At 46.4% G+C, this 245143-nt stretch overlaps 3 protein-coding genes, 2 long non-coding RNA genes and 1 other non-coding gene across 10 annotated transcripts; 1 reads left to right on the forward strand and 5 right to left on the reverse strand.

Annotated features, from left to right (window-relative positions):
- Positions 1 to 27198: 27198 nt before the first annotated feature.
- TMEM200B (transmembrane protein 200B) lies at positions 27199 to 44329 on the reverse strand. The gene is made up of 2 exons (XM_019488662.2): positions 44252 to 44329; positions 27199 to 29068 (listed from the first exon to the last, which is right to left on the reverse strand). Exon 2 carries the CDS (start codon positions 29043 to 29045, stop codon positions 27687 to 27689), a length of 1359 nt encoding a protein of 452 aa, XP_019344207.1. The 5' UTR covers positions 29046 to 29068; positions 44252 to 44329; the 3' UTR covers positions 27199 to 27686.
- Positions 44330 to 44532: 203 nt separating this feature from the next.
- Positions 44533 to 46752, forward strand: LOC109283481 (uncharacterized). The gene is made up of 2 exons (XR_002090648.2): positions 44533 to 44599; positions 44822 to 46752. It is a non-coding gene; the product is annotated as an uncharacterized LOC109283481 (long non-coding RNA).
- A 364-nt stretch (positions 46753 to 47116) lies between these two features.
- LOC132251127 (uncharacterized) lies at positions 47117 to 77920 on the reverse strand. Its single transcript, XR_009462953.1, has 5 exons — positions 77656 to 77920; positions 76655 to 76819; positions 76467 to 76552; positions 54188 to 54313; positions 47117 to 48488 (listed from the first exon to the last, which is right to left on the reverse strand). It is a non-coding gene; the product is annotated as an uncharacterized LOC132251127 (long non-coding RNA).
- Positions 77921 to 93667: 15747 nt separating this feature from the next.
- On the reverse strand, positions 93668 to 193298 carry LOC102560930 (lethal(3)malignant brain tumor-like protein 3). Of its 4 annotated transcripts, none has more exons than XM_019488685.2 (22): positions 193172 to 193281; positions 178272 to 178441; positions 174074 to 174242; positions 167580 to 167694; positions 166648 to 166828; positions 160703 to 160760; positions 159398 to 159486; positions 157623 to 157727; positions 156797 to 156932; positions 156191 to 156282; positions 148552 to 148703; positions 142394 to 142470; positions 140994 to 141079; positions 135727 to 135837; positions 133691 to 133805; positions 133486 to 133585; positions 130170 to 130334; positions 128358 to 128492; positions 127447 to 127508; positions 122690 to 122856; positions 113073 to 113135; positions 93668 to 99414 (listed from the first exon to the last, which is right to left on the reverse strand). In XM_019488685.2, the coding sequence occupies exons 2-22, from the start codon at positions 178386 to 178388 to the stop codon at positions 99286 to 99288; spliced, it is 2424 nt and encodes an 807-aa protein (XP_019344230.1). In that variant the 5' UTR covers positions 178389 to 178441; positions 193172 to 193281; the 3' UTR covers positions 93668 to 99285. The 4 variants fall into 4 exon arrangements, with proteins under 4 accessions (XP_019344230.1, XP_019344238.1, XP_019344249.1 ...); XM_019488693.2 differs by having other exon boundaries at positions 167580 to 167691; positions 193172 to 193280; XM_019488704.2 differs by lacking the exon at positions 178272 to 178441 and having other exon boundaries at positions 193172 to 193298.
- A 27018-nt stretch (positions 193299 to 220316) lies between these two features.
- On the reverse strand, positions 220317 to 243542 carry SRSF4 (serine and arginine rich splicing factor 4). 2 transcript variants are annotated; one of them, XM_006267154.4, is made up of 6 exons: positions 243354 to 243542; positions 225870 to 226012; positions 224838 to 224950; positions 222640 to 222854; positions 221996 to 222085; positions 220317 to 221805 (listed from the first exon to the last, which is right to left on the reverse strand). In XM_006267154.4, the coding sequence occupies exons 1-6, from the start codon at positions 243458 to 243460 to the stop codon at positions 220977 to 220979; spliced, it is 1497 nt and encodes a 498-aa protein (XP_006267216.1). In that variant the 5' UTR covers positions 243461 to 243542; the 3' UTR covers positions 220317 to 220976. The 2 variants fall into 2 exon arrangements, with proteins under 2 accessions (XP_006267216.1, XP_019344270.1); XM_019488725.2 differs by lacking the exons at positions 225870 to 226012; positions 243354 to 243542 and adding an exon at positions 225301 to 225505.
- Positions 243543 to 244388: 846 nt separating this feature from the next.
- On the reverse strand, positions 244389 to 244524 carry LOC132251281 (U4 spliceosomal RNA). Its single transcript, XR_009463228.1, has one exon. It is a non-coding gene; the product is annotated as a U4 spliceosomal RNA (small nuclear RNA).
- Between the last annotated feature and the right edge of the window lie 619 nt (positions 244525 to 245143).

Raw genomic sequence — 245143 nt, forward strand, 5'->3', positions numbered from 1 at the left:
TCCAGTCACAACAATTCACCATTTCCCCCCCAGATGGATTATGCTAAAACCAAACACCAGGACCATTTTAACTGCAAATGAGAGAAAATGTCCACATAGGGGTTTAAACTAGTCCACTTTAAATGTGCATGGCTAATTCATCTAGATTTACTTTCTGAAGTGCTCCTGTAAAGACAACTCTTTGCTTGGCTGTCCCCCAGTAAAAGGCAGGAAGAGATTTGGAAGTGGGCAGGTTTATGTCCTCTTGGCATGGGGAGTATATCCTCAACCAACCAGGGCATGGTCTTTATCCCCCCCTTAGCCCTAGAGATGATCAAGCAGAGGATGCTGGTGCCTTAAGACAAAGGGACAAGCCAGTGTACAGAGATGAGAAGCCTTCCAAGGATCCGGATGGGAGGGGAAGTGAGATGTCATGCTGCAGAGTGGTATTTGGGAAGGCTTTACCTTAAAAGGCTGCTGCGGCCAGCTCTCCAGCACAGGGAGGGAGGTTGCTTTGTTTGACTCTCCCATGTCTCCAACACCCTCTGATAAGCTTCTAAACCCCGAGATATTTATAGGTGGCAGGTGGGGGGGATGTGGAAGAGCGGCTCTGTTAAGTTTCAATTATTTCCGCCCCCCCCCCAGCCAAAGGAGGCCTCTCCCTCTCGCCGCAAAACAGCATAGCTTTGTCTTTTGCAAAACTCCATCCAAAGCTCCCAAAGTCTCCAGCCTGCTGTTGCTCCCTTCTCTCTCCTCCAGCCCAAGCCTTTGGTCCTTCTTGCCAGAGATCAGTCCTGTCCCGATTCAAAATTCTCCCACTGTACCCGAGTGCTCCTCCAGGCAGCCTGGGATCGGCACAGCTCCTCACCCCATGCAAACAGGTGCCCTTTCCAGCACAGCGGGCAGCAGCGACTGAGGCTGCAGACCTGGCAGACAAGGCCTGGGGTACCGTCATGGCAACCCAAAGAGCAGCTGTGGCTGCCCTCAGCAACACGGTGATCTTCCTTTCCCACGCACACCAGGTAGTCACAGGCTACAAACAGAGATGGGCACAAGCTACATAGACAAGGTCCCGAGATGCAAACCCCTGCCGAGTCCAGAGCTGGTTGGGTCCATTGCAGACAGGATCACAGCCCCAGCTCCACTCTGACCAGTTCAGAGAAGCTCACACCCGGCACAGATCGCTACGAGCAGTCCCATTGCCTTGCTGCTACAGCTGTGTATCTCCTCCTCCAGCAGCTCTTCTCATGTAAAGCCTCCTGGGTGAATCAGCATGCAGGAGAGGGTCCTGAATAGAGCAGGCTTTTTGGAGGTTTGAAAAAGAGGGATAATAAAAGTTTTGAGATGCCCCATGGTGCCAGGCCAGGAGCTGGGGGCAGCCCTTAGGTTGTCTGACTGCAGAGGGCATCAGCTTCTCTGGGAGAGACCACAGATGGTGAGGAGCAGAGGCTCGGTGTGGGTCTTATTGTAACTTTTCCCATTAACGTGGGGGATACATCAATACAGACTGCAATTACACACATGATCTAAACATTTCCTGTAGTACAGAAATGCTTGGATCAACAGCCCTGGAGTCCAGTGGCCTCTTTGGATAGCATTTGTAAAAGCAGTTAAGTGAAAGGGTCCTACATCCATCTGACTGTTGGTGTGGACACAAATTATTCTGGGCTAACATCATATCTCGGATTTTTACCATGGCATGAACTTACACCACGGTCCAGAGCAGATGCACGACCTGCTCTCCAGAGGTAGCTATCTACAGCAGAAGCTGATACACAGCACCCTGGCATGGGGCAGCGGGGGAGCTGGTAACAGGCTGCTGTTTGACATCACTTAGGATTGCAGAAATGCCCACACCCTGGGGTATCATTACATGAGATAAGAGCATCCTTGCTCTCTCTACTTTTGAGACAATGGTGCCCTTATTCCACGGGGCAGGGTGCAGTTCAGCCCATGCCATGGCAGGCATCTGCCCACAGCGAAGCTGGAGAGGGTGCAGGCGAGGGAGGCGTCCATGTCCTGTCTGAGTTGGCTGCCAATGCGCTGCCCAAGCAGCTTCTCAAAAGGTACACCACTGCAAAACAAGCTCCTGCCCACAAGGAATGGTTTAGTCATCCCCTAACCCTCACCCTTCACCTGCTAACACATCAATGAATGCAGAGGGCTGCCTTCCCAGCTCTGGACACAGAGTCACATTCCTGCCCAAGAGCGATTGTGCCCACTGTTGCTCCATGCAGCATCCCCTGCTGCCATCCTGCCCAGCGGCTCCTCACATCCAATTTCCTGTGTGCAGAACCCATTCACTCTGGCAGTCCTCCCTCTCCCTCCCCGCGTGACTGACACCCCAACACAAACAGGCGACAGCAAGCGCGTATGACACTATTTAAAAAATAAAGCTATAGAACCACAAATGTCAGGGAGCTCCAGCAAGGGATCTGAGCGCTTGCAGGTACTTCTGACTCAGTTTGTAAGAGGTCTGGTGTCACTTGAGTTGTGTGCCTCAGTTTCCCCACCTGAGGGTCACTATACTAATCCCCCACCCTTGCAAGTGGAGAGCAGGGAGGAGCTCCCTCAGTCCTTAGGCAGCCTGAGATTGGCATGGCCTTCGCCCCATGCCCTTTCCAGCAGTGCAGCACTGAGGGCAGCAGCAACTGAGGCTGCAGACCTGGCAGCAGCTTGCAGGGGTTGCCCAGCTATGGACAAAAACTGTAAATATACACAGTAAAGAGAAAGGGTTCTTCCAACATAGCAAAAATAAAACAAAAAAACTCAGGGGAGAGTGCATGGCACGGTGGGACACAGTTCTCTGGGAGGTCCAAGAGTTGGCCAGGTCAAGGAGGTGACTCCTCGCAGCCCCCAGGGCCAAGGCCCAACATGCCTGCGCCACTTGGTTGGAGACCGAATCCAAAGTCAACTGTTCTATCTCCACTTTACGTCTGAAGGATGAATTGCAACCACTCCTTTACAGCCCAGTGACTTCCAGCAGCAATTCCCTTGCATAGCGAGCCCACACCCGTGTGCAGAGCACCCCGGGCTGATCTCTTCCCAGGCTGGTCATTCAAGGCAAGGAGTGATGCTAAAACACAAGGGAGGAGCCTCCAGTGCAGCAACGCAGGAGGGGAAGTTCCAGTCCAGCAAACAGTCGCACAGCAGGATATTTTTAGTTTGTTCCCTCTCCTCAGGAGCTCCAGTGGCCGGCTTGCTTTTGGCAGCTCAGTTTGTTTAACCGGGGTCAGAGTTGGCCTAGGCCCCCGGGGGATTCTGTGAAAGAGCCCAGCTAAGGGCTCAGGCCTACGCAAGTCAGGGTTAGGGCCAAGGCCAGTGCACGCGCGGTATCCAGAGGTAGCTCACTTTCCCTTGGCAAAAATGCACTGCTGCTCCCAGATACGGGGGTGTTTATAGATTCGTAGATGCAGGGTCGGAAGGGACCTCAACAGATCATCAAGTCCAACCCCCTGCCTGGGCAGGAAAGAGCGCCCGTGTTGCCTATCCAGCCTTCTCTCGAATACCCCCAAGGTAGGAGAGAGCTGGAGACTGCACCGTTGCTCTCAGAACTGGAAGTTCAACACTGACTTGAGCTCTCGGTCATTGCGGTGTAATGTAACCAGAGCAGACCAGGGAATAGGCAAGAAGCAGGGGTCTTCTGGTGATATCTTTTCTTGAACCAGCTGTATGCCTGGAGAAAGTGCAAGACGAGCTTTCCTCAGACCCGTGGAAGGGCACATTGTGCCCCAAAGCTTGTCTAACATCTCTCCCAACCATACAATCGATCCAATGAAAGTTAATCACCAAAAGAGCCTTGCATCTTGAGCTATCAGGGCAGTCACCCGTCAGGAATCGGGACAGTCCTCCATTCAAATCTACACAGGAGGGGGAGGCCTGACAAACAGAGCAGCGCCTCCTCCTCCAGCATTCGCAGCACTTGAAATCAAACCCTGCAGGTGTGAGCAAGCTGGGTAAATCCTCCTGCAGTCAGTGCTGAATCCGAGCAGGTGCATGTTCATCTTCAGTGACCACTGGCTAGCAGAGGACTGAACAAGAGCTGGGATGAACTGGGAGGATTTATCATGCATTGCACTGACACCAGCACTGGCACACCAGGGATGCACATACTCTCCTGACAACATAACCCCCTTCACCACAGTCTGTGTCCTACTCTGGCGGCTAACTCACGCCGATGTAGACTCTCCCCGCCAAGCAAGTTAGCAGCTGTTGCCGATGCTAAGGGTTCACATGCTTTTAGCAGGGAAAGTCCCCATTATGTCCACTGCAGCAAGTCATTAGAACAGCAATTGCCTTGGAGAAAGGCTAAAATACAATACTGGAGGCAGACCGGGAGTTTTTCTGAAACCAGTTCACAGGTCTAAGGAGCTTTCCCTGCGAGGAAATGCAATGCGCAGCATGAGCAGGGAGGATGCCGAGCTGTGAAACGGTTGTGGTTCTTTCCATGTCCTGGCAGCCCTTTAATCCCCGGTGGGCCCAGGCAGCACAGTGCAAAGCAAAGGTCCCTTTCCCCAGACCATGCCCCTTCACATGTTGAAAACACTGGGAAGATCCATCTCCACCCTGGCTGATGTATGCATGGGACAGTGCAGGAATCGGTTTCTCCCTTGGGTCTGGTGAACTTTGCCCAAGGGGAACTTGCGGCATCTGAGGATTTAAACAGCCCATATCATGCTGCACAAAGCAATATGCCAGAGCTAATTTCAGCCCTAACTCCCTCCCCCCTCAGCACCTGGATGCAACAGTGGCATAAAGGAAAAGGGTTGCAACTCTTCACTAGACCAGCAGCACACAGAAAGCCTGCTACACCCTCTCATAAAGCAGAGTGCTAATTGGCTTTGAAAGCCTACTTACCAAGGAAACATTAATACCCAACACATAAGTCACATCCATCAAGATCCTTGGTGCTTGCCACACACAGGCTCTTAAGACCATTAAGTGGAGAAGAAAAGGAAGTGCTTGTTCCATCCGAAATGGAGAAAAGTGAGGTGTAGAAGAGCCCAGGACTTGGGAACCAGGGTCTGTGCCTGGCCTTGTCTCTCCCTAGGCTGTGACCAACTCCCTCTCTTTGCTCTTCCTCCAGAAAAGGGAACGGTGGCAGACCTGGCTCAGGCCTGGGAGACGCACAGCTGGACAGTGGGGATTTGTCTCTGGGCTCCTCATCTTCTTCAGCCCAACAGGTGCCACACCGCGAGGAGCTGTACGGCCTAGCGCGTGAATATGGAACAGCCCAGGGGCCGCGTGGCAGGACAGCGAGCTCGGAGGATGGGCAGCGGGCTTTCCCAGGACGCCTGCAAGAGTCGCCAGTTCTCTACCTTGTCCTCACAAAACTCCATCAGGCTTCATTCATCCCAGGACTCAGCACAGACCTGGGGCAAGCCCGGCCCCTGGGTTTTGTCAAACCCTTCAGAAGCTCGGTTCGGCTGGCAGCACGAGCCTCAGCTCTTCCCCCCAGCACTGCCCATCTCACAATCTCCATCCTGCAGGTGAAGAGCCTTCCCCGGTGTAGCATCTTTTGCCTGAACAGCTTCTCCCCCTGCACCCCTCATGTCCCCCCAGAGACCTTCACAACTCTCCTAGTGTTCAACAAGAAAACAAGCATGTGGCGATAGATGTTGCAGTGGGACGGGCCATAGGTACCAGCACCGTCACACGAAGACCGCCCTCTGACTGAGCACACAGCATGGTGTAAGAGCACCTCAGTCCTTGAGGGGGAGCATGACCTTGGAGGTGTTGGGTAGACATGGACCCATCAGCTCCAGCAGTGCCTTCCAATGCTGGCTTCAGCCTCTTCCACCAAGACAGCCTGTCCTTGCAGCAGGGAGAGGCCCATGGCAGGGGACTAGCACAGGGAGCTGTGGACATCTAAGCATTTCCCCAAACCCTTGCCTGTCCCCAAATCAGGTTGAGTTGCAACCATCATTCACACTACATCACAGTGCTGGACCACCTGCACCAGACTAGCTTCAGGGTATGCAGATGTCCGCGCCTCTAGGACGACACCAGGAACTTCTCCACAGTCCCACCAGGTCTTGGGAGCATATGGTGTAGGGCACTTCTTTTCTTTATCTTTCTTCCTTTCCTTGCACAGAGCCCCAAGCTGCACACAACTGCTAGAATGAAGCCCAGGGACTAACAGAGCAGCTGGGAGAAGTGGGGATGCTGGGAAGGGACACCTCCCTCAGAAATGGCCTCTCAAGAGGGAGGTTCAGAGCAGCTCTGCCGGCAACTGTGGGCAAGCCAAATCCCCCCTTGGGGATGACAGCACTGACCTGCTTTGCTGAGGGCAGCTATGCACCGAGAGGCCCCATCAGCTCTCATCCAGCACAAAGGAGCGTGGGCGATGGATCAAGAAGCATCATCACTCGAAGTAGGTAGGATGTGGTTCTCTCAGCTCAAGTCAAACAATTTTCTCCATCCTAGCCCGAGATGGAAGAAAGCCTCCTGAAGCTCCTCCAGCCCTGCAATAGCCAATAGCCCTCAGAGGAGATCTGGGAGACTCCCAGACTGTGCTCCCATGCCCCAAGCAACCACCAGGCTGTTGGCTATTCTGCAGGAGGTGTTGAGTCTCTCCTATGCGTGTCTCGGGTTTAGACTGGAGTTTCTAGTCAAATCCTTTTCTAACAAGAGTTTCCCCAAGGCTGGTGCAACCCTGTGAGGAGCTGCAGGATGGACTCTTTAAAACAATTTGCTGAAAATGCCCCGACCAGCTCTAATCACCTCCGCTTTCTGCCCATCTCCTGGAGTGCTTTGGAAACCCTGGCTAGGGCTCCCTTAAAACTGAGGGGTTGTTAGCAAGGGCTGCTGGAGCTGTTGAGCTTCTCCTCTCTCTCAGGATCTAGAATTAGTGGCAGCTCGGCCTCTTCCTTCCAGAGAAAATAGTCTCTCTGCCCAGCTACAGGGGAGAGCTGGACTGGTGCCCGCCTGCAAATACGGAGCTGGGAGCCCAGGCCAGCTGGCAAGGGGAGAAGAGGATAGAGGAAGCCCAAGATTTATTTACCTAGTGTATCTAAAGCACATCAGCAGCAAGCCAATTAGAGGGAGGATACTGGGCACAGCACGACTCCAGGCCCAGGTCCCAGACAGGGCTGATGAAGGCAACTCTGAAAGAGGCAAGGGTCTTCCTACCGGCAGGGGGGCTGCTCGAGCATCCGGAGGCCCCAAGGACACACGCTGCTGACAGCTGCAGACTTGTTCCATGGGGATCTAGAGCGAGCAACTCCAGTGACGTGCTCTCTGGATGTACAAGGTCCTAAGGATACCATGGGATCAAGCTCAGAGTGGAGGGGGAGCAGGGAGGAAGAAAGGGAGTTCTTCCTCTCCCTAAACCCATCTAGATACATAGCCAGAGAGGGGGGACTGCATTACTAACATCAGCCCAGGGCAAAACTGTGGCAGCATCTCACCTAACATCCAGCACTGCTCAGGCAGGGGTGGTTGCTCAGGGAGGACAAAAAGCTGCTGGCTGCAAGTAAACGTGGACACAGATGTGTGAAGGGGCCTCTGCCCTGCATGTCCAGCTCCAGGACTGCAAAGAGGAACCTAAACCCAGTGTGGGCTGCAGAGAGGAACCTAAACCTCCCTCATCTCTAACCACAGCCCGAGAGCTGGGTCAGCAAGCCTCCCGCCCAGCCAAGTGACAATACCAGGTCCCCATTGAATGGCAGGGTCACGTGCCAGCTCCACAGGAGGACTGAACCAAGCCCCAATGAGAACTGATGTCTCGTCTCAGCCGCAGCGTCAGAGTTTCCAGTGTCCCAGTTAGAGCAAGCCCTAGGGCAACTGCAGCCTCTCACGGAGCGGCAAAGTTACAGGAGCAGAAACTCCACGAAAAAGAGAGCGTCCCGAGGGGCTGGCTTCCAGGGGTCAGCAAATGGTTGCGCGGCTCCGTGTCTGTCCCCTCCTTGACACCTCACCCGCAGCCTTGGGGTCAGCGCCGTGCACACTGCCAGGCAGTCACGCCGCCCTCCCCGGCACGTTCTGGGAATCGGAGCAAGGTGAACTCAACCCAAACAGACTTGAACCCTGCCCGCTGGCTCCTTCTCTACAACAAGAAATAGAGGTGCAAGGAACAGAGGTCACAGAGTAGCTCTGACGCTGTATTCCCTGGAAATGAGTAGTTGTGCAGCCGTGTCAGATGACTCAGCCCAAACCAAGCTGTAGTGGGAGGGGGCACAACATCCCTAAACACCATAGCATGGGAACCTCTGACAAGCATGCAGACCAACTGGAAAGGGGCTCACAGAAGTTTTTGCCAAATGACCCTGTTCTTGGTCTCGATCCTGATCTAAAGCTTCACCAACTAGTTCTGCAAAGATTCTGGCACAAACAAGCTTAAGTGCAATCATGAGTCCTGGCAGCCTTCAGACAGGGCTGTTTGCTGGCCCTGGCCGGGAACCCAACAGAATCATGTCGTTGTCATGCTAGTTTGTTGAAACCAAAACTTTTTCCAGTTTTGATTGGCAACGGGGGGGTTGGGCTGGGCTTCCTCTGACTTTAACCTGAGAAACTTTCACAAAGTCAGAGAGGCCTGGTTGGATTCTTAGGATATTCAGCTGGAGTATAGGGGACATGGGTTCAACCCCAACTTCTGCCCAGTTCAGACCAAGGACTTCACCCTGGTCCCAACCTGTTGGCAGTTCTGGTGTCCGTCTGCCTCTCCAGATTTTGAGAGGTGCCAGTTTTGTCCTGGTTCAGGACAGAAGCATTTTTGAAAGCTCAAAGTTGTGTCATGGGAAAGCCATTTCTCATCTGGCTTTACTGTTCAGAGCATTTCAAGTTCAGAGTGTGCTAATTGGTACAGGATAGGTTTACAAATAATATAATTATCTTAATGTACAACATTTACAGACCTCTCTAGGAGGAACAAATACCAGGACATTTCACCTACAGTAGCCAACTGCATAAGACTAGAAGGCTGCAGCGATATCCCAACTGATACTGTTTTAAAAGAGCCCTATGTCAAAAGAAATGAGCAAAACCAACAGTGATGTGCAGGGAGCAAAGCCTCATATGGCTCCATCTACAAATACTGTTGTAGGATCTCTCCTGGTTTCATCATTAGAGTCATAAATGTCAGCTCTCTGGCGGCTCGAAATATCTTAAGGAAGGCTAAATAAATTTAAGGAGCTACCAACATTTAAGTGGTCCTAACCATAACAGACAACATGCTGGGCCTGTTGCAGTGGGCCTTGGAGGTATGTGTGCTATTGCAACAGGAATTTGAATTGCTGAACAATGTGCACAGAGATTATTCCAAGCATCTGAAATCTGTAGGCTAAGATCATCAAAAATGGGGCTAGGAGGTTTGGGAGCCCAACTGGAGAACCTCAGAAGGGCCCAATTACCAGATGGCAGCTGCTCATCTCTTGCTGAAGTGTTAGGCCTCAAGTTGGGCACCCGGAGTCACTAGTCCCTTCTGGACGTTTTAGCCTCAAAGGTCAGGAGCATCTGGATTTCTTCTCACCCAACACACACATGACAAAATTCCCATCAAGAAGCCAAGGATCCTAAGAAACCCTGGGGCCTCCACAAGTCTGCAACTGCAGTCAGTTCTGCAGAGGTGGTCCTGGGAGTGGGAGATGTTAGATCAGCAGGGTTCATACCCAGAGCCTGAACACAACCCCCCCAAACGCACAGGCTCCTCTCAGGGGAGATTACAAGACCTCACAGTTCAAAGTAACTTGCTCTTCCAGTCATCAGATCAGCTGCCAGGAGACAAGGCCATATGCTGGTTTGTGCAAGCACTAGCCTAGTCACCTCGGGGTATAGCAACCCTTCACAATTTCCCTGCAATTTATTTTGGCCATGTTGAAGAAGGATCCTCTCCAATACATACAGAGACCCTACACCCCTCTTGCAGAGTGGCCGGTAAGAGATGTAGTAAAGATGTTTCCAGTTCATTTACACCATGTGGAAAGGGTCCCCTCCTCCAAACACACACCTGCCTCTATTGAAGTTAGTGGGATTGCAAAAAACAGAACAACCCCCCACCAAGTCTCTGGAATTACATGATATCAGGAACTGCCCTCACTTTAAATAAAAGCTTCCAGCTCTCCCAGGTGGAAAGAAAACCTGGCAAACACAAACCCTAACAATGCCTCTGCTTGGAGTCAAGTAAAAGCCCAGCAACCACCAGTTTTATGACATCCTGGGGCCTGGCTCAGGAGTTTTGAAGCCCTGGAGTGGACAGTGTTGCTTCCCAGCAACATCTCTGACAAGCCACAGGTGAGTCACATCTCTTCATCATCAGCTTCAGCTCCTGGACTGCCTCCCAGCCAAAAATCCTCATCAACATTTCAGCAAGGTTTGCTTCAAAGGCAGCCCCTGCATCCTCTCCCTGGCCAGCACAGCAGTCCGCCGTTCCCCCACTGCTCAGGGGAGTCTTCTCACACCAAACAGGGCCCCATAAGGACTGTTGCAGCGGGCAGACTAAGGAGTTGTCATCAAGGCAGCTGCCAGTGCTCAGCCACTGTCCAACCACTTGGACGGTGCTTCAAGTACGACCCCTCCCAAACAGCCCTGCCCAAGGACCTCAGTCCTGGCCTACCCTCAGCCATGGGCCTCCAGATACTTTTGTGTAAAGGACAAATAAACATTCCCCAGGACTAAGGAAGAACAAACTTATTTTTTAAGAGATGAATTTCTACTGAATTGACCACAGGCAACTGTTATCAGCATTATGCTTCAAGTGCTGCATGTGAATCTCCCTTATTACTAGCAGTCCTTCAGCCAATGATGCATCATGCCAAGACATCCGTCCCACCAAGTAGTGTCTCAATATCACATTTACCTGCTGATGGGGCACAGGGTGGGGGAACCACAACCCTTATATATGATCAGTCAAGAGGATATTTGCCACTGAAGGTAAGGACAGGCAGAGAAAGCTTTCTGTGCCAGGGTGCAAGTGGCAAGGTGTTGCAGCAGCTGACTCTACAGAGGTGAACCTGAAAAAGCAAAAGGACTCCCTTGTCACCAAGTGGGCTCCTAAAGGCCTCCACTCAAGGGGACCAGGATGGAGGAGGGTGAGCCCCCTGGGTTACCGGAGAAGCCAGAGAGTGACAAGGTGCCAGAAGCCCAGTTCTTAGAGCAGCTATTGATGCGGCAGCACCATGCAGCTGGACGGAGGACTCAAGCAAAGGCAGCTGTGTTGCGTGTTCCAGAAAAAAGAACCAAAAAGCAGCCAGGCACAGAGCAGGAGAGTCCTCCACTCCCCAGCAGACACAGGCGAGGCAAGTGAACTGTGGCAGCTTGTCTGTTCAAATCCGAGGACTCAAAGCAAGAGGCTGGGGAAAGGCAGAAAGGGAAGGCAGGCAGCAGAGATGGGTCAAAAGAAGTCAGGACTGAAAGCATCTTGGAATGAGTTTGTCAGAGCTCCAGGTCTGACGATGCCCAAAATTTCCATGAAGGTCTTCACAAGCAGCCAGCAAAATACGCCCTGGCAGCATCACATACGTTCGCAGGTGGCAGGGCTGGAGTGGGAGGTTACGGATGATGCGGCGTTACTCTCCAGGCCCCAGCCCTGCACTCTTTCCTCCAGCAAAGCTGTTCAGGAAACCAATAGAGTTCAGCCCTCCTCAGTCAGGGAAAACTCAGTCTCCAAACGTGATCCGCCTTTACATTGACAGTGCGACCAATTGCTCCGGCCCACGCTTTGGAAGCTACTCTTGGACGCGAGTGGAACCACTTCAGAGGCCAGAAAGTAATAAAGCAGGAATGCAGGAAACCAAGGGCCATCCGCAGACTCCAGGAGCTGGCGGCTGCTTTTGGCGATGCTATGTGGTTCCTTTAAAGTGCGTTCAGAAATATGAGGTCTTACGTTAAATTATCTCCGAGAACAACAAGCATTCAATTTTAGACTTTCCCTCTGTTCCAGCAAGATCCTGCCCCAAAGCAAGATCAAGCCGTAAGCTCTGCTCTGCTCCTTCTCAGACAGCCTTTTAGTCCATTACTAGCACACACATACTTTCCCTTGGACAATGCCTGGTCCTCCTTGGCACCGTTTTCCAGGGTCATGGGGCTATGCTATAGCAGAGCAGAAAGTAGAGTCCAGAGATCCCAGCTCCCCGTCATCCTCTGGTCTGGCTACCAAGCCACACGGTTCAAGGGTGAAAGGCAGAATTGACCACGTCCATGCTGGACGCCCCAAACACTTGCTTCCAGGCATTTCCAGATCTTTAGGAAACCTTTTTCAGTACCGAGCGAGTTAAAATTCCCCAGCCACTCTCCCCTGCACCAGACACTGCGGAGGGGTACCCCCTTCCACATAGTTCAGCATCAGTTTGTTTGCATCTGTCACAGCCACAGCAACCCATTCATTGGGAACAGCTGTTTGTTCCTGCTGAAGCCGGTGACCCTTTTCCAGCGTGGAGCGAGTGCTCACGGCTGTAATAGGAGCTTCTCCCTTGGGACCCCCACTCTGCGCTCAGATCATTCCTTGTGATAGTTCCCATCCAAGCTATGGAAAGGGGCCATTCCCACAGGCCGGCACACCAGGAACCTCACACAACAGCTTCCCCAAGCTGTTCCCAGTGGAACGAGAGCAGCTTTTACAAGAGAGTTATTGCTATAAAAGGAGAGCATGTCTGTGCTCCTTAGGCCCTTGATTAATTATCAGGACAGTCTCTGGAGGGCATCCTCCCCACCCTGGGGTGCACACTTCATGACCCCTCCCTCAAAAGGTACATGAACTTGTGTAGTGCTTGCCTCAACAGCCCTCTGGTCTTCCCTCCATGGGAGATACCACCAGGCAGCAATAATGCTTATTTTGTCCATGCTGCTCCTTGCCAGCATGCCTGAAGTATCCAATACCGCTTGGTGAGAGAGTCTCCATAGCTTTGTCAGTCCTTGAGCTCTGGGCCAAGTCTGCCCATGATGCCCCATGCACGGTAGAAGTGAGACAACCCAAAGTAGGTCCCCACTGCATGAGCAGGCTTCATCCCAATGGAATAAGCCCAGACTGCTCCACGTGTACATCAACCCTAAACATGAAGCAAGTAAAAGCATCCTGGGCATGCCCCAAGCTGCCACTCTTGAGCACACAGAAATGACAGGTCTCAGCACGGTGCTGGGGGCATCCTCATGGCCTCCCAGCCAAGGTTGACAGCAGTAGAATGGGAGCAGGAGGACAGGGCTTGATACCACAACTGGGGTCTCTGCTGCCACTGCACTGACACCCAGTGCCATTTCAGAGAGACCCCCCACACTAAACCGAGAGGCAGAGGAACCACTGCTGACAGTTGCCCCCTAATTCCCATTCCAGGAAAGCAGCCGATGGCAAAAGATGCCATGGAAATGCTACTCCCATCAGCATCACTTTCAGGTCATCAAGCCCTCCTGGCCACTCGCAGCAACCCATCAACCTTTGCGGTCACCTCACTAGATTAGAGAAGAAGGGAATTCAGGCAGAGCTCTCTGTCCGTGGCAGCTTCCTCTTCTTTCTCTAGCCTTAGCTTTTGCCAAGCTGGCTACTCCGCTCTAACAGGAGCATGAGACACATCCAAGAGCAATGTCACATCAGGAGTGGGAGCGCTCCAACTAGGGGCTGCCAGCCAGTCCAAGGGACAGATCCCAGGACGCGGCACAAGCAAAGGAGGGAAGAATCCTCTCCAGTCTCTGGTTGTGTGAAGCCTTCAGCTCCCCACACCACCAGCCCTGGAGCAATCTAGCATCCAAATGAGTTGATCCTCTGCAGGCTGCCCCCCACAGAAGACCTCTTGGGCCCACACACGTGCCTACCCCACAAACAAGAACTTCCTAAGCTTGCTAGGGATGTCTGCGAGCCAAAATCCCAGGAACTTGAGGGTCATCTCCAGCCATTAATCCTTCCTGTAGCACCACAGATATACAGGGGAAATGAGCACTGGACTTAAAGTGAGCCCCCAGTAGCATTTGTGCTGGAAAGAAGTTGCCTCCAGTAGGGAGATGTTCCACAGAGCTGCCCCCGAGACAACGCAGTCTCCACAGCCCTGGGTGTGCAGCTCCAGGGCATCGAATGCCCAGCGCCCGAGCAGAGCAGCAAGGCTGCCTTCTGCATTAGGGCGACTGGCACGGCTAATAAAACAAAAGGAGGCACCAGAAGCATTTGCTGAAAGGGGAACAAGCATGTCTAGGAAGCATGTCTGTACACTTCATCCTGTTCGTCTCAGTCCGGGGAACTGGTCTGAGTCATTCTGAAACATTCAGTCCTGCTCATCTCGGGCAGGCACGAGGCAAGAGTGAGAGTCCAGAAAAGGGTTGCTGGTGCTCTGAGCTCTGAACACTTAAGCAAAATCCACAGGGAATACAATGAATTTATGAGAACCAAAAGGTGGTAGGGAGGGGGAAGAGACACACATCACACATGGATCATGAACCCCATGCCAGCTTGAAACGAAGGACTTTCACTGACCTCTGGCATCAGGGGCTTAGGATAGATGAAGGATCAATAGGGGACAAATATTAAAGAGAAACCAGAAGTAGCTACACAACTGTGAGTTGCACTTTCCCCCCTGCACCCTACTATTCTTTTTAAGCAGAAGATGCAGGGACAAAATACGTTTCCTAGCAGAGGGGACACTGGCTACTACCTCTCCTAATTATAGTTGTTCCAATAAAAAGATATCACAAAAAATAAGTCCTTGCCTCTCATATTTCCTAGCCCATCACAGCTACAACACCACTCCAAGCCCACTACACCACAAGCAGATACACACCCCGCTCTCCCCTGGAAAGCTAAGCATAGCCTTGTTGCTCAACGTTAATTGAAAGCAAGGAGCTATCATTTTACACATACAGCAGCCGAACAGGCCCTAACACATCACACTAATAGCACAGTGCCTATTCCAAGAGACTTTTAGCAGAAAGCACTCTGTTTAAATAATGCACCAACTCTGAGCTCTCTGGCTGCATTACAAGTGCATCATCATTAATACAGTGCCTGCCTTGGCACAAGTTTGAAGCACGTAATAATGCATCTTACCTGCCAACCATCCAGACTCAAAGCTGTATCTTCAGACAGCTCTCTCCAGCCAACTCAAAGGAAAAGCACTAATGATCTTGCAAGCTCCAAGGCTAGAAAGCTTGGGCAGCTAATGCTTCAGATGAAACGGAGGAGCTAATGACTTAGCACCACCTGTGCAGGCTCCTTTGCTGACACCCCTCAGCTGCAGCCAACCCCCAGGTGACTCTCAGGGCCATGGGCATCACCTGCTCTGCAGTGCGGTGCTCTCCATGGCTGACTGGATGGTAACAGTTAATGCTGTGAGGTGGCTGCAAGTGTCCTGGGATTTTAATTAGCATTAGGATGTCTGGCTAGGCAAGGTTTTTTGTTGTTAAATGTACATGAATAAGGGCAGGGCCTTGTGCTCCTGACTTATTTGTGTGGGTGCTTTTGAAGGGCCCTTCCTATGTCAATAAAATTGCTCTACCCTTTTAGAAATTCACTCTGTGCAGGGGACAGCATTCATCCTTGAGTCCCCTCTTCCCCAGGGCACTGCAGCTGCCAGCTTGCTAGCTCAGGGACATTTAGCCAGGACTGTCTCTGAGCCTAGCTGCGAGGGCTGAGCGCTGTGTTCCTGCTGCTCTGGAGGCACAGGGAGCCGCTCTCCTCCTCCAGCTCTAGGCTAGAGTGAAGTACCGAGCTCTTTTCTGTTACGGATCCTTCCTCAAGGCTCCCAGGGGCCTTTCCTGTACTGATCCCTTGCAGGCAGCTCTCCCCACAGCCCCCTTATCTCAACCGCAGTCTTTCTCATCTTATTTAGATCATGAGGTTTTTCAAGCGGGGACTGAATCATCCTCCGTAAAGTGCCTTGTACATTTATGGAGCTATTTTGAAGGCTTCGGTTATCAGGACCTTCTAATGAGAAGGATGGAAGCAGGCTCTGGGGTTAAGGCAGTGGACTGAGAATCAAGCGTTTGGTTCCCAGCTCTGCCACAGACTTCCTATATGACCATGGGCACATCACTTGAGGCCAGACTTATTTCAAAGTACTTCCAGTGGGAGTTAGGAGCCTAGATACTTTAACAGATATGTGTTTTTTTCCCCAAAGGTAAACTGGGGGATAATCTTCACCTTTCCTTTCCCTGTGTCTCTGTCACTCTTTGGAGTAAGGGCTAATGCAATGGGTCTTGCTAATGCAATGAGTCCTGTTCTCGTCTGGGGCTTGTGTGTGGCCCAGTACTCAGCTGAGCAAACCCTGACGATAAAGCCGCTGGGTGCAGAATCCGTGTGCGCTCCCCAGCCAGGCCGGGCGAGCACCTCTTGCCACGGCAGCATTGCTTGGGTTGCTGTTATCCCAGCCTCCCTGCTTGGCACTGCAGCCTGGTTAAAAAGGTAGTGGAAAGGCTGCTAGTAAAATACCCCCTCTGCAATCCTGACAGCAGCTGCCGCCTCCCACAGAAACTGTCAAGATGGAGCTGAGGCTTCCTGGAGCTGAGCACCCAGTTCTACTAGGGTCATCTCCTGGGACAGGCAGGTCTCAGTCCTGTGCTAGTTCCCAGCTGGCTGCAAGGAAAGCTTTGCTCTTCCTCCCAGGATATTCACGTGGTGCCTCCTGTTCTTCAGATTCTGGAGGGGGAAGAGCCAGAGCCCAATTTCTGTAAACTTGGGGGATTTTTACTAACATTTCTATTTCCTCCGGTTCATGCCTTTCACGGTAGGACACGGTCTCATTCCAGATTTTCTGGTTTGCTCATTTTGGGGGGGGTGCATAGAAGTTTTCCTCTATTTTTCCCTTTTGAAATAATTCACTTCAGCTAGAAATATCAGCCCCAGTGAGGCAGGGTTGGTGATGGGTCCTGGCACTATCTGAAGCCAGTTTGGATCTCAGAGTTGTTTGAAATTTATACCAGGACTTGGAGGAAACAAATGTTTCTGATGCAGCTGATTGTGACTGCATGCATCTGCAGACTGATCCTTCACCTCATTCAGTCCTCCTTGTCTGTCAGCATTGCACACAGTGAGCAGAAGCTCTTTGAGTGGAGTGACAAGCTCTTCCTTTTCCATATGTACAGCACCTAGCACAAGGGGATGCTCATCTCTGATTGGAACTTCATCAAACATAAATCAAATAACAGCAATGAGGTGCTGCACTGGCAAAACTCCCAGGAGGTCTCACTTTCCTAAGGCTGAAACATAGCTGGAGGGGGTCTTGCAAAGCTAATACAACCATGGTTTGAGCAGGAAGGAAATTTGATCCGATCTGCCAAAGTTCACTGAAGGTTTTGACTTGTCCACAGAAAACGGTGCTAACTGCACCTGCCCTCACCTCTAATAATGTGAAGGTGACCTCTTAGCATGTTTTACAGGCCTCAGCATGCAATGCACCATCCTGTGCGGCTGAAGGGCAGCAATGAGATCCAGCACAGAACAAGGTGGGCTGCAGCCATCTGCCCTGGACCTACACATCTGTGTGGAGTAGGATGTGAAAAACCCCAAGCTGCTGTCTTTTACTGGCCCACCTTCCTTCCACCTCACCTGCTTCTGCGCACTGTGGAGGAGGAGAAGAAGCCCTGACTCCAAATCCATGTATTTCCATTTTGTAAGAAAAGAATCGGGGAAATAATCCATTCCCCTCCCTTTAGCATATCTGGATTATGCTGGGTCTCAGTCACTGTTTAGTCTATAGCCCAGCCAGGCTATATTCCTCCAACATACACATCTATTATATTCAGTGTCTGTTTCACAATTATGTCATCCCATATTTCAGGGGTTTTGGAGGCCAGCGGGAGACCTGCCCTGGTACGATGAGTCTGCAGATGAAGGCAGCTCTGCAAGCATATGGGCTGTATATCAGAGATGGGCTCGGGGCGGAGAAAGCAGATGCCCTAACTCAAGCCTTCACGTGCCCCAGTGAACAGACTAGACTACTCACAGATAAATATGTATCCTGAGGTGCTTACATTGAGCCAAACTGGTCTGAACCTAACAGCGAACCAGGGACATAGCTATCTAAGGCCAGGATTTTCAAAGTGCAGTTTTTCATAAGAGAACAGTTGGCAGCTTCAGGGCAATAAGTATCTTTGAAACTGTAGTCCTGAGTGTTTAGGACAGTTTAGCCCAGACTGAACCAAAGTTTGAGCAAAGTAACCTTAGAAAAATAGGGCTGGAAGGGACTTCAGGTAGTCTTCTAGCCTAGTCACCTGCTCAGAGCGGGATCACCTCAGTCTAAACAACCCTAGAGAAGCTTGACTAACCTACTATTATAAATTTCCAAAGATGGAGATTCAATGACTTCTCTAGGTGACCTGTTACAATGCTTAGCCATCCTCATAGCGAGAGAGATTTTCCTAATATGCAACCTGAATTTCCCCTGTTGCAATTCAAGACTGTTGCTCCTTGTCTCATCTTGTGGGGCTACAGAGAATAATTTATCACCATCCCCATTATAACCAGCCTTCAGGCATTTGAAGAACATTATTAAATCTCCCCTCATTCTTCTCTTCTCCAGACTAAATAATCCCAGTTCTTCCAACCTTTCCTTTTAAATCTTCTTTCCTAGACCTCTGATCACTTTTGTTGCTCCCTGCTGGACTCTTCAATTTGTCTTCATCACTCTTGAAATGCGGTGCCAAAACTGGACACAGTACTCCAGGGGAGGCCCCACCAGTGCTAAGTAAGAGTGGAAGACAAGTTTCCCTTGACTTGCAGGGGACACTCCTGTTAATACAACCTGGTATGCTATTGGATTTTTTTTTTCCAACAAGAGCACACTGCTGACTCATATCCAGGTTGTGGTCCACTCTAATGCCCACATCAAACACATGGCAATTTGTGCTTGCACACATGAAGCCAAGGGTCTGAAATATCAGCCCCTAAATTTTCCATACAGCAAAACAAAGATGTAGTATGACCATCCCTGCGAAGGCCTCTTTGCAACAGGAGCATGTATTTTTCCATGGTTCACAACTTAGTTAGACTCAAGGCACCCACTGGAAAATGCCAGGTCTGGGCTTTCACTTGTTTCTTCACTGTAGAAAAATAAGAAAGCAATTCTTCTGTTGCAGAGCACTTAGACAGACCACAATGGGTTGGAGAGTTTTTTATCCTATTTGATCTGACTTTATCTTGTGGATCATGTGAAGGTGCCACAGCACCCTGGCTGAGAATCAGTGTGTTACACCCAGTGCAGCTGCAGGAGTGAACAAATATAAGGTCTTGAAGGCAGAGGTGTGTTCATCCCATCCCTCTGCGTGGAAGTCTGCAGGAAGCATTCTGCCTTGAAAGGGCCTCTGCTGCCCTGTGAGCAGGGACTCCTGGCTCCAGATACAATGGGGGCAGGGTTTTTTAATTGTAAACGACAGATGTGTAGGGAATAAAACCTCCCGACAGCCCCTTTCCTGGGGTTGCGGTGAGCCCCACTTGAAAGGGAAGGCAGCTTTAGTGGGCATGGGGGGGCTGATGCTTTGAAGTTGGCACTTGAGCCCCCCGGTCCCTGCTGCATTAGATACTAGTTTAAGACCCTCAGATGTTGCTACAGCTGTGAAAGGGTCAGGCTGTGTTTCTTAAATGCTATGAATCAAAGAGGCTAAAGAAGCCAGTTTTCCCCATGGAAGAAGGAAGCAGCACTTTGATGTGGGGGGCCTGTGGGTAAACACATACGGGCACGTGCACCATGTGAAATCAGCACTGCCGGAGGGGTAATTCCTCTCTCAGTACAGTCAGCTGCCAAGAGCAGCTCCTTCCTGCCTCCTGGGTCTCTAAGCCTGCCTTGGTTGCTGCTGGACTTTGCATGTTGCCTGTCCTCAAGGTGGGTATTACCTACGTAGCCAAAGCAACAAGCTGATGCAGAGGGATATGCAGGGTAAAAAGCAAGCGCTAGGTCAGTGCAGTGGGTACTGCAGGATGGAGGCCCATGGCTCTTGTCTTCCTCATTCTGGGACTGCTCCGGTGCTTCCTCTTCCACCTAGCTGGGACATCTCTCCAATAAAGCCATATAAGAAGGGCAGGTTGGGCAGCCAGGACTCTCTCTCTCTCCCTCCTGCCCCGCAAAGCATCTTTGCAACCTTGGCACCCCCCTGACTCGGGTTTCCAGGGTTTCATCTGTGAGGTGCAGAGCTGAGCCTGTGCCGAGCCACCCGCTCGGAGCGAGGCTCTGCCTTGGTGGAAGCATGGGAGATTCATGGGCTCATTGCTGTGTTCGACAGAGCTGAAACGTCACAGCCTGGCCTCGCGAGCTGCCTGCCCCCTTGGCCCACATCCGGACTGGCGCCAGAGAGCAAGCCTCCACCCCTCCCGATCCACTTAAGAACTTCAGAGAGATCCAGCACTGATCCCTCCCTGTGGTTCAGGGGCGGGGAAGGCAGAGGGGGGTCAAACTATCCAGTGCCTGCAGTAACAGGTTACACCAGCAGCCACCCAGACCTGCCCCTGCTCCCACCGACATCAGGGAGGGCTTGCTCTTGACTCCAGTGTGAGCAGGAGCTGAGCCCTAGGCCAGAGCTCCCTTCAAGCAAGGAAGCAGGAATCAAGTAGCAGAGGTGGGAAACCTGATGCTGGGGGAAGGAGGGAAGGAGGAAGGTGGGAAGGGAGGATGATTGAGTCATATCAAGTCCCAAGATGAAATCCTGAAGACACATGGGGTGAGCCTGTCATGACTCCCTCGCCTTCCAGTTCTTCTGGATTCCCTTTTCTAAGTCTCAAAAGGAGAGTCAGGATGGCTGCTCGGTCTTGGCCAAGTTGCTGACCATGGGGTCTCTGGCTCTGAAAGCAGGTCCCTCCATTGCCCAGGCTCCAGGACCCCACCTGGAGAATTTTGCCACAAGCCTTTGCCATATTTTGGAAGGGGACAACAAAATAAAGATAACCAAGACACCAGCCCCTCAGGAACAGGCAAGGCTCACGGCAGAGCTCAGCAGCAAGCTCGGCTCCTTTCTGAGTTACTCGCTCATGGTTCTCTGTGGTTTTGCAGGGCTCGGTTTCTCGGGAGCAAAGCCCAATGGCCGTCCTGGCCTCCCTCAGCTGGATAAATGCAAACAAAAAGCTATTTTCAGAAAAGAAAAGTCTGGCGCATCCCCTTCGTTACTGCTCCAGGCAGGCTCCTTCTAAGAGCTGGGTGACTTTGTTTATTACACTGAACGAGTGCCTAAATAATTTCAAGATTAAGTGTCAATATAAAGACTTAGCACTCGCCCTGCATCACACCCAATAAAACCTCTGGGCGGTGAGGGGGAGGCATTGGGAGCAGGGGGAAAGAAGGGCTGTAAAGCAGCAGGACGCAGCTCTGCACTCGAGCTTGCACAAGGTCACCCATAACCAAACACTGCTCTTTTGGAGGATTTATGTCATAAACAAAGATGGGCCCTTATTGCAAAGCAAAAGCAAGGGGCAGGGCTTGACAAAGGTCGGGGAGGGCTGGTGCTTGTTACAAAGGATGCACCCAGCTCCAAATTTTCAGGTGTGTGGAGGCTGGGAGGGGGCCAGCTTGGATGCACTTCTGATTTCAAAGGAATGCTGTTTATTTTCAAGTCTGACCCTCTAAATCCTGCTTCTACTTCAGTTGCTGGGAGTTTTTCCTTTGACTTCAGTGAGAAGAGGCTGGATCCCCGAATGCCTGCTTCTGGACAGAGTGCAAGCACTTTTCTCCTGTCAAGCAACACACATTTTGATCTTTGGATAGCCATCAGACAAACACGACCCCCATTTACAGGGTCTAGGGTTCAGGCTAATTTTCTCTGTAGACAATTTTAAGATCTGGGTGACAAAGTAAAGCTCATCAACCTTTTTCCAAGAGAACGCCCTGCGGGAATAGATCCATTTTAGCAAAATGTTGTTTGGGAAGAGCCCGTCGCAGCACGAACCACTTCAACTAGTTCTTCTAAAACATTTTCTGCTGGAATCGAGTCGACAATTTGAAAACTAATCAAGAACACGAACAAAACTAAAAAAAAAAAAAAAAAAAGGACAGCTTTGGAATGAAACTTTCTCATGAGTCTGAAAGAGTTTCAGGAAATTTCATTTTATGGAAAATTTTAACTTTTCAGTGATTTTTTCCTGTCTCAGAAATTCTGAGTTCTGCCCGGCTCTACTGCAAAGTGGCATCGTACATTATAGGGAGTCTTTTAAACTATTAAAAGCTGTGGAGGTGGCAAGGATAATTTTCTGACAGAAGCTTCCCCACTCCCCTTCTCCACTTTCTCTTCTAAACAGTTAATTGGAAACACCCACTACTTTCTACCTCCTATTTGGCTGCTTCCTATTTCAGTGGCAGATGAGAGAGGAGCCCAAAATGCAATATATACAACAGCTCATAAGTCCCTTGGCCCCAGAGGATGCTAGAGAAACTGGATTGAGCTGTCCTTTGACTACAACCCTACGTATCCCAGTCCCTGCAACCTTATTCATTTTAAAAGGCTGGGGAGCGTGAGTGCCTGGGCTAACGCTGCTTAGACCGTTTTGCCGCCAAACGTGTTTTTGCTGGAATCTGCTATTTTGAAGCCAAAATGTTTTGCAGAGGTGGACTGGTATCAACAGAAATTGTGTCTGGAAGATTTCTAGGGCCCACACTTCTGTGGTCACCTCAGATTAGGGAGTGAATAAGCAGAATCACAACTTGACCTTTTCAAGCAAAACAACCCCCCCCCCCCCCCCGGTATTTCGTTACAGTTGTGTTTCTTGAAAATGTCCAAAATGTATTCTTTTTCATGTGGAATAAAAACAAATTTCTGTACCTTAAAAGTTGTCACCAACAAGGTAGCACCTCAAGTGGTAGAAGAGAAGAGAGGTGGGACAGGTTGTCGAGGAAGATGTGGAGAGGGAAGCTCTGCACGGAGGCATGGCGCTGGGAAATGAATCCAGAAGGGACAGAAGTGTTATCCTCCCATCAGCTCTACTCTGTCTGTTCAAGACAGCACTGTGCTCTGGGGCTTCTTTGAAGGTTTTTCTTTAATTTTTTACCTTTAAGAGCCACAGCAACTGGGGCTGGAAAAGCAAAACAAGCCAACATGACTTGCCAACTCAGCAGTTTCCAACTGCTGCTCCTGCTAAAGGGGCATTTCTGATTGAAGAGCTCAGCAACGGTTCCCCCCAAAGGAACAGGTGGCCACAGCCTTCAGGCTCTTGGACAATGCTTCATGTTCTTGTCAAAGCTAGGCAGTGCCCATTGCATCCCACCTCGTCCATGTTCGGAGCATGAGCTGAGAGGTGATTAATGGACTAATCTTAGAAGCAGAAGCTCCGCACCCTAAGAACTGCGGTCAGTCTGTCATTCCCATTAGAGAGACCAAAGGGTTTGTCTCAGAGCAGAACCAAGCTTGCATCTAGACAGACGGGAACAGCAAAGGGATTAATAAGAGAGAGGCTTGGTGAAAAAGAAAAAGAAACCACACCACTCCTGGTCATGAAAAACAAGGTCCTGGAAACTCCAGTGTATACCGTGGAATACAGCATGGACTCCCATTTGCAAGACCAGAAGAGACGGCTCTCTCTATGGGTTACACCAACAAAGAAGTACGCCAGGTGGTGAGGAGATAGAAGAGAAACCAAACTGGACTCTGTGGACAGGACAAGACATCAGGATGTGGAGAGCTATGGAGTAAGACACCAAATCGTTTCAGTTGTGGGGAGCTGCCTCCTCCTTGCTGCTTTTTGACTCAGTTCTAAGGGTGCGATGACTGTTACGAAAGTAGATGCAGGAATTGATTTTCAGGGATTTAAACAGGGTGAAATACAATCACATTTAGGCACCTAAGTCCACGTACATGCCTAAGAGGTGGAATAGAATCTGCCCCCCCGAGACTTACTAAGTATCAAAGGGATCTGGAAGCAGAATTCAGGAGTCCAGTGATCAGACCTCTGGTGCTACTTGTCTGGCACATGTTATCCAAGGAGCTCAAAGAGCTGTATGGAGGAGAAGGCATATGTTTATCTCAGGTATCCAGGTTGTAGCCATATCGGTCTAGAGGAAAAAGCAATCAGGACTCATAGTAGAGATGATCTCTTTTATTTGACCACTGAGATTTTCGCAGCGTTGCAATTTTTTTGTTGGTCTAATAAAAGAGATCATCTCTACTATGAGTCCTTATGCGATTTATCTCAGTTATTTGAAGCAGAAAGTGGAGGCACTAAATGTTGATGCAACTTCCTAAAAGCCACACAGAAGCCGTGGAAAGATGCTACATTTGTTACTACTGCTACTTCTGTCCCTTGGAGAGCCCCTCCAAGGGACAGAAGATGGGGCTCTTGCAATGGTGACTACTGTGGCCAGCAGAGCTGCAGCTCTGCTTGCCTGAGCCCACATGGCAACACTGTGTGTGTGTGCACATGCGTGCACGTGTGCATGCGTGTGTGAGTTTAGAGCTACAAAGTGCTTAGTGTACAAATGGCTGACCAGAGTCACCAGGAGAGCTGGGATTAGATCCTAGCTGTCTTGGTCCCCTCTCTGGTCGTACTTATGAAGTTATGTCTTCCGCACTCATCCTGTTCCCTGTGATGTTGGGAACATCACTGCACTACGCCATTGCATTGGACCTAAATAGTGAGACTGACCTATCAACTCTCACTGTTTGGACTGAGCAAGGAATAAATCCCAGAAAAGCATGAAGGTGAGAATTAAGAGACTGGTACAAGGAGGGGGGACGAGACACCTCTCATATTAGAAGCAGATAGGGATGCAAACAAACAGATGAATTTTGTCTACCTACAGCCTCTTTAACACATCAAAAGCTATAGCTCTGTTTGAGTCTCACTTCACCCTCCAGAGGATGATCAAGGTCACGGTAAAGGCAATGTGAAGTAAGTTGGAAAGAGATGCTGGAAACAAGGGTCCTCACTCATAAGCAAATGGGCAGCAGGTGTTTCTCCTTGTTTGGCTGGTTAATGAAGAGCCATTTTCTAGTTCCAAGGACCTCTTTAAATGTCCCATCTTGTATCACCCCGAGGAAGGCGGACCAGTCCAGCGAGGGGCCGAGCCAGGCCTCAGCGGAAATTCTTCCAGAGGCGCTGGCTCATTCTTCCCTGAAATCAATGGAGTTCAAACCGGCGTGAGAGAGAAGGTAGATTCATGACATAGGTGTAACTCGGGGTACACTCCAGTTCCTTTGTCCTTGGTTTCTTTTTAGGGATAAAGCGTTCCCTTCACACATTTGAAATCTAAACTTAGATACAAATTTTGCAAATGGGAGACAAGACAGAGCTGAACCCTCCCAATCTCTGGGGTGACTGAAGCCTACATCTGCTACACAAGCCCATCCTTTGCTGCCCTTTGCTGTTTTGCAGAGAACACCACTGAATGAATGCCTAGTCTAAGGAGCACTTTTCGAGAGCAAGAGGAGCTGTGACAGAGTGGCTAGAAGAGACGCTGAAAGCAGAGCAGCACAGAAGGAGCATGGATAGACCAGGGTAAAGGACAGGGTGGGAGAGCAACACCGATCCACTGCAAGTAAATGCTAGGTTTCTGATGCCTATTGAGAGCAGCTGGTTGTGTAGCCATGGTGCCAGCACAGGTCACATACAAGGAGAGAGATCAGTGCTGATGGAAATGAGCACTGGATTCATCTGAATAGAAAGGGAGGTTGTGGTTTCCAATTAGCCTCAAGGTGGTTTCTTACTGCATCACTGCCACCTGCACATGTCTGCAGGGGTAACTGTGCACCTCGCCTCCACTGAGGGAAATCCACTGTCTGAAAGTATGGCTTGGTATTGAACATCCCTGATCCTGCAATTGCATGCCCTTGGCTGAGGGAAACCATCTATGCTTTGCACTTCCAAAGGAGGGTGGACACATACAGCATCTGTCTTTAAGACATGCTGAAAAGCCACCTTCTTTGAGAAAAAAACTTCCCACCTTGGAGGGACATTCACCAGGGTGATACTGCTCCCCACTTATTCAGCTTCTTAATCGTGTCAGGGAAAATAAAGAGTCTTCAATCTATATAAAAATACCTTGCAATGTTTTACCCAAGAGGAATGGAAAGTCATGGCCTCCACTAAACCCATTAGGGACTTTGCTGCTGCTCTAAGCTTTATAAAGAACATACCACAGTGATAGGCGACGGTATATAACCCTACAATAAGGAGATCTACACAGGATTCATAGATTCATAGATGTTAGGGGCTTTATTTAGGGGACCTTATTTAGTAGGGCTAGAATATACGCAAAGGCCACACACCTGGCTGTGTGTCTAAGCCTCGAGTCTGAGTCTTGGAGCTTTTCTTATAGTACAAGCACTAATGCAAAGTTAGGAATATGCATACCAGTGTTAGTAATATGCATACCCATTGCCAATGCTCCTGCTCTAGAAGGCCCTGGGGCTCCTTGCTGACCTATGCCAGGGGCAGATGACAGGTATGGGGTTTGCAAACCTTCAGGGCTTCCCCCTTCCCTCTCCAAACCAAAACTAGGAATTAGAGCCAGGATCCACAAACTACCATGAATGAAGCAAAAAGAAAATGATTTAGGGCTGCTCATAACTACACACCAAGCTGATGCAGAGTGTTCTATATGTGCTGATGAATAAGCTGGCAGCTACGCATTGCTAGGCTGGTGCCTGTGCAAGTATCTATTGTTAGATCTCTGCTTGCATAATAAAGCATTTAAGGCAGGCTACGTATCCTATTTAATATCATCATCCTTAGCACCAGCCTCTGTCCTGAAGTGAAGGGGCATGTGGCAGAGCTCTGCAAATGTCACTTAAGCATGTGGGAAACATTCACGTCCCAGATTTTGCGTCAAACGGAAAAAAAAAGTTGTTTTTTTTTCAAAATGACGTCAGCATTAAGGCACTCCATCCCACCTCCACAAACACGTACATGAGTACACCTTTTGAGTAATGCCAGCTTTGCAAACAGAAGAGGAGCCGTATTTGATTCCATGTTTAAGGCCAAAATTGAAATTTTTGGACACCAAAGATATTCAGGGGGTTGGGAACTGATCATAATGAAATGTTGAAAAATTTCCAGGGAAAATCCGGACACCCTCCTCCCCCCATTACTTTCCCCTGATTTCTCAAGGGACAAATTCAGCGCTGATGTAAGCAAAGGCCACTGTGAAAGTCGATGGGGTCCCAACGAGACAGCAGAAACACAACCTGTGCTTCCTCAGATTAAGCAGATCACAATGGCAGCGGCTGAGCAGCAGCAGCGACACCCCAGAGATCTTCCACAGAACCGTCTTCTGCCAGGGCTGCTCAGACAATGCAAACACATCAACGGGAAAAGGGACTTTCAGGAGGGGACATCAGCAGAAACCAGCCACAAAACATCCCCAAACACTGACCAGGTAAAATTACCAACTCAACATCTTGGGGGTAATAAGATAACATTTAATGACCTTGTTAGGCTCGGCAAGCCCCTGGCCAGCTAGCCTCCTAGCAGCATGGGGAAGCAGCCGGAGCCTCGCCACAGCCCTGCCAAGTGACTGTAAGAAAGGATGCCGCTGGAGTTGTGCACCAGGGATCCCCACCCCGCCTTCCCTTTTTACTGGAGTTTTCATTCAGTTTTCAAGCAAGGATTCCCTGATAAAACACGCAGGTAGAGGGACTTCTAAAGCAAGGCCAGGACCATCCATGGAGAAATTGGTCAATACAGCAGCACTCTGGAGAGGAGAGAAAAATCCCTTTCCTAAGGAGCAGCAGGCCTGTGCTGCAGCTAGGCTGCTGGCAAGCTGGCCGCCCAGTCACCATTGTGATGTCCACTTAAAAAACAAGTGTCCTCACCGGCCCCAGAAGTGACACAGTAAAAAAAGGGACAGGAAGGTTTAATGAACATGTCACCAGTCTCCTGCTGGGGGTCACACTTCAGTACCCAGCTCTGTGCCCACCTGCCAAGAGCTTGGCCTGGGCTCATCCCTGCTCTGCTGCTCTGTTTGCTCCAACAACCGATCTGAGGACTCGCCTGTGCTTTCCAGTTTGGCATAGCCTACAAGGCTGATCTGGTCAAGTCGAGGCCAACTCCTGTTCTTCCGGTCTTTGATTGGCGCCACGAGCAGCACTCCAGGCCTGCCAAGGTCCAGGGACTTGGAGTGACCGGGGTTATGGAGCTGTACGTCTGAAGTGACCTCTTTCTTAGTGCATTTGGGGGGCAGGAGCTCCTCACTGGGTGGGACAGGGGGAGGCCCAATGTCCATATTGACCACCACGTGGCTGCTCTGGAGATCATTTTTGGGGGACACACTGCTGTCACTAGGCAAGGGTGTCCACAAGTGCCTCAGCACCTCAGCAGGTGCCTCAGCTGGACTGCCCTCCCCTTCCTCCCCTGCCCCCCGAGCCACAGCCTGTTTCTTCGAGAGGCAGTTGTTTAGCTTGATGACGGGAAGCGGCAGCGTGTTGACAGCTGAGGAAATTACCGACTCAGCCCCATAAGCAAAGGAAAGATTGAGGTTCCCTTCCATGGAGTTGCCCGAACCCGAGTGGATGCTCAGGAGGGAGATGGCAGGCGAATGGCCCTTGTGATGGAGCAGCTGGGCCGTCGTCTGGAGCTTGTTAGGTCCATAGCAGTCGGCCCATTTGTTCCCAGGGCTGGAACAGGACTGGAACCCGCTAGAGGAGAGATCCACCTCGTAGCAGCCCTCCACGCACTCCGCGTTGGCCTTGAGGATGGGCAGGCTAGTCCTCCGCTGGAAGTACCTCTCCTCTGGGCTTGCCACCTGGGGGAGGCCCAGGGTCATGGCATAGAGGCCCTTCTGCATCAGCAGGCGGGTCTCCATGTCCCTGTTCTCGTACAGCATGGTGTTGGCGCAGATGAAAATGAACAGGCCAATGCCCATGATGACAGGGCCGATGAGCTTCAGCTTCTCAGTAGAGGAGAGGTGGTGCGAGTGGGCAGGTGCCTTCACTTCCCTCCTGATGCTCCCCGTGCTGCTGGAGTTCCCTGAGCTGGCCCCAGATCCTGCTACAGATGTGCTCCGGTGAGGCCAGTAACCCACAACAGCAATTGTCATGCCAACCAGGACCACGGAGATGCCCACAATCACAAAGGCCCCTGAGGGTGAGCGCATCCGCAGCTGCGCCTTCACAGTCAGCTCCGGCGGAGGTTTGCGCCGCCTCCTGCGGCCATGCCGCCGGGAAGGAGGGGCAGGTCCCGGCGGCTTGTTCTCCAGAGTGTCCTGGCTCTTCATGGCTCCCGCGGCTTCAGCACTCCCCGCCGTCATTGCACTCCCGTTGTTGGGTCTTTCTACAGGGTCAGGAGGGAAAAAAAAATAGATGAACAGAAGAAATCACTAGCGGGCAGTGGAGGAGGAGGGCTCACATCCCACATACACCTAGGAGCACTGGGCCTCTGGTGGAAAAAAGGGAGACAACACAGTACCAGTGGGGAGGAAAATGGGGCCTGGCTGAGATTGGCTCACATTCAGACTTTTTACCTTCCTCTGTCTTTCTTTCCTGTCTAAGTTTTCCTGTAGTCATTTCTCTTACTCTCACTCAGGAGCTAGACGGTGGCTGACCTGCCAGGGTGGGTCTTTCAAACCCAGGGGCCCAATCCACACCCACAAAATAGTGAGATGACACCTAATGATTTACTTCTTTATTGGTCCTGTTCCTCCAGGCACCTAAATGTTGAAGACTTCAGTGTGCTACCTGCTATCCTGACACAGGACAAGATGACAGCCCCTCTCCCAAAGGGCTCTGGAAAGGACTATGGGTACATGTGCCTCTTTGTACTTGTATAAATGGCTTTCTGTACAAGTGGAGCACATGCACACACACTTTTTTGACAGGACAGATGCAGCCACGTTTAACCAGTCATACTGAGGGCAGCGTTAGCACTAGAGCCAGGTCAATTTTTGCCTAAGGAAGGAAACGGGATTTCATTTTGTCTTGTTCAGGATGTCAAAGGACCTTACAAACACTAAGCAATTTAGCCTCCATCAGTGGCACCTATAATTATTCCACCTGATTTGACAGCTAGGAAAACTGAGGCACGGAGAAGGAAGCGACTGGTCTGAAAGCCTTGCAGCTGAGTTTGTATGGATCAAAACCTAGCTTTCCCAACTCCCAGCCTTCATGCCTTGCCAGCAACCCTCTTCCTCTGGGCGGCCTGGAAAATGACTTTGCCGGGGTGGGGTTGGAAAAGCCTCATCAAAACAGCAGAGGGTCTTGGGAGCTGCAGGGTCACCCGTTTGCTCTGTTTGCTATCAAAACAAGGATTTAAAACATAATGATCAGCATTATCATTAGGAACTGCTGCTGAGCTGGGTGTCTGTTCATTAGGCCATGAGATTTCATAAATCACGAGCAACTATCACTAATTCAAGAGGTGCTGCGTCCCACGCTCAGCAGGCTGCTCTGGCACAGATGCCGGAAGCAGGACACAACCCGGCCCCTGTTCCCCTGCAGGTTCACGGGGCTGGCGGTGAAGTTTGTCAAAGGAAGCTGCTGCATCGTGAAAGACGCAAAGGGAGTAGCGTGGTGCAGCGAGGCAGGGGTCTGCGTGCGGAGACGTTTAGCCAACCCTCGCAGTTAACTCTGTGTGAGGGCGTCACGCGCCAGATCAGTGGGCGAGAGGAAAAGCTCTTTTCTAATTAAAGAGACATTGTCAGGAGGAGGCTTGGGGATCACTCAGCTGAGAGAAGGTTAAGAGTCTGTTTCACCGAGCTCTGGATCTGCTGTTTACTCCTCGATCTGTGCTCAGCCCGGGGAATGAAACCAGCCTAGCAGGCTTCCCTTCTGTCACACACTGCAGTGTTTTCTGGTGGTCCTGAATTAGCTCCTAGTGTTTTTTGGGGGGGGGTTCAATGCAAATTCCTACACTGAAGGAGCGTGATGATCTCAAAATCCCTGTTTCCAGGAATTTGTGCCTCTTGCATAACAAAAATACCTTCCCAGGTACATATTACTCAGCAGTTTGTTCAATACAAAGCAGCAGAGCCCGTTTTCTAGGTCAGTTATAGAGCTGGCTGAACGAGCTGACCAGGCCCTAGCAGTTACCCATATCGACTTGAAAGAGTTGTTATGGGGCCTGGGAGTATGCTGCTGTGTTAGCAAATAGGCACCGGCTGAGCTGCAAGGGGCTCATGTTTTTGCCAGAAACAACCAAAGCAAACCCCCAAGCAATCAAAAAAGGCATTTTCCACATTAAAAAAGCAGAGGAACATTTTTTTCCCCCTATGTCATGGATCAAAAGCATGGTACAGCTTACCAGCCCTTGACCAATGAGCAACACGGGTTGACTCTAGGTAGGTTTGTGTTCATCCGCCGCATGGAGAACTGTTGGTTAGGCACTGTGGCAGCAAACACTTGGAGGACCAAGCTGGCACGTGGCTGTGCTCTTGTTGACCGGGTTGGGATGCTACGTTTTCGTGGCTTGCAAAGAACCCCTTCACTGTGCCAATGTAACGGACTTGGCGAAGCCTCTTTCCTCCCTTCTCTAGCTGTCTTGGGGCATCCCAGAGCGCACTGTCCCACCGCCTGCAATTCTGGGCATGCTTGATGTCTTGCTGAGGCAGGATGGGAAAGCTGCCCAGAATTTCCCACAATGCATCAATACAAACACACAGCATGGGAGGTGTGGATGTGCCATGGCTGAAAGGCAGAAAAAACTGCAGCGTGGACATGCTCCAAGTTGTGTTACTTGAATGAGGTTAAAGTGACTGTGCTTCTAAATCACAACTTTAGGTCTAAAGCCAGAAAGTAAAATTGATACAACACATGCAGGGAAGGCAGGCAACCTATTTAATTCCGCTGAATGAAGCGCAGAGCCAGCAAACAGCATAACCGGTAGAAAGGAAATTAAATGCAAGGATTCTTCCAGCTTTAATCATCTTAAGGTGCTATTAGTATCACAAGGAAGGAATTAAATACACAAGTTGCATGATGACAGTGTGTTCCTGGTACAGGGCTGTCAAGCTTGACAATTTGAACAAGTGAGATTTAGAAGGAGAAAAAAAATCCACAGCCCACTGATGAGTGAGATTTTAAATGTGCATTTGAAACACACTGTTAAATCTTTTATTGCAAGAACAGGCACTATAAACACAGTCACCTCAGGCTATGGAGTCAGTCCAAAATGAGTGAGATTTTCTCTCTCCAAACCTGCTACTGGGTGAAGTTACCCAGTGTTTTAAATCTTCCCTAATGCATCCCAAAGATTATAGTTTCTTTTCCTCCATGACCCTTTATTTATATTACATTGTCTTCAGCCCTCAATGGACAGCAACTACCATTACAATCTTAGTAGGGATGTGAAAGGTTAATTGTTTAAATGATAAGCACAGTTATACCTGTAATGTGGGTAACGTGCAATCCAGTGGGGCAGGGAAGTGGTGCGGTGACTCCAGTTTTAGGAAGGTGGCAGAACAGTCAGGAGAGAAAGAGAAAGGAGGAGGAGGGACAAGGGATAACTAGGACCCATAGTCTATGAGGTTAAGGAGAAAAACACCAGCTGGCCTAGTGACTTGTCAATTAAACCATTAGCTGCTTCTTCACAGGTGCTGGAAACCAGCTGGAGGGAGATAACAGACTACTTAAAAGTTTAAACCAGCCCTCCTGGGGCAAGGGGGGGGAGGCAAGGCAGCTCCCAGCAGCAGCTGTATCTGGGCAGGTCAGTGCATGGCGTGGGTTTCCCGGCCTTAGGCTCCACACCCCCCTGGCCAGGACTTGGTATTTGTTATAGGTTAACCATTTAACCAATATAATTAGAGGAGGTGCAACGGATATTTTTTAAATGACATTTACATCCCTAAATCGTAGATGTCACCTTCCTGTAAAATGTTACATTAAAACCTTTTTAGTGTCCTTCTGCCTACTTGAATATTAAAAAATAAATAAATAAATAAAAATCTCCATGCCCCACGAATTTTGCAAAGCCACTTTGATGTAAGTTTTGGCTGCTGTAGGGTCAAGTGAAAACCAGTCCCTGGAGTGTAATCCTTTCCCAGAAGTCCCAGGCAAAAGGATTCCTGTAAATTTCCCGTACAACCTCATGGTTAATGCACGCAACGGTCAGGCCTTATTTCTGGCTGTCAGCCATGGCAGCGTCTCTTTGAACTTCATTCCCTTCCTATCTCATTTTGCTTCCCTTAAGCCCCTTATGGTCCCCCTGCAGAACAGTAACACAGAGAGCCAGCTGCTTTTCAGGGCAACTGGCTATAATTGTTCAGGGACAAGGCAAGCAGCACGCCGAATTGACTCTCACTCCAAGGGTCGCCCTTCAACTCTAGACTTAAATTTACCTGTGTCCAGTGTGGATGGGCTCATTATTCTCACCTTTCATTACTGGAAATGACTGGTGTCAAAAACGCTGACTTGGGGAACTGAGGTTATTAGAAGATGTAATTGTGCTAGAGAGATGATTATCGTGAGGTTTCAGGTGTCCATCTCTGTGGGAAAGCACCCTGTCCTTGCACTGCTACTCATGTCAGATCTAATTCAAATTTCCACTGACTTCAGTGGGCTTTGGGTCAGGTCCACGACTTCTCCTGCAGCATGTACGTTAAAAGCTTCAGCACCAGAATGGATGGGAACAGCAGCTAGTTGAGAAAAGGGTAAATGGCCTGTGTAATGGAACCAGATGTCTGTCAAGTGCCCGTGCGAGAAGCCAGCCGAACAGCTGTGGAGGACAAAGGCCAACATTCGACTACAGGCCAGGACAGCTTGGGCAGTGTTGAGCTACCTTCCCTTCCACGCTGCACCACAGCACCTCATCTACGACTGGGATGGGCTGCCTGGGAGCTGACAGTGCACAACACATTCGGTCTACAAAGCAGCTGGGTGTAGCAGGGCACTCTGGACAGGAGAAAGCAGGTGTGTCACCCAACGCCCGGCAGCAGCGAGGGTGGTGGCGGCACAGAGCTGTGACCCCCCACTACCAGCACTTACGCATCCCTAGGTCTCCTGGGCTGTTTGTTATAAAACTGATCATGCCACTAAACAGACAACCAGGAACACCCCTGCCTTCTCCCACCCCCCAGAAATGCATTCAGCTGACTTGGTCTTCTCCTCTGCTATTTCCCATCCACCTACCAGACTTCCTGCCTCAAAGGCACCTCCGCTTAGCTGAGGTGGCACCAACAAAAAGCACGAGCGCTGCATGTTTTTCAAAGTTTGGCATTTAATGCTCATTGACAGAGATGGCTGTTCCCGGAGTTCAGAACCATTATTTTTATTAATAGAATCCCCAACGGTTACATAAGCTTCTTTCAAAAAAAAAAAATCTAACATCGCCGTCAAATTCTAAAACTCCCAGACACTGACACGCGACTTAATTGATTAATTCAATATTTTAGCAACAGCACAAAAGTTTGCTAAATATAAAAGACAGAGACTGAGGTCCTGTTGGCTCTGCATGGACAGGAGGGATCCCACAGTGCTTCCGGTACAAGTAGCAGATTGTTCCTGTGTCCTCAAATTCAAAGTTCCCCCTTTTGCTGTTTGCTGGTGGCTAATTGGCCTCTGCCTCCACCCCAGAGGCAGCTGCATTTCACCAGGGCTGAATGTTGGCAGACTGTGAAGGTTTTGGGGTCCCAGAGGATGAAAGATGCTATAGAAATGTAAATGTCATTAGCATTATAGAGTGAGATAACTGCTTGGCTGCTAAACTGGGAGTTGAGAAATTATGCTTCCAATCCTTGCAATAAGCCTTTCATTAAAAAATCAGAACTATTTCTCTAATCCCCCCATCACTGAGGCATACTGATAGCTCCCCTCAAAACCCAGCTCCTGGTTCCCTCTACACACACACACACACACACACGCACACACACTTTCCTAAAATCCAGAAACAAATCTAGTAGGATCTTGCAAAAACAAACTTAGATACAAAGTATGTGGGAGACGGGATAGGATTCTATGCAGATGCACTGTATTATGCATCCCCCAGCACCCCCAGACATACCTGGAGGCACTTGATTCTTGATGGCGATAGCGCCACATGCCTGGGTGTGCAAAGCTGCATGCAGCTGGTCAGGTTTATTCAATGGCATATTCATTTTGAGCATACCCCTCTGGCAGTTTCAGAGTTCAAACAGAAACCCTGCATGCTGCATTAGAAGCTTCTAAAGGACCTTTCACATCTGATGATCTCATCATCACCCACATGAGCCAAAGGAGTATCATGAGCCACATTTTACACATGGAGAAACTGAGGCACGGAAAGGGGAAATGACTTCTCCTAGGCTGTGCTGCAAGGGAGGGGAAGGGCTGGGAAAGGATCTCAGGACTCTGGGATCCCATTCCTGTGCTCTAACCACAAGGAGCAGAGACACAAGACTTCCTCTTCCCCTCAGGAGAGACTCGGACCTCCCTGGCAGCATTAACTCTTACTCCTTAATCCCCTGCTCCAACCACTAGACCTTTGATTCCCAACCAGAGTGATGCTGCACCCTGGGGTATCTTGAGATCCTTTCAAGAGTGCTGCAGGGTGCCATGCAACGTTACCAGTGTTAGGTGGTGTGCAAACATGATTCCCTAGATAAACTCAGAGATTTCAGATAAAAACCCATGGTGTTAAAAACATTCTGGCCTCTTGTGGTCTTTCCAAATTCTTTGCAACAGAAGAATTGCTCTATTATTTTTCTGTAGTCAAAAAACAAGGGAAAACTAAGAGCTGACATTTTCCAAGAGGTGACCTGAGTCTAAAACAGGTTTAGAACTACTGCACTGCAGGTGACCTACATGAGGGCTTGGGGATGAGGAACGGGAGCTCCTGGTTACCTTTATGCTTCTCCCAACAGCCAGAAGCAGAGTCCTGAGAGCAGACAGGCCAGCTCCTAGGACCTGGCTAAAGGAGACCCTTGAGAATCCCTTGCTAAAATCCCAAACAGCAGCAAGGGTTGGAGGAATTCACTCCCTTTCAAAAGAGTCTGTCTCTGTCCGCTCTGCGCTCAGTGCCACATGTGCCTTGCATCTCTGACTCAGAAAACTGCTTGAGAAACAAGGGCGATTGTATTCTTCTTGTTGCTGCACCAAAGAGGCAGGTGTTAAAAATCTCCTACAGCAAAACATATTGCTCAGGCTCCTTTAAAATGTTTCCTTTCACTATGCCAGGTACAGGGCTGTCATCTACACAGCAGATGCTAGAGAACAGGGGTGGCCAACCTGTAGCACAAGTGACACAAATGGCACAGGCAGCTTCTGTGCGACATGCAGCAGATCAGGAAGGGGGTGGGTAGCATAATGGCAGATAAGACAGGGAGTAGAAAAAGGAGCAGCAAACCAGACAGGGAACACATGATGGGGAGCAGAAAGCAGAGCAGCAGATTGGGGAGGGGAAGGGGATTGGAGTGGCACTTGAAGAGGGTGGGGTACTTAATTTGCGGTATGCATCCCAAAAAGATCATCTCTCACTGTTTTAGAAGCAGAGTCTACATCAGGGGTGGGCAAAATGCGGCCCGGGGGCCGGACCATTCTATCTGGCCTGCGGGGCCTCTAAAATTTTTAGAAAATTAATATTAATCTGCCCTGGCTGCCTGTCATGTGGCCCTCGATGGCTTGGCGAAACTCAGTAAGCGGCCCTCTGCCCAAAATAATTGCCTGCCCCTGGTCTACATGTTTGCTGCTTTCTCCTTGAATTAAGTCCCAAAATTCATTTCTGTTTAAATGCATTCCCCAGTCCCTCATCCCGTCCATGCTGCACTCCTGGGACACAGAGATCTCCAGGTATGGAAGGAGGCTTTCACAGGAACCCCCCTGTAACGATACTGGCAGAACAGGACTCACGGATCTGTCGCAGGTGCTCTGCACCACATGGCTTTTCCCTGAAGCCCGGATAGGACACTCGTTCGCTGTACTACTCTGCCACCATTTCTGGATCCATCCACCTCTGAGGCGGTCTCTGCAACAAACACACCTAGATAAGATGTGCTTCCAGGTGGCATCTGCTTTTCAGTGGAGTCCTTCAGAGCCTCTCCCTAACTGCACCACAGCAGAACAGTGACAGAATCGTAGAAAATCAGGGTTGGAAGGGACCGCAGGAGGTCATCTAGTTCAACCCCCTGCTGAAACCCCCAGCTAGATCATCCCAGTCCAGGCTTTGTGTAGCTGGGTCTTAAAAACCTCCAAGGATGGAGCTTCTACCACCTCTCTGGGCAACCTGCTCCAGTGTTTTACTACCCTCCTAGTGAGAAATATCCTAATATCTAACCTAAACTTCCCTTGCTGCAACTTAAGACCATCGCTCCTTGTTCTATTATGTGCTACCAGTGAGAACAGTCCAGCTCTTTCGAACCACCTTCAGGTAGATGAAGGCTGCTATTAAATCCCCTCTCAATCTTCTCTTCTGCAGACTAAGTAAGCCCAGTTCCCTCAGCCTGTCCTCAAAAGTCACGTGCCACAGCCCCCGAACCATTTCTATTGCCTTCTGTTGGATTCTCTCCAATTTGTCCACATCGTTTCTGCAGCAGGGGCCCCAAAAGTGGACTCAGTACTCCAGATGTGGCCTCACCAGTGCTGAATAGAGGGGAATAATCATTTCTCTTGATCTGCTGGCAACGCTCCTACCAATGCAGCTCAGTATGCTGTTAGCCTTCTTCACAATAAGGGCACGCTGTTGGCTCATTTTCACCTTACTGTCCACTGTAACCCCCAGGTCCTTTTCTGCAGGGCTGCCGCTTAGCCAGTCAGTCCTGAGACTTGCCCCTGGACAGCACAAGAGGCACAGGGAAATCAGGCATTTACAGAACTTTTTGGGCCAGGAAGGCAGGATCTATGCCTTCCTGCAGGAGGGAAAGGCATTGCAGATGCTGTTGCTCTGGAAGCAGCAATACAGGGAACCTCCAGTCTTGCATGCTCACACTCTTTCTGTACATGCAACCCCACCACTTTCTTTGCAGAAGCCCCAGACCAAACTAGGTGACCTATGTTCCCAAAGGCCAAGCCCAGACACTGCTCCAGCCCTCAACACTGCCAGCTCTTATGATACTGACTGCAAGACTCTTAGTTTTTGGTTTTGATCCCTGCAAGTTTCCCAAAAGCGGGAAACTTGACTGTACAATTTTGTGGTAACGGGGGAACTGTGTTTGCACTTTCCCTCTGGCTTGCTCCTTCAGGTTTCTGGCTAGGAGCAAGCATGACTAGGGGGCATCTGAACTCCAATGCCTCAGGGCTTGGGGCCTGCGCAGAGGATGCCTGCCATGGATTGGGGAGTATCTGCAGTCTCAGATTGATGGGTATGGGAGGGTAGAGACTTGCCCAGTGGCAGAGCCACACAGGTTTGAATGACTGAGCTCAGCTCAGTCGATCTGAAATTTGGGACCAATTCAGCCTTCAGCCAAAAGAAAAAAAGACTCTTAGTTTTAAGTGGAAATAAGGAAAAAAAAAACCCAAAGAACAAAAAAACCCCGGAAAGAGAGAGAGAGAAATGTGACCCGAGTACATCTTACAGGTTCAAGAAACTGATGGCACATAAAGGCACCCTGAAGTAATTATTTTTTTAAATGTTATGATTTTGGGGAGGAAGCTGACTCATGATTTTCAAATCATGGGGTTTGCAATACTGCAAGCATGTGTTGAAAACTGCTCTATTGGGCTGAGTGAGCAGGAGTGCAATCCACTCAGAGCCTTGGACAGAAGAAGAGAGGAGTCTGGAGCAGTCTGAGGGGATGAAACCTCAGGAGAGAAAGGAGTCCCCTTAAATCACTCTTCATCCGCCAAACAGAGCTCCAGTCTGGATCTCCAAAATGGGTGCTTAAGTCTCTCTCTCCGACTAAGCTTTGAACTAGCACAGACAAGATTGTAAGAAATTTCAGATAGAAGGTTTATCTATCCCAATTTTAATTCCTCTCTCTTCCTCTGCAGTATTCGCAGCACTGGTTCTCCTAAATTCAACTCCCAGCTCTGACCTAGAGTTTTAAGTGAGTCACTTAATTTCTTCCTGTACCCTAGGGAAAGGGTGACAACTGTCCTCACCCCTTCGCAAGCTGGACTTGCGGGACTGGAAAGGGCTGTGCCAGTGTCAAGTGCTAAATTACAATTGCCATGTAAGTCATAATCAGCTTTGACTGTAATACATGCAATGCTTTTTGCAGGCCCCTTTCAGCCCAGTAATGGGGCAGGCAGAACAGCATCCACACCATTTTGGATGTCTTCTCAAGACAAGCATGGGGAGAATGCGTCAGAGCCCTGGGCCCACTCCAGCCTCGACCAAGCCAATGGAGGTGGATGGAGCTTTTGCAAGACTGCATCATGCGAGCAAGACCTAATCCACCCAGACACAGAGTATCTCGGAGAGGAGCCTGAGAGGGTCCCAAGGAAGTACTGCATGCAGAAAAGTCTATCCAGTATTCACCTGCCACACCGTGATCCTTGGCCCTGAGACAGGTGCAGAGCTACCTCCACCATCGTGTTTCCTTCCACCCACTCATTCCTACGTGGGAAACAGCAGACTTGGCACCAGAGACACTTGTACACCAGCTCATGGCTGCTGGGAGGGGACGGGGAGCGCTGCACCATGCAAGCTATGACAACCAACCCCGGAGTCCACCCACTCTGGAAGGTGATGAAGAATCATAATTACAGTCTGCACTGAGACATGACGGTTAAAAATAATTCCTTTTCATTTTTAACCTCCCAGCGCTACCAGTGCTGGGGAGGGGGGCAAAATGGTGGGTGCTCATATTCCCTGCAAAGGCAGCAGGGCTGAGGTGCGGGATCGTGTCCCTGGAGCAACTCCTCCCCAGCACAGAAACAGCAGAGACGATGCCAGGCCTGGCTTCATCCACACAAGCCAACAACGGGCCTTAATCTTGACTTGCAGAGTCTGAAGGGCAAGTTCACTTGGCCCTTCACCTCTCTGAGGAAGTGGCCAACTGGGCTAGTACTGACTGCCATGATGAAAGGACAAACCCAGAGTAAGTTGCCAACCGACCGCCAGAAGCCCCAAGAACTGGATAGAAGTTGGCACCATATACATGTAGGGAGTCAAGCCAGCGTCCCTGCTGAGAAAAGCCCACCCACGACCAGCAGTAAATAACCTGAGGGGACAGATGCTCCTCTCACCCAAAATAGTCACTTCAGGTGAGAACGGAGGTGACCTGGGCAGGACGCAGCGTGGATGCAAGCTTCCCCCCGGTCCGCGCCCCCACGGCTGCCCACCCACCAAAGCCGAAAGGCACTTCAAAGGTCTGAAGCAATAAAAGGCCACGCAGAGAGGACAGAGCTGCCGTGCAGCCACGTGTGGTGGAGCTCCTCTCCTCTCCCCGGCCCTGCTCTGTTTCAGTGAGAACAGCAGCCAGCAAGAGAGGCCGCCGCATCTGCAAAAACATGAATGAAGCCACGTCGCGTCGCTCCCGACACCCCTGCGAGCGAATGACAGTGTCAGGGCAGCTGCTGGGCCTCCTCCATGAATGCCTCAGGAAACAGGCCAACGACTGGACAGCATCCAGAACCTGTTGCCAGAGCAATGGCTACAGGAGGCAGAGCTGCTTCGGAGGAAGGTGGAGGGCCGTTACTGGACATGGGATGGAAAATCCCCAGGTGCTGGGAGTCTCAGTTGCTTGAGCAATAGTTCAGGGACTCTTAGGAGCCAGGCAGAGCTGGAGGGAGGGAGCAGGGAGTGTGCCATCTGCGGGTACCACGTGGACAGCACTCTTAGCAGAGTTGGGAGTGAATGGTGAGGAAAAGGGGAGCTCTGTCCTCTCCATCTTAGAGACCCTTGGGGGACACCTGGAAGAAGGCTGAGCACTGAAGCTCTCCATCATGCTATGACACACCAGCAGGAAGCTGGAAGGCTAAAGAGACCTCTCTGAGGGCACGACCGCTTCTCAAGGACACACACGGGAGCGTGGTGCATAATGCCAGGCCTTCCCAAACTGCGGAGAGGATGGGAGATGAGGGGGGCACTGAGGGTGTGACACTGGAAGAACATGCAGAAGGATTGTGCTGGACTGGCAATGGCATACAAGGAGACCACGTCTGTCCTGGGAGCCAGAGTCCAACGAAACCTGAACACGGCTAACTTAAACGGTGGAGGTGGGAAGAGATGGAGGATTACTGTGGGGGGGGGGACATATTGTCTGTGCTCACAAAACTGGAGAAAGAGAGAGGCAGAGAAGTGGGGAGAAATAATATGACCAAGGAAGCGGGGAGATGCTGGCAAGGTGGGAAACCAGGAATTAAATTAGGAGGCTGGGAATGGGGTGGGGAAGGGAAATGAAACCCATGGGATTGTGTAGTGGTTCTCATGCCTTAGCTCAGTGCTATGACAGCCAAGTCCCCTGTGCAGCTGGGAAATGATCTGATTAAAAATCACTTCAGTTGGTTTAGTTTGTGGCCTCTTCTCCCTTTCGTTCTGCGCTACTGAGAAATACCTCCATATCTGCCAGCCCCCTCACCCGCTCCATACTTTGCTGTCTGCTGTACCCCGCTGACCCCCACGGGGGGTCATCACAACCGCCCCTCACCACGAGTGTCTTAACACCAGACAAGGCTGCTAAAAGACAAAAGAATGAGCAGAAGCTTTTAGCTTAGTGATTTCACATAGCCCTTGGCTTCAGCACCAGTGCTCCTGTGAATAAGGTTTAACCAGGCGAGTAAGTTTGCAGAATCCGGTCCTCTCAGCTTCTCTTTCCACTCAACTCTGCAGTCTCTTAGCAGCAAAGTGAGGTGACCTAAGAGGCCTCTTTCATCTGCAATTCACCTCCCAGAGCTCATGCAGGCTTGCTCTCTGCTGTATCTGTTCCAGTACTTTGTCTAGTCCAGGTTTAAGCAACTCAAGCAGTGGGGATTTCTCACACTTCTCCAGTCAGAGTCCTCTGCATGCCGACAGGTCGCACAGAGTCCATGCTTTGTCTGGTTTTCAACCTTGATTTTCCGTTGCTCAGCTCCATCCCTTGAATTTTAGGGATGTATCCTTACCTTGAACAACGGTGCTCCCCTCCCATGGGAGTTTGCACCCTTCAAAGTAGCTCATTGTTATTCACTCCCTTGCTTCTTTTCATTGCATAGGAAAATCAACACTGTTCCATCAGAAAGAAAATGAAATAGAAACAGAAAAACCTCTATCTTTCTCAACCAGAGCTCCCTAAAGTGGATGTAATTGCTCACTACATATCAACAGCTCCCTGTAAGTATTGCCTCTGTCTTGGCTTGGTCCAAGTGTCACGACAGTTGTGATACTTATGGCCCTGCGTATCACCAGCAATGTAACCTGATGCTGTGGTGTCCTGACGCAGAAAGCATATGAGTAGCTTCCAAATTAACCGAGGCTCTTTTTAATCACTCAGTTAATTTGATTTTTCCACAGCACCTTTCAAGCAAGGGTCTACAGGGCTTTATCTGCATTAGGTGTTAACCCACTGCATTTCACAGCCAAGAAGGTTGAGAAACAATATCCCCATCTAATATACAGATTCACTGAGCCACAGAGGGAAAACAGGACACATGATCCCAATTCCCAGTCCTCTGGCCTAATCACAGGATCTGCCCTCCTCTGAACATCCTGCTTGCTTAAAGGAGAGGGAAAGACAGGCCTCATCAAACATGGGGCCACTTCACGTCAAGCAGCCACTTTGCTCTTTGCAAGGGAACAAAAGTCCATTTCAGACAAAGAAAACTCGAAGCACAACAATCAGTCTTCCTTACAGGGAAAGTAGGAAAGAAAGAAACCAAATACATCCCTAGGACATCGTTACGAACCCTCTGCGTTTCGCACAGAGATACTGCCCATATAATGACCTACCTGCAGCAACATGTTGGGGATTGCAGTGTGCAGACGAGTTGGTGTGTCCTATATCTGTCTATGTCTGGACCGAATCCTTTGTGATGTTATATGCTCTCAACTCCTTCTTCAAGTGGGAAGGAGGGTGCTCAGCACCTTGCAGTATCAGGCTGAAGGAGCTTCTTCAAGAAGCGTGCTCCATAGAGGTCCAGCAGCCAGAAAGGTAGTGACACTGCCAAGGTGTCCTGGTACCTGGTTCTCTCTTGCTCTGGGGTCAGCTCAGCAGCTGTAACCCCAGTTTCTTTCCAGCAGGAGAGGCAGATGCACAGGATGTTTCATCGCAGAACGGGCTCCTGCAGGACAATGGATTCTGACCAGAATTTGTACCTCTAAGAAAACAGCCCAGCTGCAGGATGCCAGGGCAGGAGATGCCCTGGACTCCAGCAGATATCTGGCCCCACTGGCCCTGCAAGAGGTAGCCAAATCACTGAGCATGCTGCTGACCCACGTGACAGCCTGGCCAGCCCAGACAGTGGGTTAGCAACCACCCGGACTTTATGTAAGGGGAGCATAGTTTGCTCTGGGTTGGTTTAGGGATGGAGCATTGATCTGCTGGGTCCTGTGGGGGGTATTCAGAACTCCTGGGTTGTTTTTCCCCCCCAGCTCTGCCATAAATTCATTCTGGAAGTTGAGGTAAAGTCATTCAAGGGTGCTACAGTCAGTCCCTCAGCCAGGATGAAGCCTGTAGATAGCAGCAGAACTGGAGCAAGCAGTGAGCGTACAGGTAACAGAACCAAACTGCAAAGTGACCCAGAAAAATCAGAGCAGAGGGCACTGCAGGCTCCAGAGGGAAGACTGAGCTGCAAGGCAGGCGCTTGGGGGGCGGGCTCCTCCACCTGCCACCCCAGAGGACATGAGACCTGGTCACCCAGCGCCTTCTGGTCCCAACAGCAAGTTCACCCTGACTTCTTCGGGGCGTTCCCTTCTCCAGTGTGGGGCTCCGCACTAAATAAAATGATTCTTTTCTACAGCTCTGGCAAAGGAGATGATTGCTAATTACACAGCCTGCTTTAAGCAGATTTGCCCTGCTAATTAAACTCATCTCTATGGCTGGGAAATGAACTCCAGCCTCTCCCAAGCAGGAGAGCAGGCGAGTTAGATGGCCACTTAACTCATTACAGCACAGAGGGGTGGGGGAGGCATCTGCCCAGCTCCGCGCCAGCCCGCCCGCCGGGGAGCCAGAAACACGGGCGACTTTTACGATCCTCCTCCGAAAACAGGACATTTGCAGTGCTCAACTTTTCGACAAGCAAAAAGCGTAAAATCCGGGCCTCTTCCTTCCAGAGAAAGCATCGACCTGATCCGTCCTCTGAGCGCCTTCATTTAAGAGAGGGGGGCTACAGCGGGATTTCCTCTCCAAACGCCTACAAGTGGGAAAGCTGCGCAGGGAGCCGGCCAGGCCGCCGAGCCGGGGCAAACGGTGCGCGTGAAAGCATGTTGAACAAGCAGCGAGGAAAATAAAAGAGCTCCCCTCCCATCCCCTCCATCCACCCCAGAGAGGGGAAAAACCCCGGCCGGGGACTTGGAGGGGGGTGCAGCCGGGCGCTGCGTTTAGGACTCCGCTCCCTCCAGCCCCTGCGTGCCGGCCTGGGCTGGGGCGGGAAGGGGAGCGGCGCCGGAGGGGCGCATCCCCCGGGAGCACCTGCAGCCCCCGAGCCGCCGCCCCTGCCCCCGTCCCCGTCCCCGGGCCGGGGCCCCGCCACTCACCGCCGCCGAGCCGCCTGGGCGCTGCTGTCGGAGGCGCCCGGGGCAAGTTGGGCGCCGTCGGGGGCGGGCGAGAGCGGGGCGCCCGGGCTGCCCGTCGCCGCCGCCGTCCCCGCCCCGCGCTCCCGGCCGCGGGCAGGGCAAGGGACCCCGGTCACGCGCCGAGTCGCATCGCCAGCTATTCCGTGCACGCAAGCCCGGTTTCAGGAGCAGAAAGTCTCTCTCCCCGGCGTCGTACCCCCGCCTCCCTCTCGGGGGAAACTTGAGCGCGGGGGGGAGCATTTGCAGGCAGCAGCGGGGAGGGCCCCGCCGGGCCGCCGCCGCCGACAGACGCGGTGCTCCCAGCACATTGTAAGGCGGGCAAGGTACATGGGGGGGCGGGGGTGGCTCGTGGCCAGCGGGAGCTGCTGGAAGCACTTCCCCGCCTCGGCTGTCCCCGTGGTCCTGGGGAAAGGGAGAGACATAGAGCCAGGGCCAGATGCCACGGCCCTGCAGCGTTTTATGGGATTTTGATGCGCGACCGGGAGTTCCAGGAGAAAGTAGCAGTTGATTTTCTTTATTATTTCTTTTTAGTGTGCCGCCGCATTTTCCTTCTGGTCGAAGAGGTTGGCACCGACTGCGGCCATCAGGGACTGCGGGAGCCGCGCAAGGAGGCGGCCTGGCGCTTCGGCCGATGCGCGGCGCTTGGACTTGGCAGGTGCCGATGCCTTGTCCAGCTCCGCCGCGGGCTCGCTGTCCGGCGTGGGGCACATCGCTTCGTATCTCCCTAGCTGTAAAATGGGGAGAAGGATTCTTCCTCCTGGCTGTGGCTTGAAGTGAGATCCATTACCTACTTGAGCAAACTCCGCCGAGTGAGGAGAGCCTGCAGGCAAAGATCTCCTGCCTTGAAAGCACATGCCCCACTTACTGTAGCTGAGAAAATCTCTGCAATAGCTGCCAGTAGCACGTGGCCTTGGAAGCACACTTTTTGGCCCGTGTGCCACAAGTTAAGGCCTGCTCCCCATCCTTTCTCAGGTGCCATCCTCAGAGGCATATCTGAATGTGAGGGAGGCTCAAGCCTCTGGCCTCATGGAGCTAGGTTAACCTTTCCTTGGCCCTACGACCCTTGCAGATTTATATGGAGGGGAATAAAAGCCCTGAATTCAATGCTGGCTGCAGAGCCAGGGAAGGGTTAACCTGGCCCTTGGCACTGACACCTCCTCTGGTAGCATCATCCTGCCCTCGCTCTGCTCCACTTGGCTGGAGGCTCAAAGCCCGCTGCCCCCATTCCAGCATCTCCTTTTACTGTGTGCCTGGGCCTCGTGTGCCACTTGTGGGACATGTGCTGTGCATTGGCCACCTGTGGCCCAAAGTGGATGACTGACTCTTTCCAGGAGAGGGCAGAGTACATGAACACTTCCTATTTCATTATCAACTCTATTTATCCCCCTCGCTCATGTACTTATGGTACGTGACTTTATTATTCACAGGCTTCAAGTCAGACTTTTGGAGACCAAATATTTGACATCATCCCTTGAAGAAGTGTTTAAATTGAGTTCTGAAGGTATATTGTCTACATGCGCATAGGAAAGCTTGTAAAAGCAGTTTGAGCTATGCTGGTACATGTCTTTTCCTCTGAAATATAACAACTGATCCAAAACAAGTAAGAAGCGGTGCGATAAAAACAGGCCTCGAATAAAGTTACAGACGTGAATGTATCCGCAATGCATTTCCATAGCAGCGTGATGAACAATTGACCTCAAGTCAGAATTGCAGTTGACATGGTGATGCACTGAAACAACTGACCACATTGCTCACACTTGTACAAGCTACGTGTTAATGCACCAAACACATCCAGTGCTGGAGAGGAGGCAGGCACTTGCTGCATAGATTCAACTTCATCGGCCTACGCGTTGTTGGTGTCTAGAAGCCTATTTACCAGCTCTTTAACGAGGAAGAACACTCCTTGCCATCCCCTTCCTCTCCCCCTCCCCACCCCTGTTCAGGATGGCACAGGGAGAAATCCTCCCAAGAAATTTCTGTTGAAATCAATCACTGTTGTGACCAAGGGCTACTGAGTTTGGGGCCCTGTGGAATTACAGGTCTCCCTTGAGAGCCATGGGGTCTGATTCTCCACTCAATCCCAGAGGCCCTTAACCTGGAAGCAAGCACAGGGTTTTTCCTAAGGGGTCTACCATAGGCACAAGATGGAGCACCTGCCAGGTGGCTTGTCCAGTGGGCAGAGAAGGAAACTAGCTTTCAAAGGGTCTTGGGGTCTCTTCCCAGCTTTGCCACTGACTTGCTGGCTGGCCTTTTCACACCTCTCCATCTCGCATTACCTCCTTCACTAGGGTATTGCAAGGCTTAATTAAAAAGTAATGTTTGGGAAGCACTTTTGAGGTCCTTGAATGAGAAGGGCCAAAGATTATTACTCTGAGTTTCAGATTGCTAGCTCCACTCTTGAATCAGAGTGCTGCAGGGCTGACCCCCATGCACCAAAGCAAATAAAGGTTTCCAGGGAAGGATTATTCCGGGTTGTGTTTTTAAAAACATTTAATACCACATTTAAGTCCCCATTCACCGCTGTCTGAGCCTGTCTACATCCAGCATACGCTAGGAAAAAAGAATTCTTCAAAGGTTTGATTTCTATTCAAGCTCGATACAGAGGCTTGCCAGGCCTTCCCTGATGGTGAACAGCACATCCTCTGGCACTGAATGCTCCAGGGGACCTATAGTCTCCATAGGCTGCTTTGGGAGCTGGGGTCTTCTGCTTCACCACAGCACCAGCCAGAAGAGTGACGCCAGCACTCTGACGGCTACAGTGAACAGCCCACCTAGGACAGCCCACCCATTGCCCCAGTGCTTCCCAAACTTTTCTTCAGCATGACCCCATTTACGATCCCACTTCCTCAGCATGGCCCCTCACTCCCCCACCCACAGCTCTCTACCTCCAGCAGCACCCGAGCCCCAGCTGCCACCCATGGGACGTGGCGGATGCTGCAGCTGGAGTGGAGCCTGGTTCCCTCTCCCCTCTCCATGGTGGTGAGGAGGATGCAGCTTGGGGCTCCCTGCCCTGCTGTCCGTGGGCATGGCCCAGTGGGCAGGATCTGGCCCAGAAAGTAGGGGGCACCGTGTCACCATGCTGAGATGCCCCCTGCTCACCTGGCAGCAGTGTGGGCACAACTCTGCGCCGCTGCCATCCCTCACCTTGGCAGCCGTGGTGGTGCAGCACTCCCTCCCGCAATAGGTCCCACGCGCTCGGCTGCAGAGGCAGCTTCTGCCCGGAGATGGTGTAGCTCAGCTGCAGCCCTGCACCCCGCTGTGGGCACAGAAATCACAGGGGCCATGTTTATCGCAACTCCATCTGCTGATGTTGTGACCCCATTTGGGGTCGCGACCCACAGTTTGGGAACCGCTGCCTTATCCTGAAGGCTAGGATGGGGTAGAAATCCAGAAGGGCTGCTGGAGGCAGGAGAATCAATGCAGGCAGCAGAACTGATGTAGGATGTGCAGGATTCATTTGGAGGGTTTTTTAAGGTGGAAGGGGAAGAATTTATTGCTAGGTAGGAGATGGGTAGATGTGAGGGCAAGAGCTGCTGCCTCAGCAAAAGACCAAAATCTCTGTAGTCAGTAAGTCTGGGAGAGTGGGCAGCGTTAATTGTCACGCACAGAGGAGTTCAAACACTGGAAAAACAACCTATTTTTGAAAAAAGAAATCCCATGATTTTTGGCACGAATCTCATGATTTCCTCAGGCATGGGGGAGGTCCAACAATGGACTTTGATCTCTCAGTCTCTCTTGTCTTGGAACTCAGACATCCCAATAGGTTGCAAGGAGGCGGGAGGGGAAGAGTGATGTTAGATGGCAATTTAACCTAGCCAGGACCTTAGATCACAAAGAAGGAATGTTGTTGTGGATAGGCTTAGCGCTCAGGGTGGGGATGACTCATGCTGGAGAACATACAGCTGTTGGAACGTGATTTGGCACTGGCTTTCAGAGGCAGAACAACCTTCCCTGCTTGCAGGAATTGGGAGCAAAACCTTGGTGAAGCAGCCCCTCCGAGGTGCCAGTGCTGGTCCTGGCAGAGGTCTCTGCTGAACTGCCCCAGATGCTGCTGCACTGACCGTAGCTGCACGTGCTGCTCCACCAAGCCACTTCTGGAGCACGGAGGCAGGTGGTGTCCTGCTGTCTCCTGTCTGATGGATGTTGGCAGACCCAGACAGAAGCATGGGCGAACTGGGCAGCTGGACAGAAAAGGGGGCTGAAAATGGGAAAAAAATTACAATTGCATAAGAATGTTTTAACATTGTGCACATATGGGACTGGCAAATGGCAGCATTAGCAATTGAGAACGAACTATTTAAAGACATCAATACCACAGATGTGATAAAGACTTTTGCAACAACAGAAATCATTATCTCTGGCAAAGGAGGGCCCAATATTAAAAGTTCGCCTGGGGCTGCCAGGAGTCTACATACGGCACTGGGTGTTGGGGTTGTCTGCCTACCTCCTGAGCAGCCCTGACTGGCTACCTGGGGTTGAAGCAGCTAGTCAGAGGGGCCTGCTCCCAGGGAGGCCTAAAATTCCCCAAGAGGGTTGGAGGCAAGAGGATCTCAGCCTGGCTTGCAACCACTCAGGAGCAGGCCTGCAAACCACTTGCACCACGCATGCATCTTTGTCAGACTCTCTATTTGGGCTCATTGGTAAATAAATTGATCCCCAGGAATGTGTCCTTAAGAGCAGATTTCCTGATCTGTAGGCTCTGAGACATCCCACAAATAAAAATACAAAAATAAAAAAAGAGGTGCTCACCAGATACGGATATCCTGCAGATCATACTGAGAAACAGCTGGCAAGAAGGGACTGACCAGTAGGACAGGTCAGGGCTGTGTGTGGGAGGGAGGTCAGGGTACCTGTGATGGAGAGCTGGCTGCTCAGAAGGGGGCAAGAGAGGATATGGGTGTGATGGTTGTGGCTGCTGGGAGGAGAGGAGAGGAGGGGTGGCAAGTCATGGGGAGCCTGGCTGATGCCTTACACCCCAGTTGTCCTTGATATGGGGGAGCTGGACTCTTGTTAGGACAGGAGCCTAAGAGTGCAGGGAGAGGAGCTACTTGGGACTTTCATTTCTTCCCCTTCATCCAAGTCACTGCAACAGCCTGCAGCAGTGAGTCACTCCACAGTCCCCAACAGATCTGAGAGTGCTTGTATAACCATTAAGGAGACACTGCAGCCTGTTACATAACATAAAGCAGGCAACAATCACCATCCCCACTATGCAGATGGGGAAACCAAGGCACAGAAAAGGGCTGTGACTTGTTCAGGGTCATGCAACTACACAATGGCAGAGGCAGAACTAATCCCAGCAAGTTACTTGTTAAACCGCAGTGACCTTGAGTTACTCTAGCCTGTGGCCACAGGTTCCCCATTTATGAGAGAAGACAGGAGCAGTTTGTGGTCGTGAGGGATCCTTGTGGATGAACAGACAGGCAAACCCACTGTTCTGGACTGTTAGAAGTCTGCACAGCACAAGCAGTGTGCAAATCTAGTTCTTGTTTAGGCACCTAACTGGGAACTGAACATCCCCGAGCGTCCAGCCTCCGCAGATCCTGTCCAAATTCCAACTGGGTCATCATATCCTACACGCCTAAATTCCCCTCACAATTTTACTTGCATCCAGGACCCTTTGTTCCTTCGTGTTCTGTACTGCTGCTGCAGAAGTTGTACGACTGCCACATTCTGCCCCAGAGGCAAGACCATTTCAGTAGTAAATAAAGCAATCTCTGTATAAGTAGATTTTTTACTAAATTCTGTTTGGATGAGTTACTCTGCAAGTGCAAAATTACCATCTTTATGTCGCTGGAAAGAGTAATTATCTTTAGCTTTTCAACAAGGTCTTAGAAAGGACCTGAACTTGATGTTTGCAAATATTAATGGTCTCTATATATAGGAAGAAACTTATTATAAATGAATAAGCTTAACCAACCTGTCAACAACTTTAGAAGATGACTTCTGCCGATTTGACTTTATTATTTTTTAAAGTAAAGACAGGATACTCTTCTGGCAATTTAGAAGCCTATTTCTCAAAGCCTTACTTATATTGGACTTGATCCACTGCTGCCTTTCACCTTCTGGTACAATTTACACCGTGGCAAAGTAGGTGTGAAATGCTACCAGTCTCATTTATGGATCTGATTATCCACTTCTTGGTAAAGTAATACTTATTCGTGCAAAGAGGCCTATTCATTTCTAAGCATTGTTCAATGCGAAGGTTGCAGATTGGGCTCTCGCAACAAGCAAAAAGACAGGACCTCCGGTTTAAAGGGGCTTCATTGAGTTATGTACAGCTAAATTTTGGCTCTCAGCTAACACGATTTTGTACACGTTAAAGTCAACAGAAACTGTTTTAGATGGTAACATTACCCAGCTGCATTTGCAACACTCACATTGCAGCATCCTGCTAGAGGAAAAGAACCAGAGAGTGAAACTGGCTGCAACGCCAGATTAAATTGACCAGTTAAGTGAACCGCAAAGAGCATCAATACTAGCAAAAAGAAATGGCTTTGATATTTAAAGTTTTCAGTACTGGCAATGTGGGATGGGGAGCCAAAGGAGGAAATCTGCATTTAAGCAGTTCTTAATTTCACCCCATGTCTCTTTAGATGTACGGTACACTCTGAACTGATTACACATCTGTAGGGAATCAGCAAGTGCCAGAGTTAATTCCCTCTGAGCACCTACCCACCTCCTCCAAGGATAGCTCACAATGGGAATTAGTGTCCTACTTGTCCTACAGGGATTTTTTTTGCACTGGAATGGATACATCTGGCTCTGTGGATTCTGCCTTACAGGGGCATCACAGTCTCAGAGCTTAATTCACTTGGTCATGAGGAGGATCAGGTATGGCTCCTAATCTCCTCAGACCCACAAGCAGCATCAGCACTTTCAGTCCCTAGCAGAAAGGACTTGTCACACTGTCCACTGAACTCCATCCTGCTCACTACCAGGTTTTGTAAGGGTTGAGGAGGGAAGTGCTGGACTCCTTTGCATGAGACTATAACTGGAAAATAAGCCAGGGTTTAAATTTAGAGCTCGCTAACTACTCTGTACTAATTCTTCATGCTCACAGGCCACCTGGCAAAAACTGGGCACTAAAAAGCATCCGCACAGGGTGATACAGCAAAGCATCCAGCCAGCTGTAAATGTACACCATTGTTTACTCTACATTACAGCAATTTCCCTTGGTAGGCAAACTTGGTAAAGGACTCCAGCAGCAATTATCTTTCTCTCAATTTAGCTAGAATTTTAGGTTGGCCTGCAGAGGTTCTTGTTGAGAACAGATTAAAAAACAGCACCAGCGAAGGGTCACCCTAAAAAAAACCCTTCATTCAAATCCCCCAGCACATTGTCTCCAGACTTTTATATTCAGAGAGTGCCAAGGGACCCCAGGACTCCATTGTATTGGAGCTGCACCAATACGCACACTCTTTGCTTTAGAGCAGGTGGGAAATTTTGCTCATGAAATAGGTTTCCCCATCAGAAAATGTGATTAGAAAAATGGAAGTGTAACTAGAGTTACCACGGTTTTGAACACAGTGCCAATACCTGTGGCAAATATTTAATATTTCATAGACATTAGGGCTGGAAGGGATCTTAAAGATCAAGTCCAGCCCTCTGCCCCAGGGGCAGGAAGTCAGCTAGGGTCAAAGGATCCCAGCAAGATAAGCATCCAAACGTTTCTTGAATGAGTCTAGAGTAGGTGCCTGCACCAGTGCTGGAGGGAGTCTATTCTAGGTCTTGGGGGCTCGGACAGTAAAGAAACTTTTCCATATGTCCAGCCTGAAACGGTCTTGTAGGAGTTTATGACCATTGATCCTTGTTTTTCCTTGGGACGCTCTGGTGAACAGATGGTCTCCCAGATCCTGATGCACACCCCTTCTGTACTTATAAGCAGCCACCAGGTCCCCGCTGAGCCTGCGCTTTTCCATGCTGAAGTCCCATGGCTCTCAGCCTCTCTTCATAACTATTCTCTTGCCCTCTGATCATGCACATGGCTCTCCTCTGGACTCTCTCAAGCTTCTCCACATCCTTCTTGAATTGTGGAGCCCAGAACTGAATGCAGTACTCCAGCTGCGGCCTCACCAAGGCTGAGTACAGCAGGATGACATCCTGAGATTTACTTGAGAAGCATCTATGGATGCAAGCCAGAGTTTTGTTTGCTTTACCAGCTGTGACATTGCATTGGTGGCTCATGTTCATCTTGTGGTCAGTCATGACCCCCAAGACTCTTTCAGCCGTGGTGCTAGCAAGCGTAGCACAGCCGAGCCTATAAGCCAGCTGCAGGTTTTTTTTCCCCCGAGGTGGAGTACCTTGCATTTCTCAATATTGAACATCATCAAGTTTGCGTCCACCCACTTACTAAGTTTATCCAAGTCATCCTGGATCACTAGCTTAGAGAAATGGGTGTGTTCTTTAGTATACACCTAAAGAATTCAAACTGAATCCTTCTCAGATTGCACTCTTATAGCCGACCTTATTAGTGACAGACAAGATGATATTACTGCCATGGAAAGTAGGACATCTCCAAAGGTCGAAATCTGATATGATGAGATGGTGCAGCTTGTGTCTATGGAGAGAGTCATGTTTAGCAGGCTTAACCGCTCGGAAAAGTTTGATGCGATTCGGAATGAGTTCTCAGAATATTTTGGTAACTAAATTATTACTCCTGGCACGCTTCCCTTTTCTTATTCTATCCCTCCCTCTTCCCTCCTCCATTTTTTTTTCTTTTCCCCTTTATTACTTATTGTTTGTGACAGGCATGAACATTGTTAAGGTTGACGTGTATATTACATATTTCTGATTTTTGTGTTGCTTTAAAGAAAAATCAATAAAAATCATAAAAGAAAGAATATACAAGTGTTTTGCAGGAATGAAAATTCTGACTAAATCAATACAGCAAGAAGCTGTCTAAATGTTTTGCCTTGACAACTTTTATGCTATCAGCTTAAAAAAAAATGTTGAAGTGGAGCACTTTAATAAGTTAGAAAAGAAATATTTTGAAATATTTCATTCCATACCATTCCAAAATTAACTTCTCACTCCAATTCAGAACAGGGCTACAGCTCAACATCTCAGCCTTTCCCTAAGAAGGGAATTCTGTTTTTCAGCCAGATGACAATCCTATCATGCTAAGATAAAATTGACCATTTCTGCCCTATCCTGCTTTATAAGAATTCCCCTACCTATTGCTATATTTTGTTCTGCAACATGACAGGATCCCCTTGATCTCCTGTCTCTTCCTTGTATGTACCAGTACAAACTCATGCTTTCTAAGTCTTCCATGCTCTGAACCTTTGTGCAGATCTGATTTTTCTTCCCTTAGTTTGAACAATGTTTGGGGTCACCCATGTCACCCTTCCCCCTGTTTGTTGTCTGTCCGATAATTTGCATCAAAGGCAAAGCCAGCCTAAGGAAGTGTTAATTAGAACTGTTCAATAATTAAATCACTCTGCTTAGTGTTGGGTGAAAGCAGTCCTAGCTTCGTCTGCTGGCTCTGAGCTCAGCGCAGTGGCTTACACTCGTTACATAAGGTTAACTTTATTAGTGACTTGCTTTGCTGGAGGCACAGACCCATTATGAGGTGTAGGTTTCCAGAGGTTGTGTAACTGAAATTAGAAATCCTCATAAGGAAGACACAGCACTAAGCAAAGAGGCAGTCGGCACTGAGATTCTGGACCTAGCTGCTTGGAGGATGGCAGATGGCAGCATTATCAGTGCTAAAGAGTCCTGGAAAAGGAAAGATGGGATGTACGGGAAGGGGGGGAAGAGAGGGACAAATGCTCTAAACATTGGGACCCACTTCCTCCCCTCCTGCTACTGGCCTGACAGAGCTGGAGGGACCCACCCAGAGCAGTGCTTGAGCACACAGGCACAGAGACAAAGCCCAGTGCTAGTACCACTGACCTGACAAAATCTTCTCGAGAAGCAAACATGCTGTGCCTGTAGGTCCATTCAAAGCCTTTATGAGTCTCAACAGAGCTGTGTCCACAGTAGCACTTACATCGTGTAAAGGCATAGCCATGCACCTGTCTGTGATATGAGATCAGAGTCGGAGGTCAAACTTTGGGAAAAAAGGTACAAGTTCAGTTCACAGTGGATACGTGCACACATACTAAGTCGACTTAAAATAAATTAAATTGACTTAAATCGACTTAAGTCACATTGGAGTGTACACACATATAACTCCTTGATGAGGTGACAGCAATCTTGTGAGCTAAATCAATTTAACTAATGTAACTCAAGATAATGCACTTTGGCGGTGTATTATCTTGCACCACATTTAATTTGACTCTGCTCCACATATGTGTATATGTTCTGATAGTTAAATCAACTTTAAAAAGTTAAGTTGGTTTAACTGTCAGAAAGACAGTATGTGTGTATGCAACCAGTGTGGTTGGTATTGAATGACGAAGTGATACATTGAAAGCGAAGCAGGAAGAGGATATTGATGCTCATTTAGGCTGGCCAAAAACAAACACAAAAAACCCCACTCTCCAACAAATGGGTTTTAAACAACAGGAATGGGTTGTAGGGGGGGAAGTTTGTTGAGTTTTCTGTTTTGTATAATATTCCACAAAGGTAAGAACAGGTTTGTTTCAATTTCATTTTGTTTCTACTCCTTTTCTTTCTTTCCTCTGCCCCAAGAAAAAGGGGGAAGGTAGGATAGGGGTTCCCATACTAATGAAAGACAAAAATTAAAATATATATATTCAGAATTACAAAAAAAATTCCCTTCAGAGAGAGCGAGAGAGTGTACACACATCTGTGTGCATATGGAAAAGGGAGGGGGAACAATGCCTGGTAAGTTCAAACCCTGGAGTGACACTCCCACTAGTCAAATGACTGGTACACATCTATGTTATCTCAGGTAGGGGAATAAGACATCAGGGCTTCTGGGATCAGTTCTTTCTATTGACTCATTGTGCGCCCTTGGGCTAGTCGATTGACTTCCAAGAGCCAGATTCTGATTTCACTTGCACTGGTGTACATCCCAGGCAACTCCATGGACTGATGTCACTGGGAGTGAAGGATGCACAGCACTTCACAGAGATGCATCTCATTATTGTCTGTATAGCAGAATTACCTAGAAGACCCAGCCATAGATCAGAGTCCCAGTACAAGGTGCTCTGCAAACCCAGAGCAAAGACTGTCCTGCCCCAGAGTGCCCACAGGCTATGGGAAGTTTTTAATCACTTTGAGCACCTTCACACATAGCACACTAAGGAAGAGAAAAGCATCGCTATTATTAGTGCAAATTCAGACCCAGTTATGCTGCACGAAAGCCCCATTACTAAGGGAACTGAACAGATAAGAGATGAATAATGTGACCCTATGTGTATAGGCATGCAAGTAATACCAGAGCCTAATCCTCCTGAGGTCGTTATATGGGGCAGATGATTCATGGGGCAGAAAATCTACAATAGGTCAACAGAGGACAAAGTAGTGGGTCTATAAAATATGTATTATTAATTCTCAGGACAATCAAGCCATACATTCCTTTTTTTGTGCCATTCTATTATTATGGATGGTTTTCTGCTTCAAAAAAAAAGGTTGAAAAGAATGCAGGAAAGATTCAAAAAACGTTACCAAGCTCCCAAAGTCAACCCAACAAGGTTTGCTTTTCAGTCTTTGCACATCAGTTGTTCCTGCTCATTTCTCAATGCCTGAACACCAAATGTGAAGTTATAGGAGGATGCAGAGATACTGGTTTCATCCCCCTAAAGGTGCAACACGTTTCTTCATGCAATGCTTACAAGAGTGTGCTGTGGGCGGAGGATACACCTGGACACCAGAGAGAGCCAAGATTCAAACTCAGCACTGATACTGACTCCTTTTTTTAGTTGCTTCCACTGTCACCATCACTGTGGTACCAGCTTGACACAAACACTAATGTCTTTATCGTATTTCCCAGCCTCAAAGTATCACTCACTGTCTAGATGGGGAACAGAGGCACAGTGGCAGAGACAGAGTGAACTGGAACTCAAACCTCAACTCCAAAAACTTCCTGATTTGTGGGAGGTGGGATAGGGATCCATAGATTACACTTGCCCCTAGGGCTTCATTTCTGGGTCTGAATGAATAGTCCCATTTTACCAAAAATAACACTCTGCTGAGCTCTGGAACACAAAGGCCATAGTTTTGCTTAGGATATAGTCGGCAACTCAAAAGTTTTGCCAAGCTGGTGAGATCTGCAGAGGATAGACTGGGGGGTTTCAACCCTATAAAAATCAGAACCCCAATCCATGACCTAAACCTGACCAGAATGCCCATCGAAAAATCCTCCAGGTCATCCCTGGGAGGTGAACAGGAGGGTTAAGAAGGCTACATGGAAAGATACCTGGTGTACAGGCAGCTTTGCCAGGATTCCTGCTGAACTGGGCACATCTGTAGAAGAGAATGCAAAGCACTTGGATGGCTTTAGCCCTAGGGAAGGCAGTTCAGAGGTGGCCAGATGGAAGTATTTAAATTAGATGAGTGCTATTATGAAGCAAAGCAGGAGCAGCTAGCTGAGGTCCCTGGCCAGAGCAGAATGACAGGATAAAGGCTTACGCTAGGAAGGAACACATGCAAGGAGAGCCTGTTAAGGGATTACTTTTTGAATAGCTGATTTTTCAGTGAGGGGGATGGACTAGAGCTGAATTAACATTTAAGGCAGGAACTGAATGGCTGCATACAAGTCTAATACACTAAGGTGCATCAGGCCAAGTACCTGGTGGTTCTAGCTGGTGGGCAGGAACCAATAGCTTAAGGACTTTCCTATGAACAACCTAGATCAGTGGTTCTTAACTTTTTTGTACCAGGACCCATTTGTGAACATCAGTGACCAGTCCCAACTCGCTGCCCCCCACCCCACATGCCCCAGCCCCCTCGTGTGTGGTGCACTGGGGAGGACATGGGGGGCCCCAAGCAGCCCCTTGCAGGCTGGAGCTCTGCCAGCCTGCAAAGGAAAAGCCACGGTTTCCCAGGTTTTTCTCCTTTAAAGGAGAATCCATTTTTAAAGTTTGTTCGTGACCCTTTTGATATATTCTCGTGACCCATGGGTTGACTTAGATGACAGAAGCAATCAGCATGCTGCGGTTCTTAAGAAAACTCTTCCTTTCTCCATTGATAAAGATAGCCATATTACTTAGAAGATTTCTAACCACCAGAGCAGTGAGTTTCTGGAACAGCAGTACAGTAAAAGGTGGCGACAAGTAATCTAAATAGTTTTAAAATAGATCTTGCCATGATACAGTTGTTTATGGTAGCTGTGGACTGGCCCAAGTATTCAGGGCGTCCCTTCCAGTGTAACCATCTGTGAAGCTGAAGGCTGGGTCACAGAGATCCACACAATTAATTTGTTATGGCTGGGAATCTAGCCAGGGAAAAGCTTCCACTAACTTGGAACCAAGAGGTAGTAGGGGGGGGGAAGTAAAAAACTATAATACAGGCATTAACCCTGTATCTCTCTTTAGAGGCTACTGGAAGGAGAAAAATAGTGCAGAAAAAGTCCATTTCCAATCCCTGCATTTCTTGATCCTGGCCCAGCCATGTCAAATATACATCCTGTTCTCACCAGACTAACTTGCTGTCTGCACTGGGGCCCTATGTGGTATACATGGACTGTGTCTCTCAGGAAAAAAAGAAGCACTGACATAGGGCGTGCGGAGATGAAATGAGAGCCCTAAATTGAAGCGGTAGTTTTTTAAAAACACTGCTTCAATTTAGGGCCCTTTAAACCCCCATGTCGTGCACACACCCGAACATATCTGCCTCTCCAGTGGTGGGAGGCGAGGATGAGCTGCCAGCTGGTGGAGCAGTCCCTGGGCTGTGGGGGGAGGGAGGGAGGCGGGGGGGAGGGGCTGGTGCTTCCTTCCGCAGGAGCAGTGCCCCCCCCCAGGTGGCACCCACCTGCAGGCACCCGGCTTGGGCAGTCCCAGGCGGTACCACAGACTCTAGAGGAAAAAGAAGATCAGGCTCGTGGGTTTTCTTGGGCGGAGCCTGCCTTCCCGGGCTGCTGCCAGGCTGCCTACACGGGCTTCCTGCAGAGCCGTGGAGCTTCACACAGCCCAGTGCTTCGCTCCACAGCTGTAGGGCAGCAAACTAAAACTCCTTGGAGGAGTTTACGTTTGCTGTGCCCCAAGTCATTTAAGGCACATTATGCCGCCAAATTTGCTACAGCAGCTGGAATTACTACGCAATGCACTGCCGATGCATGCAAACACCAACACCATTAAAACGGGGCAAAAGCATTTAACCCACTTTAAAGTGTCATGCACACATGCCCCTTGTTTCGTCGACACACAGCCATCACAGCAGTAGTTTCTGTTTTTCCTCCAAAACCCACACCAAGTTCTCAGGAAAGACTCTGAGAAGTGTTGTTCAACAGTCCCTACGGAAAAGCACCATAAAATGTAACAGGAATCCTAGAGGATTTGGTAGATTTCTAGAGACATTTCTACAGAGTTTTTCAGCCAATTAGATCCTTTCTGTAGACGCTTGGAACTCTCTTGGTGTCCTGCAGGATAATGCAAAAAAGCTGGCTCCAAGCCCCCGGTTGAACTTGGACACAGGTGTCGCGGTGGACGTAGTCTTTCTGGACTTTAGGAAGGCCTTCGACACTGTCTCTCACCCCATTCTCGTTAAAAAATTAGGAGATTGTGGTGTCAATGCCTACGCAGTCAGGTGGGTCGCCAATTGGCTGGAGGGCCGCACCCAGGGAGTGGTGGTGGCCGGGTCATTTTCGACCTGGAGGGACGTGGGCAGTGGGGTCCCCCAGGGCTTGGTCCTCGGGCTCGCACTGTTCAACATCTTCATCAGCGACTTGGACGAGGGGGTGAAAAGCATCTTGTTCAAATTCGTGGATGACACTAAGATGTGGGGGGAAGTGGGCACACTAGAAGGGTGGGACAGGGTACAACTAGATCTGGACAGGTTACAGGGGTGGGCGGATGAGACAGATGGGATTCAACACTGACAAGTGCAAGGTGCTGCACCTGGGGGAGGAAGAACCAGCAGCAGACCTACAGGCTGAGGAACTCCCCTCTCATCAGTGCAGAGGCAGAAAAGGATCTGGAGTCATTATAGACTCCAAGATGAACATGGGCCACCAATGTGGGGACGCAGTCAGGAAGGCTAATTGCACCTTGTCATGCATCCACAGATGCATCACGAGGAGGTCCAAGGAGGTGATCCTTCCCCTCTATGCGACACTGGTCAGGCCGCAGCTGGAGTATTGTGTCCAGTTCTGGGCGCCGCACTTCAGGAGGGATGTGGCTAATATGGAGAGAGTCCAGAGGAGGGCCACCTGCATGATCAGGGGTCAGCAAGGCAGGCCCTACAGGGAGAGGCTACGGGACCTGAACCTGTTCAGCCTCCACAAGAGAAGGCTGAGAGGGGATCTGGTAGTCTATAAACTGGCCAAGGGAGACCAGCAGGCAATGGGAGAGTCCCTGTTCCCCCGAGCACTACTGGGAATGACAAGGAATAATGGCCATAAGGTAACTGAGAGTAGATTCAGGCTAGATATCAGGAGGCGCTACTTCACAGTCAGGGCGGCTAGGATCTGGAACTAACTTCCAAGTGAAGTGGTGCTCGCTCCTACCCTGGGGATCTTCAAAAGGAGGCTAGATAATCACCTCGCTGGGGTTGTTTGACCTCAGCATCCTTTCCTGCCCATGGCAGGGGGTTGGACTTGATCTGCTCAGGTCCCTTCTGACCCTACCAGCTATGAAACTATGAACTCCCTAGACCAAGATTTCTGTTAAACCTGTGTTTGCTGGGCAACAATCATCCTCTGCCTCCCTGAGCAAAGAGATGCAAGTCCAGCAAGGCAGAGGCAGGGATAGAAACAATGGTGCACTACTTCTTCAACAGTGTACATCTCCAAGACTTCTGAGATATCCCTCCTTCTTACTTCAGCAGTCAGTATCAGGAGGAACACACGCTGTCTCTCTCATATACAGAAGTCAGAGATCAACATCCATTTTCCATAACCCATACCCCCATTTTCCATAACCCATACCCAAAACTGTTTTGGACAGTTTTCCCAAAGAGTTGGGTACTCTTCCACCAGGACTTACCATCTGCAAAGCAAGTCCACAGTCACAGCACAGGAAAAAAGGTAGGCCAGGCTGGTGCCTGGTTGAGGCAACTGTCGGAGTGGAGGATGAAGGTCAGTTCATAACATCATAGACCTCGATTAAGGACTGGAAGGGACCTCAAAAGATCATTGAGTCCAACCCCCCTGCTCTGGGCAGGAATACTGTTGAGGTCAAATGATCCCAGCAAAGTATCTGTCCAATCTTCTCTTGAAGACTTCCAGGGTTGGGGGCTGCACTGCCTCTTTGGGAAGTCTATTCCAGATTCTGGTCACCTTTACCATAAAGAAGTTCTTCTTTACATCCAACCTGAAACCATCCTCTAACATTTTATGGCCATTGCTCCTTGTCCTCCCCTGGGGCAAACTATTCACTAGGGCTTCTCCCAGCTCCTGATATGCACCCCTTACATACTTACAGATGGCCACCAAGTCCCCCCTCAGTCTTCTCTTGCCCAGGCTGAACAGTCCCAGATCCCCTAGTCTTTCCTCATAAGGTTTGTCCTCCAGGCCCTTAGTCATTCTTGCGGCCCTTCTCTGCACCCTTTCAAGATTCTCCATGGCTTTGCTGAAATGTGGCGCCCAGAACCGGACACAGTCCTCCAGCTGGGGTCCCACCAATGCCGAGGTGAGAGGAAGTATCACTTCCTTAGTCTGCTTATGATGCATCTGCTAATGCATCCCAGGATGCTACTAGCTCTGTTGACTACAGCATCACACTTGTGGCTCATGTTCAATCTGTGATCAACCATAACCCCAAGGTCCCTTTCAGCCAGGGAAATATTGTCCTGATACCCAACTACCCCTGCCTTGCTCTTACCACAAAATGTGTTATTTTATTTCTCCCTCAACCCAACATGCCCCATTTCATGGATCAAGCCACAGGCTGCTTTCCGCTCTCATTTACACTGGTTTAAACAGGGCCAACTTAAAAACTTTAGAAGCCCTGGGCCCAGGGTAGATTGGGGCCCCTACACATTTAATTGTGTGGTAGTTATGTGAGTGACTGGAACTGGAGAAGCACTGGAGAGCAAACTTAAGAGTCAGTTTTCCCCACCTGCCATTCATGCACTCTGGCTTTGTAGCAGCAATAGAGAGCAGAGTCTCCTCCCTTCCCCCATTTCCATGCCCCCCCCCCCATTGTCACCTTGTGCCTTGTAGCCCCCACAAAGGGGCTGTCATGCCATGCTGGCAGGGACTGTTTGTGAAGCAAACTTCACTTAGAGGCAGGATTAATCCTCATGAGTGTTTGCAGCTTGCTAAGTAGAGGGAGCTGGTGCAGGGGATCTGTGCACCAGGCTGCTTCCTGAGCAGCACATGCTGCTCTTTTCTCAGGAGCAGAGACTACGTGACTGCTGGCAGCAGGGCTCTTGGCACAATCCAGTCAGGCAGCGCCAAGCCAAGGTGAAGCGCTAGAAGCAAAACCATCCCATATGGTGCACCTGCCGCCTTCTGGAGCTATCTTCTGGAGAGGAGTGCGTCTCTCCCCCGAAGCGGATGCTGTCTGGATGTTGCTCCTGCTGGAGCCGCTCTTCCTTCTAGCCCACACAGACCTGCTGCTTCCCCACCAATTAGCACTGTGGTTAAATGAGTGCAGCTCCTGCTGTTTCAGTGACAGCTCTGGGGATGGGCCATCCCCAGCCTGAGAACAGGAGTGCCACAGGCGGCAGCAGCAGTGCAAGCTTTGCCTGCACGCTGCTCCTGACTCCTGGTGACCCCCGGACAACGAACACCTGTAGTGGAGAGGGCAGAGGCTAGGCTGTCCTTAGGAGCAGTGCTGTATATAAGGGTAGAGCACTGGAGAGTCATCTAGAACTAGCAAAATAACCCAGATCTCCTGCCACTGGCTTGCTGGATGGACTCAAGCAAATCAGTACATATTTCTGTGCCTCATTTTCCCCTCCTGTACAGAAAGGAGGTAATGCTATGGATCCTTAGAGACCTGCAGGTGGAAAGTGCTGTTATTGCTGGGCTCTCTATTGAGATTGGGTATAGTTTTGTGACATGGACACCTGTCCTGCTTAGAACCAAGTTGAGCCCAAAGGGCAAACAAACACCAGCTGGTAAGGACTTTCTCCCTCTTCCGATTTGCACATGGGTTATAAAGGAGAAGTGTTCTTCATTTCATAGCCTGCTCACCCCCATCCCCATGTCATCCAGTTCTGCTTCCTACACGTCGGTATTCACATCAGAGAGTGTAAATCGGGAAACTTCTCCAAATTCCAGTTACATCTGGTTTGTGCTGGCACATCTGCTTCGTTGCTCCCATTTGAACAGAGGAACTGAGGTGAACACAGAGGTAAGTGGTGGGTTCAAAGGCAGAACCAAACCCAGGTATCCCATGAACACAGCCGTTTGGGCCACGTGACTTGGAACTGCTTTGTGATAACCCAATGTGAAACTCTGCAGCTTGCAGAAGGCCTGTCGGAGTCCAGGGCTCAGGCGATCTAGTGGAGCAGCACAGTCCAGCGGATACAGCATGAATCCATACAAGTCAGGAGACCGTGGCTTTATCCATATTCATCTCACATTCCTGCATGATCTTTGTGAAGTTGTATCTCCTCTCTGTCTTAGACTCCCTTTGGTAAACAATATTTCCTCAGCTTTGTAGAGTGCTTTAAGATGCAATGGTTAAAAATCTCTGTATAAGAGCTAAAATAACCTAGGTCAGGTCTTACTGATCCATCATCACTGCAGTAACACGCAGTGCTGTAACATGCAGTGTTGCACACTTCTCTAAGAAGCTGAACTGAGCATAGTGAATAAGCCAAGGGAGTTAAAACCCTGATGAATTTACCCTGCTCTGGTTGTGGTGGGGAGATAAGCTGCAGTCAATAGTTGTCAGTTAAAAGTCCATCTAACAAGCAAGCCTGCCAACTGCACTGATTGGCAGCAGCAAGTCCAAGCACTTCACTATTAGAGCACAACAAATGAGATTAAATGTCTCCCAAATGAATTGAGGTCTTAAAAAAGGGAGATAGGGGAAAAAGAGCTGAGCTTATGCCCTTGTGTTACTTCCTCCTGATGGATAGAGAGACATGCCCTCTTCTCTCCCACCCCAAAGCCAGCTTTTCTAAGGCTAAACTAAACACATCAGGAGAAGCACATGCTCATCATGACATGCCTTTCCAAGGTTCACTGGAGGACTCTTTGGTAGTGTCAAAAATAAAACTGTGATCCCTCCAACCCCAAATAAAAGGGGCAGTGAAGTGCTTCCCCCCCAGTCCCAGTGGCTCTACAAACACCACCCCAACCCAGAAGTCTGGCACGGGAAATCCCTTCCCCTCTCAGACAGTGGGATTTCACTTGCTTGGCTTCTGCATGATCATGAACTTCCTAAGTCTTCAGTCACCCATAGCCTGCCCTGTTCTTAGAGCAAGACAAAACCTGACTATTTTGTACTGCAAACAAACCAAGCCACCAACAAAAAAAAACTCGTGAATGCAGGCCTTTTCTTTTTGATGGTTGCAGGGGGGTGGGGGTGGAGGTTGAAATGCCTTCCAAGGGTTTTGGCTTTTTAAAGGTAGAACAGAAAGCAGGGGGGTAAAGCACGAGCCATCTCTGAGACTGTGGATCTTCTGCCTCGTGTAGCTGCACACCCCATGGCAACCTCGCCTGTGCAGACTTCCCCTTGGACCCGGGTGCACCCCCCCACCTCCCCCAAGCTCCAGATTCTCCATACCGAGTGTTGCAGAGCGCGTGCTGTAGATTCCTTGCAAACAAGGACACCAGCTCCCAGAACAGAGCACATGGGGGTGTGGAGTGACATATTATTTCAGGGAGAGGGGAAAAAGAAAAAGCGTCTGTCTGAGGGACTGGGGAGAGGGAGGGGAAGAAAGATCAGCAGAGCCAGAGGAGGAACTTTCTGTTCATTCCTCAGCCTGCCTCTGGCATGAATGAGAGTGGAGCTGCTGCTGGTGGAGACTTGCCAAAGGCCTCTGCTGGAAGCTCTTATGCATTTTTCCATGATGTAGGCTGGGCAGGGAAGAGGGGTGGAATTGGTACAAAACTAAGTCAAGATTTGTATGTCTTCTGAGCCCAACTAGTGGAGGAAGGAGAGCTGTGAATGCCACAAGCTGGGACGCTGGAACTCAGGCTGCAGATAAGGACCTCCCTGCCTTTGTAGGCTGCAGCAGACTTGCAGAGGAGCTTGCCAGCCTGCCAAGACTTTGGTTTGGGTTTGCTGAACAACTCCTGGTCCTGGAGCAGGATCAGAGCTGGAGGCAGACGAGGCTTCTGTCAGCTCAGTAAAGCAAGCAAGGCTGTCTTGAAATCTGCACAGTGCTTAGCCAATCCCTTCTTCCCATCCCTGCCCCCTTGTCTCTTGTGCTTGCCTTTCCTCTCCCCCATCTTTTCCTTTGCACTCTTTCCACACTTCTTTTCTCTCAAATACTTTCTGCCCTCAGATTCTGTCCTTTGTCCCATGCGTGTTCGTCCAGCTCTGTCATATGCCCCTGGCTAGGGACAGACATTCAAATAGCCAGAGCCTGAATTGATTCAATCTTTGCAGGTTAGTCTAACCTGGCTAGGCTAAACTGGGTTTGTAACTGTACAGACATCCCCTCTGGACTGAAGAAATGCTGACACATGCCTGCAGTGGCTCAGTCTAGAAGCTGGGGGGCGCTAGAGCAGCCCTTCCTTCCCTTCCACAATGCTGAGCTGGAGGGGGAGGTGGGTCTGGCCAGGCCCAGGACACTCTGATTAGGGAAGGGTTCTCCCCAGCTCCTGAGCAGCCCAGCAGGGAGTTGATAACGGTGTTTATCACCCCTAACTCAGTGTTTATCAGCCCATTAAGAAAATAACAGCCTCTTTCCATTAGTTCAAGCTCTTTTTAAACAGCTTTTCCAAGGAAGAAATGGAGGGATATTACCAGCTGTGTGTTGATTAGCTCTAAAAAGCCCTAAGCCAGCACAGTCCTGTCTGCCTTTGTCTCATCTCTTACAGCACAGACCGTAACCACCATGTGGTATGCCACCTAACGCTGAGAGGTGTCCGTGTAAGGCAGAGGGGAGGGGGGAATTCCTGCTTGAGCAGGGAGTGGTGGGGGGGAGGAGGGGGGGCAGGAGGAAGTCAGGCAAATAAATGCAGTCTCTGCCAGAGCTGCAGCCAGGGAGCAGAGGGGAGGGCTGAGTCCAGCTCTCTGGAGCAGAGAGCCCCACCCAGCCCAGAGAGCATGCCGGGATGCTGGGGGACTCTAATATAACTTAAGTCAGGAACGGGTCTGGGACAGACATTTCATAAAATGGTTTGACCCAGATCAGTTAAGTCTGATACTACATTCAACCAGGTTTATCTCAAACTGGTTTCAGCCACTTTCAAACTTGTTTATGTGCACTGATCTTCTGTTCTGTTACAGGTTTAAACCAGTTTCTGATCACCTAAATTATTTTATGTGTAATGTTTGTCCCTAGTCCAAGCATGGTCAGGAACAGGCTAAGAACGTGGTTTATTTAGTGGTATTTGGTCTATGCTGGCAAGTGTTGCTCCAGTCTATGGGGTCCAGCGTGCCCTGTATTTATCCTGTTTTGTGTAGTCTTAACCTGGGAAAAGCAAATGAGTGAAGAAACCAACACCAAAAACCCAGTCCGCTGAGCATAACAAAGAGACAATTCCTTGTTTTACAAATGCCTATCTGGGGAAGGGTGGGGGCTAGGGAAAAAAACTTTGTACCAATAGAGCAAGGAGACCTGCAGCACCAAGTACCAGCTGGCAAGGTGCAAGCTTTCCTCACGCCGCTTATCTCCTCCCTACTTGTGTCAATTTTGATGATTCTAGCACAAGTCTTATGAGAGATGGCAATTCTCTTCAATGCCAGGTTCAAACAACTACAGAGAACCCCAGCTTTTTGGGGGGGGGGTGTTTCAGCCCTTGCTGTTATAGAAGTATATGATGGCCTGATGCAAGCTCCCATACAGCTCAACACTGAAAAGAGAAGAGATACTTCCACCTCTTCTCCCCTCCCCAAAATATCACTCTTTTTAAGCTGATGTTATGATTTGTGGGGAGCCTGACTCATAATTTTTTAATACTTCCAGCAGTAATCTAATACCCTTTGCACATGTGAGTGGCATGTTCCAGCCATGTAAGTGATGTTTTTGGCACTCCAGTATAGGCTGAGATCGAATTACCCCTGCACTGTGAACATCTTACCATGTGTGTAGACCAGGGGAGGGCAAAAAATGGCCCACAGGCTGGATCTGGCTCACCAGGCCATTCTATCCAGCCCGCAGGGCCCTAGGAAAATTAAAAAATATATATATTTATATGCCTCTGACTGCCTGTCAAAGATGACAGGAGCCAGTGGCAGCAGGACCCAGGAGGAGCCCAGTGGCAGGACCCAGTGACAGTAACAGCAAGGCCCACCGGCCACACCCCAGCCCCCACCACCCCCAGCTCCCAGCCAAAAGCTTCTGCCTTGGCAGAGGCTTCTGGCCTGGGGCCGTTCTCCTTCCCTCCACCTGAGAGGGAAATTCAGGTAAGAACAGGTGAAGGGTGGGGAGGATTGCCAGCACAGCAAGAGCCAGCCAGGCCCAGCTGGCACCATGCGGTTCTCAGCTGGCAACTGTGTGTTGCTCCTGCTGAGTTGTGCAGTCCCAGCCCTGCAGCCAGAACTGCTGGGGGGGAAGGAAGGAAAGCAGCGGGGGAAAGGCAGTGGGTGCACACGCGGGGAGGAAGTGGCAGCAGATGGGACTGCAGGGCCCCAGGGGTCCGGGCCGATGGCAGCAGAAGCAAGCTGGGGACCGTGGCGTCAGGCTGGCTCCTGCTGTGTTTTGCGGCTCCAGCATCTCAGCCAGGAACAGTGAGCTGCTGGGAAGTGCCCAGCTGTGCCGCACCATGCTGCTTGGTTCCCGGCTGCAACGCTGGGATCACAGAATGCAGTAGGAACCAGCCTGGCCCTGCAGTTCCCAGCTGCTCCTGCTGCCACCTCTACCATGGCATGCCCACTGCTTTCCCCACCCTTGCTGAGCAGGTCCCTGGACTCTGCCCACAGTGGAGGGAGCCTTTTCCCCCGTGGAGTCCAGTGCAAGACTTCCCCCATGGGAGCGCAGGAGCTGCAGGCGTGCAGTGCAGAGCCCTTGTGATAGAGCCTGCCAAGCAAGCTGTGCTCCTCACCCCATGCACAGTGCTGCCCAGAGCTGCGCCCCGTCGGGAGCCAGTGCTTGTGCCGGGCACAAGCTCCCTGAGCCCCCCTGCCTGCTGCTGCTGGCAGCAGGGGCTGCACGCCATGTGGGGAAGTGGGGGGGGGGTCCCCGCACCCCACAAATGTCACACACCCACCCCCTGCCCCCACAACACCCACTGACATATATACACACTCCAACATACCCTATGCCCACCCCCCACACAATATAAGAGTGAGACTTTATGTTGAGTTATTATGCAATCCCTTCTATATACAGTATACAAACACAAATCATGACAAATATTTTTGTAATAAAATTAAAATGTTATAGTAGGTGTTTGACTTCTAGTGTACGATTTGTTTTTTTCTGGTTCTAAGATGGCAAGCCTCCCCTCCTCCCCCAAAAGAGTATTTTGTGGGGTAAGGGGAGATACTTCTATTGGCAAAGGTATGGGGTTCGGGAGCGGGACTTCTGGTCCCAATATGGCAACTAGGGGGTGGGGCAAATGTTAAGGGGCGGGGCTCCTCATGTGGCCCTTGACAGCTTGTCAAAACTTGTTAAGCGGGCCTGCAGTCGGGGGCGAATAATTGCTCGCCCCCATCTAGCGGCTAATTAATGGATTATAAGTAAAGATATCCTTTCATCAGCCTGCAGCAGGCAGGAGCTGTGTGCTCCATACCTGCTTCTTCTTTCCAGCTGCTGGAATGACCAGGTCAAGCAGCGATTCTCCATCAGGGTGCCACGGCACCCCGAGTGCCTTAAAGTCCTTTCAACATGCAGTGTTAGCATTTTGAGGTGTGCCAACATGATTTACAAGATAAAAAATGAAGAGATTTCAAATAGGAATCCATGGTGTTAAAGCCATTCTGATCTGCTGTGGTCCGAGTTCTTTGCAAAAACAGAATTGCCCTATTGTTCTTCGGTAGTCAAAAAGTGAGTAAAATAAGCTGACATTTTCTGAGGGATACCTCAAGTCTGCAAAGGTTGAGAACCAATGAGGTAGAAAGCTGGACTGTGAATGGAGAGGCGAGTCTTACTTTGTTTTACCTGGGCCAGCTGGATCTGCAGCCTCACAGGCCAAAGATGGATTAACAGAAAAAACCCAAAACAAAACCAAAAATCAGCTCCAAAACAGGCACTTCTGTTTGCCGAGGTGAGAGGGAAGGGGGAAGAGAAGCCTCTCCAATGGATCCACAGGCCCTGGAAGAGAGAACTCCCAAGGAAGAAGAGGAATTGCTCAAAATGGCTCAGAGGGGTGCAGCTAAAAGGGGTGAAAAGGAATCAAGGAAATCATCCTGACAGGCATCATCAAGAGAAATATCCTGACAAGCGAGATCTATTGGCCTGTGGGCTGTACCTCACCTGCCAGACGGAAGCAAGCAGTAGGAACTTCAGCACTAGTGGCTTTACGACCCGACAGGCCAGAGACTGTATAATTTTGGATGGATGGATGGATGGATGGACGGATGGATGGATGGATGGATGGATGGAGCAGGCTTCTCCATCTCACCTGGATGCAGCTGACAAGGAAGCGAGGAAGGAAAGACACCAGGTAACTTCTCCACACAAGCAGACAGACCCCAAGGAAGAGGTCAGCCCATTCCTACACACACTAATGCAGTTGTCCTCTGCTTTGAGGCTGCCTCTACCTCGCTGCTGACATCTTGAGGCAGAGATTAAGCTAATAATGTCTCTGTGGCCATTGTTTTTCCTACAGCCTGACTTGATTAGCTGGAGCTCTCCCCGCTCCGCAAGGGACCGTGCATTGCCAGGAGTCCGTAGTCTGCTCTCTGCTGCTCCTCTTGGCTGCCTTTCTGGCTAACCAGGACATTATGGGCACAATCCATTACATGTCATTAAAGAGGAGATGGAATTTTTGAATAACCGCATGCACATAAAAAACGGCAACCCGTCACCCTCGTGCAAAGGCCAGATAAATTAGGCTGACAGATTGGTAGAGTTGCCAGTGCAAGAGGACTCCAGGGATTGGCGAATAGACAGTGAATAAATTGTGACGTTTTAGGGCCCAAGTCTGGAAACTGCCATGAAGATCCCTCGCCCAGGATAACTCACACAGCGAAAGTCATCCCCAGCCAAGCAATCTGCTTTCTTTCATGGTGGAAACAATTAAGACAATGCAGCCCGGCCAAAGCAAACATGATTTGCCCCTCTTGCCTACCATGCTGCATGGTTTAACTTCTGTGTTAATAATCCACAGCCCTCTCAGACAGATGGCAGCTAAGTGCTTTCCTTTTGCCACCCAGGTCTCCATTGCCTGTGTTTGTTCTCACATCCTGGGGATTATTGACTCTGAATAGTCACTGCCTTCATGGACAAGGTTTCCGTGTAATCAGAGACCCTCTCCTATAAGTAGAAAGAACCCAGACAAGAACAATCACAGAGTCCTAATACAGTAAATCACTCCAGAGCCAGCGAGCCTGCGGTCCCGCTATGCTTTCTCCATTGCATGGACAGATGGTGTTTTTAAAGACTACATTTTAAAATCTGAATTTTAAAAGACAGTAATTTATTCTAAAAAAAGAGGGACACAATCGACTATCCCAGCGCTACTTCAAGGCTTTCCCATACCATGACCCATCCTCTTGCCTTTTATATTTCCAATACCTATCCCAACCTCCCTCCCACACTCCCCTAGGTCTCCTTCAGGGTAGGGACTTATGCATTCCTTTGCACCCAGTTCTTATTTCTGTTTAGATCAAACTAATTTAATTAATTGTAACAGACTTATCTATAACTGAAACACTCTGCTCTTGTAATAGCTGTAGAAGGTTGTGGACTCACCATCCTTGGAAGTTTAAGAGCAGGTTAGACAAAGAGTTGTCTGGGATGGTTTGGCAAGGGATGATCCTGCCTTGAGGAGGGGTTGGACTAGATGATCTTCCGAGGTCCCCTTTAACCTTATTTTTCCATGATTCTACCTGAAATAACAGCGTTGTCCACACAGGAGGTTGAATCAGTTTAAACCAGTGCAAACAGGTGGGTAGAGAGGGGCAAATTCAGGGGGTGCAGTTGTACAGTCAAACACCCTCTTTGCCACCAGTTTGCTGCCACGAACTCTTAGCTGCCAGATACATGCACAATGAGCTCTCCACCACTACTGCACCCCGCTTTGCACCATCGTGAATCCACTACTGTGTGTGGACAAGCTTTAGAGCTACATGGCTGCACAGTTTCATCACTCTGTCCACACTAGACTCCCTCCACCTTTGGCCTAGCATTGCTCCTCTGAAGGCAGGGCTACTTCAGAACAGCCGATGGTACCCGAGCCATCACCTTGCACAGAGAAGCTTAGGCAATGCAGCGGTGAGAAGGCTCATGGCACTTAGTCTGAACTAGTTCATTCACCATTTCTACCGCCAACAGAGCAACACAAATCTTCAGGACATGGCATCTCTATGTGTAAGAGTAAGTGAACACTGATCCAACATCAACTGCAAAAAGACACAAAAGCCAGAAGACTTCAACCTTCCTGGATGCTCCATTGCTATTCTCAGGCAAAAAAGCCAGCTTGAACAGGAAACCGTGGAACAAGAAATTATCCACAAACTGGACTGTGTTAAGTACAGTTTAAACAGGAACTATGGATTCTTATCTCATTATCTGGACTAGCTTTTGTAACTCCTGTTGTTCCTGTGGGTTTACTGCTCGTTTGCTTTTCTCCCCTAGTACTGCCCTCTCCCCACCAATCTTGCTGTCTCCCCACCCCTTTGCCTTTTATATTCTAATTTCTCTCTCCTCCTTATACTCTGCTTTCTGCACATTCTTTCATAGCATCTGATGAAGTGAACACAGGTTCATGAAAGCTTGTGCTCTCTCTATATCTTATTTAGTTAGTCTATAAAGGAGCACAGCTGCTCTGCCTTCTGAATGACTTCAGGCTAACATTGCTAACTACCCCTCTCTGCTGTAGTACGGTCAGTGAAGATGGAACCAGCAAGCTCTTGTTCAGCTGAAAGATGCCAGTGATGTCCATCAATAGACATTACCATTAGATGGATGGTCTTCTTTATTTCACACTCCCTGCATCTCCAGTGAATCTGTGCAAAGTGTGCTTCCTCTCAACATGCCTAAGCAGCTTGCCCAATTCAGATCTGAGACATATACATATCATACACACACAAATGCATCTTTTCCCACTATTTCACAGTTTACAAGGATCCAGGGAAAAAGTTACCATCACCTTTGCAGTACATTTTATTTCCCTTCTGTCAAAGTGCTGAGTTTGCACATGGGTGCATGCATGCACACACTTCTGTTGTGCACATGTGTGTACTTACACATGAAGATCTTTAACACGGCTGGAGAAATACCCTGCCCATTCTCTGAAAACTAGAGCTTCTGCAGACATGTCCATATGGCAATAATTACTCTTCTGTTTGCAGAGACTGGCATAGGTTGCACCATACACACTACTTCTGCTAGTCTCCCGCTCTTGTCTGTGTATAATGAGCCACATATGCAGAACATAATGAGCAAGCTTGCAAGTCAAACCTGCTTTTTCCTCTAAAATAATTTGCATGGAGCTGCTACAAACCCACCATAAACATAGCCTCAGATTTGCCTTGAAGGCAACCATAAAAACACAGAAACAGACTATACAAGAATTCCAGAGGCAGGGAATTTTCCATACTGCTGTTGCTTACAAATAATTCCTTGCCATCAGAGGTCTGGGCAGAGGTACGTGTGCCACCAATCTCTAGGACTAGGGTCTGCCGCTCTACTGTGAGCAAAGCTCCTCATATCCTCCTCCAAAGGTATCATTTGTCTCATAGTCTGTACACTACATTTCTAGACTGGCATGAATGGGCGAGTGAAGGGTGGATGTCCACTTATCTGTGAAGATACCACCACACAGCTCCAATTACTGATCAAGCCATTCATTGAATTCACAGATGTTTGCCATGGATGGAGAGTTCAGATTTTCACAAAAACAGAATGAATATTTGGTTCCCTATCATGTTAGAGGGTTTTACTACCAAAGAATGTGCTCTATAAGCCCAGGATTTCTTGGGAGGGCTTGAGATGCTGTGGTGATAGGGCCACAGGCATGCATGCAAAAGAATTCAACTGCCTTTTAAGTGATCGTGAGAAATAGAGAAAGAGCTGCCTGTAATTAAGATGGCCTGACTCATTCCATTATAAGACCCTGTTTTCCATTGTTTAGGGCTCTTGTCAATCTTCAGACATTCAGGCTGAAATTTCTCATACCAGGTGTTTGCCTCAAGCTGGCTCCCCCCGCACCAAGGTCTCAGCAAAACTTGCCCAGCTGTTGATGAGAACAAGACTGTCGGGAAAAAATGTTTTTTCCCCCCAACATATTAAACATTCTTAAACTCAGGTTTTATTGAGAAGTTTTAGTAACTCGGTGCTTTGAAACAAGGACTTGAACTTTGGCAGAAGGAAGGGCTGCCTTGCTGTCAAAGAGGTGCCTTTTGTCACCCCCATGACATCTCCCGAAATTTGACTACATGAAGAGCCACTGAAAAGAAATCTCAGCAGAGAGTCTTAAAAAATAGCATCTACATTTTCAAAAGATCCCATCTGTACTGAGCATGTTCCAGTTTCCATGCATGACCATGCTTATAAAGTGACTGAGCTGGCTACAACCTAGGGTCAAAAGCACTGAGGACTGTGATCACATAATTAAAGACTGTGTCATCCTCACAACAGAGTGGAATTAAGTTTCCACAGGAAACCTTAGCTCTGGTATTTCACTCAGTCCCTGTGCCTCAGTTTTCGCCTCTGTAAAATAATGGGCAGAATACCTGGCTTTGGAAAGCCCTTCCAGATCCTTGCATGAAAGCGAGCACATGCAAGTGATTAGTATATAAAACAATCCCACAACCTCATTCACCCACTGCAAGTTGTACTTGATGGAATCATGCTGCAGGGCATTCACTTTACTAGCTGCAAAGACAATGACAACCATGAATAACACAAGTAATGATCCTGGCAAGGAATATTAAACTGCACCAATTTTAAGAATGATGGCATCCAGGAGACCAAGCATGAGAGAGATTGTAGGAAGGGCTGCTTCATTAGCCACCATTGTTTCAACACAGAAGGTGATTATGGTTGAGGTGGGAGAATAAGGTTATCAGAGTAATAAAACAGAGTTAATAATCCCAATTCATCCCTGGTGTGGGGGCTGCTGGCAGGCCCCCGATCTGCACACGGGATGACAGGAGCTGGGTGCTGCCGCCTGGGACCGGCGCCAGCATCAACCTTCCCGGCACTGGTCCCAGCCGGCAGCACCCGGCTCCTTTCATCTGGCAGGCAGATCAGGGGCTCACCCGCACCCCCGGGAGCGCTGTGGGACTGTGCCAGAGTCCTCCCAGGGGTGCGTGTCCCCGATCTGCCTGCCAGATGACAGACCGGTGCTGGGCACTGTCCGCACCCAGCACTGGGAAGCGTGCAGCTTCTGTCATCCCACATGCAGAAATGGGCATTTTGTGAGGCCATTTCAGCACATCCTCAAGGTTGGTGGAATTTGCCCCTTGTGAATAAAACTGGGTTGAAGCATCCCAGGTATCATGCAAGAGCCTTCAGAGAGTCTGTGCACTAGGGCCATGCAAAATTTTGCCCGGTGTTTCATTTCAAAGATGTTTCGATGCATTTTGAGCTTGAAACAGTGAAATCAAAACGAAACAAAAGCCTTCAAAACAGCTTTGAAATGAAACAAGGGAACTCGAAATGTTTCAAAGCCAGGCTTACTGGCTTCAGTGCCGGTGCACAGACTCTCTGGAGGCTCTCGCATGATACCTGGGATGCTTTAACCCAGTTTTACTCACAAGGGGCAAATCCCACCAACCTTGGGGATGTGCTGAAATGGCCTCACAAAATGCCCATTTCTCCCAGGGAGCTACCAGAGAAGCTAGCCCTGGAATATACCTGCTAGAGCAGCCAGTCTGTTCCCAATCCAGCAGTACATTGCTCACCCTACAGTCCTGGACAGAGGGATGCTCCAGAGGAAAGAACAGGCAACACTCCCTTCCTTAGCTCTGGAGATCTGAGTGAGAGCAGATGAGCTCCTCACTGAACATGTGTTCTTCACAGCAGGTGAGACTCATCACTAGTTTATTATCTATGCACAGAGACCCATTCACAAAAAGTGTTGGCTCCAGTTGTCCAAGAGTCTCATGCATGTTTGTGGTGAAGCTCTCAGCTGAGTCCCTGTCTGTCCCTCATTAAGCACTGAACCTGCTTAGGTGTTTTGAAAGTCCCACCATAGTATCCAGCCCATCCTTCAGGAGTCAGCTACCAAAATCATCCCAGTGAGGGGTCTCATGGCTGCTTCCAGGTCTGCTGCCAATTCACTGCATGGCCTTGGTCTAATAAAAGATATCAAATTCACCCAAGGAACCTTGTATGCCTATGGCCTTGGCCACATCACTTTCCTGCTCTGTGCCTCAGTTTCCCACACCCTCTGTCCACTTGGGAGATGTGCTTGTGTTTGCTCCTGTTCAGCTAATGATGTGAGTTCAAATTTCAGACACCAAACCCTGATCTACACGAAGAAGCCAACAGATTCCCCACTTAAAGCATTTGAGAAGGAAAACTAGCAGAGGAAGATCTACTGCCACAAGGAAATGTGGCTGGTCCCATTGCCCTAAGACAGACATGACTCTGTGTGAACTTGGAGATGGTCTCTCTGTGCCCCAAGCCAATGAGTTAGGGAGAACATGGGCTCATGGAAATAAACTGGTTGTACACATGCCTCTGGACTAGAGTAAATGCCCAACAGGAGATATCTCCTTTATAAAGACCAGATGGGACTGCTACCCACAGGTTGAAATGCAGGAGAACATGTGCGAGGGAGAGGTATGGGTCATATATGCAAAGAACATGTGACATTTCCACCCATGGAAAGTGACAGCAGGGAAAGTGGCTAGTCACCTTTACTGCATCCACAGGCACCAGCACTATTTGGATCTGCTCTAGCGCCTTTCATCTGAGGATCTCAACCCACCCTGAACATATTAGTTAAGTCTCACAGCTCCTTTTCTGCAGAGAATCAGTATCTTCTTGTTTCAAAGATGGGGGGAAATCTAAGACTGAGTGAAAATCAGCTTCTCAGCAAAGGCCACCCAGTGAATCAGTGGCAGAGCTGGGAATAGCTACAAAAGACCCCATCGGGCTGGCTGGAATAACTAAATCCTGAAGGGTGGACAGAGTTATGCAGGTGGGGATGGAGAAGCTAAACCACTTACAATACTGAGATGCCTGCGTTCCACTGAAAGCTAAGGGTGTTGGGCACCAAACTCGCCGAGGCAGTTCTGAAAACCCCTGGGATGCTGACACATTGGTGACACACACTCAGGATGTGGAAGCAGACAGGCGTCTAGGAGCTGGGATGAGGAGGGGACAAACAAGTGAGTATGGAAGGCAGAGAAGTGCTGACATCAAGAACTAGACTGGAATTCCCCTATGTCTGAGACACTTGTCTGTCTCCTTGTCACTGTGATCCTGCAATGAGATCGATGAAAGGACACAGAGGCTTTCACTGACTGCAGGATCAGATATCAGGATCTGGGCCCATCAAAATAATTTTAAAGAATGCCCTTGTGTTTATACAGCCTTGGAACAAAAGGGTTAAAAAGCCCCAATCAGCAACAATGTCCCAGATCTTCTTGGATGCTTTCCTTTAGAAAAAACTGACATTGCTTTCCACAGCAAGTTTTCAATTATACAATAGCTAACGGGAAATGCTGCAATAATTATGTCAACATTGTAGTGTTACAGAAACGCTGTAATAAGATTAGGCATGGTTCGCATTCTCATGGAAAAGAGAGTAACACAAGCGCGTGGAGAGCCCCAAAGATTTTCCCTTGCCTCCTGCTTGCAAGATGTTCTGATTTTTATGGGGGTTTTAGTTTCTGAATCTTTTTCATATTTTGGGGTGAACCCGCTGTAAGGGGAGAGAGGGATAGTTAGGAAGCAGGACCGGGAGTCAGGATACCTGGGCTGTATTCTCAGTCCTGCCTCTGATGTCCAGGGTGATCTTTGGCAAGCCACTTCCCCTACTCCGTGTTTCACTTTCCCCACCTGTAAAAGAGAGGTAACAAAACTGATCCATCTCATAGAGGATAATACAGATAAGTTCACTAAGGTTTGTAGAGTGCATGGAGATCAAAGACTGGAACTTACTGCAGAATGGCACCTTATGGCTGAAAACTCTTGCTAGCGCTCAGAAAGACGCACGGCTCCCCCCAGTCAGGCAGGCGAAAACAGGTGCAGTTCTGGTCCTTTAAAAATCCTTCCACTGAATGTGCCGGAGTTCTTGTTTTTTAAACAATATTAGAGAAATGCTCTCTGTACAACAGAGGGAATTCAATCAGATCCTAGGATTGCCCAGAACTGACTTCTGCCTCCCTCCAGAAGGACTGTTTTAAGACCTTACGGTGTATAAGAACCATAGCTAGGGCAGAGCTGCTTATGCGCATATACCCATGAGGACTGGGCCCCTGGATTGCTGGTCCGTGCCATTTATGCTCGCCCTATTTCTTTTTGTGGAAGGCTGGAGCTGAACAGTCTTTAGGACTTTCCTGGGGATTCAGGATGGGGCCTGACATTGCCTGCCCTACACTGCAGCCCCAGGGGACTTGCCAGACCGGGTGAGTCCAGTGGTAGGAGAGCCATTCTAATTAAAGCACCACTACATCTCATGTACCAGCATCCCCATGCTTAAAAATGGCAGCAAGGGCACTTGAATGAAACCTCATTTGATCAGCAGCTGCCACACTCCAGCAGACTCGATTAATCCAGCACGCTGGAATTCCAGCATGGTGGAGCAGCCTCTGTGCTCGTGTATAGTTTTTAAGTGATACTTAATGTGCATTAGCCTATTTTAATGTGTATTAACTAGTGATGCTTTAACATGCATTAAAATGGGCTAATGTTCATTAAAGAGCACACATAGACATGACTTTTTTTGATCACCTCTAACATTGTTGTAGGCATCTCCACTATCCAGACAAATGTCCAGTCTTTTTTCAATCCTCTAAGCCATTGGCATCATGTTCTCTTGTAGTAGCAAGTTCCACTGGCTCATTCTACATTGTGAAAAATGTCAGTTCCTTGTCTCAGTTTTAAAACCGACCATTTTTCAGATTATTAAATATCTTTAACTATGTAAGGAAACAATATACCTCTATGGGGTCCCTTCTTGTCTCTTCTCTTAAAGGTCCCAGTGATTTGAATCTCTGCTCAGGTGGAAGCCTCTTCTAGACCTCTATTTTTTTATTTCATATCTCCTTCAGTAATTTCTAGGGATGCACTGATTAAGGTTTTTTGGGCTGATACCGATGGCAGATTTTTAGCAAGCCGTATCAGCCGATACCAATCCGATTGCCAATATATAGCTGGGCAGCTTGGAGAGCAGCGTCCAGCTGGTAAGTTTGTTGTGGGGGAAGGGGCAAGGGAAGGGGTGTGGGGGTGCACAGATTGAGGGCTCCTGTGGTGAGGGAGGGAGTGGGGCAGGGGCAGGTGCTGCACAGCCAGGGCAGAGTGCGGGATGGAGCCACAAGCAGCTCATTCAGGGGGTGCGGGGAGAGGGTGGTGGCTCCCACCACTACATGCACCCCAGGAGGGCATAGGGGTGGGGGGGTGCCCCTGGATCTGTGTGCAGGGTGAGGGCAGGCTGCTGCTGCAGGCTGGGGCTGAGGTGGTGCTGAGCTCTTCCCAGCAGGGGCTTGGCCGGGCTGCGCTCTGGGTGGGCAGCGGTGGTACTGGGAAGAAGATTACTGGGAGGGGAGGGGAGGGGGGGAGGGGAAGGCTGCAGCCACCCCAGAAAAAATTCACCGTAGCCCCCCTTCCAGTGCCACCGCCACCCGCCCTGAGCACAGCCCTGGCCCAGCCGCCCTGCTGGGAAGAGCCCAGCACCATCCCTGGCCCCAACCCACAGCGGCAGCCCACCCTCACCCAGTGCACAGATCCAGAGGCACATGCCTCCCATGCAAGAGCCACCCCCCGTCCCCGGACAAGTCGCTTGTGGCTCCATCTTGCGCCCCACCCCCTGCCTCGGCTGGGCAGTGCCTGCCCCTACCCCAGCCCCGCTCCTTCACCACGGGGGCCTCGATCTGCCCCCTCTCCCCACTCCTTTCCTCACAACAGACTTACCAGCCGGACCTGGCTGTTCTCCACGCTGCGGGGCTGCACTCCTGGCCGCCTGCGTGCTGTGCGCATGCACCAAGCATTTATCAGTGACATTGTTGGCTACGTCCGCCAAAAAAAGCTGGTTGCCAAAACTGTTAATTTTCTTTATATCGGTGCTGATCTGATATGGGACTGATGCATCGGTGCAACTCTAATTTCTCCTGTGATATTTTTGACTCGTTCCTTTAATTTTGTGTGTCACACTTGCTATCATTCCCCAAGGACTGCTAGTCAAAACAAAACCACTTCTTTGGAAGCTTTTCTAGAGCTGCTAAATGACACCTCTTCTCTTCCCTGGCATTACTGTGTCTCTGTGTTACTACTGATAATGTTTGCATGTTTGAGTTTTCTCAACAAGTCTGCTTCTTTGTTAGCCATCAGGGAGTTGATCTTGGCAGTAAGTGCATCTCTGATGTTATGAATGGAGAACAAAAGCAGCATCTTTGCTTTGGCATGTGACACATGACCGACTTGGTAGAAGTCCAAGGTCATAGCTCTGAGATGGTCCATAGGCTCAGGCACAGAACATTTATTAGCATGATTTAACCTGCTACGAAGCTACAGAACAGTCACCAAGCATCCAGCTCTACTTCTCTGACACCAAAAGGCTGGAAAAGATGATCATTGTTCACTTATCCAGTGCCATAAATGTGAATGGGGCCTAACAAACAAAATGAAACACACGAAGCCAGATTCTGCTCTCGTTGTCACCAATGAAAATCTTGAATGACTCCATTGACTTTTGTGAAATTACTCTGTTTTACACCAGCGTAAAGGAGATCAGCATTTGGCCCCAATCCCTGCCCCAAGGAGGTTACATGCTAAGGGCCAGATTCAGATACTAGTTAGGGTGCTGTAAATCTAGAGCGACTCCACTGATGTCAACAGAGTTACTCAAGTGTAAATGAGATCGGAATCTTTTTCTAGACTAAAATGGTGACGAGTTATTACCATTATTCAGTTATAACTAAATGAAAGTTAGTTGCTTGAAAGTGGCATTCTGTTCACAGGAATGGGTGCCCTAACCCTGGAGGAAAGACTCTGTGACCTAATTAAATAGTGACTGAAGAACAGCTCTGCTGAACAGGGTGCCAGCTCTGTTTACCAGAGCTAAAGCATACTGCTTTGTGAAAGTACAAGCAGAGCTCCATGTTGCAGTTTACCGAGCTCCTGAAGCAGAACATGCCTAAAAGAAGCACACATTGCAACCACTGCACCTAAATAAAATCACTGAATAGCTTGAGGGGATGAACTTCCTGAACAACCTGTTCCACCCATCTAGACATTGTCTGAATTAATGGCGCCTGGCCCTCATTATGATTTTTTTGAATAAGAAATAGATACAGTCCCTTCATTCCATTCTGATACTAGGGTCATTCTGATTCTATCTATCTATCTATCTATCTATCTATCTATCTATCTATCTATCTATCTATCTATCTATCTATCTATCTATCTCTTTACTAAGGGCTCAGGTATTGGCTTCATGCTTTGTGCTAGAAGTTATACAGGTACTGGGTCTTTTATGACATTGTAGAGCATCTGAGGGAGAAGAAACAGAAATTCTCCCCACATGCTTATCAGGAGATGCGTCTGTCTGTTGTTCTGGCTCTGGCTGTTGACTGCAGGTATATAATTCTTCCTCCTCCCCATACACAGTGGCTGCGTCTACAAGAGACGCTGACTGTGCAGTAGTTCATTACTACTGTGTAGTAGCGTCACCTGGCAGGAAGTGTGATGTGACACTATTGCACAGTAGTAACGAGCTATTGCAGAGTCAGCGTCACCTAAAAGATGTTCAGCGATGCTATTCTGCAGTAACTCTGCTTACTGAACAGTCATTTAGTACTTATTTATACTAGTATTAAATGACTGCACAGTAATGACTGCGCAGTCAGCATCTCATGAAGACACAGCCAGTGAAATCGCCCTGGATGTGGGTGACAGAATGAACCTGGACAGACTGGAGCTGCCGCTGATCTTTAGGAGAATAGCCGTGACGCCCACTGACAATTAGACAATGGTGGCATTTTGTCTCCCTTTCAGAGGCAGGAGGATAAGGATGTCTGAAGGCTTCACATCCAGGAGCAGCGTTTAAGCCTGGAGGCTGGAACCAAAGGGTTGTGTGCCTGATGTTGGAGCCGCATTGGAGGAAAATGAAATTACCTCTATTCTGCCTCTCTTCTCAGGTCTATGGACCCAAGCAGGCACCACCGCAGAGATCTTTCTCTTGAAGGTATCTTCAAGATCCAGTGATCGGCAGGGTTTGAAATACAGGTGGGCTTGGGGGGAGGGGAGGGGAGGGCTGAGCCCTCCCATAAAAGATGAGAGTCCCCCATTCAGCTCCAATTATGGCACAATTGTTCGTTCCTTGTGCAACCTTTCTGGTATCTTCAGATCCATATAATCCCCAGACCTGTAACTAGATTCTTCTGTTCAGATTTCTCCCACTGGAACCGATATAGAGCACCTGGATGGAGAGCGGCTATCATCAAGATGCGAGGCACCTGACATTGGTGACCAATGCTGAAGATACTCTCAGACAAGAAACAGCTTTTAAAATTTGCTCTTCTGCTCTTTGGATCTTCTTGCTGCAAATCTGTGGAACTGAGCTAAAATCCTAGCTGTACTAATCATAATTAGCTTAATGAGCATTAATTCTATTTAACAACTAATCACATTCTAATTGCAAGTATAAGGAGAAATACTGTGGACTCAGGAGATCCAAGTAGGCTCTTCTTCACTGAGACTGAAAGGATCTGAAGCGGCATGAAGTGTCCTGCCTCTTTTCATAACTTTGCTTTCAGAATATCCCAGAACATGGGGACAGGGGACGTTGGAGCCAGATTAAATAGGATATAATCCCATGACTCCAGAGCTGCAGCTTTAGAAATATTAATACATGGTTATGACAAAGATATGGTGAGCTGTTTGTTTGTGCCTGTCTCATTGGCAATATGGGGATAAGCAGTAAGAGTATCTATTCACTCTTTTTGGGTGTGTAATTAAATGTAACTGGAGTGTGAATAAATAAAAACAAGTACCGTCTTCAGGGTGAGAGAAGAGCTTCACTGGGACTTTGCTTGGAGATGATAACTTTTTGTGAATTAAAAAAAAAATCAAGTCTGCTTCCTGCTCGTTGTCCCGGTTACATAATGTTCTCATGCAAATTTTATAAGAGTAATATAAAATTGCCTATGTATAAAAAATGACTCACTATAAAACTGATAATATTGAACCTAACTAGGTTTTGATCCAAAGCCAAAATGCTTCACTTATTTGAAGTGTAAATTTTTCCTTTATCTAATGTTTCGTTCGCTAGTAGTTTAAGGCCATTTGCTTTTAAATGGGTCCCTAATCATCAAGTTTTACAAAATATTGTGGATCTTAAGAAAGTGTTTTGGAGGAACTTGGAACCCACTTTGGTTGATTAATAGTGGGAAGGTTTCAAACCCACTTTCCCCACCCTCATGGTTCCTGCAGTCCAACTCCTCTGCAGTGCTGGAGGGCACTTTTCGGAGCGGCTTCCCTGCGGAGCTGTCAGGTGAATGGTGTAACCATTGCAGCCAAGAAACTATTTTGAAACAGTCTGGATGTTTCTCCCATCCACTCCAACCTAGCAGCCAGGCAGCATTTATTCTTATGACTCAGACTGCAATCTTGAAGTAGACAAGTGGGGGTCCATGGTAATGTAGCACAGAAATCCCTAAGGCATGGTCTGCCTTGGTACACAAGTCCCTCCCACTGAAATCCATGGGAATGACTTGTATTCTGTGGTCACTTTGAAAAGCACCAGCTCCTTTGCTTGCACAGCACTATTATATCTGGGTGAGGCAAGAAGCCCCAGGCAGATGGCTGCCACTACCTTGGCACCGGACACAACATGTATTTAGTTGTAACCTTTCTGCCGGGCACCAGTCGGCAGCAACAAGGGATGGGTTCAATTTTGGGGGTCTAAATATATTTTACCTTGGCTTGAGCCCCCACCCAGACCACCTGGGAAACACTAAATAAATTACTAAGGTGTCCTCCATAAACACAACCCCTTCCTTGCAAGTATAAACACAGAGAACAATTTTTTTTTTTTACAGAAAACCAAGACAAAGAAAACGCTGAATACAATTTAAAACACTATGAACTACAAGGCATAGTTCATAGATTGCACCCTCTTGAGAAGGCTTCACACATACCCAGGCAGGCTGGGACTTGGGGCTCACCCAAAAGGCAGCTCCAGGGACTTGCACCCCTATACCTGCCCTTCAGCAATGGGCTAGAGAGAGGCTTCACTGGAGGGTCCTTTGAGCTGCTCCTTGGGTTCGCTGGGCCATGGGAAGCTGTTCGAGAGCATGGGTCCTTCTGTGTTGCAAGGGCCCCTCATTCCTACCTGCAATGCTGTAGGCGATCCCCACTTCCATGTGGTGGCCTTGCGGGGTTAATTGCGGCTCTAGACAGCATGCTGCACCCCTACAGTCCTAGTCCCAATTCGTTTGCTGGGAAGAAACTTCAAGACAACTTCAAAGGAGAGGTCAGGCCTACTTTACTGGGCCTGAACTGGGCAGCAAAAGCCGGCCAGGCCCATACTGCACGGAGGCCTGAACATCTAGCTGGGGTTCAGCCATGCACTAGGCTGAAACACCATAGCTGTAGAAACAGCAAAAAAGGCGGCCCAGGCCTATGGCTGTGCCCTGGACATCCAGTCTTAGCTGTATCCCGTGCTGAGACAAGGCAATTACAACACAGACGGGGCCAGGCCCTGTAGCCAGCAACTGCCAGCACCCATTCCTGGGCAGTTTGCTCTGGGATTAACACCCCAGGCATTAACTGATTTAAGAGAAAAAGGAAAGAAAGAGGGAGGAAATAGGAGCCTCAAACTCCAAAAAAAGACTTTCTCTCCCTCTACCTGAGGCTTTTCCTTCAAATAGTGTTTGCTTGCCTCTCCAGTGAAGAAGTGGAAAGACCCCCCCATGGGTGCAGCTCCCCCAGGCAGATGAAGAAGGACCCCAGAACTAGGGGTGATGCGTAGGGGGTGCACGCGGGTGCACGTGCTCCCCTGCAAAAAGGCGCCACTTGCCACCCCACTTCTGACACTGCCAGTGGTGTCTACGGACGGTCACCAATCCCCGCTGGCCGCTGCTGACCCTGCCAGTGGTGCCTGCAGGTGGTCGGCACTCACCATTCCCCCCACCCCCAATGCCGACAGCACTGGTGGTGTCTGCGGGTTCTCCCCCCTTCTTCACTGGAGAGGCGAGCAAATTTCTCTTCTAGAGAAAAAGAGGACATAAAGGGGACTGGTTTCACATCAAGAGGACAAAGGACAACTGGACCGTCCTCTATGATGCCACCCTAGTGTGCGCGCATGTGGGGGGGTATGTGTATGAAGGAGAGAGAGTGTGTGCATGTGTGTGTGAGTGTGAATGCGAGGGCGTGAGCATCTGCGCCTTAGGAGCTGATCCACATGGTTCAGTATAAGTCAGGAAATTTGTGTGGGAAAAAATTGCAGTAACACTGCTGTTCCCAGCCCGGGGTGCAGAGATGTGTAGGTATTAAGTGTTATTCCCGAAGGAATCTCTCACTGCAGTTAAGCCCAGCTAATACTTTTTATTAAGTCTCAAAAAGAGCCAGTTTGAATTATACACATGCCAGAGCGGAGGCAGTGTGGTGAAGCACTGGGGCAAGGAGCAGCCATGGAGACACTTTGGCCGGCTACCAGAGCATCTTTTTGGAGGACCTCAGCTTCTGGTTCCCTCAGGGCACAGGCCTGAACCATTCCTCGCCCTGCTTTTTTCAGAGGTGGTGGTGGGGGGGGTTGATACCTGGATTTCTAGGTATCTAATTTTGAGCCCGCACTGCAAATATGCAGCGTGGGGAAACATTTTTTGTTCCCAGCGTGCCTCTTGCAGTGTCATTCATCTGTAACCATTTCTTACTTTTCCAAGCCCTTACCAGCGCTTGTGGCCTCCATGGGCTGATGCAGCAATGACTTCCACCAACTAATTAGGTTAATTTTTCTGTCCCTGTAGCTGGGGAGGAGACACGGCTGGAAAGCAAGAATGTTGTTTCATGAAAAGCAGACAAGCTCTTAACACTTTTGTTTGGAGACAGAGGCCTTCTGAAACTTTTCACAAAGAGAAAGAGGACGACCCCTGCCAAGGCCCAACCGCCTGGCAGTGAGGGCATGCAGCTGGGGCGCGGGAGATCCAGCTGAAGTACCTGCTCTGCCCGATCCTCAGCCACGGCGCGGGGGGAGGCGTGGTGCAAGGGATCTTAAGGAACATGCCAGTCAGACTCAATGGAATACACGCCGGATCCTGCCTGGGTAACGACGAGTGGAAACAGAGGTCACTTCTTGTTGCCTTTGGGCTGCCATAAAATTTGTCCTCACTTTCCAGAGATGTGCCCCCAGCAATCTCTGGGCACATCTGTGGAAAAGGGGATTTGGGGGTTGCACAGTTCCAGAGAGACACCCTGGAGGCAAGGAACATGTTGCTTCTTGTCCTGAAAGTTCAGTGAACTGCATGTATTTTGCCCAGTTGAGCATGTCAGCTGTGCCGGGACACATCCTGTTTTGAGAACATATCCCGCCCAGCTGATCCACTTCATTTGGTGTGGTTTATTTCTAGCCTAAGGAATACATTGCAGTTCTTTTTCCTTGGTTTCTGCTAGAGATGATAAGCCCCAGACCTAAATGCCACCCTCCATCCCTTACCTCAAACTTCATGCGTTTGAAATTCAAAGCAGAAGACCCAACTTCAAGTTGCTAGGTGTTAAGACAGCACGCTTACCAGTGGATCATCCTGCCTTGCTAATGGAGGAGAGATTCAAACATGGAAATGGCCATATGTTTTCTATCTGGTTAGGGTAACATGATTGTTAGGCTGGAAAGGTACTCATTTTCACAGCAGAAAGTAAATTCCATCCACAGACACGTCTGCAGAGATAAAAGTGTGGCTTATGTGCATTCTTTAAAGCACAACTGGCATTCAGAAAGTAAAAACAGGACTTTATTTGGCCAATCTGAAAACAGGTCGCTTGTAAGTTATAAATGAGACACTCTTGCCTGGGGGCAGTCAAACAATAAATCATAAGTAAATGAGTCTGTCAGAGGAAGTTGGGAAGTCCCTACACCATGACTGCTAAGCACCGAGGAATTGACACACTGTTAGTACAACCCCAAGTGTTTCTTTGAGAAACAGCTGGAAATATTCCAGTAACAAATGTATGTCTCCAAACAGGAAATCTCTCTCTTATTTACATTAACAGACCTGGGTGGTAACCAAATGAATAATGCAGAGAAGGGAATTGGAGAGAGGACAAGTTATCATAAAAGAAATCAATAAACTTAGACTCTCCCTGGTGGTAACTTTATAAGAAACAAATTATTACTGGATGCTACAACTGAGGATGTAATAGTGCAGAAAACTGTGTTGTGTAGGAAACAGTATATGTTCATGTTATAATAATCACAAGGGGCAGAACAGTCTCCGCCAAGATTATTTTCTTCCTTTACTTTGTAACAGTAAAAGCAACAGACTTAATGTCATTTTTTTTTTGCATTAAACAGAATAAAAATAACTGGAGGGAGAGAAAGGGAATGCACATGATGGATAGAGCATGTCAAATCTGCACTTTTTTCATTCTTTTCTTAAGAAGCCCCCTCATTGTTCCACCCTCCCAGTTGAGGATAGTTTGACTGCATTATAACAATGTTAGGTTTCACAGTCGCTGAGCTGGCAAGTGTTCTCGTGGCTTGAAAATTTACAGATGTGGGGAAAAAAAATAAGATTCTTGTGAAAGCAGCAGCATTGGAGCTCCTTGCTGCTGTGGTCAGACTACTGGAAAGCTACTAAATGCTTTGGATACAGTCATGGGTGCTTGACATGGGTCTCTTTTTGAGAACAGGTAATTCACCTTGAATTGTTCTTATTGAATCCTACTGAAAACTGGGAACTGCAGCAAAAACATCTCATTTTTTAATGTGAATGGGTGAATCATGAACTCTAGCATTCAGGATCCTGAGAAAAGGAAGGATGGAGAGCAGCAGAGTAAGGACCCTGGACTTCAGAAAAGCAGACTTTGACTCACTCAGGGAACCCATGGATAGGATCCCCTGGGAAGCCAGTCTGAGAGGGAGAGGAGTCCAGGGGAGCTAGTTGTACTTTAAAGAAACCTTGCTGAGAGTGCACGATCAAACCATCCCGACACTCAGGAAGACTAGCAAATATGGCAGAAGACCAGCTTGGCTTAACAGGGAACCCTTCAGTAAACAACATTACAAAAAGAAAGCTTACAAGAAGTGGAAACTTGGACACATGACTAGGGAGGAGAATAAGAGCATTGCTCGGGCATGCAGGGATGAAGTCAGGAAGGTCAAAGCGCAATTGGAGTTGCAGCTAGCAAGGGATGTGAAGGGTAACAAGAAGGGTTTCTACAAGTATGTTGGTAGCAAGAGGAGGATCAGGGAAAGTGTGGGTCCCTTATTGAATGGGAGAGGCAACCTTGTGACAGAGGATGCAGAAAAGGCTGAAGTACTCAATGCCTTTTTCACTTCACTCTTCACAGGCAAGGTCAGCTCCCAGACTACTGCACCAGGGAACACAGTTTGGGGAGGAGGTGAGCAGCCCTCAGTGGTGAAAGAACAGGTTCGGGGCTGTTGAGAAAAGCTGGATGTGTACAAGTCCATGGGGCCGGATGGGATGCAACCAAGGGTGCAGAGGGAGTTGGCCGAGGTGATTGCAGAGCCACTGGCCATCATCTTTGAAAACTCATGGTGATCAAGACAGGTCCCAGATGATTGGAAAAGGGCAAACATAGTGCCCATATTTAGGAAAGGGAAAAAGGAGGATCCAGGGAACTACAGACCAGTCAGCCTCACCTCAGTCCCTGGAAAAATCATGGAGAAGATCCTCAAGGAGTCCATTTCTAAGCATTTGGAGGAGAAAAAGATGATTAGGAACAGTCAGCGTGGATTCACCAGGGGCAAGTTATGCGTGACTAACCTGACTGTCTTTTATTATGAGGTAACTGGCTCTGTGGATGCGAGGAAATCAGTGGACGTGGTATACCTTGATTTTAGCAAGGCTTTCAATATGATCTCCTACACCATGCTAGCAGGCAAGCTAAGGAAGTACGGGCTGGATGAATGGACTGTAAAGCGGGTAAGAAAACTGGCTGGAGCATCGGGCTCAAAGTAGTAATCAATGGCTCAAAGTCTAGTTGGCAGCCGGTATCAAGTGGAGTGCCCCAGGGGTCGGTCCTGGGGACAGCTTTGTTTAGTGTTTTCATCAATGACCTGGAAGATGGCAGAGTGCACCCTCAGCAAGTTTGTAGATGACACCAAGCTGGGCGGTGTAGTAGATATGCTGGAGGGTAGAGCTAGGATTCAGAGTGACCTAAACAAATTGGAGGATTGGCCCAAAAGAAATCTTATGAGGTTCAACAAGGACAAGTGCAAAGTCCTGCACTTAGGACAGAACAATCCCATGCACCGGGACAGGCTGGGGGTTGCCTGGCTAAGCAGCAGCTCTGCAGAAAAGGACCTGGGGATTACAGTAGACAATAAGCTGAATATGAGCCAGCAGTGTGCCCCTGTTGCCAAGAGGCTAACAGCATACTGGGCTGCCTTGTTGTGTTGCCAGTAGGTCCAGAGAAGTGATTATTCCCCTCTATTCAGCACTTGGAAGGCAATATCTGGAGTACTGTGTTCAGTTTTGGGCCCCCCACTACAGAAAGGATGTGGACAAATTGGAGAGAGTCCAGTGGAGGGCAACAAAAATAGCTCAGGGGCTGGGGGACATGACTGATGAGGAGAAGCTGAGGGAACTGGGTGTATTTAGTCTGAAAAGAAGACTGAGAGGGGATTTAATTAACAGCCTTCAGCTACCTGCAGGGGGGTTCAGAAGAGGATGGAGCTGGACTGTTCTCAGCGGTGGCAGATGACAGAACAAGGAGCAATGGGCTCAAGTTGCAGCAAGGGAAGTTTAGGTTGGATATTAGGAAGAATTTTGTCACAAGGAGGGTGGTGAAGCACTAGAAAAGGTTACCCAGACATGCAGTGGAAGCTCCATCCTTGGCGATTTTTAAGACCCAGATAGACAAAGCCTTGGCTGGGATGATCTAGTTGGCGATGGTCCTGCTTTGAGCAGAGGATTGGACTAGGTGTGACCTCCTGAGGTACCTCTCAACGCTCATTTCCTATGATTCTCTAAAAATAGAAGCTCAGCAAACGCAGCCCTCCCTGGACTCCCCCTAAGTTTCAGCAGTTTCTGTTTCTGTGTTCCAGGTGCAGCTACAGATGCCAGAGAAGGCTCCTCCATGATCTGTCCTCCACCAGCCTAGCACAGCCACGCTCCTCTATCATGTTGACAGTGGATGTGATTCACCATGTCCATGCACCCACCTTGCTGAAAAGCTTTTGATGTCTTCTAGGAAAATCTGAGTCTCTCAAGAGACAGAATTGCATGCATATTGCTTATAGTAAGCCTGAGGCTCAGCTGAACCCCGGGGATTCTGGGAGGAATGAGGACTCTCTTGAGGCTGAGGTTGGACCTGATGCACATCAGAATTTGAATCCATAAAGCAAGTCCTTGCGTCTTACTGAGGGGTTGTCAGAGAACAGTCTGTGGACTGTGAGATCAAAGGATGAACAGCTGTCAACTTTTGTGCTACACCACGAGTCATGCATGTCACTGCTACTTTTTCCTCTATGCTGTTAGACGAGGTGTGCAGGAGGCAGAAACCTATTCACTGTACTCCTAAGAAGCATGGAGGAGCTGTTAGAAAATTGAGATGAGGATGTTAGGGGAGCCTGGGGGCTAAAGTCAAATGGTAACAGCTGTCTGAGAGCTAATCTATTTTACTGGAGCAGCCAGACTATTCCCAAGGTCAGATACTTTCCAAAGACAACCAGTCAAAGCTGGAGAAGAGACCTGAAACATGTTTATGCAGAGATGCCCATCAGTTGTCACCCACTATAAACTGGAGTTAATATGAAGCTCCCCAAGAAAAGCAAATTTTCTGCAATAACTTCTCTACAGCAAGGGGCAATGACCCACCACTATGAATGAAGCCCTCAGTGAGGCAGTTGCAGCCAGGATGAGGCCCCTTAAGTAGACCAGCACCAGACCGGTACTGGCAGTTTTGATCAAAACACAGCCCACAAGATGAAGGACCTTCCAACAGCCGGCATGCTTGTCACTGTGATGCGACTGATGCATACAGGAGCCGCTGGACTCAGGCTCTTTATGAACAAGACATCTTCCGCTAGTCAGAACATCCAGGGGCTGGCAGCATCCCTGACCCTTTCTTCCTCTCTTGTGCTGAACTTCATTTCTCTTCTAAAAAAAAAAATAGTGTCCCAACTGGCTTCTCAGGATTGGTGACTCTTTGTATCCACTCCTTACCTGCAAGATCCAACCCAGAGCGGGTTGGACCCCTCCAGATGAGGGGTCTGATGCTAGGTCTCTGTAGTTGGCAGGGGGATAAACCACCCTCTCTGTCTGATGATGTCAAATTCTACATGCTGTCACTCCAGTTTCAAGTATAAGGCTCTGGGATTTATACATGTATAATGGTGAACACAGTTGGCCCCTATTATCCTGTCTGATTTCCTATTACAACTTGATGTCCTTTAAGGGCTCTTTGTTACTAACCCTTTGATTTGCTAGAAGGCATCTGTACCTCCTTGCTACATTGAAACTGCACGAGTAGCCCTCAATGGGTTTAGTTTAAAAGGGGAATTTGATGAAGGGCCTAGTAGCAATGAAAAAATTGGATTAAAATTTTATATTTAAGAAGATTAAATATGCAGCAGAACTTTCTAACAACATAATCATCTCCCATATAGAGATCTCCAAGAGCTTTATGAATGTTAATTTAAATTCCCAACACCCTTTAATTAAATGGTAAAAACCCTGCAGTTGGAGTAGGGTTTTAGATTTTAGTACAGCTGCTGCTCATAATTCTTGTTAGATCAGTTGATTTCAAGCCCTGATGATGAACCAGGTGTGAATTACAATGTGACCTACCCCATTTTGCTTCTACAAAGTACAGGTTTCCCTCAATTTATGCTGTACATGGATTCAAACTTGCTTAAAGCAAACCCACTTTACAATGTAACAAATAGGGATAGGTTCCCATGGCGGTGAGGGAGGGAGGGAGTGAGGCTGGGACTAGGTAAGCGGCAGGGGAAGGGGTGCCGCTCCTGGGGCCGCACAAGGTAGCAAAGCAGAGGGAACAGAGCGGCACTCACCCCAGCCCTGGCTGCAGCGGCCCCGGGAGTGACTGGTGCCAGCTGCCTGCACCATGCTTCACCTGTCCCCACTCACCTCTGCTCCTGGGCTGCGTCGTGCCCTGGTGCAGGCAGCTGGTGTTGGCTGCTCCCGGGGCCGCTGCAGCTGGGGTGAGTGGGTCCATGGCCTTTTCTCCTCCCCCCACAGACCTACCTCTTTGGGCAGGGGGGCATCTATGCTGATCGCATAAGAGTGAATTTACCTCACATATAACAAATTATGGGTCTAAATATGCTCATCGCATAAGAGCAAATTCACACATAAAGAACCCGCATAAATCGAGGGAAACCAGTACTGGAAAAAAATACCATTCTGAACTGAACATGTTTAATTATAAATACTCAGCTCTGGCAGCTGCAATTCTCGAAAGTGCACCTCCCTTGGAACCACGCAACATGAACTCACTGCTCAGAATGCTGCAGCATCTCTACCGTGACACGAAGGACCGAAGCGTTAGGACCACTGGGATTTGAATCTGGAGCACCCAAGCCAATAGGTATAGCTTAAGCCTTTAAACACCACTAGGCAACTGGTCAGACACCAGCCCCAGCCCAGTCTTGTCCCTCCCATGAGGATACTGATGAGGTCACGTGACCAGAAGGAACCTATAGACACTGTGAGCCCAAGGGGCAGGGAGGGCTATAAAACCCCTTTTACTTCCTGTGGAACTTGTCCCAGCAATATTGCTTGCATGTGTGCTCCTTGGGCCTCTGCCTTGCTCCAGCTGGATCCCAGCCTCACCATAGTCTGTTTGGACCTTCTGCCCTGATACTGCCTCAACCCTTGGCCTGAAGACCCAGGCTGTGACTGTATGATTCTGTCCTGCCTATGATAATTCACTGAGTGACTGCCTTCACCATTTCAAAGCTGGAGGCCTGCACTACCGCTACCTGGATGTCAGATTTAGGCAGCATCACACATCTCGGAGACCAGCATGCTACATGGCAGTTCAGCAGGAGTCATCACGGCTAGGCCAGGTTCCACAAACACACAGCACCCTAGCAACACATATTTCAAGTTCAAATCAGCACCCAGAGAGCTATTTATGTACACAATTTACTGCCAAATTTCCTGTGGGAAGGGTTTCTCGTAAAGAATGAAGATATCTCCTGGCTTCTGGAGTTTCAGGCTAGGGGGGTGGTAGTCTGCTGACTATTTTGTCTCAACTTGGCAGTGTTACTCTACTAAATCGCAGTGGGGTCAGCTCAGGACAGCCACAGCTTAGTGCAAATGCTGCTCTGCTAGGCTGAAGTTTCGGGAAAGGCAGAATGTTTAAGATTTTTTAGTTGGAGACTCAATTAAATGCAATCTGTAAAGCACTGGTTAGCATCAGTTTAGAGACAGCACTCATAGAGATGAAGTTCAAAAGAGCATGCATTTGCCATAGCATGGGCATCAAATTTACAGGCTATGGGAGAAGAAAATCCATGTATACTTGCGCAGAATAGTCCATCAATGCAAACAGAGATACGGGGCACGTCATCATGTGCTATTAATGCAATATAGGAATCCTGGCCCAACCAGGGGATCGCTGGCAGCTGCCCCAGTAGCAGGGCAAGTCCTAGCCAGCCTCCTGCTAGGCAGGGAATTCTCCCCTGGCAGCTGCCCCACAAGCAGGAGAGCTGCCAGAAAGCCCCTGGCTGAGTGGGGAAGCAGAGCGCTCCCCAGTCTCAATGCTGCTCCGCTCCCGGCTCCTGTGGGGAGCTGGGAGCTGAGCAGCATCAGGACTGGGGACACAGAACTTCCCCCACCCCCTGTGGCTCCCTGCTGGTGTGGCTGACAGGGAGCAAATTTGCTCCCAGTCAGCATCTACACGAGCAGTACTGCGCAGTTAATAGCTGTATTTACAGGTACTAGCTAACTGCACAGTAGACATATTTACTGTGCAGTAAATGCCACACACATGTAGACAGTGATGCTTTACTGCGCAGTAGATGAGTCGTGCAGTAAAGCGTCTTGTGTAGATGTGCCCAAAGGTGCATACATTTACCGACAGGATACCCAAGTTGTTCTTCAACAAAGAGTCTGATGAAGATTCTTAATGGAATGAGATGTTAAGGATAATGAAAAGAACATCGATAGCCCAATGTGCTGACAAAACACACACGTGTCAGGCAAAGTTCCAAGAGCCCTGAAAAATAAAGCAAAAGCAAACCTAGATGCTGCAGAGCATCCACCAGACATCAACTAACTCAATTTAAAATCTGGCTGCTGGAATGAAACCAAACAAGTTAAAGATTTAAATAGATCCAAAAAAGGCTACGGTGACTGAGCACAAATACCACCCACCAGATGGGAACAGTTATGGGAGTTATGTTTCAGCATCAAACTGCCTGTTTTTAGTACTGTAAGGTCCAGCTTCAACTGAGAAAGTACATGAGTCGGCACTTTCAACTCCCCTTCTGGTGGGAATAAGAACCAGCAGCTGCCCTTTAGCCTGCCTCAGTCCTTGAGCTATACCAAAGTCTTTGTCTCAGAGGTCTTTAGATCTCCACTAGCAGAAGCAGCTGCTGATCTGCTGATTTGGTATGACTGATCAAAACCACACTGCATAACATTTTGCAATGTATCTAAAAACCTGAATTTGAATAAGGACAATCCAAAATGAACTTATGAAATTCTCTCTCACATAGTGAAAAAGGAATCTAACAAGGCAGTAAGGCAGGCAGAAAAAAATGTACAACTAGAAGGACTATAAAAGATACTGACACTGATGATAGCAAGTCCTCAGTGATTTATAACATAGTAAGTACTCCAACCATAACAGTGCTTAACAACTATACAAAATGCTTGGCAGGAGAAACATTTCAGGGATCAAAAGATGTCAGAAGGGAAAAATCAAAATATTTCAGGATCAAAAGCCTAAATATTTCCATTGATACTAATTCCCATGGTATGGATGATGTCCTTTTACATGAGGGCTACCTTGAACAGAACTAGTGGCGGAAAAAAGGCAAAAAGTGATAACAACTGTTACTTTCATCCAATTCAGAGAGGGGGAGACAAGAAATAAAGCCCATTTCTTTTAAAGCAACACTCATTTGTACCAGTCCCTTAATACAATTAACTCAAGAAAGAATCCATTGTCTTGGAACACGTATATTAATTTATTCCCATTTCCAGAGGAAAGCATTTGGTGGTAGCTCAATGTCCAACATGTAGCAGCTAGCATCAAAGGTTCAAGTATTTTTCGGTTTTAAAAAGCAAACAAGTTTCAAACACTGAACTGAAAACCTTGCTGCAAATCCCACCCCCCCACATTTCCAGTTCAAGTAATATAAGTTTCAGAAATAAACCAGCTCATCACATGATGGAGAGAATGTCAAAAACTTTAAAGCTTTATGTGGTATAAATCCCTTAGCAGGGCATGAAAGCAGCAGGCAGGAAATCTTCTACAGCTGAACTTGCTTATCCCCTGGGCTCATTTTTTTTTCTTTGGTTGTACAATTTTTTGCTATCAGTGTTGCTGAATGCTTCTCTCTAACATTAATGTGATTCATTACCCAGAGCAGAAATTTTCTACCATTGGATTACAAGGATGATGATTTGTGATGGCACAGAAATATTTAAACAGGACACTGGTTAGGCAAATAAAAGAAATAAAACCCTGAATTTTGGAGCTCTGAAAAGGGATGGGGAAGGAAAAAGGAATGCAATATGCTGAGCAAGTATCACAGAAATCATTTGGAATCTATATACGTTTTCCATTGCCTGCTTGGGTCATGTCTAATAGTTTTACAGATCTGGCTTGTTTTGGGTGCAATAGATTTATCCTTTTTTTTCAAACGAATTTTGTCTTTCAGAATTGAAGTTCTGATGGGCTGTCAGTTAGCCTGTGCTGATGTGTGGTTGTGAAAACCTCTAAACCAAGTAAAAATAACTAGTTTCAGATGTAATGAATGGAGAGCCCAACCTTTTTGCTTCCTACTTTAAAGCACAGGTTTTTTAAAACTAATAAACAAAAGTAAATCAAACATGTTTTTCAAGCCTCTTGCTTAAATACCCATTTCTCAATTATCATATAAATGTATGAAATGGCTTTTCACTGGTGGCTGGCTGTATTGTCTCACACACATCACATAATACAGGAAACAAATTAAACTTGCTAATGACATGGATGTGAATTGAAAAATGACTACTGTGACATCTCCAGCCAATAAATACCTAACTCTCAGGGGTGAACATGGAGTTAAAAGATGGGGTGGGGATTTGTGCCTTATTAATGTTTTGCTTTTTTAGCATTCCAGTAAAGACATTGGAAATGCGAAGGCAAAACGATTTCTGATTTTAACTACTTTAAAAGTTGTTTTTATTTAAAATGGGTATATTTGGAAGGATTTAAGAGCTAGCAAGAGGTGCATGTGTTCTTGCTTCCTCTGTAAAGACGATTACCAGATTAGAGAAAAAAAAAAAAAGGTCCAAGAAGCATATTCCTCCTCCTCCTCTCATCCATAAAGAATTCCCTGCTGGAAGCTTACACTACTGCTCTGCTGGAAAAGACTCCAGGCAGATATAAATTCTTTTCTTTGTTCAAGCTGGCTAGGAGGCCTGTAGGATTAAAGACCTAACTTCTATTTGAATAATGTTAGCATGAGACTCTTGTTGCTTGCTTCACTAATTTTCTTTACTTTAATACATATATAGTATTTATAGCAGCTGAGACTGACTTTCATCATTCATGATCTTCAGCTGGTTAAAAATTAAAGTAAATTTGTAGTGGGACCTGTTCACACTAGGAGCTGAATTATGCTGGATGCCACAGAAATACATGCAGACAATCACAGTAAACAAAACTGGTCAAACAAGCAATGAGACTCTGAAACTATCATTTTTTGCTGGGAACAACCTGCTATCTCCACTGAAAATTTCAAAGAAACGAGGTAAAAGAGAATATAGAGGAGCTGTTTATTAACACTGAGTGCACATTCATCAGTGCATCTCAAAGCTCTTCCCACAGATGGGTATTATCATGGCTTTACAGATGGGGAGACTGAAGCACAGAGATTTGCTGTAATTTGCCTAAAACCATTCAAGCAAAGCAGAGTCCTGTGCCCCTCAGTTTTCTGCTCCAATGTAAATAATTCTGCCTCACCTAAAATGTGAATTGCATCAGTGCATAAGATGTGTTGCTAGTGATTCCAGTTATAGAAATACTTTGCTTTAGTAAAGTTCACCATAAAATAAAAATCTTAACCCTAAAAAAGGTGTCCGTCAGATTTTATATGTCACCCCAGAACATCTTCCTACAGGGCAACCATGTGTTCCAAGTATGAGATGTGGTTCTTTGGTGATTAATTCCTGTTTTCACATTAGAAACGTACTTGCTTTGTCCAGTGCACATCTGTCTCAGCACCATAAAGCTGCATTCAATTACTAAACCCTACTATAAGGATCTCTGCAGAACACTGTCTCTGATTAACCCTCATTCATAGCAGAACACGTGTGTGGAAGTCTTAGGCCCCTGGCAGATGTTAAAATAACTGCATGATAGGATCCAAACCCTGGTCCCAACAACTGAACATCCTGCTATGGCACACAGGCATGGCAAGATGAACAATTATGGGGATCAGGGAGTATCCAATCATGCAACTGCCAGAAGCCCAGGTTGGCCTGCCCACTGGGAGCCTTTGGTCCCCTGGACCCAGCAGCCTGGGCTCCCACTGCTGGGAGCAAGTGGGCCGAGGCAGCTCCAGGCCCAGTTGAAGACCTGGGGCTGCCCTGGGGGCTGATGCCAACTGATTGTCAGCACTGGGCTACTTGGAAACCTGGGACTGAACAGGGCTGGTTCTGACAATCTGCTTATTGTCAGCATCAGGTACCAGATGGCCCCAGTCCGTGGACATGCCATGCATTCAATTTAAGGTGCGATACAAACCAGCCGCAAAGATGGATTGTGTGTGCAATCTCTTTATGGGTGCTTTGCCATTTTATGGCACCTTATATTGGGTGAATGTATGGCACTGTTGCCATTTATAGTGTGGTTAACATGTTAATTTCCTAGCTACAACAAAAATAGAAAGCAGGGAGATGTACTGCTCCTTATATTAATCCAAGACAGATTCAGCAGCTTGGATTCCACTCTATTTATAATTTTAAAGGACTTAGTAACTGTATGAAGGTTACAAAGACCTGACTCAGAAGCTGAAAAGTTGGAGCATGGATCTAGAGGGGGTGTGGCTGGAAGACCAACAGTTTTCCTGACGTTTGTCACATGGCTGTGTACAATGTGTTTAAAGCATTATCGATATATTACATGTTTTTTACAGTAGCGTAGGACTGAGTCTAAGGCCACAACACCTGTGATAGCCACCCCTCATACAAGAGGTTTTTTTCTGCAGTGCCTTGGGTGATTCACATTTCTTCTTCATGGGCTTCAGTGGTGTTTCCCCCCACTTTGACAGTGGCATGACACAGGTAACATACCACCAGTACCACTACTGCATTCAGAGCGTTCACTCGCACATATGTTATGTAAAAGTGTCAGTCATGCTCCACCCCAATCACCTTAAATGAAACAGGAGAAGGGTTTATCTGGGTAAGACAGACCCTGAGGGCCTCTGTGAACACACCCTTGCCCCCAGGCTGTTTTCTGGTCCATACCAGGGCCAGAGATGGAGCCACCACCTGTGATACTGCAAGTCATGGAAAGAAACATCTAACAGAGCCCTAGAAGAATGGCAGGAATTAACTCTCTATAATCAAAGGAGATTTCTGTTTGTTTGTAAAGAACTGTGCATTCTTGTTGCATGCTGGATATCATACAAGAGTCTCTTTCAAATTATACTGTAACTTTTGGAAGAGAAGGAAACATTAATCAATGTCCTATTGTTACAAAAGGGTACCAATTGCTACATATGTGCATAGGGACATTGCTACAAGCTTTGTCCCCTCCCTGATACACGTATAACCTGTTCGATTATTATAGACAAGCTAGTTCCCTTTTTCAACATCTGTCTTCCTCCTAAAGTGCTCAGAAGGCCTGTAAGGGGCTGCCCAGCTCTGTTCCCATTCTCTTTGGGCAGGAATCTTACCCCTACACACATTTTACTTACCTTTTCCCCTTCATTCAAAACCTCATCCTCATACAACCAGCCTTCTCTGTCCCTTTTGTCTACAGCTCCAAGGCACTGGAGCTCCATCATGGCAGCTTACTCTCTCAGGTAGAAGAACAGGCCAAAATCCACCCCTGGAGGCTGAATTTGATAACGCTTTAGCCATTTGTGAGCTTCAGCTTCTCAAGACAAACCAAAACTGAATGTGTAGAAGGCCCTGTTCATATTGGAAGCAAAACTATGCTCTATAAAAGTGAGTTTAAACCTGACTATTATTAGTATGATACTACCCTTAAGGTGAAAAGGGTCTTGGTGAGACAACCAAATTCATGCATACTCTCTCCCATGTCCTCAAACAAGATCTTCATATTACAAGGATTCATGGGAAATGCTAGAAACAATTTATACAGGCATGATCCACACATTCAGTAGAAGTTTGTTCTCAGTTGCTGGCCCATTTTAAAAACAAAACTGCCTCTAATCACTGGCCTGTCTGAAAATAGATTTCACTTCACTTGCATGCTGGAAGGAAATCTTTTAAAAAGACTCTACATTTAGAGTCTGGAGCATAACATACTGAGCTGGCAGCCTGAATCGGAAAGCGGTAGTCCTTTGCTGCCAAATATAAATGTAAACCGTCACAGTGTGGAAGCCATTTGGACCCCCAGTGGTGCAGTTCTGTTGGAATGCATGCATCTCTTTAGCAGAGAGTATGTAGCAGCCAAGAGCAACAGGATACATTATGATATTTTAAAAGGAGTCTGGAAAGGTCAGCAGCTGGTTCCTAGTGGTGAGGAATTTGCATGCACTACTTTGAAGTGCACCCCTTTTCCCCTTCGCTCTTCTTGTCCCCAACCCCAAGTTTTATATATATCAAACACGCTGGTGATCAAACAGACTCTCTTTCAAGCACTACTGTTGGACAGAACTGTCATTTTGCTTGAGATTTCAGCTCCACCAATAGCATCACCCTGTTTCCCCTTATAATCGGAGGTTTCTTCTGGATCTCAAGGAGATTTATATACCAAAAAAACCAAGTCAATTAGAAAATATAATCATCTCCTCTTCTTGGAAGTGAAACTGCCCCCATTCCAAATTGAGGCAAGATTGTTACATCTTCAAATTTCTTTCAAAAAGTTCCACTTTAAGTCAGTCTGAAGTGTGATCAGGCCACTGCCTCGCAAATGTCCCAGTCCACCTGTTCAGTACATTGTAATGACGACACTGAACTCTGAGGCCTCCATACTGTATATTGACCCTCTGGTTTTATATCAGGGAGATCCTTTCAGTCTTCTTCAGCAGATTTGAACATGAGAATGGCATTGTAGATTTTCAGTGCAGGACCCAGCTTGATGCTCAGTATTTTAACTATGTCGGTCTGGTTCAGAAGCAGAAAGGCTTCACCATCTATCTGCTGTAGAAGGGAAAAAAAGTATATAATGAGCGTTATCACCTAGATATTGCCTTGATTCCATTCCCCTCTCTTGGATTTCAATTAAATAAAAAAGTATTTAGAGCAAATGAAAGAAAATAGAACAACAGCTTGAAAGACTGAAATCTTATATTTGTCCACAGGTCTTGTATTCACAGCAGACCAGTACAAGTTTTTAAGGCATACTGCTCCCCTTCCATATATCCCAACCCTAATGTCTAGGGCCCATCTCTGGAAGCAAAAGGGGCAATGTGTGTTGAATTCTGCTGTCAAGGTTGCTGGTAAAGGTGAAGCTGGCATCTGTTACAATGGTGGTTTACATTTCCTAGGAACTATATTGAAGATTAAAAAATCCTATTTTAAAAACTTACCAGCTATCAAGAATCCCAAAAAATGATTCAAAAACAGAAATCAGACACCAGGTCCCTGAAATACAGTGGATAGGTCTACACGTGTACTCTAATGCGCAGTAGCCTATTTTACTGTGCATTAGAGTGTCATGGTAAAAACTGTGCTAATATGCTAATGCACAGTAAAATTAGGCTACTGTGCATTAAGCATCACTAAAAAAGCATGAGCTTTTACTACTGCACATTAGGGCAGACTAATGTGCATTTAGTTAGTTCCTCACGTTACAGGTACTGAATGTAATGCGCAGCAGCAAAAGCGCATTAATGACTGTGTAGATGCACCCAGTAAGACGCAAATCATCAATAGGATGATCAATAGGTGCTACCCAAGCACTGTGGCATCATGTTTGGCTGGGAACAATAAAAATCATCATTTTCTGCTACAGTCATAACAAACTGCTACTGAACAGAGCTTCTCAGCCTCTGTTAGACTAGCCAGCGCAACAGCCAACAGAGCAAATAAAAATGTGATGTGCATCAGCAGATGTGTCACCAATATATCCAAGGTGCTCCTCCCCCTCTATTGGTCATTGGTAAGACCACAGCTGGAGTACTGTATCCAGTTCTGTGGACAAGCTCAAAAGGGTGCAGAGAAGGGCCACCCACATGATCAAGGGCCTGGAGGATAGGCCTTATAAGGAGAGGCTTCGGGATCTGGGTTCGTTCAGCCTGAGCAAAAGAAGGCTGAGGGGTGACTTGATAGCCGCCTACAAATATGTCAACAGAGAACATCAGGATCTGGGAGAGCAACTTTTCAGAAAAGAACCCCCTGGGAGGATGAGGACCAATGGGCACAAGGTAATTGGGGAAAAGTTTAGGCTCGACATACGGAAAAACTTCTTTTCCATCTGGGTAACTGGAATCTGGAACACACTTCCAGCAGGGGTGATGCAGTTGCCATCCCTGGCGGTGTTCAAGAGGAGGCTGGACAAGCACCTTGTTGAGCTTGTTTGAGCCCAATTACCTCCTGCGCATGGCAGGGGACCGGACTTGATGATCTTACAGATCCCTTCCGGTACTTCTTTTCTATGATTCTATGTAAAGCCGGAGGACCTCTGACTTGCTGACCCCCCTGTGTGTTTTGGTTACAGCTGTTGAAGCCTTATAGCTAAGGAATCATTTGCAATGATTTGAACATCTGGGCAGTCTGGCAAGCATGCCCATAAACACAGAGACTCCATTTAAAAAAGGAAAACAAAAGAAGTTAAGAAAATCGGTTTCAGCAGCATAAAATGGGATTCTTTAATTTGGGGAGGAGAGATGATAGAGTGGTAAATGAAACAATGAATGGTCGGGAGAAGATAAACTGTCTGCTCCTATGTATACATTTTCAAAAGATGAGAGGTAATTTGCTGTGTAAGAGTGAGAGGACTTCAAGTAAATTGAAAGGAAGCATATTTAAAACCGATACAGGTTTCCCTTGCTTTATGCTGGACATGCATTCCTGGAAAACAGTGCATAACTTGAATTCGCATAAAGGGAACCCACTTTACAATGTAACAAATAGGGATACGTTCCAAGACCTCAACTGTACTGATCCCCATATCCATTTCTACCACTTTTACAAGACGTACTCGCCAACAGCAGAGAGGAGTAGGAGATAAGCTAGTGGGACGCTTAGAAGCCATAATGGGGAAGGAAACTACAGAAACACGTGTTGCAGACAACGAGCAAGAAGCACAGATCCACACAGGAGACCGTATTTTGGTGTGCGTCACTCCCACAATGCACCGCGCAAAGCAGCTGACTGCGGGCTTCCACCACATTGATCGCGTAAGAGTGAATTTACCTCACATATAAGAATTTTTTGTATAAAAAGGGTCACTGCATAAGAGTGAATTCACACATAAAGAACCTGAATAAAGCAAGGGAAACCTGTACAAGGCAATAGTTTTTTAATGCAACATGTATTTAAGCCATGGAACTTCTTGCCACTAGATAACAATGAATGCAAGCGGTTAATAAGAATAGCCACAGCTACCCTAGAAATGATGAAGACGTAATTCGTATAAACCCCTGACGCTTCAGGGCAGAAGCCAAATATTAATAGATAAAGACAAGGAAGAGATTTTTTCCCTGTGGGCCTTTACTACATACGTGTCCATTACTAAGATCTGATATGGGTAAACATTAGAAGAAGAATACAGATTAGACAGGGCACATTTCTGCTCCAGGAAGACAATTCTTATGTTCCTATTATTCTGCCAACTAGAATTTGTTTTTGCATTTTAACGACTGGTTGATCGGTATATAGCTGCCTAACTAGACTGGACAGACATTTGGTATGGCACGGAGCCAGCAGATGTATTTCTATTCCACCTTGACCACAAACTCAAGTGCAATCTTGAGTAAGACACCTGACCTCCGTGGGCCTTATCTACACCTTCAAAGCAGGAAATACAGCAATGCTCCCTAACAACCACGCAGTCAGCTATTTTATTCATTCGTGTTTGTAAGGTGCTTAAATACTGAAGTACTGAAAGGAGTGCAATACAAATTATTCTGGGGGGAGGGGGGGAAGTGTTGCTTAATTAAACTCAATCTAGAGCAGGTGTCAGAAACCTATGATCCGTGGTCCAGGATCTGGCCAACAAAGAGGTTGGATTTGGCCTGGGAATCTCTGACATGGCCTGGGGGATCAAGTGGCAGGCAGCTGTGCCAAGCCACCTGTCCCTTCCACAGCATCCCCTTTTGTAGCTCTCATGCTTGTCCTTATGCCTTACTGCAGAAGGGCTGGGTATCTGCAACGAGGGTAAATGCAAGAAAACAACAAGGAGGCTTCCTTGGCTGACCAGAGAAATCCAGGGCAGCCTGCGGACTAAAAGGGGAGCATATAAAAAGTGGAAACGGGGAGAGATTACCAAAGAGGAGTATACCTCCTCTGCTCGTGCTTGTAGGGAGGCAGTTAGACAGGCCAAAGCTACCATGGAGCTGAGGATGGCATCCCAAGTTAAGGATAACAAAAAATTGTTTTTTAGATATATAGGGAGTAAAAGGAAGGCCCAGGGAGGAATAGGACCCCTACTAAATGGGCAGAAGCAATTGGTGACGGACAGGGGGGACAAGGCTGAACTCCTCAACGAGTTCTTTGCCTCAGTGTTCCTAAGTGAGGGGCACGACAAGTCTCTCACTGGGGTTGTAGAGGCAGCAGCAAGGCACCAGACTGCCATGCGCAGACCCTGAGATGGTGCAGTCACTTGGAGGAACTAGATGCCTTTAAGTTGGCAGGCCTGGATAAGCTCCATCCAAGGGTACTGAAGGAACTGGCTGACATCACTGCACAGCCACTGGCGGTAATATCTGAACGCTCATGGTGCATGGGCCAGGTCCCGGAGGACTAGAAAAGGGCCAATGTGGTCTCCATTTTCAAGAAGGGAAGGAAGGAGGACCCAGGCAACTATAGGCCAGTCAGTCTCACCTCCATCCTTGGTAAAGTCTTCGAAAAAATTATCAAGGCTCACATTTGAGAGAGCCCAGCAGGACAAATTATGCTGAGGGGAAACCAGCACAGGTTCGTAGCAGGTATATCATGCCTGACTAATCTAGTCTCTTTTTATGACCAGGTTACGAAACGCCTGGACACAGGAGTAGGGGTGGATGTCGTATACTTAGACTTCAGGAAGGCCTTCGATACGGTATCCCACCCCATACTGGTGAACAAGTTAAGAGGCTGTGACTTGGAAGACTACACAGTCCGGTGGGTGGTGAATTGGCTAGAGGGTCGTACCCAGAGAGTCGTAGTGGATGGGTCGGTATCGACCTGGAAGGGTGTGGGCAGTGGGGTCCCGCAGGGCTCGGTCCTTGGACCGATACTCTTCAATATCTTCATCAGTGACTTGGATGAGGGAGTGAAGTGTACTCCGTCCAAGTTTGCGGATGACACAAAACCGTGGGAAGAAGTGGACATGCCGGAGGGCAGGGAACAACTACAAGCAGACCTGGACAGGTTGGACATATGGGCGGAAAACAACAGAATGCAGTTCAACAAGGAGAAATGCAAAGTGCTGCACCTAGGGAGGAAAAATGTCCAGCATACCTACTGCCTAGGGAATGACCTGCTTGGTGGAACGAAAGCGGAAAGGGATCTTGGACTCCAAGATGAACATGAGCCGGCAGTGTGACGAAGTCATCAGAAAAGCTAATGGAACTTTATCGTGCATCAGTACATGCATGACGAACAGATCCAAGGAGGTGATACTTCCCCTCTATCGGGAGCTGGTCAGACCGCATTTGGAATACTGCGTGCAGCTTTGCGCGCCACACTTCAAGAGGGATGTGGATAACCTGGAGAGGATCCAGAGAAGGGTCACTCATATGGTTAAGGGCTTGCATGCCAAGCCCTATGAGGAGAGACTGGGGCACCTGGACCTCTTCAGCCTCCGCAAGAGAAGGTTGAGAGGCCACCTTGTGACTGCCTATAAGTTCATCAGGGGGGCACAGAAGGGAATTGGTGAGGTTTTATTCACCAAGGAGCCCCCGGGGGTTACAAGAAATAATGGCCATAAGCTAGCAGAGAGCAGATTTAGACTGGACATTAGGAAGAACTTCTTTACAGTTCGAGTGGCCAAGGTCTGGAATGGGCTCCCAAGGGAGGTGGTGCTCTCCCCTACCCTGGGGGTCTTCAAGAGGAGGTTAGAGAAGCATCTAGCTGGGGTCATCTGAACCCAGCACTCTTTCCTGCCCATGCAGGGGGTCGGACTCGATGATCTATTGAGGTCCCTTCCGACCCTAACATCTATGAATCTATGAAACTTGAACTCTGGGGAGAGAGTGGAGAGGGAGATGAGGGGGTAAAGATTTGCAGCCTGCTACAAGGAGCCATGCCGCAAGCTCTGGCTTGTGCTGGCCAAAGGCTGCTGTCCCCTGACCTAGAATAACTAATACTCTGGAAGATATAAGACCCAATACCCAAACTCCCAAGAATACTCTATAAAGATGCCACAGGTAAAAACAGGGGAGGACAAGGACACTGCCAATGCTTAGATGATTCTAGTAAAATGACCACACACCACAGTGCGAAAAAAGGCCACTCTTCCCTCTTGTCCATGTTGTTGTCCAACAAGCTGGCCTAGAGGGAAATTCCTTCCTGACCCTAAGTGTGCTAAATGTTGACACTGAGAAGAGCAAAACCCTCCATCCAGGAAACTATGCAGTTTTTTTTTTGCTCTATCCCATTTGGCTTCTTTTTAGGATTCTTTGCACAATTTGTTCTCTTTGTTCTTAACCACATCCCCTCCCCAAGCCTGCACTGGATTTATTTACCCTAAACAGAACGCACTTAGAGGCCTGATTACAGTTAATGGACTATTCGAGTGGAGTTCAGCACTTCTGTCACTCACACTTCAGTTCTGGCCAGAACTAGCTGAAGCTCAGCATATTGTTAAAAGGGTTTTAATTCCAAACTGGCAATTTAGTGTAAATAAAAGTCTGCAAATTCATGCCAGGAATAGGGCCTGGTACTTAGCTGGGCTAGCTTTGGGCTGCTGGAGGCAAGGAATGAAAATAGGAAGTGGCTAGGATTGGAGGTGCACTTAAGACTCATTTAAATTCCAACTGCAAGTGGTGGATAGATCAGTAAAATCTTATTTATTCAAACCAATCTTCTCTGACTAGCTCGTCACTAAAAACTGGAGTATTGGCCCTATGCTCGCTGACACTGAAAACTTTCTTTTTATTTGAGTAAATTTCATTTTTCCCATTCTATTCAATTAAATAGTGTTCCAAACTATTGCTACTTTAAAAAAAACCCCCAGAATTTAAACTATAAATATACAAGCATCACTTCTATTTATCTGCTACTGAACTGCAGCTATCTCAGGGGTCCAATAATTTATGTTCTTCTGTATTTATTAAGAACATTTCTCTTACAATGAGCATGATGGACTATTACTTATTTAGTACAAAAGAGTAGGGGTTGGTAACACATGGCCCACAGGCGAGCTCTGGCATGTGGAGACACTAGATCTGGCCCATGGAATGGGAAGGCTTTGCTTCTGCCCACACCCATGATAGTGCCGGGGCAAATTGAAGTTGTTCCTGCACTGCTGCCACTTTTCCCAGCTCTCGGCTCTCCGGCTGCAGCAAAAGCATAACTTCCAGCTGGTGGGGAACTGAGCCGGTGCCCACTCTGCAGCTGGAGGTAGGGTTGGGGGAAGAGGAAACAGGTAGGGAGAAACAGCAGTGCAGACACAGCTTCCAGCTGCCTGGTCCTAATGCAGCTCCCCTCTAGCTGGAATCTGTGGGTGCATGCCCAATGGGAAGGTGGTGGGGAGGGGGCTGGGAAAAGCAGCAGTGGTGCAGGTGCAACTCCCACCTGCCTGGGGGCAGCATCCTTACTGGCAAAGCACTCCATCACAAACACTGAAACCAGGTTGTTCTGGTTTGTGGTTTAAGGTTGCTGGTCTCTGCACAACAGTATGCTTGGTACTTCACAGAACATAGGAAACACAGTTCCTATCCTCCAGCTCTTACAACACCTGATGTTAGAAAGGAGAGGTGCGAATAAGGAAGCTGATCAAATGGTTAAGAATACCTTAAGATGTGCCTGGAAATGAAAAGGTAGCTAGTATAGTCTTCAGAACAAGGGTCTGAGACAACCACACAAAGAACAAGCAAAGAGTCACATCCAGTGCTAGTTGCAGTTTTTGAGTGGTCTTAAAAAGCTGGGTAGAGTGTATTACACTACAATGAAGTAATTTCAGAAACAGCTAGAGCTGAGAAAACCATCATAAGGTCAGAATCCAAAAGGAAAGGCTGCAATTTCCTACACAACTGCAAATTCATCTACTGCTGCTTTGGGATCCAAGAGCAGCTGGCGACCCCTAAGGAAAATTCTCTTGGTTGCCAGTCTTATTAACAAAGGCAGGCATGACTTCCCATCAGACAGAGCAGATGAGCTCTTCATTGCTGCATTGCAGGCAGGCACACTCTGGGCCCAGCATGTGAGTTAGCATGGAACTAGGGGAAGGGGGCGGCACTTATCTGCCCCCTTGTCTGGTGGTCCAGGACCCCTGTCCCTAAGAGTGGCGTGGTGCCGGCAGCGATCTGTGCATGTGCAGCTTTTAAAGGGGCCTGCCAATGGAAAAAAAAACCCAGTTTGGGCCCAAAGAGAGAGAAGCACAGGGGTAAACCTGTCACATCCCCATGAGCTAGGACTCTAGCGGACCTCTGACCTGAACCCCAGCTGGAAAAGGGTCATGAGGTAGACATCATTTACTTTGACTTTAGTAAGGCCTTTGATTCTGTCTCCCATGAAATTCTCTCAATCAAACTGGAGGGTACTGGCCTGGACCAGCCTACAGCGAGGTGGGTGGATAACTGGATTAGAAGCCGGTCCCAGAGAGAGATAATCGACTGGACGGTCTCACCCTGGAGGACTGTCTCCAGTGGTGTCCCACAAGGATTGGTGTTTGGACCCATGCTTTTTAACATATTTATTAACAGCTTGGATAAGAGGTGGAATGCTCTATGACTGGATCTCGGGAACCAGCAGCGGGAAGGAGAGGAGCCAGGCACACGTGTGTCCCGCACGCACGTGTGCCCCCTTAACCAACTGACTGACGGGAGGCAGCGGCGGCGGCAGAGGAGGAATCGGCAGCGGGGGCAGCAACAGCTGATCCCCCAAAGGTAAGTGGGGCAGAGGGACCCGGCGCAGCTGAGCCGGATCCGGAGGGGAAGCCCCCCGGGTCCCATATAGCTGAGCTGGTAGGGAGCTGTGCTCCCAAGCTGCGCAGCGCGAACAGAGCGCGCAAACAGGCGCGCTCTGTGAGAGCACGCCCGTGTTTGCGCAGGCGTTCGTGCCGGCGGGCGGGCCGGGAGGGCCAGGAGTGGGACTCCTGTACGGGTAGGGAGTAGACACCACACAGATCTACAAAAAGCAGCTCAGAATGGTGTCTACGAGGAGTGCTGCTAGGGCCTCTGCCCAGGGGGACAAGGCTAACCGGGGCTGGTCTGAGGCCTCCACCCAGACTGAGCCCATGGGGGAGCTGATGTCCCCCTACCTCCTGGCCTGTGGGGGATCCCCAGCAGGGCCGGGGGGGGCAGAGATTGGGGGCCCCCACACCTGTCTGGCAGGTGCCCGTCTTAGGGCTCTGGAGGCGCAGGTGAGGGAGCTCCAGGAGGAGGTTAGCAGGCTGAGGGGGATCAGGGAGGCGGAGGATGAAATTGACAGTTATTTCCTTTCCCTGCAGGACCAGGCACCGAAGGAAGAAGCAGCCCGGGGAATGCCCTCCGCAGCAGAGTGGCAGACGGTCACAGCCAGGACCGGAGCAGCTCGCAGAGAATCGGTACCAGCTTCTCCAGTTCGACTGGAGAACAAGTACGAGGCCCTGGCGATCCTGCAGGAGATGGAAGGGGAGGAGGAAACCCTTGGGCAGGAAGAAACACCACGTTCTTTACACTCCGAACAGATCAAGAGATCCAAGAGGACCCAGAGGAGGCGACGACAAGTGCTCGTCATAGGCGACTCCATCCTGAGAGGTATGGAAGGGCCCATCTGTCGCCAGGACCCCTCAGCATGAGAGGTATGCTGCCTCCCTGGAGCAAAGATTCGGGATGTGACGGAGGTAATCCAGGCCAGGATCAAGCCCACCGATTACTACCCCATGGTCCTAGTCCATGTGGGTACTAATGATGCGGCCAGGAGAACCCCCGATCACCTGATGGTGGACTACAGTGCTCTGGGCGGCGTGCTGAAGGAATTCGGTGCCCAGGTGGTTTTCTCTTCCATCCTACCAGTGAACGGACGCGGAAGACGGCAGGAGAACTGTATCCGAGAGACCAACTGGCGGCTTCGGCAGTGGTGTCTCGAGGCAGGCTTCGGCTTCCTGGACAACGACCCGCACATCACGATGAGGGACATGCTCAGCTGGGATGGGCTTCACCTGTCCCCCAAAGGTAAGCGTGTGTTTTCTTCTAGGTTGGTGGATCTCCTCCGGCAGGCTTTAAACTAGGCTCGTCGGGGGGAGGGGAAGATGAGGGCGGGGGAAGCTGTGGACCACCAAACCATGTGGCACCCACAAGGACAGCCCAGCCTGAAGAAAGAGAGCATTGGGAACCTGAAAGCCATGGGGAGGCCAGCACTATGGCACAGGTAAGAAACGAGAAGGTAAGAATCAAAGGGCCCCTTGGGACTCAGAGCGGGGCGGCAGCAAAGGCACCAGTCGCAGGTCTCAAGTGCCTATATACTAATGCTAGGAGCATGGGGAACAAGCAGGATGAACTAGCGCTCCTGCTTGCACTAAACACCAATGACTTAGTGGGGCTAACGGAAACCTGGTGGGATTCATCCCATGACTGGGCGGTACATATTGAGGGTTATAGACTGTACAGAAAGGACAGGGTGGGGAAGAAAGGGGGAGGGGTTGCGCTCTATGTCAGTGAGCAATATACATCAACCCTCATCAAGACAGAATCCACGGTTGAGGAAGTAGAAGGATTGTGGGTTAGGCTACATGGGGGGCAAGGAGAAAGGGATTTGGTGGTAGGGGTCTGCTACAGACCCCCACATCAAGGGGAAGAAAGAGATTCGGGGCTCCTGAGGCAACTCTCGGAGACCATAAAAGCTAAAGAGGCGGTAGTCATGAGGGACCGGTAGTCATGACCTACCCGGACATCTGCTGGGAGTCACAGACAGCAAAGTCCCACCGCTCACGCAGGTTTCTAACCTGTGTACAGGACCTCCTCCTGACTCAGGAGGTACACGGTCCCACTAGGGGGAATGCCATACTGGATCTGGTATTGGCAACGGGAGATGACATGGTAGCGGACCTCCAGATCGGTAGCCATCTGGGGGCCAGTGATCACCTAATAACAGAATTCACCATAAGACGGCGAGTGGGTAAGGTAACTAGTAGGGTGAAAGTGCTAGACTTTAGGAAAGCTGATTTCAATGAACTCAGGCGATTAGTCAAGGACACACTGCAGAGTAGATATGAAGAGATGGAAGCCCAAGAAGGGTGGCTGTGCCTTAAGGAAACGATCCTTCGGGCACAAAGCAAGCCGATCCCCGAGAGAGGCAAAAGAGGGAAAGGGGCCAGGAGGCTTCCCTGGCTGACCAGAGAAATCCAGAGCAGCCTAAGGGACAAAAGGGGAGCACATAAAAAGTGGAAACAAGGACAGATCACCAAAGTTGAATATACCTCCTCTGCTCGTGCTTGTAGGGAGGCAGTTAGATGGGCCAAAGCTACCATGGAGCTGAGGATGGCAACCCAAGTAAAAGACAACAAGAAATTGTTTTTTAGATATATAGGGAGTAAAAGGAAGGCCCAGGGAGGAATAGGACCCCTGCTAAATGGGCAGAAACAATTGGTGACGGACAGGGGGGACAAGGCTGAACTCCTCAACGAGTTCTTTGCCTCAGTGTTCCTAAGTGAGGGGCACGACAAGTCTCTCACTGAGGTTGTAGAGAGACAGCAGCAAGGCGCCAGACTTCCACGCGTAGACCCTGAAATGGTGCAGAGTCATTTGGAAGAACTGGATGCCTTTAAGTCGGCAGGCCCGGATGAGCTCCATCCAAGGGTGCTGAAGGCACTGGCCGACATCATTGAAGAGCCACTGGTGGGAATATTTGAAAGCTCGTGGCACACGGGCCAAGTCCCGGAGGACTGGAAAAGGGCCAACGTGGTCCCCATTTTCAAAAAGGGGAGGAAGGAGGACCCGGGCAACTATAGACCTGTCAGTCTCACCTCCATCCTTGGTAAAGTCTTTGAAAAAATTATCAAGGCTCACATTTGTGAGAGCCCGGCAGGACAAATTATGCTGAGGGGAAATCAGCACGGGTTCGTGGCAGGCAGATCGTGCCTGACCAATCTAGTTTCTTTTTATGACCAGGTTACGAAACGCCTGGACACAGGAGGAGGGGTGGATGTCGTATACTTAGACTTCAGGAAGGCCTTCGATAGGGTATCCCACCCCATACTGGTGAACAAATTAAGAGGCTGTGACTTGGATGACTACACAGTCCAGTGGGTGGCGAATTGGTTGGAGGGTCGCACCCAGAGAGTCGTGGTGGAAGGGCTGGTTTCGACCTGGAAGGGTGTGGGCAGTGGGGTCCCGCAGGGTTCGGTCCTTGGACCGATACTCTTTAATGTCTTCATCAGTGACTTGGACGAGGGAGTGAAATGTACTCTGTCCAAGTCTGCAGATGACACAAAGCTATGGGGAGATGTGGACACGCCAGAGGGCAGGGAACAGCTGCAAGCAGATCTGGACAGGTTGGACAAGTGTGCAGAAAACAACAGAATGCAGTTCAACAAGGAGAAATGCAAAGTGCTGCACCTAGGGAGGAAGAATGTCCAGCACACCTACAGCCTAGGGAATGACCTGCTGGGTAGCACGGAAGTGGAAAGGGATCTTGGAGTCCTAGTGGACTCCAAGATCAACATGAGTCAGCAGTGTGATGAAGCCATCAAAAAAGCTAATGGCACTTTATCGTGCATCAGCAGATGCATGACGAATAGGTCCAAGGAGGTGATACTTCCCCTCTATCGGGCGCTGGTCAGACCGCAGTTGGAGTACTGCGTGCAATTCTGGGTGCCGCAATTCAAGAGGGATGCGGATAACCTGGAGAGGGTCCAGAGAAGGGCCACTCGTATGGTTAAGGGCCTGCAGACCAAGCCCTACGAGGAGAGACTAGAGAAATTGGATCTTTTCAGCCTCCGAAAGAGAAGGTTGAGAGGCGACCTTGTGGCTGCCTATAAGTTCATCACGGGGGCACAGAAGGGAATTGGTGAGTATTTATTCACCAAGGCGCCCCCGGGGGTTACAAGAAATAATGGCCACAAGCTAGCAGAGAGCAGATTTAGATTGGACATTAGGAAGAACTTCTTCACAGTTCGAGTGGCCAAGGTCTGGAATGGGCTCCCAAGGGAGGTGGTGCTCTCCCCTACCCTGGGGGTCTTCAAGAGGAGGTTAGATGAGCATCTAGCTGGGGTCATCTAGACCCAGCACTCTTTCCTGCTTATGCAGGGGGTCGAACTCGATGATCTATTGAGGTCCCTTCCGACCCTAACATCTATGAATCTAAATTTGCGGACAATACCAAACTGCAGAAAAATGCGAGCACACCAAAGGATAGTGTAAAGATCCAGGACGACCTTGACAGATCAGTTCTATGGGCTGATCAGAATCAGATGAGGAAAACAACAAGATGAGGAATTCAACAAGGAAAAGTGCCGGGTCCTTCGTCCGAGTAGGAGGAACCTTCACTACAACTATAGGATAGGCAGTAGCCCACTAGCTGGCACGGCATCTGAGTGGGACCTGGGGGGTCACAATCAACCATAAGATGAATATGAGCCAACAGTGCGAGCAAGTTGCCAGCAGGGCAAACAGAACTCTGGCATGCATCAGCCGATCTGTTGCCAACAGATCCAAGGAGGAGCTTCTTCTCTACTCAGCATTGTTGAGGCTGCAACTGGAGTACTGTGCACAGTTTTGGGCACCACACTTCGAGAAAAATATGGATCAACTTGAGAGGGTGCAGAGAAGGGCCACCCACACGATTAGAGGCCGGGAGGATAGGCCCTGTGAGGAGAGACTCTGGGAGCTGCACTTGTTCAGGCTGGGTAAGAGGAAGCTGTGAGGTGACTTGATAGCTGCCTACAGATACGTCGGGGGGAACACCAGGATTTGGGGGAGCAACTCTTCAGGAAGGCATGCCTTTGGAGAATGAGGTCCAACAGTCACAAACTGATAGAGGGAAGATTTAAGCTGGACATAAGAAAGAACTTCTTCTCCATAAGGGTAACTAGAACCTGGAACGCACTCCCGGCAGAGGTGGTGCAGTTGCCATCCTTGGAGGTGTTCAAGAGGATGCTGGATAAGCACCTCGTTGAGCCAGTTTGAGCTCTTTAACCTTCTGCCTATGACAGGTGACCTGATTTGATGATCTTACAGGTCCCTTCCAGTCCATTGACGCCATGACTCTATAACATGTTTGCTTTTCTATCACCAGCACCACCAGCAGTGCTACTGGATAGTCCCAGACAGGGTAAGAAAAATGCCCTATGCAGTTGAAACTGTATGGTGGATTTAAAGTGAAAGAACACAGTTGCCCATGCTGGAATTTGGCCAGGATGCTGCAGCTTTCCCAAGGTGTCACTAATTCCCTAGCTTACATAGCAATGGGTACCATTACTTCAAAATCAACAGAAGCAGAAGTGTGAAAGCATCTCTTTAACTTTAGAATCTCAAAAACAACAGAACAGCATCCATGCAGACTTTACTTACCTCTTCCCTGAATACAGAAGCTTGCTCCTTACAACCTGGCAAACGCTGAACAAAGCTAGCCACCTAAAAAAAACATTGGAAACACTATAGTTAACATAAAATTAAAATGGCTCCATCAAATTAAGATTAATAATTGTGTCTGAAAGTTAAATACCTATTATACTAACAAATGATACTGGACATTTCTAGAACTGGAAAAGATAAGGGGAAAAAAACCCCTCCATTTTTTCAGTTTGTTTCCTTCGTGGATTTGACAACACTTTTTGCCTACAGTCCATTTCATTGTTTCCTGTGTATAGTTAGCTAGTTCCTCCCTTCTTAAAAGAGGTCTTTATAAAACAAGATAACATTATTTTTAAAGATTTAAAAACAAAAACAAAAAAACCCCAAGATATATTATTTAGAAGGGGCTCTGTCAGAAAATGAAAGTTTTGGAAATTAAGTTTTTAATCAATTTAATTTGATAATGTCCTTTACGAGGCATGGTTCAGAGAATTGCCCACATGTATTTTTCCTAAAAAAGTAAAACAAAAGCCAGAAGAACATGAAAGATGTAAGCACCACACAGAGAGAAGTTTTGTGGTGATACAATGGCTATAATTAGGATTACTAGGATAAAAAGAATGAAAATTATTTTTATGTTGAGTAACAGGAAAACTTTCTAATGGTGAGTATAATTATACTGTGGAATAATTTCCCCAAGACTGTAGAGAACATTCAACAACTTAGGTTATTTAAAGCTGGAGTATACAGCATAAGGATCACTCCTGCACTGGAGTGGAGAGCAGCAGGAAAAGGAAACAGCCCAAATGGCTTAACATATATTGTCTTTTCCAGCTGTAGCTTCCATGGCTCATAGGAGATTTGTATATTGAGGAATAATCTGATCAAACATCTTACTAATTGGATGTTCTCAATGGGGAAATAGCTGTTTCATAAGGCCTGTTCATTTGAGTTGGTACAGATACAGCATTTCTCTCACTAAGACAAATGGACAAACAGCTAAAAAGCGACACCGTCAGATACCATTTCCTCCTTTTGCCTTTTTAATTCTTGATGGCCCAACCCACTTCTAAACAGTTAGCATATAGGGGTTCGTAGCAGGTAGATCATGCCTGATTAATCTAGTCTCTTTTTATGACCAGGTTACAAAACACCGGGACGCAGGAGTAGGGGTTGACGTCGTTTACTTAGACTTCAGGAAGGTCTTCAATACGGTATCCCATCCCATACTGGTGAACAAGTTAAGAGGCTGTGACTTGGAAGACTACACAGTCCGGTGGGTGGCGAATTGGCTAGAGGGTCGCACCCAGAGAGTCGTAGTGGATCGGTCGGTATCGACCTGGAAGGGTGTGGGCAGTGGGGTCCCGCAGGGCTCGGTCTTTGGACCGATACTCTTCAATGTCTTCATCAGCGACTTAGACGAGGGAGTGAAGTGTACTCTGTCCAAGTCCGCAGATGACACAAAACTGTGGGGAGAAGTGGACACGCCGGAGGGCAGGGAACAACTACAAGCAGACCTGGACAGGTTGCACATATGGGCAGAAAACAACAGAATGCAATTCAACAAGGAGAAATGCAAAGTGCTGCACCTAGGGAGGAAAAATGTCCAGCATACCTACTGCCTAGGAAATGACCTGCTTGGAGGCACAGAAGCGGAAAGGGATCTTGGAGTCCTAGCAGACTCCAAGATGAACATGAGTCGTCAGTGTGACAAAGCCATCAGAAAAGCTAATGGCACTTTATCGTGCATCAGCAGATGCATGACAAACAGATCCAAGGTGATACTTCCCCTCTATCGGGCGCTGGTCAGACTGCAGTTGGAATACCACATGCAATTTTGGGCGCCGCGCTTCAAGAGGGATGTGGATAACCTGGAGAGGGTCCAAAGAAGGGCAACTCCTATGGTCAAGGGCCTGCAGACCAAGCCCTACGAGGAGAGACTGGGGCACCTGGACCTCTTCAGCCTCCGCAAGAGAAGGTTGAGAGGTGACCTTGTGGCTGCCTATAAGTTCATCACGGGGGCACAGAAGGGAATTGGTGAGGCTTTACTCACCAAGGAGCCCATGGGGGTTACAAGAAATAATGGCCATAAGCTAGCAGAGAGCAGATTTAGACTGGACATTAGGAAGAACTTCGTCACAGTTAGAGTAGCCAAGGTCTGGAACGGGCTCCCAAAGGAGGTGGTGCTCTCCCCTACCTTGGGGGTCTTCAAGAGGAGGTTAGATAGGCATCTAGCTGGGGTCATCTAAACCCAGCACTCTTTCCTGCCTATGCAGGGGGTCAGACTCGATGATCTATTGAGGTCCCTTCTGACCCTAACATCTATGAATCTATAAGAGCCACCACCTCTGCAGTTTTGACTCCACTGTGATGTAACACACAGCCATGACATCAGTTTGGCTTTCAAGAATTTGGGGTACAGTTCCCCCCCAAGCCCCTGCACCGATCTTCTTGAAGCTCGGCAGATATCATGCTCTCAGCAGAGGCCACCATCCCTGCAAGTTTCATCCAAATTGGACAAAAAACAACAAAGTTATAGATATTTCATTGATTCCCCATTACACCCTGTGCCCAGATCTCCAAGGCAGCTCCGAAGCTTCGGAGCTGGTTCGTCCGGATCGAGGCAGAAACCTGGTCCAGACCTCCGGACTGGATAGCGGCCAATCGAAGCGGCTGGATCTGAAGCCGGATCGGATCGCTGCTGACTCGCACAGGCCTATTAGCATATGAAATACTTTCTCCTATGGATCCCACCATCTCTGTATTTGGCAAATCCTAAATTCCTACCACTCACCTTCCCAAATAAGATCTGCCTTTTACAGCTGACGTTTAAAGGCACTGTAGGGTGAATTTAACTGTGACTCTTTAAAAATGAAACTAGCAAGGTTTCCTTTGGTTACTTTTTTACCCAAGTATTAGTTTCACAAATTTCTGCACAGCCATGGTAAAAGCTCTATGACCATAGGTGGCAGAAGACTAGGGCTAATGGGGTTTAGCTTCCCCCAAACTGGGCCAGTGACAGTGGCTCCAGAACCACCACTGCCAAGCACCATGCCCAGCGCTCCTGCTGCCCACTCCTCCAGTGCTGCACACACAGCACTAGCGCATGCCAGCCCGGAACGGCCCTGCGGGAGGTATGGGCGGGGTCAGGCGGGCATGCTCCACACTGTCCAGCCCCCACAAATAATATTTTCTAGTGCTTCTTATTACAGATGTACAAAGCTTCGGTCACTTCACATTTGATTCAGCAGAGCTTTGGCCCAATTCGGTGGCCAAATCTAATACAAATCAAGAGACCCTTTAATCTCTCTGAATTAAATCAGAACCCTCTGAATTGATTTGGAGAGATTCGGACATAGACAAAGCTTTAAATGTTTTTTCTACATGCCTCAAGGTACCAGGCGGCTCGTGAGTGCTGCAATGGCAGGGTGGATGGAGTGTCCCACAGAAGCATGGGGAGCTCCCCAGAGTGCTCGCAGCAGACCTGGAAGTGGACCAGAATCACTTCTGATCCACTTCCAGGTCCACCAGGCCCCCCCCGCCCCAGCACCCCACCGGCTCAGTGATTGGTGCCTCCTGGGTCTGGAGGGGAGGCACTTGGGGTTCTCCACGGCCGATTGCCGAGCTGGAGGTGGGGCCCTCATCGCGCTCCCCAGTGGACCCAGAAGTGGAGCAGAAGTACTTCAGTCCACTTCCAGGTTCACTGCTGAGCATGTGGGGGATCCTCCGCACTCCTCTGGGACACTCCATCCATCCCAGCATCCACGAGCGGTGCCTGGTACCTCAAGGTATGTAGAGAAAACATTTAAAGCTGTGTCTATGGCTGAATTGCAGATTCTCCAAATCAGCATTGAATCTTCAGATTCAGATTCAGCCAGATCGAATTGGGGACAATGATCTGAATCAACGAACTGAATCACTGTCCCTGATTCGGGCCAAATCCAAATTGAATAGGGCCTGTTTCACACACCCCTACCGCTTATATTTATGAGGTATGCAGTTCCAGTAACCCCCATTGATTTCACTGTAATTGTAAATGTACAACACCTGTCAGGATCAGGAACAGTATTTAACTAGTGTCATGCCAGCAGGGAAAGCTTTTTAAGGGGAGCTGCAAAAACATTAACTTTTATAGGAAGCAGATTTGGATCTTCTGTATGAAAAGATAAATCCAGCCTAAGTTATGAGGACAGTTAATGGTCCCTGGGTTTCCTTTACAAAATAAGTCTCATAGAATTTTGAACAATATAAACACCTTCCTACAGGTTTCTGAACTGCCCTACTGAATTTAATAGAGAACATTAGCTATGATATAGTACAGTGATTCTCCATGGCATCTTCAGGTACTGTAAGATCCTTTTAAGAGTTGTGTTGTGTAACTATCACAATTAGGTGTGCGAACACCTACATAATTCACAAGATAAAGCCAGAAATTTCAAATAGGAATCCATAGCATCGAAAACATTCTGACCTGTTGTGGTCTTTCTGGGTGCATCTACACATGCAATTAATGTGATGTGATAAACTCCAGAGCACTTTGAGCCAGAGTGAAACTGCTCCCAGGTGCAGCGTTTACATGCGAGTCCAGGAGCAGGCCCCTGGACGGCTGGGCTGACCAGGTGCAATTTATGCCCTTGGTCACCATCTACATGTATGTTTCAGAGCTGTAAAGTACTCCGCCATACGACAGTACTGTCCCCGACCCTACTATCCTACGGCAGAGTTAATTAGTTTACCACATCCTAATACTGTTGCACATGTAGACAGTGATGCTTTACAGAGGAACCAATTAGTTAACTCCACAGTAAAGTGCATGTATAGGTGCACCCTCTGAGTTTCTTGCAACAGAAGAACTGCTCGATGATTTTTCCAGTCAAGAAATAAGTGAAAACTAAAAATTGGCATTTTCTGAGGGGCGCCTTGAGTCTAAAAAGGTTGAGAAGTATAGATAGAGTAGATTAAACAGGCAATGGAGACTGAAGCCAGGCAACTGTTCCTGGAAAGGATGGGCTGGAACACTTGGATATTGGTGGGCTGAGGAAGCCTGCCTGATTCACAGCATAGCTAGAGGAGTAGGTTGGTGGGGGTCCTGAATCAAGACATGCCTTAGCCCAAAGGAGGTTCTCTGGAGTGGGAACTGAACCTGGAAATGTGGTGGTCTAGAGAAACCTTCCTGAGTTGTGGCACTGCCTCCTGAAGAATGACTGTAGAATCTCTCAACTAAAGGGAAGGAGCTGCATGTCCCCACCAGGAGCTGAAGGGGATCTTAAGGAAAACCCTGAGGGGCCAGGAATGCAGTGGCAGAAACCCCTGAGTCAGTGGGACGGTGACAGCTACAACCAGAAGCTCTGGAACATAGGTAAACCTTCAAGAAGGAAGAGGCCAAAGGACACTGCATTCTGTGAAACTTCATAGATTAGTATTATAAATTTGAGGGGGATATTACTTTAAAGACTTACTGACAAGAACTCTTTTTTGGGAGAGATTTTTCTATGAGAAAGTAAACCCTAGCTTGCCCTTTCCTTCCAGCAGCATTCTCTGTATGCATAATATCTGCAAGGAAGCAGTCCCAAGGACATGGGTTTGTATGCCAGGGAAGGAAAAGAGGTCTGTATCCATAAGTTTTAGAGCAGTTCCTAAAGATCCTAGTAAGTTCCAGAAAACTGTCCCTAACAGTTGCAGTGAGGTCTGATTTGAGCCATTATTGAAATCATCATAACTCTGACATCTGTAAAATTACTTGTCTCCTGATAGACACTGGATGCATCTAAACATGCAATTAATTCAAAGCAATAACTCTGAAGCAGTTTGAGCTGGAGTAAACTACTCCAGGAAGCAGCATCTACACGTGCACCTGGGACAGCAGCAATATGAGCTGGGGCAGAGCAGTTTATGTCAGGGCATTGGGCACAGGGGGTCAGTCCCAGGCTCTGGGTAGTGGCATCAGGAGGTGGAGCAGCTGGCTGGAGCACAAGGGTGCTGCAAGTGTGGAGATATATGGTTAGGCAGCACAATTTACACCTGTGGTCAATGTCTACTCTTCCATTTAGTCACAGTTAATTACCCCAACAGTACTATCTTAAGGCAGCATTAATTAGGGCCATATGAAGCTTCGGTCACTGATTCAATTCGGTGGAGATTCAGCCCGATTTGGTGGCCAAATCTCCAAATCGAATCAGAAGACTCTTTAATCTCTCCAAATCGAACTGGAACCCTGCAAATCGATTCGGAGAGATTCAGAAAGATTCAATGATTCAGACACAGACACAGCTTCAAAATATTTTTTCTACATACCTCAAGGTACCAGGCAGCTTGTGAATGCTGAGATGCTGGGGTGGATTGAATGTCCCACATGAGCATGGGGGGAATCCCAAGCACTCTCGGCAGCAGACCCAGAAATGGACCAGAAGCACTTCCAGTCCACTTCTGGGTCTGCCAGGAGGCCCCCCTGTGCCCCCCAGGCTCTGCGACTCGGGCCTCCTGGGGCCCCCCCATGGCTCATCACTGAGCTGGGGGGGCATGGGTCCCCCCACCCCCCTGTGTTTGGCGATGAACCCAGAAGTGGACAGGAAGTACTTCTGCTCTACTTCCAGGTTCACTGCCGACCACGCGGTGGGGCCCCCTACACTCCTGTGGGATGCTCCATCTGCCCCAGCATCACAGTGTTCACAAGCCGCACCTTATGTGCACCTTGCCGCGCCTTCTCTGAATCAGCATTGAATATTCAGATTTGGATTTGGCTGAATCGAATCAGGACAGTGATTCGAATCAACAAATCGAATCCAGCCTGTTTCACACATCCCTAGCATTAATTAATTTACTGTGACCTAATACCATTGCACATGTAGATGGTGATGCTTTACTCCATAGCTAATTAGTCCACTCCACAGTTAAGCACAAGTGTAGATGTTGCCACTGACTAGCATATTTAATTCTCTCTCTTTTACTGAGTTTTGTTTGCAAAGGTAGTTTAATGTTGGTGTCAAACCTACTCTGCAAACTCCTTTTAACACCAAACTAAAGTATGACTGACAAACCTGTAAGGAAATATGCACATAGGAGCAGGGCCTTGTATCCATATGCATTCTGCACAAGGACAGTCCTATCATCTCCCTCCCACGCCCCCACACACACATGTATTAACATCTCATGCAGGACTAACTAATGAGCAGTTCAACTCTTTGTCGTGTATTAGTATACTTCTGAAACTAAATCCCTCCCATTTTGACAACATAACAGCAAGCTTTCTGCATATAGCATGCCTACATACAAATTACAGCTCCTGTTGCCTGGACAGTGTTACTGCAAGGAAATCTTTGCTTGGGCCCAACTGCTGCTGGCCACGCTATAGCTTCCCACCTGACCCTGCATCTGCCACCAATGAAATAAGCTCCATGAACTTGCTCTATTGGGCACTCCAGAGATTGGCAACGAGGCACAGTAGATGGCTTGCAGCAGCTCTAAGTGCATTTCTCAGAGCTGTGCTCAGGCTCTCTTAGAAGAGCATCATTGAGGAGTGAACTCAGGTTGGCTCTGAGTTAGCTACTCCTTGATAGTTGTGCCCAACAGGAGAAAACAGGCAGGGCTTCTTTAAAAAAAATAAAATCAAAATCAGCAGGAGACACAGGGTTGGGGAGAAGCTGTATAAAGTGGCCTCAGCTGGTGGAGACTGAAGAAAACATTTATTCCTTAAATGTAAATTTCATAAAATAAAAACAGATCTTTAGTTTCAAATGAGAAGAAAACTTTACACTGTCGTGCCTACTGTTTCAGGTGAAGGATCTCTCTCTGCCAGAGTTCAAAGACACGAGGGACCAACTAGGATAAACTCTTGCTTTGTAAAATGTGTTAGAAGTCCACATTCGAACAAACCAGATCTAGGTTGTGCCTACATGTAGCAAAGCTTCCTAACTTTTTATCAGCATCCTAGGCCTCAGGCTACATTTCATCACACATCCTGATCCCACAAGTTCTACTTGTATGGAAACCTCACTGATTGTTGGGAATCTCTCTGGGAACTCCAGATGTAGAAGACTCACAGAATGGGGCCTCTTTTGTTAGCACTTATGACCAAAATGTTTATGACTGTAGGAAATGTCCTGTGTTACTTTAAGTGATCTCCTTCTCCATGAAGCCCTCACAGTCTCCATCTTTCAAGTGGTTACTAACATACCATTTAACAGACTGCAGCCAGACCACAGTCCACTGCCTTTTGGGGTTCAAAGCTCAGGATCATACTGCTCCACACTCACAGTGCTCTGTGTTTATGTTCGCCTGTTACCAATTTAATACCCCAGTTAAATTCACTCTACAGTGCCTTTAAAAGTCAACTGTAAAAGGCAGATCTTATTTGGTTTGTGCTCAATTCTGCTCTTGATGAAGCAGCCCCAACATTTTGCCCATAATAAGAAAACATTCCACTTGCTTCTACATCAGCAGAGTAACAATCCTTGTTTTCCCCGATTTTACTACAGGACTTTCTGGAAAACTGGCCTGGAAGCTTTCTCGACTCCCAAAGGAAGGCACAGGGATGGTCAATCATTCACACAGATTCTCTCCCACTCACTTGTTATGAATGTAATTTAAATAAGTTTTCACTGAGAAAGAGAGTAACACTGAGTTTTAAACAGACAACATATTCTACCTCATACCTGCTCGCAGGCTTCAGTCTCGTGATATTTTAATCCTTCTAGACTCCAAGGAGCTCTACAGAATAAAGAGCTAAGTCAAGATCTAACTTCTCTGATGACAGAAGACAGTGAGGAAAACACTTTCGGAAAACCTCTAAGACTTTCTATGCACCATAAAGCAGCAAAATAAAGGGCATAAACTTTTTTTTCTGCTTTCCAGGTCACCTTGCTCCTTGTAACCATCTACCTTACAACATGTTTCTCCTGCATAAAAGGCCTAGCAATTACACTCCAAGAGTCAAGTTGCTGCTACTTCCTAGATGGTGTTGCAAATACTACTCATGCCCCAGGCAATAAGACAAAGACAACAGCTCAGCACACAACAGATACATACTGTATCACATATTACCTGATTGCATGGGACAATGCTTATTTAGGAGTGCTGCATCTCGTAAGCTGGGGCTGAAAAAATGTATCCCCAGCTGCATCACTACATCTATTGGAAATCAGGTTATACTGTGGACAGTTTTGTTTTGTGTGTGAAACAGACAGGGAGAGGAAGAAGGAAGCCACGCATATAATTTTGCTACTGCCTGCATTGTAAAAGTGAAGCACCAGCAGAGTCAGGGTAGAAAAACCATCAGGGTACCCAGTATTTATTGCCAGCATCATGTTTTAAGACTGAGGACTACAAGGATCAGATACAGGTGGCCAGAAAAAGAACTGGAATCAGGGAAGCCCCACAGGTTTGACAGGAAAAGGTTAATACAGATTTTTTTTTCAGGAATCTGCGTAAAACTTCTTGCTGAGCCAGTATTTTCCTGCATATGCCAGAGCTGCAAAGCAAATAGATAAATCAGTGCCTGTATAGGGGAGAGAGAAAAAAAAAAAGATGTCTTCCAATTAGCACTACAAAAAAAGGGAGACCTGAGATTCCCTCAAGTGTAACAAACAGAACAGGTAGACATACAGCAAGTGACTCACCTCTTCCACGGTCCATTTGGCCACATGCTTGGCAGTAAGGCCTGAAACCTCCGGTAGCAGCTTGCAGTGCTGCTCCCAGCAGAGATGGAGGCGGTGGGTCGGGTTAGAGGACAGGGAAGGCATGAAGACAGACTGATGGAGGGCCTGCTGCAGAGTGAATTCTGTGTCTGGAAAAGGAAACAAGAGGAGCCACAGTCAGTTCTGAAACAGGAGCAGGAAAAAAATGGTGAGGGGGGAGGGGGAGAAGAGCATTTAGGAAGCAAAGAGAAGGTGGAACAAGCACACGCAGTGCTGTGACATGGCACGCTGTATTCAGAGCATGTCCCCCCCAGAAAGGAAAGGAAAAAACCAAAACAAAACAAAAAGGTTGCCAGGCTGAAGGCTTTATTTTTAGCTGCTTCTAGGGAAAATGATGTCATGCTGCTGACAGAAGATGTTTGCTTTTTATTGACAAGGTGGACGAGTTCTGGTAACAGCATCTTCAGCTGGAAATAAATGGCACCCTTCCAGTTCACAGCAAGTAACCAACTACGCATGCCAGCTGATGGCCTGCGCCGAATACCCTCCTGCCCCCACTAAGAGAAGCTAAGGCCTGTAAGGCTGGCGGTTCCCCCCAGACACCAATATTGTTTTCCATTTGTCAAAAGACGCTGGTTTTATAAAACAAAGCTAGCTCCCTCCCAAATGAGATCATTCGATTAGTGCAGAATCATGATCCGATAGGGATTTGTCTGGTAATACAACAGGAAGTGAAGCAAAGGATAGAAACAGCACAGAGCACGTTCTTATGGTTTCAATAGTTAATGTTTCTCATCCCCTTTCCTCCCCCTCCAAAAGACACAAAAAGGAGGCATTTCTAAACACTAGAATGCTTCCTGTGAAATGATCAAGTTATATGGTGCCACCATGTGGCAATGAAGAATTATGTTTTGCTACTTTATAGGCAAGAAAATAAAAGCAGAGTATAAAATACAGTTTTCATCCTTGTCTTCTCTCCCCTGCCAAAAACATGACTAATAAAATTATTAGGGTAGTGCCCAAGGGCTGACATGAACAGGGCCCATTAGTGCTAGGTTCTGTACGAGTGCAGAGTGGGAGACACCCTGTCCAAGGACTGTGGAGAGGGGCAGAAATGACATGCAGAAGGAGCAATGTCATGGCAGGAAGCAGAATATTCCATGATTCTTGAGGGTTTGGTTTAGCTAGGAGGGGATCAGCTAAATAGAAAGGCAAGGGATGAGGGTGAGAGTGTGGGAGTCAAACTGATATGAAAAAAAAAACATGGATGGGGAAAGGGTTGCAGAGTAAACAGTTTTCAGGATGTCCAAAGTATCTTGCTTTGGCTATTTCTACTTGTACCAGGCACTGCCTCTGGGCATCTTTTCTCTGCAGTCTTCTCTTAGGGCCATATGGCAGAGGGGAAAGGCAAGGACCCAGATAAGTCCTGGTGTCCCTATAATCTTCCCTGCACAGTTCCGGGTGTGCTATAAATTAAACTCCTGCATTTATCCACAGAAGAAATGCAGCTTCCCTTCCTTTGCCCAGTCAATGTATCCCACCCCATTCTGAATGGACTACTTTTGACTAGAAGAGACTTTGGACTTCATGGAGCATTTACTGCTTGCCTTCAGGTGGTGATGACTTGCATTCTCTGCTACTCAGGCTTAAGTCAATTAATACCCTAGGAGGAACAGGCTGTATATGCTCAGGCAATTCCAGTGAAAGGGAGGGGAAGGGGAAGACTAACAGGATCTATCCAATTCCAACTTCCATGTTAACACTTTGAAGTTATTCCAGTGTACCTTTTTAATCTCCCAGTTCTCATGGCATCCTTAGGTCTAATCAGTACTCCTTTCTTTTTGCCTTGCCTTTGGGCTAGCCTAGCAGAATACAGATCACACACACAATCCCTGCACTGCCCACTTCACGAGACAATTTTCAGCAAATGTTTTTGCAATGTCAGAGTGCTAGGTGATCCCTTCCTCTCACCAACCACAAGAGGAGAGAAAGAAGCAGGAGAGGGTAAACATTTTCTACCTTTTCAGTGCTGCCCAGACAGACTGATAAAAAACTATGACTCAAACCTTATAATGCAACATCAATGATGTTCTCAGTATGTTCATCAGAATGATGTTCTCAGTATTGTGCCTTCAACTACATTTTAAAGCTGCAGGGAAGCAGAAGGGTCAGCAAATACATTTAGGGACCATATACTACACTGGAAAATTCACTGAAGGACAGGAGACTACAGGGGAAAAATCACTAAGAAAAAGATGGATTAACAGGAGAAAAAGCTCAAACGAGCTTCTTTACACCGCAATCGTAAAGAAGAAATGGCAATCTTCCGAGATCTCCAAGCCTTTTTCCCAGACCATGGGAAAACATTGCAAGATGTAAAACGTAGCCCAGTACCAGTTGATACTGGCTTCATTATTAGATACAGAGACCAAAGGGGAAAGATACAAAAATAAAGGCAGGTCCAAGAGCGACTAAGAATTTCTCTTCATATAAGGGAAAATGCTGAAAGGAAAAAAATACTCCATAAAGTAGAGGACTGCACAAGAAGTAACCAACCCAAACTATAAAGAGGCTGGTTTATGTCCTTTCTGAGGTGAGAAAGGGGAAACTATTTATAGTCATAACTACACCTCTTCCTCCAGGGACTGTGGAATAACCTCCAGAAAGGAGCATATTAGAAGCACTACACTTTCAATTTCTAGCAAAGCATAGATTAGATTTTGGGGATAATCCTGTAGAAGGGGAGAAGGGGGAGACTAACAGGTTCTGTCCAACTTCAACTTCCAAGATCACAAGATTCATGCTAACACTTTAAAATGCAAAGCAATATGTAACATGTTTCAAAACCTATTAACATAATGAGCAGCATGACACTGTTAAAAATAACCCAGACTCACTCTTCTCACTTAAATTCTTGAAAACTTTACAAGTGGGATATTGAAGTTCCTCAGATTTGTGAACAATCCTTTGTTTTTCTGGCATCTTTTAAAATTTTTCTGTTGTGTCCACTATTTCCCCCTCATTATTTCTTTTTCACTCATTTCAAACAGGCTGTTCCTTCACCCTTTTGTCTCTTCTGTCTTCACTGCTGTTAAACTTTTATGCTTTTCATTATACCTTTCATTATCTTGGGTGCATGGCAAGGGAAAGGGAACATGTACATGTCTGCTCCTAAATTTATAAGTGGTTGTGAAGTGCTGTAAATACCACTGAGGAGCAGGAACTGCTCAGGGGGATAATCACTAGGAATAATCAAAACAATTTTCTCTTTGCTTAAACTGACTATTGTTGGAAAGCTTCTAACTATGATTTGAGGTGGTTATTTCACAACTGACAACTGGTGGAACCCCTACTGTTCTAATTATTTAAAGTTAGATGAGACAAAAGCCTGGAACAATACACTGTATACCAGTGTACTGAGAGGCCAGCGGATGGCTGCAGATGGCTTATTAGAATTTCCTCTGTAATACTCATGATTCTGTTTAAGGTGAGTGTAAGTGGAACAGGTACATTTTTTTCCTTAAGGCTAGAACAGACAGTACTGCTGCTGTGTTGCCATACCTGGAAAGGTTATGTAACCATGACCACAAAAATGAGCAGGAAGTAAAAATGATTTAAGACAAAAGGCAGGCACTTGCCCCAATTTTTCCTGCTTAGCTATTTTGGATTGGAGACATATTACTAAAAGCTGGGTCAGCTTGGTTATCTGAATTGGCTTTTTATAGTAAAGCTGAAAGTTAAACATGTGGTTTGCCAACATACATCCAGTGAAAACCACTTTAAGATTAACTAACTGTGTTCCAGAGGAAACATTCCACTTTCTACCCTGCCCTGATACTCTCTTGCTTTCTGGATATTAGGAGAGTTTTAAATGCCTGGAAAAAAAAAATCACTGAAGCAATTCTAAACTGCTGCCATATGAAGACTGCCTGATGTCCTTCATAGGAAAGGGCTTGGTGGGCCTTAGTCCAGCTCTCACAGACAGATGTTCACCTGAAAGCTAGGACCACAATAAAGAGTAGCAATTGGCTCCCCTGTTGTCTGCCTGAGCACAGAAGCTGAGGACTGAATAAGGAAATCAACCCCCCCTCACCATTAGAGATTGGTTTCTTCAAAGATGGAAGAGAGTACATCCACAGGGAAAACTTCCTTTCTTGCTAACGTTTTGCATGGAGAAGACATAACACTCTAAAGCTGTTTACAGACATTAAAAAAAACCTAAAAAAACCCCCACACTTTACCAGAAGAAACAGCATGTTAGTTTGACCCGATCCTGCAGCATCTGTATAGATTAGGCACTTTAGTGGGGCTTTTTGGAACTTTATCCAATACCTGATAGAATCAGCTATTAGATAAAAGTGCCAAAAAAGCCCCACTAAAGCAACTGATCTATATAGACATTGGGTGACCCGGGTCCAACTAACATGATGCCTCTTCTGGATATAGGCTGGGCTCAGTGTGGGAGCGTGCCAAGTTTAGAGTGCCATTTTTTGGGGTGGGGGTTAACGCTTCTAAGTAGCCTAAAGCATTAAGTCTAATTGATTAATTCATTTAACTGAGAGTGTGAGGAAAGAAAGGTAAGAGACATCTAGATTGTAGCATGCATTTGACATTTCTGGCATAATTCACCTGAGTAAGGAAGCAGACTTAAAAAAAAAACATATGGTAAAAAGTAGTCTGATAGGTTTGATAAGTGCAACACACAAGCAAAAAATAAAATAAGATAAAATTCAACCAACCATTTCCACAGTCTTCCTGCTTCACCAGCTGGAACTTTATATAGGCATGTTGGGAACCAAGCCTGAAAAAATAAAAGTTTTATAAATGTAACAAGGCACAGACCATAGAGATCAATGCTCCTCTACATGGAGCATCAACAGGATTCTTTTAAGAGTCCCAAGATCTTTTTCCTTTTAAAACTGGCAATAACATCACTTATTTCTCCTTTCACTCCTCTCCAGATCTCTTCCAAGTAAGGGTTACGCTGCTAAACGCACAGCAAAGAATGTGGATTTAAGTACACCACAGGCAATGGAAAGACACTGGATACATCTTCACGTGCAATTAGCACAGAGCAAAACTCCAGTATAAATGCTGCACCTGGGAACACAGCACACTGAGCCAGGGCAAAACAGCTCTGGCTGGCAGAAAGCCTGGGGTGGGGAAATCAGTCTGCCAGCCCAGGATTGCTCCTTCCCCAGCTCAACATGCTGTGGGAAACGACGGTGCTACAGTGTGGGGCTACCTGGCAGGCAGCCCCTGTACTGTAACACCCTCCTGACCCATCCAGCCCTGGTCACCATCTACATGTCCATTTTGGCATGCTGAATTCTGCCGTAGGATAGTACTTGTCCCATACAGTACTTAATTAATTTACTGTGCCCTAATAGGGGTGCATGTATAGACAGTGATACTTTGCTGTGGAGCTAATTAGTCATCTCTGCAGTAAAGCACATGCGTAGATGCACCCACTGCCTCCCAAAGAAGTGAGAAATGCTGTTACTCATTATTTCAATCACACAAAATTGTAAACTGTGTGGCACCTGGATGTTTTACAAAGCCACTGCTTCCCTCCCTCATTTCAGACAGGGCTGCAGTAGTGGAAGTGTAACTGCTGGTGCATTAAAACATGCTGCAAAGTCTTATTTACTTTATTTGTTTCACTTTGGTATCTGTAGATGATTCCTCTTCCACCCAGTCTTTCTCCCGACTGTTTTCGGACTGCTCTGACAGACTATGGACACTGCTTCGACCAGATCTTTCAGCATCTTGCACAGAAGATTTTCTATAGAGACAATAAGCCAGGTTTATTAAACTGGAAGGCACCTCTTTCCTCTCCGCAGAAAGAGGAATGTTGATTATTGTTTTACTTGTAAAGAAAGTTTGAGTAATAATAGCTCCCAGGCACCATCTAGTGGTTTAAAATGTATTCTCTCTTCTAATTATTATTGATGCAGTACACAATGCTTTATGCTTTAGTCTTTAGTGCTGATGCAGAGATTACGTGAAAGAAATCAGCCTCTGCAGCTGAGGCTCTGAACTTAGCATCAGCAGGAATGTACTGAAGCATTCGTTTTAGTGCATCAAAAGATTTAAGGATTTTTACACTTTGATACCTTTGGATAACATTTAAAAGACTTTACAGGACTAAGTGTGGTGCATAGAGTGAGCTGCAGCAGGTGTGCAAGGCAAGGGGAGGCAGTGGGGCACTCTATGATTTGCACCATAGAATTCAAATTTCCCATTAATCAGAAAATTAAGTATTTAAAACAACAATACATCACATCTGTAAAGTATTTTGTAACCTAAGGATTCCAGAAAAGAGATGTACAGAACCACTGAAACACAGACACCTCTGGGGTTAAGGATGCCAAGTAGGATCAAAGCACACTTCTGGGAGAGAAAGGAAAATTTTGGCCAAAGCACGCAAAGGACAAGTCCTCTTCTTACTAAAGATGTCCTGACCTTTTTAAAGTCTAAGGGGAACAAAGGGGAACAAAAAACAAATACACAAACAGTGTGGCTAGAACGCACCTTGCTGAGATCTTTATCTATGGCTCCATAGGCATGTAATGCAATAAAACTCTTAATACTCAGTTTGGCTTAGTAATATATTTTGGCTGATCCCTGCATCCAAGAGGTTGATGCATAAATTTTCTTCAATGATACTCAACTCTCAGCAACAGTTGAAATTCAGATCTGCCAACCTGAAGATTCTCAAACTACACAACAGGCTATATCTGGGGTTCTCAACCTTTTTAGACTTGCGACACCTTTTGGAAGATATCAACTTTTAGCTTTCACATTTTTTACTCTACAAAAATAATAGAGCAATTCTGCTGCTGCACAGAACTCAGAAAAACCACAACAGACAGAATGTTTTTGACACTATGAATTTTTATTTGAAATCTCTGGGTTTATCTGATGAATCAGGTTTGCATGCTTAAGAGTGCTAGCATTAAATGCTAACCCACATCCCCCTTAAAAGGGTCTCAAGGCTCTCAAGAGTGCTGCAGCACCCTGGTTGAGATTCACTGGGCTCTACATAGCAACATTATTTTACCAACCAAAAGAAAAGCAGACTAATCTGGGGTGGAATGCAGCAGTAGTGCACAGAAATCCTGCTTGACAGTTTTAGGACAGGAAACTAAGAGAACTCCTGTAACTCAACAGAAAGGGCAAGGGAAAATTTATAGAGGTAGAATGTAATTTCCTTTGCTGGAATTTGACCAGGGCAATAGGATTAAAGAGGAAAGAAATCTATTAAGGCATGTAAGGAGCGTATAAGTGCACTGTTCTACACTGGGGTTATTCAGGGTATGGGTCAATAGCCTACGGAGATAAAGCTAGTGCTTTAACTACTTCTCTGTCAAATGCCAGGACTTTCAGTCTTTTGAAATAATGCATACCACAGGTATTATTAGCAGAGTTCCAATAAGCAAAGTGATAACGCCAGCCTCACCTGGATAGTGGAGAGTCTTCCTGAGGGTCTACGAATGGTATAAGAGTCTCTGGTCTCTTGGATTTTTGAATGCTATTGCTGGATGAAGGCCTCTCCCCACTCAGGCGATCCTGTAATGAGCTCTCCCTATTGAGGTTAACTTCAGAATATGGGCACCCTACTAGCCTGCATGGAGAGAGAGAGAGAGAGAGACTTGACTTTTTAATCCTTTATAAAGGTGTTAAAACAAAAGATGAAAGTGCAAAAGTGTGTGGCTCCTTCTAGGAGCCATGTATGAAATGCTTTTCAGTAATAAACGGCATTTATAGACATGCTCTGGGAGGCAGGGGGCAGAGGAGGGGCACTTTAATTAGAGCAGCTCCAAGAGCCACATTAACTAAAGTGCCCAGAATGTCATGTGTATCAGCATCCCCATGCTGAAAATGGCAGCAGGGCATTTTGAACTAAAACTCATCAAATGAGCTTTAAAGTGCCCTGCCACCATTTTTCAGTTCAGGGACGCTGATACACATGACGCTAGTCTGCCAAAGAGCAGTAATTATCACGCTCCGAGGCACTATTATAACAGTGCATTGGAACAGCCTCCCTGCACATGTATAGGACCCCAAAGTATCTGTAAGACCAGAGGTTGAAACTCCCTTCCTCTGTGTGACGGAGTGACCCAGGGAGAGGGTTCTGCCTGGCGCCACTCTTTGAGATGGAGCCCAAGGCCAGCGGCTGAGCTCCAGTACAGCGGAGTCCTGCAAAGGCAGGACTTCAGAAAGATTTACCTGCAGGGATGCAGCAGACAGACTGGGAGCAGCAAACCCTGGTACCGTGGCGTTTTATTAGCTCCTGTGTCATCTGGCTGGCAGTCACCCAGTGGATGATGTGAAAGGGCTGCACTGAGCCGGGAAATTGAAAGAAGGCATGGATCTGACAGAGAGAGCGGGAAGAAGGGAGGCCGAAATGAGCCCAGTAGACCCACATTTATCACTGGGAGAGGGCCCTGGGATGAAAAGCCAGGGTGAAGAAGGGGTGTGGATCACTAGCAGAGCTGGGAAGCCTAGAGGTCTGTGAGGAAGTCCCTAGGCTCGTAGGCTTGTGCACTCGGTGCTCCACATGGTCCTGTCCTGAGGTATGGACAAGAAGAACCATTAGGACAGGGAGGATTTGGGATATAGCCCTAGCCCGAGAGGTGTTGGGCACTGGGAAGGGGTTGCACCTAAATAAAAAGGGCAACCCAGTTTGTCCGGAGGGACACATATCATTTTTGGATGATTACTTTCCTGGGCTGGACTTGACAGTGGAGACACCCCGTTGCCGATAGCACCTGTGCTGTAGGACCCTGACGTTGCTAACCAGGGGAACCAGGCATACTACAACACCCAGCTGGCATGTGGATGGAGGGTAGGGGAAGTGGAGCCTCAGATCACTAGGACCTTGCACTGTGAGTAACCTTGTAGGTCACCCAGAAGACGCCATTGACTCCACTTTATCTTGATATAACAATTAAGACATGGCAGGAGAGTGGGAGGTGCCCTTCCTGCGGGGCAGGTAGACCCCTTCACGGAAGTCGTCCCCATGACACTCTGCAACATCCGTCATGGGGTTACACATTTAAGATTAGCTGTCCATCTTCCACCTTGTAGTGTCCCCTTGATGGCCCAGTACAACAAACTGATCCATGGTTTCATAGTGGTAGGGTTGGAAGAGACCTGAGCAGATCATCAAGTCCAACCCCCTGCCATGGGCAGGAAAGAATGCTGGGATCAAATGACCCTGGCTATTGTTGCAAGGTGAAGTGTCCAACTCAAATGAAACATGTGCCTGGGGAAGGGAGAGGGGAAGACAGAGAAAGACACAGAGAGAGACAGAGATACAAGTTTTATTAAGTCATATAGTCTCTACCCTTCACCTTCTCCTAAGCAAAGGTGTATTCACTTGTAGCCTATTTTGGGATGCAGAGAGGGAGAATGGATAGTCAAGAGATCCCAGAGGAACAAAGAATAAGTATGTTTGGCACCTGCATGTCACATGCATGCTGTAATGAGTAAAAGTGTATTATTTGGCAAGGAAAGGTAAACCAGGGAAAGAAACCAGTAAGAAGAGTATGCTCCGAGTTGCACTGGTGACTTCAATGGATTGACATCTATGTAAAAGAAAGCAGAATCTGTTTTAGAATCCAGTGTAGAGATCAGTGATGGAAAAAAACCAAAAACCAAAACCGTTAAAGCAGAATTGCAAGGAAGGATTTAAAAGAGGCGAGTGAGGCCACAGAGTGCGCAGGGTTGAGAGCGTGTTTTTAAAGCACAAAGCAGCATTGTATCTTTTGGGAAAATAAGAGAACAAGAGCATCAAGATAAGCTAACCTGGCACTGAGCTGAAACCACACTGTCAGAGTACAAAAGAGTAAACTTCTTTACAAGTGAGTGAAATTACAGGGTAAGCTTTCTGGACTGCCCCTCTCCATTATGGATTTCACCAGCATGACTGCTCTAGTAGAGAAAAACATTTTATGAAAACTAATGCATTAAGGCTCAAAATTTATCTGGGAGGCAAATATTATAACTCATTTCAGAGACAGGAAACCAAGATACAGTCTAGTGGATGAGCTAGCGTTAGAAAACAAGGTCATCGGACTCCTAGACAGCATTGCTGCTTAATAGCGTAATAAGAACAACTATCCATTTAGCCTCGTCTCTGCAGAAATTCATATGAAACAAAAACAAATATTTAACAACTCTGTTGTACTTTCCAGTTTAGAATTTCAAAGCATTCTACAGACATTAAGCATCTAATCCTTGCAACCCCATGTGAGGTAAGAAAGTCAAATCACACTTCACAGAGAAAGCAAGCCAAACACAGAGTTTAATTTCACTATACTCTCACAGGAAGTCACCAGTAAAGCATGAAATTCGACCCTGTTCTGCTAACATTTGCACTTTAAAAACTATGCCATGCTCTCCCTCTCTCTTCATAGTCTTTTTCTTGTGTTTTGCTCTCAGAGACCATATATTACAAAAGAGTTCACTTTAATGATGGTGGGTGGTAGAAACCAAAGTGAATTGCTAATAAGGCAGATATCTGTCTAGTTTAACATTGCAATGCACTCTCTCTTATGGTACTACTGATGCAAACAGAATCATAGTAGAGTACCATACTCAGGCATGAGAGGGAGCTGCAGTCATAGATATGACAGGACCTTCCACAACATTTCCAGTTCAGTACAGGTGGGTTTAGCCATACCATCACCATGGACATCAACAAGAGTCAAGAGGCTAAAGCCCTTCTACAAAGCGTGGAAAATTATCCCTTGTGTTCCTTGTACACGTACGTATAATGTGTTCCATAGCGCGGTCCTCTGACATGACCAATACCCTGACAGCCAGGGGTAGGGCACCCTTGCCCGACTGTTCCCATTGTATCAGCAGCACCTAATAATGAAAACAGTTAAACAAAATCTTGTAAAAGGTCCCATGCATTTGAACAGATCAGAGAAAAGAAATGTAAATGTAAACACCCAAAGCTGTCCTGCTCACCTAGCGGAACCTGTAGAGCATGTCCAGTTTTTGCACACCAGCCTACTGGGTGAATATCTGGGCTGTCTGAATCAACCCAGAAATCATAGTTACGGTCCCACCCATCAAAATGGACCTAAAAGAGGAGCAAATAATCACACAAAGAACACCAGAAGTGAGAGATACAGTTAAGGTATCCAGATATGACTCAGCTTTCACTTTAACTTGTCCCTTCCTCCTCAATTTTTATAAAAAATTCTATTTGCAGCTGAAACATTGAATGCTGTTAAAGTCGCATACAATCTCCTCCTTTTGTGTGTTCAGCATAACTACTGTATCTGTTTTTGCTTGCTTCTGTGGTTACAAAAAACAAAGAGATCCAGCTAGCACAGTCAAATCATAGGGCCTACAAAAAAGCATGGAGTACAGGGATGTTAAATCATAGTCTTTAAATTTGGTTTAAATGTTTGCAAGCTGAATCACTTCATTACTTGGCCTGTGCTCCAGAATTCCAAAAATATTATTAATGCTAATAAGTTAGTCCAGTTCTATGCACTGAAATAACTAGAGTGTTTTGACAGGTCAAAGGGCTGATAATAGAATGTAAATCACTTCAAAATCCATGTTGCCAGTCCAAATTCAGAGTGAAGCAACAGCTATTTAAGTTGTTATGATCTCATGGATGCTTAGTAGGCCTCTGCGAAGTAGCAAATATTCGCTTTGGATTTGGCTGATTTGGATGGACAGTGATTCAATTTGGTGATTGTATTGGGACAGCAATTCAAGATATCCAGCCATAGACTATGCAGGCAGTCCTCGATGATGCTGGACACAGCTGCCTTCCGTGCAGATTTGGGGCCACATGCCCACTCCCATGTCCTCTCGGACCAGCAAGCCACCAGAAGAGCACTCCCAGACTGGTGGCACAGTGGCAGGGGCCCCTCTCCCCAAGTCTCGCCCCCCCCGGCTGGGCAGCTTGTCTCAGCTCCAGCCCCAGCCCCAATCCCTCCCTCGCTGTGGGGGCATTGATCTGCGCCCCCATGCTCTTTCCTTCTCCCCTCTACCCACCACAACAGACTTACCAGCTGGAGGCAGCTGTGTCTAGCATCATGGGGGGACTGCCTGTATACGTAGTCTATGGCTGAATCTCCGAATCTCCAAATCTCTCTGAATCAATTCGGAAGCTTCCAATTAGATTAGGACCTTTTAATGGGTTTCCCGATTCGATTCGGAGATTCAGCCACCGAATCGGGCTGAATCTCCTTCAAATCAAATAGGCCACCAAAGCTTCACACAGCCCTAATGCTTAGTGGTCTATGTGACATGAGCTGACTGGAAACTCTACCATGACAGTCAACATATGACCACCCTTCCTGGGTTGATCATGCCAGTTTACCTGGCAAAACACGATTCTCATTAGTGTTCTCAACAGAGAGAATTTAATGGGCCAGGGATACTGAAGTCTACTCCTCACCTAGTGGCAGTCCTTCTACCACAGGAGGACACACATGGTTAAGAAACCTCAATTGCTGCTCTACCTGTTTTTGTAAGTTGACATTCAATCTCCAGGACAGAAACCAGCATCTTTCACCCTCTATATATCCACAAACTCAAAAGGCAAGTTAAAATGCATTTATGCACTGGTTGCATGTTGGTGAGTGAAGCTATTTGCCATATAAACCAGACTTAACCTAATTTTGGGTTTTCCTTTACAGTTCACCTTTAAAAAGTGAGCACAGAATCTACCAATGAACTTCCCATTAGCAGTAAATAAATGCTCCCTTCATTCACATAGCTTTTTCCTCCTCATGACCAAATCCTGTGTGAATAGCTTTGCAAATTTCATTTCAAAATAAGTTAAATTAAAAGAGTATCTAACAATGTTGAGCGGTAACAAAAGAACTCACCTGAGGCAAACAGCAAAACACCATTTCAGACTCAGACCAGTTTGTTTTCTATGCTTTGTGTGTGTGTGGTTTCCACAGCAAGGGCACAAACTAAACTTATTCTGCGCCTCAAATCAATAGCATTTTATACACTTAGCTTGAAATGCATACCTTAATCCTATGGTCCTCCTTGTCAACAATTGTTGCCACTCTTATTAACTTGGGATTTCTCTTGTCCACAGCCTCTAACTTCGTATTAACCTGAAACCCATGGGCAGGACGCTATAAAAGAAGATTATAAATAGACTGAAAAGTCCAGGTATCATATAGAACTAGTCATTTTTATTTTGGACACAATATGTAGGTTCTTCCATACATCCATAAACAACCCTTTGTAACTTTTGTCCTCAATCTTGCATGATGCTGACTGCTTTTGAGGTCAAAATCAGATTTTCTGAAGAGCTGTGCTAGTAGCTTGCTAAAAGCCAGATTAGAGATGCACCAATACATTGGTCCGATATCAGATTGGTATCAACATAGAGGAAATTGGCTGTATCAGAAATCGGCCCAATTTGCCTGATAACTTGCCCGTGCATGCGTGTGTGCAGCCGCAGCGCGGCACTCAGGAAGCGAGGAGCACAGTGTGGAGAGCTGCCTAGAGCTGGTAAGTCCATTGTGGTGGAAAGGGAGGAGGGAAGAAAGGGGCATGGAGGGGCAGATCAACTCCCCCCTTCCTCCTGTGGTGAATGGAGGGGACAGGGGAAAGGGTAGGGGCAGGTGCTGCTCAGCTGGGGTTGGACAGGGCGCAGGATGGACCCACAACTTGTCAGGGGGGAGAAGAGGGGCTTCTGCTGTTATCCGTACCCTGGGAGGGCACAGGGGGCATGTGACCCCCAGATCTGTGCAGGGTGGGACAGGGCAGGACAGGTGAGCTGCAGCTGCTCAACAGGAAGAGCTGGGACTGTGCTGGGCGCGTAGCAGCAGCACTGGGAGGGAGTGAAATTTGGGGTGGCTGCAGCTTTGTCTGTAGCCCTCGCCCCTCACCCAGCCCCCAGTGAGAAGAGTCCAGCGCAGCCCCAGCTCCAGCCTGCAGCTCTCCCCCCCCGCCCCATCCTCCTTGACAAGCTGCAGGTCCATTCTGTGTCCTGCTCTACCCTGCGCTGGCTGGGCAGCACCTGCCCCTGCCCCTGTCTCCCCCACTCCTCCTCCTCCTCCCATGCCGCTTCCTTCCCCCCTCCCCTTCCAACACAACAGACTTACCAGCTGGAGGCAGCTCTCCACGCTGCATCGGAAATCAGATTGGTATCGGTCAATATGCCTCCTTAAAAAAATCAGATATCGGTATTGGCCCCAAAAATCTCTATTGGTGCACCCCTAAGCCAGGCTCAGTTAGGCCAATACAGAGGACCCTTTCACAGTCCATACCAGTGACATGTATTTCAAAAAAAGGGGATAAAAGATTAAAAAATGAGAATTGTTAGTATTGCTCTGGCACAAAGGCCATTCATCACCCCAGGTCGTTTGGTTGAATTCCCATATGGACTGGGGCATGATTTTGACACTTCATCAATAATTCAGAATATATTTTTCAGAAGATTTTAGGCAGACTATGCATTATGTCAGTGTGCTTTATATACAGCTGGCATGCAGCTTGGGGGAAGATCACCATGTTGCTCCCTTTCTGTGGTTGAAAGCAATCCCTTTCTACCAGCATTAAAATGACTTAACTTTTTGAAGAAACATGCATAATATAGCCTTCTTTCCATCAGGATTTTGCAATCTCAAGTTAAGCCTTTAAATACCACACAGAACCACATCCTCCTAAGCTTTCATTTCACAAGTGGACTGGAAAATGCTAGTGCTGTAACATTATTGCAGCATGGTTTTTATTTTACATCAAAAGTAAAATTCCATCTTATCTGGGACTTTTCATTTTAGGCCTCCCCTCATCTCAAACAGTCTTTCCAATGGGCATCCCCTACCTCAAAGTGAACCTGAGGCAGATCAGATCTTGGCTTTGAGCCTGGGTTTAGAAATGCCCCTTCTAGAAAAACTGCTTTCACCCTGGAAAAGTTTTAATTCTGTCTAAGTTTTAAAATGCCACTCAGCTCAAAATATTTCAAGCAGAACCCTAGTATCAAATGTAGGAATTTTTCACAGAAACACACTCTTTCATTTTAAACTAGTCAGCTAGAGAACAATAACCAAACCTCTTCTGCCCCACTGCAGAACTCATGGGCTAATAAGACACCTTGTTCTCTAATATCCTTCTATTGAAAGCTGCTTTCTGTAAAAATAAGGATGTCAACCTTATAACACTTGAAAAAGCATGGAAGGAAGAATGGATGGTCCTGGAGTAAGTTTACCAATTTCTTCATAAGAACTGTGTAATTTCTATATCTACATTACTGCTGCTCTTTCCAGAGTATGAGAGAAGCCCTATCTGAGGCTCTGAACATCTCTGTGATATAATCGCATATATATATCGCAGAGATGTTCAGAGCCTCAGATAGGGCTTCTTTCATACTCTGGAAAGAGCAGCAATAATGTAGATATAGAAATTACACAGTTCTTATGAAGATATATATCTTTATTCCTCTCGAAGGTCTCCTCACATCTAACTTACGCATTTCCCTTCTAGAGGATATTGTTTTTGTCCTTTTGGTTGAATTCAAACTTCCTATTACATGAAGAACAGTCTAGGGGCGGATGCCAGATTCATTCATAGAACTATCTTCTTTGATTAAACATGTAACCAAGGTTTCACTGTGAGCATGCCAAGATCTGAAACCCTCTTAGATAAGGATGTAGCAAATAGACTGGATGCTTTCATTTAAGCACAGGAAGAACCTACCAACCATGAAGTTGAGATGTGTTTTTTTAGACTTTAACTCACTGATCAAGATCATACTGGATCTCCTTACCGCCAGAGTGCTCATAAAAATAATGGTCCTCAGGAAGAATGTTACATGATGATGACAAGATTCTCATGGTGCTTTAAGAACAGCTACTGCCCACATGGACAACTTGTTTTTCCAAAAAGCACTGCCCCTAAGCCATGGTCAAGATATTTTGTAAAACTACTAAAAGATCCCTTTCTTCAGGTGACTTGCGAGCAAGTCCTGCAGTAACTGCCTGTATGCCTGATTTTCTCCAAAGTAACTTGTGACATTGTAGACCTCAGTGGAAGAGAGCTAAACTGCCATGGGTTAGCTTCTATTTATTGCAAGGTAAGAGTGCACACCAAAACAGTTATCATGGAGCAGAGAATGTGCAATAAATCCCCATCTGCTTTTACCTTGTAGTAGCTTGTGCTCATGCCCTCAATGACTGGGGAGAGGTATAAAGGAGCCATTCAGCTCACCTGTGAGATAACGGGCCCCACAATCTCTACTTTTAATATGCCTCTCTCATGTAATGCCTCTTCTGGATTTCTCATTAGATGCAACTAAGTGCATCTGTAGACTTCCAGCCTGGCTTGTGATGCACCAGAAGGCTGCTGTTCTAAATTAGATGCCTTTGGTCTTACAGGCGTCATTGTTGAATCACCTCACTCTGACTTTCCCTCCTGATGTACAATTACTGAGCATTAAAGTCTTTTCCCAGGATATAAATAAAGCTACTTCTCCAAGCAGTTGGTTTTCTGCCTTTTCAGCAGAAATTAAAAATTAACAAGAGACTTCCACAATAAGCAGCTATATCCAGTACTCAGGCTGAGAATGCAGTTTTCAAGTTTAGTCTGAATACCCTCTCATCTATGGGTTCACCAGGAACACTCCTTCAGCTAGTTATCTTGTCCATTACTGAGGAAAGAGAAGCAGGATTGATCTTAGGCAGAGGAACACAAACCTTTTACTGCTTTGGTAAGGAAGATCTTTGACAGGAAATTCTCACCCCCCACCTTAATTGCACTATCATAAACCAAGTGAGAAAGAATTATGTAGCTCTTCTTCAACATTTTTGGAGAATCTCTCTCATGAGAGGTATAAAGACTTCGTTTTGTCCCTTCAAGAGCTAACTGTGACCCAAATACCCTGCATCAGTCCTGGGCCAAACCCCTGAAAGAACAGGGAAGAGGACTTATCAGATACTAAAAGGGCAGTTGGCGGGCATGTATCTTTGCACATTTTCCAAAGGAAAACACCATATTTTCTTATGTACAAGTATTCTTTTCCCAAAATCCAGCTGTGGGAAACTGGAATGTGCATTATAATCAAGGAAATAGGGTAACAGCACTTTCTTCTGCCCAAGCCCCTGCAAGGGGAAAGCAAATGTAAAACTGCCTATGCTTTAGGCAGGGCTCCCTAGCTGATAGCAGTGGACACTTCCCCCAGTTAAGGCTCTCAAGGATAGCTTTGTCTTTCAAAAACAAGCTGTGCATTTTATTTAGGGGCATGTTATAAAGAAGAAAATATGGTAATAGCCAGTTTATGACCCGTGGGACTACTGGAAGCTGGAAAGAGAAAGATCTTCTTCCCAGGGATGGAGATCTAAAAGTCATGCCATGTTCCCTACTACCAAGTTCAGGAGGAGTGGGGCCAGCCACACAGAACAGTAAGTGATCTGGAGCCACTGGACAAAAAGGTTTATTTTTATTAGGAAGGAAGCAATTTAACTAGTACCTTTCACATGAGCTGAGGAACTGCAGTTAACACAGTTCAAGGAAAAGGGAAGCACAAGGCTATGTGACCTCCTTACATACCTCAGCAGACACCATGTTAATAGTGTGGCTGGATCCTGGCATCTTTTCTTCTGAGTTTCTATGGGGGGCACCTACCTTCACCCTCAAGATTCCCAGAGAAAGGAGGGTCCAGAGAAACACTTTTGTTTGAGCTTCAAACTATGGGAATGGGGGTCCTCAAGCCCATGAAGGAGAGTCAGGAGGCTTTGTGGGGGAAACAAAAGAAAATTGTACACTTGGTTTCAGCCTACTAATCCCGGTCCTAAATAAAAGGAGTTTCCATGTATCCTGCTCCATCATCTCAGCTTGGACCATGCCCACATGCCAAGTGACAGCTTCCAGGTTGCATCAGGACCCCAAAGTGTAGGGGACTGCTAACTCTGTCTGCCACTTCTGAGGCGAGATGAGAAGTTCTTCCAGCCCCTCTCAGAATGCCAAAAGAATGATTTTTAGTTAGGCTGTGAAGTCTTCCCAAAACTGCTAATGAAAAACCTGAAAAAACAGTTAGTTAAAAATCTTTCTGAAATCCCATGAAAGCTCTGCTCCAAAGGGAGGCCTGGAGTCTGCCACATGTGCTGCTTCAAGGCACAGAATTCGGACCCATCTTTCTGAGCCTTCTAAACACAGGCTCAGAGCAAAGACCTAGTTTAACCAAGTTGACATGGATGCAAGGAATGCCTCACTGCTAAGGCTACCTGATCTGGAGGGAACCAAGCACTAGTCTCCTGACCTAGTGAGATAAGAGAACTTCACCAACCAATTTAAATGCTCTTGCTGGGGCTGCCTGGGAATTGGTTTCTTCCAAATATTTCTCCCACGAGAAGCTTTTGGAATCCTTATATTCTGTAAAAGATAAAAGACCATCTCAAGAACTAATCACAAGTTATAAGAACAAAAAAGCTATGTAATATGTGACTATTCCGTGAATTTAGCATTCACAAGAGATGGCAGTTTGATATCCTTGTAGAACTAAGCTGTTAATTCCTACAGACAATTTATAACCCAGGCAGTGAGTTAGAAAGCAAGTTTCCAAAGTCTCAAACCCAACCTGGAGAAACTGGAAAAGTTTTTTTCTATATTAACCAATTCTTATATGTCAGCTGCCACTTAAGAGCTAATCATGTATTTTTGTAATGGGAACTGAGATGAAATAATCAAATTATTATTTTTTTGTTATTTAACCTATGTCTGAACAGCAGTCAGTTTGTAAAGACTTTCTGCTGCTAGCTAGCTACTAACTCATATGCTAAATGTAACTTAACAGACTGGAGGTCAGAGAGTCCATTCTTCCATTACCGTACAGAACAGAAACAGATTTGTTGTATTGTTATAACAATGAAATGTGTTGTCTTGTAGCAAAACGTTTAAAGATCATTTTAAAACATCATTTAATCTTGTTTCCTCCCTTCTGCCACCATCTCTACTGTTCAAAACCTTCTCAGTAGTCTGAATTTGTTGGTCTCAGTATGTTTCCCAATGGACAGGTATCCTATCACAAAAACATCAAAGCATGTGGCACACTGTGGGCTTCCCTTTCGACTCTCTGTGACCAAGACTGAATGGAGACTTGCACTACACTGTGAAGGCCATACACATGATCACGTCTACTATTTAACCTGTTAAGCAGATAAATACAGAACATCCTCTTTCTCACCTGTTAATCCAAAATTAAGTGGATTCTTTTTAAGCTTCTGCCAAAGCCTAAAGATAACCACGTTCTTCTACAATTATCATTGTCCTTTTGCTCGCATTCCATTTTACCTACTAAACTCCAATGCAATAAAAGTAAATATAACTACAATCATACTTTTCTTCCTGTTTTCCAGGAATGGCATATCTCCACCTTCAACGACATAAATACACATTCCTTTTTCTTCCAACACACCTTCAAGAAAATACTGTATCTACCACAAAACTCCACCCTTCTTCCCAATCTTATTCAATCCCAAATTATAAAAGCCTGTCCCACTGGCCTGAAAGAACTATTGAATAATAACTGGAGTTGCAATTCAATGAGTATTAACAATAACTCTACTCAGCAAAGAGAGGAAAGTTCAACTGAATTGAACTCATAACTTGCAAATGCATAATTACATGGGAGATAGAACTTGCAGGTCTTTTGACTGAAGCAGGAAACGAGACTTCCTTTCAACATACCAGGTGGTGTTGTCAGTGGGGTTCCAGTTTCTTGGCAGTAACCAACAGGACGAATGTATGGGCTGCTAGCATCACACCTGGATCAAAAGGAAAAATTTGGCACCAGTCAACTTCAATGCAGAAGAAACAAAGCAGCTCAAATGCTGTCTGATGTTTCTTTACTGGGGCAGCAGATGCTTTCAGTGCGTGTGATCATGATGTACAGGACAACTGTTACCTGGATGGAATTTATAAAGTAACATTTTCAAGACATTTAAGCTGTTCCTGCAAGCAGAGCAAATACAAAAGAGCGAAGTATGCATTTGGAATTTAGAAATGTGGGAGTATCTGCATTCTTCTAATATCTGGACAACCAAATCAGCTAAAATAAGAAACAAACAAAAGTCCCTTGAACATGCAATAAAATCCCTATGTAAATAACAACAAGGTTACTGGGGGGCGTGGAAGGCAGCGACAGAGATAGGAAATTATTTGAAGACCTTAGCCTAAAAACTGTAAATGCTATTCCTGAATGAAATCTGAAGTTAAGTAAAATCTGTTCAGCTTGGGATCATAGAAAAGTGGGTTCGAAAGGACTTCACAAAGTAATCTAGTCCAGCCCCCTTGCTCAGGGAAGAATCATCCCTAACTAAACCGCCCCAGCCAATAGTCTAATCTGCTCTTGAAAATTGCCAGAGATGGAGATTCCACTTCTCTAGGTAGCCTGTTCCAATGCTTGTCCACCCTTTGCATTATGCTTTAGAGGTGCACTGATATATCGGTCCATATCGTATCGGCACCAATAAAAGGAAAATTGACATTATTGGTAATTGACATTTTTTGGCTGATGTGGCCAATGATGTCACTGATAAATGCTGTATGCATGTGTGCAACTGCAACTTGCACATGACCAGGAATGCAGCCTGGCATCTTGGGGAGCAGCACCTGGTCAGTAAGTCTGTGGGAGGAAGGGGCGTGTGGGAGGCAGATCGCGGCCCCCATGGTGAGGGAGGGAGTAGGGCTGGGGTAGGGGTAGAAGCAGGGGCAGGCACTGTTCACCCAGGGCAGGGGCAGCTCCCACTGCTGTGCACACCCCCAGGGGAGGCATGGGGTCATGTGTGGGGTGAGGGTGGGCTGCCCGCTGTGGGCTCGGGGCCACAGGCTGTGCCGGCTTTTTCCTGGCAGGGGGTGGGGTGTGCTGGAAGTGTGGGATACAGCAAATTTTGGGGTGGCTGCAGCACTCCTCCTGTAGCTCCCCCTCCCAGCACCACCACCACCTGCCCTGCCCTCCCTGAGCACAGCTCTGGCCCACTCCTCACACCATAAAGAGGCTGGTGCAGCCCCTGGCCCTGAATCTGCAGCAGGCAGCCTACTCTCACCCCACGCACAAATCCGTGGGACACATGCCTCCCCCAGGGGGTGCGCACAGCAGCTGGGAGCCACCCCCTACCCCAAGCCCCCAAACGAGCCATCCATGGCTCCATCCCGCACCCTGCCCTGGCAGAGCAGTGCCTGGCCCTAACCCACTCCCTCCCTCACTGCAGGAGCCTCAATACCCCCCACATACCCCTTCCCTCCCCCACAGACTTACTGGCTGGACACCGCTCTCCAAGCTGCCCAGCTGCATATTAGCAATCAGATTGGTATAAGCTGATATGGCTGGGCCATCGGCCAAAAAAATCTTTATTGGTGCACCCCTAATGTTTAGGTTTCTTCAAATCAGAAACTGAAAGTGGAATTTAGAGTGGAAGTAAAACTTTAGACTAAAACTGCAACGAGACCAGTTCCAAAACCCTATAAATTGAAATGGCAGAGTTTAGCAAAACTCTAGATGAAGTCTACTCTTGAGAATTAGAAAGTTAAAGATCAGCTAGGGAGATCTAAAGCCATGCAGATGCCTCTTTGCCTTCCTGGAGGGAAAAAAAAAAAAGGAGGGAAGAGAGAGTTATAATAGTCGAACCACCACTACATAAAGTTGATGGGTAAAAATCTGTATGCTTTGTACTTCTTTCACATAGCATCTTAGTAATTAAACTAAAAACTGGATATATTTGTCATCAGTTGAGACATGAAATAAAGAGGAAAGCTTTTCCATTTACTAGCATTCAATATAGTTTCAGGGATAGAGCAAGAACTTAGGACTCAGGAGATCTCATATGGAATGTGGTGTTAAATAATCATGTGAAAACCACCATGAGATTCTCATTTCCAGGGATCCTAGTTTTCTGTTTGAAAATCCCAAATTCTGACTAAAAAGATGCGCCCCCCCCCCCCCCATCCCCTGAGCAAAAATACCCAAATCCACATTTTTCTGTGATTAAAATGAAATGCCACTACTTCTATAGGTATCAGCTGAACACAGTGTTATACTGATATATTTACCCATAGCCTTCCAAGCCCTGCTGGTGTCCCCCACCCCCAACATATGAGGAAGGGAGTGGATGTGTGGGGATGGAGGGGTGTGGGCACAGGCAACGCACAGGGGGATAGGCAGGGGACAGACAATGCAGAATGGGGGGCCACATACCCCCTGTTTTCTGCAACCACAGTGGGATGCAGGGCTTCAGCTGGGCCGGATCCACCCCACTGCCTGTGCTTTCCTGCCCCCCGCCCCGCCATAGACTTACCTGGAGGGAACTGTGGGAGCTGCTCTGCACTGCTGCCCACCTGTCTCATGCATGTGATGCCCCCTGTACATGCATGTGGTGCTCCCTGCATCCTGCTCCCCCCTCAGTCCCAAGCAGGCCCTTGCAGGCTGGAACTGTGGTAACCTGGCAAGGGGAAACCTGCAGTTTCCCATGTTTTTCTCCTTTTTCTCCTTTAAAGGAGATTACCATGATTTTCTCCTTTGAAGGAGAAAATCCATGTTTTTCTCTGTTTAAGGGGAATATCTGCATTTTTCCACTTTTTCCCCACAGGAAAGGGGAAACCCGGATCCCAGCTCATATCTAAGACACAATAAAAGTGCAGGTCAAGATTTTTAGAAATTGTTGCCTAAACTTAAGCATCTATGGGTGGGTACAGATGTAACAATCATACTGATACTGAATTATACCAATATAAACTTTACAATGCATGTTACTCTACTTGATCTTATAGCAGTATAAAGTGTAGCAGCCACAAATCATTGCAACTTGTATTCCATTCAGGGTTGCAGATGTAACAGTTGCATCAAAATAGCCATGCCTTTTGATCACTGTAACAGGGAACCCTCATTCTGTTACTTGGGGAGGGCTATGAAAGCAGCAGAAGCAGCAAGTGCCTTTAAGTGTCTTTGTGGCCAAGACAAAGGCAGCTGGCAGGGCTGGAATTAAGGAGCAGCCCCTGGGCTTAGATCATACAATAAGCTCAACTGACCAGAAGGCACAGGAGAGTTCAGGGGGTGAATAGGTTTGTCCTCAGGCTGAAGGGGCAGTCCAGCCTTGGCTGGGGAAGGGGAAGGATCCTTCAGGCGGGCTGCAGCGGGGCACAAGCAAAAAGGGGAGCCCTGGTGAGTAAGGGCCGAGAGGGTTTTTTTTGGTGTGGCTTCTTTCCTTTTCCCTGCACAGGATCCAGGATGATAAATAGGGCTGACTTGTTACGAGTGTCTGGAGAGGCAGTCATTTTTAGTTGAAAGTGATTGCTTGCATTTTTGTTTCGGTTTGTCCAGAGGACCGGAAGCACTGTGAGGGAAGGTGGAAGTCACAATGCATGTGCTTTAAAGTGCCCCATGCATTTTCACCCCTTGTGGGTGTGGGGTCAGACAGAGAGAGAAGGGATTTAACCCCTTTAAGGCTGGGGAACTTGGAGGACCCAGAGCCCTACTGTGGAACCTAATTTCCAGGTGTGCTGCTGCTACCAAAGAGCCAAGGCCAGACAAAGGGGGCCCAAGGCCGAAGGGAGCAACTAGAGCAGGGGTGGGCAATTTGGCTGGAGGGGCATTTAATGAGTTGTGGGGACCTATCAAGGGCTACATCCATCTCTCTCTTTGTCTTTCTCTCTCCGCCTCTCTTGCTCTTCTCTCACTCTCTCGCTTTCCCTCTCTTCCTCCTGAACCCAGTTAGAGCTGTAGTGTGCCAGAGCCCCAAAGCTCAGCTGTGGACACAGACAGGGACTTCTGTGGCGGTGGGGGAGGTGGCAGCATCAACTGTGGGGCAGCCAGCAGGTTCTAGAGACCTGATGTGGAACCTGTAGGCAGTGCCACAGCTGATGCTGCTGCCCACCTAGCATGGCAGAAGCTCTTGCCTGGGTCCACAGCTGATGCTGCTAGCAGGATCCAGGCAGGTGCTTCCACTGAGCTGGGAGGGAAGTGATCTCAGCTGTGGACGCTGCAGGCAGGTTCTTCGTTAGGGCTCCTGAACATGCCAGCAGCATCCACAGCTGATGCCACCACCCCCTCACCCCAACTGTAGTGGAAACCCTGCCCAGGTCCACAGCTGCTGCTGCTGCTGCATCAAGGGATGATGCTGTTGAGCAGAAGCAGTCCTACCCACCCACCCAGCACCACATGGCAAATGGAGCTGCCAGCTGCCTGCAAGCTAGATCCAATGAGTTGGCAGCCATCCACCCATGGGCCAGGGGAAAAAAAAAAAATAAAAAAATCAGTTGGTGGGCTGGATCTGGCCCATAGGCCGTAATTTCTCCACCTCCGAACTAGAGCAAATTAAGCAGCAGACAAGAGTCAGGGCCTGGACAAGTATAAAAAGTGGAAGCCAAGCAGCCCAAAAGAAATCCCTCCAACTCTGAGGCTCTGGATGCTGCCTGCATACTTGGCTCTATCAAGGTGTGGCAGGAAAGATAGAGGGTGGCACCTTGAAAAAACCAGAAGGGGCAGAGGCCTATGCTAGCTGGCTGCTGGGATGTATGACCTTCCAGCAGGGCTAGGCCTGCCACAAGCACCAATTCCTTCTCTCTTTTGTACTTGGAAAGTTAAACTGTGGCACAGTGCCTTTCCAGGGGTGGGTGTGAAGCCTCTGGAGTCCCTACTGCTCTCACTTTATGGGCAATTACTCCTTCATTTTCCCACCTTGCCTTGATGTTAATTACTTTTATGATGGAGACTGGCCCAGAGCTTCCCAAATTGTTCTCAAAACTGACCGCCAGGTGCATACAGTCTCTGCCTTATGGACTAATTGCATAGCTCCGTTCTTCCCTTATACCAGGGGTTTTCAACCTTTTTTAATAAGTGTACCCTTGGTGGCCGGATGCAGAGCTGGGGGGGGAGGGGGGGAGTGGGAGCTGTGGCTGCCATGTGCTCCCCGCTACATCTAGCCAGCTCCTGTGCAGCCTGCAGAGGGGCATCGCTACCCTCACCCCACTTCCCTCCTTGGCCCTGCTCCTGGAAGGCGGCAGTGCAGGGTGGTGTTGCTCCATTCCCACCCGCCTGTGCCTACCCTCCTAGAGCTTTCTCAAGTACTCCCAGTTGACAACCCCTTCCCTATATCATGCTCCATGCCTTGCAGATGGAATCCTTCATAGATGTTGTCTTTCATCTAAGCTCCCTTCTGGTGGTCCTGGACCCCCGTTGGTCCCACTCTCAGCCTCTCACTAGGCCCTAGATCCCTCCCTGGGTCACTAGGAACCTCCTCCTCCCCAAACCTCCAGACTGGTTTAGGTGTTATCCCCAAGCTGGCTTTCTGGAGCTGCAGCCATCCTGCTGAGGTGGTGTTCTCTCAGCAGGTTCTGAGCTGTTACTGCTAGCATCTCTCAGGGCCTGGGCTTATGCCTTCTCTGGCTGGGTCAACTGACCCCGCAGTTAGCCCTGGCACACACCTGCCAGCAGCATTGCAGGCTGCCTGGCCTCTTAAAGTGGCATGGACCCCAAGTGCCCTGCCACAACATCCACGTGCAGCCAACTAACATTCTAATACAAAGTCTATTGAATTTAATGGAAAGATGTTCAGTGATTTCGCAAAGTTTTGGATCAGGCACTAAGTGCTTGCTTATATTTACATAAGTGGCCAGACTTTCAAAGGAGCTGGGCACCCAGCAGCCGCTGCTGCTATCAGTGAAAACCACAGGGCACTCATGCTGTTGAAAATCAGGGTACATTTTTTTTTAGAAGTCTAAAAATGGAGTTAGAAGCCTTCAGCTAGGAAGTCATTTGAAAATCCTGGCTATCAAGTATGAGATATTATGTACTTCACGGCAGGACCATAAAATGGAAAAACACAGTCCCTTTGCAGAAGCATTTTCTTTACCAGTAGTCGTAACTCTCATCCCAGTTGTCAAAATGAATTAGTAGCCGGTTATCCAACATATCAGCAACAGTTGCCACGCACATCAAAGATGGATTCTTTCTGTCCACTGCTTCCAACTTCATTCTCACCCGAAATCCAGATGGCGTGACAGGCTAAAGAACAGAACAGAGAAAAAAGGAAATCAGCAATCAAGCTCTGTGCCAGATCATTTAAATTACTATGCCTATTTGGCTCAGGTTATTTATATAAAACATTATAAGAAAAAACCCCATACTATAGCTACCTGCTTGACAGAACATCTGGCAGAAAGGTTACAGCCAAGATTTCCATGTGTTCTGGCAACAATCCCTATTATTTCTAACGGAGACTTAGTGAAACTTGAATACTACTTATCTTCAATTACACCAGACCCAGCCAGGTTCAGAGACAGAAATACAGACTGCCCTTCTGATAACGTGTACTGTCAGCCTTGTTGTATCAATGGAGGAAGAGTCAAATGCAACTTTTAGGTATACAGCTGGGTCCAAAGCACAGACAGACTTACACAGCAAGACCATGATAACCACAGGAATTTATTCTCCATCCTTTTGCTGCACAAGTAATTTGGTGTGGCTGACAAATGGTCCTATGCAAATAATGATGGCTTGAAATGAAAATAGCGGTGGGTGAATGTATATGAGGAATGTATATGTGAATGTATATGAGGAACAAACCCTTGTGCACATGGGGATACTGTTGGATAATCAGAAATGTATCTGAGGGATTAGAATAATGGAAATTCTGACAACTGTCTTGACTGGGATCCAGGTACAACATTGTGTTTAATTAATGCAAATGTAAATCTCTCTCTTTGATCACAAAAAGGAGGGTGTGGCGGTGAAGCGCCCCCACAGGCGAGTGAGGGGGAGAAGAGGGGACCCACAGACCCCAGACCCCAGGAGCAAGCCCCCAGAAGGGCATACGTACCGTCAGAGGGGCAGCGGGAGGAAGAGCCGCATCCGCGGCTGCAGCCGCGCGAGCCGCCATTACGCCGGCTCTGGCAACAGCTGTTCCCCACGCGGCGAACAGCTGAGCCAATCCCAGCGGCCGGAGCGGCCGCGGCGGGAGGATTTAAAAACGCCGGCAGAACAGGGAAGGAGGGGGAGCCAGGGAGAGAGAGTACGGGTGTGCTGCCCGTGCTGCAGGCTCTTGCACAGGGCATCGAGGACCCCGCCTGCGGGTCTCAAGCGGGCAGTGTAGGCAAGAGCTGGAAGCCTTTCTCCAGCAGTCAAGCGAGAGGCAGTCAGAGAGTGCACACCGAGGCACTCTCTCTGCAAGCAGCAAACGCACAGGAGGCAGGGGAGTGCCCTGCGGATGGGAGGAAAGGGGAGAAAGCGTAGGCCCCAGGAGGGGGCTGGTACCAGGGGAAGCACCCACCAGCTACCCCTTGTTCGGAGGAGTATTATCTTTAAGGAAGGAGAAAGGAGGAACCCCTCCCAGCAGGAGGGAGGATGACCGGAACCGGGGAACCGGTCAGGGGCCATCATACTGGGCCTGGCAACATCTGGACAACATCGCCCAGCGGTTGGCGTGTGGACGGGGTGTAGGGGAGGCGGAGCCCCGTGGATCACCGCGTCCGATAACCGTGAGTACCACCGTCTATCGGGAGGCCCCACCCAGGATAAAGATCTCCACTGGAGACCCCTCTGAAGGTAATCGAGTACATCCAAGTCGTGGCAGGCGAGTTGAGGGGAGGGGCCACACCCCGATAGGCCAGGCGGAGCAAGGCGCAGGCTCCACAGAGGGAAATATAAATTCTCTGCATGTGAAGTTAATGATGGTTTTTTGCTTTTGTTTTTTAAAAGGAGAGAGACATTACTCTGGTTTCCCATCTTACAAATAAATTAATGTGTGCAACAGCAGTGCAAACAGCTGATTGTGCTATGTCCTTTAGGGTTATAAAAGAACACATTACTATTCTGGTCAAACCTTTAGGATGTGCTTAACATAAGACTTCTTACCTGTTAGAGGTAGCTTTGTAAGAAGAACCCACAGTGAGTAGAAAACACCACTGCTGCCAATGTATTTAGGTCATGCCCCTGGTCTTAGCTCTGGACTTGGGGGGAAAGGGATTGTCATAGAGCCATAAATGAAAGAGGACCAAGAAGAACAAGAAGCCTGATGAATGCTTACAATGTCTATATACATATGCCAGCTGTATGGGAATAAGTGAAACCTTAGTAAAAACTGGGGAATAATTATTGCCACAGAAAACTAGTGAGAAAAATCACAAAACTGGAATATTGGGATAGAAGGGTACAGATTATTTAGAATGGACAGGAAAGGGAAAAAGGGAGCAGGTGTTGCATTGTGAATATATACCATTGCAATGAAGTTCAAGAAGAGGTAGGAGACAAGTTTGTTTAAAGTCTCTGTGCTCAGATAAAAGGGGAAAAGAACAAGTGATGTCATCATAAAGGAACCTCTCTCTAGAGATCACTATATCAAGAGAAGAAGGCGGACAAAGCTTTTTTAACAACCATCAGAAACAGTCAAAGCAAAGAACTTGGTGGTAATGGGAGAGTTTATCCAGATATGTCTTGCAAAAACAGATAGCCTATGGAGCTCTTGCAATATGCTGCGGACTATTTTCCATTTCAAAAGATGGAGAAGCTACGAGAAAACAGATATTTTAAATTTTGTTTTAACAGGGAGATAGACTGAGACTCTAAAGATGGAAGATAACAAGGGTGAAAACGATCATGAAATGATAGAGTTCAATATTCTGAGGAAAGGAAGGTGGAAAGAACAGCAGAATAAGAATAGATTTAAGAAAGCACACTTTAACACCAAAAAAAAAAAGAAGAAAAAAAAATCAGGAAACTCGTGGACAGGGTCTCTTGGGAAGATAGTCTGAGGGATAAAGCCATGTAGGAAAGCTGGCTGTTACTGAAGGAGATTATATTAAATACACAACAGCAAAAGGAAAGAGAGGAAGCATAATAAAAAACCCACTATGTCTGTACCAGAAGCTTGTCGATGACCAGAAAACCAAAAAGGAATTATATGAAAATAGAAAACAAGGACACATAAGCTAACAATAAGTAAGAAGGAACAACACCAGTTTGTAGGGATACCAATCAGAAAAGCTAAAGACACAAAAATGACTTTCAATTAGCAAAGGACATAAGAGGGAAAAAAGAAAAGATTCTATAAATGCTGGAAAACCAATGGAAGCGTAAGTTCATTATTAAAAAGAAAATGAAAGCAAATATTAAATGATGCAGAGGAAGCTAAATTACTCAGTGCCTTCTTTATTCCAGTTTTCACCTTTAAAGTAAACAGTCACCTGATATTTAACACAATTAATTTTAATAAGGAGATAGGAACACAGGCCGGAGCAGAGAAAGAACACGTTAAAGAATATTAGGTAAGACTGATGAGTTCACGTTGGCACGGCCTGATGAAATTCACCCTAGAGTGCTTAAGGAACTAGCCAATGTAACCACTAGCAATTCATCTTCAAGTAACTGTGAAGGACAGGGTAGGTCCCAGAAGACGGAGAAGGGCAAATGGCAGGTCCTAGAAGACTGGAGAAAAGTACCTGTCTTTAAGAAAGGAGAGGGGGAAAAAAAAGGAGGGCCCATAACTAGGAATCTACCTAAGCTATAGCGAAAGTGATTGTTGTGGGCTGCTCGTGGTGCGCGGACGTAACTTGGAGGCCTTTTCATAGACAGCCTGTCCTTTGCCGCTGGTTGGCCAAGGGCTGCATGTCATGAAGCCCTGCCCCGATCACTGACTGGTGGAGAGGGGTGGGGCACGTGACAGGCAGCCCCCTCAGCCAATCAGTGGTGAGGGGGGTGGGGGGCATCATCCTGGCTGCTCCCTTTTGCACCAGATGCTCCCCCTCCCTCCCCGGCTGGCTGCAAAGCCAGGCCACAGTGGCCATGAGGATTGCTGGCTCTTGCTAAGGAGCCATTTTATTCATTTTATTTTAAGTAAGTTTTGGGGTGTTTTTTTTTTTTTAATTTTGCAGGTTTTAAGGACAAAGCCCAATTTTGCAGTTTTCACAAAATCCACAAAACTGAAAATTAAGTAGGTTCCTACCCATAAGTATAACTTAGACTGTCTAACTTCTATCCCCAAAACCAGCGGTGCTCAATTTTTGGCCCCGTGGGCCAGATGAGTTGTGTAGGAGTGGTCCGCAGGCTGGATTAAGCCCTGCATGCCAGGATTGGATCCTGAGGACCTGGCGCTGCCCCCTCCTGGCCCCTCAAGTTGGGGATAGGCCCAGGGGCCTGGTGCTGGCCCCATCTAGCCCTGCACCCTATCCAAGAAGCAGAGCTGGGGACTCTCCACAGGTCCAGATATCTGGTACTAGGGAAATGGTACCACTTTTTATTCCACCACTTCTCTACCACCAAATTTCCAGACCCATGAGTCCCATAGGCTGGATGTCATGGCAGCCCAGGCCAGATCCGGCTGCAGGCTGGGGATTGAGCGTCCCTGCCTGAAACAAAATCAGATACTAGAACAAATTACTAAGTGATCAATTTACAAATACCTATAACAGGGATGGGCAAAAGATGGCTCGCGGGCCACATCTGGCCCGCCAACTGACTGGATCCACCCTGCAGCTGCCCCTGCAGCACTCTACATAGGGCCAAGCCACCCCCAATCCTAGTAGCCAGCCCCTGCTACACTCCCACCTATGCTCGCTGGCCCGGGCCTGGCCAGTGCATGTAGCTTTGTTCCCAGTATGGCTGTAGCCAGCCGGGCGTTGTTCTCCTCCCTTTGCCTCCTTCACTCTTCCTCCTGTTTCTGCCCTGGTTGTGCTGCTAACTTCGGGTGGGTAGGGAGAAGCTTCAGAGAGGTGGCTCCTCATCGCACTGGGTGGATGAAGCAGGTAGAAGGTGGCCAGGAGCTGGAGCCAGAGTCCTGTACACTGGGGCAGAAACCACCTAGCTGAAGTTTCCCTTCCCTGCCTCCCACCAAGAGCAACACAGCAGGAGCAGGAGGAGGAGCATGAGCTGTCACTGGAGGTGAGGGGAGCACAGCAGCACTCAGCCAGCTACAGCTACACTGGGACTAGAACCCCCTGCCTTACGAGTACCCCGGAGGTTAGGCAGGGGCAGGTGTAGGAGCTTGCAGGGGTGAGACAGGCCCTGGGAGTGGCAGGGTGAGGTGGGGATGATGGGGCAGGATGTGGCATTGAGGGCAGTGAGGTCCCACCGGGGCAGGTCCTGGCAGTGGCCAGGTTGAGACTGCCCGGTGCCAGGGTTTGCCCATCCATCTGTGCTGCTGCATTGCAGGTCTGTCCACCTGTCTGCCCACTGGGCACAGGGCAGTGGAGAAAGGGCTCTGGCGGAGTGAGGGCAGAGGGGACTGCTCCCTCTGCACCACATGAGCAGTTGCCAGCAAGCCCAAGGCTGGATCCAGATCTGAGAGCCCCTGTTAGCTGGGGCTGCGGAGAAGGTGGAAGTGCATGGGGCTGGAGCACCAGCTCTGTCCTCTAGCCCAGCCCACAGCAATCTAGATCAGTGGTCTCCAACCTTTTTAAGTAGATCACTTTTTGAATTAAAAAAGCAACCCAAGATCTACCCTGCGCCACCACTTCTCCCCTCCCTCCCTCCCTCCCTCCCCCCAAAAGTCAGTCTGTGGGAACAGAAAGGGGGGGGGGGGGGCAGATCAAGGTGGAGGAAGAAAAAGTTATATGGGGGCATGTCCCCCACAGCAGGTAAGTCTGTCCCCAACTCCTGCCAGCCCCTGCTCCTGCCTGTGCCCCACTCCCTTCCTCACCACTGGGGTCTCAATCTGTCCCCACCCCACAGCAGTGAGGGATGCACAGGCCCTGCACAACTGGGGCACAGGCCAGAGCCACAAGCGGCTCATCCTGAGGGCGTGGGGCACGCCATGTGCCCCTGGATCTGCATGCTGACTGGGTTGGCTGCCGCTGCAAGCTGGAGCAAGGGCTGCATCAGGCTCTTCCTGGAGGCTCCATCCCACGCTCCACTTGTGCACAGCCTGCCCCTACTCCAGCCCCGCTGCCTCCCTCACTGCTGCTGCAGACACCCGTGCTGCTCCATGTTTGGGGGTGGAGGAGCATGTGCCCCCAGGGACCTGTGCGCAGCAGAGACAGCTGCTGTTGCAGGCTGGGCTTTGTGTCTTGAGCCCCGCTGTAGCAGGCCCAGGAGTTGTACAACACCACGTGCGTCCCACTACTGGGCTGGGCCTCGTTCCCTGCCCGTCTGGCAGCGGGCACACGTGGAAGGGGTGGACTGGAGGCCATGGGGGTATGGCAGGGGCCCACAGAACAGAGTCCATCCCAGGACTGTGAGCCAGAGGCTATGTGCATGCAGTACCCCAGCACTCTGCAGAAAGACTGTTACTGTCTGACAGAGGGCAAAGATAGAAGACAGCAAAGACTGGAGCACAAGCCCAGAACTCGCAAAGGTGAGACCGGAGGCCAAGGGGCCCAGAGCCCATGTGGGCCAGAGCAGGGGTCAGGGGACCCAGAGCCATAAGGGCATGGCTAGTGCTGAGGCCCAGGAGCTTGTGGTCCTAGGAAAATGGACCCCAGGCTGAGGGGCTCAGCCAGAGTAAAGTGGGATAAGGCCAGATGGCCTTAGCTCTGACAAGGGCCTATCATCCAAACCCCGCTTTGCTCTCTAAAGGCAGCCTTCCTATCAAGGCATGACAGGTGAGATTAAAGGGTGAGACTCTGAGAAGCCAACGGGGGCAACAAAGTGGGGCCTGGGCAGTGGCCAGGAGTGGTGGCTTTGCTGCCCCAGCACCAATCGCATTACACAGTTCTATTCATTTTTTTCCATTAATGGACTGGGTAATAGAACAAAAAAGTACATTTAAAATATCTTCAGATGAAACCATGCAAGCATTTTGGAAGACAGAGCTGGAATTCAAAACGATCGTGAGAAATGAAACTGAAGAGACTGTCTGAAATCTACAGGATGAATTCAATAAAGACACATGCATAGTACTATATTTAGGAAAGAAACATCACATACCCAAACACAAAATGAGAAATATCTGGCTAGACAGCACTATGGCAGAAAAGGATCTAGGGGTTATAGTGGATCATAAACTAAATATAAGTAAAAATAATAGGATGCTGTTGCAAAAAAGGCAAATCTCATTCTGGCATGTCTTAATATGAGTACTATATGTAAGAGAGTATTCCATTCAATTCAGTGCTGGGAAGTGGTTAAAGGAACTGGGTTTGTTTAGTCTACAAAAGAGAAGACTGAAGGAGGACTTGACAGTGGTCAAAGAAATTATAGCTTGTTATAAAGGGGATGGTGATCATTTTTTCTCCATGAACAGTAAGGAATGAGAATTAATCAGCTTCTTTTACAGAAAACAAGATTTATCTTGGATATTTAGTTAAAAACTTTCTAGTTAAAAGACTTTCTAGTAGGACCATGAAACAATGGAAAAGACTAGTTAGGTAGGTTATATATTTCCTTCACTGAAGGTTTTTATGGAGCAGCTTACGTAAATGTGTCAGAGATTGGTCCATGGATGTTATGCTTTATTATGTCTTATTGCAAGGGGTTGTGCTAGGTGATCTCTGAAAGTCCTTTCAGGCCCACATTTCTATGATGCTGTTTTAAAAGGCATTGTATTTTATGCTACCACCTACTGTGCTGAGGGTCTTGAAAAGGATTTTGGGGGCTGCTTGAGCTTTACAATTCTTCAGATAAGAAGTCCAATTAAATTCCCCTTCCTTGCAACCTAGAAAGGAGAGAGAAAAGTTTGTTTTACACTGTTCCTGATATATTTAGATTGTTTTTTCAGAAATGGAAATTACCAAGGAAAAATTTGAACTTTGTATAACTGCCCTTGTACAATCTTCAAGGGTTACGCATTTCAGTTAACACATTTCTCCCACTTTTACTGCAGTGTCTAATCATTAATCTGAAACTTCAAATGTTTCTAGGAAATGGAATGCAGAAAGGAGGAGTAAATTGGGAACACCAAAGAGATTCACTGATTTGCATGCTCACTTAATAAGGAGTTTCTAATTAGTCTGACTAACAATGCCAATATTTGAAAATATCAAAAAGAAGTTGTTATGCTCTTCTGTGATTCAATTTTGATCTTAATTATGCCTTCAAACTTAACACTATTCAAAGTAGGCTTGACATGAAATTATACTAAAAATGGATTGTGGATACGCAGGGCAGCAGCAAGTTCTTTGCAGACTTTATTGCTTTGAGTATGCCACTCTTTTTATTTCTCCATATACCTTTAGGGGGAAGCAGCTTGTGACCTGTTTTTTCACACCAGCTGACAGGGTGGATGTCTGGGGAATCAGCATTAATCCAGAAGTCATAGCAGTCAGAATAACCATCGAAATGTAACCTCATTCTAAATCCCTGCACCTACAAGCACAAGAAGTCTTATTACCATAAAGGGATACTGAGGTTAAATAAAAATAATAATTAAAAAGAAAAATTCCCCTTCTCCAGTTGGGTTTGTAAAACAAAGGAATTTTAAAATCCTAATTTACTTCTCAAAAATCTGGCTTTATGCTTTTCCATGTATGCTATTTACCCTTTTCAATTTAATTCAGTTTGGACCAAGAAAAATAAAACTTTTCAGCTTCACTTCCTTGTTCTCATGCCATAGAACTGCACTACAATGTTTGAAGTTGCAAAAACCACAGATTGATGATGATTATATCCAATCAAATCAATGCAATTTTCACTTTAAAAAAAATTAAGGTATAAAAATATTTCAATTTGCTTTCATTTCACAAAGCTTTCAAATCAAACACTGAAAATCTCATTCAGAATAGTGTCATTGGAACAACTGGGCTACTCACCCTAGTTAGAATCACTAAATAACAGCTGAAGGACAGAAACCCAAATTTAGGTCCTTAGCTGCAGGATCCTGTTAGCTTTCAGCACACTTTCTCTTTACAATTTATTTTTATTGTTTTTAAACCAACGTAAATGTACAATTTTTCACAAAGAAATACTATGCTGTTCTATTTCTTTAGAAAAAAAAAATCTATTAGCTCGAGTATGTTATCCATTTGAAAGGAAGTCTAATACAGGAAAAGCATGTACCTCAGCCACAGTGAGAACGCAACATAAAGATGGATGTTCAGGATCCAGGCCCTCTAACTTCATTCCAACTTTAAATCCATTTCTACCTTGTGGAAAGGATTGATACTATGGGAACAAGAATGGAGGAGAAAAAAAGTACTTTTATCTTTAGAGATACAACTCATTGTAGAATAGTTACCAGGAACATTGCAGGATAGAAAGCCAAAACCTAAAGGCTTCATGTTTTTTATTTAAAAAATAATCACTAGATTGTGTCAGTGAGTATCACTTTGGCCCAGTTTTGAACTGTATCCCATTCTCTGTCATAAAAGTGGCCTCAGCTGCTCTCTGCATCAAAAGGTGATGCTCAACAGACACACACAGTTATATGGATCAGGAACAGCATTTTCATGAACCACAAACATATTGCCCTCTAACATCCCATACACTCACAATAAAAGTGTTTGATCTTTTAAAATGCTAAACCTCATGTCTGTAAACTAAATCTTTCAGAAGATGCAGGAACAGTTTAAACTGTATTCAAGACACCGTCATATACAGCCCAATATGGAAGATCTGGCACAGACCAAACCGTCCGTGAAATTAAAATTAACTTTGCCTCTATCAGAAGTGGATCTACCATGGAGTCATTTTCCCAGCATAACACATTCCTTCAGACTTAGCAGCACAAAGTAAACAGGAACAAGGCACAATTATTGTGGAATAAGAGTCTACCCATACAGTAATTTGGGAATAGCTACTGCACTTAAAATTCTTACCTGAACTTAACCCAAATTAACACTGAAGTATAGACAAACTGTATAAAGAGCTTTTCTTATAACCAGGATTATAAAAAGTTAATTGGTAATTGCAATATATGAAAACTTTACATGACTTTCAATTCACTTTACTGTGGTGCCAATCCTGCATTGTGTCAAGTGTCTTCTGTTTCTAATGAAATCAATGGGCATTGAGAGAACTTAGCACCCTATAGGGGCAGGGCCTATATAGAAGATTCACTATATCCACGGTCGCTGTACTGATACATATTAGACACAGCAATTGCACATTACTTCTACCTCCACTTACAGTGATGACTTATTATTAAGATACTCTGTAATATTCCAAGATTTAAGGATCCAATTAATATAAATTGTTTTCTAATTAGGAGAGCTGAAAAGCAGCATTGCACAAATACCAGTTAGGTGCTAGATATACAAAAACCAACATTTAACAACTACCTTCATGGCTGTGATTTAGGGATTTCTTAATAATTGATTTACTTCAACAGTGAAGAACATTGTTTAGTGGTGGGCTCAAAAAGGGTTTGTAATTGTCTCCAATCCCACTGCTGCCTTAAAGAAACACTGAGATTAAAGACGAATCAAGTATTAAATAAGTCTCTTCTACCTAAAGAATTAAAGTGCCCCCACTTCAAATGAATTGTATTAATAATTTTGCACCTCTGTACTGGTTGTCAAAGAATTTCAAACTGGTTTGTCTCCAGGCATTTAATTAATTTCCTCACAGCGATGTTGAAAGACTAAAGTAGTATTATTACATTCATTTTCTGGATAGGGAAACAGAGGCAGAGAGGTTGGATAGCTGGCTCCATTTGCATGTGTGGTGGTGTACACTTGACTTTCTATATGTCGTCTTGAGAACATAGTTAAAAGTGAGGATAACAATTCTGTCTTGTTCTTTACAAATGCAAAGTGTTTTAAGTGCAAAAATCATATTAACCAATGGTACTGTCTTAGAACAATCATATCAAAAGCATTCAAGGAGGTGCCAACCTCTTTGAACAATTTAAATGGAGCAGCTGGCATCTGTTCCTCTTCTAAGTAGGAAACCCAGTTCCACACCTTCTTCTTTCCAAGAAGAACTGAATAATCAAAAACAGAAAGACAAAGAAAGTTTATCTCACAGAGGACAGAGTACTGAATGAAGGCATCTATCTCCTCTTACCCAGGAAACAGCCATTATTGCTGTCTGGATTAGATCCAGATGCTTGCCTACTTTCCCTCCTTGATAGCTTATAACATTGCTTAAAAGCATGTAGCTCCGAGTTCCACAAAGGATCTTGTTGAGCCCAAGGCCAAATACACCCTGTGGCAGCTTTCCCTCCTTTCATTTTCAGTCACTGGAACTAAACTCAGAGGCAATGCTAACTATAGTCATAAAGGAAAACACAAATTCCAGGCAAAATTTTGATTGTGTATATTTCTCATCAAAAAATATGCTACACTATACATTAGTTGTGGTATACCAACTCCTGGCAAGTTGCCAGGTCAGCACAGGCATTGCAAAGCTTGGACATCTGCATAATAGTAACATAAAAATTGGGAGACTATTTCCTCCATTCAATATTTCATAGAACGAATAATGGTTTGGGTCCAAAATATAAACAGCAGAGGAAAGTCACAGAACAGTAGCAGAAAATAAATCCAAAGCAAACTGAATGGAAAACCAAATAATTTTTAGTTTAATATAAGACTATAAACTGCCAGTACCAAAAGTATTTACTAGGGATAGGACTATTAGGACACAGATGGTGAATACAATCACAATGCAGGCAGGTGTTTGACTTTGGTCTAGCAGAACTGCACTAACAAAACACAAAGAATATACGCATTATATTTTAGGTACATTACATTAGAAAATCACCTCCAATCTATCTACAACTATTTTCTCCTTCAAGCATACAATGAATATCAGTTCTATCACCCACCAAAAGCTATAAACCATTATCCATTTATTTACATTGTGTTTTCTATTTAGAATTTGCTATTCGTGGTTGTGATCTGAAACCTACTTAAGTCAATGGAAAGAGACTCCTATTGACTTCAATGGGTCAGGCCACCTCTTTCAAGTTTCATTAAATGTGCTTATCAAGGAGGCAAAAGCCTGGGATACTCTTAGATGTTGTCAAAGGTTGATATATGGGAAGGAGGATATGTACCTAATAAATATTAGCTGTATTATTCTGAATGTGTAATGAACTCCTCTGTCCTTGCCTTCTTTGTTTACTCTTATCCATTCTGTAATAGCTAGTAAAGTTTGTGAACATTAAAAGGAGAGAGACAAGGAGTTTAACTCACCTTGTTTTACTGGTTTGGTGTTTCTGCGGTTTTTCATATTATTTGATTTATTCTTCTCCTAGAAAAAGAGACGTTAAGAACAATTAGCAATATTGTTGTTTCCTCCTTGACTGACCATATCTGCCCTGAGAAATGAAACATATGTAACATATAAATTAACAGAAATATTAACTGGCACTAAATATTAATTGTTTTTGGCCCGTGGGAGCATTAGTGCTCTTTATACACAGGGACCTACTTAACTTGCAGCAAAACAAAGCCATTTTCACAGCTTTGTCCTGGCATAAAGAGCCCATTTTGCGGGCATTTAACAGTGGCCCTGCCCCTCAGTGCTGATTGGCAGAGAGGCCCTGCCCCTCAGAACTGATTGGTAGAGAGGCCCTGGGAGGGAGGAGGAAGGGGGGGGACAGTCGCCATCTTGACTGCTGGCTGCCCTTTGTCTGGCCCCGTCCCTCAGTGCTGACTGGCAGAGAGATCCCGGGGGGGAATAAAGAGGGACAGCCACCATCTTGGCTGGTGTCCCCTTCATGCCTTAAGGCAGGGGTGGGTAAAATGCGGCCCGCGGGCTGGATGCGGCCCGCCAGGCCATTCTACCTGGCCCGCGGGGCCCCTAAAAAATGTAGAAAATTAATATTAATCTGCCCTGGGCTGCCTGTCACGCGGCCCTCGATGGCTTGCTGGACGGCCCTCTGCCCAAAATAATTGCCCGCCCCTGCCTTAAGGGGAAGGCTTGATGAAAATAAGTTTTTATTAAGTTTTTTTCCCTGCAGATTTCATGAGCAACCCTGGATTAGGTGGGCAACCCCAGATTTCACAGTATCCACAAAACCACAATTTAAGTAAGTCCCTATTTTTATTAATTTATTTATATAGCTTCTATCTCAAAAGCTCCCAAACTGCTTTAAACATTATTTCATGTATACCACTTAATGCTTATTTAAGCACATCATCCTGGTGCAATAGAGGACTGAAATCTCCCTAATATTACATTGGACTTGCTAGCTGCACTGCAAGATGTGCAGCCCATATGAGCAATCTCATTACTATGCTACAGGGTTTGAATCCGGATACCTTCCCAAACATTATACAACATACACAAAAAGACTACCAAAGACTTATTACACTATCCAACCAACACAAAAAGAAGAACTGGAACCAGTTACTACAGGATCAACTTTCCCAGCCACAAAACAACCCTCAGGAGAACACCACCAATACTGTACAACATCCCAACATCACACTTGATGAAAGAGAAGGAACCATCCACCCTCTAATGTTACGGACCTCTCCACACACACACACTTACCAAAGCTGAAAAATCTGTCCTCTCCAAAGGCCTTAATTTCTGTCTAGAAAAACCGGAATAAGATATTACCATGTGGAGAACTAGAAGAATTTTTCCAACTCCTCCTGAAGCAATATTTCCACAACCAAAAGTAATCCACTTTCAACATGAATTCATCTGGTGACAACATCAATGAAAACAAACAAACAAACAAAAACACGACACCAAAAAATCCCAAAACCCCTCAGACTGGACACCTTCAAACCTCAACTGCTACACTGACTACTTCGGAGAAAGAATAAGCAATGAAATACTCAACAACAAAACACCAGTATAACAACCTCTTCTTCTCAGACAGAAGGGCCACAGAATCTCTAAGATCCAACCACTACATAGGAATAGAGCCAGCAGATAAAAGAAAAGCTACAGTTATCCTTAACCATGAGGACTACATAAAAGAAGCCAACCGACAACTCTCTGACACTACCTACTATAAAAAACTAGAGGAAGATCCAACTCCCCTATTCAGCTCAAAACTCAAAACCATCATCACATCATTTCCATCTGAACTACAAGAAAAACTTCAGACCTTGATCCCTCCATTATGCAATCCAGGGACTTTTTACCTGTTCCCTAAAATCCACAACCAAGGAGACCCTGGCAAACCTACATTACAAACAATGGAACCCTAACAGAAGAAGTATCAGGTTTCACTGAATCCATCTAAAAACCGCTCATCACTCAAAGACCGAGCGTCATCCAAGACACAACAGATTTCCTGTGAACACTCAAAAACATAGACCACCTTCCCAGCAATACGCTCCCAGCCACCATGGATATTACTAGTTAATACAACAACTTCCCACACCAGGATGGCATCCAAGCCTGCCTCACATATCTACAAGAATGAGATTACAACTTGGAGTACAGACCTCAGGATGTCACTGAACTCGTATATTTATTCCTCACACACAAGAAGTTCAGTTTCAAGAACCAACACTTCCTTCCAGACCATGGACACAGCTATGCACATCAAAATGGCCCCCCCAATATGTCAAGCTTTTTATGGCCCACCAAGAAGAAGAATTCCTCAAAAACGGTACCATCAAACCCTTACTATACACGAGATACATAGATGACATCATTGTTTGGACTGAAACCCTGCAGTCTCCAATTGATTTCCACCAAAAATTCAACAATCATCACTCCTCCATCAGACTATTGCTTGAATACTCTTAACACCAGCATTTTCTTTTTGGACAGCATGATCAATACCCAAAATGGTAAAATTCAAACCACCATATATAAGAAACCCATATACCAACACACATATCTACTAGGGCTCTGCGAAGCTTCAGTCCCCAATTCAATTTGGTGGAGATTTGGTCCAATTCAGTGGCCAAATCTCTAAATCCGAATTGAACCAGGAGACCCTTTAATCTCTCCGAATTGAACTGGAACCCTTCAAATTGATTCAGAGAGATTTGGAAAGACTTGGCGATTCAGACGTAGACACAGCTTTAATAGACATAGACACTTCTAGGTACCAGGAAGCTTGTGAATGCTGTGATGCTGGGGCACATGGAGGGTCCCACAGAAGCGTGGGGGGCTCCCCAGCGCATTCAGCAGCAGACCCAGAAGTGGACCAGAAGCACTTCCAGGTCCGCTGGAAAGCACACTGAGGGCCCCCCCCGCATCCTCCCCGGTTTGGCAACTGCTGCATCTTGGGTCTGGGGGGGGCACCCAGAGTCCCCCCGCAGCCAATCGCCAAGCTGGGAGGTATGGGGGAGGCCCCCCCATCACACTCCCCGGCAGACCAAGAAGTGGACCAGAAGTACTTCCGGTCCACTTCGTGGGGGTGCCCGCATGCTTGGCTGTAAACCCAGAAGCGGACTGGAAGTACTTCCGGTCCACTTCTGGGTTTACAGCCAAGTATGCGGGCACCCCCACGCACTCCTGTGGGACGCTCCACCCACCCTAGCATCACTGCGTTCATGAGCTGTGCCTGGTACCTCAAGGTATGCAGAAAAAACGTTTAAAGCTGTGTGTACGGCCGAATCGGTGATTCTCCGAATCAGTATTGAATCTTCAGATTTGGCCGAATCGAATTGAGGACAGTGATCTGAATCAACTAGTCAAGTTGCTGTTCCCAATTCATGTCAAATCCAAATCGAATACAGCCCTAATATCTACAAAGAACCAGCAATCACCCTAAACACACCAAGAAAGCAGTAATTTACAGCCAAGCTCTCAAATAAAACTGAATTTTCATTGAGGAGAATACCCGTGATTGCCACCTCACAAATCTCAAAAGGGCCTTCACCCAACAAGGACATTCCTCCAGAAAGATAGACTGCACTTTTGAAAGAGCCACCTGGATACCACGTGAAGATTTGCTGCAGTACAAAAAGAAAATCCCCACAAATCACACACCACTAGCTATGACACATCACCCTTCCCTGGAACCTACACGGAAAATCCTCATACAACTGCAACCCACACTAGAAGACAACCCAATTCTTAAAAGAGATAATTTCCAGAACCACCCATCCTAGCCTTTAAACAAGCACCAAACCTGGCTAACCTCATCACCAAAAGCAAACTCCCTATGACCCAAACCACACGTTAATGGATCCAGGATGCCAGGACCAGAAATGCACAATCTGCCAACACATCTCCACCACCCCCACAATAATTACACCACACAACAGAACCATCACCATTCCTGGATCTTACATCTGCACCTCCACAAATGTTATATATCTCATCCAATGCACCAAATGCCCTAACAGAAAATACGTAAGAGACACCAAACAATAACTGTGTACCAGAATGAACTCACACCGAAAATCTACCAAAGACAAGAATACCCAATTAATTTTGGGTGCATACTTCTCAGAGGACAATCACTCCCTCTCTGATCTCTGTTCTAATAGTCAAAGGGAACTTACAAACCACCTTTCGTAGATGAGCCTACAGACTTCACTTCATAAATCTACTAGATTAAAAAAAAAAATCATGGACTCAATATAGACATTGGATTTATGACACATTACAACCTGCCTGACATCTGATTCACCAGGTACCAGACCTACTAAACCTGACCTCTTACATTTTTCTTTCCCTCCCCCCTTTCTTCTCTCTCCCCTACTTTTCAGCCCTTTGTCTTCCTAATTTCCAGTTATTTCCTTTTTTGCAGACAGCCTCTTTTCTACCTTGAATTACTATTACTGTAGAGGCCCCTTACTCACCACCTTTGGATTTTCCCCCCCTGCTTTTTCTCCTCCCTCCCCTCCCCACTGGTTTCCTAATTTCCAGTTATTTACAATCTCACTGACCTCCTGTCACACACTTAGCTTCTTTCATTCCTTGAAAATCTCAGAACAGCAGAGACTCCCTATGCCTGAAGAAGGGTGTTTGTGCCCAAAAGCTTGCTAAGAACTTTTTTCCAACTACTCAGCTGGTCTAGGAAAAGATACCACATCTACCTAAAGAACGTGGCCTCCTCATTACTATGCTAAGTATTCTATTCATGCATAGTTGCATCCATCTTGGTGAGTATGTTGATATATGGAGAGGAATCGTTTTACCAACCACTGAAGAAGTAGAAGCTCCAGTTAACTGCTGTTATAGAAACACCTCTAGAGATTGTATTTTGTCTTTCAGTGTCCCAACTTGCATAAGATGGCTAGTACCACTTCTTCTTTGTGGTTTTCAGACCAATGTTAGTTTACCCATGGTTGTCATTTCTTCTAATAAGGGCAAAACCTGAAATGCAGAGTTACCTGCCAAAACATGCCCACAACCCTCTTGGGAAACTGTTTTGGTTTTTTTAATTTGTGGGGAGGGAATGAGAAAGGAAAAGATGCAGAAAGAAAAGTAGTTTTGATGTCTTGCATTCAACCTCATAGCCAAATGTGCATAATAGGATGAATTAAACTGTACACAATGTTAGAAACTTCAGCCTCCATCACCAATAACCATCTGTGTTAAACAAACTAGTGGAATACACAAATACAAAAAACACTTATCAGCTTCAGTCCTGGGAGCCTGCATATTTGGTAGCAGAATATGGACCGTTCAAATAATGTAGCCCTGAAGGGAGTAAAATGCTTACTCAGAGCTAAGAAAAAACTGGGTTCCTAAGACTATCAAGAAATTTTTGTTTAGTCAACATTAATACAGGCCTCTAGTGACTTTAATATACAGTAAATTTGGCAGATTATATCGGTATCTATAGTATGTGCTAACAACTAATTCAAAGTTCCACTGTCTATTACAATTATTCACATAACATAGTGTTCTGGACTGTGGCTTTAGGTTGTATGCCTGGGGATAGAAATCTTGCTGTGTGTATTTTTATTACTGTAAAGGAGTCTCTACTTCTCTGGCATAATACACGTAAATTATAGGTATGGGCAAATTACAGGCTTCACACTGAATTTTGACCTCATGTCAACTTTTCACTAACCTAACTCCATTGAATTCAGTAAAGATATTTCTAATTTACACCCACGTAATAAGATCAGATGCAATTCTGAAAAATCAAGCAGCCTGCATGCAGCCCCCGTGTTTCTGGTTCGGGTTTTCACTGTACCGATATGATCTACAGGAGATACCTTATTCATTATAATTCCCTTTAATCAAAATACGTGCCAACCTTGTTAGCCTCCTCATCATCTACATTTTCCTCATCATCCTCAGAGTCCAGAAGCAGCTTTCTCTTTCTTCGGAGCCGCTTGAGAGGTCTGTCAGCCTCGTTAACCTGAGAATCAGTGCTGGCATTAAAGTTTCTGTTATTTATTCGGTTTCTGCAGTCACCTGGGATGTCTTTGGAATTCCTGCAAAAACCCACCATTTCAAATTAAATTAAAAATTACAACCAGCACAGAGACAGCAAGGGAAAGGAACCTGCGCAAAGGATAAGTAAATGTATTGTTGTGAGAAGCACCAGATTTTCTATCCGAGGTACTTCTGTAGCCCTCATTACCATAGTGTCTGTGCATCCCACAGCCTTTAATGCATTTATCTTGGCAAAGTATATCCTGAAAGACAGGAATGTATTATTATATGAACCTTATTTTTAAATGGGACACTGAGGCATGGAGAAGCTAAATTACCTGTCCAAGCTCATACAGATAGTTTGTAACAGAGCACTAAGTTGAATCCAGGTTTCTCATGTCCTTGGCTAGTATCCCCTAGACATCAGACTATCCCACCTAATGAGACGTGCCAGACAAGCAGACCTAGAAGCTTAAATCCTTCATTTATCTGCTCAGTAGATACAGCACAGACAGTAGCAGCAGTCTGACTTGGGCAGCTGGAACAAGGTAGTCCCCTTGTTGGCAGCCTCGGCTGTTGGGCCAAGGACTGAGATTCTGGAAAGCAGTCGCTTCTCATCCTTTCAGGTAGTGCCTCAATGAGAGGATGAGGACCATCTGCAGGGCACTGTAAACTGGCATTGCTTCTGCCAGTGCTCTGATTGTACCCTGGTCTATTGATTTTGCTCCTGTCATTGTTTTCTCATGCAGATGTTCAATTCCACTCAACTTAAAATATTATTAAACTTAAAAGAATGCGAGATTTGCTTACTTGTCCTTACGCTGCTGGGAGCAGGTGCAAAACTTGTCATTCTCAAAGCAGTCCATTTGCCCACAGTTTTCACAGGCTTGTATGCCAGTACTAGACACTTTGTCTCTGGGTTCTGCTGAGAAAAGCAATGAAGAAAAGAAAAACTTAAAAGCTTTGTGCTTCTAACACTTTTCTTATCCAGGGGGCTCTGTCAAAGTCCTTTACAAACTTCTGTTAACTACTTACCTCACAATAGGACGGTGAAGTTCAGTTATTATCAGTGAGCAGGCATATAAAGGAACTGTACCATGGTATTAATCACCAACTTCTAAAGCATCTATGATTTTTTTTTAATTTTTGGAGAAACCCCACGCTCTGCAAGGTATCAAAGAATGATTTAACCCCCAGGCTGTAACCAAGGTCCAATTAGAAATCTATTTTTCTAGTGCACCATAACTTCACAGCCAAATGCAAAAGCACCTTTGTTTGAAATGCTGTCAAATGTGTCCACCTTTTTGGGGGACCTGTCACTTGGATATGGCCTAGTTTTAAAATTGCACACTGTGGTCCATGGAAACCTCTTTGCTACAGGGCCTCTGGGAAAACATTACAGGTATTACGAGAATTCAAAAGTCTCTTTATAACAATGCTATACACTAGCAAGAAAAATGTATGAGCTGAAAACAACAAAACTAGAAAATATACCATGAGAGCCATCACTCCAATATTACACTTATTTTTAGTCCACATTGATTTAGGTTCCAATGAAAATTTAATCCCGCTTTCATATCTCAGTAAAAAACAAACTATTTTGGTCCATATTTTCAGAACTTAATACCAAAGTATTGCATATTTTGTTCACATGCAAATAATCTAGTGCACAAATGATATACTTGAGAATACATGGGGATACCTATACAATCAGTCTATTATTATTATTATTATTATTATCCTGGATGCAGGTGCATATTTTGTGTGCAGCCTTACCTGTTTTGTGTCTCACATTTTTGAAAAACATGTTCTTTAGTGCTAAACAAACAAATCTGAAAAATTATTTTGTAGAGTTTCAATTACTTCCTATCCTCAATCATTGATGTATGTAATATCCTGTTAGGAGACTGACAAATTTGGTATGTATCTGATGGCCCCAGACGACGCATCCCCCACAAGCAGGAATGTGTTTGCCTGGGGACAAATAGGAGCAGCACAAAATATGCAGTGCACTGAAAGAATTAACATGAGCTGTGTGAATTCTGTGGTGCCTAAAAAGGCTTTTAGGTGCCGAAAACTGCATGTTCCTGCTTGTGTGGACACGGCCAGAGGGGCCAGTATTGATGTCAGATGGCTTGGCTGGAGCAGGAGCACACACAACGGACAAACAGAATGCATGTGAAGGGACAGGGTTTAGGTTGTAGTACACTGAAGAGCCACAAATTCCAGAGACACAAGACAAGGCATATAAGGCAAACTTTTTTTTTTTTTTGCAAAAGCAATGCCTGAAGAGTCCTGCTCTCTTAAATGCCACACTGACAGGAGAATTTTTATTCTTGGGTTAAAGGGAGCAAAACTATCTTAGTGATCAATTGATCATCCAACACCAGATTTGTAGCTTGATGGAAAAGTGCCTCCTAAACTATCTGATGGAAATGAGAGCCATCCCCAATAAGGCCAGTATGGGTATATGTGAATACGTGGTCTCTTGTCTCTCAAGTTTACTAGGAATTTTGATATAGGAAGGACCAACAGCATGTGTCAGAGCTAACAACTTCCCTGACATACAGCATGGCTAAGTACAGACAGTCAAAAAGCCCAAGCAAGAATCAATTCCTCTAAGCTGCACAGATTGAACCGATAACAAACTGAACTAACATTCAGTTTTCAAGTGGGAAAGGCAAGGGGAGGCCTGCACTGACCCAGGCTGGTAGGCAGGGGATGCGAGAGGGCGAGAACACTAGAGCAGTCTCCCAGCCCGCTGGCCATTGCAAGCCCAGCCAGGTGAGGCCATCCCCAACTGGCTCCCCAATACATGCCCCCAACCCCCTGCCATCCCCCCACAGGGGATTAAGGACCCCCTGCCCAGTGCCGGCCCACTTTCGGGGAGCCTCCTCCTCAGTAGGTGTCCCCCAGCATGGGTTCCCCACCCCAGGCAGCCCTGGGGAACCATTTCCTTTTCCCCCTTCCCAGCTGCCGACTGCTTCAGCCACTGCCACAGGAGGGAGAAGAAGTCCTTTGGGCTGGGTGCCTACCCATGCAGCCCAGTACGGGGGCACCAGGGAACCCCTGTCTTGGGGGGCTTCCCTCACCCTAGTCCAGGGCAGCCCCAGGGAGCTGAGGGGAATTCTTCCTCTCCTGAGTCCCACAGCTGCTTACCTTAGCCCCTGCAAGCCTCAGAGAAGCCTGGGGCAGCCTCAGGGAGTAGAGGGAAAGTCTCCCGTGCCTCTGCAGCTGGCTTTGCCTCAGACTCGCAGCAGTGGGAGAACTCCCCTTGGCTCCCCAGGGCTGACTGGCTAGGGGGGCCCAGGCTAGGGTAAAGGAAGCCCCAAGGCACAGGTTCCCCAGTGCCTGTGCCCCTGTCACTCCTAGGGCCTTGGGAACTCCTTCATCCTCCCTCCACCATGGGGGCTTTCCCTTCCCCTAAGCTGTGTAGGCCTGGGCTAGGGGGAGTCTGGAGGTCCATTCCCCTGCCCCTCTCCCCCAACCATGGGTTGATGGATGCAGGCAGGAAGCAGGCTATGGAGCAGAGGGGCAGGGCCATCCCTGCTCCACTGCAGTAGACAGCACAGGCCAGGGCAGCAAAGCATCCTGGGATGCTGGGGGACTGTGAGTTAACTTGAACCAGGAAGGGATCTGAGACAGAAGTTCCATAACCCGGTTTGACCTAAATCAGTTAAGTCTGATACTATATCCATCTAGGTTTATCTTAAACTAGTTTTGGCCATTTTGAAAGCAGTTTATGTACACTGAACTTCTGCTCTGTTACAGGTTTAAACCAGTTTCCGATTACTTAAACTATTTTATGTGTAACTTCTGTCTCTGGCCCATCTGTCTTGTTAACACAGATTCCTCATATCTGGAGTAAAATAATGGCATTTGACTTTCCAGACAAGCAATAAGAGATCCACAGCTCTCTTTCCCAGACCAGAAGTTCTATGTGAGGATGTATGGGAGTTATCTTATCATGTTCCCTCTCTGCTACATGGGAGAAAATAAAGCAAGTAGAACAAGCTGATTTGGTTCTCAAACCAAAACAATGGTTCTTTGAGTCATTCAAGTAATGCTGTGCTCCACTATAGAAGTGTATAGGTCCTGTCTCTGCAGGGAATTCCAAGATTAACAAAGAACCTTATAGATTCATAGATGCTAGGGTCGGAAGGGACCACAACAGATCATCGAGTCCGACCCCCTGCCTAGGCAGGAAAGAGTGTTGGGATCAGATGACCCCAGCCAGAGATGCCTATCCTTATGTGGAGGTATTCCATGGTAACTCCCAAAACCACACAGAAGAGAGTCCATCCTTACAGCCTGGTTTATTTTTAAGCACCTCCTTTGGTCTTACTGAATAGCTATGCCACTCGAGGTCACCTGAGACAAGAATATTGTCAGATACTTACACTAGACTAATGGAGGCCAACTTTTTTGGCAGGCATGCCACAATTAAGCCCCACACCCTCCCTGGGTGCCACTCAAATACTCTTCCCCTACTTATTCTGCTGCTCTTTACCAAATGCCCCCTGCCCAATCTGCTGCTCTGCTTTCTACTCCCTACCCTATCTTCTGTGCTCTCCACTCTCTCCCCAATCTGCTGCATGCCACATACAGAGGCTGTCCGTGCTATCTGTGGCATGCATGCTGTGGGTTGGCCACTCTGCTCTAGACATAATGTAAACTGGCAACAAGCTATTGCCTATGGCAGGGGTTGGCCGGATGCGGCCCACTAGGCCATTCTATCTGGCCCGCAGGGCCCCCCCAAAATTAAGAAAATTAATATTCATCTGCCCCTGGCTGCCTGTCATGCAGCCCTCAATGGCTTGCCAAAACTCAGGACCCCAACCTGCAGCAGCCCTCCACCTGAAATAATTTCCCGCCCCTGACCTACGCTATCTCATGAACCCTAGAGGCAACACCCAAAAATTGATTAATCACACTGGTAACCAGATAGCCTGCAAAGGTTGGCTAAGTCTTCCACTGAACCCTTTTAGGAGAACAGGAACCAAATCACTGAAGAAAACCGGATAATACAAGGAATCACAGAAAATTAGGAGTTGGATCCTTCAGATGTAGATGTCAACCAGAGGTGCTGCTGTTGCCTAGTACTGGCAGGAGCCACCAAACATTCTGGAAATCTCATGGACTAGTAAGCATGTCTTCTTTCCTCCAGAAAGACTAACTGCACAGCTCCCAAGAGGACTTACTGTATAGCCCATAACATGACTGCAGCAACTGACACAGTAACAGCTGGATAAAAGTACTGAAATACCAGACTATGGCAGCATCCGAGTTCCTGTCATGGGGACTCCAATCTGTGGCACAGAGCTAAAGGAAGAGGTCCAATGCAAGCATATATGCATGCTCCAGGCCCAAAGCACAAGGACCAGATAAAGTATTAGGGAGTTAACTGTTCAGGTACTTGTGCTGCGAGATTCTAACATTGTCTGAGGCACATTTGGACACCAAGACATCCCAAAACACTGGGGATGTCTGCTGCCCCGAGGTGGTCCTGTGAACCAGTTGTTCCTACATGATCCTTGGCAGCAACATCCTCTGAGGTGAGCTGCTGCCTAGCACCAAGGAAAGCTGTTATCCTGGGGCTCCCTGGTACCACACCCATGAAGTGTTAGGTTGAACCAAGGCTGGGATAGCATTTAAATAAGATTCTCTGATTGAGGGCCTATGACAGCACTTTGGGTTCACACCTTTAGTTCACACTCTTCAGCTGACAGGTCTTCCATTATTGCTGTCTGTAGGAACCAGGACACTTTAATGAAATAATTGTGGTGACCCACTTTCAAACTATCCCAAACAACAAGAGCCAGGCACATCACCTCAACTGGGGACAGGAACTTCAAAAGGGCTATGTCACAGCTGTACAGTTTAGAGTCAGGTAACAGCTCCTAGAAGACCAGAGGGATAAAAAAAACCCATCTGAAACATTCCTAGGTCTTGATGTACCTTTCTCTGGGAGAATACTCAGCACTGCTGTTCCTGAGTTGGATTATAGTGATTTCAGGCAGCTAATATTCTTAGGTCACTGACAGATGTTATATTAAAGGTGCAATGGGATCTGATGTGCGATCCCAACAATCGCACTTCTGGCCATGCCACATATGCACAGCAGGAGGTGCGATTGTGGGATCAGACCCTAATCATGCCATACTACCAGTAAAGGGGGAGTCTGGGATCATGATCCCAGGCTCAGCTACACCAGCAAATAGCAAGCTTGTCTCCTCTGTACTTCTCCAGCTGGGAGCCCTAATCATTTGATCAGCCAAAGGAGTGAAGGAGAACCAAGGGCTCCATGCATCCCCAAAGCGGGGAGCCCCCATCAGCTGACTGGGTCTCCCAGTCACAGGAGTGCATGGAACCCAAGCTCCCAGCTGTGGGACCATGCAGGAGCCAAGGGCTCTGATGTACTCTCTCAGCTGGGAGTCCTGACCAGCTGACCAGCACTCCCAGGCTGGGGAGGACACAAGAGTCTTGAAGAGCTCCAGTGTGCTCCTGGAGGCTGGAAGCGCTGGCCACACATTCAATGCAAGGTGTGATGGGAACCAGCTGTAAAAGATACTGCACATCTTTTGTGTCAATACTTGACTAGTTAATCACTTCTTAAACATAACGTCTGGCAGGGGCCTTAAGAAATATGGCTGTTTCTCACACAATTCCTACTAACGATACAAATTCCAAGACTGAGGATCTCGCACAAACAATGGACTAGACCCTGGCCCTGCTGTGCGTGACAGAACTGATAAACAGCAGTTGCAAAGCCAGCTCAGTTGTTTACCGAACAATTTCCCCTACACAGGGAATCTCTGGTTGACGCAGTGCTGTGCCTTCCACTCCAGGCATACTCTAGAATAAGGCATGCAGCCAGCGGAAAGAAGTCATGGCTGAAACAGCCACGCACTTCAGCAATCCCTGCCTGCATAAATGGCCATTTCGTGGGTGTTGCAAGTAGACACAAGTTTGAACAGCCCTGTCTGGCTCTGAGCAGGTACTTGCTGGATCCAAAGATGTAGCATGGAATTTCTGCAAAAAGAACACTTACCTTTTTCTTTTTTATAAAGGGCTTAAGGCCTTTGGATGAAGAATGTGAGATAAGAGCTAAGTACAATTAGGGTTATATAGGAACTAAATTAATTCTAAATGCTTTAAATATATTTACTTCAAAAGAGATAGCAATTCACAACAGAAGTTATATCAGCAAGCACTGTGTTGTTACAATAAATACTGTATTTCTTTAAAGATGCAGTTCTAGCATCCTGTTAAGATGTAGTCCATCCCTCATAAAAAAATCTCACCTTCAGAATCAGTGCCAGAGGCAGCAGTAGTGTTGATAGCAGCAAGAGTCCACGTGCCAGAATTAAGGCCGTCTGTGCTGGTATTTATTGCTGGGACCGAAAGAGATTTTATGGCTTCCGCTTCTACTTCAGTAATGATTTCTAGTGTTCCAAACTCACTTAAACGGAACTGTGGATAACAAGAGAAATCAAGCAAATAAAGAAGACTAACAAACAAAACAGCAGCAGACAGGCTTGAAAGAAGAAATGATAGTGCATGAGATTCAACAAGAAGCAAGTAGATCCGAGACAAAAAGTGGAATTGGCAAGAGAAATGGATTTACATACAACACAGCGTCACAAAAACATTCTTATTTTACCAGAAAAATGCCACTCCAGTGGTGAACACACACATTATTGGTCCATATGTATAGAGAAGTGACATTTATCCTAGTGTGCTTCAGATTTTTCTCTTTATGTAATTTAGATCTATGTTCACTTTAGCAAACATGCAAGAGCAAGCTGTACATCATCAAAGGGAGTAGCAATTTAGTTAAATCCCTGTTCTGAATGTTCAGGGCTAATCTGCAACAAAGAAATAGACGTTAAATGTTATTACTAAATACAGCAACTGAATTTTAAAAATCTCATAGAAAGTAGGAAGCTATCCATGTTCTTAGAAGAAGTTACTTACCAGGGATTGTAGTTCCTAGGGGAGGACTGTTCCAATGCTTGTAGAGGAGTCCTCCCCCCATCATGCCACTAGGCTTTAAAAACCTTCTACAAATGGAGTCCCAGTTTGGATGGCATGAGCACTCCCTCAAGCAGTGTGAGGAATATAAGAAGGCAGGCAGTTCTCAGCCCCTTCAGTTTCATCTGCTAACCCCGAGTCCTACAGAGAGCAATCCTCCTAGAATATGGGAACGCGCAGAGGAAACATTCTTGGTGCACAGATACTGGAAAGACTCCTCTTTCTTCTTTCATCAAGGTTGCCTCTCCATAATTCCCCTTTTGGGAGTTTAGCAAACAAAATCTTCACTGAAAAGAGGCCCTAATATGAGGATGGATCAAAGATTCTGAAGAGGCATCCATCCTCAGAAAATACTTGTCCTTTGAAGCTCAAAGTGTAAATGTTCAGCTTGCTGAATAATCCAAGAAAGAGCTCTCTGAGACATGGCCAACAGCTTGCATGGGTATATGACCTTGGGGAGGTGGAAGGGCACAAAACACATCACTGAAATGCATTTCCCCGAGACCAGGGATGTCAAAGATATGGCCCATGGGCTAGATTCCAGCCTGTAGAGCCCTATCATCTCACCCATGTGATTTCTGACCGGCTTTCCCACATGTTGCACATGATGAGCAGGGCCAGCCTGAGGCATGCCCTACATGCAATGTGTGGGGCCAGTCTGGCCCTGCATGCTGGACCCAGCACACAGACTGGTCTGTGGGCCCAATAGAGCCTGCAGCCCCAGAAAGCACTGCTTATCTAGCAAGTTGCTAAGTAGTGCCAGTAAATATGCAAAGATCACCAAACAAAAGAAGGATTTTTCCCTGACCAGGGATTAACTATCAAAATAAATACAAGCAGACATTATTTGATTTCCATAACCTCTGCAATATGCAGATGGCTACTCCAAAAACAAAACCAACTGCCAGAATTTGTTGACATTTGCAGATTGTGAATAAAAACTCTGTAGTACACTAACTTATTGGCTTTACATTCTTCCATGAATCATGATCGTTCTCCACCTAGCCTCTCCATACAAAGTTAAAAGTACTAGACCTATTCTCTCAGGCAGGTCTCCACCTTGCTCCTTTCCTCTTTTCCTCCATGTTCACAATATCGCAAGCCAAACTCCATCATCATTTTACAAAAGCCCTGCCCTATGCTCTCTTACTTGATCTAAGGCCTATATTTCTTCATAGCTCCAAACATATTGCAGTCTTTCTAAAAGAACCTCTGCCTCCTCTGCAATCCCAAAGTAACAGAGAGAACATTATTTTTATTTCAGTGAGAGCAAAAATAACGCACCCCAAAGAGATGGTAATTATATATGAGATTCTGATTGTGTTTTCTGTAAAGAGTCTTTGCATCAATTTAATGAGAAAACTACCGCTTTCCTGAAAGGGCAGAACAGCAACAGTACAATGGATTGCAGATACTATAGGCTAAATCCTCCATAGAAATGCTTATAATAGTAACAGACCAGGATTATGAGCAAAAGGTCACAAGAAGTTTCACCAGAGCTCTGATGCTCCATTAAAACCAGAGTTAACAACTGAAGAAAGGGAGGGCATTAAAGCAGTCTTATATTAAGGAACTAGCTTTCTGAAGCACAAACCTTTTTGTCCATAAATCACCGATTCTAATCCAGCCTAAATCAGTAGTGATGGAAGGTGTTACCATGCAAAGGCAGTTCAATGGCTGACCCGAGGTCTCATGAACAAGTGTGGTTCAGTCCAGTTACTGCTGACCCCCACCAGAACAACTGTGACCACTGAGAATTCTGACTTGAGGCTGAAGAATGACTAAGCCATGGAGCTGAACTCCACTCATCCCTGGAGGTGCTCCCTTCTGGCCTATGATGGGAAAGCTACTTCTGCTGCTGCCTGTGCTGTATCTGCTCTGTAGGTGAAAGAAGATTTTAATCTGCAGAAATGTCAGTGCAGCCTACTCATTAACACAAACTTTAGCTGAAAATACAAAACTGAAAGCAATGTTCCTTTGCAAGGGGCAAAAATGGAACTACAAAAAATTAACAGGAAATGCGATACCTCTGACATACACAAGGGAGTTAAAAAGAGACAAATAAAAAGAGAACTGGACAGTGAAAAACAAGGAAAAAAAATCATTTTGAAGCATAATGCTGAAGTAGACATCTTGTAAACAGTTAATAATGCTCTATTTAAACTTTGATACCATGCCCAATGACAGCATTATTTGAGGTCTAATCCTTGTAAAATTATCAAATAAATATATATGGTTCTTTTCATCCTAAGAAATCTCACAATGCTGTACACTCTACACTGTTACACGATAATCAATTAAATGCAGCCATCTCTGAAGAGGAACATTATTGCTGTTTTCAAGAACACAGCAATATTTCACAGGAGGTTTTCTTTTAGGAAGCAAAGATTAATGACTCCAACTGGAAAGTGCAAGGTTTTGAGAAAATAATAATCCAAACCACAACTTGGAAAACCACAGGTCTAGTAGGAACTCTATGAAGCCGATTCTGTCATTCCAGTTTTGTGTCAGTGTAACTCCATTGATTTTAGGACGCTATGGGGATCCAAACATTTCAGACATATGAGGTCACCTGAGCTCTTATCCTTTTGACTTCCTCCGTTACAGCACTGAAGAATTTTCTCTGTAGTTTAAATTGAAGTTTGAAACGGATTAAAGGTTTTTTAAGATAGAGTAGTGGAGGAAAACATGAAAAAAGACAGAAAAAAGACTAATGTTGTTATGAGTAGCCACTGATTTTGGATACCTAACATGAGCTGCTGGAACCGTACAGGTTCTCATCTCTAAAAATACCATATCAGGTTGTCACTGTAGGTAGTTACCAAAAAACAAAAACCTGTAACTTGTGTAAATTTGGCCTAAATGTTGGAAGTACAACTATTTTTCCAGTCATTTGTAAAAACACAGTCATCCCAGTTACTTTTTTTTGTACATCAGATATGAGAACATCAAGCCCTAAATTTTAATTATTATTTATCACAGTTATATTACAGAAACTTTCAGTAAATAAGAAACGTGTAGACAACTGACAAAAGCTGAGCCAATAATCACTGACATATGAGAGCAATCTGACCTACAGATACCAGTGAACACAGTCCTCACTCATGCCATGTTGGCTTTAATGCTATTTCTGGCCTGAATAAGGCACTGTTGAATTGGCAGGATCAGGCCATACATTTTTGTACAACAATGTAAGAACATTCTTAAATACATCCTTGAAATGATCTTTAGAAGCTCTGAACAGGAGTCAAGAGAAGGAAAAAATGACTAAGCTTCCATAAATCTCACAAGGAATTTACCATTTGATCAGTAACCCCCCAACTTTGTCTTGTCACAACAATACCTGACATGAGATAATCATTTTAAAGCAAGACTTTTTTCTAACCAAACAAAGAACATTTGCTATTGTAGTGTACTATGGAAGGTATGACTTTCTTTTTTTTTTTACCCTGTTCCTTGGTTTCTTACTTGTATGTTGCTACCTGGCAAGGTAGCAATGCCGTCTTTCCAGTCTAAGGCACCCATTACATCGAAGTCTGCAGTCGAGTTGGTGGCAGGTTTTCTCTCCGAAACATTCTGTTCCATCTTTCAGCTTAGGCTTTTAGTTTTTTAAAAAAATGTTTAAAGAAAACTAGGGACTGGGGGGGGAAAAAAAAAAGAGGTACAGAATCAACAGGCCTGCTGCTTACATTTCATGAAGGATTTAAGAGTGACGCTTATGATTCATATGGCTTTAAAAAGATGGGGAAAAAGGTCAACTTGCAATTTGCCCAGGCACTTTTAAGTATAAGTATTAAAATGCAATTCCAGGACAAAACAGTATAACAGCAAGTTGTGAGACAGCCGGTTTGGATAAGTAGTTATTGTCAACTTTACAGAGCAAAATCCTGATCTCTCTCAAATCAGTGGGAGCTTTGCCACAGATGTTAACAGGACCAGGATTTGGTTCTATGTTAACAAAGACATATGTGCACTTGTACACACACACCCAATCTTACAATATCCATCACAGTAGCATTTGTGTGCCATATACTTGGGCTGTCCAACTGGTGGCCCACAGGCTGCATGCAGTCCACAAGGGATTAACGTGCAGTCCCTGGGTTCTCACCTGGCCACCATTCTTTCCACTGCTCCAGCTGCAATAGCAGCCAGTCTTCAGACTCTCCCCTCCTCTCTCCAGTTGCTGCCTCCTGCATTTGCCCCAGGGGGAAGGGCAATGTGGCAATAGAGAGCTGAGGGTCAGTCTGGGGCCATGCCCAAGGGAGACAGGGGAAATTGAGGCCACATGCCCCAAGTGGGAATTATGCCTGCATAGTCAGTGAGTGAGGAGGTGCTCACACAGGTGTGCAGTGCAGTGTGGAGGAGCATCCACATGGCATACCTGGTGTAGCCTGCAAGGAGAGTGGCCCCCTAGGCCTTAGAAGTTAGACAGCTCTGTCCTATATAATTTTAAGAGCAATATAATTTAACTCATGCTGGCAGATCACACTGCACTGCTATGGAGCTCCTATAGTACTTACGGTCTATGAACTACTTCACTGTAACATAAAATAAAAGCCTCCTGTAGAAGCATTAGCTGAAAGCAATTTTGCTAGTTGAACTAAACATATCTGATAATAATAAAATAGCACTTTACATACATTAACAAGTTACTTGTACCTTCTTATTGCTTTGCATATGTGACCTGAATAACTCGAATACTGAAAAATTAAAACTAGTTATTAAAACATTCATATCTTTTTTTTTGAAAGGACAGCTTTATTATTTTTTCTGTCATTTCTCATTGCTTTTTCATATATACCCATGTTAAATTTAACCTGTCATGTGGAAACAGGTCTGAACTGCCTAAGGGAAATCGTACAAATCTCTCAATACAACAGATCATCTGCCTGTTATGAAAAAAAATGTTTCAGCGGAAGGCAAAAACTCACCTTTGAGGCAGGACAATTCTTGCTGTACAAGCAATCATGAATCTCCAAGATCAAGTGTCTTAAGGAGATCTGTATGTATAACTTGATGGGATGAGCTTTGGTAAATACTACTACCAACCACTTTCATTTAAAACTGAGTCCACTTCTGACATCAACGTGCAGGGTCTCACAACCTGAACATTTCCCTTAGGACTGGTTTTCTCTTAGTTAATTAAAAAATTCCAGTGAGGACAACTCCAAAAGTCTGGCAAGATTAGCACCATATACACGAATTGTAATGTGTCAGGCTGATGAAAACAGGAATCAGTTAACTAAATTAATGGTCCAATTCTAGAAGATGTTAAGCACATTCAACTCCCACCGACTTCAACAAGAGTTACAAATACCTAGGATCAGGCCCTTGAAGCCTCTAGTTAATGGCTGAGCAAAGACTCCATTAAGATAACACAGAGATCAAAAGAATATAATGCTGCCATCTGCCAAGGCCACATGGGTACAGGTATCCTTTAAGTCTTCTTTAATTTGATTCAGCCATTTCAAAAGACCTTCACAACAGTTACTATTTCATACAGACTTCTAAAGCTAGAAAGCCTGTTTGTAGTCTACAGGTTTGATGCTAGTCCCTGCAAAGATGGAAAGTATCACTGTAAGAGGTGTCATTTATCAAATTCACACTTTAAATATAAAGGATTTCTAACAACAACTAATGCCCTCAAGCCTAGGCTGAGGATGCGCTGCTCTAGCCAGAGGACACGAATTTTAAACAGGGTCAAAGTTTACATTTGATACAATTTTTGTTGGTGGTATCAAAGTATCATTATTTAATTTGGTGATGGAGTGTTACCCCCTAAACCAAGCCAGAAACAGACAACTGAATCTCCTAGGGTCTGTTTTCTATTCCTATTTCTATTCCTGTCACTAACAGTATGACCCACCTCAGGCCTCAGCCCACCCTGTACTAAAATGTAAGGTAACAATACAGAACTACCTCATATAAGGATTAATTATTGCTTGTTACAGACCTTTGGATCTAAAGCATTGTGCAAATGCTTGATGTCATCCCCCGTTCCCCCCATTCCAATTTTAGCAGCCCAGTGCTGCAAAATCCAGAACGCTCCCAACAGTCAATGGGATTTGGGGGCCACAACAAAAAGCATCTTTTAGGATTTGGTCTCAGGCCAGTGGCAGCGTTCTCACTGGAGTAGAGAGCTTTGAAGCCACTTAGCTTAAACTAACTCTTTCAAAGCTGTTCTATGTGAACTGTTTAAAACCAAACCAGGCAAAGCATTAGAAAAAACACAATATATGGAATAATCTTGTACTTGCCAGCCGGGACTAGATAAAATAGGCCTTTTTCATCTCTACATTTTATAAATCTAGTTAAAAAAAAAAACCTAGAAAAATATAATAAATTACTTTTCTTATAATGTTCCCTTTATAATGTATTATCAGTATAATCTATAATAAAACCAAGATAGCCTAATAAAAGGAAACAAAATGAGCAATTAAAAGGCAGCAGAAACCAACTAGAAAAATTAGAAAAACTTTAGTCATAAGAACTTTTCCCATTTGCCCCAGTTTGTGATGGTTTTTCTTTTAATTCAGAAACATTACAGTGCTAAAAGAATGAGTGCTCTATAATTACAATTTACAATACAGCGAAGCTAGGGTGAAAAATTTAGCTGTAAATAGTTAGGTCCAATTCATAAACTGACCAATAAATGACATACTGGCAGATATAACAGAAGCACAGATTTTGCACTTTACCTTTTTTTGGGGTGGGGGGGGTGGGGGGGGTAAAAAATTTCAAAATTTTATCTTGTTTCTGATCCTGATCCTCGATACTGTCTTGGGCGAGAATAGACAGCCAAGGACCTTCAAAGGTGCTGGGCATTTGTAACTTCCACTGTTTCCATTAACGGCAGTTATGGGTGCTTATTGCCTCTGAAAATAAACCTAACTTCAAGCAAACAAGTTTTTAAATTTGGTACGTCTCATCCTATTCATGAAATGAAAACAAGTTAATACAAAGAGTTCTGGCAAAGCTGTTAGGCTTAGCTAATATTTGCTCTAAGTGCTTTACATACAAATCTATGTAAGGTCTAATAATACTTAAGACCTTCAGGGAAAGGAGCCACTTTCAGCAAGTTCCAATTCACACATTATTAGCCTGATTCCTCACTACACAGGGATGTCCCTGTAGCTGCACCAGTGTAAAACTGAAGCAGTGTGATGGGGAAATAGATTCAAAGACTTCAAGTCAAGTAATTACAGTATAAAATTCTCAGCCCCTCTGGCTAAGCTTCCATACAAGGGGAGGCAGACTTCCACTGAAAAATACTGTGTCAAGAAAACCATCTGATAGTCTGTTGTCCTGGGAATAATCAACTTATAAATATCCTTTCTTTCCAAAAATAGAATGGGGAACCTAGCTGAGCTGGTCATTTTATTTCATAGAATAAATCTACTAAAAAAGCAAGAGTTCAGAAAGGTCTTTGTCTTCCATGATTGACTGTCTGAAAGCTCCATATTACCTCAATTTCTTATGAAACTTATTTAGAGTATCTAACAATTGCCTAGCACACAATGCCAATAATTGAGTCTTACACAGCCAGTAGAAAACTAAATTACAGTTTAAACAGAAGTAAAAAAACCGCTTAGACTTTCTCCTAGGAGCAGCTACTCTAGTCTCAAAAACTGTCTTGCAAAATAACACAACACAAAAATCGTTTTCCTGTCCTTACTCTAACAATAATTAAAGATTACCCATAAAAATTATTTCTCACCCTGGACAAGTAATATTTTGTCAGGTTAAACTGGTCTTACTATCAGGAAAACTAACTTTATAACCAGCATCATCAGGCTAGCCGGAAATGGAGCCCGCAATGGAAACAGATCTGCACCAATAGTTCAATAAAAAACCTCAGCAGTCATCAGCAAGCATGCACTGCGCAAGTACAATACTGTTGCTCTTGCTGTCTTCTGCATCAATGCACAAGAAATCCAGGCTACAACCTAAAATTTTACTCCAGAGTCGGCCTCCGTTCATTATCCTTTTCATTGCTTTTCAAGTTCTCAGCAGGGGAAAAGAAGAGTCCCATTTATGAAAACAAAAGCAAACAAAATGTTACTAGTTTGAAAGACTAAAAAAAAAACACAAAAAAAAAGATGGGCTCGGGGATAGGGGTATGCTCCTGTGGTTAAGACACTTGGTTGAGACTTAGAAGAACAAATTTGTTCCTACCTCTTCCATAGATGCCCTGAAAGCAAACCACTTTACCTCTCTGTGTTTCAGTTACCCACCTGGGAAAAGCTTACCTCCCAAGAACCGTATGAGGCTAAATTAAAATCAGCATGATGCTCAGATACTGTAATGTTGGAAGATTAATAAAATAATACCAGATGCCATTTGATACTAAGTACAATTTATAAGCTCAGGAAACAATACTATATGAGCATGTTTCTAAACACAACAAATGAGCTTAATCTGGCAGTAAAACAGGACCAGCTCTGTAGTCCACAGAGCTCTCTTAAAAGCTACTGGTCAAACATTCACTTATGTTAGCTGACAGAATCAAAGCTCCAAGATAAGCAATAACTATACTCCTGAGGAAAGCAGAAAATCTCTCTCTCCCCCCCCAGCCCCACCTCCCTTCCCTTTCCCCCTCCCTTTCCTCTCCAGCCACAAGCCACTTTATATTACAGGAACATTTCAGTAAGCAAGGTAGCAAAAAAGAAAGCATATGTCAAGTCAGGTGGAGCAAATGCGATTCCAAGGGTCAGTGTTTCAATGCCCCAATTCACACATTTTCTATTCTGTTCTTCAAGTCTCTTCCCGTTAAGTTCCCTTCAACACGTGATCATTTGCTTTGCTACCCTTCTCTTCAGATTTGTATAACAAGTTGAAGTTAACTTGAAAGCAGTCTTTTTCCTGTCTTTTTTGTTATAGGAACTCAATGAAGCATTCAGTGCTATACTGAAAAACATATTTCAGTCTATTCCCAGCAGAAGAGGAGAGAAGTAGTGGACGGTATAAAACACATTTGTGTGTCCACAGAGTTAACAGTTTGTGTTCAGCTACTGTACGTGAAGAACAGCAGCACACACTGCATTAATTTTATTTTTTATGACTTGCATTAAAGTGTTATTCCTGTTGGGGCTCTTTTTCTGATTGAAAGAGTTTGATTTTTTAATGCTCACAAAAGATTACAGATTGGCAATTATGAAAAAGAAATCCCTCTACTTAACTACAAAACAAGCATAGTACAAGCAGTAGCACCACAAGCTCGCCTTAAAAATATGCCTGAAAAGATCAGCCACTGGGGCGGGGGGAGGGGACAACAGGAAAATGTAATAGTGGTCCAACTAGTTCCAGTCTCCTTACTGAAATGGTCATCAAATGGGCCATTTGTACTTAAAAACAATTACATATTTTATAAGTTTCAGCCAATGTAGCATGAAACTTACAGAGACACACCTGGAAACAGGTGTTTGGGCCCCTCTACACATGCACGTAAAGGGGCATAATCCACCCAATTGTGCCTCCTGCTATGTCACACGTGCATGGCAGGAACCATGACTGTGGGATCGTGCATTAGTGCATCACGCCTTTACCTGCACGTGTAGAGGGGCCCAAACACCTGTTTCCAGTTGTCTCTCTCTAAGTTTCATGCTACATTGGCTGAAACTTATAAAATATGTAAAAAACCCTACCCTGTTTTTTGAAGGGAAAACAAATATTTAAACGGATGCATTTAAATTCAATGGAGCTACAAGTTAGCGACATCACAATGAAATATTACCCCATTACACGTGCACATAATTAAAGTGAATAATTGAAAATAATTAGTGAGTCCATCCTACAATAAGAGAATGCCATTATCCATATTATTTCGTTGCCCTTAAATATTTCTAAACTTACAATAAACACATATTGATATATGTTTCCATATAAAAAGGTCAAGGAAATTGCAAAGCTTTATGCTAGTTATTTTTTCCTATGTTTTAAGCCCACTTTATTAAATTATGTTTTTGCTGAAGTTCATCTCATATATCCTCTTGAGATGGCACATATAAAATTAATCACATAAAAATATCAGTTTGGAGGGGAATAATACAACTGCTCAATGTTCAATTTTGGAATAATTGCTTTTTAATGTATGCCAAACAGACATTAATAGCAACTGTTCTTTACAAGATTGAAATAATTCACCTTCAGGCCAAATATGAAAAAAGTATTTTAAAAATAGAAGAAACATTTACAGAATTAATCAAAGTAAGACTAAAAAAGTAACGGCATTTTAATGTGTGTAAATACATAGGATGGTCATTTAAATTTATTTGACTTGAAGTCAATAACTAAAATTAATCTAAGCACCTACATTCTATAGCTGCTCAATGAAAATTGCAAAATGGATTTTTTTTTCTAATAGCTATTTCCTAAATTGTTTGGTGGTAGAATGCTGTAAAACTGTTCGTCTCAGATTTAGCACTACAGTACTAAAATCTGAAGAAATTAAAGTAAAACCTGGCACAGATGGTGATATAAAAAAATCCCAAACTTCATATGACTATATAGAAAAAAAAAAGACCCCCCCCCAATAAAACAGCAAATGCCTTCTCCACATTAAATACCACAGGAATCTGAAAAGCAGTTGTTGCTATTTCCAGAAAAAGTTGCATCCAAAACAAACCTCCCTAAAGAAAGACACTATTCCTTGGCTGAGTGTTTTCTTTACAGATTATAATATATATTTTCATATTCTTTCCTAGTTTTTAATATTTTATACATGGGCACACACACTATTTGATCTCCCTCCTTTACTCATTTAAGGCTTAAGCAAATCATGATATAACACTATATTTTGAAGCTGAGGAAACAGTGACGAGGAGATACATTTACACAATCAATAATATTATGTTACCATAGAAGGGCCCCATTCAGCATTTAAGCACATAGTCCTATTAAGCTCTAATGGACATTATACATACTTAAAGTTAAACTGCATGTTTAAAAGCTTTACTAAATGAGTCTTATAACTGGCTCCTTTTATAAAGAGACCAGATCAATGACTGTATTATGTCTTATAATTTACCTTTCTGTTTAAAAAGGTTAAGCCCAGTTCTGGACCCTGCTCCAAATTACATCTGCTTCTTTCCAGTGACTGTTTAATGTAAAATGTATATAAAATTATATGCATAGGAAGGACAAGATACACATGCATATGCAAAGACGAGAACCCAGGACTCTCCTCCTTGATGTGAATGCCCTAAAACTAGGGGCTGGCAACTTTAGCACCCCCATGGGCCAGAGCTTGCAACCTGGTAGGGCTCCACAAATCTGATCAGCCCCCCACTCCTCTGCCTGTCAGCTCAAGTGCCCTGTGCCTCCCCTTGTTGCAGTTACCCAGCCCCTCTGCTGTGAGGGCAAATGCAGGCATGAGCGAGCAGCAGGGAGGGCTGCGGAGGAGATGGATGGTTCTGCACAGGTGTGTGCCACCCAATCCCCTGTGCTAGGTTGGACTTTCTAAGTCAGCTCTAACCTTTTCACAGACCAAATCTGGCCCACGGGCCAAAGGCTGCCAAACTCTGCCCTCATCACTAGGCCTGCTTGGCAGCCACGTAATTGGGCCCTGAGGAATTTTATGTCCCATTCTCCAAATTGTGTGACTCGCCATGCCAGACATGCACTCTAGCTGCACCTACCACACACACGGAAAAGGTAGCAGGGGAACCAGGAACTCCCTACTCCAAGTGGTTGGGAACTTTAAAAAGTGGGCTTGCAACTGGGGATCCCAACAGCATGCCTGCTTTTTAGAAGCCCAGGGTGCCATGAGCCTGACACCAAGTAGCCTTTCCCTGATTTTGGGCTCATGACATCCTGAACTTTTAAAAAGCAGACACGTGCTCAGAGCCCCAAACTGAATTCTGGCCATTTTTTTTTTTAATTCCCTGGGCACCATAAGCCCAACAAAGGGATGAGGCTCCCCAGTGTCAGACTCACGGTGTCCCACACAGTACAGCAAGGGATGGGGGAGCTCCCCCAACCCCCAATACATGCACTGGATTAAAGAGAGGCCTACCATGAGCAGCAGGGACAGGGGACTCCCTCATCCCCAGCTGCTAGCACATGGCAGTTCTTTACATGGAAGCATGCAGGTGGGGATGAGGAACCATCCCCCATTCCCAGCTGTACTGTGCCAGATGCCTCTTTAAATGGGCATGTACAATTGCAGACGGGAGAAGCTCCCACACCTCTGCTGTGCACCCATTTAAAGAGGCCCAGTGTCCCAAGACCCAGAGCTGACCTTGGGATACAGCTGGAGGCAGCTGGGTTTCGGATCCAAAACTGCCCCCTGCCCAATCCTGTGGAATGGGCAGGGGGCAGCTTTGTCCCACACCCCAAGCCTGCTGTGAGCCAGATCTGGAGTTTCAGCTGAGTGTCAGAATCTGTTACTGGATAGTCCTGTTTCAGGCCTGATCCTGAGGATCAGGTAGGGGAAGACTGTGTTCCAGGTCCTGAACCTGCCCCATGCCCTGAGGCTCCTAGACCTAGCACCTTAAAGAGCCTTACTCTTCAGCCCTAGGGGGATGCAGGACAAAGCAGCAAACCTGCTAGGTCATGGCAAGCCTAGATCCAGATGCCAACAGTGACTGTCAGCATTGGAAGGACCAAGGCAGCTTCTGGCCAGGTTTCAGACCAGGGATCCCAATGCTGACAATCAGCTGACTGTCAGCATTGGGATGTCAGGACATGCCACAAATTCAGTTTTTGACTCCACACAAACCGCACAGAAATGTTCCATATATTTTGTGGAATATTTTGTGGCTGGTTTGCCATTTTATGGCACCAGAAATTTAATGAATGGATGACACATGTCTATTTATGGTTCAATTAATATGTTAGCTCCATCTTACACTATCTTTTCTTGGCCTCATGAATCTTGAATTCTTTTAGAAAATGTTTGTCCTCAAGAAATGTGTTCCACTAAACCATTGTACCAACTAGTGCTGTTGCAAGATGTGCTGAATCCCCTTTGGGTCCACTGCCTTCTAAACCAGGGAGCATACCCAGAAGGTACGTTTATTAAATGCCAATAAATCCTGAGAGGCAGAGCCTAAGAGTGCATGTGCAGTGCCATGCTAAGACAGCTACATCAAGGATCAGCAACCAACATCACCTTTAGTTTGGGCAGTGCTACGCTGGAAGTACTTTGGCTAGCTCAGTGCAGTGCTGCACATGTATGATACTGGTGCTGTATTGGGATGATATTGTCCCAATTTGTCATGCCATAATTTTAGTGGCTTCAGCTAGAGCTCTCTCCTTAGACATTTATCCTGGGGTGACCATGAACCTAGGACATCTATGTCATGGAAAGCACTCCAGCCACTGGGATACAATATCTCCTACCACCACCACCATCTCTGATAGCCATGTTTGAAAAAGAAAGCAGAAAATACTGAATTTGTAAGATATCTAAGGCTATGAGATTCAGGCATCACCAAGTCCAGTTTCTGGACTCCAACGGAGCTTATATGCTAGGCTAGGCTCTTTTTCTACTTGGCCCGGGGCAAAAATGCACATGCAGGCACTTAAGGACCTTTTGTGATAGACTATGTGCTGATTGTGATATGTCTGTGTTAACTGTTCACATTGTTACATAGTATCATATGACTCAGTTTATCTCCTTGGCCTTGAAACGGTGGGGTCCTCAGGGATGGCTCTGGCTACGGCTATGCCTATGGCTCTGTGACCGTGCCAATGTTGCCTAACGGGAAGCCTTTTCCTCACCTGCCATGTCTTACTGGTAATTATAATAAATAGGGAGGCTGCCCTCAAGTTTATGTTTGGGCATGGTCCTGATGGACCCCACTGAACCCTGTGCGTTCTTGGGCCCCTTTTTGGGTCCCACTCAAAATGGATGCCTCATGGGACACCCTCAGCCTTATGGGCTAGATGCATGGCTCCAAAACTACCCTTTTACCACGTCCCAAGCCTCACAGATGGTATGTAAATGCCTTGATGTAGCTCAGCCACTCCTTCGTCACTGGGCTCTCTGTGGCCCTGTCTCTGCGCCCACACTGGCGCTGCGCCTGCTGGTGCTGGGGTCTCCACATTGTAGTGCGGCCCCAATGAGGCCTCCTCCTCCCCAGTAGCCTCCGTCTGGTCCACTGGTTTATAAACAGCAGCCAAAATATGAGCTCCTGGGCTATAACATAATACAACCAGTTCAGGGTACGCTCTGTCCCTTTCAAAGAGTCAAGCTTCCTCCCAAGCATTAAATGCCTTGTAGCCCAGGGTACCTGGTGAATTTCTGGAGCCCCATTAGTCCTACAGGCTGCATATCAGACGACCACAGCATCTCTGGGCAATTCTTCTCTACCTGGCTGCTGCCAGAGAACTAGCCATTACTGGCCTCAGCCCTGAGGTTTGTGTGTGCCCAGGGCCCTGCCTTCTTCCGGTCAGCTGACTGGGTGCAGGTGCAGGCTAATTCCCTTGTTATCCTGCTGCCATAGTAACCTACACCTTTGGGGTTTCTGCTTGGCTCCTAGGGCCCTCTGCCTAGACAATTTCTGCTCTTAAAGGAGCAGGCGCTTTAGTGCCCTGCAATAGGCCTGTGCACAGGGAAAGAGAGTGTGAAAGCCAGGGCTGGCTAGGTGCAGGACAGAGACAGGATGTACCTTTCGCAGCACCAGTTGGAATGACTTTATTAGACATAACAAGAAAGGTGAGATGCCCAACATCCAGAAGGGGTCAAGATAAACATGACAGCAGGAGAGCAGGCTGGAAACAAACAGCCTGGCAACTGCTCTCAGAAGAGTTTGGGAGACTAAGAGAAACAGAAGCTCTGGGGAGCAAGAGAGACTGGAAAGAGAACAGATGAGTATTTGCTGCCCAGGCTGGACTGGGGACAGAGGGACTACTTAACCCCTCTGGAGGAGACAGAAAACCCCATGCTGGCTGACCTATGCCCCAATAAATGCCTTTACTGAAGAGATTGTTTGCTGTGCTGCTTGGGATTATGGGTTATGCTAGGTCATCCCAAGAGGAAGGGAAGTCCTTCTCTCAGGAGCAGAACTGGATGCTCACTCCTGGAGCCAGTGCTACGGAGAAGGAGGGACGGTGAGAGACCCAAAGGCTGAGGTCTCCAAGTGGGAAAGAACTTGGGTTCCTCTCTTACTCAAGAAGCCAAGTCTAGGCTGTTTTTAAGGGGTACAGACAAGGCCACAGGAGGCCTGAGCAAGCAAACCTTGAAGGGCACTCTGTGACACCTTTCCAGCTTAACAGCGTGCTATTGATTTAGACACCTCCAGGTTTAGACAGAAGCTGAAGCAGGGAGAGGATGCCATCACAGTTTTGGACTTCTATTTAAGTTTTTTTTTTTACATCTTGCCCCTAGTGTTTTAAAAAACAGCGTTAAGACTATATTAGTCTGCGGTGTCTCAAACGAGCCAATATATTTGGATCAAAACTTGTGGCAGAGGATAACACTCTGTCCCTGAACCCGACATCTTTACTCATGTTGAATGAATGAGTCAAGTCAGCAGCAGCAGACCCCCCTCAAAGCATTACAGAAGCAGTTCTAATTGGAAGCCTCTCTCATAGCCGAAAGCAACATACCGAAAAGATGGGAGTTTGCACCTGGTTGAAACAGAACAGAATGATATAATGCAACGGGTGTGCTGCAAGGAGAGAGTCCCTTGTTAGGAAGATAAGGAAATACATGTTGATGGGATTTGGCAAGTGTTCCTGGTTTCATATGCTATGATTTTAATCTATTAAATTTTCAAGTTCTTCCATGGTCTCTCAGATGAAAAAGGTCCGTTATGCTGGTTAAAAGTTAGAAGTCAAGATATTCTTGCTTCCCATGCCCCTACAACCTCACCCAAAACCAGAAAGTGGAGTCATGCAGAATAAAAAAAATATAGGGAAGAAGTGACAAATCAAGTCCATGCGAGCAGGGCATGGTGAAAGAAGTGGATGGGAGAAGGCTGGGACAGACATCAGGGATGTCAGGGTGGCTGCCACATGGGACAGACCAAATACTGCATGATTAAAAAGACACTATACACATCCTGGATCTTGTCCACCAAAGAGGGTTATTTACTATCCAGAATTCCTGGTCTCCTGTTGCATTGGCTCCCCAATCCCCTTTGCAGGAGGTAAATGAACATACGCAACACAGCTCTGAAAAGCAGTGACAGTTGGGATGGACTGTTTTAGTAGATTACTCGGATTATATGTCCTCAATGAACAAGTGAACAGCCCCCAGGGGATCAACTGCCTCCTTTCAGCCAATAAATACAATTGCAACATACAAATTAACTCTGCTGTCACTCGACTTCCTTAGAAATAACCTTCACTTTCAACAAAATCCTGCCTTCTTGCTGAAATAAATTATGAGGATTAAAATTGTTTTTAAAATTATAATTTAAATAGTTTGAGACAGAAATGCCCTATGAATCACATGCATATATTTTTGTTCTGCTTACACTGAAATCTCTTTTAATCTTCTACTCAACAACAACAAATAAATATATATTCTAGGAAAGAAAGTATTTTGTCTGTAAATTGACTTGCCCTCTGGAAAATAACTGTCAAATTTAGAAACAAACTGAAACCAAGGGGTTTAAAAACAACACAATTTTGAGCTAGGAATTAGACTAGCTAATTAGACTGCATGCCCATACACCGTGTGAGGTACACTCATGCTCATTATCGATCTTTACCTTGCTATGTATTTATAATAAAACAAGACAAAGGGAAACCTTTCTGCATAGTCCAGCAACTATTTATACTGGAACTCTTTTACACGACTCAAAACCTGGGCTCAATTTTGACACTCAGACTCGTGCTGAAATACAGCTCATTCTACACAGACTCAATGTTAATAGGACTTCTTGCCACTTCAGCTCAACCTGACCCACACAGGACACAAATGATCAATTGAGTTTTTATTTTATAAGAAGCTAGTCCTGCAAACAACATTGTGAACCATTTCTTAATTACTATGTTACTCTATTGCGCCAAGTCCTATATAAGAATATAGACCATGACAATTCCTACCCAGAAAAGTTCGTTTTCTAAACAGACAAAAGTTGGATGGGGGAAAACACAGAAACTGAAAAGAAAACCCACGGAAGAAAACATCAAGCCCAGCAGCATTTCTAAAATCAAACACCAGCTCTGTCTCGCTTATACATATTTTTAAAATTGTATTAAGTCATTCAAAAAGCTGATAACAACCGAAGAAGGGATCTTGTGCAATTCTGCATAAAGCTTCCATTCTCTATGCCTTAAACTTAACTGCACACCCAATGTGTGTTTTTGCTGATCTACTCAGTATTTGAATAAATTATACTAAGTAGCTTCATATTAAAAATGTAATCTTACTCCTCCCAGCACCAAACATCACAAAGAGGTCCCTACACCATGTACTCAGCTTCATCAAGAGCTCTGATAATTATTTCTGCATTAAATATATCTCCCTCTTCATCTGGCACTGGTCTTCTCTCCCTTCATAAAAACTTTCCTCTGTGAAATCCTATAAAATATGAACTTTCATTTCTACCCAGGAGGACTTTTACAATCTTTTCTCCAATGCCTGATGAAGGGTGTTTGTGCCCGAAAGCTTGCAATGAAAGACATTTTTTTTGTTAAAAATCTTGTCGGTCTCATAAAAGATATCATCTCTACTACGGGTCCTGATTTCATAAAAACCTTGATATTTTTGGTTCGAGCACCTCTTCCTCAGCAGATTCTCCTTCTAAAAAAAGCCCCTCAATAGAGCTGACACAGGGGAGAAATGCTTTCCAAATCTTTTTCGTCTCACTCGACCTTCTCCCAGCTCGCTCTCTCGCTGTTATTACTTTCCAACCCATTTAAAAAAAAAAAAAAATCTCTTGGAGTCCAGGCGCTGGCCCGCATACAAGGACAAAAAAAGGACATGTAACACCTGTGGCAAAAGCAGTGACCACGAGCGTAGCCACATTGCATATCACCATGAATAATACAGATGAATACAAAAGCATAGCCGCACCGAATATAATCATTAATAATAAAGTATAGCTGCATCAAATATAATAATAATTCTTGCATGATAATTGTATGATAATAGAGGGATCAAAAAGCCCCAACAGAATAAATCTCTGCTTTCTATGAAAGGCTCCAAGATTCATTGCTCGAAGCGAGCGGGGCCCACGCGCACATTCAGGGGCGCTGTCACCAGTGTTTCACGCCACGCACGTGGTGGCGATCACGGCCCTCCCCCGCGCCCCACGGGCACCCCGCTCCCTCCGCGGCCCGCCACAAGATGGCGGAGACGGCCAGGCCCCGCCCTCCAGCAGGCCCCGCCCCCGGTTTAACCGTTGAGGGGGGGGTGGCCTTGCCTCTGTCGCATCCGCGCCCGGCAGCTCCTGCCCGGTCCCGGCGCTCACCTCCGCCTCTTCCTTCCTTCCTTCCTTCCTTCCTTTCTTCCTTCCTTTCTTTCTCCGCAACTCCTGGGACAGTTTGTTACCAGAGGGGCCCGGGCAGCCACGCGCATGCGCGGCCGCTCGGCGAGGGGCGGGGGTCCTGGGGGCGGGGCCTTGGGGGCGGGGCGAGAAGCACCTGCGGGCCAGGCTGTGTCCTGCCAGAGGGGTGAGAGGTGAGTTGCTGCTGCCGCCTCTGCCATGCCAGGGGGTGTTTGCTCTCCCCAGAAAGTAGATTTTTGTGCATTGTTCACAAAGACCAACGCCTCTGTGTGGAGGTGCGCTGGTTTGCTAAATGGATACGTCAAGTTTTTAAAAAAAAAATATCTATGCCATCAACTCGGCAAAAAGTCGGAAGGGATGGGCACGGTTCTTTGGGTAGACGCGAGCTCCTCTATTAGACCGAGTGGGGAGTTGGAAAAACAAATTTGTGGCACGCTTTCGGGCGTGGTTGCCCTTCCTGAGGCAAAGGGAGTGTCTTGGAGTCTCCGAGCAGCAGAGACTCCCCGTGCCTGAAGAAGGGCGACTGCGCCCAAAAGCTTGCCACCAACTTTTTGCCAACTACAGGCAGTCCTCCGACTTACGACACAACTGGTTCCTGAAAACAGATGGGCTGAGCCTGAGAAGGCTAGAGCCTGGACAGGTGGGGTGCCACCCCCTTCGACCCTACTCCTGGACCTACCTGTGACCTGGCTAGCTGGCATATACAGGCAGTCCTCAGACTTACAACACAACCGGTTCCTGAAAACCACGTCTGAAGTCGTTGTAACTCGGAACCAATTTTCTCATAAGAAACAATATTATAAATGGGGGGTTGGTTCCTAAACCAAGATCCAATACCCTATTTTCACCAAAAATACTCCAGAATGTTGTACATTCTCAATTATAGATGAGTACTATAGCTACATTAATGTATTTATATTGTAAATAGCAATTATATTGATTTGGAAGGACTTCTTTGAGGTGACTTAGCTGATCTTTTTGAAGGGCTCTTGGCTGGAGTCTCGGCTGCAGGTTTTTCTGGAGTCCTGCCTGCTTTCTTAAAGGCAGTGTCCAAGGAAGTTTGGACAGACGTTCTCCAAGGAGAACGTCTGTCCAGGGAGATGCTCCCTGGATATCTATCTATCTATCTATCTATCTATCTATCTATCTATCTATCTATCTATCTATCTATCTATCTAGCGAGATGTAACTCAATATATTTGAGTTACAATGTTTTCCACTTACAATTTATAAACATTGTAAGTGCGAAACATTGTAACTCAAAACGTTGTAAGTCTCAGACTGCCTGTACTCAGTTGGTCTAATACAGGGTACCTGGCACAGGTGCCAGAGTGTGGCAAGCAAAGGCATTTTGCTTGGCACACATGCCACAGGGCAGATGGCAGGAAAGGGGTTGGGGCTGTGCTGCTATAACAAGGATTGGCCCGCTCATGGCTCCCCCACTGTCTGCCCCTGGCACACCAACACCTTACAAGTCAAGGTTGTGGGTGCTTTTGACACTGCCCAAAAACATTCCTTCCCGCCAGGGTGCTGTGAGTCTAAGTCCAGGAAAGACTGTGAAGCAGTCAGATACCCCTTCAGCAGGGCCATGTGAGTCTTTCAGGCCTAAGCTCCATTACACAGTTCTGCCAGCATAGCTGTGCTGGTGACAGGTTTGAAAGGATCATGCCCTCCTGTGATTAACTTCACTAGCTAATGTCGGCTTCTGCTGCACAGTTCTGTTCAGAGGAGCTGGTGTGAATGGCAGCAGAGAAAAAACTTTGACCATTGCAGCTGTATCTGCACCGGGGGCCATCAGAGAGAATCAGCTACCCTGAATGGAGACTGAGCGGTAGATACCCACTCTGAGACGTGAGAGTCAGGGTGGGGAGAACTCCTGGGGAGGAGGATGCACAGGGAACTTCTTTTCCTGGGTCAGTTTTGCTTGGCTGCGTGGACTGGGAAAAGGAAACATCAACTACATTCTCAGGGCAGCAGTGCATTTGCAAGGAGCAAGGCTAGATATAACCCTCTGTCCCCTAACCTATATGCATCTTACATGGACTTTACAGAAATGAGGCCCTCCTATTCCACATGGGAGGACAAAACTATCTCGTTACTTAGAATATTAAGACATGTCAATGTGTGGAGTGGGGGGTTTTTTTGTTTGTTTGTTTGTTTGTTTTTTTTGGTGAGGATCTAGATATTACCCATCCTCTACAGACATTGTGACACAGAGAGATTGTTATATTTTGCTTACTCCCTTACCATTTTTTCATGTAAAATACCCCGCCAAGCTCTTTGCATTTGTTAAAATTGTTTTTCTTATTGTTATTCTTTGGTATTTGAGTTTTGAAACAGTAAAAATAGGGTTTTAAGTGACACGTTTTGTTTTGGTTTGTTTTGTATTGAGAAGGCACAAAAAATATCAGCAGGCCTCAAGCTGTGACAACTTAAATGGAATGAGATTTCTGGAAAATAATAAATGAGGTTTGAAATGGCTCATTTGAAACACACATCATAATATTCCTCGTCCCTAGAGTGAGATATATAAAATGTTGCCTTTAAAATTAGTCAGGAAACAAATACATTTCTTACCTCATCTGCCATCAGAGATTTGATTCTAAGACCAGATTCTGCATTCATGCAAATATTTAATTTTAAGCATGTGCAAAGGCTAGAGTTTTGGAGATGTATGGAAACCTAAGTCTCATTGAAAGTCAATGAGACCTCAGCTCCCAAAGACCAGAAATGGAAGTTAGATGCCTAAACATCTTTCAGATTCTGCATGTATGTTGCTTCTGAAACTGGGATTAAGGTATCTGAATGCCTTGCAATGCCAAGTGAAATTAGACCTACCTTTAAAAAACTAGGCTTAAATGTTTGCATGATCAGAATCTGATTTTGACCCCAGTTCTGCAATATCGAATCACAAAATCATAAAAAATTAGGGCTTGAAGGGACTTCAGAAGGCTATCTAGTCCAACCCCCTGCTCAAAGCAGGACCATCTCCTGCTAGATCATCCCAGCCAAGGCTTTGTCTAGCTGGGTCTTAAAAACCTCCAAGGATGGGGTTCCACAACCTCTCTGGGTAACCTATTCGAGCGCTTCACCACCCTCCTCATGAGAAAGCTGTTCCTAATATCTAACCTAAACTTCCCTTTTTGCAACTTGAGACCATTGCTCCTTGTTCTTTCATCTGCCACCACTGAGAACAGTCCAGCACCATCCTCTTTTGAACACCCTTTCAGGTAGTTGAAGGCTGCTGTTAAATCCCCCCTCAGTTTTCTCCAGACTAAATAAGCCCAGTTCCCTCAGCCTCTCCTTATAAGTCATGTTCCACAGCCCCCTATTTTCACTGCCCTCCACTGGGCTCTCTCAAATTTGTCCACATGCATCCTGAAGTGGGGGGGCCCAAAACTGAACACAATACTCCAGATGTGGCCTCACCATTGCTGAATAGAGGGGAATAATCACTTCTCCTGATCTGCTGGCAACACTCCTACTAATGCAGCCCAGTATATAACCTTCTTTGCAAGAAGGACACACTATTGGCTCATATTCAGCTTATTGTCCACTGTAACACCCAGGTCCTTTTCTGCAGAGCTGCTGCTTAGCCAGTCGGTCCCCAGCCTGTACCGTTGCATGGGACTGTTTCGTCTTAAGTGCAGAACTTTGCACTTCTCCTTATTGAACCTCATGAAATTTCTTTTGGTCCGATCCTCCAATTTGTCGGGGTCTCTCTGAATCCTAGCCCTACCCTCCAGCATATCTACTACTGCACCCAGCTTGGAGTCATCTGCAAACTTCTGAAGGTGCACTCCATCCCATCTTCTAGGTTGTTGATGAAGATACTGAACAAAATTGGTCCCAGGACCAACCACTGGGGCACTCTAATTGATACTAGCTACCTATTAGACATCAAGCCATTGATTACTACCCTATGAGCCCGATGATCCAGTCAGTTTTGTATCCACCTTACAGTCCATTCATCCAACCTGTACTTTCTTAGCTTGCAGGGAAGAATATTGTAAGAGACTGTATGATCCACACAGGTAGATTCCACAAAAGAGTTCCTCCAAAATCAGTGGGGCTCTGCTTTGGTGAGAAGGGAAAGTGTGAAAATGTCATTTTCTGAGTCAGAAGTAGGAGGCAGAATACATACTGAATGCATTAACTTCTTCTCTTCCAGAAATTAGGGCCCTTTACACTTTAAATCACTCAGGGTAAAGATAGAAACATTAGGCTTGAAACGTATGTCGCACTGGTTTTGCACCAATCTAACTGCATTGACTTACAGTGGAATGAATAGGGAATAACTCTAGTTAAGTGTGCTCACTCAATTTAAAGGCTCATTTTAAAACTATAAACTCTTTAGTGCTGAATTGTTCTTTACTGCATTTTTTGTGCAGTGCCTTGTACCATCTATGACTTCCCCATAGGCAATATTATATACCAGATACCACATAGGACCCAATCCTTACCAGAGTTTCTGGTTGCTTTTATAATAGTAATAAATAATAATTAATATTCAGGTAATTTAAGGCCCCAATATAGGCTTCTGTTATGGCAAATTCTAACAAATAAACACATAATGTATCTGTATTATCTAGATATATTTGTTTTTGTTTTAATTGTAAATAAAAAAGTTTTGTTGCTCTACTTCAAAGTAAATGTTAATGTTAAAAACCATGGTCAATATTTTAAAGGGACTTGGGTCTTTGGATGCTTCAGTTCTTGGGTGCCCAACTTCAGACTCATGGAAACAACCATATTTTCTGAGGAGGGAGTATTTTACTTTGTGAAAAATCACAGCAAGCAACGTGTTGGGGTCTCAGTCATCTTAGCACAGTAAGTAACTGATAGAAAAGTGCCTATTTCATACCTCTCTCTTTTCCAAGTTCACTCCTTGTGTTTGTAAACAGCACAGTAAAAAGAAACGAGCTTCCTGGGATAAGCAGAACACATTGCAGCTGCTTACTCTAGAGGTTCGTACAGGTGGCAGCTCTAGACAAAATCTTGCCAGCCAAATCTGCAATTACAGTTACAAAAGCAAGACTGTCATGATGGGTGGGTAAGCAGGGCATGAGCCCCAGACTAGGTCTAACAGAGTGGGGGAAGTTATTTGGGGGAGCAGAAAAAAACAAGGGCATGTGCCCTCTGCACTGCATCCCACTCCTCACCCTGCACCTTTCCTTCACTGACTTTGGCTTCAGCTCCGGCAAGGGGGAGGGCAGAGCAGCAGAGGTGGTGCATGGTATAGGAGCAGTGGCTGGGACCTTGCTGCTGTTGGGAGGGGGGCAGATGTCACCTTGGTTCCTTGTTGCTGAAAATTGGTATTTAAATGTTCACTCAATACACATTTTGGTGGCATAAAAAGGAGGTGACATCCTCCCTCACAGCAGTGCTCCTGCATGTTTGCTGAAAAGTGACCATCAAAGTCACATTGGAAAGAGTCCATATTTATCTCCTTGCAGGAGCTAACCTTTCAAAGGTGCTGAGCACCTTTAATTCCAATTGCCATTATTGGCAGTTGAGGGTGTTCATGAGAGACACTTGGCTGGATCAGACCCTAAATGATTTGGTGTCAAATTTGAGGAGATAGCAAAATGATGGGTAACATGATGCTTTTCATTTATGCTAAGGTCCCTTTATGCTTTTCTGGCAATTATGTTGTAGTAACATATGCTTATAAGAGGCCCCTTTGCACTGCCAATTAGAATCAGGCTCAGTGTTTCTACCTGCAAATCCATGGGTCTGCATGTTCAGCTCTCTTCTTTCTTCTTCATTAGCAAGATTATCTGCACCATGCTGTATTTACGGTATTGTCACTACTGTCATTTCTTAGAATAGAAATTTTTAAAGGGTTCTGATGGGACTGAATGGCTCGCAGGACTTGGAATGTGATATGAGAGCATTTCAGCTCTGGTTGCTTCAAGTCCCACAAAAATCATTTACTCCTGAAGATTATTAATGTCAGATAGCTGCTCGTTGAAATCCTGTATGTAAAACAAGGATGCTGAGCTTAAGGATAGTTCTGAGGAACATGCGTCTACCTCAAAAGATTGTTAAACTTAACCAAATGGCTACAAACTGGAGTAACTCCTAATGTAGGTCACTCCGGGGCTGAGTATTCTTGTAGGACAACACGGGACGAACTTCCTACTGTCACCACTGCTCCATTTGGCCCTGTTCTGTTTCATGACACAGAACATCTCTCTTCAGGTCAGTCTTTCTAGGCCCTTTCACCTGCACAAACTTGACGTACGCATTCATAAAACCCATCTCGAAAAGTTTCAGATCTCTTTCTGTCTCTATACCACTCATCCAAACAGTTTGTATTACTGAAATTGCTACCTGTGTGGAACTCTCATACTTCCCATAGATGCAGTTGGCCTTTAACCTTCACTTTCTGATGAAAAAACCCCTGCCCCAGTCCTAAATTCAAACTATTAAAAAAAAAAAAAAGTGCAGTGAAGTAAAAAAATCTATTTCAAAGCTGACTGCTGCTAATTTTTAAAGATCCTTCTCAGTTCAAGAGTAAATATTCACTAAGAAACTGATATTTCAGCTGATTGCTTATCTTTGGATGCACATTTTATTTATCTATTGCTTATTTTGTAATTGTGACTTGTAGAGAGATTAGTTCCTGTAATATACATAAACGTTATGGTGCTGCGCTATAATTATTCCAGTAGAGGTGCTAATCTCTCTCCTTTCCCCAATGCAAATTCAAGGAATACAGTCACCATGAAGGTGGGGCAAAGGCTCCCCACAAGAATGCACAGTATGAAGAAGAGGGGACAGCAATTATTGCAATAAGATGCAATTATTGCAATAATTTAACTTTTTAGGGCCTGTTTTAGGAACATAGGAAAATTGGGCTGGAAGAGACCTCACAAGGTCATCTAGTTCAGCCTCCTGCTCAAGACAGGACTAATGAGTGGTTATGAGTGGTGCTGGGCAGCTCTCCTTTCTGCGGTGACCTTAACTTTTCTGTATTTGTACCTTTAAGGATTTTGCTGTGTGGGGTTGTGAAGTACACAGTGGGTGCATCTATATGTGTGCATTTACTGCACAGTAACTAAAATTACTGTGCAATATGAATGCACATCTACACATGCATGCCCATACTGCGCAGTAAACATGGTGACATACATCAACTTGAGCATAAATTTGATACCTGCATCATGCAAGTATCAAATTATATCCAATTAGTTACTGCACAGTAGCGTACGTGTAAATGCCTTACTGTGCAGTAACACTGTGTGTGGGGACTGACTTGGGACTAAATGTGCTAACATTTAGACATGCTAAATGTGTGTGGACTAACTTTCGTCCCAAGTCAGTCCACACACAGCATTAATGCACTTTAATGCCTGAACATGTAGACGCTGGCCTATTCCTACTTTCTGTGCAGCAATTTACTGCACAGTAAATTTAAGCCAGCATAAAAGCATATGTAGACACACTCAGTGAGAACTGATCATTCTTTCCTTTTTATGGCCTCCCAAAATATGAGAAGGGTACACTCAGTTAACTGATTGCAGTTTAGAACAAATATAAAGCCCAACCTTTAAGACAGGGTGTAAACTGCTCGTGGCACCAACAGTTATAGGAAGGCAGGGAATTGACTGCTTCAGCTAGATTGCCAAAAGCACTAGATGTCAGTCACAGAATATCATCTGCAGCACTGCAAGTTAATGTAAAGGGTGTCTAATAAGCCCACATACTTCAGGCAGTTCAATGATCACTAGGAAGGGTCAGGAAGGAAATTTTCTTCCCATGTGCCGCATAGTTTTAGCTACATTGTGGAAGATATTCATCTTTGCCTGAAGCCCTGCTGGGGGCAGAGCACTGGGTTTCATGAATGTGTAGTCTGATCAGCTGTGCCAAATCTATGGGGACAGATTCTGTGATGTATTCTATTGACTTCATTGAGTTCAGTGGGGCCACAACAGAATCAGACCTTGCCCTTTATTGCGCAGTTGTCAGCATGTTTATGGTTTAGCTGTAGTCTTTAGATAGTCAATTATTAATAATGAAAGCTTTATATGTATTATTAAAAATGCACTTACATAGGTACCTTTGTATCAGGATCCAAAAGTTCTTTACAAGACTGAATGAATAATGCTTTGCAACACCCATGAGACAAGTCTGTATGATAATTCCCATTTTATAAATGTGGAAACTGAGGCACTTAACAATCAGGTAACTGGCTCAAGGTCACCAAGTCAGAAATGGGAAAACTGGGAAAAGAATCTAAGACTCCTGGTTCCCAATCCCACTACTCTCTCCAGGACGTATCACTGTCTAAACCTGCAAAGTTTAATTTGATTCCCCTTTGAACTAGTTATTCACATACCTTTTATACCACCCTGCCAAAGAACAGCAGAGAATTCACTAAATCTCATTCCCCCTAATCTGCCATGGATCACACAGGGAAAAAAAGAGTGACTTAAAAATGACCATTTAATTTTTTTTGCCTTCCCAGAAAAGCTTTTAATACTTTCCTTTTTTCTTGGACAAAACAGAAAGTAAAAAGTGGAATTAGGAAAGTAAAAAGACTCACACACGTGAAAAATGCAAACGCTGTTCTCTTAGATTCCACCTCTGGAGGCTGTTGTATTCAGATAAGAGTTTAGCATAATGCACCCACAGTGATTGGCATGGTGGCTCCACTCACCTCAATTATTGCCACTTCTTTTCTTTAGGCAAAAATCTGCTCTGTGCAAACCACTGCACTGACCTGAATTAAGAAGAAAAAAACAAATATTGCCCCTGCTTTTTAGTTTTGAGCCCCTGCTCCTCTGTTGTTTATTTTTTATGATTATTTGTATTAACAGAGTGTTTTGGAGGCCTTGTTATCTGCCAGTCCCATCCTAATTCCCAGTTTCTACCAGCCAGACCAGACTGGTCACTCTGCATGTATTTAACAGGATTAAAGAGAAAGAAAATCCAAGCGATGGAGACGAGCCACTGAACAAATGCTTTGGTGCCTGAAATGTCAGAATGGAGCCTGATCCAAAATGCTCAGTGGAAGTCAGCTGAAGTCAGTGGAAAGACTCGCATTAACTTCAATAAGATTGGTTAAGCTGTGCGTTAAGGTATATTTATTTAGCCTAGAAAGCCTGGTCCAGTGTCCCAAGCAGGGATAAAAGGCTGGGGTTAGACACGTGTAAGTTCCCTCTACACTGGTGTGTAGCTGCTGACCTCCTAGGCATGATTTTTCTTATGCTGCCTCCTCCAGTGGTGACTTGTTTTTCCCCAGTCTGATGGTGGCATAGGTATGGATTTAAAACAAAATCAATTTTACCCTGTGGGGTGAACTCCTGGCCCTGTTGAACTTAGCGGAAATTTTGCCGTGGATTTTAACTGAGCCATGATGTCACCTTAGTTAAAGACATAAGAGCAGACTGTACTCTCAGTTAACCCCAGCAGTGCTGGTAGAGTCACTCTGGTTTTACACCAGGGTAAGTAAGAGCAGAATCCACCCTGTAATATTCAAAAAACTCTGGAAACAGATATTTGCTTAAAAGGTCTGACAGGTTCTTAGCACTAGAGAGGTCCCTATGCAAGGTCCCCTGCAGGCATTCAGCATGCACAAGTCCATGCTGCATAGGAGTCACTAACTAATCACGAGCATCTCCCGACAAAGCCTGCAGGCTGATGCTGAGCTTCTCAGTACGTTGTTGGCAGCTCCCATATCTTGCCTTCTAAATGTGCTGACTCTCTTCCCAGGTGTATTTCGGATGATTACATCACCCTCTCAGCCTAGGTACTATTGTCAGGTGATAGTGCTTGTGCAGTATTGTAGCAGCCTTACCTGAGATCTGAGGCTCCAGAGTGCTCTCACATGGTGAAACACAGTATCTTGCCTAAAAAGATAACAGTATAAATGGACAAAGGCTGGATCATTACTCCCATCTTAGGAGATTTGTGGGGAGGTAGAACTGAAACACAGAAAGGAAGTGACTTGCCCAAGGTCAAACAATGAATCTGTGGCAGAGCTGGGTACCTGCCCAACTACCTAAATCCCAGTCCTGTGCCTTTACAATAAGTCCATCCTTCCACAGCTAGCCTCCTCATTATGCAAATGGGAAAATAAATACCATTTCATTCTGACTACTCCAAAAGTATTTTCCAAATACCGTATAACACTGCTATCCAGTCTACATGGTTTTGTCCATCATTGAAAATCAGCAGCTTTTTGCAACATCATATGATCATTGAGAACAAGGCAGGAAAAACTTCGTATCTAACTGAAAGTGCAGGGAGAATTTAGGCAGATGAGGTTCTTTGGGTGAATCTGATATCTTTCATTAGACCAACTTAAATAGTTGGAAAACTATTTTTAAGCAAGCTTTTGGGTTCAAAAACCCTTCATCAGGCTAAGGAAATCTCTGCAGTTGGTGTGTGCTCTTCCTGGATGGAATGAAAAATAAAGAAGCCAGAGGCTGGGCTGGTATGCAGGACAGGCAGTCAGTGAAGATGTAGATTGAGGAGCCAATGGGTGAGAGACAGGCTGGGTGGTGGGGAGAGAAGGGGGATGAATAGTGGAGAAGTACCTGGGTAGTCAGCTGTCAGGCAGGTTATAATGTGTCATAAATCCAATGTCTATATTTAGTCCATGATCTCTAGTATCCAGGAGGTTGATGAAGTGGAGTTCATTGGCTCCTCTCTGGAAAGTGTTTTATAAGTTTCCTTTTGAGAGATTGGAGAGAGAGTGGTTTTCTTGTGAGAAATGTGCCCCCACCAGTAATTGGGTGTTCCTGTCTTTGATGGATTTCCGGTGTGCGTTCATTCTGGTGCGCAGTTGTTGTCTGGTCTCTCCTACATATCTTCCATCAGGGCATTTGGTGCATTGCATGAGGTATATTACATTTCTGGAGGTACAGCTGTAAGATCCTGGGATGCTGATGGCTCTGTTGTGGGGTGTAGTGATTGTGGGGGTGGTGGAGATGTGTGGGCAGGTTTTGCATTTCTTGTCCTGGCACGGTCTGGATCCATTCGGTGTGTTCTGGGCTTGAGGAAGTTTGCTTCTGGTGATGAGGTTGGCGAGGTTCGGTGCTTGTTTGAAGGCTAGGATGGGCGGCTCTGGGAAGACCTCTTTAAGAATAGGGTCTCTTTCTAGTATAAGTTGCAATTGTTTGAGGATTTTCCATACGGGTTCAAGGGAGGGGTGACATGTCATAACCAGCAGCGTACAATTAGTGGGGGGGTTTCTTCTGTACTGCAGCAGTTCTTCACATGGTAGCCGGGTGGCTCTTTCAAACGTGCGATCTACCTCTCTGGACGAGTGTCCTTGTTGGGTGAAAGCCTGTTTAAGATTGGTGAGGTGGCAATCCCGGGTGTTCTCTTCAATACAAATGTGGTGGTATCTGAGGGCTTGGCTGTATATCACAGCTTTTTTGGTGTGTTTAGGGTGATTGCTGGTTCTGTGCAGATATGTATGTTGGTCTGTGGGTTTCTTGTATAACGTGGTCTGTATTTTATCATTCTGGATCCTGATCATTGTGTCTAAAAAGGAGATGCTAGTGCTGGAGTATTCTAGAGAAAGTTGGATGGTGGGATGGTGACGGTTGAATTTCTGGTGGAACTCAATCAGAGATTGCAGGTTTTCCGTCCAAATGATGAAGATGTCATCGATATATCTTAAGTGTAGCAAGGGTTCGATGGTGCAGTTCTTGAGGAAGTCTTCTTCCAGGTGGCTCATAAAAAGTTTGGCATACTGTGGGGCCATTTTGGTGCCCATAGCTGTTCCCATCATCTGGAGGAAGTGTTGATTATTAAAAATCAAATTGTTGTGTGTGAGGATGAAGTGTATAAGGTCAGCGATGTCTTTGGATCTGTATTCTGGGTTGTAACCTTGTTCCTGTAGATATGTAAGGCAGGTTTGAATGACATCCTGGTGTGGGATGTTGGTAGATAGGCTGATAATGTCCATGGTGGCTAGGAGGGTGTGCTGGGAAGGTGGCCTATGCTTTTAAGTTTCCATAGAAGATCTGTAGTGTCTTGGACAAAACTTGCTCTGTGGGTGACGAGCCGTTTTAAGATTGATTCAACGAAACCTGATATTTCCTCAGTTAGGATCCCATGGTTGGATACGATAGGTCTGCCAGGGTTCCCTTGTTTGTGGATTTTAGGGAGCATGTAAAAAGTCCCCAGGTTAGGTAGTGGGGGGATCAAGGTCTGTAGTTTTTCTTGTAGTCCTGATGGAAATGATTTGATGGTATTGTTGAGTTTCTTGGTGAAAAGGGGAGTAGGATCTTCTTGTAGTTCTTTGTAGTAGGTGGTGTCAGTTCTGCTAACTCTTGGGATATTGCCACGAGTCACGATAGTTGAAAGTGTTGAAATGATGCTGTAGCCATGTTTTTTCCCCTAAAGTCCCAGGTGTGGGAGTCAAATGAGTACATGAACAGCTCTGTGTTCTTTCCTGAAAGAGTAAATTTCTAGCCTTCATGGTTGTGGAAAAAGCTTAATAATGACTGTATCCTAAAGGCTCAAACCCAAAGGTATAATTAAAAGAAACTTAAAATTATTATTTCTTTAAATCCTATGATTTTTTTAGCCAGTGCCATAGTTTTTGGAGGGATGGAAGTCGGGGGTGGGGGAGGGGTTGTGAATGTTTGGCTTAGCAAACAATGAGGATGTTAAAACATAGTTAGGGCCCCTGCTTATACAAAGTGTGTCCCTGGGTTCTGAATAATCACAAGTTGCCAGACTTTGACACCTAGATCATTGGATCAGTGCAGACTTGGATGGACTTACATCACCTATTACTCTACACAGGTTCACCTCCTACACAGAGAAGGAGGCATAGAGATGATTAGACCAAATTTTGCCGAGGTGGCCTCTTATCATGGCCCCAGGTCTTGAGTGCTAGAAATGCTAAACTCATATATCCACTTGAAGTCAATGATAAGCTGTCAGGTTCCAGCATTTTCAAAAACCAGGCTTAGGGCGTCTAAAATTGCACGCACAGAATTAAAATGTAAATGATTTTTCCAAGACCACTTGATGAGATGGTAAAGGTGGAAATAGAACCCATGAGTCCCGATCACATCTTTAACCAGAGCAGGAAACATCTGTTTGGGCAGTGCCTTAAAAAGCATACTTATAGCAGTAAGCCCAAACAGCTCCTTCAGTCTATCGTTACCAGGGATCCAGGCCTTCTGTTCTCCATGGTAAAAAGCAGAAAAATGTGGGTTTTCTCATTTTAAGGAGAAAATACAAGTATTTTCTCTTTTAAAAGAGAAAACCGCAGGAAATGATGAGTTTCCCCTTGCAGGCTGGCAGAGTTCCAGCTTAGCTTGCAAGGGGTTGGGGGGAGTGGGAGGAGTGTAATCAGGCAGGGGGTGCCACGTGCATATATGTGCGCACACATGCACGTGGCAGTCAGGCAGCATGGAGAGCAGCTCCTGCAGCTCCTTGCAGGTAAGTCTGGGAGGGGTGGGAGGGGCTGAGGCCCCTGTAGTGAGGAAGAGAGGGAGGGAGGGAGTTGTGTAGGGCTGGGGCTGGGGTTGCTGCCCAGCTGGGATGATGCATGGGCTCTGAGCCCCATGGCCGGGCGGGAATGTGCAGCTGCAGTGCCTGGCTGGGGGCCAGGATGGAGCTGTGGGTGGCTTATCTTGGAGACAGCAGGAGGGCTGGTTCCCTGCCTCTGCGCACACTCCAGGAGGGGCCACGGGGGGGTCTGTGCCCCCCAGATCTGTGCACAGGGTGCGGCAGATGCAGGCTGGCCACTGCAGGTCTAGGGCTTCCTGCCCTGCTGCACTCCCTTTGGGGACCTCTGCAGCCCAGCGGGTGGTACCCTGTGTGGCAGGGCAGGAAGGCTCGATGCCACTGCTGGGAGCCCTGTGCTGCTATGGTGTAACACTCCCTGCCTGCCTGGCAGCATCGGGGGTGGCAGTGTGGAGTTGCACCATCTGCTGCTGTTGGGTGGGCAGGGAGCACCTCATCGTGGCAGTGTGGGGTTCCCAGCAACGGCACCTCACCACTCCACCCCGCACTGCCCTCCCACGCTGGGTCCCACCCGCTAGGCTGTGGAGGCCCCTCGGGGAAGGGCAGCATGGCAGGGAGCCACAAGCCTGCACCTGCCAGCCTGCACTCCCCCACCCATGGGCTCCGCTCCAGCCATGCCATCTCTGGAGAAAGGGGAACTGGGCTCTACGCTCTGCTCTCACATGCAGCAGCTGTCACCTCCCATGGGCAGTAAACAGGGCTCAGGTGCTTCTGGGGGGGCAGGAATGGGGACAGGGGACTGTGGACCCGCGTCCCTGACCCCGTAGCCCTGGCAGCTGGGGCCCACTCCAGCAGAACTGGGGAGCAGGGGGCTGCAGGCATGAGTGAGGGGCACTAGCAGGGGTGGGTGGGGGAGGCTGTGGGTGAGGAGTGAGGGGCACCAGCAGGGTTGGGGGGCTGTGGCTAGGGAGTGAGGGGCAGTGGCATGGGCAGGGCATGGGCATATTAGAGCTGCTCAGTGCCACAAAGCAGGGGTAAAGGGGGGCAGCCACAGCTGGACCTGTGTCCTGGTGGGTAAAGGGGGCAGGAGGAACTCTGATTTTTCCATGATAAAAAACCCCAAATCAAACTCCAAAATGTACAGGTATTTAGAATGTATTTTATTATAGTGATTGAGGCACTGGTAGGCTTCCAAATTGCTTTAAAATTGTAAATATATCAATAAAACCTATCAGTAAAACATTGCATTCAACCAATACCTATATATATATAGTGGTGTTTCATTTTAATCACAGAAAAATGCGGATATAGGGTTTTTAAACCAGAGAATTTTGATTTTTAAACAGAGAAAACCAGGATCCCTGATCATTACACATTTTCATGATGAGTATGAATATGTATTACAATCAAGTGGCATTTCACAGAGCTGTTTTGTGCGTGGGTGAAACAGTTACACACACACACACACACACACACACACACACACACATATTTACCTGATAGAGTGCAATGGGAGTTAAAGTAGTTATTTCTCTGTTTTCCAGTTTTTTCCCCACTGTGTTTCAAACCTCTTCTGATCTCTTGAGGAAATATTTACTTTCATGCTCCATCAGAGCAGCACTTCTGAGTTTTTCTGGCCAATCAGGCAAATATGCTCTCAGGCAATGTTTTCAAACAGGGATTTTGAACCAGAGAGATAAGTCTTCTCAGGCGCTCGTCTCATTAATTGTTACATGCTTATCATATGCTGTGTATGACCTGAAGTTTCTGAATATATAAACAAGTGGATGCAAATTCCTCCGGGCCCTCAGGAGCTGAAGGATGGGTCGCACACCTCTGAGAAGACATGGTCTCTCTGGATTTCCAATCTGACCGTGGGCGGGTATATGGATCCTGCAACCTGAAGCAATTCTCCTCAGGAGGAAAAAATAGTTGCTCGAGTGGCTGGAGGCAAATTCAGAATAACACGTGAAGCTTCACTGACTTCTAGCCACTCATATCAGCATGACCCTGAGCCAGCGGGGTGGATTGCAGTGCTGTATCACAACATACAGCTGGGTAAAAGCTAAAACCTCAAATCTGAAGCCCCTTTTCTAAAGGGTTTCAATTTCTAACCTCCCTCCCCCACATCCAAATCAGAGAAATTTGGGTTAGAGGTTGGATCTAGAACCAGAAGAGGACTATTTCCCATTTCCAGTTGGGCTCACGACGGTGGCCATTTCAAGCAATGTCATGAAACTGCCACCTGTCCAGGCCTATATCGTGCCAGAACTTTTCACATGACGGCACCATTTAAACCGAAGACTCACCCAGAGACCTTCACACCAAGCCTCTGCCTAACCCTGCTACCGATCCCAATAAGGCCTGCCTCTGCTTTTAAACTGTTGGCCTTACACATTCATCATCTTTCCAACTCACGGAGGATCTAAAATCCGCTCCCTACAGGAGTTGCTATTGAACATTCGGTCACTTTGTAGCTGGAGCCTTATCTGCTGCTAGCCCTGTGGACAAAGATAGACCGACACAGCAGGGTGTAGTTTTCATCATCCAAAGGCTGGGAAAGCTTGATAACAGCAGAGCTATAGACAGAGTTGCAGCCATTGGAGCAGGAGGGTGAGGGGTGCTGGACCCGAGAGCCCTCCCAATTTTGATAGTGTCATTCTTTCGAGAGTTTCTTCGCAAGAAGGGGTCTTCTTTTTTATGTCTTCCAGCTTCTTATAGAACCAACTGCTATAGCTCACTATAAAACCAACTGATGCTCTGATAGCATCCAGCAACAGCAGTGATAAGTGTGTACATGCAGTGTCGCAGGGGGCCCTGAGCCCTGCTGCGGGAAGGAAGGGCAGTATTGCAGAAAGTGAAGTTTGTCTTGTTTGTTTGGCACTTCACGTTAGCCCTGAGGGCTAGGGTAGCTTGAAGGGGAGGAGGAGGCCATGAGCGGGGTGCTTGGGAGCCACTCCATTTTATGAGGGGCTATTGCCTGGCTAGAACCCTGCAAAGGTCTGGGAGCGGTGCGGGGCCGAAGTCTGGAAAGGGCTAGAGCCCAGACAAGGCCAGCAGATGGGCTAAGGCTGAGAAGGCCTGGACAGGTGGGGTGCCACCACGCTTCGCCCCTACTCCTGGACCTATCTGTGACTTGGCTAGCTGGCATATACTCTGTAGGCTGCTTGCATGGGGTCGTACCCCTGGGGGTAGGAAGGGGAGTTGGCTTGGTGCCAGAACTGCTCCCTGGGAAGTTTGAGGTCATTGGGTGGAAGGTTTGTCCACAGAGAACAGGAGGGTGAGGGATGGGACACTGCTCCTGGGATGCTGGAGGACTGCAATTTGGGTAGCTCCTTTGTGGGGAATGGCCACACATGAATGTTACATGAGCTAGGGAACGTGGCTCGGAGATAAACCTGACCTGGAGTGGCAAAACTTAAACTGCCTAAAGTGAGCTTAAAACTAGTTTCAGGTGTTAATGTGTGGATGTTCCAGGAGGTACCTAAAATTAGTGTGTACCAAGGTCCTTAGAATGACAGGAAAGGGTTAATTCTTTAAAGTTCCCAAAATTAATGCTTGCCTACAGTTCAGATCCATACTGGAATGTAACAAAGCAGAAAACAAGCTAGGAGGACTGGGAGTTGCCTAAAACGATTAAATGGTTAGTATTGATTAATATTTACACCCTCTAGTTTCTTTATTGAGTATCTGTTCAAAACTATTCCAATCAGGGTGTCCCTTCCCAGCTGCCTTGGAAGCTGACAAGATACTCACCGACTGTATATATATATATTTATATATATATATAAAATCAGAATGGTAATATGCTAAAATATGAGAAAAAGAAATAGTAAGGTGTTGCTTAACTGAGATTGGATCATTCAAGGAATGATGCAAGTATAAAGAAATATGTTTTCAGGAGAACTCTGGCTTTGTGTAGCTTGGCTTATATTCCATCAGTTGCCTTGATGAAGTTTGATTAACACTCATAGCCAAACTCAGCAGTGGGGCTGGAAGAAGTGTCCCTGGAAACTGCAACGGTACAGTAAAGAATGGAATGAGAAAGATAATGTTTCAGCATCATCTGCAACACCTTCCTGTTCACACTATCTTTTAGTGGTTATTCCTTGTAGGCAAAAAATGGGTGCCCAACTGCTATACAGAAGAGGGTGAATGAATAGACAGATGGACAGAGACACGGACTCCTTAGCCATGGCATCTAGGCGACATGCAAGTGCTACACACAAGCAACTCGTTTACAGCTTCATTGATGAATAAACTGCCCCTACCATTATCCACTCTATCCTGATGCTGCTCCAAGGCCACCAAGCTACACTGCCAGCTTGAATGATGAGCTTCAAGGCTGCCTGCTGCAAGATTGAATGCTATAAAGCAGTGATTCTCAACTGGGTTGCCAGGGCATCCTGGGGTGTTGGGAAATCCTTTGAAGGGTGCCTCAGAACGTGTGAGGAGATAAGCAGAAAAAGGGAGGCTCATGTTCCCCCTGCTTGGTCATTTCCCCACCCTACTGCCTGGTTCCTTTGCAAGGAGGTAAATACTATAATACCAATAAATATGTTTTTTGAAACAGGGTGCCACTCAGTTCACAAAAGTTATAGAGGGGGCCCTTGAGTCTAGAAAGGTTGAGAACCATTGCTATAGGGGCAGGATGCCCAGGGCCAGGGCTGGACATTGCAGTGGAAAAGCCCAGCTACCCCCACCAGAGCACCACACAACATACTTAGAGGAATGGCTCCATCTCCAGCAGATGGGAAATGCCACAACTGAGCATCAGTTGATAGACAGATCTGTAAGTCATGACTGTGAGAAGTGTAGTATGCTCAAATCCCCCACCAAAATTAATGAGTGGTTGAAGGCTCAACATCCTTCAGGATGAAGCATGGCTAGATGGTTCTTACAGCCTTCATACCTTGCCACCAAGAAGGGATCCCCCTTACTGAACTGCACATGGACAGATGTCACAGTGCTTGGAAACCTGAATGATGATGCTGGGCCAAATCGCCAGGTGGTATGAAAGAGGGTAGGCCTATTGCCTTCAGCAGCACCATTCTGATTTACACTGTACAACAGTAGCTTCAAATGCACTTGGAAACAGAGACTCTGTGATTACAGCTGTTCTTGCTTCTTCTGAAGTTACAGGATTTCCCATGATAATTGTAATTGGTAGAAAAGAGGCACTTAATGTTCTCCAAGCTCTGAACTAAGGATGTGGTCCAGAGGCATGTGGCAATTTGGTAGCGATGGATCACGACCCAAACTGCCTCCAAAGATCAGCAGGGGAATTCAGTTCTGGTTTGTTCTGGGGCAGGACAGACTTCCTTACAATTATTGCAGGAGAATTCAGCACTTTGTAGCATCCAGTGTGGAGGAAGCCATCAGAGCTGGGTTTGATCTCTGGAGCTGACTCAACAACTTCAGCCTTTTCCTCAGATTATATATTTTTAATTGTCATGCAGGAGGTTTTGACAACTATTACAGGGTTCCTTTGATGGCCTCGGTTTTGTTTCTAACAAGAATCTGTATCAGGAAAAAGACACCGTCTGACCTCATCCCACCTCACCCCAAACAGACTAGCCAGCACTGAGCTCAAAGATCATCCAGACCAAAGCTCTGGGGCAATGCTTTGCCATGGTTTGCCTGAAAGCTTCCTGGATGCAGGGTAAATGCCACAAACCCAGTAAATTCAGAGGCACCAGGAAGGTAGAGGCATAGAGAAAACACATGGGAGAGGAAAGCAGACCAACTAAAGAGGAAGAAAAGTCTGAGGCTCATCCTCTACCACACCTAGTCAGCACTGTGTGGGGCTGAATGATCTCTACTTAGATGCAAAGGCCATGCCTAAAGGAGGCAAGAAGGACAATCCCAGACTCAAACCCTAAGGTTCACCATAACTCAAGTGAAAGCCAAGCAAATGCCAGGCCACAGTGGTTGAGAAAACCCATGCTAATATATGTTCAAATGGACTGAATTCACAGGCAGGAGAGAGATGACAAAATACAAGGCTGCTTTTAATGATTTCTCTCCTCCCAAAGAGACTGGTGATAGAAGAAATCATCATGAAGGTCTTCCCTCCGCCAAATATAAACTTCTATGGAGTCTTTAGACAGGAGAAACTAACCCTTTTATGTGCTAAATCCTGCCTGGAGATTGGACTGCTAAAGCCTGTCTTTATTTCAGCTACTTTGTGGAGAAGGAACAAAGCAATCGATTGACAGGCGCAAAGGTAACAGGGTTAGGGACCATTTAAGCACACTTCATTAGGCAGTTCAGTTCAGATGCGTCTCTAGACCCATTCCCTGCTCTCACCAGCCCCTCCTTCCCCTGAGATACTCCACAAAGTCCTCTCTGGTAAAGGGCACACAGCAGGGGATTAGCAGGTAATCATGGAACAAGCCTCTTTGTGACTGTCCTTTCTGAAATGGATGGATTTGGGTTTCTAAGAGGGAGGAGGGAAGGGGGAACTGGTTACAGCCTCAATGAGCTTGAATGTCTTTTACAGGAGTAACACTGGGAAGAGTAGCAATTAAGCAGCCAACTGAATATTCAGCACAGGGTAAAACTAAACCTTCATCCTGTTACTGGGATCTAGAGGACACTTTTTTTTTTTTTGAATATCAGTGCCACTTTGTGCAAACAAGAGTCTTTGGGTAAATGCAACACCTTTTATTAGACCAACTAAACAGCTGGAAACATTGTTCTTTGCAAGCTTTTGGTTGCAGGCACACAGACCACCACCCTATGCCTGAAGAAGGGTGTTCGTGCCCCCAAAACTTGCTAAGAACAATTTTTCCAACTATTTAGGTGGTCTAATGAAAGATATCACATTTACCCAAAGAACCTGGTCTGCCTATGTCCTTAGACCAATACGGCTACAACCAACAGCTTTATTGTGTATGTATATACTTCCTTCTGCTTTCTGAACTTATCCAAGATAGGGGCAGAGGCATAGACTGCAGGGGGATTGACCATGTGCCTGTTGGATCAAGGGCAAAGAAGACTTTTAAAGGAGTTGTAGGTGTTTAAAGTTGCACCGAGGCACTTCCTGGGATTTTCACAAGCCCCTGGTTGCGCAGTAGAATAGGCTACTGTGCATTAAAGTGCATGTATAGACGCACCCATTGAGACCTAAAGCGGAGAATCCATGAAATCCCTCCTGCTTCATAACAGACTCTGCTTCATAAGACCCCAAGGCATGTCTAGCCTGACATTTGTATCTTATTACATGTAGACAGTAACTTAGCCTAAAGGGGTTGAAGGCTTCATACAAACCGGACTGTCTAAGGGGGCTCACACTAATGCAACCCTAAGGGGATTTTTGGTTAACATCATACGGAAGATTCATTAATGGATACTATGAAAATTCAAATCACAGCTGAGATTTTGAAGTGACGAGTGAGTCTGCAGCTAGTTTTTATGGTGCACACCTTGAGACATTTTACAAAAGATTTATTTTCAAGACGTGCCAAGCACCCATCCTCTAAGAAGATGAATATCTTTACAGCATCTGGCCTCCAGGACCTAAACTTCATTGTCACTTTTAAACATCTTATCCTAAACTTTCATCTGTAACATTCTATTAAATATATTTTTAAAAACTAACACCACCTGTTAGTGAACTGTCTGTCCCAGGCTGATTTGTTTCTGTAAAGAGATTATGAAACAGGAGGGATTTGATAATTACAAAAGGCAGAGAGATTCAAGTACTGGGCACATACTTGAAAAAGTCTTTTCCTTCCTACTTCTAAGGAAATTAAATATCACTTCCCCAGAGGTTTTTCATGATGCTGTGGTAATATGACATTTGATTAAGTCTGAGCAAGTCACCTAGCTATGACCTTGCTTAAACTCTACAGCTCTATTTTAGATGATGAAAATTATTCTCGTCCATATGTCATCACTTCATCTTTTATATTTCAGAAGATAGAGATTTTAAATGACTAAACTATACAGGATGTTCCCTGCTGCTCTAAGAGTTTCCAGTTCTAAAGGCTGTGATCTTCATGGTAGTGACACCAGTCACTGGGGACTACACTGACTTTTTAAATGCCAGGGAAAAAAATTGAATATGGGTCAAGCTGAATTTCACAATTGAAAGCAGTAGTTCTAGTTCCAGTGGGCACTGAGGAGTCCAGGCACCTTGGTTTGATTCCTAGGCTTTCCGCTGATTCAGAAGTCATGTGGGAAAACGAAGGAATGTTGAAGGTAAAGAAAGTTAGGATAATACTTACAGAACATCACAATTGGCAGCAGCAGGGATGCTTTTGGTCCCTGTCCCCAGAGTTGACAGGTGACATCTCATAGAAGCCATCATCAGTGGTAGACCTTGGTTCTAGTATCCACAGTGTCCAGAAGTCCTGGGAATTTATGGCATAGGTGATTTGGGAACAAACCCTGCACCACCTTACTCAAGTGCGTAGTATTATAGGCCACAGCAATGCCAGAGAACAGCTAAGGACAGAAGCAGCAGACACTGTGCATAGCTGAAACTGCATGGGCCATGTCTGACAGCCAAGGGAATTTAGGTAAGCTGCAATTTGGGCAAGACGACAGGGCTGGTATTCTTAACTCCTCTTACCTATCTTTGATGGGAGAAAAATGGTCCAATAAAACTAGGCCAAGATAACTCTAAGCCTAAATAACAATGCAATCCTACTGTACGGTGAGCACAACCAGGTAATCAGTGTGTGTACAACAGTGCCTGAAGGGACAGCATAGCCACCATAGATAAGGAGCTGATGTAGCAGTCAGGAAGCTTGGCATTTGTCTCAGTCATTATTAATTCTTTGTGAAACTTCAGGTCACTTATTTCTCCATGGACATGGACACCTTTACCACTTGCACTGGTTTAAATCAGTTTAAACGTGAAGCAACCAGACATACAAGCCTGTTAAAGCAGTTTAATGCTGCCTGGAACAGTTCACAAGCATACTAGGAAAGCCAAGTACTATTTTGAACTGGTGCATTGTGAACTGGTTCGGCGTTACCTTTGGAAACTGAGTGTTTTGTGACACAGGCTTGGTCAGTCCTCCGGGCATCCCACGCTTCAGCATTTCTCTCTGCTCCCTTCTCCCTTCGTGGCCCACTTCTGCAAGTGGCACCTCTGGCATGCAGTCAGAACTCATGTTCCCTACCCACACATCCACCTTTCACCACCTTTTGCTAGCATTTGTTAAATTAATGAGCTCCCTCACAGTGCTTGTTCTGTAAAAGCCATTTAACAACCAGCCGTGTCCTCAATCCTCATTTGACACAGGCCCCCATCACCTCCCTCCTCCCCCCTGGAAATTCGGAAGCACGGATCCAAGAACTACCCCTTCCCAGGCACTCCAATCAGGCAAACACACAGCAGACTTTGGTGAACTTCAGGCTATCAAAGTTTACTGAATTTGTGTTTAGGAGAGAAGGGAAAGCAGAAAAGTGAAAAAGCCCCAGCCCCAGGCCACCCCAGGATCCCCAAAGCACTCCCTCCCACCCGCCCTTGCCTATATTGAGGCCCACTGGCCTCGGTGCTCACTCACACTGTGCGGTGTCAGAACAGCAGCATTGCACACACCATCGTGAACAGGTTCCCAAACAGTGACATTTGGGAATTGTTCCATTTTTAAGTGCATCTGCACCCTAGGTCCCAGCTCCTCCCCTGTAGAAAGAAGCACTAAGCATATCTTAAGAACTCTTCCATGAGGCTTGTAAATCCTAGCAGCTCTAGGATTTACAAGTGGGAGGGAGAACTGGAGTGGGATTGTATTGAATAGGAATTTGTATTCAGTTTTGAAAGCAGTGCTCCCTCCTCTCCCACCTCCTGATATTTAGGAAGGCACACCATTGGTATTTAGGATGCACTGCAAATTTGGGCAGGATGAAATTATATGGATGCATTGAGAGATGTTTTAGGGAGTCGGTTAGGCAAGGCAGGACATGTCTTTGGTTTCTGTGGATTTTTTTCTTCTGTAAAACATCCTGGATCTGGGACAGATGCTTTGAACGACAGAGAGGGCTCCACAGGTCTGGGAAACCAGTTGCCAGGCAGGATTCCGGGTTAAAAGATTTAAGACCTTTGCAGCATCATAAATTCTCACAGAACTCATGTTTACCCAATGCCAAAACAGTCTGATATATAGCAAACCTCTTAGGACAACTTCATATTCTACCTAAGAGTTTTCAATGCAATTTGGGATAATTCCCCATATGCTACTCAACTTGTCTGCCTTTTTAAAGCATCACTGCAAAAAAAATCAACTCTTCAACCTGTGTGTGAAGCAGTGTGTGTAATACAGCATATACAATTCCAAAATACTAAAGTCCCATCTGTTTCAACCATATATCCAATGTACTGATGAGTTTTTTAAAAACACCCTTGTGTTTTAATATGTTACCACCTGCAAGGGCTGACCAGTTTGTATTTGCTACTCAGGGAAGAGGTTGAAATTGTATAAGCTCAGGTGAGGTAATTTTTTAACTAATCAACCGCTTTCCATTTAGCATGGGGATATGCAAGTGGGCACTGATCTGCAGACATTATACTATTTAGCCAGCTTCTTTACAACTTGGGTTCAGAGGGCAATTAAAAAAAAAAAGAATTATACTAAGGAACCCAACCCTAGGGAACATGGGGGTCACAGGATTGCCAGATGTGGTCTGTATCCCATCCTAATGTACCCCCTTCTCCCTCGACAGATACACTCCCCCTTTATTAGCACTCACCATTATCTATCTTAAGATGGCCCTCTCTTCCCCGCAGGAAAATATGCTCAGTTCTCTCTCATCTGTTCCAGGTGCTCCTTATAAAAAGTACTGCAAGTTTTGAGAAAAAGGCATGAGTACCCTCCCTGTATAACCACTGGCCAGCCTCTACTATTGGCCTCAGCCAATTCATGGTCTCTAAACAGAAGTCTGCCGTGTTTAAGATGAACTTAACATTACACATCTTGGAGGCTTCCTTTCCACATTACCACACTTTTGAATCAAAACGGATTTCCCCCCCACCCCGATCAACACTACTCATGGGGGTATGAAGCTGGAAATACACTGCCAAGGTATATACGTGGGTGCCAAGGAACTGATATCCTTCCAACAGACAGAGTGCTCATGTCATACTTCCTACAGGGCAGGATCCAGATGAGTGCTGGTACAGCTGCACTGTATACATTTAAATATAATTTCCTAAAACAACTTAAGGGACTGTGAAATCCAGTCCGTGTTCCAAGCAGGTGCAGTATCTGAACCTTCTTTGAGTGCCTGTGCTGATTTCAGTTTCCATGCTATTTTTCTATTTTATCTAGTGTTTTCCTCTGCTCTGCTGCTGTGTGAAGGTCCCTATCATCAGGGTAGATGGGGTTTACAGTAGAATCAGTGGAACTGACTGCACAAGGTAAAGCAAACACAGAAGTGTGTATTCCCACACAGTCTTTCAGTCAAGTCTAAACCATGTTTTCTTGCAGGCACCTTTTCCGCACAAAAATTGACCCCCAAAATTGAGGTGCGTGTATTAAATCAGGGCAGCTGATTTTTTTGCCCAAGACAGAAGCACCTTGCTTTGATCCCTGCTTTGTAGTGCAGCAGCTCTGGTATTACTCTTCAGGCAGCTGATGGAGTCAATGGCCCATTGTTCTTCACAGGTGTTAAAGATCATCTCTCCTTTCCAATGGTCTTGACCTTCCACTAATGAAGCTAACCTTTCTTAGGGGAAGTTTACCGTCTGCTAGGGTTTTTGGTCTTGTCTCCTATTTCACAGTTCTTGAACTCTTTTCAAGATCAGAGATCCATCCATAGAGACCAGTTTTCAGCAGCAGCTAAGCAGGAAAGGGAGGGGAGTCAGTTGAAGATTAGCCCCTGTCCCTGCTCTCTCTCACTGTAAGGAAAATTTTATTTTATTTATAATGCCTTTCAAAAATAAAGTGCATATGATATTTGGGATATGTTATATTGCGAGAAAAATACAGTATTAACATATCAATTGTCTTAACATTTTCTAAATAGACTATTTCTCTTTAAGGAAGAAAACTTATTTCAGCCCTTCATACTATGAACACTGATACTGCATTTCTCTCAGTCTGATCAATAAAAAACAGGATGGCTGGTTTCACTTATTTCTGGTTAGTTGTATTCTAGCTATTTGTCCTAGCACAATGTTGCAATTACAAGCAGTGAGATAAAAGTTTCTATGTAAACACATTATTTTAAAGTTATCCTCAGAAAGCCACTCCTAATGATTTTAAGTTTTCTGAACATAAAACCTGCATTTTGGGCCTCTGTGAGAGAGTGGAAGAAGAGCTGGGTGAGGGACCAAGGCCACTGGAAGGGAGAATACTCACCGCAGGTGGACTGGAGTGATGGGAGACACCACCATGCTTTCAGACCTGCTGCTCTCTGGATTGGCAGAGGGAACCCACAGAAAGGCATTTGTTGTCCCAGAGCAGGATGGCAGGGGTGGGATGCCAACAAGCCGGGTGATGGGACATGCCGGGCTTCAGCAGCTGATGGGATCCCAAGTCCTCCAGTAGGTGGAGAAAAGGAGCCTGTTAAATCAGAGATGGCTGAAGGACCACAGTCAGGAGCTGACGAAGGAGTGCTGGGGAACAGCAAGGATCTAGCAAGCAGAAGACAGATGTAGTGAAGACCGTGGCAGGCCAGACCACAGTAAGAAGCTGGCATGACTGGGGAGTGAAATAAGAGCCCTAACCTGGGCAGGGACAATCAGAGGGCTGTGGATGATGCAGCCTCTCCTTCCTTTTGTGTTACTGGGTGTTGTTTTCATTTTGATAAGTCTCTGTCTACTGTGCCGGGGAAGGGAGCAGAGAGCCCCAAATGGAAGAAGGCCTGTGATTCTGGTGTGCAAACTGGGTGTGAGACCAAGTGTCTGTTGAACAGAGACCGATTTAATTCACGTGGATTACTGCAAGGGTGCCTGTTATATTTATTCAAAATAAACAACTGATTTGACCCCAGGAAGTGTTATGTAGGCGATTAGCTGATGAGCTGTATATGGACTGGTTTGGAGAGAGAGTGCCCTATGAGCAGAGGTAACCTGACTTGCGTTATTAAGAGACTTTTATTTGACTCCATATAAACTGATCTAGGATGTGGGCACTAGAAACCATGGATTAGTCAGTTCGCATTGCAAATTAAGAAACTCGTTAATGAGCTGATATAGTGAGAGAGTGGGTCAATCTTACTGTGTGTGAATTAATCTAAGCTGGTAGCCTAGTGGTACCTGAATAAACTTGAATTCTTTTGGGATATAACCATTGTCCTTCCTCTGGCTAGCGAAGACCTGCTGGGATTGCGATGGTTCAGTGAAAAACCTAGGTCAAAGACACTTACCATCTTGCATGGTATGGAAAGGGTGGAGTGTAAGGGGAGGAGAAACCCCACAAGAGCTCCCGGAAGGGCTCAGAGAGATTGTTGGCCTTTCTAACCCCAACTCCCAACTAGATTTGAAGCATCATCAAGACCTGGTGGGTGAGGGCAGAACATCTGAGATAGAGGATAGCAACAATCCCTGACTATTCCCCCAGATGGCACACTCAAGTAGAACATCCAGAAGGCGAGGCCCCCAACCCTACAGTATAACATCTCGACAGCCTCAACTCTTAGTTCAAAGAAATATACAATCAGTAGAAGAAATAACTAAACACAGCATGACTGCATATAAACCATCATCAAATGTTGTCAAGCAAAAATAGTCTTTATTCAAATTTTATGGAAACAGGGATCACTTTACTTTGCAAGACGGGGGGGAAAAAATAAAATAAAAAAAATTTAATATAAAACAAGGATATTGTCACAATACCAGAATATGGAACTCTACTTTTCCCCACCCCCATGGATTACTGAAGGTATCTATTTTCCTGACTGTGCTATTCACACCTCTGTAAGTCCAAAAAATATGAAACAAAAAGTAGTATGAAACTTAAGACTTAGCACTTTCACTAAATGGCAAACATCAAAGGGCACCAAATCAAGGGCAAAGATTGCTGAAGTCACCATACCTACCTATCAGTCATCATTCCAACCTCATCAACCAATTGAAGTACAGTGCAGCTTCTCTGTAAGGCTGTTCTTGGAAAACAAGGCAATTTTGGTGGTCTAGGAAGAATGGTGTTATAAAGGGGGAATCTTTCTACAGGATAGCAAATGAGCTGCTTAGCCTTGCATCAGAAAGCATTACAGAGAGGGAGCACTGTATTAAACAATTATAGACACACCATTAGGATAGTTAAAAATGTACAGCATTGACATGTGTTCTACTTCAATCACTTGTGCTACAACTACCAAACATGTACAAAAGACGTCTCATATAGTTCCAGGTGTGGTTGCAGCAAACTTAGGACCTTGAGCGAGATCTTGATCTAGATCGGGAGGGTGATCTAGAGGGAGACCTAGATCTAGACTTGGACCGGGACCTGGTTTTAGAAATAGATTTTGATCTGGAGCGAGATTCTGATTTGACATTTAGTTTAGACTTAGAATTTGACCGAGACCTGGACCGAGATTCACGACTTGCGTGCATGTCCTCACTCTCGCTTTTTACCTCCTTTTTGTCAGATTCTGGTTTTAGATGCTCCTTGTCCTTGGACTCTGATCTGGATCTAGACCTGGACCGCTCGTGGTCTTCCTTCTTTTTCTTCTTGCTACTAGATTTGCTGTCTCGCTTGCTGTGCCTTTTGCTCCTCTCGCTTTTGCTGCGGCTCCTGCTTCTACTCCTGCTGTCGTCTCTGCTCCTCTTCCTTCCTTTCCTCTTGTCCTTACTCCTGCTACGACTCCTGCTCCTGCTCTCATCTCTGCTCTTGCTTTTGCTCCTGCTTCTAGCCTTACTGATGCTCTTCTCCCTCTCTTTACTCCTACTCTTCTCCTTACTCCTACTCTTCCTCATGCTTGTCCTCTCCTCTTCCTCTGTTCTCTCTTTGCTCCCACTCCTGCTCCTACTTTTGCTCTTACTCTTTTCCTTGCTGGGGCTCCTGCTCTTTGCTTTCTCATCGTTGTTGTGAACAGCACTCTCTGCTTTGTCTTTACTTTTATTCCGGGTTTTCTCTGCGCTCCGGCTGCGGCTCCTACTTTTATCATCTTTGCTTGGACTCCTGCTTTTGTCCTTTTGACCTCTGCTACGGCTCTTGCTTCGACTACGGCTCTTGCTTCTGGAACGGGACACAGACCTGTAAAAGCACAAATGGATGGCCACACATTAGTCTTTTCTATGTGGTTTAAGGCTGGTTTGCCTTGAATTGTAGTATGCAGATAAAAAATAAGTGTGAGAAAGGAGCGCCAATGCTGCAGAGCTAGGTCAGTGCCTCTTATATTTAAACAAGTGCCCCACTTTCACCCACAACGAAGGTGATAATGTACCTGGATCTTGATCTACTCTTGGAGCGACTGCTTTTGCTACTGACGCTGCGGCTCCTGCTCTTACGAGAGCGTCTGCTTCGAGAGCGAGACCTGAAACAAAAGGAAATGGGTTAACATTGGGTCACTACAAAACCACAAAAGGAGAAGCCTCTTTGATTTGGGGTGAGTAAGAAGCCCCAGCCTTAAAGAAACAGTGGTTGCAATGTTTTCAGCCATTTCTACTCCATATTTCAGAAAGCTAGCAGAATGCTTTACAGAATAAAAGTTGTTGACATTCCTAAAGTGCCCATCTTCATAACACTAAATACATAAATACATTCATTCCCACCTGTAGGAAATGTTACATCTCTGAGGATGAACAGGCTGTCATTCTGAGAAGCATGTCTTTAGGAACGGGAAGAGAAAATGACTCTCCAAATGAACATGGAGAAATTCTGGATGGAGTGAATACTGTTACCCAAGACAGCTTAGCCAGGACAAGATGCCTCCCTTCCTTCAACAAGAGATGCTATGGGACTGATGACCAGTAAAATCTGTGTATTGTGGGCCTCTCAGGATAGGTGGGCTAGAATTAGACATATCCCCACATCTGACTGCAATTAGATTAGAACACAGAGCCTCAGCTGTATTATGAACAAACGTACCTCGAATGGCTTCGACTTCTGGAATAGGAGCGGCGCCGTCTTGACCCAGGTCTGTCTTCTACTAACCTAATCTTTCTGCCATTTACTTCTGTCCCATCCAGCTTTTCAAGGGCTCTTTTCATATCAGAATAGGATTTGAACTCAATCACACCTTCATTTTTTCTGCCTTTATGTGCGTCTGCATATGTCACTTCACCTGCCTGACGCATATAATCCTAGGAGGAGAGGACAAAGGAAAGAAAAAAAACAATGTCTAAGAATTCACAGATTTAAGCTGATTGTTTATTCTGCCTGCCCACTCTTAAGTGCAGAAACATTTGTTCATTTGAAGTAAGAGAAAAAAGAAGAAGAATAATTCACATCCACACCATCTTAGTTTTAATTAAAGGTTCAAGTCACACTGGAAGTTTTATCCATAGAGTGCTGACTGGCAGGCTCATACTGAAGTTCCTGAGCAAGCTAACAATTGCTGTGTAATTTTAGTGCTAGAACTAGTGAAAGGTGACTGGCTTAGAGGTCTGTAACAAAACAAGGATCATACAGGCAATGACAGCACCAACTTTTCTTCAGCTACTGCTTAGACAGTGTACCTGCTCACCTGTGGTAAACTCAGTCTCTCAACTCATTCACCCCCTGGCCTCTCAGCTTCAGCTGCTCAACACAGTATTTGGTTTTGTGACTCATGCAGCTGGTTATCAGGAAGAGATATTACTCTGCCCAAAGCAAGCTGGCCGACAGGGGAAACTTTCATGCAGTACTAACTTAGGCTGCAATAGGGGCTGTATGTACAAATGAGAGGTTTATGGTTCATTCCTACGGCAAGAGCAACTCAAAAAAGAACCCCGCTGAATCCAGCACAGCATTGACCAGTGCATGCTCCGTTTAAAGCATTTGATACCAGATATCCGAAACGTTTACAAATTAAAACAATAAAAATGCTTAAAGGTTGTTAGTATCCATTTGAACTACAACTACACAATCTGTTCTGGACAGGCTTGTAAGAGAAAAAAAAAAGGCTTGTGTGGAACAGGAGGCAGTTTCGTGATGATGTTTATGTCTACACTTTACTGTCTCGTTCCAAGAATTATCCTAATTTTAAAAAACAAGGACATTGAGGCAAAGGGGTCAAGTAATTTGTTCGACCCCTTTGCCTCAAGGCTTACAGGGTGCCCATGAAAGAGTCAAAGCTCAACCCAGATTTCTGAGCCAGTCCTATATGAAGACTCCTCAGCCATGCTTCTGATACGCTGGCAAAGCTCCCAACAGTTATTCTTAAGGTACAACATGAAAAAGTAAGTATTTTATAACCATGCTTAAAGCTGTATTAAAGACATACTCTCCCCCATGTTTCTCATGTAACTGGGATGACTGGCGACTGGCAGCTTACAAAGAAACTTTATAAAGAGCACTTATATGACTGAGGGCAAAGGAGAAAAGACAAAGAGAGAAGACACTTGGCACATGCTAATCACAGCCATATATATGTACCATGGCCTATTCTGTGGGTTACCCTCAGCATTCCCATAAGAGTCATTTCCCCAAGGAGAGGCTCTCTCTGTCCCCAAGCATTTTCTTTTCAACTGTTACTTTGTATGATTTCCCTTAGCGTGCAAGAGAATTCGTCTCAGAGTTTCTTCAAAAATGGCCGAGTTGTTAAAAGAGTAAGAATACAGTTTTTTGGCTAAGATAGCTCTAGCTCCTCCAATGTAGAAGAGACTGAAGTCATAGGAACATAACTCACAGATGCATCTTTCCTCAGTCAGAGTTGACTGCAGCAGTTTAGAGACGAGACTTTTTTTCTAAATATATCTTAAGGCATGTTAATTGACCTTTATTAAATGATAAAATGAATATTCTCCAACTGGTCCACTAACAGCATGCATGTATACAGATTTAGATGTAGTAGGTATTTCCACTGAGTGCATGACACCTCAGGATCCTGTACAAAATACAGGTTTTGAAGAACGGACTATTTCATAAGTGTTGTCCTCTAATGGGCACATATTATACATGTTAAAATGAGAATCTCTGAAGTAGTCAAATATTTACAGCGCAGGAGGTTTAAGAGACTCATCATGGAGAGGTCCTTTAAAACACAAGGCTGGGTTAGTGTCAGGGTAACAGCCTGGACAAGCTTTCGTTAACCCCAGTAGAGCCAAACCATTTGCTCAGCCAAGATGAAGAAAGGGGTCCCATACCTTCAGATCTTGCCAACTGCAACGGCTTGACAGATTTTCCACAATCAATCTGTACTCTGTACGGGTAGGAGGACCGTACTTATCTCTTCCACTTCTTCTATAACCATATCCACCTTTATAGGAGGTGACAAGCAGACAGCAATACTTCAGCTAGGGAAATGGAGTGGCTTAGTTTACACCCCAGACAAAAACTCCTCTGCCCAATATACCAGCAAATACATTTAATCTTCACCCCACCCACTAGTCTAAACTACATTCTCCTTGTTTAAAATATAAAATTACAGAGATAAAACATTAAAAAAGATATATAACTACAATACTTGCACATAATTACAAGATGTATAATCATATAGTTACAATTAAAAATTAACATGCAATTAAATTTAAGTTATTAAAAATTTGTTTAAATAAATTTTGAAACAAGAAACCAAATCACTAAAGCCAGTTTACTAATGTTACTTACATTGATTAAAGGTTTTCTGAATATCTGACATGAATAAAGATTTTCAGGCACCTATTTCAGTTTAATCTCATCTGTCTCTAACCCTTGGGATCCTCACCACCCAGGTCTAATGGGAAAAGGTTGCGGTCGTCACATGGCTTCCTTTTTTGGTCAGCCAAGGGCCACAAAGGTCAAAGAGCCACTCATGGAAAGGTAACCCAAGGTCAGCAAATGGAACAGGCAGTCATCTTAGCCTCAAAGGACTCTTTTAATTAAAACATTGAGGTCTTTGTTAAGTCTATGTTAAACAATCACATTACAAATAAACCATTCAAATATTTAAATAAAAATAACAACAACAATAAATGGTACAAGAAATTGCATTCATTCATTTATCAGTTAATTAAATTAAAATATTTTATATACAATTAACAAATAGATACATATTCAGATCAATATTTACATTTACAATTACAAAAGCAAAATAGTCAAACTTCATATCATTATCTTTTAAAAAATTACTTTTTTTTTTTAAGTAAATATTTTATAAAAAAAAAGTCACTGAGATACAAATGCATTTTAGTGCTTACTGCGTCCAGAACCATAACTGCTGTCACGACGTGGGCCCCTGGCATGTTCAACAATTACTCGCTCTCCACAAAGGTCTTTGCCGTTTAGCTCATAAACGGCATCATCTGCATCACGCAGATCATCAAACTCAACAAAGCCATACCTAGGAGGAGACAGAGACTGTTCAGGAAAAAACTACACCCACCCAAGGTGTCTATTTATCAACAGCAACTCACATCAGAGTAGGAACTTCCACTGCCAACGAAGCTTGGGACTCGGTTACCTTGAAGCAATACTTCTCTCTCTCTCTCTCTCCCCTCCTCCCTTCCTTCCCCACCATTCAAACCTTTGTTGGCCACCAGTGGCCAATTCCTGAAGACTTCAGGTCAGGGTCCCAGCCCAAGGATCCTACTCCTCAGTTTGTTGGTCTACAAGGTAGAAGAGGGCTTAGTCATCAGCGTTTTACTCATTGTTCTACTTGGCTTAAGGAATTTCTCGATACCTTGGTACATCCACGTTTGACACTGAAATATTACTCCACCTTGTGTCTGGAAGCTGCTTGTGTTCCTTCCTCAGAAAATGCCAAAAGAGGGCAAAATATGAATGGATGCCAGGGAAGGGGTTTATCAGGAAGGGTGACTGATTTCACTCTTCACTGTGGGCAGTACTGATGTGTTTGAGTAAGAAAAAGGACTATGTATGCCTGGTCCTATTGGTAAAGAACAAGTTTCTAGATAGTCTTGTGTTAAGGAGCTTCCTGGATAATACTGAATAAAATATAACACTTGAGGATGCAATCCTATCCGTACTGGTCATGCTGAAATCCCACGCTCTGAAACTATGAAGTCTGTGTGCAGGGTCCCTACAGGATTGGCCACTCACCACTATTACATTCACAATTAAAAGACTTTGTCAACAGCTTTAGATTTAGAGCTTGCAAAATGCCCACACAGAAGAGCTTCATACATGCATAATAGCACTGTGATCACGGAGCTCTCCACAGGCATGGCAATCTGCTGGTCAGAGCAGATTGCAGCCAGGGCTGTAGTTTGCATAGCAAAAAATGCTGTGCCTGCTTTGCTAACTGCTCTGAAAACACAAATAGGGAAAATGCAAGTTAGAGGAAGCCAATAAGAACATATATTTTAGAAATAGGCCTTACATTTGAGTGGGCATTTTTGGCATTCCAGGCAACTTGCCCAAGGTCACACAGCAGTGCTGGGAACTCACACTTCCTAGATCCCAAAACTAACTGTGCAGAGAGTTTATAAATACACAAATAATTTAAAATTAGACAGGTAAACCCCAATTATCCAAATGAATAGGGGAGGGGTGGAAGAGGGGACAGCATCAGAAACTGCTGACGACTTGGGTGCAGATAACAAGAGTTTACCCCGCTTCACTTACCCTGCCACGACCCAAGTTCAGGCGTCCTAGTCTCCCCTGCAAGAGCTGATGATACCACAGCCCTGTGCAGCACCCCAGGGAGCCCCGTTTCAGCTGGTTGCAACATCTCTGGCTGCTGTAGGGCAAACAGAATCCTGAACTCAGGTCTTAGCAGGCAAGTAAAAAAGGAGGAAATGGTTTTCAGACATTTGATTTTCAAATTTGTGTATAACTGTAATTCAAAGTCTCATCTCTTCTCTTAGGTCATTTCATTTTTAAATACTTTCACTTCCTCCTTGAATGCCCTAGTCACCAAGAAAACTACTACATAAACTTTAAATATTTAATCAAAATGTTTAAACATGAAATTTCTCATCCAGGTATTGCAAATAAATAATCATTGTAGCTACTTCTTCATGCAAGTGTGGGTAGTCTTTTAATAGTGAAGCAAGTGTGACTTTGAGCTATGAATTCTGAATTACTTACTCACAGTCAATCTACCAACAAAATAGTTCACATCTAATCTTGCCCCATGCCTCGTCTGCCAAAATAAAGCAACTATCTCCTTATCTTTATACAGATCTCAAATGCTTTGTAATACTGTATTTGTAATAATGACTTCACTCCTAGATATTAAAGTATTTCCTATGTGCCAGCAATCCCACAGGAAGGTTTTAAAACAAAAAAAGGACAATAAATGTATTTTATTGACGCTTTAAGGATAGGGCTTAGGAAGCTAAGCAAGATTTGGCCAGAACAGCAGATTAAGAAGCCTCCTCTTTCAAAGAGCACACCAGGAACCGTTAGTGAGGTGTACTTAAGCACTCCATGTTACGTATCAGCAAAAACAGGACTGCACCAGCAGCCCAGCACTGCATGGCACCAGGTTCAGCTACTGAGAAGCTAGTCACCTGTAAAGATATACAAATACCACCTCCTACAAAATGCTGGTTTTCTTTGAAGGGCTCCAATGCAAGTGCAGGGCAAATCCTGCTCAACTGCTCCCTCCAAGGCAAGCAGGCTTTTAATAATTGCTCTCTATGGCTAAGTGAAAAGGAGATCAACAGCATAACATGCGAGTGACCCTAGAATAAAAAAAAGTATATAAATGACAGAAAAGGAGAATATAAATAGAAGTAATCAATTGCAGGAAGGAATTTTCTAGGTGTTTATAAAAATGGTAAGGGAAAAATGTATACAGCATACGCTATAGAAAATAGGTGATTGCTTTCAAGTCATACTACGCACAGCCCAGAGATAATAAGTAATATTGATCCACACCTCCCTTAAATATACTTCCCATCTTAAAGTTTAAACAACATGAATTAAGATCCCTTAGAAGGATAGTTTAACACCACAAGAAACCGCAAGTGCTGACAAAGCCTTCTCCAAAGCAATCTGAACCTGCTGTTATATGGTGGTAGTGCAAGTAAATCTTCTTTTAAGTGTCTACTGTTATTACTTTAGATGTGGCATAAAACTACTTACTAAAAATGTCAATGCAATTTACTTCAGATAATGTGAAGCTACATCATTTTGCTGTCCATGTATCAAAAAAGGAAAAAATGGCAAGAGCACATATCCTTATTTCTAAGCAATTCCAGTCGATTGAACCACCTAAAGAAGCTTTTTATCAAAGATGAAGGGAAATGGGATTTTTAAAAATTGTTTAAGGTCCCAAATAATAAAGGGCAGCTGAGTCAGTCACACTCCTTCCTATGCAGGGCTTTGAGGTACTGGATTCATACCAGCTGGCTGCATATACTCCCCTCTACTTGCCAAGATATTCAGAGCTAGTAAGGTTCACTTCTATGGCACACAAGGTGCTACCAAGTTTTCCTGCTGCTCCTATGGGGACAGTGCTATAGCCTTGAACAAGCTGAGCTATGCCAGTTCTAAAGCATGAATCAAATGCTTGAGCAGTGTCAGTCTAAAGCAAGGCTAAATATGTCTACTATTTCTTGTCGCTTACTGACTTACTCTGCAATATTTACTTGCTGCCAGTGTGCATTCCCGATTTAAGGTTTGATTTTAATGAGATGCTGAATGGAACAAGACACTTGGCTGCAGTATCGTCTTCCTGTCTTCTCCGGGACGTGGGGCAGTTTGCTCAGACCAACCGGGGCTCCGAGATCACCCTAGGATTCTGTGGAGGCATTGCTTAAGGCAGCGTTTCCCAAACTTCGGGGGTTTATGCCCCAACACAGTAAAATCGGCCACTCTCACATCTCTACTTCAGCCACCAGATTTGACACTGTGGCATTTACACGATTTGTACATATGATGCTTTGCCCTCAGTTATGCTCCCCCCCCCCCCCAGGCATCTTTCCTGCCCCTGCAAGGGGGTGTGCCCCACAGTGTAGGAAACACTGGCCTAAGGAGATTCAAAACTGTAGTAGAAAAAAGGTCACCTGAGCTAAGTACCGTGCTGAATATAACTTGCCCCATGGCTCCCGGAAGCCCTTCACTGGGACAGAAGAAGGCAGGACAGGGTGGCACCTTGCCAACTAAATTGTTCAAATTCCAGAGACTACAGCCTGCTTTGTCAGATGCTCTGAACAGGGGAAGAAGATTCAGGTCGATTATCAGCATTTTTGTCTGAGGCCTAGAATCAATTTGTTTTGGTTAAGACATCCCTGATGTTACTTTCTACATGTGATTTTTTAAGTTAATTCAGTGAATTCAAACTACCATATTTACTGGAATCCAAGACAAGTTGCTTTCCCCCCACCATTTAATATGGGGGGGAAAAGCTTTGCCTTGAATCTAGATTGGGGCAGGCTGCTGCTGTGGCTCCAGCGGCAGCTCTGAACCTGACCCAGGCACTGAGTTGGAGCTGCCACCTACCACAGGCTGGGGCTGGAGTCACCATGTGCTCTGTGCCCTGGGCCACAGTCGGAGCATACAGTAAGTGCAGCACAGTGCGAGTGTGAGTGTGAGCACATGCACTGGGGGGGGCAGTGGACAGACTAGGGCAATTGACCAAGGGGAAAAAGCAGCAGGGAGATAGGCACTAGGCGGGCAAGCACCAGGGAGCACATGCACAGGGGGAGGAGGTGGTAAGGGGGACACAGGACTAAGGGCAGAGGTCAGGCCACAGCAGTGGGAAGGGGACTGGAAGGAATTTAAGACAACCTTCCAGTCCTTAGATTCTATACATTTGAAAGTCATAACAAATTTATAATTTCCCATGTACAGAATCCAATTACTGGGGAGGGGTCATCTTAAATTTGGGTAAATACAGGAATAAGACACTCCTCTGTGGAATTACACACTTTCTTTGGGTGGTGGATCACAAAGTCACTCCAATGCTACTATAAGCAGCAATCTAGCAAGGACATTTTTTCTTTATTGTAACAGCCTAGATAGCAAAAGCACATTAAAAATAGTTTCCCTTATAATCTTCATTTGTCCATAACTGAAATTCTGTTTCTACTGAAACAAAGAAGTTTCAGGAAAATCTGGAAAGGAAAAAAGGCACACACTGTTCTGCTTTCCTCAAGAAGCATCTCCTATTATCTTTCATTGTATGGAGTTAAATGTCCCTCTCCCTCCCTCCCTCTCCCTGCTAAGTTAGATACTGAGACTGCAGTTAAAATAGTGAAAGGAAAAGTAACAGTCTTATCAATCATAAGCAGTGATTGGTATCCCAGATAGAGTGGCCAAAAGATAGGAAAGGAGTAGGGTGACCATATTATTTTTAAGGAAATTTGGGACTCCCCCCCCCAAGCCAGCCCACCACTAGCTGCTGTTCAGGAGGAGCTGGGCTGGGCAATACGGGCAAGTTGGCGCCAATCTGGGACTTTTCTTTTCATATTCACCAACCAGCAGGGATGGCCTATGACATCTGGGACTGTCCCTACCATATGGTCACCCTACAAATGAGGTTCTTTGTTAAACTATTGTCTCCTGTTCATTCTGGGAAGTGCTCCTCTGCTGATTTGATCTATGCTACTGTAAAAATAGGCATGCCTCTCATGTTAGATGAAGGCAAAATTAGGACCCCAGGAAGCAGGCTGCAGGAGAAAACAGACACTAAGCACTAGGGCCTAAACATTTAAGGCCTAAACATTTTACAGGTTTCAAAACACCCACTTAACTTCCTGCCAGCCTCCTAGCTTTGATTGGATACTAACCACAAATCATCCAAGAGCAGTTTACTCCAAATCTCCAGCATGGTGATGGAAGGGAAAGTGGTATCATTTTGTTAACTTCTGTTTTATGCCTCATGTTCAAAACGTTGGAAAACTGGTGAAAAATGCCGATTAGTACAAGAACATTAAACAGATCCTCTTAGAAACAAATCTCAAGATGACTGCTGGCCAGCAAAGCCTAAGAGTTTGTAAGGATTTCAGATAATAAAGACTATGGTTAATTGCCTACTCCAATATCTTTATGGCTAGGTAGAAAATGGATTGGACACACAAAAGCTGTGATTATAGGAAAGACTTCACCTGATATTTACTGTAACAGTGTCTTCTTAAACAGAATCCTGTTTTCCCCCTGCCCCTTAAAGACAACCCTGGGAATCTGTTCTGCTCAACAGAACTGTGTTCCTTTACACAACATAGCCAATTTCAGGCCAAAGCTTAAGGGGGTTGCTTTTATTTAAGGTTAAGGTTTTTTACCAACTCTCAAACCAATAAATGCCACAAACAGAATATTTAATGGTGCACTACAGGGCTAGCAAAGAAGAACAAAAGCATAAGGCAACCTATTGTTGTCCCAGCCGATCTAAATGTAAAGAAATAGCACAAATGGTGAAAAGTTAAGTTAGTGTCAACAATAAAAGAAAACCTGGCATAACACTGCTTTGGCATCTGCTAATCTTGCATTTTTGACAGAAGTGGGGGAACTCTTTGGGTCAAGGGCTTGATCTGTATACTGATCTGAAATGTGCCATCAACCTTACAGGCTTTTATCCAGTGGGGAAATGAGGTATGAAGTCGGGGACTTAGCCAAGGAAAGAGCAACCCACAGGCAGAAATGGAATTCATGATTCTCAGCAACTAGGTCTTGTGGTAGGTCTCAGCTGTTTGGTTTTTTTTAAATGATCAAGAAAAGTAACACCATTAGAAGACTGCTGAATCCATGTACATGTTCAAATCCAGAAAAGGGAGTCTTCATTCCCTACAAACTTCTGGGTGGCTTTCAAAAAAAGGAGCGAGAAACTTGCCATTTAATTTGTTGGCCGCAGTTTGTCACAACAGTGCCATAACCCTAGCTCTGTGGTAGCACATACACTGTCTAGTAGACTCTGGCACGCTCAGCTCTAGTAGCACAGAGCAACACCTCCTTCCCTCAAAGAGGTGAAATGACAGAAATATGATCTGGAGAACTTTGGATGATTCTCTTCGCAGATACCCATAACCACCGTGAGTATGATGATTCAACCTGAAACTGGTTCTAGTTTCTGGATGTTGCAGAAAGTGGAAAGGGAAAAAAACAAGAGTTTTAAGAGGCAGGGCTCAACTCCTATCCTGCCCTCCTATTACAACGTCGAAGCACTGATGACATCTCGGCAGTTCTTGACCATTTGCCTCCAAGTACCAATATGAGTGCTGCAGCTCGAGGAGGGAAATGATACCTTAAAGCTCCAATTACACCCCCCTCCAATCCCTCCCCAGGCTTGGATCAGCAGTACAGACAGCCTTGTGCATCTTCAGCCTAGGACAGATGTTACTCAACTGGACATACACTTGAGTTTTAAGAGGTGATGTCCATATTTATAATTTATTCTTGGTACATAAGGGTTGCCTGTACTCAAGACTGGAGTCCTTTGGCAAGCACGGTTTTTTTGTTGTTGTTGGGATTGGGTTTTTTTTTTTTTGGGGGGGGGAGGAAGAGGGGAAAGAGATCACACATGCTGCAATGCCCTCGTGTTCCTGTACGAGACAGAGACTGCAGTGAGCGCAACCAGAAAGCACCCAGTTCTTTCTCCAGCACAGAACCCAGTTTTCCAAAGGATTTCAAAGTCGAGAGGAAGGAGAGCAGGCTGTGCAACAAACAAAACACAAGAAAGTGCCAGTTGCTGCACAAGTGCTTGTCCGAGTACCTGTTCTATTTTTCATGATCCGAGCAATGAACTGATCTAAACACACCATATAAAACTGCTTTGCTAAAAGTAGCACCTGCTCTGGACTCACCCACTAATGAATAGCTTTAGTAAGAGTATGGATGGAGTGCTGGGAGATGACCCTGGGGATGTTTCCCAAGGAAACAGCTTGCGTGCTACTGGAGCAGACTCTAGAGCTGGAGGATCCCTAGTTCCTAATAGTTTGATACAGCCCACAATCCATTTAGAAATCTTTGGGTAGAAGGCCTTTCACCTGTTGGGGAAGGGGATCCTCAGGGAAGCCCTAAAGGCAAAAAACTAAGGCCCCACACAAACAAGAAGGGCATACAGCTTAGATTCTTCAAGCATGAAATTTGGGAAAGAAGGTACATAGAATTACATATCAATCACTTTTGGCAGAAACACTTGGTGTAGCCACTAAGACAGCTTATCTGTATGCAGGACTTGCCTTCCTTGTGAACATGTATACCCCTACCCTCCTCCTATCTGAAGTGACTGTTAAGAGACTATGATGCCCTAAGGGCTCAAAGAGGGGATCTCTGAGGTGCACTAGCAAAACTGAGGTTACATAGGGGGAGGAGGAGGAGCGGGGTATTGGCAACAGTCCTGGTAGAAAAACTTTAATAAGAACCCTAAGTCAATGGTTCTCAAAATTTTTGGACTCAAGGCACCCTGTGGAAAATGCCACCTCTTAGTTTTCACTAATTTTTTGACTATGGAAAAATCTAGATCAGTTTTTCTGCTGCAAAGAACTAAGACCACAACAGATTAGAACGTTTCTGGCGCTATGAATTCCTATCTGAAATCTCTGGGTTTCTTTTGTGAATCGTGTTTCACACCTAATACTAACATTGCATGCTACCTCACGGCACCCTTGAAAGGCTCTCGAGGCACCTACCCTGGTTGAGAATTGCTGCTGCAAGGGTTCTTGACAGAGGTGACAAATATTACCATGCCCTTATAGCAAGGTGGGAAAAATGTTAATAGCTATAAGATATATCCCTAGAACTAACACAGCACCAGAGGTCTTTAGTGAGAGCAGATAACTTAAAACAGTAGACGTCTGCATCCCAAAACACTTTTTAACCAAGATGACATTCACATGTTGTCAGATTTTGGAAGTATGGGCTCATGTAGGAAACGGTTCCCTTGGTCTGAGGCAACACATCTGGAATTAGAGATACCAGTTTTGTAGGATGGATCAGTAATCGCATCAGCTCTAGCTAACAGAACTGCTGTGGCCTGCAGATCATCAGGGTGACCTTGGCTTATCTGATCTTTTTAACTATCTTTGGGAGCAGCAAAACTGTTGCATGAATAAATGTGAAAGTGATTCAGGGCTCTAGTTCTGAACGGGACAAAAAAACTGACTTGTCTTTTTCCTATTTTTACAAACAGGTTCATCGATGGATAATGCTATTTTTTGGAAACTAATGTAGTTACTAAAGGGTCACTTGTCTCTATACTCCAGTGAAGATGACCCAAACTGTCTTCCAGAGTTGTCTGCAGACCTGGAAATTTAATTGCTGCAAGAAACATCCAATGTTGAACATAGCAGTTTCATAACTAACTGCATCTTGGCACAATGGAGATGTTCTACATATATACAGGAGAAGCTCAATCATGACAATTGTGCATCAGTCATGAACTGAATGGACTGGAATAGTTCGTTAACTTCACCAAGTTCTGTTTTTGTGGAGAAAAGTTTCCCTACAAGTCTGTTTGTCTCCTCCTTAAAAGTGGTCTAAGCACCTTCTCCGGGCCCCAAAAGTAATATATTTGTTACTGGCTTGGTTGGAAGGTACGGTGAGAAAGGAACATCTCTGCACAACTTGTTGGTCTTCCTGTTTAACAAGAACAGACCATCTTGTTTAATTAACAGAACATGACCAAACTGTGCACACTCAGTACATAAGTGGATTTTATCAGCCATGCAGGCTAAGAGGGAGGCGTACACCCAATGGAAGGGAAGGGCCATCACCAGGGAGGACTATACCTCGGTTGCTCGGGGGCGGCTGCAGGGGGTGGTCAGGAAGGCCAAGGCGGAGATGGGACTGGGACTAGCTACCTGGATCAAGGACAACAAGTCCTTTTTTAAATACATAGGGGGCAAAAAGAAGGTACCAGGTAACGTGGGGCCTCTGCAAGATGCTAGGAAATCTGGTTGTCACACCAGACGACAAGGCTAACCTATTTAACAATTTCTTTGCCTCCATTTTCCTGAGCAGGGACCAGACCAGCCTGTCCGCCGGGACCCCCTCAGGCCCCGGGGGAGGCACACCCAGGCCTAAGATCAGTGAGGATCTAGTCAGGGAACTTCTGGTGGAGCTGGACGTATTTAAATCAGCTGGTCCTGACGATCTCCACCCCAGAGTGCTGAGGGAATAAGCAAAGGTCATTGCGGGACCCTGGCACAGCTTTATGAGCACTCATGGTGCTCTGGTGTGGTGCCAGAGGACTGGAAAAGGGCCAATGTGGTTCCCATTTTCCAAAAAGGGAGGAAGGAGGACTCAGGAAACTATAGGCCAGTTAGTCTTACCTTGATCTTGGGTAACCTTTTTGAGAGAATTATCCTGGCGCATGTTCACGAGGGGCAGCAGGGCAGGTTATGCTTAGGGGCAACCAACACGGGTTCATTACAGGCAGGTCCTGTCAGACCAACCTGGTGGCCTTCTATGACCAGGTCACAAAATCCTTAGACGCAGGGGTAGCAGTGGACGTAGTCTTTCTGGACTTCAGGAAGGCCTTCGACACTGTCTCTCACCCCATTCTCATTAATAAACTAGGGAACTGTGGCGTCGACACCTACACAGTCAAATGGGTCGCTAACTGGCTGGAGGGCCACACCCAGAGAGTGGTGGTGGATGGGTCATTTTCGACCTGGAGGGATGTGGGCAGTGGGGTTCCCCAGGGCTCGGTCCTTGGACCCATGCTGTTCAACATCTTCATCAGTGACCTGGACAAGGGGGTAAAAAGCACCCTATTCAAATTTGCTGATGACACTAAGATGTGGGGGGAAGTGGGCAGGCTAGAAGGGAGGAATAGGCTGCAATCGGACCTAGACAGGTTACAGGGGTGGGCAGATGAGAACAGGATGGGTTTCAAGACTGACAAGTGCAAGGTGCTGCACCTGGGGGAGGAAGAACCAGCAGCAGACCTACAGGCTGGGGGACTCCCTTCTTGTCAGTGCAGAGGCAGAAAAGGATCTTGGAGTCAGTATTGATGCCAAAATGAACATGGGCCGACAGTGTGGGGATGCAGTCAGGAAGGCCAACCACACCTTGTCAGGCATCCACAGATGCATCTCGAGCAGGTCCAAGGAGGTGATCCTCTCCCTCTGTGCGGCACTGGTCAGGCCGCAGTTGGAGTTCTGTGTCCAGTTCTGGGCGCCGCACTTCAGGAGGGATGTGGACAGTATTGAGAGGGTTCAGAGGAGGGCCATCCGCATGATCAGAGGGCAGCAGGGCAAGCCCTACGAGGAGAGGCTAAGGGAACTGAACCCGTTCAGCCTCCATAAGAGAAGGCTGAGAGGGGACCTAGTGGCCTGTTACAAACTAATCAGAGGGGACCAGCAGGTATTGGGGGAGTCCCTGTTCCCCCGAGCAGTACCAGGAGTGACAAGAAATAACGGTCACAAGCTGGCAGAGGGTAGATTCAGACTAGACATCAGGAGGTGCTACTTCACTGTCAGGGCAGCTAGGACCTGGAACCAACTTCCAAGTGAAGTGGTGCTGGCTCCTCCCCTGGGGGTCTTTAAGTGGAGGTTAGATGAACACCTTGCTGGGGTCGTTTGACCCCAGTACTTTTTCCTGCCATGACAGGGGTCAGACTTGATGATCTGCTCAGGTCCCTTCCAACCCTACCAACTATGAAACTAAGTAGTGTGCGTATACCTTGGCTAACTTCACAATGAACAAGCAGGAGGACCCGTGACCCAGCAGAGTTCTTACTGGTGTTTTAACATTTATGCGAAGCTGCTGGCTGAGGGTGGACATTAAAGTTGTCCTGAGGCTAATATGCTAATCTTGGAGTCCAAAATGCCCCCTATGAATTGTATCCAGTATATCGGGGTCAAAATGGACTTTTTTTGAGACTTCTAGACTTAGGGACTGATGAGATGAAGACCATGATAGATGGAGCTCTGCACACAAGGCTGAGATTTCTCTTTGAAGTCAGTCATCAAGGTACAGAAACTGTAGTCTTCCATCCCTTTTAAACACAGCTACTATTGATGGCACCAAGCACGACTGGTGATGCAGAGAAGTGGAACGCTGCACTGGTAAAAAAGATGTTTTAATATTAAATGTTTGACAGCATCACTAACACTTTACTGATGCAAACTGTGTGCGCATTCAAAAGACAACCAGTACATGACACTTCTGATATTACCTTAACTAGGCTTATTTTGTTAGGTACCCAGATATTCATATATAGATAACATGCAGAGGCCCCGTTCAGGACCAAGGGTTACTCCTGTTCAGCGCATACTGCAAAAATAGGATTTCTGCCAGATGTTGATAGCCTAACTGAGACAAAATGCAAACTGGAAAGGAACAGGAAGGAGAACTGCTGATAAGGACACATGTTTATAATGGCTCCTCCAAGTAGTGAGCTCTGAAGATACTTTGTGCCAACATCCTAAACAAAATGAGGAAGTAGGAACCACAACAAATCCCAATAACTAAGTTATTCATGGTGTCCACATATTGTAGGGCATGTACAACTGTGACACATATCAAAGATATCTGTACTTATGCATGTATAAACACACACAGAATTCAACCATCATTTTGTAGCTCCTATATAGCCTAACTCCTGTCTAAGCCAAAGCCTCCCACTTCTTCTCCAGGTCACAAGAGCAATAAATACTTCATGAATACAAACTAACCGCTGACGTCATTACTTTTTAAAGTGATCATAAGGCAGTAAAAGCTTTCCAAATTGGTGCTACAGAATATCATACACTCTCAGAGTTTGGACTCTCCATGCAATGTGGCTGTTTTTCCTAAACACTGTACTTCTAATTTCCCCAAAAGGTACCTGAAGTGACTAGGTGGATCTCAGAATTGATACAAGATTCAGAGCATTTTACTTTTAGACTGCTGGTTCACATACAAGTGCCTGTTTACAGTCAATGCTTGATATGGTTGGGTGTGTGGCATAGGGAGTTGCAATCCAGTTCCTCACCAGGCTAAAGTTAATGATGAAAAAAAATAAAAAAAAAAATTGGCTCTCACCAGCCTTCTCACTAGCTGCTGATGTAGAAAAGGCAAGTATGAATGGGAACAGCAACAACTTGCCTCACACCTGAAGAGGAAAAGCTCCACTGACACCCACACTGTTTTCTGGTCCTTTAAGAGAAGCTTTTATATATATTTCCAGAACCACTAAATTTAACCAGGTTTTCAAAACTGGCACCTGTTCTAGAGACTTCTAACTCTTACCTGGATGTTCCACCAGGAAAAACTGAAGTTTTTATGAACAGATTAGCACCACCAAATGTCAAAGATTTTACTTAGGAATAGAACATTGGACTACAGGTTCTTTAAAAACATCACCACACAGCTAGAGACAGTCTCTTAACTAACTGCACCTTGCCAAATAGGGAAAGATGGGGCACAATAGGCAGGAAAGACCTGTTTTTAGCTTTATGATGGAGAAAGGCATCCCAAAAAATGGGTTGCCTACCAGACTGTTCCTGCTTGCTTTTAAGGTGAGAAACAGAGGGCATGTCTGAGCAGGACAGCCAATTCAAAACTAATAAAATATCATGAGAGCCACGAGAGTGATAGTTGGGCTGTTATCCAGGGAAGGGATTTTCAGATTCTTGAAAACTTAACATGTATTCAACTTCAGTAACTAGTTACTATTCAGGAAAAAAGAAAGCCCATAACCCTTGTTCCTTCAGTGAAAGGTCTGGAGTTCAAAACAAGCATCTCTGAGTCTTCCAACAAAACCAGGAAGGAATAAACTGAACACCTATTGTATTTAGGGTAAAAAATAAGTCACATTCTATATGTCCACATTAATGAAGCAGAAAATAAAGGAAGAAGCAGAATGTTTTCTTAAAAAAAAAGAAAAAGTTACTTCCAAGTCACCTAAAATCAGGGCTGTCCAACTTTTAAGCAGCTGGGAGCCTGCATGTTGTGGAAGCTGCCCCAGCAGGGGTTGTACACCCTGGGGGCCACACTAGTATGAACCATGGGCCCTCAGGTGGCCCTTCCGGCTGCACAGAGCTGGCAGCTGGTTCCCTTGCTCCCCCCTGCACTGAGCAAACAAGCAGACCTTCCCATACCAAGCATGCTGGCAGCTCCCACCTCAGTTCCCTGGCCAAGGGCTCCACCACTGCACCATGCCACAAGCTCCCCTGGTGCCATCCCACTTCCTGGGGTGCTGGCAGACAGGGAAAGCCAGAGGGAGAGAGGGGAAGCCCAGTATCCTGGCTGCTGCTGCTCCAGGGGCTGTGGGGGGACCGGTGGCTGGGTGGGAGCCTATGGGCTATAGCTGAACCCCTTGCAGGCTACGTGCATCCTGTGGGCTGCCAGTTGGACAGCCCTGACCACATGGATACACTAGGCAACACTCAATAACGTTTACAACAGATACGATTTTCAAAGGTGCTTTCCATGCAAGCAGCTGTCACTGAAGCCAATGGGTACCGACCATCTCTGAAAGTCAAACCACTCATTCAGTTGAAAATACATGAGACCTAGTTCTTGATGCTGAAATCTGAAACCTCTGATCTTTATGCCCAGCAACCCATCTGTACAGGTACAAAGCTTCCTTACCTTACTGGAGTTTTGTGATGACAAAACCATAAATACTTGTGAGGTTGTCACATGGAGGACAGGTGAAAAAAACAAAACAAAACAACAGCTTCTGAGTAATTAACTGACAAATTCAAATCCGCGCCCTTTTAAAGGAAAGTTTCTGGCTCTTAGAACGTTAACTGTGTGCATGTTTTACAAGAGCAGAAACTACGCTTGATCTGAGCCGAAAGGCCTACTACACTTGGGCGAAGTACAGACACTCAAAAAGGCTGAGGTGGAATCGATCTAAGTTACGCGATTTTCTGTAAGCAGCGTAGTTAGATCGGCAGTGAACAGATCAAACATTCACCTTTCGGTTTGGGGAGGAATCTTAGATTGGGTTCTGCCATTTTTAAACCAGTCTGTGTTCTGAACTTCTGTTCTGCTACAGGCGTAGACCGGTTTCTGATCACTACGGGTGCAAGATAAAGATTTTTTTGTCTGATACCGACGGCCAATTAACCAGTCAAATTGGCCAATGCCGATACGCAGCCTGGCAGCTTGGAGAGCAGTGTCTGGCAGGTAAATCGGGGAGGGGGGTGTGTAGGTGCAGATCAAGCCCCTGTGGTGAGGGAGGGAGTGGGGCTGGGGCAGACGCAGGCACTGCCCAGCAAGGGCAGGGTGTGGGATGGAACATGGGGACATTGCCCCCATTACTGCATGCACCCCAAGGGGAGGCATAGGGGGCATGTGCTCCCTGGATTTGTGTGAGGGGCAAGGGTGGGCTGCACACTGTAGGCTCAGGGCCAGGTGCTGTGCCAGCCTCTTCCCAACCCGGGGATGGGGGTGCGAAGGAAGGGGCACTGGGCTGACCTGAGGCTGCACTTGGGGTGGGTGGCAGCAGCAGTGCTGATAGGGGAGGCCATGGGGGAGGGCTAGTCACCCCAAAATTCACCATAGCCACCCCATAGCCCCCTTCCCAATGCTACCACTGCCCCCCCACCCAGAGTGCAGCCCTGGCTCAGCCCCCAGGATGAAATTAGTGCAGCCCCTGGCCCCAAATCTGCAGCAGGCAGCCTGTCTTCACCCCACACACAAGTCTAGGGGGGCATGTGCACACAGAGCTGCCCCCCCACCCAGACAAGCTACCCATAGCTCCATCCCATGTCCTGCCCTAGCTGGGCAGTCCCCCAAGCCCTAGTCCCACTCCCTCCCTCACCACAGGGGTCTCTATCTGCCCCTTCCCCCCACCCCACAGACTTACTAGCCAGATGCTGCTCTCAAGCTGCCAGGCTGCACTCCTGGCCATGTGCACACAATATTTATCAGTGACACTACTGGCTGCGCTGGCCAAAAAAGGCTGATTGCCAATAATGTCAATTTTCCTTTTATCAGGGCCAATCTGATATATTGGTGCACCGTTAATGATCACTTATACCGGTAAAGGTGTAATAGCTGTACCTGACCTTGATCTTAGCTGAAGTCCAATTTTACAACTAACTAACTGGTATGTGTCTGATGTGCAGGGCTTAGCTATCAGTACAACTCTGAGTAACAGCAAGATGACTATTGAAGCTTAAAAACAAAGTTGCGAGCTGGAAACTTCTATACATACCAGATTTCTACCTCCAAAAGGTAAACACTGTTTTAATTTCTTGAATTAGAAGCCTTACGTATAATTAGTCGGGATCACCATCCAACTAAGTTATCTGAACTCTGGCACATAGTTTTCCAGTTTCATTTTCTGCCCATGCCTTTCAATTTAGCTTCACCAACAGCTGCTAAAATACCGGACAGGTAGACTCCTGAAAGTTGAGTACTCAAAATAACCCACAACTTTCTGGAAGAAAACCGTAAGAATCTCATAAGTCACAAACAGCGCTCAGTAATTTTTAATTGTTTGCTGAGCACCGCTAAAAATAAGCTATATAGAAAGGATCAAAAGGCAAATAACGGAAACCATTAAGTTCCTGACAAAAGCACCATGAAAGATTATCTCAGGGAAAAAGACAGAAAATGTTATTTTTCAAGTAGATTTTTGCCAAGCTGCAGTTTCAAATCCAACATCAACAGCTGCCTGCTGAAAGTTACTTTGTGATAGACACTGAAGTTAAAGGAAACTTTTAAAGAAAAAAAAGTTCAGTTAACCTTAGAAAAAGCCCTAAAGCTGAATCCATTCAACTACAGGTTTCCCCTCGCTTTATGTGGGTTTTGCATGTGCGAATTAGCTCTTATGCGATGAGCCTTTTTATACCAAAAATTCGTTATACACCAGGAAAATTCACTCTTATGCAATTGGTGTGGTGGAAGCCTGCAGTCAGCTCCTTTGTGCAGTGCATTGTGGGAGTGACGCGCACCAAAATATAGTTTCTCTTGTGGATCTGTGCTTCTCGCTCCTTGTGTGCGACACGTTTCTGTAGTTGCCACCCCCATGATGATAGTGCCCTGTGCTTGTGTGTACTGCCTCTGATGGCGAGTCCCAAAATGGTCTTGTTAAAGTGGTAAAAATGGGTCTGGGGGTCAGCACAGCAGAGGTCTTGGAACATATCCCGATTTATTACACTGTAACACGCTCTTTTTATGCAAATTTGAGTTACATGCTGTTTTCCAGGAATGCATGCACAAGCGCTGCATGCCCCGGGAGGCCGGGGGAGCACAGCGACTGCCTGCACGCGGCGGCGGCCGTGTTGGCGGCAAGCAGGGAGCTTCCGCAGGGACCGCCGGCAGTGTTGACAACGAGGGTGGCGAGCAGCAACCCCCCACATTGAGTCGTTGGTGCTTTTTGCAGCGGCGCACCGCCGATCTCAGGGGGCGCACGTGCACCCACGTGTCCCTCCTACGTGTCACCAACGAAGACACATGCACCATAAAGCGAGGGAACCCTGCAGTCGAAGAGACTTCCTTAGCGACAGAGGTGGCCAATCCTCCAGCTACCGACAACTTCCCTCCTGCTGTCCTATGCCCCTTCGCGGTTACTCCCAACTTCCCCCAAACTCCTTCCGAGGGAAGCGCCTCGGCGCTGAAGCATTTGGAGCCTGGAGCAGATCCGACGCAGCCGTCCGAGTGCCGATGCCTCGGCTACGACCTGCGCCCTCGCTGCCCGGCTATTAGGATGCAGGGCAGGGAAGGAGACCTAAACCTGTCTCCCCACTGCCGGGTGCTACCAAGGCGGGTCGCCCCGCGGGGCCTCGAGGCAAGGGCAGCGCCCAGCCCACGTGCCAGCCCCTCCCCTCCGCCCCGCCGCGCCTGCGCAATGGCGGCCGGCCGGGAGGAGACGGGTGGGGGGGGCTCACCCGTTCTTGAGGTCGACCTCCAGGATCTTGCCGTAGCCCTTGAAGAACCGCTCCACGTCGCGCTCCCGCGCCTGGTAGCTGAGGCGCCCGATGTAGACCCGCGGCATCTCCCCGGCGCGGCGGCGGCTGACGGGGCCTGCGGCCGGCGGCGGAGCACGCACGCGAGGGGCGGGGCGCCGGGGCCGCGTCACCGCCGCGCGGGGAGACTTGGGGCGCCGTCACGCCAGGCCCCGCCCCCCGAACCCTTAAAAGGGCCGCGGCGCTGGGGCTGGGTCGTGCCCTCTTGTGGCGCAGCGACGTCGCGGGGGAGGTGGCCAATGGGGTCGCGTGGCTGGGGCATGGCGGAGGGAGGGGGAGGTTTCATGGCCGCCTGCTACCCAGAATTCCCCGCGGTGCCCAGTGAGCCTTGTGGAGAGGGGCCCACAATGTCCGGGGGGTGAGGTGGGAGGTGAGGTCACCATTGGCTGCCCCAGTGGAAGGTTGTGATGTCACCAAGTGGTGCACTGATGTCACCCACTGTAGTGGTCTCATCACTCGGTCCCGCCCATGCGCCGCCGTTGGCCTCAAAACAGACATCCCCTGTTCCAGACGCAGGCTGTTTGCCTTCCTCGCTCCCCGCTGAGTTCATTAGGGGTGATGCAGCTTGTTGGCCCGCGGGCCTGGGCTTGAGACGCGCTGGATATTTCCACCCGCAGCAACGCGGACGGGAAGGAAAGCTTTGCAGCCCCCGGGGAATTCCAGCTCGGTCTGGAGCGCTGAAGTCCTAAGTCCTGGCCCTGATCAAACTGGAAATGCTGCGGAGTAAAGTTTCTGCCGACCAGTTACCACCTGAAGATGATACTGAAAACTGGGTGGAGGATTTTGGAGCTGGTGGGCAATGATGGGATCTATTTTGGGGCCTCCACCTGCAATAACTATCCGGTAGATGTGATAGAAGCACTGATCCAAAGTCCGTTCAGACCAACGGGAAAACATCCATTAATTTGAGCCGGTTCTGGGTAATTTCTTCAGCCGGCGGAGTGACTGGAAGAGACATTTGTAAATAAATCTCCATTCAGCCGATACTCTATTCAGAAAACTGTGGTGGATGATTCACCAAATCTATCTGAATTAGCAATAATCGCGCCTCGGATTAACCTCATTGGCTACGATACTGCCACTGCGCAAATTCTATCTGAATTTGACACGATGAATTAACCTGATGTCTTGATCGAGGGAAGAGTGCAGAGAATGAAAGGGGCAGGGCACATCCGGAGACCCAACGAGAGAAGGCATGTGAGGCTAATTGTGGAAGATGAAGTGGATGGTATCAGACCTTGAGGTAGACCAAGGCAATGATGGGAAGATAACATAAAAACTGATCTGGAAGGGATCGGCGAAGATACAACCAGGTGCAAGGAGATTGCCCAAAATAGGAGGAGATGTAGTTAAAGCAGTTATAGGCCCTTGAGGCATGCGAGACGAGAGAGAGAGAAGCTTAAACTTTAATGGTTTATTGCACGGATGTCAAACGTATCCCAACCCGGCAGGTCTCCTTGCAGGTGAGATCCAGACACGGTGGTGGAGCAAGTGGTAGCAGCAGTCGTGCAGGGATTAACGTCGCTGTTGCTCCCTTCCCAACACATGGACTCAACAGGCTCCAGACCTGGGATTTTAGTGGTGGGTCTGGCCCTGCTCATCCTGTCTCTGAATTTTTGGCCCCTCTGGAAGCCCTGCAGGCCAGATGACACAGCTTCATGGCTGGACCCAGTCCGCTGGCTGCACATTTGACATCCCTTGTTTATTAGTGT

The sequence above is a fragment of the Alligator mississippiensis genome, chromosome 6, assembly GCF_030867095.1.
Source record: "Alligator mississippiensis isolate rAllMis1 chromosome 6, rAllMis1, whole genome shotgun sequence".
Taxonomy (NCBI): Eukaryota; Metazoa; Chordata; order Crocodylia; family Alligatoridae; genus Alligator; species Alligator mississippiensis.

Bases quoted from the DNA above. Each gene is read 5' to 3' on its own strand.
- TMEM200B (XM_019488662.2), bottom strand. From the start codon at position 29,045: ATGACGGCGGGGAGTGCTGAAGCCGCGGGAGCCATGAAGAGCCAGGAC.
- LOC102560930 (XM_019488685.2), bottom strand. From the start codon at position 178,388: ATGGAACAGAATGTTTCGGAGAGAAAACCTGCCACCAACTCGACTGCA. The intron at 141,080-142,393 runs GTATGTTGAAAG...TATCTTTTACAG, and splicing joins CCCACTGACAACACCACCTG to AATATAAGGATTCCAAAAGC. The intron at 133,586-133,690 runs GTGAGCAGGACA...TTTCATTATTAG, and splicing joins TGCTCTACAGGTTCCGCTAG to GTGCTGCTGATACAATGGGA.
- SRSF4 (XM_006267154.4), bottom strand. From the start codon at position 243,460: ATGCCGCGGGTCTACATCGGGCGCCTCAGCTACCAGGCGCGGGAGCGC. The intron at 222,086-222,639 runs GTACGTTTGTTC...CTTTTGTTTCAG, and splicing joins AGAAGTCGAAGCCATTCGAG to GTCTCGCTCTCGAAGCAGAC. The intron at 221,806-221,995 runs GTACATTATCAC...GTGCTTTTACAG, and splicing joins AAGAGTAGATCAAGATCCAG to GTCTGTGTCCCGTTCCAGAA.